The sequence below is a fragment of the Ahaetulla prasina genome, chromosome 2 (genome assembly GCF_028640845.1).
Source record: "Ahaetulla prasina isolate Xishuangbanna chromosome 2, ASM2864084v1, whole genome shotgun sequence".
NCBI lineage: Eukaryota > Metazoa > Chordata > Lepidosauria > Squamata > Colubridae > Ahaetulla > Ahaetulla prasina.
The window spans coordinates 90,807,353-91,078,086 of record NC_080540.1 but is presented as its reverse complement, the minus strand read 5'-3'; the positions used below and the strand labels follow the sequence as shown (position 1 = coordinate 91,078,086).

General features: G+C 38.5%; 6 protein-coding genes and 1 long non-coding RNA gene across 13 annotated transcripts; 4 read left to right on the top strand and 3 right to left on the bottom strand.

Annotated features, from left to right (window-relative positions):
• Positions 1-1,347: 1,347 nt before the first annotated feature.
• MAML1 (mastermind like transcriptional coactivator 1) lies at positions 1,348-32,921 on the top strand. 2 transcript variants are annotated; one of them, XM_058167261.1, is made up of 5 exons: positions 1,348-2,164; positions 18,562-19,962; positions 23,965-24,213; positions 26,435-26,549; positions 29,044-32,921. In XM_058167261.1, exons 1-5 carry the CDS (start codon positions 1,745-1,747, stop codon positions 30,015-30,017), a joined length of 3,159 nt encoding a protein of 1,052 aa, XP_058023244.1. In that variant the 5' UTR covers positions 1,348-1,744; the 3' UTR covers positions 30,018-32,921. The 2 variants fall into 2 exon arrangements, with proteins under 2 accessions (XP_058023244.1, XP_058023243.1); XM_058167260.1 differs by having other exon boundaries at positions 18,559-19,962.
• A 13,751-nt stretch (positions 32,922-46,672) lies between these two features.
• On the top strand, positions 46,673-65,800 carry LTC4S (leukotriene C4 synthase). The gene is made up of 5 exons (XM_058173829.1): positions 46,673-47,226; positions 50,633-50,732; positions 58,633-58,703; positions 60,766-60,847; positions 61,746-65,800. The coding sequence occupies exons 1-5, from the start codon at positions 47,169-47,171 to the stop codon at positions 61,837-61,839; spliced, it is 405 nt and encodes a 134-aa protein (XP_058029812.1). The 5' UTR covers positions 46,673-47,168; the 3' UTR covers positions 61,840-65,800.
• Positions 65,801-66,399: 599 nt separating this feature from the next.
• Positions 66,400-179,828, bottom strand: MGAT4B (alpha-1,3-mannosyl-glycoprotein 4-beta-N-acetylglucosaminyltransferase B). 3 transcript variants are annotated; one of them, XM_058173825.1, is made up of 15 exons: positions 179,408-179,824; positions 113,022-113,201; positions 110,882-111,022; positions 107,907-108,040; positions 101,849-101,895; positions 96,659-96,772; positions 95,952-96,027; positions 93,054-93,168; positions 91,480-91,610; positions 85,448-85,555; positions 82,980-83,173; positions 78,696-78,774; positions 77,336-77,423; positions 69,977-70,089; positions 66,400-67,323 (listed from the first exon to the last, which is right to left on the bottom strand). In XM_058173825.1, exons 1-15 carry the CDS (start codon positions 179,502-179,504, stop codon positions 67,300-67,302), a joined length of 1,641 nt encoding a protein of 546 aa, XP_058029808.1. In that variant the 5' UTR covers positions 179,505-179,824; the 3' UTR covers positions 66,400-67,299. The 3 variants fall into 3 exon arrangements, with proteins under 3 accessions (XP_058029808.1, XP_058029811.1, XP_058029810.1); XM_058173828.1 differs by lacking the exon at positions 69,977-70,089 and having other exon boundaries at positions 179,408-179,826; XM_058173827.1 differs by lacking the exons at positions 66,400-67,323; positions 69,977-70,089 and adding an exon at positions 70,158-70,330 and having other exon boundaries at positions 179,408-179,828.
• A 180-nt stretch (positions 179,829-180,008) lies between these two features.
• On the top strand, positions 180,009-192,423 carry LOC131193549 (uncharacterized). Its single transcript, XR_009153939.1, has 4 exons — positions 180,009-180,544; positions 181,574-181,654; positions 187,806-187,864; positions 188,215-192,423. It is a non-coding gene; the product is annotated as an uncharacterized LOC131193549 (long non-coding RNA).
• Positions 192,424-204,681: 12,258 nt separating this feature from the next.
• SQSTM1 (sequestosome 1) lies at positions 204,682-215,605 on the top strand. Of its 3 annotated transcripts, none has more exons than XM_058169721.1 (9): positions 204,682-205,121; positions 207,571-207,795; positions 209,762-209,857; positions 211,907-212,133; positions 212,238-212,394; positions 212,648-212,734; positions 213,390-213,622; positions 214,105-214,312; positions 214,931-215,605. In XM_058169721.1, the coding sequence occupies exons 1-9, from the start codon at positions 204,938-204,940 to the stop codon at positions 215,089-215,091; spliced, it is 1,578 nt and encodes a 525-aa protein (XP_058025704.1). In that variant the 5' UTR covers positions 204,682-204,937; the 3' UTR covers positions 215,092-215,605. The 3 variants fall into 3 exon arrangements, with proteins under 3 accessions (XP_058025704.1, XP_058025705.1, XP_058025706.1); XM_058169722.1 differs by having other exon boundaries at positions 204,683-205,121; positions 207,571-207,756; XM_058169723.1 differs by lacking the exon at positions 207,571-207,795 and having other exon boundaries at positions 204,687-205,121.
• A 140-nt stretch (positions 215,606-215,745) lies between these two features.
• MRNIP (MRN complex interacting protein) lies at positions 215,746-225,753 on the bottom strand. The gene is made up of 5 exons (XM_058169724.1): positions 225,643-225,753; positions 224,086-224,145; positions 219,985-220,082; positions 219,325-219,397; positions 215,746-216,268 (listed from the first exon to the last, which is right to left on the bottom strand). Exons 1-5 carry the CDS (start codon positions 225,700-225,702, stop codon positions 215,771-215,773), a joined length of 789 nt encoding a protein of 262 aa, XP_058025707.1. The 5' UTR covers positions 225,703-225,753; the 3' UTR covers positions 215,746-215,770.
• A 2,840-nt stretch (positions 225,754-228,593) lies between these two features.
• On the bottom strand, positions 228,594-270,380 carry TBC1D9B (TBC1 domain family member 9B). Of its 2 annotated transcripts, XM_058168116.1 has the most exons (22): positions 270,105-270,380; positions 264,073-264,183; positions 263,630-263,748; positions 261,910-262,138; positions 261,315-261,573; positions 258,444-258,651; positions 258,034-258,243; positions 255,164-255,316; positions 251,583-251,733; positions 250,912-251,126; positions 249,955-250,072; positions 248,426-248,711; positions 246,983-247,112; positions 245,717-245,815; positions 242,915-242,983; positions 241,563-241,800; positions 239,055-239,120; positions 236,265-236,336; positions 235,886-235,936; positions 232,194-232,247; positions 231,964-232,067; positions 228,594-230,868 (listed from the first exon to the last, which is right to left on the bottom strand). In XM_058168116.1, the coding sequence occupies exons 1-22, from the start codon at positions 270,220-270,222 to the stop codon at positions 230,209-230,211; spliced, it is 3,720 nt and encodes a 1,239-aa protein (XP_058024099.1). In that variant the 5' UTR covers positions 270,223-270,380; the 3' UTR covers positions 228,594-230,208. The 2 variants fall into 2 exon arrangements, with proteins under 2 accessions (XP_058024099.1, XP_058024100.1); XM_058168117.1 differs by lacking the exon at positions 235,886-235,936 and having other exon boundaries at positions 270,105-270,379.
• Between the last annotated feature and the right edge of the window lie 354 nt (positions 270,381-270,734).

The window sequence follows — 270,734 nt, the reverse complement described above, 5'->3', positions numbered from 1 at the left end:
TGCTTCCTAGAGTAATTGTGACTTTAAAATTAAGCTGTGATAGCTTGGCGCAAGTTTGTATGCCAAAATAATTCTATTTATTTGGAATATTTTTATGAAATAAAATAGTCTTCATTTCAGAAATGTCCCAAGAATGTGGCCTTAAAACTTTCAAAAGTTGTTTGTGTGTTAAATGTATAAGATACTTTTCCTTAAGAAAAAGCAATAAATTGCTTCATTTAATCCAATAAATTGTTGGATTCATTCTTTTTCCAGCGTTAGATTTAAACACACAAATGTTCACCAAATATTTTGTAACATAAATCACAAGTAATATGCTTAAACTATAAACAACATTAAAATTTACCAGCAAATTAAAAAGCCTAAATTATAGATACGTTGGAAGTTACATAAATGTACATATACCTACCTACCTGTCAAGAGTTGACACACTCACTAGTATGTATTTTAAAATCTGGTTAACATCTGCAGACACTTGCACATTTCCAAATACACTTGGGCTTTTTTCTCTAAACATACAAAAGAGTTGCATTCTGACCTGATCAAATTTCTTGCTGGTAGCTGTTTTTTGAGGTTGGATGGTCTTTCGACCTAGCGTCCATTGGTGTATTTAAGCCCTCTGAGCGGAAATGCAAGATCAAGCAAGAGGAAAAGAAACAGTTTTCAATATTTTTGTGCTTTCCAATTAGAAGTAAAAACCTTTCTCCTTCTCGCCAGTTGGCATTTATTTATGTTATCCTGTGGGTTAATCTAATTCTCAATGCCCAGGATTGTTGAGAGTTGGGCGGCACTTAATTTATTATTGTCGGGGGAAAGCGTTACTATATTACGTAATCAGGAGATTAGTACCCGTAAACATTTCTGGGTTTTAAGAGGACCCAGATTTAGGTTATTCTTATAGTATGTTAATCGTCAGTCCAGCAAAGAAAACTTTTAAATCAGTACATAGTGAATACATGGAAGAAGACACTTAAAATGGCAGTTGTCCTTAATTTAAAGGAAAGGCTAGTGAGAATTCAAACGCTTGGTTCGGCCTTTATTGCTCATTTGCATATTTTCAGTGTAAAACCCAACTACCGTTCAGTATTTACTTTTGTGTATTGCTACATTATTGCCCAATACGTGTGCGAGGGGCAGGCCTATAAATTTCAGCCATCCCAGCACAAGCTGCATACGGGGACATTTCCTGTCAATCATAAAATTCCGCCCCTTCTACTTTTCCGGAAAGGTCGTAGAGAAGTGGGGGGAGGAGAGAAACGGAAAGGGAAATCTCCTCCCCCAGCTTTTCCCCGCCCTTTTCTTCTCCGTTCCCATCTCCGATTGGCTCTTTGAGCAGTCTGTTAACGCCTACTGCCAGTGAGTGTGTGAGCCGTGACGTCTGCCACTACCTAGGAAAGGCCACCCGCTCCGGACTGGGCAGGCTTCCCAAGTGGGGGAGAAAAGGGGTAAAACAATTTCAAGATGGCGGCGGCTGAGGCGCGGATAACAATGGGAAACGGGAGTTTTGGGTGGCTGTGGGCCTGAGCTAGATTGGGGCAGGGGATTGAAATCACTGGGCCTGCATCGGGAAGGCGGGCTCGGTCGGGTCGGGCGGCATTGGGGCGCCCCCGCCTGAGAAAGGTAGTGGTGACGGCAGAAGAAGAGGGAGAATTGGGCTCCGAAGTGCCCGGTGTCCCTCGCCGCCAGCTATGGCGGAGTGAAGAGCCGGCTGCTCCCGGTGCTCCCGTTTTTCCGCTCGCGGCTCATGGTTCTGCCCCCTTGCCCCATGGCGGAGTTCGTGGTGTCGCAGCACAGCGCGGTGATGGAGCGGCTCCGCCGGCGCATCGAGCTTTGCCGGCGACATCACAGTGCCTGCGAGTCCCGCTACCAGGCCGTATCCCCGGAGCGCCTGGAGCTGGAGCGCCAGCAGACCTTCGCCCTTCACCAGCGCTGCTTGCAGGCTAAGGCCAAGCGAGCGGGGAAGCACCGCCAGCCGCCCCTTCCTCCCCCCACTGCGCCACCTCCGACGGCTCCTTCGCATCCGCCTTCCTCTGCTCCGGCCCCGGGGGCCGGAGGCTCTGCGTCTACCTCCACTTCTTCCGACAGGCCTGGAGTCAATGGCCTGGACGGTGACACCGCGGGCGGTGAACAGCAACAGCACGGCCGTAGCAGCGCCCTCATCGCGGTAAGATCCAGATGTCGGGGCCAGGAGTTGGTTTTAGCTCGCAGACAGCCCACCCTCTCTTAAAATAAATTGTGTATTTGTAGTTTGGACTTAGGCGGGTTCTTGTTTGTCAAAATATTAGCATACTTTAGAAAAGTTGCGAAACTTTTAAAATGGAAAAGATTTACACTCCCGTGTGTACGGTTTTTTTCTCTTCGTTTTAAATTTCAGAACTGTAGCAGTAACGTGTTTTCCTGTCTTCCACTGTCTTACCCCTTTGTAGCAAAAGATACTTCAATCACTGTTTGTGCTTGTTTTATCTGTGCATATTATCTCTTCACTTTGCTGCTTCAAGCAGTTTTAAATGGCCCTGGAGATTTTTTTTTAGAACTTGAAAAATAAACAAAGTAGATATCTGTATTATTTAATGTAAAATTAAAAGTAAACGGAAGCAGATTTAGTTTATCTAAAACTGCAAATGGATGTATTTGCTTTATACATAAATGCAACATAAGTATATAACCTCTGTAAGAAGGCAGAAATAATATATAATGGCTTTATTTCCTTCACTTAAATTCAAATCTTTCCCCAAGGATCTGAGAGTTATTCACCTGGGAGTTATTTTGGTTTATTTTTACGACAATATGAGCAATAGGTTTGCCTGAAAGTGTATCTGTTCTACTTATAAGAACCTCTAATAGTTGCTCAATGACAAATGATTTGAACCTCTTCTGCTTTTTTGCACTAGATAGGCTATAAAGTAGGATATATATTATTTGCATCTTGAGAAAATAAATGGAAAACAGAAATGTAATGTCTATGTGGGATTTTCAAGGAAATCTAGTTTCCTTCTTATAGTGTTCTTAACAAATATTTCTATAATATTTTGTAGGAGTAATTGATAAGGCTGTTTATGCTTATTTCTCTCGTAAATTAGGATTAAAGATGTGTTTGAATGTGTCTGCATCAGCATATATTTATTATTTTTTTCTGGGTTGCTAGAGGAGCAGTGCTATATAATCCAGAACAATTAGGGAGGATTGGTTATCTACAGCAACTTTATTGTAGTTTGTTGTCTCAAACAATATATATTCAGTGGTGGGATTCAGCCAGTTCGCACCACTTCAGGAGAACCTGTTGTTAACTTTCTGAGCAATTTGGCAAACTGGTTGTTGGAAGAAATCATTAGGGTAGAGAACCGGTTGTTAAATTACTTGAATCCCACCACTGTATATATTCCATTTTCATTTGTATTTCTATTTCTTTAATATATATTTGGTATATTTCTAGTATACCTTTGAGTTAAGTATACTAAAAATAGAACAAATTGTGTTTTTAAAAAAAATTGTACAAGAACAAATTATAAGATAATTGTCTTTTAGTTACTTAGGTGTTCTAGCTAAAATTGTTAATGTGACAGTACTTCAGGATCCAAGTCTTCAACCTGTTTTCTAGATGAACATTTAAAGTTTTAATATCTACAAATACTGGAGATCGAATATAGGCATTTTATTGATCAATGTTTTCTCTAAATTTAATCAAATTTATTTTTGTATTGGAAGATTCACGTAACTTCTGTACTTAGCACAACTCGGTATAATTCAGAATACACTGGAAAAATAGAATGCTGTTAATTTGTTTAAAATTGATTACAAATAGAATCCTATATATTCTTCCTGTCGAAAGTGAAGGAAATGTGTAGGTAAAATGGAAATGAGTTGGAATAGCTGCCTGTGCTTTTAAAGCATGTAAAATTGTCTTTATGTTCCTAATAAATTAGGGTACAAGAAGGGGAAAAAGTTTCCTCTGTCATTTTAAGGAAAACAAAACAAATTGTAGCAATACATTTTATAAAGTTAATGTAAGATAATCAGTGTTAAATAGACTAGTCATATCTTCAGAGGAAAACAATTCTCTCTGGGTTCCTTTAACTGAGATTCATCCATTGTTACATTCAGTGGCTTAATGGCCTCTTCCAACCCTATAATTCTATAATCCACACTGGAAAAAGCAGGCCTATCTAGTTCAGTTATTATGTGTCACACAATGATCTATCAAATCTATTCAGGAAAGTTTTTTTCTATATTTTTATATCTGTCTGTCTGCCTGCCTGCCTATCTATCTATCTATCTATCTGTCTGTCTGTCTGTCTGTCTATCTATCTAATATTCCTGTAATTGTTCAGGATTTCTAAGCTTGTCTGATAACTTACTTTAGATGTTGAATTTTTCAATTAGTTATATATTGGGAAAATTGAATAAAATCGGACGGGATAATATGTTCTCTGTACATGATACTTTATAGATCAGGGGTCTCCAATCTTGGTCCCTTTAAGACTTGTGGACTTCAGCTCCCAGAGTTCCTCAGCCAGCTTTGCTGGTTGAGGGACTCTAAGAAGTGAAGTCCACAAGTCTTTTTTTTTTTTTATAAAAAGTTTTATTTTTACAATCATATCAAATAATTCATCCAATGTACAGTTATATACAATTAGTCGGGCTTGCCCAGTCACCACCCCCCTTTTTAACACTCTTCCCTCTTCTACCTTCTTCTACTTTCCAGACCTTCCTCTCCTTCTCTTATCTACATCCTCTCCTCCCTCCACCCTACACCTTCCTTCTCCCTCTTCTACCCCTCTTCCTTCCTCTTCTCCTCTTTCCTACCTCCTACTCTCTCTTTTCTCCCTCCCCACCGTTCTAAAATGGTAACTGGGCAGACCCGACCCTGCATTAATTATATTTATACATCTTCAATAATCCCTGTACATTAACCATCACTCCATCTCTACCAAACCCCCAATTCCCTCCCCTTACCCCCACCCCCACCCCGACTTCCCAGAACAAAATGCAGGGTATCAAAACTAACAATCATAATCTAAAATAATTCCTAAATTATAATCTCTAGTCACACCACACTTAGTCACACTCTCAATTCCCCTCTCCTTCAAAAATATATCTAATACAAAATATTTCCTAAATTTACTCATATGCTATTCGGTATTTTTTTATCTGATACTTATTTTGAATATAATCAATCCACATTTTCCATTCTAAAATATATTTTTCTAGTGTATAGTCTTTCAAGTAAGCGGAGATTTTTGCCATCTCTGCCAGATTTGATACTTTGAGTGTCCATTCTTCAATTGTAGGTAATTCTTCTTTCTTCCAATACTGAGCAAAGTCCACAAGTCTTAAAGGGACCAAGGTTGGAGACCCCTGTTATAGATGACTTGTTTTTAATGTAGCATTGAACAGTTTAAGAGTGCTGTATCCTTTAATACTAAAGTTTAGGCTGTGAGTAATATATGTCAGTGTTATTTCATTCATTTGCTATTGTTGTTAAGGTGCTGGCCTAGAAACCAGGAGGCTGAACTTTAAGCCTTCCTAACATGAAAGCCAGCTGGATGACTTCAGGCCAATCATTCTCTCAACTCCATCTACCTCACAAGATTGTTGCTGTGGAAAAAATAAGGGCAGGAGTATTAAATATGTTTGCTACCTTGAGTGGACCAAGCTATATGTTTTTTTAAAAAAAATTGGGATAAAATGTTTTTATTATTAAAGTATTAGTGAAAAATGATATCCATAATTGGTAAATCTTATTTAAATTTAAAAGAAATTGCCATCAAATAATAATACAAAGAAAATATCAGAATTCTCTTTCTGTTAACTGTCAATAACTTTTCAGAATGTTTAATACAGAAGATAAATTCAATATTTTTATTATGTACAGTACATACAGTTCCTTACATACAAATGGGTTATATTCTGAGAGGCTCTTCATAAGTCCATTCTGTTCTCAAGTCAATAAGCATTAAAAATTGTGTACTCAGTTCAGTACTGTATGGTGGTCCAGTAGGCTTAGGAGGCAGGTTGTGGGAGGGCAGGAGAGGTAGGTTTCTGGTACACAGCATACATATGCAATGTGCCAGAAGCTGGCCTTCTCTCAACTTCTTTTCCCACCTTCTCCCACTTCCACCCAGGGTTTACTGGACCCATCAGTCTAATATCACTTTGGCTTCAGTGTTGCCATGCATGGAACTCCCAACCTAGAGGGTTCTAGGAATCAGGAAAGGACAGGAAGGGATTGGTTTCTTGCATGCTGCATATGTATGCTATGTGATGGAAACTGGGCCTTTTCTGCCTTCTCCAATCTCCAAATGTGGACAGGTTAGTTTGAATTGGCAAATATGTACAATTCAAAAATTTATTAATAATGTCTGTAGTCAGATTTCTGATAATTAAACTCAAACTTGCCTTGAATCCAGAATTGTCTTTTTACTGTCTAGAAAACCACTTCTCATGGCTGGAACTTATGATAGCCATCTCCTCATTTAGTAATTGCAATGCATACCTTAAATCAGAAACAAAATGGACAATAACCAAACATATGACAGAAGGGGGGGGGGAGAGAGAGAGAGAGAGATGATCACTGGTTGCTGCTATCTCATTTACATAAAGTTCACCTGTGCTGCAGTGCCAGTGTTATTTTCATTCCAATGTACATTGTCAGGGGCACAAAATCTGGTCATTAGTGTGTGAATTGATTAGAAAATATTTTATTATTATTGTTACTATCATATTTGAATAGTCGCTGAATGAGACAGCTGCTAAACAAAGAGTATTCCAGATGATTCTTGAATTTTCCAGAGAAGATATGAGACAAGTACCTTTTCCCTAAGATAAGTGGATTCTGTTTGTGGGAATTTAAAATCTAAAAGTGTTCACATTTTTTTAGAAAAGCTAGTACATTTTTGGAATGCTAACTATTATTGAAAGTTTTGCATAAAGAACAATGAAAATGTTACTTTGTATTTAGCATTCAAAAATGAACTCTGGATATCTAACTTTTACTGTTTCTTAGGAATAGGAAGCATTGTTAGATTACATTGTTAGGAAAAAAAGTCTATTCTTAACTTGCTTTATGTTAGAAATATCAGGAAAAGAGTACTGAGACACTAATTTAAAATAAAACCTTTTTACTTTTTTCTTCGCATAGTGTAGGCAGCTGTGTTCAGATGGCATCAAGCATACCTGGGAGCCAGGTACAAGTAGTCCTCAACTTACAACTAATTGAACTCAGAGTTGCGGTTATAAATTGTGCCATTCAATGAGTCACCATATGACTGCACGCAATTTTCTGAGATTTTTTGCAGCAATCATTAAGGAAACACTGCAGTTGCTAAGTGAATATGATGGTCATTAAGCGAAACCACTTTTGCCAATGGGCATTTTTTTCTGGAAACCAGAAGTAAACACAGGTTTCTGACAAAAAACATAAATTTCAGTCAGGTGACCCTGCAACACTGCAATCAGCTGTAAATGCAAATCAGTTATTGAGCATCCAAATTCAGTCATGTGAGAGCAGAGGGAAGGACCACCAACGGAACTTCAAAACCCGGTCAGTAGCTCTGGGGAGCCCTGTCTTAACTTTGATTGATTGCTAAGCCACCAGTTGTAAGTCAAGGACTATTGTAAAAATAATGGTAACATCCCAGTAGCCAGATATCTTCATTGGAAGATATTGTAATTAATTAGATCTTGAGACATGGCTTTGTTAATAACAGTTATATCACTTATAAGCCATGTGATATCTGGGGCTTCCAATTCCATGTAGCATGCCTAGGATGTGTGCATATTATGGATATAAAATGATTTTTTTCCTTTTTTTGACTGCCTGAAGTATAGTGTTCTTAATACAGCATATCTATCTATCTCTGTGTGTGTATGTGTCTGAGAGGTTATTTTTATTGATTTATTTATAACCTATCTTTATTATTTTTACAAATAACTCAAAAGTGGTAAACATAATACTGCTTTCTCCTGTTTTCTCCACAACAACCCCATAAGCTGCACTGAGAATGACTGGCCTAAACTGGCTTTCATGCCTTAGGCAAGACTAGGACATAGTTATTCTAGCTGGTGCCTTAACCACTAGACCAAACCTTATCCCGGCAATAATAAAAATGTATGGAAATCATAACTTTTTTCATTTCATTGTGACTGAGTATTTTTAGTCTTCTAATATTAATGCTTGAATCTTTCATGTAGTTCATGTACTATATTTCCAGAATACATAATACATTATAATACTATATTTCCAGATGCATAATTTCTTTCATGTTGAATGCTGGTGGGAACTAAGATAATTTCATATGAATGATGGAAGTGATACATTTTGATTGCTTTTCTAAATATGTTCTATATTTCTTTTATTCTATTCAGTGTCCTTGAGAGAAGGTTTTCCAATTTATATATATGCCCACTCTATGTAATTTCACTACTTTTTCATTCAATTTGTAGTTATTTATGAGCTAAGCCTAAAATAGAATAAAGGTTTTTTATAGGTTGACAAATAGTATTGATTTCTTTTTGAGAGTTCCCTTTCCTTTGAGATTTTGTTCTACAACAGGTTTTTCTTGTCTTGATGCTACTTTGGTGGGGCGGTAACTGACTCATTTACTAAGCTTTTGTAAACTCTTGCTTCAAGAGAAGCATCTTATAACTAGGTTGTGTCAAGTTGTGTAGTTTACCAATTATGAATCTAATGTAAGTGCAAAAATTAAAAATGTAATATACATACCCAAATAGATAATCAAAATTCACAGTATTCTTATTAGGGTGGAAAAAATAGGATTAAAATCCTGCTTCATTTCTTTTTAAATTTGTAGTGTAGTTGTTTTGCAATGCTGAACATAGAATTTATAATAAAATGTTTCATTATAGAATCTTTTTATTGAAGGAGCTGGATAGCAGTACCCTCATTCAGCCCCCTTAGTTTATCCCTTTCTCTGGATTTCTCTGGGTTCTGTGGCTACTATTTTTGGTTGTTGTGTTCCTTTCTTTTTCCCCTTTCCTTATGTGTGTATGCTTTTGAAACATTTGATTCCTTCCCTACCAGCTGTTAGCTTCCTCTTTTCATACATTGTGATGTTTGCTAATAGTATATATTCTTGTGCTGTTGTTATTCAGTAATGAGCTTTTATTTGATTGTGAAATTATTGCTTGTGAGTTTCTAAATCCATCCTGAACATCTGCATTTCCCCTTCTCATAGAGAGTGTATTTAGCTCAGGATTGAATTGTGGAGTCCTTGATGCTTTCTGATTGTGATCTAGTCTAGTAATGAAGCATCTGGAAGTAAGTAACTGAACTCAGAGAGCACCAAGGTGTCCACATTTCCGTTCTGCATAGAACTCTAATAATCCACATTGGATGATCGTAAGTATAATTTTGCCATTTTGTGAAAATAAGGATAGAATATAGTAGTTTGCACACACTATTAAATCTTAGATATCAGTATATAAATTGACCTCTTCCACAATTTGCCACTGTAATTTTGCAGCTATCTTGGCATAGTCTTGAGTAGAGTCTGGTTTTTCTTCTGTTGCTTGTTAAGAGTTCTGAAGATATTCCAATAATTCCTGTAATCTTCCAATTAGTAATGATCAGAGTGCTGATCTAATTTCATCTTCTAGTATTGGAGGTTCTTGTAAATAGAAAATACCTTCTAAGATATCTTAGATGTTGATATATTTCTTATACAGAACTTCACTATACTCTTATCCATTTTTATTTTATCTTGTTTGAATTGGATAACACTGGATAACACATTTTTTCAAAAGTTTTGTTTCTTGAAAAACCTTTGGTGATTGTTATAGATCCCTTCAAATTGAACACAAATATAATTTCAGAATGACTATATCACTAGGAATCTTCAAAAATATGAAATTAACTTTTAATTGTTATAATGTACTTAATTACATGCTTCTAATGCACTGCATAAATTCAATAGGGCTAAAAGTGTTTGCCTGCTGATTTTCAATTGTATTCAGTGTCCGATGTATCTTGGTGCAGTGTCCCAATAATAGTCAGCCAACACAGATGGATTCCAGTTGCCCTAATACTATTTTTCCATTGGGCAATGTCCTGATGAAACCTTTCACCATATTCATCACTGACTCTGTTGAAATTTTTAGGAAAGAAGTCCAAGTGTGAATGCAGAAAATGAATCTTCAATGACATGTTGCACTTCATGGTCTTGAATGCTATAAGAAGTTTGTCAACTATCTGAATTTAGTTTGGTGCTGGGTAGTTGCCAAGAAAATTCTCAACAATATCCTTGAATGCTTTCCAGGCAATTTTCTGTGGCCCCAATAACAGATCTTTGAACCATTTACCATTGACAATGTATCTGATCTGTGGACTAACTAAAATGCTGCTTCAACCTTAGCATCAGTTATTCTTGGCGACATCTGTCTCAAATAACAAAAACCTTTACCTTCCTTGTTCATCACATTCCCAAAATTTTTCATCAATCCAAATTTTATGTGAAGTAGAGGCAAAAATATCTTACTTGGGTCGACAAGTGGTTCATGTGCCACATCTTTCTGTCCTGGAACCAATTTTTTTGGGATTGGGCATTTCTTTTAATGTTATGTGACTCTCTTGCTTGGTTGTTCTGTTTGCATATGTAACAACAATACTTGGTATATCCAAGTTGTATTCCAGGCAGAAGAGCCACTGCTTTTAGTTCTGTACAGATATTCCAGTTGTTCTTGGTATACTGGATTTGCTTCAACAGCAGTTCATGTTTTGTATGTTTCATGTGTGCAGCATAGCCAACAAATGCTGAAGAGTGTGTACGTTGTCATTGTATAAAAACAGGAGGTTGCTAAAAACAGTATGTGATGGGTTAAATTACGGGTTATTTTTGTGATTAGCAGCCAAATCTATAAGATATACCTAAAAATGTTCAGGAAGCAAAATCTTTGTTGTCCAGTGTTATTAATGGCCCATTACCATTCTTTACATGGTTTACAGTACCCTAACATGGTAAATTAATTAATGTGATTTTCCTCATTTTAAAAAAATGGGTTAGGCAAGAAATAAATATATCATATTTAGTAATTACAGTGTGTGTGTGTGTGTGTTAATAATAGGACCTTATCCTCTTATTAAAAAAAATCTCATTGTAAATAAACAAAACAAACAAAAACTCCTAAATTCAAAACACCTTTTAATGAATAGGACCTTACATGTGTTTTAGAATAGGAATTGACAAATTCTGTTATTTTTAGTAAAAGCTTTTACAGAGAAGACAAATCTGTCAGTCAAGCAGTGCTGTCAGCCTTTAAAGTAGGCCAGGTCAGGAGTCAGAATTTGGGACAACCAAGGAATACTATTTTATAGAGTATAACAGAATCTTGAAAAATGGTCAAGGTTTCTTCTGCCTCCTTTTAGGCTTGGGTTTCTTCTTCATTACCTCTTCCTTCCTAGGACTAAGTTGACATTTACTACTTGTATTTTTCTTCAGGATTATCTCCATACTCTTTTACACCAATTAGCCCATCAGAATCTGTCTCTCCTCCCGTACATGAAGAAGATACCTACAAGTTACTATGTAAACCAACCATTGACTCACTCCCCAGGCTCTCACTTGGCAACTCCTCAAGGTCATCAGACAAGTTTTGCTAGCACACAGTCAGATGAATCTGGAAAGTCCTCCCTTCTCTTCCTATTGCACAGTAACCAGTACCAGAAAGTCTATTATATTGGAAAGCACAGAGTTCTCTTTGTCCTGGGATTCACTGTCTATTGAAAATGGGGACAGATCACAGGAACAAAGTTTGTGCAGGAATTTCATACAGAACTAATGTGTCAGTGTGAGGCATGAACATCTGTTGTGCACTCTCACAACCTCTCAGATTCAGTTAGCCTTGAATTACATATTCTAAATGACTCCTCTTATATGTGGAATCCAGAATACATTATGCATCATGGTCTTTTCTCCCAACTACCAGTATATGATGGGAGAGGAACAGTTTCAGAAGTTGAGTATTGGGGAGTTCAAATTCAGTTTTTTAGACAAGCAGGCATAAAGCACAAATTTATTGGAAAGCAACACCAAATCCTTAACCACTGTCTCAGCACTTTTGCGAGACCCACACCTGACCCCCTCACAAGACCCAGCATAAAACCTTCACTTGATGTGACCCATACCTGACCCCTTAAAAGACTCATCACTATAACTTCACCTAATGTGACCCTCCCATCATAAGACCTATTGACCACATGAAGCCCTGATAAGCAGAAGAACATCAACACTGGCATTCAGTAAATTCTGCTGAAGATGTAACCTAGCCTGGTAATGAAACATTCGTAAACCAACCCACAAGGTCAGAGATCAAACTGCCACTCTCATTATTTCACGTTCTCTGGCATACAGTTGAAACAGCATTTATATTTTGCTGTAATCTTCTTTCAGCTTACAAATTATTAATTTCTTGTCTGATTGTCATATGCAATTCAATATTTGCAAGATATTTTGGTAATTATCATTAATGGATCATTGCCCTTGATGCAGGGCATAGCCCACTTGACTACTACTCCTTTCAGTGACCTTAAAAGTTCTCTGGAATGATTTGTAGAAAATCTTGCTGGCTGACTCACCATAAATAATCCACGTGGAGGAAAGAAGCTTAGAAATTGATCCTGGGCTCCCTCAAACTTCTCTGGCAAACTCCCATGAAATTGATGGGGTATTGGTTGACCTGCAGTCTGTTGAAATGCTCTTGAATGAGACAAACCTTATCCAATTGCTCTGATAGTCTTGCATAGCAGTGTGCAGATTTGCCGTTTGTATATCTATTCACAGTGGGCTTCCCCAAGGATCTGCTACTGTCTGCATGATCACAGAGTTCAGTGCCTCTCTGATTAGAGAGCAGTGAAACTTTGAGCCTTTCAAGGTATGCCAGGTCAAAAATCAAACCCTCTCACTTCACCTCAGTTGTAATTCACTTTGCAGAGTGGTTAGGACAAATGGTCAGGAGCTTTCATAAGAATTTTATTCCCTCCAGGCATGATAACACCGGTGAAAGAAAAGAGCTTTATTTTACTGAATCTTGTGACTATTTATTCAGTACCAATAGAAGAGAATATTTGTGGCTCAAGGCTGAATTGTGGGATCTTTGGTTTTCTCTAAGTTTGGTTGTTTTCTTGAAGACATGTCATTAACTAGGTGTTATCATCATTGCTAGTAGGAAGGGGGGCTTGCTTTCATTTTACTGTATATATTAGTGGCTTACTAGTGTTGAGTGATCTTGGTGGTTCCTTGATTGGGATGTTATTTACTGTTAGCTTGTTTGGTAGTTCCTTGTTTGGGATATTGCTTGCTTTTTGATTGTTGGTCTAATGTTAATCTTAGTATTAATCTCTGCTCATCTCGATGTTGATCGCTGATTGAGGAGGTATTTTGGTCTCTTTGTTTCCTTTTCAGCTTTTTTATTGTTTCTTTTCAGTGGTGTGTAGATGTTACATACCTCTATGTGCTTGTTGATGGCCAATTTGTCTGAATGTCAGACTTCCAATAATTCTCTAGCATTTTTGGAGTTTGGACTCTAGAAGAATATGACATGAAGGAAGAGCAAAAATAACACTGACACTGTTCTGTCTTCATTACACACACAAAAATGCCTCCTATGATCACTGGTGACAAAATAGTTAGAATGAATTGCAGAAGTGATATGCTCCATGCTTTTCCTTAGTCAGTAGCTTCTTTTGCTGAAGAATCCTCCTTATCACCATTCTATTTAAATCCAATTCTTGAAGTTCAGGAAATACATTCAGTGACATATAATGTTAGTTTTCTTGAAAATCTTGACATTTAACATTGCACAATTATTTCTCCCAATTATTGCCCCTGTGCTTTAATTTTCTCAACTACATCCTCCATATTGGTTAATAAAAAGAGCAGTTGATTTGTGTTTGTGTGCACATGTGTGGTTCATTCTCTGAAGGAAAAAGTTGTCAAAAAGACAAGTTAGGAATTTCCTAGAAACTCTGTGCTTGGCAAGGTTGTCTCTCAACAGATGTTGGAATAAAGTTTATCACTTACTGAAGGACTGCATTTTCATACTGGAAATATCCTATTATTTTTTTCTTTGGCTAAGCAAATAATAGTACAGGTTATTTAATATTCAAAATTATGACTGACCTCCCCACAAGCTACTTATGATCCCATTTCAAAATTGCAATGGCTGCAGCAGGCCTGCAGTTGTTTGCCCTTATAACCCACCACAGGGTTACTGCAGCACCCTCCTGCCTCTCTCCTCCCATCCCATCTCACCAGAAGCTTGCAGCATTTGGGCCTTCTTCCCACATGCCCATCACTTACCTTCTGAAGAACTGCAGATCTCATGTTATGGAAGGTGGGCAAGCCATGTGTCCCTAGGCTGTGCAGTGGTGATCGAAACACAGACACCATTTTTGTGGGCAGGACAAAAAGGTGGCCACACAAAGAATAAGTCATCCTTGCACTCTAGAAAGCCTTAGAGCTCTTCAAAAGGTAACTTGTGAGAAGGGTGTTCTGCCTTATGGGCTGAGAATCAAGCCTAAGCCTTGGGAGTGGGGAAAAAGCCTTTTGGGACCCAAAACACAGGAAGTGGAACATAGGAGGGGATGGGGGAAGCCTTGGGGGAACCGGGGCAGGTGGGGCAAGTGGGCCTGGGCCTGTACTAGGCCTTCAATAGCCTCACCCATCCAGGAGGCACCCTACACTCTCCTTAAGGACCCATAAATTCATTTTACATTTCACTGGGGAGAGCAGGAATGGGGTGTTGTTAGGCAATACATTTCACCTAAAAACTGCTGCGACATGCAACCGTAATGGGCAGGCTCCATTACAATTGACTCTCAACGACTACCTGTATAATACACTAAAACAGTTTAGGCTTTACTCTTTTTTCCACTTATTTTAATTCAAATATGTAGGCTACAACAGTGGCCCCCAACCTTTTGGCACCAAGGACTGGTTCTATGGAGAAAGGTTTTTCCCGGATTGGAGGGTGCGTGGTTTTATGTGCTGCTTGCATCACGGGGTTGGGGCTTTGCTTGTTTGCGCGGCTAAGGTGCTGGCATGTCATGGATCTGTACCAGTCCATGGACTGGGGGTTGGGGGACTCCTGTTCCATAATATTATTGATTCCATTCATTTGAATTTGTTATATGCAGATATGCTTTTGTTTAACATACATTACAAATTCTGCCTTTAAACTTTCCCTTTGAGTAAATCATATCCTTGAATTGCAGTATTCCAGTCATGGAAATTACCTTAGCTCCAACCCGGCCACTGTTATATTTTTAAAAATTATATTTCTATAAATACAATTTTATAATAAACTTAATATTTATTAAGAGTTCAGACTCATCCTGTTTATTTCCTATGCTCAATATAAACAATGGGTGTCATAAACCTTGTCCAATAATGCTCTTCCTGATCTTTTATTGAATAGTTTAATAGGCCTGTTACAGCAGATGTTTCACTTCCTGAAATAGTGTACAAGTATTTATTTACTTGAGGTTATTATTTCATGGTTTTTATCTTCAATGATTGAGGCTCAGATTATTACCAGTTCTTCTAAAGTACAACTCATTTTGTAACAATACCAGTCATGCAGATAACTTGGAAATGGTCCCAGAAACTTTAGAAGAATGTTTGGTGAAAGTGTATATTTCTACCCACTTTGGTACATGGAAACGAGAGTTGAGTACATCGAGTAAAACATAAAAGTGAGTTGAATCTATGTGGGTAGATAATCTCAGAAGTATGTATGATGAAACGAATAAGATCAAGAATGAATGGGTGATGAAGAAATGTGGATTGAATGCAAAAATGTGTGACTGGTATATAAAAAGCATAATAGATCTTCTAGTCCAATCCCCTGCTTAGGCAGGAGACCCTATACCAGTGGTGGCGATCCTTTTCGGCACTGAGTGGCCAAACCGGAATGCGTGCATGCACACCAGAGTACCGGAAGCCAGAAGAGCAGCTGGCGACGGTGCACATGCCCACAGAGAGGGCTCTGTGTGCCACCTCTGGCACTTGTGCCATAGGTTCGCCATCACGGCCCTATACCATTCTGAACAAATGGCTGTCCAACCTCTTCTTGAAAACCTCCAGTGATGGAGCACAAAAATGTACACTCAGTTGGATTAGTCATATACAAATAATGAGTCTGAAAAACCTCCATCCTGTTTGGAGTCAATGAGCTCTCCAAAAAGAGAAAAATGAGAATTTTGGACTTTGGGAAGAAATGTCAGAAGACTGCTCTTCTAAAAGTGGAGCCAATGACCACAGAAGAATGAAGAGCTGGCAAGTAGACTGGCTCTTCGTAATTCTCCCTGGATAAGGAGAGGACTTGAGATTGCCCACAAGTGCTCCAGACAATTGTTCCTCATGAGGAGACTGCAGGACAAAAATTTGCATTAGGTTTAATGCTCTGGGTGATGAGGGAGCAATCATCTTGACCAAATGGGCGAGTACCTTCAAAAAAACAATAGGTTCACATACCTCTTTTCTAATCACGTTTGGAAGTTGCTTTGAATCAATGTTTTATAGCACCAGATAAGTTTTATAGCATAGCTTGAGTTTCCTTCAGTCATTAGGAAAAAATGTTTTAAATGCAAGTTTAAAGACAATCATGAATTTGGAATAAACAGCGAAAGAATTGGGTCCAGATAAATGTAAAATAAGATTTTGAAAATAATTGTATGGTAAGAATATTTCCTGTAGGAAAATGCTTTTCTTTTGAATTCTTAAAAAATGGTGTATGTTTTTAAAAACTAGACACTAGAGGGAACTAAAGATTACAATTTAAAAAAAAACACTTAAATTCAATTTATAAATACAGAATGAATCAATATATTTTAACATTTGATGTATTTTTGAATAATGAACCTGGAAGTGTCTTTTAAAGAGTGTCTGCCTCTATAGATAAGACTGTTTAAAAGATAACATGGAAGAAGAACAAGTTTTAACTAACCAGATTGAGAGCTACTTGAAAGTGATTTTAAAAATGACAGGCCACAACAATGATATGAAAAATATGATACATACAGGAGATTCAAAAGAAACTGGCTGATGTCTTAATAATTAAAAGAGGTGTACAAATAAACCAAGAGAGTGGCTTGGATAATTTTCCTATATTGGATTTACAAAAGAGGCTTGGATAAGGCTTTGAAAAATTTTATGATAAGGGACAAAAAAAGGAAATCAAGTTCTAGAACATCATTTGAAGGGACTAAAGACCAAGACTGTTAAATGTAAAAGGAAGGAATATAAAGATGGCTTCTTTGATTAAAAATTATATGAAGTTATCTCTGGTAACTTTAATGGACTTTTGCTGACATTAGGACCGAAATGACTTTCACTTATAGTAGTTTCATCTTTTATTTCCAGTACAATTATCTGTTTAATTGCCCATGCCAGATTTAGTAACATCTCAAATGAACAACTATAAAATTTATATCTGGTATCAAAGGAGAGGGTAGAATTTCATTAAAAAGTAGAGGTTTTGAAGCATCAGATACATTAAGTCTTGACTTATGAGAGAGATGCTGTTTGTTATTTCTAGAAAACAATTCCACTGCTAACTGTAAAATAAAAATATTTTTAAAGAATTCTGAAGAGAGAAAGTTTGCTGTTTATTATTATTATTATTATTATTTTATTTTTAAATTATTGTTTTGGTTTTCTTTTAGAAGTTGGGGTTTTCTTTATTTTTTATTATGAAAGCATAATTTTTACATATCAATTTGATTGTTGAAGTGGATTATGCCCAGAAAATAGGTGGTTTACAGCCGAATTTGTATTGCCTGCAGTTTGCTTTCTCTATAGAGAGCTCCATGTTAGTTCTGTTATATGTGAACTATTATAGTACACTTTCTTCTGTCTTTGAAGCCTGAATAAGAATCTTTAGAGTAATTGAATCTTAAGAGCATATTGTGAGTGCAATTGTTTGTTCATCACAAAAATGTTTTGTGGAAGAATTACGTGCAATCATGTTACTGCATTTAGCATAAACTCTTTAAGAGTACAAAAATTTGCTTATATGTTTTTAAACTATTTATCTATGTACCAAGTTATGCACTATGCACTATTTATCTATGCACCAAGACAAATTCCTTGTGTGTCCAATCACACTTGGCCAATAAAAAAAAATTCTATTCTATTCTATTCTATTTATCACTTTTATATGATGTTTTTAGTCATCTCCCACTCCCCATCTGATCAGTTCAAAGCCATTTCAGCATTACTATAATTTAGATGACCTCAGATTTTTCCTTGGATACCTAGGCTACAAGGAAATTTAGTAGTAGCCCTGGAAATGAAGTCTAGTGAAAGAGTTAGTCAATATTGGCAAAATAATATTTATTTTGAAAAAAATATTTGTATATGTGCAAACATCCTTCATTTCTCTTACTGCAGAATGTGCATAGTTTTTTAATCATCTAAGTTAAAAAAAATAGTTGCTTGAAAGAAGCGTTAATTCATCGTATTTCTGTGAATATTGCTAGGCTAAAAACCTAGGTTATTTAGACTGCTGAAGCAATAAACTAACTTAACTTTATTTTTCTTTCAGCAGCTTCATGAAACTGTAAAAAGGAAACTTGATAATTCTGTTTCACCTCAAAATGGCGACCAGCCAAATGGCTTTGGGGACATATTTCCCGTGCCCAAAAAATTGTGTCATGATGATGGTCTTGGTGGGTTGAGTGGCTCCTCCAATGGAATACCTCCTGTATCCCCTCTACATCAGCCTGACAGCAAACCTTCCAGTGGAGAAAATTTACAGCTTAATGGAAAACATTCCATAAGCCTAGATGGAATGAGCAAAAAGGATCTGCCAGATTCTAGCCTTCAGTTGAACGGAAGCAGTGATGCTGATGACTCATTTGCTATGGTTATTAACAAAGAACTCAAACAAGAACCAGATGATCTTCCTTGTATGATTACGGGACCAGGAAGTTCGATATCACAAAACAATTTGATGTCTGATCTTAACCTTAATGACCAAGAGTGGGAGGAGCTAATGAATGAACTAAACAGGTCAATGCCTGATGAGGATATGAAAGACCTATTTACTGAAGATTTTGAGGAAAAGAAAGATGCTGATCCTTCAAATTCAACTGCACAAACTCCTTTACCACAAGATATCATTATAAAGACTGAATTTTCCCCGGCAGACTTTGAACAGGAACAGATAGGGTCTCCACAAGTCAGAACTACCTCTACTGGCACAACATTTATTGGTACATCTTCTATCCCTGTCACTGCTGCTTCTCCAGCAGTTAGTAATTCTCAAACAATGTTTCAGCCTTCAAATCAGTCCATGCCTGAAAATCCCAACCAGTCAATAATGCAACCAGCAAGCCAGGCCCAAAATGTTCAGAGGCCTCTATCTAATTCATTGTTATCAGGACAAACTACAGGGAGTGCCAAAGAGATGTCATCTGCTAAACAGCTACAGCAAATAGCTGCTAAGCAAAAGAGAGATCAGTTGTTGCAGAACCAACAGCAGGTCCACCCATCCAATCAAATTTCTAGCTGGCAACAATCTGGACCTTCTCACAGTCCATTGGCTGTCTCGTACACCATGGAAAATCCAACTAGCCCTTCTGTTTACCAGCAAGACTTTAGTAACCAAAAACTCCTGATACCCAATATGCCAAACAAGAGTTCTCCTAGAACAGGAGGTAATTATCATGGTGGAAATATGCTAAGCCATCAGCCAAGCAACATAAATCAGAATTCTGCATCTAATCAAAACTCTGTGCTAGATTATGGGAATACAAAACCTCTTTCACATTACAAAGAATGTGGGCAAGGAATCACAGTACCTGGACAAAACAAGTCTTCTATCTTAACATATCTTCAGCAACATCAGCAGCCTACACTGCCTCATATGAGCGATGAGCAAAGTGGGATATTTGTAATGAAGAAGTCTGGAAATATTGCTTATAGGCCTTTAGTACCCCACAATCAGGTAAGTGTTTCTAGCAGCTGGTTGGGTGTAGTAAATAAGATAGGCTGAATAAGCTGAACATACTAATTAATTTCATAGTGTATGCTGTAAATAGCCTTATAAGTTTCATTGTAAGAGGATAATGGGATTACTAAAATCAACCTTTCACTTCAAAAACAGCATGTTACACCTTGTCCCTTTAAAAAGTTTGATCTTTGCATGGGAAAAGTTACTTAAAATGCTTTCTCAGTATATAATTTTTCTCTCTTCTTTCTGAATTGTTCTTTCAGAATTAGTATACAGTTCAAAATCTGTTAACCAGGATGCAATGTATATTAAGGAATTTTTTTAATAGCTTTTTTTAATGAAGATTATTAGTCTTGTAGAAAACAAACTGAATTTTGGCAGTTGATTATAGTTTTTATTAATTGTAAAAAGCTCAATATATATGCTTTTTATTAATTGTGAAAAAACTCCATGATATTACCATAATCCTACACAGGTCATTAAATGTTATTGATGAAGTGAATGTTCAAGACCAAATGAAATTTAGGGCAGGAAACTATTTGTTTCAATTGCTGTAAAATTTCATTAGATACCTACCTCTTGTCTACCTCCAAGAATGAAGTTCTTGTGGTAATCAAGGAAATGTTGGAACAACATATCCGTGTTTACCATCTCCTATTGAATGACACACTAACATACATATTGTTGATATTATGCATTCATTGCATGTATGCTTCTAGCATAGCTCACTTTCCTGTTCTCCTATTGCTCCTATGATAAGATAACAGAATAGGGAATATATAATATTTGTTTCATAACGTTTTACTAAATCTGATTAACAAAAGAAGAAATACACAAACACAGAGACGTACTTGATTGCATTAAAAGTTAAAAAGGGAAAGAAAAAGAAGCCTGAAACATTCCATGTTGAAACAGCTCAGAAGAGTTTGCTTCAAATTGCTAAAAAATTCCTGTTTCTTATCTCTCTGGCAACAAAAGACCAAATCAAATATTGAATGACAATGTATGTTAATAGGCCATTTCAGCAAATAAGATATATCTTTCCAGATGCTGTACTTATACTGTTATCAAGGAATTTTGGATGTGACCAAAATGCCGTTAAGGCTAGTAATTTAGATTATACTTTTTCTGACTTACTAAAATAATGTTACATGAAAGCTTCAGTCTCCAAATCCATGATGGGCAAATGAGATAATATCTGTAGCCTGACTTGTAATTCCTCTGGCTTACTCTTTTTCTGTACTTTGCATAAAGTTATACAATAGCATAATAGATATGTAGGTACTTAATTCCTTATTGTGACTAACCAACCATAGATATTCCCTTAAAAATCAATACAACTAGATTTTTTCTGATAAGTATCTATATTCCATCTCAAATTTACAATAGATAGGATTGCCTTGACTTAATTTCTCAATTTTCAAATTCAGTATCAATATTCACTGGTGACTTTAATGCTATGCTATGATGGGAATTAATGTCACATTGTTGTCTCCCTGTTATAATGCCTAATTTTATCCCCCTTAGGGATGACCTAGTGGAAATCTAAAGATAATGGAGCTTAGTTCTTAGTCTCGATAAAATTTGATTTGTGGTTATTTAATGGGTTATGCCAGGTGATTTAAGAGCAACCTTTGATTCAATATTGTTTTGCAAATTCTGGAGGAAAGTAATCAGAATGGCAATTTAAACCTATTCCGACCCAAAAGCATGCCAAAATTTGATGTCTTCTTGCCTGAGTATTATTTAATTTGTATATTAATATCAGAGTTGGGATTTTTGCTGAGCCAGAAATCCATCCACCACCTCCTACATGTCATTTTATCCCCAACACTGATTTAGCAGTTGTTTTTATCCCACAATGGATCATCTCATGGATTAAAGGTTCAACAATCTAACTGTAGCTTAATGTTTTCTGTATCTTACTATGTGCTGTATGCTTCTGTATATTAGAACTGATACCTGAATAAACAAAGATCCTAATATTTGCAAAATTTCAGTTGGGTCAAATTATAGCTTTCACTTGAGCCAGCGGTGGAACTAAATTCTGGAATTCCTTGTTCCAGCCAGAAACAGAAATCAAATTAAATGCCCATTGCTAAATTTGAAAGTGAAATCCATCTTTCTCGTAGAGTATGGGGCCAGCAGTCAGGAATGGGTTAACTCTGTCCGATGTCCTAGGACTGACTCTGCAAGTTGATAAGTCCTCCTCTTCCCCTTGCTTTCCACCTTTCAGACTCAGTCCGATCTGAAATAACCTCTTTTTTTTCGCTGAGCTAACCATTCCTGATTTTTTGCTCCCTTAATATTAGGTCGAGTTTTTCCAGTGTGAAGGGTGCTCTGCCCGACCCCGCTGAGGGCCTTTACACAGGCACATTATCCCTGGAGATTTCAATCCTTTAGTGAAGTCCGGGATTGTCAACTGTGGTGCACGATCTTTTTTTTTTACTTTTAAAAGCATTTTTTTACAACCCATTCGGCCAAATAGGTTGTAAAAAAAATGCTTTTAAAAGTAAAAAAAGACTCTGACAATCAGGCAGCTCAGCTGGGATCATCAGAGCCCCTTTTTTTACCTTTTAAAAGCATTTTTTAAAAGAAGCGGGAAGCAGGCGACCAGGCATTGGGTGGGCATGGAGAGGACAGAGATTTTTGCTAGTGGTTCTCTGAACCACCCGCCGCCATCACTACTGGATCAGGTGATCCGGTCGGAACCGGGAGCATTTCACCTCTGAATAAACATCAGAGTTAAATGATCTTAGTCAAATTTCTCTTACTCTAAATGTTTAAGAAATGCTAAACCATTTCTTTACCTCAGAAGTGGGTTTCACATAATTTTACCACCAGTTCACTCAGCACCGGAAATGTGCGCATGCATCTGTGCAGCATCACAAAACATGGCAATTCACACGCCATCCGCACATGTGCAACATCAAGCAACACAGCAATGCACATGTGCCATCCTAACATGCATGCGACATCAAACAACACGGCAATTTGCTCACACACACCATCAACACGTGTGTGACATCAAAAACACAGCGATATAGGACAGGATTGGTCGCCACTATCAGTTCGCCCGAACTGGCTGAATACCACCTCTGGTTTACCTCATCTTTCATTTTTCTTTCATAACCAAGAAATACCTTTTATACCAAGAGAAGCAAAAGAATCACTGCATACATAAAACCAAATATTTAAGCATATCACAATTTTTACTAAGCTGATGGAATTAGTCTGATTTACTCTCATTTATACAATAACAAACTCACATAATGGCAAAATTAAAAGAAAAGGGAGAACATTGCATTCTTGATACGACGTACAATCATAAATTTACGAAAGGAAACCACACAATTTGTTACTACTAAATTTAGGAGTAAAAGCATTCACTCAAAATATTAAAATTCGGGGCGATCCAAGGTGAATCAAGGTCTGCTTCAGAAACCAATTAAAAATCTTATTTCTCTGATCCCAAAACAATTGATTTTGTCCAAAGTAGTTGCATCAATTAAGAATCTAATATTGCTTATGAACAATTTCTGCCTGAGCTGAATTTTTGGAACCTGTACTTTTTTGGAACCTGTACTTTGTGGGTATTTAAGTCTTAACCATATTACTCTGCAATTGAAATAGCCAGTTTTAGGAAGGATGTAGTATTATCTTCATTAGAACTAGAGGTAGGAGTCTTATTTGAGAAGTTTCAGTTAATTTTTTTTTTTTTCAATTGAAAGCGTCTACACAGAAGTTGATCTATATTGAAGTGCCTCTTGCAATGAAATCTCTTCAGATTGCCTCTAGGTGGCAGCTCTTCTGTATAAGCCATTTCATACACCTTGGCTCATTTCATTTAGAAACAAAGTTATGCTAGACTATACTTTTTCATGAATTGTTGTGTAGTAGTAAACACTGAATAAGTTTTCCATTTAATTTAGTCATTAAAAATGTGGAGATACTGCTTTTCTCAAGTGAAGCCAATATCTGTCTCTGCTTTTATAGGATCAAAATCATTCTGCTGGTGTTCCTCGCATTCCTGTTTCTGTTCCTGGCACTGGTGTAAATGTACAGCCTCCCAATGTTTCCATGGCAGGTAACCATGGTAATGCAGTTTATCTCAACAGTCAGCAGCAAGCAGCTGTAATGAAGCAGCACCAGATGCTACTAGATCATAAGCAGCAACAAAAGCAGTTGTTAATAGAACAACAGAAACAGTTTCTAATGGGACAGAGGCAACTTCTTGCTGAACAGGTAAAACATATTGCTGTAGCAAAGATTGTGCCAATGTAGTGGAATATTCAATACTTGATTATGTTAATCAGCTTGCATATTATGTTTACCACATGAGAGTAGCCTAGTGCTGCTTATTGCAAATTTTGTAGGATTCCCACCCACCCCTCAAACACATGCCCTTAATTCAGAAAGGATTAGGAAGACTTGCACTCAGACATCCTGGGAGATAGTTGCTCATTATTGTGAGCTGACTTGAAAATTGGTCTAAGCAGAAGGTTAGGGTAATGGCTACATGATCCCTTTTTCCAGAATTTAGGGATGAGTATAGATTCTTATCTGGCCACAACAGCATACTTCTGCTGAAAAAGGAGGTGTTAAGAAACCAAAGAAGAAACTTTAGGAGTAAATAGTTAAAAACAGGTTAGGACCGTGATGGCGAACTTACGGCATGCATGCCAAAAGTGGCATGCAGAGCCACTGCCTGTTGCTCTTCCAGGTTCTGGCATGCCAGCCAGATGGTCTTCAAGCGCCTGGGAGCACCAGAAACCAGAAGAGCAGCCACCCGGTTCACATGCGCACGCCAGGAAGATGATATTCTGGTTTCCAGCATGTGCATACGCACTGGCCACCTGGTTTATGGCACACATGAAGACCAGATCATCTTCCCAGCGTGTGCATGCCCACCGGGCGGCTGCTCTTCCAGTTTCCGGCATGCGCGTACTCCCATTTTCGCACTTGGTGCCAAAAAGGTTCGCCAACACTGGGTTAGGACAACCCTAATAAGGGGCAGGAAGGGAAATGATGGAGAAGGTAATGGACTGGGACAATTCTCCACTGATAATTCACCTCTACCAATTCACTGCTGCCAAATTGTCACAGGACAAATCAACGCAGCCAATTTGCATGGGACTACTTGCCGTGGGTAGCTGTAGGGAGAGCCAATTGGGCGAGTGAGCAAGTAAGCAGAACGCAGAGCGGCGGCCAGGGCCTTATGGCCCGAGGGAAAGCTGGGCAGGTGAGTGAGAACGGAGTGGCGGCCAGGGGCTTCCCCATTTTCACACACATATACCCTGTTACCACTGCACCAAGCTCCTGGCCATTCAGAGTTTGGAATATTTGGCAGCAGCATTTGGGCCATTTGGTGACTGTAGAGGCCAAGTGTGTCCCATTTTCATACATCCTGCTGCCAAATGGCTCAAACAGTGCTGCCACCAAACTCCAAGCAGTTCAGGGCAGTGGAGATGTATGTGAAAATAGGAAGCCCCAGTCATCACTGCTCTGCCCACCCATTCATCCACCCGGCCAGCTCTCCCTCCAGTGGGAAGCCCTTGGCTACCACTACCATCTTGCACTTTGCCAACCTGATCACTCACCCACCTGCCCAGCCTCTTTCAAGGAGTCTCCAGCTGCCGCTCTGCTCTGCCTACCTGCTCTCTTGCCTGCCCACCCAGCTCTTCTTCTGGCTGCCTACAGCGAGTTGTCCCTGTGGTGAATTGGCTGAGTTGACTTGTCCTGAGACAACTTGATGGCTGGCTGCACCGAGTTGTCCTAGACCCAAAGTGAACAGTTCACTGGCTAGAATGCTGAATAAGATTATTGCAGATGCTTTTATTGTAAAATCTGCTTCTTGTTCCTGATTTTTTAGATGGACAAGGAGAAACATAATCAAAAAAAGCAGATTGATTAAAGTTAATACTGGTAGTTATTGAGAAAGATAGCCAGTACCTAATTGTAATCCCCATCATCTATCAATACATTTAGAAAGACCAAATACAAAGCAATAGGCTATGTAGACAGTTCACAATACCAAATGTAGTAAACTAGGGCATTAATGCTTCTGTTAAGCAGTTCTGTGCTTCTGGTATGAAACCAGAGACTAATAAGTCTCATTTGAACATTGAGTTGAAAAAGAATGCCTGAGGAAGGCAGTGACAAACTACTAAGAGAACTGCATGGAGGAAGTTATTCCAAATGAAGTTTGACCCGAGGAATGCTTACATTAATTTCTTCACATTAAATATAATGTATTTTTTTTTCTCATAACATTTTCTGATCCCTTTTGTTTTGCATGTTTTAAAGAGCATGCATTACCTTTTACATATAAAGTATATTTTATTTTCTAAAACAGGTGTTATATTACAATCAAAGCAGTGGCTGGTTGGTTGGTTAAACAATAAAACTTAGATCTGATGCTTTGTCTGGAGAAATATTCTTCTGATAACCTGAATTTCCATTTTAGGAAAAACAAAGGCATCATCAGGAGCAACAACTCCAGAGGCATTTGACACGACCACCTCCTCAGTACCAAGATCAGACACAAAACGCATATCAACAACAAGTTGGCCAGTTCCCAGGTAAAGGGGATGTGGGGTTGAAATATGAAGGACTGGGATGGATATGAGTTATATTTAAAATGCTCTTTTGTAGTCAAAATATAGTCTGATACTATTATTTTATTTATTAAATACATGTGCTATTACAATGTATGATTCCTAATGATTGACAACAGCTACAAAATAAACGGTTCAAATATCCACAATAAAATGCAGATTAATTGTACAAGTTAATTAAATCATGTAACAGCTCTGACATGACATTCACCCCAAAGCCCTCCAAGATAATTAGATTTTAATTAGCTTCCAAAAAGCTGTTCCCAAATGAGTCAATCTTTTATCAAAGGGCACAAGATAGCTCTATTGTCATCGTCCTGTGTCCCCCCCCACACACACAAACACACACTTCCTGTACAATATCAACATGTTCTCCTGAGAAAGATGTCTTGAATTAATCAAGGACCTACATTTTCTGGCTGGAAGAGTTGATCCTGAAGGTACCTAGATGTCAAATCATAAAGGGCAGAACTTCATAGCTGGTTTGTTTTCTAAGAATTTTAAAGCTGTGTTCATTTATCTAAGTTAACTTTTCAGTGTGAAACAGCACACTGCATGAAACAGAGTATCTTTATGTAAGTATACATCCTTCTACATCAGGGCTTTCAAACTCACAGTCCGCAGGCTGGATGCGTCACGTGCTGGCCACACCCATGCCTGGTTTAGCAAAAGGGGGAAAATCTTGATATGTCACATGATGACACCGTGATGATGTGAGTTTGACACCCCTGTTCTACATGAAAAATACTCTTGAAATCATCTTCTGAATGAAAGAAAATGCACTATTACTATCTCTCTCTTTGCCCTCGTTTAGTAGTTTTAAACAAACATGTACTAACAGGAGATTTGTGTCATATCTCCCATTTTGTCTGCTAACCTCTCTGTTTCCTAGCTCTGGACTAAGTATTAAATTCATAATTAAATGCATGAATTTGTAATAGAAAAAGTTGTCTTGATCTCATTCTCCATTGTTACAAAATGTTTCTATCAGTGTCCCACAAGCTTTGTCCAATACAGCTAGTTCTCACTTATCGATAATTGGAATCAGGAACTCTGTTGCTTATGATGCAATCATAAGGCAAGTCATCATACGACTACCATGAGTTATAGTAGCAGTTCTGGCAATCTCAGTTGCCATCAAGCAAATCTCACATGGTCACAGCATCCCATGGTCAATGATTGTTATTTGCAACCTCCTATCAACGTCCCCATCGATTTGCTTGTCAGAAGCTAGTGAGGAAAGCTGCAAATAGTGATCACATGACCACAGAAGGCTGCAACATCACAATTGGTTGCTAAGTGCCCAAATTGCAAACGTGACCATGGAGAAGCTGCAATGATCACAATTTGAGGACCAGTCATAAATTCAATGCCATCATTGCTTTGAATAGTTGCTAAACAAGTTATTCAACAAGGAATCTCTGTAATATTATTTTGCATATTTAATCATTAAAGATATTCCTGCTTTCTTAAAGAAGTGTGTGTGTATTTCATAGGTAGAGCAACCACAGATTGTACAAACTGGAAGTGATTTGCAGAACTGCTTTATAACTCTACAATTCCAATTCCTTATGTACCATGTGAATCCTTTTCCATAGAATTGGAACTCTTCTGAATAATTATAGATGAAATATAAATGCATGAAATGAGTAGTAAAATTATTCCTGCTCCCTAGTGTGGCTTTTGATTTTTAGAGAGTGGGGTAGAGGATAACTAGATGGTTCTTCCGTGTACTCTTATCATCAGCTGCAGTCCTCCTTATCTTAAATAACTAAGAGATGGTTAACACAGATGCTTTTTCACCATGAGCACATCTTTGAAACGGTTTTTGGAATTCTCATTATTGCAACAACTGCTACAATTATGAAAAGTATTGGAGCAATATCCCTGTACTCTCAGTTTGCAGATGCGTGCTCCTACATATATATGTGTTTAAGGATGGCTAATAGTGACTTGACCCACATATGCAGTGTAGATTAATCTTGTATCTGAAACAGATTTAAACAGAATGCCCATCTAACTAGTGGAACAGAAATCAACTATTGTTAAATAGTTGTATCTTTGTACAGTATATTCCAGATTAATCAGTTGCATTTAAAACAGTAAATTTTATGAAAAGTCATGTTTTTTGAGCTGTGTATGACACATAAAGCATGGCATTATGGTAGAAGGAAAGAGATTCTCAGTAAAGCTGCCTTTGTTTAATATTTGACTTCTTCCCTTAGCCCCCAGTCACACAAAACATTTAAAAGAGGCTATTCAGAAGGCTGGCAGGAAGAAGAAAATAACCTTCCTAAAGCCCATCTCATAGACGTTTTCAGGATCTAAGCCAGCAAGACCTAAATATAGCTAGAAACTACCGTATTGCATGTTATGTATATGAAATGTTGCATCAAATATTCTGAGAATGTTTGGATTGATTTTTAAAATCACTAACGTTGGTAATCTTATATTACAGGCTCATCTCCATCAATGACAGGGGTAAATAATTTAGGCCAGTCCAACTCCAGCAGTCCACGAATGTTTTCTCAGAATCAGAACATGATTCAGATTGGAACAGGGCACAATTCTGTCTCATCAAGCAGCAATCCACAAGATCGAGCAGTTAATCAATATACTGGTCTGCAGAATATTCAGCGAGGTAATTTATACAGCATGGCATCTGGTATGACCCAGATGGTTCAGCAACATGCAAATCCAACTGCCAATGGTCAGCCACAGATGCAAAGACAACCCAGTTTGGCTCAGGGCACTGCTCTCCCTGCTGGATACGGACAGAACACGCTAGGAAATTCAGGCATTTCTCACCAACATAATAAAGGAACACTAAATGCTACATTATCCAAGCCTCATATGGCAAGAATGCCAGCAATTGGGGCCCAAAATTCATCCTGGCAGCATCAAGGTATATCAAATATGAACAATCAGGCTCAACGAAATAATGGTTTAGCGACGTTTACTGCCAGTTCCACGTTCCATATGCAGCAAACTCACTTAAAGTTGCCCAGTCAACAGTTTGCCCAAGGAATGCCTCAGGTAAGCCTCAACACCAGCAGGACAATAGCACCCATGAATTCAGCTGTCTCTGGACAGATACTGCCACCATTAGGGGCCCAGCAGCGGACAAATCCAACTGCTCAACAGCCAGTCCAGTCACAACAGGTCTTGACGGGCATGAGTCAAACTGTCCCAGATCTGACTTTCAGCCAGAATCAGAATCAGCAGCTGTCCAGCAGAACCAATCTACACTGTACTCAAGGTTATCCTGTGAGGACAGCTAATCAGGAATTGCCTTTTGCCTACAGTAACCCATCTGGAGGTAATGGACTACAGAACTTAACTGGGGATACAGACCTCATAGACACTTTATTGAAAAACAGGACTTCAGAAGAGTGGATGAATGATTTGGATGAGTTATTAGGGAATCACTGAAATGAGATTTGTTTTTTTCTTCTTCCCTGAGTCGTTTTTTTAAAATTACAAATTATCTTTGGACCAAATACCTGTGTCATTGAAAACTCACAGGCTCTAGTGGGAATGTATTGGAGTTGCTTCTTTCTGGGTCTAAGAACATTAGAAAGATGCACCGGCTTGCTAGGAAAAAATATCATTTCTGTAGTGTGTCTGGAACACAACATATGCAAACAGTTTGATGCGAACCCCAAGCAGCCCAGCAAAAAATGTAACTTTTTTCCAGTGTTTTACATTTGAAGACTTAAATGTGAACCCATGCAGTTGTAGTACAGAAAGTAAGCCAGCAAGGGATAGGCTTTAAATATTCAGTGTTAAGGTATTCTTTCCTACAGATAGTACTTGATAGATTTCTTTATCTTATTATGGATCTCTAAATAGTAAAATGTGCCACCTTGCCACCATTTCCAAGGAAAGAATGTGTACAGCCCTCGTTCTTTTGTGGAATCCTCCTTAGTTTAGGGAGGGTAATCTTCTAATCAATGTGTGCCAATATTCTTAGCAAACCAGATAAAAGAATTCATAATAACTGATAATGGGTTTACTTACTGGAGATCCTTAACTATTACAACATTTCCAGCAGCAGGTTGCTGTAGATCTAACTGGGGAACCTGGTCTTAATTGGCTTATGGCTTACTGAACTAAGCAATTTGCACTCTGCTATTGGGGAGGGATGTCTTTCTTTTTTAGTTATTTTTTAATTGGAGAAATAGACTTAAAATCAAGTGTGTGCACTTTTTCTATCTCCTTTCCTGTATTCATTAAAGTTGGATTGATCACACCTCATTTCTCTGTTTGATTCAGAGGGCATTTCTACTTAGCAGTGTTTTTGTTGCCATGTGCATACTGTACTTTGTGGATAGGATGATTTAGTCTTTGTCAAGCAGGTGAAGCAAGTTTTATGCCTTGGGAGGTATTGACTGAAAATTTTGCAATAATGGCACAGGAAAATGGGGGGCACACTATACTTTTTTTAAAAATTGAACAATTGTGAGACCTTTGGGGATAATGGTGATTGAAGCTCTTTAGAAATATAAAGACGAATCTCCAATGAAATAAATGCTGCTAATTCATCATGTTCCATGGAGATACTTTCCTGGATGTGTAAAATTAGTTCTTTATATGGCAAGGAAAAGAGAATTATTTTTTAATGTGTTACCAAAAAAGAATTTCTGCTTGCCAACAAACCACCTTTTGCCTTAACCTTTAGTTATAAAGGTAATCAATTTGAAAGTTGTTTTAGATGCATAGATACCTCTCTGTTCCTACTCGGGGTTTTGTTTTGTTCTTTAATGAACAGGGCTATTTACCTCCTGTTATAAGGATTCTTAATTTACTTCATAACATTTGCAACTGAGAATCATAGAATTTCCTTTGCCTCAGATACGTTCAGGAGAGTTTATAGAGATATTCGAATCTGGAATATTTTGGACAGGGAAACAGTGAAGAGATTAAAAAAGATGAACGATAGGAAAATATTTTATTGTATCTGCAGTGTTCCTCTCAAATGTGCACTTTGGAAAACAATCTGCTTTAACACTACTTTTAATTTAATTTTCCCGTTCCTTTCATTGTATATGGTTGCCATCCATGATCAAGATAAGTATGCCGCGCTAAAGAGATGTTTGTGTTTTGGTGGATAATTGATAGGGGATAATGGTGAAAACTGCATGTTAATGAATGGTTCCACTACTGATATGTCCAAACTGAAGCAAATTGCATTGAGTGTATATTTTTAAAACGTCATTTTATAATAAGAGTTGCTTAATTTAATAATTAAAATATAGGTGTCATTATATTGTAAGTAAATTAGATTAGAGTTAAATTTACTAATCTTTTCCATAAATCAGCAATTGAATTAATTTTTTTCAGTGAATTCAATTCAATCAAAGATTTGATCCAAAATGAATGTCAGCTGGAAAATATTGTAATCTTTGTAGCTGCTTTTTTTGACCATGGAAAAATTATTGGGGTCTGGGAGGAAGAGATTTGAAATGGAGATAAAGTATATTTGTTATGTGTTTTGGTAATCTTGCACCAGTGTGCCTTCCTTTTGTTTGTGGAGGTACTTGGGACCTCATACTTCTTAATTATTTGAGTTCTTCTTATTTCTTCTTTAGGTGCAGAAAAAAATTTACACGTTTTATATCATTCTAGCTTAATTTATCAAGATAAAATTTTAGTCAGAAGAAAATATAATAGACACTTTGTGTTTCAAGTGCTATAGGCAGATACCTCCTGTCTTTGTTCAGTTACATAAGATTTTATCAGCTGCAGCACATACAACTATGGATAAGCCTCCTCTTGCTTTTTAGGTATCCTGGATTATAACTCCCATGGTTCTGCACAGAGTTGCCCTGTGGCTGGACTGATGAGAATTGTAATCTGGAACCTTTCAAAAGTAACAAATGCCTTCTGGTGAAATAAATTAACTGGAAATAATTTTGGATTGACTCTGCCCTTTCAAAATTGAAAAAAAATAAAATTTTCTTAAAATTTAAGTCACATTATATCTTCAACTTGATTTCAATTGTTGCTTTCAGTCGATACAAAACTGTTTCAGATTTGAAGATGTAGCATAATGTTAAAAGAGGTAAAATGTGCCGTGCAGTGATCCTTGAACATGGAAGCTAGCTGGGGCTAAGTGCAGGGCACTCCCATCAATCACTAGTAGCAGTTCATAATTGAATATCTGCACTTGTGCTTTCTATTTGCTGCAGCTTTAGAGCAATAAGACCCCCTCTCTCCCCTCAATTTGCCTGGCCTGTTGCCTCAGTTTTATTTATAGGTTGCAGTCCTGGGCTGGTGAAAAGGTGTGAAAAAAGAAACATACCTGTCCAAGATTCCCCCACCCCCACCCCAGCCTTCCTAAACCCCCGCAAAATGGAAAGGGTGCTCAGTTTTTCTATTCTACACATTTTCTTTGTGTAAATAAATGTTTACAGTTTTATATTAAAGACTGAATAAGAGTTAGATCTTCTGAGTGTATATTTTTTACTTTTTATAGATTTTAAAACTATAATTCTTTATATATATGTTGGGGGTGGTTATACGTTTTAAATTTGTTTAAATGGTGAACAGTTGAGATTTGATGCTAACCTTTTTTTTTACATTGAGATGTATAAAGAGTCCATTAATCCCATTTTTTTTTCTTTAACTACAATTATTGTGGCACACCAAAAACCTTTCACTTCTGTTATGTCATTATTAAAAAAATAAATATTTTGCTAGTGTACTGAACACATTGTTGTGATTTTTTAAAAAAAATATCATGAGATGAATATAGTTTTCTATTATCTTTGGAACTGGTATGAATCTTGATTCTTTCTTTTTTCTGCCAGAAGCCAATTCCATTCCATTCTATTCCTTGGCTGATCTGAAACTGAAAGATGCTGCAAGGCCAAATGCAGAGCACTGACTTAAGGCTTCCATTTGTCGTGTATGCATTTCCATGTCAACATTACATATATATTTTAAATATGCATTTTTATTTTTTAACAGAATGCTAAACAATGATTAATTCCAATTTCATATATCTTTGGCCATGAAGATTAATGCACCGTTTTGGAAAAGCCTGGTCTTGTACTTTTCAAAAAAAACAAAACCAAAACCCTGTACTTCAGAAAGTAAGGAAGGGAAATAATCAGAAGATAACTAAATGAGAAGTGGTTTTTTTTCCTTGGAAACTGAAACTGGCTCTCATTTTAAGCTTCAATTAATCTTGAATGTAGTAATTTGTCTTTTAGCTGGCACGCATTGCTATATGCATGTTATACCTGTGCTCTAAGCTCTGTGCTGGCTTCCTTTTAGACTCCAGATGCAGTTCAATGTGCTGGTTGTCACTTCTGAAATATAATAACATGGCTTGGCATCAGGGCATCTGCAGGACTCCCAACTGCAATTGTAAACCCAACTCAGATGTCCTGAAAAAAAATTTGGTCTCCCATTTCTGCGGGGTATGGGCTGGAAGAGCTTGGGGATGGCTTCTCAGTAGCAAATGCCTGTATTATGAATATCCACCCCCACCCCCACCTTACAAGTTAGGTTGCATACCTCATGCTCATTCTGACCTTCCTTCAGGACACTCCTGAAAATTGAGTATGCAGTACAGCTTGTACTGTACTTTCATCCACTATTTCCTGTTTCAAGCTGTGGAATAATGTTTTACATTGGAACAATGAACAATACGTACTGTTTCTTTTCTTTCTATTTAGACCATTTGTATAGCCACCCATCTCTGGACAGCACACAAAAGATTAAAAGCAAAAAACTGTAACATAACATGCAAAATAACCCACATACACATCTAAACTATTCAATTTTCAAACCATAAACAAAACAAATTCACCGTCAGGACTGGTTCAAACTCCCAACCCAAATGCCTGAGGGAACTGTGGCTGAGCCTGGAAGGCATTGGCGCATCCATCCTTGTGCTCCTTAATTTCTTGGTTGGTTTGGATACTCTTGACCATAGTATCCTGAGCCAGGAATAAATTCCCATCGAAGAACATTTGTACATTTCTTTTTGTATATATTATGCATGCCAAGGGCCACAGAGAAAGTGGTCGCTAAAAGGATGACATCATAAAGTGAATCAAGCTTTTTTTAAATCCATTGGAAAATTTAAGCCTTAAAAGCTACCAATAAAGGAGAATATTTGTAGTTTGAAATGAGGAATCCTTGGTGCTCTCTGAGCTTGGTTGTTTTCTTGCAGAAATTTCAAACTAGGTAACATCATCAGTGCTAGTAAAGAATGGGGTTTACTCTCAATTTATATTCTAGTGCAGGGGTCAGCAAGCTGTGGCTCTGGAGCCACATGTGGCTCTTTCACCCCTCTGCTGTGGCTCCCTGTCACTCAAAATATGTGTCACAACCGCCAATATGTGACACCCACTGGCACGCAATTTATTGAGCTTTTCAACCCCCCCGGTAGGCCAACCATAGATAAATCAAAGAAAAGAAAAGTTTCAGAAGAAAAGAGAATGTTTACTTTAACTATATATGCTAGTTTTGTGGCTGCTCAAGAAATAGTCAGGCAAGGGAAGGGTTTTGTGGCTCCTGGTGTTTTCTGTGGGAAACAGGTCCAAACACTCTTTGAGTGTTTAAGGTTGCTGACCCCTGTTTTAGTGGCTTGCCCTCTCAATATTGCTGGGGGTGGTCTCGGAGATTCTTTGATTGGACTGTTTACCTTTTGCTTGTTTGACAATTCCTTGATTGGGTATTGTTTATCTCTTGATTATTGGTCTGAGGTAAATCTTGGTGTTACTCATCTGGGTGCTGATTGCTGGTCAGGAGGTGTTTTGTTCTTTTTGTTCCCTTTTTGGCTTATCTCTTTTGCACAATACACATACATACATCTACATACTGTGCAAAAGAGATCATTAACAAGCCACAAAGGGAACAAAAAACAACAACATTAGAATATAAATTGAAAGCAACCGCCATTCCTTGCTAGCACTGATAATGTTACCTAGTGTGGGTAATGAAACATCTGCAAGAAAACAACCAAGCTCAGAGAGCCACAAAGGACCCTGCGCTTAAAAAGATGTAAAGTATTTTATCCTTATAACCCTCCCAAAAGGACTGTGAAACTGCTTATTTTGAGAAAGCATGATCACTGTATTATATTTTAATTAAAAGGAGTAAAGGAAGGAAGGAAGGAAGGAACAAATGTGAAAAATCCCATGCTATACTGTTCATTTCATGAATTAATAACAAGTATTCCTTTCTTCTCCTTTCAGAAGAGAGTCAGTTTAAATATTCATTAAATTATTAATTGCTACAAATGAACAATAGATTGTTTCTTCCAATGTACTAATACAGAGGTTCCCAATCTTTTTCGGTTTGCGGCTCCCATAACACTTCGGATTTTTTCCGCGGCTCCCTTAATAGGTACATCCGATTTTTTTTTTAATTTTTGTCTTTTTAAGGATTTGGAAATCTACTTTTTAGATCGTTAAGGTTAGGTTAATTGAAAAATAAATTAAATTCGAGCTTTAAATTCACAATTTATTGAACATCGTTTAATGATTTAAAATTATTAATGGGATGGATGGGCTTGTTGTTCGCTGCACAACTTCTCAAATCTTGGAATAAAATTGGAAATAGCGACTCTCATTTCTTGCTCGACGTTAATTTTTGAGCGATATTTACTTTTTATTACCGCGACTGCCGAAAACCCAGCTTCGCACAAATAGGACGTTGCAAAAGGAATTAATATTCTTAGGGCTTTGCAACTAAGCAGTGGGTATTCCTCTTTTACTGATATCCAAAATCTGAAAGTTCCATGCTAACAAATTTTAACTTCAATGTTGTGTCGCAAGACAACTCAATAAGAGATTCTTCTTCTGTAGAGGTAAATTCTGATGGAGCTTTGGCTCTAAATGGGTCTTGAATCCAAGTAAATTTTTCAATGTTATCTGCTTCAAAGTATTTTTCGAACCATTTGATAAGCTGAGATAAATGATCTTCAAAAAGAGATTTTAAATTGCAAGACAAACTGATTTCATTGGAGGTTAAAAACTGGTGCAACAAGGGAAAGCAATCATTAAGATCATCTTCATTAATTTTTAGTTTCCATAGCTGTAATTTTTTTCTGAAAGCTGAAATCTTTTCTGTTAACTTTAAAATGTGCATATTGCCTCCTTGTAAAGAGAGATTCAACACATTCAACTTTTCAAAGATATCACATAGGTATGCGAGTTTAATCAAAAAGTCTGTTTCTACAAAGTGTTTGGCATACTCATGTTTTTCTTCTTCAAGGAAAGTGTATATTTCTTGCCGTAATTGGAACGTACGAGACAATACACCCCCACGAGAAAGCCATCGTGAGTGGCAGTAGTACAACAAAGATGTGTATTCACCTCCCATATCTTCACACATTCTTTTAAAAAATCTTGCTTTTAGTGGCCGTGTTTTTATATAGTTTACTATATTTACCACACGTTCTAAAACTATATTTAGTGGAGGACTTATATACTTTGATGCAAGTGCTTCTTTGTGAATGATGCAATGGGTCCAAACTGAATCTGGAGCTTTGTTTCGAATAAGCGCCTGCAATCCTCCATAAGAGCCGGACATCGAACGACCACCGTCAGTACAGACGCCAACGCACTTTGTCCAGTCTAAATTATTTTCAACCATAAATATATTCAGGATCTCGAACAAATCCTGAGCCTTTGTACTTCCAGTAATACTTTTACAAAAGAGAAGGTCCTCAACGATTGAATTACCATCTAAGAACCGTACGTAACAAATCAAGTGTGCGTCCTTATTATTGTCTGTGGCCTCATCGAGTTGCAGTCCATATTCACTTCCTTTTAATTTTTCAATTAATTGTGCATTGAGATCCTCCCCCATGTGCTGAATTCTGCGACTGATTGTATTGTTAGACAAAGGGACATTTGAAAGTAGTTTCCCCGCCGACTCACCAATCATAATGTTCACTAAATCTACAGCAGCCGGTAGAATGAGTTGCTCAGCAATAGTATGGGGCTTTTTACACTTAGCAACTCTATATGCAACTTTGTATGATGCTAGCAAAGCATTATTTGGTATTGACATATGTTTATAAATGCTGCCTTTTTGTTGTTTTAATTCCATTAACTTTCTTTTAAAAAAGTTGTGAGGTTTACCAACAAAGTTAGAATGGTTGGTTTCTAAATGTCGTTTTAACTTACTTGGAAGCATACATTCCGGTGCCAAAACTTTCATGCACAATACACACTGTGGTCTCTCTTTATCATTTTCGTTTATTGATGTAAAGCCAAAATCCAAGTAACTGTCGTCATATTTACGACGTTTTCGCTTCTCGGAACCCTTGCCACTAGTTTGTGGAACTTTGTCTATAGATTTAGCACTATCTTGATTATTCAAGTTTAATAAGAATTTGTCCATTTTAGGGTGATCAGAAAAATAGCTTTTGAAAAGTAACTTAACCACCACACTATTAAGTTAGCCCAACAAACAAAAACTTATGCGAGCACTGAGAAGGTGATAACAAACGAATAGAAATCTGACTTGTAACTGCGCATGCGCACTAGACGTTTCAGAAATGGCGCATCAGCGTTAGACCCAGCGGACGCAGATATTAATTGAATATTTCGCGGCGCCCTTATGACGATAGCGCGGCTCCCTGGGGAGCCGCGGCTCACACTTTGGGAATCACTGTACTAATATCTTAGATACAGCTTTTACTTAGAGCCATGACCTGCTCTTCATTTCCTAAAACTCCATTCAACTGACTTTAGATGAAACTGAAAACATTTTAATTCGGACTTCACACTTGTTGGAGAGAAAACTCCGGATAACCACAGCTACCTTTTCCTTTTCAGCTATTTTTACAGTAAGGTTCATTCTGGATAATTTGCCAGCTCAGTGAAAACCACAAACCCAACATTCAGTCTCCAAATTGTTTATTTGTGAGGGTCTGCAGAGCCTCACACACAAAACACATTAGCAACATTTTCAAGGTAAAAGACTCCCTCTGGTAACCAAATACAAGCTACATCTACTTTACAGGAACAAAGGGACTCACATTAGAAACATAATTGGCTACAAGTAAGGTGTCCAGCAACTCTGTGCTCAGATACATTTGAGTCATGGTAAAATAAGCATACATATTAGAAAATTATGTACTACATTTTAAAAAATCTACCGTGCTATGTGCTAGGCTGTGCAGAAACGTCTCCATTTTTTTGAACTCTCAAATGACAACATGGACAACTTACATAATTTGTTTAATTTGTGTAAAAAAGTGATGTTAATTATGCAAATAATGTCAGTTACAGACATTTTCACTTAATGGACATTCTTGTTCAGACTTTTTTCTCTTTACCTTGTCTGTAAAATCAAGATTTTATGGGATTAATCAATTCCATATATTAAGGATATACCTTGAGAAAGATATAAGTATCTTTAACAGCTATTACTTTTTGTAGAGCAAAGGAGCATAATCTGTGAGTCTCCATGTTATTGAAGAAGAAATAAATGAGAAGCAGTAATATTTAATATATCTAATTAACATAATACAGCCCTACCACTCCATATTTCCTTCTTTCCAGGCAGATATACATTATCGAACTCAATGTGTCAAGTTATTACCACTTTCCAATTTTTTTAAAGTAATTTTTATTAAACATTTGACTTTTAAAAACAAAGTAAAGAAAAATACAATAAAAAACAAAAACACATTAAAAACACGTAACGAACATAACATTACATTATACCGAGAGCAAAGGAACAACAGATTTTACTTGGAAAGAAAAAAGAAAAAAGAAAGAGACAAAGAAGCTGTGGAGAAGGGACAGTGACTGTGCAATCTATTGATAGCAGCCATTTTCATCTTGGAGAACGACAAGCAGCAGTGAACTTAGAAAGCATAAAGACTAAGTAAAAAAATATTGACTACCTGGGTAATAACTCTGGAGTGGGACTTAATTATAATTAATTGACTATCTTCTACATATTTTATATATCGATATATCTATATATCTTCTATCAAATAGATTCTAATATATTGTTTCCCCTTTCTATATACCTATACTTAGTTATAAAATATTTTCTCTCTTATATATTTATATATTGATTATAGGATTAAATTCTGTATGGTTCAGTGGAACAATTTTTTCAAGTACTTACTATGTCCAACACATCCACAGTTGCGAAAACAGTTAAGAAGGCAATCCCAGTGACAGCCTCTCCTGCAGGACAAAAATTAATAAAGGATATGCCAAATACTGAGAAATTAGGATCAGTCCCAACACTACAGAATATACAAACAGCATTAAACATGATACAGGAAGTAATGATGAAAACACAGGAGTCTATCCCCAACAACCACGAAGAAATGAAAGGAGAAATGGGTGAAGTAAAGGGAGATATTAAAAAATTGGATGACAGGATGAAAAAGATTCAAGAAACAATAGCAAAAAACGAGCAAAGAATGGTAAACTGGTAGAGGCAAGAACAGAACAAACCGAAAAGAAGTTGGAAACATGGAGGAGAAATTAATAGAATAGAATAGAATTTTATTGGCCAAGTGTGATTGGACACACAAGGAATTTGTCTTGGGGCATATGCTCTCAGTGTACATAAAAGAGAAGATACCGTCATCAAGGTACAACACTTGTAACACTTAATGATAGTCATAGGCTACAAATAAGCAATTAGAAAACAATATCAGTATAAATCGTAAGGATACAAGCAACAAAGTTACAGTTATAAGTGGAAGGAGATGGGAGATGGGAATGATGAGAAGATTAATAGTAGTGCAGATTTAGCAAATAGTTTGACAGTGTTGAGGGAATTATTTGTTTAGCAGAGTGATGACATTCAGGGAAAAAACTGTGTCTAGTGTCTAGTTGTTCTGGTGTGCAGAGCTCTATAGCATCGTTTTGAGGGTAGGAGTTGAAACAGTTTATGTCCAGGATGTGAGGGATCTGTAAATATTTTCACAGCCCTCTTTTTGTTTCGTGCAGTAAACAGGTTCTCAGTGGAAGGCAGGTTGGTAGCAATTATTTTTTCTGCAGTTCTAATTATCCTCTGAAGTCTGTGTTTTTCTTGTTGGGTTGCAGAACCGAACCAGACAGTTATAGAGGTGCAAATGACAGACTCAATAATTCCTCTGTAGAATTGGATCAGCAGCTCCTTGGGCAGTTTGAGCTTTCTGAGTTGGCGCAGAAAGAACATTCTTTGTTGTGCTTTTTTGTTGACGTTTTTGATGTTAGCTGTCCATTTTAGATCTTGTGATATGGTAGAACCTAGAAATTTGAAGGTTTCTACTGTTTCTACTGTGTTGTCTAGTATTGTGAGAGGGGCAAGTATGGAAGGGTTTCTCCTAAAGTCTACCACCATTTCTACGGTTTTGAGTGTGTTCAGTTCCAGATTGTTCCGGTCACACCATGAAGCTAGTCGTTCAACCTCCCGTCTGTATGCGGATTCATCATTGTCTCAAATGAGACTGATCACTGTTGTGTCATCTGCGAACTTCAGTAGTTTAACAGATGGATTGTTAGAGATGCAGTCATTGGTATACAGAGAGAAGAGAAGTGGGGAGAGCAAACAGCCTTGGGGGGGGGGCTGTGCTAATTGAACAGGTATCTGATGTGATTCTGCTTAGCTTCACTTGCTGCTTCCTATTTGTTAAAAAGCATGTGATCCACTTACAAGTCTGTTCAGGTACCAGCAGCAAATAGAGCTGGAAGAGACAATAATCCATTTAGAGTTAGAAAAATCTTTCTATTTAAGATTTCAGAATATAAAAGAAAGCAAAGAAGATCTTTGTAACCTCATGACGGAAGTACAGGCAGAGTCGCTACAAATGAATAAACATGAAATTCAAAACAATATTGATGAAGCATATCATTTACACACCAACTATGTGCGACGACCCCAATTTCCCCGTGAAATTCATGTAAGGTTCACAAAAAAATCAGTACGGGACGAAATTTAAAGAAAAACAAGAGAAGAACAATTAATTTATAAGGGAAAGGAAATCATTACACTAAAACAACTACCAAGAAGGGTCGGAGACAAAAGAAGGAATTATCAGTTTCTCTCCTCAAAATTAATAAAATAAAGAATCATGTTTCGCTGGTTAGTCCCTGAAGGAATGTTAATATCCTGGCGGGGGGGAAAAAAAGAGTAGACACAGTCGACAAAGCCTAAGAATTCTGTGAACATTGTTTCAGAGAAGAATCGGATAACAGGGAGGAACTGGAATCAAGGAGTCAAGAGGAACACCTGACAGAGAAGATCAAAACAGACCAAGAACTGAGAGAGGCGACAAAACAAGGAGCTCAAGAAAGAGAAGGAGTACATACGAGATATCAAAAGGAGATAAAATTGAGGAGAGAAGCAAGAGTGACAAATAAATAGTAAGATGGAAGAGGAGGTGAATTTGTTTTCAGTTAATATAAATGGATTAAATTCATCCATAAAAAGAAGACAGACAATAACTAAATTACAAAAATTAAAAATGGATATCATGTGCCTACAGAAAATGCACATACAAAAGGAAAAAAAGTCATATTTTGGAAACCCCTAAGCTAGATAAATTATTTATACCATTAGCTGAATCAAAAAAACGGGGAATAGCAGCATATATAAAGGAATGGCTAAAGCCTAAACAACTGTTTGCAGACAGAGAGAGAAGGACATTATTGATAGAAATTTACATAAAACAAAAAAGAGTAGTTATTGCAATTTTATCTGCACCAATCATAAGACAGAAAGAATATTACAGAAAATTATACAATTAGTAACACTAGAATTTGATAATATTTGTATACTAGGAGATTTTAACAGAGTGGTAAAAAAAAGATTATAAAACAGGAACAAAAATGAATTATGACAGGAAAATCGTACCAACGGTATTTTTTGATATGGTCCAAGAACTAAATTTAAAAGATACATGGAGAGAAACTAATCCACCAAAGACTTAGCATACTTTCTTCTCCAATCCCCATCAATCATAGTCCAGAATAGATATGGCATGGATGGATCCGGAAACAGCAAAAGAAATAGAAATTACAATGAACATCTGGGCAGACCACAGTCCAATAAAAATTAAATGGAAAGGAGAAATAAAGCAGAAGGGTAGGTGAACCATGAACCAGAGCGTGAGTAAACAAATTTTTTTTATTACATATGTAAAAAAAAGAATTAGAATTATTTTTAAAAGAAAATTGGAATAAACTACTATTCAAAACCTATGAGACACATTAAAAGCATATGCGAGGGGTTATCAATTGCATATACAGCTTGAAGAAATAAAAATAAAAAAGCAATATATAGACCTTCAGGAAAAACTGGGAAAATTAGAACTTAAACTATAAGAACAACCCTTAGATCAGGAAATTAAAGAACAGAAAGAAATTACCAAACACAAATTAAATTTAATTACACAGGAAGAAGTGGTGCAAAAGATTAGAGTAGGCAGACAAAACTACTTCAAAAACGCCAACAAACCGGGTAGATGGCTTACTCACAAATTGAAAAAAGAAAAGGAAAAGAAATTAACATGAAACCTAAAAGATAAAGAAGGGACAGTACATTTTCAGATAGACAAAATAAAATCCATAGCGACAAACAACTTTTAAGCCCTGCACAGACAAGAAAAAATAGATGAAAATGAGATTAAGAGATATTTAAGAGAGAGGAGTCATCCAATTATATCAGATCTAACTAAAGAAATACTAAATGGGAAAATAACAACAGCTGAGTTGAAAAGGGCAATACAAAAACAAAAAAATAAAAAAAACTCCAGGCCCAGATGGAATCCGGCCTATTTAATGTGCAACACAAACTTGAGAATGTTTCTATCCAACTTTTTGCTAAATATATGACTTTTTCTGACCTTTCAAGGCAGTCAACTTTGGCCAGCAGTTATGACTTTTCTAAGTCCAACAAAGGATGGGCAAGAAAGATACATAGGTTTCAGAAGTAGTCTCATTAAGTCATTAAAGATATATTGCTCTGCTTATTTGTTGCATGCTAAACAGCATCATATTAAAAGAACCTGAAAAAAGAACCTGAAAGGCATCAGGGAAGGCTCCATAATAGTTATCCCTACTGAGGTGTTAAATGTATATTAAATATTTTTCCAAGGTGTTACAATAATTAGATTAACAGATTAATAGAGTTGGAAGGGACCTTATAGGTCATCTAGTCCAACCTCCCACTCAAGCAGGAGACCCTACACCATCCTTCTCTTCTCTAGATTAGCCATGCCCAGTTCCTGTAACTGTTCTTCATATGTTTTAGTCTCCAGTCCTCTAATCATCCTGGCTGCTTTCCTCTGCACTTTTTTCAGAGTCTCAACATCTTTTTTATAGTGTGGTGATCAAAACTGGATGCAATACTCTAGGTGTGGTCTTACTAGGGCTTTGTAGAATTGTATCAGTATCTCACTTGATCGTGATTGTATACTTCTGTTTATACAATTTAGGACTGCATTGGCTTTTTTGGCTGCTGCTACACACTGCTGATTCATATTTAGCTGGTTGTCCACTAAAACTCCAAGATCCCTCTCATAGTCACTGCTATTAAGCCTGGTTTCATCTAGTTTATATATGTACTTTTGGTTTTTCTTACCTAAGTTTTTATTTTAAGTTTTAATTTAAAAAATTATTAAAATTTTAATTAAAATTTTAAGAATAAAGACTCTCTTTTCAAAGCAAGCTAACCCTATTGTAAAAGACTGGAACATTTAAATATGTTGTTCCACAAGTTATATAAATTTTAAGACTATTTCTTATCCGTGCCTTTCAGTTACTGATTAAGTGCTCAAATTATTTATTTATTTCTTTATTTATTTTATTCGATTTTTATACCGCCCTTCTCCTGAAGGACTCAGGGCGGCGTACAGCCGAGTAAAAAATCCACGATATACATATTAAAAAAAGATTAAAACAAACATATTACAGGGTGGCCGAAATTTAAGACAATTTAACAAACCTTAAAATATAAATACCCCAATTAAAATTTAAGCCAGTCCCGCTTGAATAAATAGGTGCGTTTTCAGCTCACGGCGAAAAGTCCGAAAATCAGGCACTTGACATAAACCAGGGGGAAGTTCGTTCCAAAGCGTAGGAGCTCCAACAGAGAAGGCCCTACCCCTGGGGGCCACCAGCCGACATTATTTGGCGGACGGCACCCTGAGAAGGCCCTCTCTGTGTGAGCATACGGGTTGGTGGGAGGCATAAGGTAACAGCAGGCGGTCCCGTAAGTACCCAGGCCCTAAGCCATGGAGCGCTTTAAAGGTGGTAACCAAAATCTTAAAGCGCACCCGAAAGACCACAGGGAGCCAGTGCAAACTGCGCAGGAGTGGTGTTACATGGGAGCAACGAGTTGCTCCCACTATTACCTGCGCAGCTGCATTCTGGACTAGCTGCAGGCTCCGGGTGCACTTCAAGGGCAGCCCCATGTAGAGAGCATTGCAATAATCCAAACGGGAAGTGACAAGAACATGAGTGACCATGCATAAGGCATCCCGGTCAAGGAAGGGGCGCAACTGGCGAACCAAGCATACTTGGTGAAAGGCCCTCTTGGAGACGGCCGCCAAATGATCGTCAAACGACAGCCGCCCATCCAGGAGGACACCCAAGTTGTGCACCCTTTCCATTGGGGCCAATAACTCGCCCCCTACAGTCAGCTGCGGCTGCAACTGACTGTACCGGGGTGCCGGCATCCACAGCCACTCCATCTTGGAGGGATTGAGCTTGAGTCTGTTTCTCCCCATCCAGACCCGTACGGCTTCCAGACACCGGGATAGCACTTCGACAGCTTCGTTGGGGTGGTCCGGGGTGGAAAAGTACAGCTGCGTATCATCAGCGTACAGATGATAACTCATCCCGAAACCACTGATGACCTCACCCAGCGGCTTCATATAGATGTTGAACAGGAGGGGCGAGAGAATCGACCCCTGAGGCACCCCACAAGTAAGGCGCCTCGCAGTCGACCTCTGCCCCCCTGTCAACACCGTCTGCGACGGTCGGAGAGATAGGAGGAGAACCACCAATAAACGGTGCCTCCCACTCCCAAACTCTCCAACCGGTGCAGGAAGATACCATGGTCGATGGTATCGAAAGCCGCTGAGAGATCTAATAGGTCCAGGGCAGAGGAACAACCCCTATCTCTGCCCCTCCAGAGGTCATCCACCAATGCGACCAAAACTGTCTCCATACTATGTCCGGACCGGAAGCCGGACTGGAACGGGTCTAGATAGACGGCTTCATCCAGGTACCGGGGAAGCTGCCATGCAACCACACTCTCTACAACCTTCGCCACAAAGCGAAGGTTGGAGACTGGACGGTAATTTCCCAAAATAGCTGGGTCCAGGGAAGGCTTCTTGAGGAGGGGTCTCACCACCGCCTCTTTCAAGGCAGTGGGGAAAACCCCTTCCAACAAAGAAGCATTTATAATTCCCCGGAGCCAGCCTCGTGTCACTTCCTGAGTAGCCAGCACCAGCCAGGAAGGACACGGGTCCAGTAAACATGTGGTTGCATGTAACCTCCCCAGTAACCTGTCCACGTCCTCGAGAGCCACAGACTCAAACACATCCCAAACAACCTCAACAAGACGTGCCTCCGTCATCCCACTTAGTATCCAAAGTTTCAGTGGAAGATTCAACTTCCTTAATATAAAATTAAATTTCACACGGAACACAGGTATAAGGACCAAAAGCTGTGAGAGAATAAACTGTTTAGAAATACTCTGAGATACACAAAGATGAGCCTTAAATAAAACAGCAGAAATTACAAAAGTAGCATTGGAGGAGATCCCAGTTAACATGAAAGGCTAATGTAAAGTTTCTTCAGACAAGTAGGCAATTTCCTCACCTTTGCCAATGTGTGTAAGAGAAGGGGAGGGGGAAGACCAAACTAACTTTGGGAAATGACACAAGTGAAAATGACCAAAGAGGAAATTAGATCAAGCTGTGTGGTAGGCTAAACAAATGTTTCTCTGTGATGGTTAACTATCTTCAGGTCATTCATAAAAGGGAGACAGTACTTCTTAGTCATTCTCATATTCAAATGTGTATATTCTGTCTTTTCATTCCATCTCCACCACCCCCAAAAAACACACACTACTTTGAATGGAATTTGCATTGCTTTAGCCAGGAAGAACAACAAGGTTAAGCGGGGGAGGGGGGGGAGAGATTGTTCCCTATTTTCCCCTTTGCCTGGTTCCTCAACTTCCTTTGTGTGATTGGTTGAGCAACTAGACTATGTTCCAAAAGGTATCATAGAAATGGACCAGTTTTTTTACAATCTGCTTCCTAAAAGGGCTAGTTATAAGCAATGTTATAAAATGTTCAGATGATCACTTTTCCCAGTCATAGAAGGGCGAGTTGCAAGAAACCTTTTGCTTTTATGGGGCCACAGGCTTATCTTTTCTCCAAAGAGAAACGTAGTTGATGTACTTGATGGGATCCCTTTACAGCACCAGCAAGCAAGGAGTTAACTAAGCAGCACTTTAAAAGAGGAAATGAAGGCACCCACGGTCTAATTATACTGAAAGCACTGCAGAATTATGACTAAAAGCAGAGAAGTTTCAAGGAGTGTCTAGCTTTGAGCCGATTTACTTTCCTGGTGTCTTTTGAAGATTAAGATGTTGCACAATATAGCTCTGCTGTCCACTGTTACTGTTTTGGGTGTGCTGGAACAAGGTAAGGGATGCATTCTATTTATTTATTTATTTAATTTGTCACAAGAGTATATATAAGCATAAGCATGAAAGTAACTATATAATATATAAGCATATATATGAGCATAAGTATGTGATAACTATATTAATTGGATATAATGAAAGGAAACAATAGGACAGGAACGGTAGGTAGGCACGTTTGTGCTCTTATGCACATCCCTTATAGACCTCTTAGGAATGGGGTGAGGTCAACAGTAGTGAGTTTTTGGTTAAAGCTTTGGGGATTTTGAGAAGAGACCACAGAGTCAGGTAGTGTATTCCAAGTATTAACAACTCTGTTACAGAAGTCATATTTTCTGCAATCAAGATTGAGTTTAAATCTATTGTTTGCTCTTGTATTGTTCTGATCTGCTGTTATAGAAACAAATCTGCTGTTATAGAAACAAACTGAATATAGCTTTACATACTGCAAAAAGCCTGGGTCGTTCAAATAGCTACGAAATATACATTGTATAAGAAATTTAGCAGTAGGTTAGCCAAAAAGCCAAAATGATTTGGGGTATTCGAGTTAGCCTTTTATAAAATAAAAACTAGCTCATGGTTTCTTTCAGCTATTTGGCGGGGCAAGAGCCAAAGACTGGATTATAGAAACAGGGATTGTGTATTGCCAGTAGTAGAGATGTTTAGTTTGTCTAGTACAAGAACAAAACTAGAAAAAAAATTACTTCTCCCAAAATCAAGGAAACATTTTGCTATTAAATGTAAACTTATTCCATGAAGCACCTTTTCAAGTTCAATGGGACATGATTTAAGCAGAGGACAACCCCCAGAATGTAAACCAAACTATTGTACTGTATTCAGTAAGATAAATGTAACTCTTTGTGTGAAGTTGAGATGCAAAAGCCATCCCTTGCTTGCAGCCTCCCTCATATTGCAGAATATTTTTCTGCCATGTGCTTTGTTTCTCCCCACTGCCCATTTTATAACTGTTTCACTCTGATGGGACTAGCCTGCCCTACTTGTGGGGCAGGCTAGCATGTCCAGCTGTGTAACCCATCAGTCCAGAAGAGCCTTTCCTGCTGTGGCTTTTTGCCCTCTGGACATCGTGGTCCCTGAGGTGACATCTGCACCCACCCTTCTGGCCTTCTGAAAGGGCATGAAGACCTGGTTGTGCCAACTGACCTGGATTTCCAATAGGAGTGTGGCATGTTGGAGATGGCTAATGGGGTAGATAACACCCCAGTCACCCCACCTCCTCCCTTCCTGTCCACCTTGGTCAATTTAATTTTAATTTAATTTTAAATTTAAGATTTCTGTTTATTGTTTTAATGTTTTATACCGTAGTTTTATTGAATGATTATATGCCACCTAGAGTCACCTTTGTTGAGATGGGTGGCGTGTTTAACAAATAATTCTATGGAATCATAGACTGGAAGAGTTGGAATTTACCTTGGAGATCATTAAGTGCCTGCTCAACATCAGAAATCCATTGCCAGGGCATCCTTAGCAAAAGGCTACCCAGTCACGCACCATTTAAATGCCCTGAAGAGAGATATCACTACCTCCCAAGGCAGTCTGTTCTGTTGCCAAACAGTTTAACCTTAGCATGTTTCCTACTATCTAGGCAAAATTTACTTCTTTATTATTTAAACCCACCCTCTTCTGTATTCTGAGCATTTCTGTCCCATGTTCTACATAAGAGCCTTTCAGTTATTGAATAACTATCAAGTCTTCACACATTCTTCTCTCCTGCAAGGTAAACATCCCCAGCTGCTCCTCCTGAGCTTTTCCTTCCAGGTTTCTTATTGTCTTGGTTACTCCTCTTTTGGATCCACTCCAGTGGGTCAAATGTTCTTCCTAAGTTGCTGGACCCACAACTGGCCCTAATATTCTTGGTGCTGTTTAACAAATGCAGAACCAAAAGGACGAAAAACAACCATTTTCCTATTGCCCTTTCTCATACTTGCCCTGAGCAGATTACAAGACTGATGAAGAAGAAAAGGGAAGCTGTGAGGAGAATATTGGTTTGGGACAAAGTTCCTTAAGGCAGGTGACAACTAAGAGGAGTTAATAAGGAAAGCTGTCCTGAAATATGCCATATGTTTCCTATAATATCTTGGCAAAGTTCAAATTCAATACAGTAATTGATCCATGTGTAATAATATATTTTATATCCTTTTGTTTCCCTTCTTCTTACATATAACAATACCTTGTCTAACATTTTCTAGTGTAACATGACTGTGCACATCACAGTCAACAGCAATTCAAAACATATTAATAAAATGCACCTTTAAATGAAATGTTCTTTTTTATTTGGGCTTGATTCTGTGGTGGTTTTAATACTCAAATATGGCATCTTTTTTTTTTTATTCTATGGTTTTAATTTCCATTTGAGGATTAAAAGTGGAAAGAAGTATAGATCAAATCACACTGTCAATTTGTGTAAGGCTGCAAATTGCAAATTGTTTTCTGGCATCCTTTAGGTATTTTGATTTCAGCATTTTGTTTTGGAAAATTTTACTAACTGACTTGCTATTTAGAGGTTACTAAAGGGCTGCTTGCCGCTCCCAAACGGTGGAATGCAGGTCTTGTAGAATTGCTCTCAATCTGAGAGAAGATTGCAGATCTTAAAGGTGTGGAGTCAAAGCTTTTTAATTTGTTCCTTGCAGTTTGTTCCTACAATGTGAATATTACTGTATGAAGTGGTTAGTGAAAATGTTAGGTGAAACACAGTCACACACTTGATTTAATGTTTCTAGGGACACTTTTGTCAGTATTTTTGTCATGGTTACTTTTTATTTGCACATAATCACATAAATGTTGGTATACAATAATTTTTTTAAAATTACATTAACTCTTTAAAAATGGCAAGTTTGTAGCAGTGGTGGGTTGCTACCGGTTTGTCTTGGTTTGGGCGAACTAGTAGCGGCAGTGGCGGGAGGCTTCTTATGATCCTGTAGTATCTATTCGGGGTGGAGTCCAAGCGACTGGATGGAGATGAGATTTACTGGCCAGATGCCCTTCCTGACACCTACCTGGGAGTTCGCAGCAGACATTTTTTATTTGCACCTTAGTAGAGAAACATCTGCTGCTACCTAGGATTGAACTCTCCACCTTCTGAGTGGGAGGCAAGAGTCTTCACCACTAGGTCTATAGAAATAAAGAGAATAAATCTGCACAATGTAAAACAGAATCCTTTTGGGGCAATGTGGGTACTTTGACCACTTGAAGGTAAACTTTTGTCCATCCTATTAATGTTGAAAGGGAAGAAGAAGCCGGTAAGAATCAAATGATGTCTGTAGGTCCTTCTGAGGCTTTCTTGGGTTCTGCTTTTGTGTATTCAGTGTGAGCAGTGATACAAATGACTGAGCTGTTTTCCTTCACCAGAAGAAATAACAAGCTTCTCTTTACCTTTTGTTCACATCTAGCCTATTTTGCCATTCAGGTGATCACCTTTCGGCGGAAGTTCAAAGTCTCTCCTCCCATCACTTCAGGCCCACCAGAATTTGAAAGGATCTTCAGAGCACAGTAAGTTAAATTCTTTTTCTTTTTTTTTTTAAAGAATATTTGTTGCCTTTGAAATGCATTTAGAAGAAACAAAGTATTCCCTTTCAAGGTAAATGATGTTAGGCAAAGTTCATAAAAGAAGGAAAAACTCAAATAAAAGATGAAATGGGGAGAGGGAGAGAAGAAAGCACAGCTGGATCTAGTTTATAGTAACATATTGGCTAGAGCTTTCCATGGCTTTCTGACATGGTGACCTCATGCTTTTTGTTCTTTAAAAGTTCTCTTTTCTCTCTGTTTTAGGATCTCGTCCACTCCGTCCAATTGTGACTTTCTCAACTTTCTTCCTCTCAATCAGTTAACTCTCTCTTCATGTATTTCCTCTGTGGTTTGATTTTCATTCATTCTTTCTGCATGGTTGAGCCACTTCAAAGATTTCTTTATTCCAAGTACGCCTTTGCCACTACATGCAACTTCCTTCTACTTTTCTTACAAACCTATTTTCAGACTGCAGTTTTGCAATGAACATTGGGCATTAAAATGCCACCCTTCTAATTCTAGACAAAGGGGAGGATTTTGATAAATATTGTTTATGTGGAGTAACTGGGAGGCCTGGAGAATGCCTCTGGTCTCTTTCTCTGTTTTGGTTTCCCACAAACGTGTTCAAACTGTTTTAGAATATTGCACATTCTAAGCAGAAGATGCCTGTAAAAATTCTCTCTAACAACATAAAATGAAACACAATGTTCAGAAGTTTAGAAGAACAGAGTTTGAAGGGACCTTGGAAGTCTTCTAAGCCCAACCCCCTGGTCAAGCAGGAATCCTATACCATTCCAGACATGTGGCATTCCAGTCTCTTCTTAAACGCCTCCAGTGATGTAGCACCCACAACTTCTGGAGGCAAGCTGTTCCACTGGTTGTTTTCACTCCTAAGAAATTTCTCTTTAGTTCTAGGTTGCTTTGCTCCTTGATTAGTTTCCATCCAATGTTTCTTGTCTTGCCTTCTGGTGCTTTGGTGAATGCTATCATGTCCTCCTTTTCACTAGAAAATGTGCTCCTTCCTTACATTTTCTATGACAGAACATAATTTCAGAAGCAAAGCTTTAGAGACACTTTGGTCTAATGGTTAAAGCATCAGTCTAGAAACTAGGAGGTTATGAGTTCTAATCCTACCCTGGCATGAAGTCTGGCAGGAGACTTTGGGCTGGGTCACCCACTCTCAGCCCAACCCATCTCAAAGGATTATTGTGGGGAAAAGAGGAGGAGGAAGGAATATTAGGTATGTTCACTGCCTTAAATTAATCATAAAAATAATAAAAGTGGGATATAAATAAATAATTATTCAACAGCATTGTAAAACTTTTCACGTGTGTTTAATGGTAGCTGTCCTGTTTAATTTCCAACTGTGTTTGGTGAGAAAAGGTAAACTCATAAAGGTTTTTCATAACAAAAAGCTGTTTTGTGATAACTAACTGCATTCTACACATTTCAGGCAAACACCCATCTCCTTTCCAAAGTGTCAGTGGGAGGGGCTGATTTGCACTGAGCAGAGAGAGAGAGGAAATGAGAGCGTTGTTTTCAAAGGTGTGGCTTTTTTGCTAAAGTAACCTGCTTTCCATAGCTTTTCCATAGTTTGTTCCACATATGGGATGTTCCAGATAACCTACTCCAACATGGAGCCTTCAAATTCCCTAGCCAGTATGACCTCTGCTGAGAATTCTGGGAGTTGATGCCCACACTTCTGGAGGGTGGCCCGGGTTAGAAACACAGCTCCAGACCCATCAAGTCAAATAAAAGTGTCCAGTTCCTTGCATCTGTTCATTAACAGAAACATTTGTTGTTTGCTATTGTGGGAAGAAAAATCCAAACCAGTTCTAAGCTGGGAGAAAGACACTGGAAATAAAATGGAGTAGGGTGATTGAAAAGAAAGTCTCTTGTTTATTTGGCTTCCAGAAACTTCAGTGACAGCAGCATGTTTCTGGGATGGTTCACAAAATGGCTGAGTGGATGGATCTTTATAGGGGTCTGGGGTTTTGTGATTGAAATGCTCCATGTACTGTAGTGAGCCTTGTGTCTTTTACAAGCCTTTTGGCTGAAAGTGTTTTGTTTATGGATAGATTGGTCCAGTCTTTCTGAATGAATTTCTTGGTTTGAAGCTGTTTTCTTATGGCAGGAAGACTGGGGCTGCTTTCTGCCTTCGTTTTTTTCCTCAGTTTCTCCTTTGGGGAAATATAATATTCTGCTTCTTTTAATATTCCCTAAAATATTTCATTCTTGGGGGAGGGGCTTCCCACATTATCTTTAAAATCAATGGACTGAATTTTCAACCTACTATCTTCTGACTTTGGCTCTTTCAATGAGCTGTGCACTTGCTAATTGTCTTTTTGAATTATTGCCACAAGATGACTGGCAGCTCCAAAATGTGGTTTTGATTGGTTCAAAATGCTGCCAGAGGGAATATATATTCTATTTATATTGAGTGAACTGCATGGACTGTCAGGCCTGGAAGCCACCTTTTGCTCTGGAGCCAGGTGACAACCTGACCCCGGGCGGGACAAACTGACAGCAACACTGAAAACGGCAATTCCAACTGACCCATGGCTCATAGATAATAGAGAAACCTTGACCATGAGAGATGGACTGTCTTGGAAAGGATCAAAACTGTATGTACCTGCCAATTTGAGACTGGAAGTGCTACGGCACAGCCATGACTCCTGACTGCCAGCCATTTCGGGTTCTTGAAAAATCTACACCTGGCCAGGAGGCAATTTTGGTGGCCAAAAATGAAAGCTGATGAAGAAGACTACGGGAAAAGCTGTGCCATTTGCACTGCCATGAAGATGAGACCAGGAAACCTCCTGGGCTCCTCAAGCAAGTGGCTAGCTCCAGCAGACCTTGGGAGAAGATTGCAATGGACTTTATAGTTGAGCTCTCAGAGAGTGGGGGAAATACAGTCATTTGGACAGTAATCAACTTGTTTTCAAAACAAGCCCACTTCACAGCCTGTGTGGGATTACAACCAGTGAAAAAACTGGTGAAGATGTTAATCAAACAGATTTACCGACTGCATGGAATACTCGCCAGGTCATCTCAGATTGAGGAGTCTAATTTTCAGCTCAATTGGAGAGGGTTTCTGAGATTGGTCGGATCCACACAAGGATTTAGCTCAGCTTTCCATGAGTGTGGAATGAGCGATTGCAATGGTGCAGCAATATATAAGATGCTAAGTGGATTACCAACAGGAGAACTGGGCGGACCTGATGCCATTTGCAGAAGTGGCTTACAACAATGGCATGTACAGTAGCACCAGATTAACCCCCATCCAGGTCACCAGCATCATGGACTTTGTACCCATGCCTGAACTGCCCAGAGCAACCTCCTTCTTCTCCATGACCCTGACCGAGTGGATGGAGTCACTGAAGAAAGCTGGGAGAATACTAAAAAGTGCTAGCGGAAGCTGCAGAAGCATACAAAAAGCAGGCGGACAAACACCAATCTCTTCAATCTTCTTTCCATGTGGGAGATTGGGTTTATCTATCAACTAAATACATAATACTAAAACTGCCTAGTAAAAAACTGGGACCAAAGTTTTAGGTCCATTCCCAATAGTGAAAGTAATTAACCCAGTAACAGTTCAGCTTAACCTCCCCCTCATTCTAGGGAAAGTACATTCTGTTTTCCACTGTAGTTTGCTGAAGCCAGTCATAGGGTCCAGATTAAGGCCGCAAGCTCAACCACCTCCCAAACCTATGGTGGTACAAGGGGAAACCCATTACAAAGTAAAAAAGATCTTAGACTCTAGGTCAGAGGTTCCCAATCTTTTTCGGTTTGCGGCTCCCATAACACTTCGGATTTTTTCCGCGGCTCCCTTAATAGGTACATCCGATTTTTTTTAAAATTTTTGTCTTTTTAAGGATTTGGAAATCTACTTTTTAGATCGTTAAGGTTAGGTTAATTGAAAAATAAATTAAATACAAGCTTTAAATTCACAATTTATTGAACATCGTTTAATGATTTAAAATTATTAATGGGATGGATGGGCTTGTTGTTCGCTGCACAACTTCTCAAATCTTGGAATAAAATTGGAAATAGTGACTCTCATTTCTTGCTCGACGTTAATTTTTGAGCGATATTTACTTTTTATTACCGCGACTGCCGAAAACCCAGCTTCGCACAAATAGGACGTTGCAAAAGGAATTAATATTCTTAGGGCTTTGCAACTAAGCAGTGGGTATTCCTCTTTTACTGATATCCAAAATCAGAAAGTTCCATGCTAACAAATTTTAACTTCAATGTTGTGTCGCAAGACAACTCAATAAGAGATTCTTCTTCTGTAGAGGTAAATTCTGATGGAGCTTTGGCTCTAAATGGGTCTTGAATCCAAGTAAATTTTTCAATGTTATCTGCTTCAAAGTATTTTTGAAACCATTTGATAAGCTGAGATAAATGATCTTCAAAAAGAGATTTTAAATTGCAAGACAAACTGATTTCATTGGAGGTTAAAAACTGGTGCAACAAGGGAAAGCAATCATTAAGATCATCTTCATTAATTTTTAGTTTCCATAGCTGTAATTTTTTTCTGAAAGCTGAAATCTTTTCTGTTAACTTTAAAATGTGCATATTGCCTCCTTGTAAAGAGAGATTCAACACATTCAACTTTTCAAAGATATCACATAGGTATGCGAGTTTAATCAAAAAGTCTGTTTCAACAAAGTGTTTGGCATACTCATGTTTTTCTTCTTCAAGGAAAGTGTATATTTCTTGCCGTAATTGGAACGTGCGAGACAATACACCCCATGAGAAAGCCATCGTGAGTGGCAGTAGTACAACAAAGATGTGTATTCACCTCCCATATCTTCACACATTCTTTTAAAAATCTTGCTTTTAGTGGCCGTGTTTTATATAGTTTACTATATTTACCACGTTCTAAAACTATATTTAGTGGAGGACTTATATACTTTGATGCAAGTGCTTCTTTGTGAATGATGCAATGGGTCCAAACTGAATCTGGAGCTTTGTTTGAATAAGCGCCTGCAATCCTCCATAAGAGCCGGACATCGAGCGACCACCGTCAGTACAGACGCCAACGCACTTTGTCCAGTCTAAATTATTTTCAACCATAAATATATTCAGGATCTCGAACAAATCCTGAGCCTTTGTACTTCAGTAATACTTTTACAAAAGAGAAGGTCCTCAACGATTGAATTACCATCTAAGAACTGTACGTAACAAATCAAGTGTGCGTCCTTATTATTGTCTGTGGCCTCATCGAGTTGCAGTCCATATTCACTTCCTTTTAATTTTTCAATTAATTGTGCATTGAGATCCTCCCCCATGTGCTGAATTCTGCGACTGATTGTATTGTTAGACAAAGGGACATTTGAAAGTAGTTTCCCCGCCGACTCACCAATCATAATGTTCACTAAATCTACAGCAGCCGGTAGAATGAGTTGCTCAGCAATAGTATGGGGCTTTTTACACTTAGCAACTCTATATGCAACTTTGTATGATGCTAGCAAAGCATTATTTGGTATTGACATATGTTTATAAATGCTGCCTTTTTGTTGTTTTAATTCCATTAACTTTCTTTTAAAAAAGTTGTGAGGTTTACCAACAAAGTTAGAATGGTTGGTTTCTAAATGTCGTTTTAACTTACTTGGAAGCATACATTCCGGTGCCAAAACTTTCATGCACAATACACACTGTGGTCTCTCTTTATCATTTTCGTTTATTGATGTAAAGCCAAAATCCAAGTAACTGTCGTCATATTTACGACGTTTTCGCTTCTCGGAACCCTTGCCACTAGTTTGTGGAACTTTGTCTATAGATTTAGCACTATCTTGATTATTCAAGTTTAATAAGAATTTGTCCATTTTAGGGTGATCAGAAAAATAGCTTTTGAAAAGTAACTTAACCACCACACTATTAAGTTAGCCCAACAAACAAAAACTTATGCGAGCACTGAGAAGGTGATAACAAACGAATAGAAATCTGACTTGTAACTGCGCATGCGCACTAGACGTTTCAGAAATGGCGCATCAGCGTTAGACCCAGCGGGCGCAGATATTAATTGAATATTTCGCGGCGCCCTTATGACAATAGCGCGGCTCCCTGGGGAGCCGCGGCTCACACTTTGGGAATCACTGCTCTAGGTTATATAGAGGTAGATTGCAATATTTAATGCATTGGAAAGGATACCCTTTGTCTGAGGCTACTTGGGTTAAAAGCTGGGCTATGAAAGCAGACAGGCTAGTAAAACAATTCCATGAAAAATAAGCCAAAGGGTCCCCCTGGAGGTGGAGAAAGAGCTGGTTAGTCTGTTGAATTAACCCCGTGTTACTCTCGTTGCAGGACATGATCTTCTGATGGGGTGGGGTGGGAAGCGGCGGCCTGTCAGGCCTGGAAACCATCTTTTGCATTGGATCTTCAGGGTTGCCACATTTACTACTATGGGAAACTGGGAGGGGGATTATATGGAGCAAAGGTGATATATAATCATAATAACATTCCTTTCTCAGAGAGTCAAGGACATCTTGTCCTGCATCTGGAGGGGTGTGACTAGGAGGCATCTCCAGTTGAGACGTTGTTTTGATTTGACCATGTAATGAACTTGTGGGTGCTGGGCAGGAACTTGGACTTTGGGTGGGGAAAACCTGGAAACTTTCAGATTCGGGTTTTCCCAGATGTGCCAATATGACATCTCTAATAAAATGGAACTTTGAGGAACTTCAAGCCTCTGAGTCTTTTTTTGTTGTGGGTGTTACTTGGAACCCTGACGCAGACTTCTTGCTTATTTCTGGACATCATTTAACTTGCTATTAACCTTTCCAGATCATCCTTCCTCAGAGATCATCTGATGAAGTTCTGTTTTCAGCTTCCTGTTTTATTTGTGGTTTGGTTGGGGTATATAGTTAGGGAAAGCCTTTTTCTTGGAAATGCTCACACTTTTCAACCTCCCCCTCTAGGAAAAGTTAGTTAAAATTGTTCCACTTTCCCTTGAAGGGAGGAAATGATCAAAAGGTCAGATCCAGTAAGAAAACAATAACGAAACTCCTTCTAGCCGATCTATTGCAGTTCAGGTATTATAAAATGAAGTAGGTAGGAGGCTATACATGGAAGTGAGAAGTTCTGCTTCCTTTATGCCAAATGGTGGATCAGATCCCAGGTCTACCTTATTCACCTACAAGGTCCTGTATGCTAGACACCATGATCTTACAGACAGATCACTCCCCCCTATAGTGGCACCTTACCTATAATTAGAGACCCAATTTTGAGTGCCTTCACATGCTTTGGCAATAAACTCTAGAATATGGCATTTAAAAAAAATAATAGAACCTCCTCCTCCCCATCCCCAACCTGCAACCTCTAGGGAATACCATCTTCAAATGGGTCTACTAATGCTTTAGCTTTCGGGCAGCAGACAAAGCTCATTTTGTTTTCCTTCACCCTTTAATTGCCTTGTATGCAGTGTGATACTTTATTTTTGTGCTGCTTTGTTGTAACAATTTATTTCTGTTGCCAGAAGATACTCTGCTATAGAATGATAACTATTAGAACCAATTACAAGTAATTTTCAATTGTTACCTTCCACCAGACAAGCAATTCAGCAATAAGGACATGAACATAGTGATTTTTTTTTTGCCTGGAACAAAAAGATCCACTTTTTAGAAGTAAGGAAATAATGTATGGGTTGCAAAAATATTGTGGCTGCAAAACAGCAGAGAGGAGAAATGTTCTGAAAATGTGTATACACGTTAGTCGATAGTGGTCTGAGATGAAATTGTGAATGGATGCAGAAATGGGCTGAAATGAACATATAGCGGTCAAGAAAATGGGAATCAGAGCAAATTTGACAGATTTGTTCAGTCCCAATTATTTTTCTCCATCAGCGGCAATCTGATTGTTTTCTTCTTTGTTTTATCAGAGCAAATTGCTCAGAATATTTCCCAATATTTCTCTCCCTCTTATGGGTGGCTGGAGTCTTTTCTCATCAAGGTAAGAAATAAAATCCTAATTCAGAATCTCTCAACTGTGATGTCCTTTCTGCAAGTAAAAATATGGAATAATAAGTGAGAAGCTGGAGGACTTTTTAAAAACCCTCCACAGCTTTTTATTTTTTATTGTTAATGTTTATCTAATGTAACTGCTTTGTAAATAAGAGTTAAGTATTAAAATCTGGTAGGCGGGTAGAGTTTTCATCAAGGAGGGCCTCACGCTTGCAGTGGTAGAGATGATGTACCTTGGGTTTCCCTGGAGTATTTTCAGTATCTACTACTGACTTTGGTATTACCTGCACAGGGGCTCCCACTTCGTTTGTTTGCCTCAAAATGCTGAAGGCCATCAATGGCCAATCTGATGCTTTCCACTGTTCATCTAAAATGCACTATTTGTAAATGATGTAACAGACCAATACACTGAGAATAAGCTGAAGAAGACTGATTACAGGTAGTCCTCGACTTACGACAATTGAGTCCAAAATTTCTGTTGCTGAGCAAGACATTTGTGATTTTTGCCCTATTTCACGATCTTTCTTGCCACAGTTGTTAAATGGATCACAGCAGTTGTTAAGCTAGTAACATGGTTATTAAGTGAATCTGGCTTCCCCACTGACTTTGTTTGTCAGGTCACAAAAGGAGACCACATGACCCCTGCAACCATCATAAATGTGAGTCAGTTGCCAATCTGAATTTTGATCATGTGACTATGGGGACGCTGCAACGGTTGTAAGTGTGAAAAACAGTCATAAGTCACTTTTTAGTCTGTTATAACTTTGAACAGTCACTAAATGAATTGTTGTAAGTCGAGGACTACCTGTATATGTGAAATAGCAATCGCACTTAGAGTTATATACCGCTTCATAGTGCTTTTACAGCTCTCTCTAAGCGGTACAATTAGATACCATTGCTATTGATGTATGCAGTTATTATATACTCTCAGATTTGGCAGATGTTTCATGAGAAGTTTGGGTAAAACAGTCCCCATCTGGATCAGGCAAGTGTAGGGAAGAATAAGTAGTATATTCTATAGGTTTAAACTACATGGGAAGCCAAGAATTAATGTTTACTGTAAAAATCTTTACAGTTGTGCTAATATATAATGGTAGGATCTAGATAGTTCCCATCACCAATCTCTTTCCATTTATGACTGTATGACTATAACTTGTTGCTGGCAATCCTTATGATTTATATTGATATATTGACCATCAATTGTGTTGTAAATGTTGTACCTTGATGAAGGTATCTTTTCTTTTATGTACACTGAGAGCATATGCACCAAGACAAATTCCTTGTGTGTCCAATCACACTTGGCCAATAAAAAAATTCTATTCTATTCTATTCTATTCTATTCTATTCTATTCTATTCTATTCTATTCTATTCTATAATAGTGTTCCTTTACATGATTTAAATTCCACAGACCTGGCTACATTAAGTCTGACAAAGCAAGCAGCAAAGCAAGAACAGGCTTGGTGTTTTTCTTTCCAAATATGTTTATGATATTGGTTTTGTTCTTGATTTTTCCCCCTGATTTTTCAGAAAGGTATACTTAAGAGTCACTTTGGCAATTGAGACAGTTTAGAAATAAATAAATTAAAAAAAATAAAGGTTGATAGAGAAATTGTGATTTAAGGTTTCTTTTATTAATTAGCTCTCAGTTGTCGCAAAAGATCTTTTTAAGCAATGACTTCTGCAGAATGTTATTGTCTGTTTCATTGTTAAGGCAAGGCTGGTGGGAGTCCCCTTAAGCTGTAAAAGTTCCCACTATTCCAAGTAGCTGGTGGATGCTTATCTAAGCAAGATTTTTTGGGGAACTGGAGGAAGGCAGGACTACCCCCTTCACTGTATATATATTTAATAGTGGCAGTTATGCCTCCTTTATCACTCCGTCAATGCAAAAACGATGATGTCTGCAAACCTGATTTGCTGTACTTGCATCCTGCCCTTCAGTTGCTTCAGGAAAACATTTTTTTAAAGAAAAAAAGCCCCTCTTTGTTGTATTTCTTATTGAAATTAGTATTTGATAAACTTTCTAAGTAACTGATTACTGCCTTCTCTGTAGTTTTGGCTGCATTCTGTGGAGTAATTTACCTGTATGCTCGCTATCAATACTTCAGAGGATATATGCATTCTGCTGAAAGAAGGTGAGTAATCCTTCTGTGAAATACGTCAAGTAGATTGTCTTTCAGACAAGTAATTTTGCTGATGTTCAAGCTGGATTTTGCAGCCTTGAGAGCAACAGAAATCCATCTCTGAACATGACTGCTTTAGGCTAAAGGCAGGTAACACAATGTAAGATGTTTTCCAATACAAAAACTATCCCTTGCATAAAACAAATTATGTAGGTGGTTTTTTTCCTCCTCTAACTTCTTGTCTCCTAAGTAGCCCCCAGGAATATATTAATTTTATATTTACCCCATGAGCTTTCAGAGGGTACACAGATTAAGCTCTTCATTGATAATTAAGACAAAGAAAATACAGCATCTTGGAACATCTCTTTCATTCCACATCAGCGATGGGGAACTATGGCCCCTTTATGATCTGTGGATTTCAACTTCCTCAGGAATCTGGGAGTTGAAGTCTACAAGTCATAAAGGGGCCATAATTCCCCACCCCTCTTCTACATCATTTCCTCTTATAATATTTTAAGAAACCACCAGAAACTGCCTATCCTTCTGTGGTTAGTCCAAGAAGATAAGGTACTGAATTGTGCATCTCTAGATCATCTCAAGGCCATCCCATGTTTAGTGAATTTGGAAAGATGAATGTCTGGACTTGAGAGGTTACGTCGGGGGGGGGGGGAAGAATCAAAGCTGTGGGTACAGTTTGACTGTTACCATCCTACAACACCTAGTAGGTGCAAGTCAGTCAATTAATTCTACTAGATCCTTCCCCAGTAATGCAGCTTGTATCTGCAGGGTTTGTCTCTGTCTATTTACCAAGTTACTATGGAAGCTATTTGTGAGAACACTGATATTACTATGGCAACGACCAGCCTCAATTAACTCTAATCGTTGTTGTTTTTTCTTCCTATTTGCACAGATTGGGCCCCATGTATTTCAGCACTGGAGTTCTTTTCATTCTTATTGGCTTGTCCATGGTGGGATTACTTGCCCATTTTGTGCGATACTTTTGATTCCTCAAAAGTACTTTGAAATCAGCCATTCATCCCTTTCAACTGACAAAATGATGATTTGCGCCTTAGTTTTAAACTTTCATTTCTCCTTTTTCCCACCGAAATAAAAGCAGTTTTGCACATCAGCCTTTTCAAACTATAATTTTCTAGAAATGTAATTTTGTTTTCTGTTAATGTTCCTATGTGTTTTCTCCACAGTAGTATTGTTACCGTATTTTCGGAGTATAAGACGCACCAGAGTATAAGATGCACCTTAATTTTTTTGGGGGGGAAATAAGAAAAAATCTGATTGGAGGGTGGATCAGCCTCCCGGAATACCCCCAATCAGCTGTTCCTAGAGCTGAATTTTAGCAACAGGGTCCTTGGTTGTGAGCTCTGTGCCTTGCTTTTTTTTTCAACCTCTGAAACTTTTGAAACTGTGTTTCAGAAAAAACTTTTTTTTCTGCCTCTGAAAACCTCTGAAACAGAGCTTCAGAAAAAAAGCCTCTGAAACTTCAAAAAGCTTTGTTTCGGAGGCTTTTTTTTCTGAAGCTTCCTTTCAGAGGTTTTTTTCCTGAAGGTCTGTTTGGAGGCTTTTTCTCTGAAGCTTCATTTCTGAGGCTTTTTTCAGCCTCTGTTTGAGAGGCTGGGCAGGGCTACATTTGGAGTATAAGACGCAGCCAGATTTTCACCCTCTTTTTTGGGGGAAAAAGGTGTGTTTTATACTCCAAAAAATACAGCATATTTCCTGTGCTTAAAAAAATTGTTAAGTTGTAACAGACATAGTTACAAAGTAAAATTCTGAATAATACATAATCTATGATGCTTTGAACAAGAAACATGAGGCATCAAGAGAGCCAGTCAAGGTCTGGATTCAGTGCAGTTGGAATCAAAGTCTTGTATTAAGACATTATGCTCCTGGGATCCAGTCTACTGAAAGACAACCAGAATTAAGTCTGAGTCAAACTAGCTTGAAATGATAGTTAGGAACCATGGATGAAACCGAGGTTTCTTTTAAAGAACCCTTATTGGGCTTTTCTCAGAACAGACACATCCAGTTGCAGGAATGAGGTTATATATGAATAAGTGGATGAAAAGATTTACTCTTTTACCATATTTTTCAATTATTAAGCTGATTTTGTCTTCATTATAATTCTAACTGACTTTCACCTCACGATCAGGAGGCTGTGAGTTCAATCCTAGGTAGCGGCAGATATTTCTCTCTGTGGGCGCAAAGAGAAAATATTTGCTGTGAGCTCCGTGTAGGCATCAGGAATGGCATCTGGCCCTATAAATGCTCAGCTCCATTTGGTCACCCCAACTCCAACCCGATGCAAGGGATTACAGGGTCATTAAAACAAAACAAAAAATTGTCTTGATTATATTCTTTTCTCTCTTGTATTCATATTGTTTTAAAATAGTTACACTTTTGGGAACTATAGGTACTATTTTAACTATAGCCCCGCGTACTGGGGTGGATCCAGTCTGGTGAGGGAAGAGTTAGGTCCTAGGACACTCTATTATGGAGTGATTTGGGGCTTCCCTATCCTCTTTACTACTATATGAAGTTGGAAGAAGCCATGGGAGTTCACAATGTGGTACCATCCATATACAGATGATCCCACGTGAACATCTCCATTTGGAGCAAATTGAAGATGCAGAAGGTGTCCTGAGCAGTACCGGGAGGCTATCAGGATTTGGATGGGGAGAAACGGGCTCAGAATCAAGCAGAACAACTGCTAATTTAGAAGCCAAGATTTTCTGTGGCTGTAACGTTTTAAAGCTTACTGAAGTTAAGCCACAGAAAGAGCACATTGGCAACTTGAGAATTCATAGATTTATATGGAGATTCTCGGTTGTCCAGGTTATGGTTGTCCCAAAGGTGCTTTTCAAAAGGCAACTTTGTTTTTTCCTTGAAGACATTTCACTTTTCATCCAAGAAGCTTCTTCAGTTCAGAACTGAAGTGAACTGAAGAACTGAAGAAGCCTCTCAGATGAGAAGTGAAATGTCTTCAAGGAAAAAACCAAAGCAATCCAGTTGTCTTTTGAAAAGCACTTTTGGGACTCCTGAAGTTATAGCATCCTCTAAAGGAGCAGTTGGGTGCCATGACCAAGAAAGCATTTGCTTTGCTTAAGCTAATGTGCAGAGGTAATGGAGGTCCTACTGGGAGATTGGCAAGGTAGAAATGAGTAGCAATGTGTGCCAAATTCTGTATTTCCATATAATAGCTGCACAGTGAAATGCATTTGAGTATTTAGCACATTAAATCAGCTAACTTTAAACTAGTGGGAGAACTCTTTTCTGTTCTCAGCTAGAATCACCTGATGTAAACAAGGCACTCATTGTCCTTAGTGTGGCCTTTCAAGGATAAGAGAAGATAAAAGATAAATTTTGTCTTGTTTTTGGCAAGGACAGGTAGACCACGGTGATAAAATATACCAATCCACCCTGTCCTTGGCAGAGATGAGCAGAAATATTGTATATAGGTGTGATTATTACCTATGATCTACTATATATAAACCAGTCAGAAGCTGTTGTAGAGTGGAACAGGCCTAATCTGGGAGTTAATGTACACTTGCTGACTTGGAGAAGTTTCCTGACTAACAGAAGGAGTGCAAGGTTTCTTCATCTTTCTTAGATATTAGTATTATGCTCTTTGTAAATTGTATTTGATTGTTTTCTCCTTTGTGTTTCATATTACCTTGGAATAAAACCTTGATTACTCATACTGGTGTCCTTATTGCCTCTGAATCCAAAAGTAGATGCAACTCAAACAGGGCAGTCATTTTCCTGCAATAGGATGTACTTTGGGTTGTAATAGTGGTTAGGATTGGAATTCCTATAACTGAGTGATGTGGTTATGAAAGCAACAGCAAACCCAGAGGCTATGCGGGTCATTAAAAGAGGACTCAGGTGACTGAAATTCTACGCAAGCAATGCCGCAGGTGGATGCTAATGAACATAGGTGGGCTGGCAGGCACTTTGGAACATGGGTGGGTAGGTGGGTACTGTGGAATACAAGATTCCTGGGATCTCATCCTTTGCAGAAGGACTCTTAACAGAAAAGAAGTGGGAGTGACTTGTAGCCTTCCCTGCTACTTTCACCTTTGACTTTGCTTGTGGGAAGCCGTCAGGGAAGATTGCAAATGAAGATCATGTGGCCACAGCACACTGCAATATTGCAATCATAAGCTGGGCACCTGAGCGCTCAGATTGTGATCATACAATTGGGGGGAACTTGCGATGACCAGAACACCCGATGACTAGATGTAAGTCCCCTTTCTTCAGCGCCATCATAACTGAATGATCATTGAACAGAACTGTCAAAATCCAAGAACCAACTTTAGTGGGGACAGCAAGTCATATCCTGGTCATAATTCATTCTATAAGGGGTTGCCCTTGGCTTCAGCAGGTCTAAACTACAGCAGCCCATATTTATATTGATCAGTCTCATTACTGATAAATCACACCACTGAGTATCTGCTACAAAGCATGCACAAGCCTCTGATCTACCAAATCACCACCTGCCATTTGTATGCTACGTGCGTCTATTCATATTTGTCCTTTCATATCGATTTGAGGCCCAGAAGGTTTTTAGAAATAAAAGTGATTCTGGAAGATAGCTGTGTATTTCAGAGCATGCCAGTTTCCTATTTCTTTTAATTAAAATAATGTCTTGGAAATATAAAATGTCAACTGAAACAGAAAGACTAGTGAGTGGCCTAAAGATGCCTAGAAGTATACTGACATCCCTTGATGTTAAGCTGGGAATTGTACTTCTAGATCTTTTTGACAACTTGGAGAAATCACTAGATTCAGACAATATTAACTTAAGAGTTTTAAAAGATACCAAATGTAAAGTTGCAATTCTTCTCACAAAATATGATCCAGGTCTTTAAAATCTTACCAAAGAACTGAAAAGTGACCAATCTAAAAGATTCAGTAAATTATAGGCCTGTTAGATTGCTTTGATTAAATTGGTTGAAAAGATTAGTAACTTTCATGTCAGATAAATGTTCTGCAATCCAAGCGGAAAATTTTTCCCACTGCCCAATACAGAAGATGAGATGGGCATTCAATTGGATCCAGCAAGACTGCTGGTTAAGTAAAATTATGCAAATTCATGGCCTAGGAAAGATGAAGGTGAATTATAAATTATAAAAACATTTATTAGGGGGAAAACACCTATCTTCTAGTTTATAATGGGTATTTTTAAGGAAGTAAAATGCCCAGTATGCTAATATTCTTCGTATTGCACAGACACTGGCATGCAGAGGAAATGGCTAAGGTTTGCTTTTAATAGAGGTTTTCCCCCTTGCAAAAATATCTCTTGGCTATAGCTATACCTTCATGCAAAAAGACAAATCATTCACATACTTATAATATACCTGCAAAATATTTTCAGTTTGTCAGATTGCTTAAGGAAAATGCAGTAAAACACTTTCTACAGTGTACCTTTATATATATATAGATATATATATATATGTCTGTGAGTGTATGTGTATTCACACACACGCAAGCACACACTCTTGAAAAAAAACCAAATGTATCCAATAATAAAAAAATACAGCACATGAAAGTAGTATAATGCATTCCAGTGTATAGTTAGCGACATCGGGTTTTTGTTTTAAACTCTAACCCCTATCCTTTGAGAATTGACCTAAAGTTTTCTTCTTTTTTAAAATTCACATCAACCAGTACATTACAGAGAGATGGATTTAAAAGGATAAACTTTGCACCGATTCCCAAGGCATGAAGAGACCGGAAAGTTTAACATGATCTGTATTTATGAAAGAGGCATGTTCAACCATGGGTGGTTCCTGCATGTTATTTCTTTTTTTTTATCCCTGCCATCTACCATCTCTGCAATTTTTAAGAATGGTCCTCCTTTGCACTTTGTTTTCAGGTGTGGACATAGCAAAGGTTACTTGAAAGTTTGGAGGTCAAGTATTATTACATCTTGATTCTTTTCCATAAGTGCTCAACTTTCCTTTTTGTTAGCTTCACATTCCATAAGCCTGCACTTCTAAATGTACCTTTTAATGATACATTCTGGATTAATGTTCAGGGAGGAAGAAAGAAATATAGGAAAAACATGGTTCTTACTCAAGAGGAAAAAAAAAAAAACCTTCTACACAGAAAGTTCATCCCTAGAATCCTTATTTGTTTCTATGTTCGTGTTCTAGCTGCAAAGGCAACTGACTGTAAGGTAAGCCAGCAATGGTGCTTCTTGTAATTGAGTCCCAGCACCTACGTGTTAAAAATTCTTCTCTTCCTCATTTAAGAATGGTAAGAAAACTCCCAAGGTTCTCCCAAATTTCACCACAAGATTTTTCTTCCTGTTCTTGGGGCAGGAGGTGCTCTTTACGCATCTAGCTTCGCTTCATTAGTAGCCCACTCATTCTGATGCATCTTCACTGTCTTAGAAGAATGGAAGAGCTAGAAAGCCATTGGATATATTACTCCCTGTATCTTCAAGATCAGTCCGCTTTTTTCAGGAATATCTGAAAGTACATGAACAGCAAAAGAAAACTGATCAGAATTCAGTCAATCAGCATTTGGGCTTATAAATTATCTGTCTTACAAAAGAATAAGTTGTATAACAAATCTACTGTCCAAACTACAAGTTATCGCTTTCTGCATGATATGGAAGGATGTCATTGTCTGACAAAGTTATGTGGTTACTGTAAACCCTAAAATAGATCCAAACACTGATTGTTTGCAGAACACGTTGAATCATAAACTATGATTATAAACCACAGTGGTTATGGGTCATTTGGGTGGTTCACGTAACCACCCAAATGAAACACACAATGGCTTAATATGACGCCCTGATTTACTTAAGGCCTTAAAATGTAGTATGTTTCCTATAGTCGTTGATGTTTAAGTTATAGGTGTGACTCTTAAATTTTATTGTATTAAACTTTATGGTATTGTGACTATAACAACAAAACACTAATAGACTATCAAGAGCAACTTGGTAACCCCAAGTGTTGTAATCTTACTACCGATATTATTAGATTCCCAATAGCTGTTGAAAGAATGAATTCTCCTCCAGCTGCATGGGTTTTTTGCGTGCATTCCAGATGCCAATTCCCATCACTCCAGTCAGCTATCTGGATATAATGGAATTGGAACATTGCTAGGAACACTTGGAGGGGAAGCTGCTGCTGAAGGCAAAGTAGCCTCTGACAGCATGGCAGCTGATGAGGCTGCACCTAAGAAACGGTGCACTTCCCCGACAACAAATTACTGGATGTAAATGCCACAGGGAGTGAGCAACCAAAATTTTGTCCTTGAAGACAATATTCTTTCCTGCCATTTTCCTGATTATCAATTTAATAAGAATCTTCAAAGTTAAGAAACAAAGATAAGGGATATTCTTGTAGACTATAGTTATAAAGTCCCAATGGCTTTAGTGACTTCATTGGATGAAATGGATCTTAGGATGCTCCTTCTAATCTCGAGCAACAATCCGGAGAGCTTTTCTTGGAAAGCAAAAGAACTTTCTAAAGCAGAGATTGGATTCCTTTTTGCTGCAGGAGGATGGCAACTGTGTCAGCTTTGGAAGGTTCCAAGGCCTGAAACTGGCAGAGGGAGGAAGACTGGAAAAGAACTACCAAATGCTGGAGGAAAACGTGGCTGAGGTGCCAAGGCAAAGAGGACAAGGGACACTAGACATCTTCTCCTGGGACACTAGACATCTTGTTCTCCACAGATGTAGGGACTTGATGTGTGGTGGCTCCTGAGCAGGGTCTGCCTGCTACTCCGGCCACCCTATGCCTTCATGTTGGCATGAAAGTAGCTGCCCAGCAAGAAGTAGATCAGAAGTAATTGTGAGCATGTTCTTTCTACCAGCAGCTTTCCAAAGTAGTGAGCTCAATATCATGCTCTCTTTCTGGCTTCAAAGAAGTGCTCCTCCTGATCATCTCTGTAGCACAGGCACCTTCCCTGAGAATCAGAGCTCTAGAGAAGCTGCACTCCCAGTCTTTCTACCTTTCAACTTCTGGCCACCCAGAAAACTGGGACACCACTCCTCTAATTTGCTCATGACCACCCACTGAGTTATAACGTACACTTTAAGAATTCCCGGTTTATGGCATTGTTTGAGTAAACGTGTCATCTATTAACTTTGCTATTAAATCTTTCTTCATAAATTATGCCTGTGATCATTATCTTAGAAAATAAGGAAACAAGCAAGATTACATTTAACTCCTTGGAGGTTCATCATATTCATAACCATTTAAAAGCTGAAATAACATTTGGTCTATGAATGCAACCATAGATCAAACATCTACCTACAGTTGTAGAGAATGTCTGTGAGACATATATTATATACCAGTTCGATACACAGAGATAGTTTCCAGTTATTGACAATAATTGAGGCCAGCGTTTCCATTGCTAAGTGACACGAAAAATGCAATGTTACGTGACTGCATTGTTTAGCTATGACAATCCCAACACTTCACATTGCTGTTATTAAGCGAGGACTGTGGGTTGTAAACTAAGTCCCGGTCAGCTTACAAGAAGGCCAGCAGTCAGACAGTGGTGGAAGAGAAGTGGGGCTGGGAGTGGCTTCTGCCAGGTGAGGGAGGCTGCGAAGAAGAGTGACTTGTTACTTTCCCTGCCACGTTCCCCATTAACTAGCCAGCAGGGAAAGTCAAGGCAAATGACAATCACATGACTCTGCAACCTTCATAAGTGCCAGCTGGTTGCCAAACATCCAAATCACATTCACATGACTATGGGGGAGCTGGGATGGTCAGAACTTTGAGGACTGGTTGTAAGTCTCCTTTTCCAGAGCTGCCATAAGTTTGTACAGTGACTAAATAAGTGGAAAGCAAGGACTACCTATATATCCTGGAGACAATTGTCCCAGGTAACCACAGCAACTGAGGCCTCCATTTCGACACCTTGACTTTTGCACTTGTCCCAAGCCCACGGCAGTGGCATTTACTAGTCTTGACTGGAAACTTTGTGTGTTAAGAGATAAAGAGATGCAATTTTAGATGCTTTGGTGCATGGCTGGAATGGTTAAACAATTCCTCCTTATTGTGCAGTCAGATAAGGCTAGAACTGAAAGGACCCTATGGGAGAAAACAGTTTGTGTTTGTACCCCCCTCCTCATTTAATAGCTTGACCAGAATGGCCAATTACCTCACTCAAGATTATCCACACAGGAGAGTCAGTCTGGATGGAGAGTCGTATTGCTTCCAGAGGGCCAAAGGAAGGGTCCACTTCTCCTTCAGCAATGCCCTTTGAAAATGAGCCTGTGAGAAGACAGACAGCAGGACTTTAGCCAGATAGGAGCCTCTATGAACCTGTTCCAGCGTAAGCAGCCATTCTTCTACATCACCAGGCAGGCTTAGGCACTCCCTTTACAGTTTCAATCAGTCTTGGGCACAATTTTAATTGTGAAGCCACCATCTTCTTCTCTGAAGAAGAACTGTATCAATATCTGCAATGGCTGGAGATGAAGTTTCCTTTGTTTTGTCATGATAGACGCTAGTACTATATTCATTTAAAAAAAAAAGAAGAAAATCAATTGTAATCCAATGAGCCTCTGGTGGCTCAGCAGACTAAGTCTGTCTGTTATTAACAGCAGCTGCTTGCAATTACTGCAAGTTCAAGTCCCACCAGGCCCAAGGTTGACTCAGCCTTCCATCCTTTATAAGGTAGGTAAAATGAGGACCCAGATTGTTGGGGGCAATAAAAGTTGACTTTGTATATAATATACAAATGGATGAAGACTATTGCTTAACACAATGTAAGCCGCCCTGAGTCTTCGGAGAAGGGCGGGATATAAATTCAAATTTTAAAAAAAAAAGATTTCAAGGGGTGCTTTTACCCCACAAATTACCGTGTTTGCGTGGATGCCATAGTGTCATGAGTTAGTGTTAATAGAACACACAGCACTCTGTGACATTCCTCAGTAGGTACTGCATGTTGTTATGCTGATTCACAAGTCCTGAACATTACTAGCTATATATCACAGTTTAGACAAAAGGCTCCCTATTGGGCTGGATTCCAGCATTTTTTCCATCTGACCTCTTCCTTTCCAACAACTGCCAAACATGTGGCAGTGGAGGTAAATTTGTAGATGGGCTGTGCAACTGTATCCTTTATGAATGCCAAAAGAGGAAATGTTAAGTAAGACTGCAGTTTCTAGTACAGTATATCTCAAGAGAACCTTTGCAAATGTCAGATTTCTAGAGGTAAAAAGAACCTGCCACCAAAAAAAAAGTTAGTCTGACAACATTGTCTACTGTAATGCAAAAAAAAAAAAAAAGGCTGCAGGCAATAAAGACACTGGCAAATGTTGTCTACTGCAACATTTTTGATCATAAGAGTGCTAAGGGATCGGTGACTATGTTTGCAGAGACTTCCCAGTTGCCCGGCAGAGGGCACTGCTTAATCACTTGTCACCATGTTTTCTTTTGTTCCTCAAGGCCCTTTTGTTAAGGTATCTATGCACACATACACACACACACACATACACAGAGAGAAAGGGGGAGGTAAAAAGGAGTGTTAAAATGGCATCCTTTTAGATACATACTTGAACCAGCATCAGTTTGGGTTGTTGTTGAGTGATGTTTGAGCAGAGTTTTATTTGGTAGGATACGGAACATTAAACAATTAAAGAGAGCAAAAAGCGAAGAGAGTAAAGTTTATTAAAAATGGAAGGCTTGTATGTAAATGGATTGACGGTATTGAAGAAATGGGATAGAGGGTGGTGAAGAAATTACAGAGGAGACAAAGAATGGACTGGACCTGGCCTTGGACCAAACTGGGAGGCTGTACAAACACACTGAAGTTCTTGGATTGCACTGAAATTGGCAACAGACCGATGGTCAGGGTGTTGAAAAGACTCCTTGCCCCTTAGGAGCAAGCCACAGTTCCTGGCTTTAAGTGTCTGCAGTGCTTGCTAAGCAAAAAGGATGTTTTTTTAAATTAAAGGACTGTGGGGGGGTTGGAGAAGGAGGTTGAGGGAGACAACAGATACAGGACGGACAGTCTGCAGAGGAAGTGCCTATTGGAATTATTCTGAATAGGCCTGTATAAATAGACTCCCACCTTTTATGCTGCCTGGTCAGGATTTGGCTCATTTTCTGGGCACGGAATAGAGCTTGTTCCTCATGCTGGAAAGCCTTACTTAGAGGAAAGGAAAGAGACTTCTCAACTAAGGAATTGCCTGTATGTCAAAATGACACAGGAACAGTTTTTTCCCTTGTGCCATCACTCTGCAGAACACCTAATTCTCACAGTACTGTCTTATGTCTATTTACCTACGTGATACGGCTGTAATATTATTATCCTTCCCACCTTCTTTACCACCCCCTTACTGGTATCATTATTATGGTTATTATTACTCTGTTGTTTTGCATGTACACCAAGAGCTTTTGCGCTGGAGACAAATTCCTTGTGTGTCTAATCACACTTGGCCAATAAAGTATTCTAAAGTATGCGCATAGGTGAGGTTGGAATGTAAATTGATACTGTTAGTTGCAAGAGGAGGATGAGGAGAAGCCTCAAAATGCTGCTGACATACTTATTTACTTCCTGGATTTTGATATTTTATTTTGAGAATTTAATTTTGAGTTCCTGGATTGGATTGCTGATGCTCTAAAGGGGAATTCTGGGAGTTGAAGTCCACCAAGCTTAAAGTTGCCAAGGTTGTAGACCCCTGCTCTAAAGAGTCTTTTTTCCCCCTGCTACAACCCCTCAATCTAAGTGCTTAAGGGTTTGGGTAGAAAAAAAACATAGCAGGTTTTCTACATTTTTAGAGAGTCCAAGGTCTGCTTTCTGTTACTCACAAGTCAACTCCCCAGTTCTGTCTACAAGGATCTCTTCCACAATCAGGAATGATGGATCCCCCTGGGTTCCTTCTCTTACAGTATGCTATCAGCAAGGATTGCTCTATTTTCTTTGGAAATGCATTATCTTCTGAAATTCATTCTGCGCCATGTGATGTCTTGAATTTCAGCTGCTGCAATAGCCACATCCCTCAGGCTGGGGAATAAGGATGCATCTGATCTTACAAGATGCCCCCATGATGATCAAATGACATGTTCTACAGATCACTGGATTCAAGGGCCTCTATGTGAGCTTGGGCTGTAGAAGCAATTAGGAGTATTGATCAGTGGGGAAATCCTCTGCGGATTGCCACTGGTGTCGCTGCCCACGCATGTGCAGTGTGCATCAAGTACATGCTTCACATGCATGCATGTGCGGTGCACGCTAAACACACTTCGCACAGAAAAAGGAGGCTTAACAAAGTAAGTGGAACAGCGGGGGATGGAAACAGCTGTGCCGCACTGTTTAGATTCCCTGCTTTCTAGCGAATATAAATTGTGCAGCACAGCTGATCGTTGGAAATACCTGTTTGGATGAACTGGTAGCTTTTTTTTACTACTGGCTCACCCAAACTGGTGGCTTTTATCACTACCGGTTCGCCCGAATTGGTGCGAACCAGTAGCATTTCAACCCTGGTATTGATGCTATACTGCTCATCCTGCTGCCCATTGGTGTCTCTTTCAGAAACTCCTAGCTCTCATTACTTGGGTATCCCAAAGGTGCTTTTTCAAGAGGCAACTGGACTTTCTGGTTTTTCTTCTCATCCAAACAGCTTCTTCAGCTGAAGAAAAACCCAAGAAAGTCCAGTTGCCTCTTGAAAAAGCACCTTTGGGACAACCATGACCTGGATGACTCTCCATAGACATTACTTGGATAGTGGTAGAGAATCACAGCTGTTGGCTCTGAGGAATTTCAATTGCCATGCAATGGAGTGAAGGTAGTTTAAGGAGAATGTAGGAATTGATGGCCACCATAGCAACCATAGGCTTGTCTCAGGTGATCTCAAGCAATGTACACAAAATGGTCATATTTAGATCTAGGGTTTACTTTGGAGCAGTTGGCATGTGATGTCTATCATTATCATATTACTTGCGAATGAGCGTGAGGCTTAGTATTACCTGTGATCTCCACAAGAACAGGGGATTGATTAGGATAGTCTACCCCAAATGTTTAATGTATCTTATTGGTTTTAAGCAGGTGCTTGCTGACTTCTAGACTATGGCAGCTCTGAGGGTGTTGGATAAGACTGCATCTAAGCAGACTCAGTCTGTTGAATGCAGGGAGCACACTGATATAACATAACATAACATAACATAACATCAGAGTTGGAAGGGACCTTGGAGGCCTTCTAGTCCAACCCCCTGCCCAGGCAGGAAACCCTACACCATCTCAGTCAGATGGTTATCCAACATTTTCTTAAAAATTTCCAGTGTTGGAGCATTCACAACTTCTGAAGGCAAGTTGTTCCACTTATTAATTGTTCTAACTGTCAGGAAATTTCTCCTTAGTTCTAAGTTGCTTCTTTCTTTGATCAGTTTCCACCCATTGCTTCTTGTTCTACCCTCAGGTGCTTTGGTGAACAGTCTGACTCCCTCTTCTTTGTGGCAGCCCCTAAGATATTGGAACACAGCTATCATGTCTCCCCTAGTCCTTCTTTTTGTTAAACTAGACATACCCAGTTCCTGCAACCGTTCTTCATATGTTTTATCCTCCAGTCCCCTAATCATCTTTGTTGCTCTTCTCTGCACTCTTTCTAGAGTCTCAACATCTTTTTTACATCGTGGCGACCAAAACTGGATGCAATATTCCAAGTGTGGCCTTACCAAGGCATTATAAAGTGGTACTAACACTTCACGTGATCTTGATTCTATCCTCTGTTTATGCAGCCCAGAACTGTGTTGGCTTTTTTCCAGCTGCTGCACACTGCTGGCTCATATCTGAATGGTTATCCACATGGAGTCCAAGAACCCTATCGCAGATACTACTATTTAGCAAAGTACCACATATACGATACTGGTGCATTTTTTGGGGGGGGCCTAAATGTAGAACCTTGCTTTTTTCACTGTTGAATTTCATTTTGTTAGATAGCGCCCAATGTTCAAGTCTGTCAAGATCTTTCTGTAACTTGAGCCTATCTTCTGGAGTGTTGGCTATTCCTGCCAGCTTGGTGTCATCTGCAAATTTGATGAGTTCCCCATCTATCCCCTCGTCCAAGTCATTGATGAAGATGTTGAAGAGTACTGGGCCTAAAACAGAGCCTTGGGGTACTCCACTGCATACTTCCCTCCATGTGGATGTAGTTCCGTTGAGGACTACACGTTGAGTGTGGTTGGTCAGCCAGTTACAAATCCATCTGGTGGTGGTGCTGTCAAACCCACATTTTTCTACTTTATCTAGTAGTAGGTTATGGTCTACTTTATCAAATGCTTTACTGAAGTCCAAGTAAATTATATCAACAGCATTCCTCTGGTCTATATATGGTAGAAGTGATAGTTAATTTCCATGGCATAAGTCCAAAGGTGAATAAAACTGAGCAGGAATATAACCCCAGGTTCATACCTATACTGTGTTGATAAAAGTGAAGTGTCATTATTTTTCCCTACATTGACTGCACTGTTAGAATGTTGTACAACAGCTCTGTTGGTGTCCTTTTCCCTCGAAGGGAAAGACAAGGATAAGCAGGTTTCATGACATGTCTGCAGAACATTTTGCTGATTAATTTACCAAGACTGGAGTTCAATGAGGCATCTAGGGGTAGCATATTAAAAGTCATTTGGGATTCATCTGAGCTTCTGGATTTTGACAAAAAGGATGATCGGGCATGTTGTAATATAAACTCAGCTTCTTGTGAACTGGATTCTTGCCCCATTTTATGCAGTCAGGGTAAGGGATAGATTCATGAAGTGATGAATTGTTTTTTGGGAGTGGAGATAGTATTGACTACTTTGAAAGAAGCAGTGGTGCATTCCCTCCTGGAGAAACCATCTTTCAATCTAAGTATTTCAGAGCTCCTCTGACTCGCCTGCAAGCTTCCATTTTTAGGGAATGTTTTGGAGATGGTGCGATGCATGTTAAAGAGGCTTCTAGATGAAGCCAATTAATTGATCTCTTCTGAATAGGATTCAGCTACGAGTATTGGATGGAAACTGCATCAATTACTCTAATACATGATATTTATCAGGACCTAAATGAGGTCTTCTCGGTCTTGTTTATCCTCCCAATCATGTTAATAGTATATTTCTGGACAACCTGGAAGAGATGCACTATTTTACAGCGGATCTGCTCCTTCCTCATGGAAAGTTCCAGTTGGTGTCACGATGGAATGAATGGCTGAGCACTCTTCTGTGGAGCGCCACAAGGTTCAGCTGTCTCATGCATGCTTTATGACTTATATATGAAAACATCGGGACAGATCGTATGTTGGTTTGGAGTGAAGAAGTATTAACATGCTGATGACACCCAATTATATCTACATCGCAGGATGAATTAGAAGGGCTGGTGAATCTTCACCAGGGATTTAGAGACTGTAAAAGATTTGACTGGAAGAACCAAGTTTAAAAATTACAAAATTGGTGTTGAAAAAACACTGATCTCCTTTTCTTCCCCTAATGGCTAATGGCTTCCCTTAAAATTCATTACCTAGACCAGGGGTCTCCAACCTTGGCAACTTTAAGCCTGGAGGACTTCAACTCCCAGAATCCCCCAGCCAGCAAAGTTGGCTGGGGAATTCTGGGAGTTGAAGTCCTCCAGGCTTAAAGTTGCCAAGGTTGAGACCCCTGGTCTAGACGTTCTTCCGGACTCACAATTCCTCATTGATCAGTAGGTGGATTGGTGGTCAGGAGAAACCTAACCGAATTTGGCTGGTGTTCCAGTCGTGATCTTTCCTGGAATAGGAGACAGTGAAGATACTCACAAGCTCATCATCCTGATGTACGATTACTGCAATATGCTTCACTTGGGTCTCTTTGAAACTACTTGTAAACTGCAGCTCGAGACATGAGAGTTGCTCTACTATTATAAAATTGATTTTGTACTTGCTGCATTGCCTGCCAAAAGATTTCAAAGAAAAAGCACCTGCTTTTAACTTAAAAAGCTCCATGTTCCCAGATAACCTAACAGATTGTTTCATTTGAATTGAATCTGCCCACTTTCATTTGCCCACCAGGAAGTGACAGATGTGGGATCTCAGGATTAAGATTTTGGGGGGTTGCACTGCCCCCCCTCATTTAATATCTTTAGAAGGACTGTTAAAAACTGAGCTCTTTTCCTAGACTTCTGGGGCCCATTTTTAACAGTTGTGGCACACTTTCTCTTTTCTTAATGTCTATGAATTGTTGAGCTTGTTGTAAATATTAGATTATTAGAAACTCTGCAGCAAATTAGCTTATTATTAGATGGGTAACTAAGTACATGTTTACTTTATTGTACTTTATTGTTTGTTTTACTGTGAGGTGCTCGTAATCATTAGACAGGACAATATACTCAATACTGATAATAAATTCTTTTTTTTCTCTCACTCTAAATGCCAGGGCAATTAATGACAAATGCTAATGAATTCAGATACTTCTTCCTGGTCGTTGCACTCTGTATTTGCGTTATATGAAGAGCAACATAACCATCTACAATCGGCAGGGTATTGTTGGACTTGAACCAGCAATTTACCTATCTGTATGTAGCCATCAGACGTCCTGTGGTACTTGAATGCTGTTGCTCTTCCCTCCTGCAGAGCTTCCTTATCTGACTGGAGACTCTGTTCAGGGAAACAGACAATCTTTGCAAAAAGGCAGCTATAAGGATTTAGGCAGCCTGCTGTGTATACAGTGTGAAATGCTATGACAATAAATCACCAGGCAATACTTATGACTTTAGAGAAAGAGAGCATTATTCTAACAGTCAGTGTCACTAGAAAAACTTCTTATGCCTTTCAAGGACTCATAAAAGACTACTGAAGGATACCGAATAAGGTTCAGACTTGAAAACCGTTTTCTCTGTTATAGGCTATGCATTTAACATTGAGAATGAAGCAGACTTGCTTTGAGGTTTGCAATGTAGTCTCGGGACATTGGAATTTGGATTCTGATTATACTTTGCAATCCAAGATACACAACTGGCTACAAATCTGCCTTATACTCCTAACAATCTATGATGCCTTCAGCATTCCAATACAGATAACCTGTAGTCTTTGACTAACTGGTCGCTTATTGACCTTTTGAAGTCATGAAGTACCCTCCCACCCTGAAGGTAGTTATGACCCAATTCTGAAGTTCCAAGGGCTGGGCCCTCCCTACCATCATGTGACTGAATTTTGGGTACGTACAACCTGTCTGGATTTATACCCATTTGCAGCATTCTGCAGACACATGAACTACAATTTACAATTCCAGTTTTTGGCAAAAATGCCTCATAGTAAACAATAGGTTCATTTAACAATCGTGGATCTGCTTAATGACCAAGGTGATTTGCTTAATGACTGATGCAAAAAATTTTTTGTCAGATTAAATTGGTCACGTGATGACCCACTTTACGTGCATTATGACTTACAATCTTATAATGGCAGGCTCCGTTACAGTCATAGGTTGAGGGCTACCTGTAATAACTATGGATTCCAAAGCCATCACCTAATCTTAGGGAATCATAAATGTTGCAATATTGTATTTCAGAAAAACCATTCTTAGACCCTAAAAGGACTAATGAGTAAACCAAAACTAGAACCAGCAACTGAGGTTCAGAAACTTTTGAAGGAGAATAGTTTCAGAGTTCCATCATGGAGCTATTTTGGTGAAAGTGCTGGCCTAGAAACCAGAACATCTGAATTCTAGGCCTCCCTTAGGCCTAAAAGCCATTGTTGGCTCAATCACTCTCTCAGGCCAACCTATGTTGCAGGATTGTCATTGTTGTGAGGAAAATAGGAGGAGAAAGGAGCATTGGGAATGTTTGCTGCCTTGTGTTGACCAAAATATATAAAAAGACAAAATAAAAATCTAATAATAATAATTAACAAAAATATACTTGGCAAACTTACATCAAAGGGCAAAACTTCCACTGTTGTGTTGAATAGTTTGTCTTCAGGGTGTTCAATGTTGCCACTACGGAAGAAAAACCTGTGCAACAGGAATCAATAATGATTGCAGAGCCCCCACAATGGTAAAACATAAAATTCATCTCACCGATGACTTTGGCTGAACTCAATAATAACCATCTCTCTAAAGTATTTTTGAGAAAGAAAAATACTATATTGTATAAGCAAACACGATACCACCAGTTACAGATGAACTATTTGTCTATTCTCACAAATTAAGCACTCCACGGCATTTGAAAGGATCTATTAGCAGTAAGAAGCACAAATATCATGATGAAAATGACCTTTTCAACTACAGTCTTAAACTGAAATGGGAGAAACAGATATTACTGGAAATAGGTTCTGAAGGAGCACACTGAGGAGCACATTGAGAAGAAAAGTGCCACAAAGGGAAGTTGTTCCCACTTTTTTATTTATAGAGAGAAATTTGATTCAGAGAAAAGTAAACAAACAAATTTCTAGAAATGACATTAATATTATTCCTATGGTTCCTGAAGAGATACTTTAAGCTGCAGGCAAAGATAGCAGAGAGAGAAGCAATGCACATCAGACAAAAGAACTGAGGAGGGATGCCCTAAACATAATGGAATTAGGCCAATGCAGGGGAAAAGAAGAAGAAAAAATACATATTTCTGCAAATGATAGTCAATACCACTGTAGCGCAAATTATTTGAAAGAAACGCTTTTGCAAATCCAGGAGCATGCACAAAGCACTTCTCTTTGAATCAATAAAGAAGCTGCAATTTACTTCAGGCTCACAGGGCTGCCTTCCATCTGCTTGCAGCTGTCTCTATAAGTGCACAATTCTTTTGAAGAATTTGCATATGAATATAGCATTGCAGACTAACTTTGCCCACAGCCAAGTTTGATTCTGACCCGCTCAATGTTGACTCAGCCTTGCATCCTTCCAAGTCAGTAAAATGAGGCCCCAGATTGTTGGGGGCAAGATGCTGACTCTGTAAACCGCTTAGAGAGGACTGTAAAGCACTGTGAATATGTCTAAGTGATATTGCTATTATTATTATGATCAACATCACCATCATCAGGATCAACATCATCATCATCCAATCCACCAAAGGGTTCATGCCTTTTCACTGAGTGTTATGGACCATGCTTCAATGGATCAATATTGTTTGGTAGATAGATGTTTTATGATTTCCCAATCTAGGGCTGAGAGTGAGCAACTTGCCCAAAATCTCCCAGCCAAATTCTGTGCCTACAAGAGGACAAGAACACAGAGTCTGCCTGCTACTCCTCTAGTACCTTAATCAAATCACCAGACAGACTCTCAGTCCTAAGATATAAGATGCCAAGACTGAACTTAAGCAAAAGGAAAATTTCAATCATTTAATGTCTGGAAAAATATATTTTTCAAAGGGTATCTGTCCTTTTAAAACTGTGCCCTCAGTAATTTTTTAATTAGCAGATAATGCTTGAATCTGGATCCTAGCAGCCTCAACTATGCTAACATTTTCAGGACGACAACATTTTAAAGATATTTGCAGAAAAAAAACCCCCAGAAAGTATGTCTGTATGGAATGAACCAACAGTAACTGTTACCTCACTATTCTTTCAGAGAAAGCCAGTTTGTATAACAAAATTAAAGAAAATCCTATGGTAATACAAGAAAACTTTAATAAAGGCAGTAATTTTATAACCTAAGAAGCTCAAAAGGTAGAACAAAGGAATGCCTGTACACAAATGGAGGACTTAATAGTAATTCTTCTACTTTACTTTCTGGTTTCCTGAAAGGTTCTTGCTTCCCTGAATCCTGCATAGATCACAGGAATGGATCCTAATGATAAGGGTAGTGGATATTTCTAATTCTCCAGCTTTATTGAGTTGGTTGTCTATGGCCCAGAAGCCTTGTTTAGAATGATTCGTTTCTTTTTGTCCCCCCCCACCAATAAAACAATATCTGTGTATATGCCTCAGTGAGAATTTCGGGCAACATTTTGGCAGTAAGGTTGCTCAAATTCATTTAAGTCATTATTCTGAAGGATCTAGAGCGGTTATAGAAGTCTTGCGGCATGGCCTGGGAAACGATGATACCATCTTACTTGAGGGAGGAACTAATGCATCCATCATATAGAAACTCTTCTTTCAGCTGGCTGTGTAATACAGCCACCATACAGTTTCCAAACTTCCCGTTAATTACTTCAATAAGAGTGTGTTACTCAACTCATCTTTCTATCTTTCTTTGGATGGGGAGAAACAAGTTGAAGCTGAATCCCAGCAAAGCTGAGTTTTGCCAGATATTGTCTGTATTTTACTCCAGTGATAACTCTGATTCAGGTAGCATTCACCCTGAAGGAGCAGGTACATGATTTGGGGGTTCCTTTTGAATCACAGTTGCTATTGGATAGGCTGATGGAATCTTTGCCCAGCTTTAGCTGATGTACCCTTCCTGAAGAAGGTGACTCAGGCCCTTGCCCTCTCCTGGAGAGATTAGTGCAGTGCACACTACATGGGGAAGTCTCTAAAGATTACTTAATGATCACTGTTCGTACAAAATACCAGCCCATGTGTTACTCATAACATCTGTGTTGCAGGCACTGCATTCCTTGTGAATAGCCTTCTGGATACCATTCAAACTGCTGGCGTTGATCTACAAAACCTACATTGCTTGGTATTCAAGTACCTGTTTGACCATCTGCCTCAAAGAGCTCCTAACCCCCCAGTGTGCTTGTCCTAGGGGGACCTGACTGTAAGTTCTTGCTCATGGGAGATTCAGTGGGAAATTTGTGCTTTTCTGTGACAACGTCACCCTTCAAAACAGAGATTCTCCCCAGAGATTTGGATAGTCCCTTTGCTTCTAGGCTTCAGCAGGCTTTGAAAGTAGAACTATTTAGAAGAACATTTGAGGGTTGGCACTGAGTCTTTGGATACTATTCATATTTGCTGTAATGCTATTATTAATATTTAATGTAATTGGTTGATTTAATATGTTCATTTTTGAGGTATTGTTATATGTCCTGATTTTAATTGTGCAATGCTACGAGTCTTTGGGAAATATGATAAATAAATAAACATTATTTGCTTTCTGAACCCACAGTTGTAATCTATAGTTTAGACAAGTTTCCCTAGGGATGGTACAGCTCAGCATAGATGCCACTAAGGCCCCATCTGTTATGAGTACTTGCCAAAATTCAGACTGAGGAATTGAAAATAAATTTAATGTTAAATTAGGCACATAGGAAAGGAAAAAGCATTCATGAAGTCCTTCAACAAGGTGAAGGACAAGAAAGGCTTCACTGTGTTATGGCTGTACCGAAAACAATTATATCTTCTTTGAAAATAGCACATGGTTGCATTTTGTATGCATTTTGGGGAAAAGAATAGAATAAAAACATTTCTTGCAACATCTTGAACCCTTCCTCCTATTGTAGGTCTGTGTCTGCCCATGTTGAGTTAAGATTGTAGAACTTCATACACAGTTATTTTTGGATTTCAAGAACCAGACTCATCTAACGCTTAACATCTAACAAATGTAGAGCTGTTATTATATATGTTGACTGCAGCAAGATTATTGTATGCGCAGAAATGGAAGGACACTTCGATTCCTGCTACAGATGAATGGGTGTAGAAGTTGATGGAGTTGGCTAAAATAGCAAAATTGACTTCTTTGATTAAAGAAAAGAACATTAGTAATTTTGTTTCCACATGGAGACCCCTTCTGAACTTCATGCTTAATGTGGAAAAGAATGAAACTCTGACTTTCGGTTTTACTTATTAGATAGATAGATAGATCTTTATAGAAATGGCTTGTTCATATTATTATGAAAAAGCAAAAAGTTGTGATTCGATGTTAATGCCTTATTTTATTGTAACAGAATCAGAAGTCAATGCTTCTTTTTCTTTTTTTTCTTCTTATCTTTCCTCACTTCTACTTTCCTTCCCCCCCACCATTGCTTTTCCATTTACTTTGTATTTTGCATTTTATAATACTTTATAATTCAATAAAAAATGTTGACTAAGCCAGATCGTAGAGCTTCTGTACTAGCTTTGAGCAGGCCAACGATTCTATCATGTACCTTAAGATTGTTCTGTCTTTCAGGTAGTGCAGAAAGACCCAAAACAAAAAAGGCAACAGTTGGAAGATGCTGGGAAGAAACTGAATGACATGCAATCCGCTTTTCAGATAATTTGTCTTTCACCAGAACAAGGGACTTTCAACCACAAGCTAAACTTTCCCATTCGTTGCTTCCCAAAGCTGTTGAAGCTTACCGTTCAACCCGGAGAGGCTTAAAGAAGCGAAAGCGTATAAAGTCACCCGCTGTGGGAGTAAATGCCCAGAAAAAGTCTTCTCTCAGGTAGGCTTTCTCCAAGGAGAAGTGTTGGTAGGTCTTCAGGCTTGTGCTCACTTCTGCAGGAGGGTTCACGTGCTCTTTCCGAAGAGACTGCTTTCCAAAATCTTTGTCCTCAATATACAAGATAAAAGGAAAACTGAGATGATTTCCTTGAGGAACATACACTTTTCATATTTTACACATCTGTGGAAAATATCTCCTATCTGATGCTCTGAAAGTATTTTAAAGGACAGATTTAACATTTTTTCCCCTCCCAAATCTTTATGACTTTATACTGTATATTCATTGTTTCTTTTGACAAAATCATTATCCAGCCTGTTGGTCAGGTACAAAGCCTTTACTCTGTCTTTTAGTTTTCCTCCTCCTCTGCTCTGCATGGCCACTCTATCACCAGCTTATGTCTTTCTCTCTGCAGTTCACTACTGACACATACTGTATCCCTGCGCAAAGGGTGAATTTCTGCCGTCTGTGGTCTCATGAGGACTGTTCCTTTTTTCCTTTTGAGCTATCATTGTCACAATCTTGAAAAAAGGCATCAACAAGGCAGCTAAAAAATGCTTTTGATATAACATGGAATTGGGTCTGTAGAAATCCTATATATTAACAAATGAAAGAACAATGAAGGGTTCCTTTTCTCATAGGCACTGAGCTACCACTAGTAAAGGAGAAGGGGGAAATTTCAGTGTATATTTGCTGTTATATTTTCTTTTAATTCTTGTTATGTGAACTAAACTTTTAGGGAAAAATATATAAATTGAACTAAAATAACTATCCCTTCATTAATTAAATCATTATACAATATAAAAAGGAAGAAGCAGCACTCACAGAACTTTCAAAATTCAGGAATGCAAGATGTATAAGCCCAATTCAGGAGTTCTCAATTTATGACCACAATGGAGTCTAGAATATCAGTCACTGCAGTTGTAAGTTGAGGCACCATGTGATCAATTTTAAATCTGTTTTTATGATCGTCATGAAGCAAGTCATTGTGGCCTTTAAGCAAATCCAATCTCCCAAATGGTGCCTTTTTTTTTGGCCAGAAATCAGCAAAAAAACCTAACAAATCACAGTCACATGACCATAGATCCCTGCAAATGGACATAAATGTGAGCTGGTTTCCAAGCACCACAAATCATGTAAGTGGGGGTGCATGGGGTACGGCAGAGACAGCAACTCTAAGGATAGGTCTTAAGTAGCTTTTTTGAAGTCTGTTGTAACTTCAAATGGTCATTAAATAACCAGTAATAACCAGTAAGTTGAGGACTATTTGTATATTAGAACCCTTCACCCTCTCTCCAGCTTTACTTTCAGTCTTTATACTGTGGTGTTAAGACTTTGACAAATGGCAAAATACATAACCAATTATTTTATCCTAGCCTCTCTTTTAATCAAAGTGGATAAGCTCCAATTCCCTTGCCTCTTGACCCGATGCCTCTTTTTCCTTTCTGAACCATTTACAATTTGCTCCATATTCTATCATTGAAGCATCTACTTTCTCTTTACAGAATAGCACAGGTGGCCTTTACTCCCCAGGGAATAGATCTGTATCAGGCAGCACCTGTTTTTCCAAAACTGCTTCACACATTCAAAATCCATTGCATTTTATACACAAACCAGTTAAGGTACATCTAACCTGTGTATGCACATGGATATACATACCCCCTAATACAGGTTTACAAGTAAATGTTATTTATTATTAAATACACTTATATGGCCACCCAATCTCACACATAGGTGACTGCAGGGGAACTGAATTACACCAGGACTTTCCTGCCCTCCGGAAGTTATTTTTACTTTCAAAACATTTTTCTCCCCCCATCCATCTTGAAATTGGCTCCATTCCTCGACATCTAAGATATGTAGCATTGCAACATTCCTTGCTGGAATCAGATTTGATAAAAATTTAAGCTCAGAGAAAAAAAATACTGCAAGTTTGCTAGTATGAAGCACAACTGGTTCAGCCAGACTTTGGTTGTCTTCATGTAACCTACTATCTTCTTTTACTCCACCTGAGCCATTTTCAGCAATGCAGGGAATAAAAGCAAGAACTTTTAAGGTAGTTCTTACTTAACAATCTCATTTAGTTGGAACTGGGATTGGCAATTTGTTAAGCAAAGTGGCTGCTAAGTGAAACTACTTGTACTTCAGCTTTCCTTTGCTTTACAGACCTGCAAAGGTCATAAGTGGGAGGGTTGATTGTAAGGTTGCTTCTTCATTTACTGGCATTTCAAAACGGTTGCTACATGGGGCAATCATTAAATGAGGACTACGTATACTGCTTGTATAATTCAGTAGTTAATATAAAGCAACAAACATTTTTTTCTGCCACTTGCTCTTTTCTAGCACCCCTCCCTCATTTCTATAACCGTGATGCTCTCTACTCACTTTCAACTTTTGTATTTTACCAGCCAGAGAGGAATGGGTTCCTACATGTTGGAAGAGCGAAGGCTTGAAGCGGATTCTTAGGTTTGCCTTCTGTCTGTCACAATGTTTCTGGAGAGAGAAAAAAAACACAGCAGGAACTAAACTTTTAATCTTTCAGTTTTGAAGAACAAAGCACAGAATGGAAAATAGTTTATTACTTTCACTTAGGTTCATTTTTCCTCTCCCCATCTTGCATTACAAGCCCACAGATTCATGACAGTACTAAACTGGTTTGTCCTCCTCTCCTCTCAAGTGTTGTGAAATGTTATGAACACAAATATATTGCCAAAAAAATGAATATCTTAGAAAATGCCTTGCTAAATCCAAATGGTAAAGTTATTTTCATGGAGACCCAGATGGTGTGGTTGTTCCAAACAAACCTTAACTCTTCCTCTCGCTTGCCTTCTCAATTAATAGCTATTTTTAACAGATGTATTGACTGAAGTCAACTGACCAACTTGAATTGCAGTTAAAAATGAAAATTCCATAGAAATCCCTTCTTAAAACAATAAAATTAGGATTTTTTAATACTAGAATATTATTTTAGTGTTAAAATGCACCTAAATACATGCACAGTTTTTCAGTTCAGATAGATTTCTACCCTGTTTCCCTGAAAATAAGACCCAACCTGAAAATAAGTCCTGGCATGATTTTTCAGAATGCTCGTAATAGAAGACCTACCCCCAAAATAAGCCTCAGTTAAGATTGTCAGCCTGATGGATACATTTAATACCGTATTTCCCCCCCAAATAAGACCTAACCAGAAAATAAGCCCTAATGTGTCTTTTGGAGCAAAAATTAATATAAGACCCTGTCTTATTTTCGGGAAAACATGGTATAAAGCTCTTAAATTGTTGGTTCACCTTCTGATTTTTTATATGGATATTAAAAAAGAATTTATAGTTCAATGTTTTTCAAGGAAAAAATTGTCAGGGTTGTCAGAAGATGGATAGTGGAAACAAAAATCTTTGACAGCAGTAACCATTTAGCTGTATAGAGAGTCTCAAAAATCTGTTATTAATTTTTGGGATTATTAAGTAGCGGTTTAAAAAGGTTAACTACTATATTTCCTCCCTGTTTTCTTGCATATTTTGAAAACAGTCCTTTGACATATTTTCCATTTGCCCCATTCAAGAAATCCAAACTTTCTTATGACTGATTAGATATAAACTTTCTATACCGTTTCCTTTTTAGTTACCTAATTTACACACACACACACACACACACACACACAAATTGAGAATATATTACCATCTACTTTCCCAACCTGAGACTCTCTAAGTATGCTAGGAATAAAGGTGTAGAAATTTTCCAGCCTGAATGACTATTAAAACCTGTTAGGAAAAAAATCCAAGGGATATTCCATCTTTAATCTTAGTTGGGGTCACATTCAAGAATGATACACACTCTGGGATTATTTCTGCATTCACAGTTCCATCTCAAGAGCAAGCAGAAACTGTGTCCATGAAGCTGTGAACCTTTGCACAGCTGCACCTGGTGCACCAGTTGTGCTCTTCTCTAGGCCCTTCATTCAAGTCCTAGTCACTTCATACCTCAACTATTACAATGTGCTCTACACAGGGCTGTCCTTGAAGACTACTGGGAAGCCGCAAATGGTCCAGAATGCAGTGGCATGGGTAGTGATGGGCATGACTTGGTATACCCATGTGACACCTTTGTTGGAAACTGCATTGCTTGTCAGTCTGCTTCCAGGTGTGCTGACTGTGGCTTATAAAGAACTTCATGGCACATGGCCTGGTTGTTTGGTGGACAGCTTATCGCCTGCGGTGTCAGTCAGACTAATTCAATCCAACACAGTTGGAGTGCTCTGGATCCTTTCAAATAAACCATGTAATCAATTAGGGCCTTGAAAGTGTGCCTTCGCTGTCTTAGCACCTGCCCTGTTTAATGACATTCCTTCGTTATTCTGGTGGTATTCTGAAAAGCCTTAAAGACCTAGCTGTTCTCCAATGCCCTGGGTTAGGATGCCTGTGGCCCTTGCTGAATTCTTTTTGTTTTTGAATTTTACCTCACCTACCAAGGGCCTGAACATTTCATTCATTATTTTCAAAAATGGAAGACCAGCTCTTATATTTGAGGTGGAAGGGAAGAATGTTGCTTCTTCATCAAGCAACATTGATACAATCTGAAATGATCGAATCATAAATCAACGTACATTACTGCTGACTATTTCTGTGTTCAGTCTCACTGCAACTACATGAAAATGTAGTCTTGACCAACCATGTTCACTTTTCGCTTTCCTTCATTTCCTATCTGACCTAATAAATAACACTTGAGAACAAAACGTGTATACACTATTTTTTAAAAAAGTCTAAGCTGGTCTATTAAAGATATTGCCTGGGGTTGGATTATGGAATCCATAAAGAGTGTTCATGGCTTTTTCGTAATTCCATGATATGAAACTTTTTTGTAATTCCATGATATGAAACCTTGCTGGCCGCAAGAAAGGGTAACACACTTTTTTTAGTAACCAGAAGTGAACCTTTCAGGCTTGGAGACAGGGAACCCTATTCAATATAAATGGAAACAAGACTTTTCTGTTCTGGGACAGAATTTACCTCTTGAATAAGCTTGTTAACTCACTAAAATCTATCATTCTAGGATTCTGAGGGTATCCTGTATTAACCGTACCTTGGTTCAACAGAACAAGATTAAAACACGCAGCTCTCCTGTGCCGGTACAACCTGCAATACTTGGGATTGCAAAAATCATTCCTTGCAGCTTTGTTCCATATAAATCCCCTAATCTAATTCTCATTACTTTAGAAAATTAAAAATCAGACTTTGTTCATAAGAACATTCTTGACTATTGTAAGCAAATAGCTTTTGCTTACTCGGGGGATAAGTGGGACACTGCATAAACAGAAGGTCCATTTTCCTCCTAGTGTTTTGTCGTTATCCTTGTTACTTGTGCAGTAATGAAAGGAGTAATGACAGCAAGCAAGGGTTGGTGAACTCTAGTGTTATTTTTCATACAAAAGGAACCACAGAGATCCACAGAAGGCAAAGCACTTATTGCAAAGCTTCAGGTCAGGCGTATTTTCCATTAGGGAAATAAATCCTACAAATTACTGATTTGATGCTAACAGCAGGATTTACAAGAGAAAAATCAGAATACAAAAGGCTAGGGTGAAAATTTACTCATATAAACATAAGAAGAAACAGAAATCCATAATGGAACTAGATTATATATTTAAATAGACAAATGATTTATACATTCTTGGAAGCCCTTGGAAAGTGTCATAAAGGAAAATAACTGGGTAGGAAAAAAATATATGAGCTTGGATACATCATGACACTGAAATACTATCTATAGTCAAGGCTTTGTAACTGAGAAAAAGCATGTAGCAACATCTCATTTCTGGCACTTAGCAAAACACAAAGCTTTTAGTGATTAGGGAGAGAATTGAAAATAGAACTGCTGATATAATGTCTTTATACAAATTGATAGCAAGATCATACATGTTTATAGTTCTACTCATTACACCTAAAAAGATTAAGAAAAGATTATTTAGTGAAAAAATATGCTGTAGAAAAAAAATTAAAAGTATGAAAATTATTACAGGAAAGTGGGGGGAAAGGACAAAATGGGCAACCAAAATGATTATTCGGTTGAAGTAACCCAACTCCCTTCCACAAGGAAATATTACAGTAATTGAGCTCTTCCGCCTGGAACAAAGGCAGATAATGGAAGAGACATCCAAGGTATAAAACTGTAAGTGACACAGATAACATGGACAGAATTTTCTCCCTCTTTCCAGTATTATACTCAAAATCATCCCTTGGAACCATCCGTAACAGGCCACAAAGACTTCAAAATGCTGTTGCATGAGTCATTATGTTGTTGTGCAAATGATGCAATTACATAATGACATCTGCTGCTATCCTATGAACAGCCATAACTGAAATTAAATTCAGGATCAAAAGAAACAGATACTTCTTCCACACACCACATATATAAATCATGGAATTTACTACCAGAAGTCTTTGTAACATTGGACAATCTGGTTCATTTTAGAAAGAGTCTGGGCAAGTTTATATGAAGGAATATTGAATATTGATAGTTGCCTACTAACTCTTGAATCATACACAGTTTATTTTGCATAATGGGTGGTAGGAAACTACAGTGGAAGATTATTGCCCTCAATTTAGGCTTAGAGCCTCCCAGATGCAATAACCTATTATGTAATCCAGAATGCTGAGCCTTCTAGGCCTTTGGGCTGATCCAACAAATTTGGATCTTATCTTAAAATTAATCCAATTCTTGTATTAAATTCCAAGCGTGACTACATTAAAAGAATGTATGCACTTTGCTCTGTAGGAAAGGCCAGGTTCTATATCTGGGCACAAGTGATCTGTAACTCTTGAAGAATTGAAAGACAGCATTTGGAGAAATAATGCAAGCATATATTAGTGATCAGCCCATGCCAGCTCCTTCAAGAGTTTGCATTTGCTTGCAGGGTCACCTAGATAGACTATGCTGAATGAGGAGTAATTCAAATCTTATTTCCCAAACTATACTGTACATGTACATGTATGATCCAACTTCTGTATCTTAGCCTCTAGAATTAGCAACATCCTTTAAAAAACTGTAATAGTCAATATAATTTTTGATCATTTCCAGTACTCATCTGCCTTCATCCTATTCAATATTCTTTCAATCTGATGTCCACCCAACAAAATAGTAGCTAGTTTATGGACAATTCAAGCAAAGGAAAAAGGCTAGTTATAGTAAAGACTGCCTTAAATGGAACATAATTATCCAGGGGAGAACAAAGGCTAGTTATAGTAAAGACTGCCTTAAATGGAACATAATTATCCAGGGGAGAACAAATATATAATTTTTCCCAAGAAAAATATATATTTGCTATTGTAATAGGATAAATGGTATAAGATAAATGTGCTGAGGAGTTGGTTGCAAAACAAAGCCCAAGTCGCTGTCTTTATTGTCTCATAGCCATATTTTTTTTACCAGGACTTTTAATACTTGATATGTTAAAGTTTTTATTTCTGCTTGTTTTCTATTATTGTTTTACAGTTTATTTTGTTACTTATTTTGTTTTTGAATCTTTTTCAGTTGCTTGAATATTATTGTAAGCCATTTTGCAATCTTTTTCATGGAAAATGGAAAACACATATTTTAAATAAATAAAAAGGCAAGTAGACAGAAAATGATTTTCAACTTAGTAACTTTTTGGGCTGTACACCCCTTTGGATTCAATCCTAAAATATATTTTGAATAGAATAGAATAGAATTCTTTACTGGCCAAGTGTGATTGGACACACAAGGAATTTGTCTTCAGTGCATAAGCTCTCACTCAGTGTACATAAAAGCTATAAGTGATAAATCATGATCACAGTCTTCATAAAAATACATTCATCAAAAATCATAAGATATAACATAGTGATAGTCACAGGCTACTGAATAAGCAATCAACATAAATCATACTAGGAAACTAAATAAAACAATACAAATCATAAAGATACAAGCAACAAAGTTGTAGTCATAAGAGGAGCTTAAATTTAGCATCATCAGCAACTGCTTAAAATAGATGCAACTTTTCCTGTGATCACATGTTGTAGAGCTCTAGAAATTATTATTAATTTGTAGCAGAATATCCATGATATTCTAACAAAGTTTTAACAAATATACAAAAGTTTTCTGCTAGATTATTCTCTTTATACCAACAGAAAAGGCTATTTTTTTTAATACTCTGACCAGTTTCCCACAAGAAGACATCTGTAGGACGGGATTAATGACCCATCACTTTTGGAATTATTTTCCAAATGGAGACATTTTTTAAAAAATTTCTGTAAAATAATATAGATAAAAATATGGAATAAGGAAAAGCTTCAATGCACATTTTAAAAATATTTACTGCATAACACCATGCAGAATTGAACATTTATGAACAAACATTTTTGCATAAAGAAGAAGAAGCAACCATTCCTTTTAATAGAGGATTAACTTACTGCATCTTTCTCTGGGTTACAAACTTTTACCCAGAGGATATGATCAAGAAGCCAATCGATGGGTTTATCCTTGTAGAACATAAGTATGAATTCCACAATCAGACTGAGATCCAAGGACTTGAACATCTTTCCTGAAAGCATTTTGGATAAAAAAAGAGAAATATAATCTTAAAACTAGCATAAGTTAAGATTTAATAAAACTACCGGTAAACTCCAGACAACAAAAGATAAATAACATCCTCCTTACTCTAGGAATTCTTGAAAGGCAAGAATATATACTGTATACTGCATCTAACTTGATCATGTCAAGGGAATTAGGATTCAGCATTGAAATCTTTTTAAAATGCTCTAACCAGAAAAGACTTGCAGCAGTATTCTCATGCATACTGGTTTTCAGGTCAGGAAATGGTGGGGGAACAGTCCTATGTTTTATTACATGTGTCAGTTCTTTTCCTGCCTCACAGTAGGTCAAGTTCTGCAATTCCTGGCAATAAGGATTTTACAGAGGTAGAAAATGTTTGCAAGATAAAATGGAGTCATTTATGATCTAAACAACTCTATATGCGATGATGCTGTCTTCCAGAAGTTATTTTTGCACATTTTTGAATTTACAGTTTTGCATGCAATTTCCCCCCAAATATAGGCATTTTTGTATTAGATGAAATTCAGTTTTGATCAAGATTAGCCAAGGCATTGGTGGCCAAATCAATCCAAATAATTGGCTTTTGAGTTGTATCTGCAGTAATGCTTCTTTTCACAAGAAGGCAATTCTGCTTATAAAATTGTTTCATAAGGATCAAAATCATTTCCTTGTTCAGTTGCACAACAATGCCAATGCCATAACTTACAAAGAGTGAGAACAGGGACTACCAGTTTGATTCATTCATAAAAGCTGAAGATTCAGAGTCAGTTAAAAGTATTTATAAGAAATTCTTGTTCATTCCTGTTTTTAACTAAACCCTCCTAGGAACCTTTTCCATAGTATTTAATAAATCCATCAATAAAAGATTTGTCACACAGAAAAAGCAAAGGTAAAATAGAGATGGTTAGTCTTACTATATTCCTGGATGTTCTGAGAAAGGACCAGTGTAGTAGCTGCTACCCTGTATTTCATTTTTATGCCAAAGTCACACAATTGAAAACATTCGTGGTCTTTTCTTGCCTTAGCAAAGTGGGGTAGAGAAGTATTCTTTCCAGTATTACAGGAGCAATACAGTGCCTTGCATTAACCCTCTGATGGCTCAACCCACCAGAGGGCCTCTGGTGGCTCAACAGACTAATGCAGTCTGTTATTAACACAGCTGCTTGCAATTACTGCAAGTTCAAGTCCCACCAGGCCCAAGGTTGACTCAGCCTTCCATCCTTTATAAGGTAGGTAAAATGAGGACCCAGATTGTTGGGGGCAATAAAAGTTGACTTTGTATATAATATACAAATGGATGAGCCTATTGCTTAACACAATGTAAGCCGCCCTGAGTTTTCGGAAAAGGGCGGGATATAAATTCAAATTAAAAAAAAAACAAAAACCCAAAACAACATCCAAAGCTACAGCTAGACATGGGAAATGAGTTTACCAATAAAACCAAGCTGGGAAAACTCCAAGATCATCCATTCTTCAGAAGGTTGCTGCAAAGCAAAGTTCTTCATTGTGCTGAGATAATTTGGCTTGGCTACAATGTCATCTTCTAGCTGCATAAGAGAGGAAAATGTATAGCTGCATAAGAGACAGATCTTGAACGAGAAGTTGTGTGCCACTGAAAAAAAGCTCTCAAAAAAGCGGAGATAAGGAAAGATACCTCTGGCTAAAGATGGGTTCTTTTTAAGGACAAAAAGACCCTGAATTTCACCTATGTTTTTATTTTCAAGGAATAAAGGAAAATAGCTCAGTGTTGAGAAATCCCAATATGATTTGATCCGACAGGACACTTACTTTGTAGCCATTAAATTAGTTTTTTTTTTAAAAAAAAACCAAATATTATCTGAAAATGTATTTTGGCATCAATAGCAGCACACTGACTTCACAATCAGCAGGTTTTATTGGGAGGGAGCCCTAGCCTTGATTCAAGATTCACTTTCTGATGAGCAAGACTGATTATTTGCTTGCCTTGACTTTTATCTCTCTTAATCAATGATACTGTTGCACATCAAATTACCACAGCTTTATGATCCTGCTTTATATTGTATTAACACCATTTAATACCTTGCTATTTTGGTTGAGTGCCTCCTCGCTTCTGTGGTTACCAGGTACCTGTTCTCAGAGTTTGGCTGTCTTCCTAATGGTTGAGCCTTTTTGTTCTTTATGTTTATTTTGCCTGCTTTATGGTTACAGCTGTCATGATTAATGCCCATGTGCCTTTGTGGTGAAGACTGATATCTTGAGCATATCCTAGTTGTAATAGATATAATATAATAGATATAATAGATATAACCTGCCTTCCATTGAGGACCTGTATACTGCACGAACCAAGAAGAGGGCCGTGAAAATATTTACAGATCCCTCACATCCAGGACATAAACTTTTTCAACTCCTATCCTCAAAACAACGCTATAGAGCACTGCACACCAGAACAACTAGACACAAGAACAGTTTTTCCCCGAAGGCCATCACTCTGCTAAACAAATAATTCCCTCAACACTGTCAAACTATTTACTAAATCTGCACTACTATTAATCTCATAGTTCCCATCACCAATCTCTTTCCACTTATGACTGTAACTTTGTTGCTGGCAATCCTTATGATTTATATTGATATATTGACCATCAATTGTGTTGTAAATGTTGTACCTTGATGAACGTATCTTTTCTTTTATGTACACTGAGAGCATATGCACCAAGACAAATTCCTTGTGTGTCCATTCACACTTGGCCAATAAAAAATTCTATTCTATTCTATTCTATTCTATTCTATTCTATTCTATTCTATTCTATATGACACTCCTTTCATATGTAATTCCTTTCATATGTCACTCCTTCAAATGTAAGTTTCATTTTTTTCTGCTAAGCTTAAATTTTGATTTTATACAGATCTTTTAAAAATAAAAATATGAAAGGTAAGCAATATAGCATCCAGCAAAAATAATTCCTAAATATTTTACATTCAATATTTTAACATTATTTATTCATACTTTCTTATAACTTGCCTCTTCAAAATATAACTATAGCATGTTTCTATATTTCCTATTTCTGATAACATGCTAGAAGCCATCTGGATGGAAAAGCACATCCATTTAGTCTTCTCTTTAGTCAACAAGTTCTGCCCATCAGAAAGAGGAGTATTTTTGCCCTGTGACAATGCTAATAATAGTCAAAATTATTTTAAAACTGAATGAAAATCTTGCCACAGCATGACTGTATGTGACAGAATGGAGAAGACTATACTTCATACCCTTATCAGTACATGCTCTATGGATGTGTGCTATTGGAGATAAGTATTTTGGATATGCTAATGTGAAAAATATAGCATTCTTCTGAAACTCAGTCAGTGTGCTAGACATTCCAGACTCTAGCTTTTTAAAAAGTGATCAGAATTGTTCCTTTGGATTTGTCTATGTGATGTTGGATACATATTCTATACATACTGGTACCTACCAACATACCTAAACCTTCTTGATTGTATCTAAAAACTTCTTAAATTAATTCCCATAGCATCAGTGCTGATATGCTTGGTTTCTAAACATAGTATTTCAGGCCTATAGTAATATCTACTAGGGACAAATAAAATAAAGGAACTGATAGCGCTGTTTAAACAATAATCTGCAAGCTGAAAGTGTTCTTAGAGACACAGTGTGGGTCCACTATCTCATTGGTTCCCCACGCTGTAGTTCAGAGGCAGAAGCTAGAAAATGAAATTTCCCACTATTAACAGCAGGAAAGCAGCAGTATTGATCAGAGATACAATCAAGGAGCTAAAGTTGAAGTCTTTCCACTCCATAATTACTCTGAGAAGGATTATCAGAAAAGACTTTCATTTCCTCAACAAAAAGATCCCTGTCAAAGCCAGTTACTCTGCTGCTATTAACAGCAGTGCAAGAGTGACCTTTTTCCAGTGCTCCTGATGTAAGGGGGAAGAGGAGATTCTATGTGTGCCTCCAATAATTCTGGCCGTGCTCTCCAACAATTATCCACATAGCTGTTGAAGAGTTTGGAAAGAGTAAATCCCCCAAAGTGTTGCTCATTAGTTCTTTATAGCTGATTTTTCCTCTTTACACCAGAAGATACAATAACCCTTGCTCCAATGAATGGACTTTTATCGGAAAGTTTGAGCAAGTATTGCCTTCCAGAGTTTTTGAATTACTTTCCCACAAACCCTTGCCATTTGTTTTGAAACTGGATTGAGGAGAACTATAGATTTTTTTTTTTAAATGGCAGAATCTAGGTTGCCTATTCTGGGTTTGAGGCACCATATTTCTTACTTGGGGGAAAAAAACAGATACAGACAATGAAACATAAACTTTGAGCATCATAAAACTTACCTGAACATAATATATGCCTTTGGATTGTGCATACATCATTAAAAAGCAATAATCTAAATTCTGTTTAGTTCTCCACCTACAACAGCACACAAAACAAAATACTGTTATTTTGTTGGGCGATATTTTCTGGGTAGGTATCAGCTACATCTGGCAAAAGATTAATCAGACACTCAAATATGAAGACTTCTAGTTCTGTTGTAAGCCCAGCGTTATAACGTTATTTTGGATTTCAACTGACATTCCCATCGCTCCCATTGCTTTTCCCCAGTAAGCGATGGAGATATATAGCATCAACAGTGGGATTGTGGTAGGAGCAAAGAATTAAATCCCTCTACTGCGCTAAGCTTAATCATCTGCTCCTCCACAACAACTATAATGTTCTTCCAAACCTGTCAAGCAAATCCAGTTGCATTCATAACATCAGATGCAATTTGATCGTATTCTATGTTCCACTGGGGTTATGTAATATCATAGAAACAAATATTCACACAATATTAGACTAATTTATTTGAGGGTGCTTTTTTTTTTTTTTAAGCGGAGGAAGCATACATACTACCAAGCACCCAATGACTATTTATTATACTTCTTCTAAATGCCATATGCTTTCTTCTAAGCAAGTTTAAAAACCCATTATAAAGCCATGTAATAAAATATAACAAGCCTTGCTAGCCTAGCATATCACTTTAAATCAAATTGCCTGGAATTACCTGACTCTTTCTTTAGGGTCACCGAAAGATTCTCGCAGCCGGGAGAAATCTGGATAGAAGTGTGGAGAAGGGGAAATAACCTCTAACAGACCAGAATGTATTTCATTGGGGAATCTGAGAGAGAGGAAGAGGTAAGGAAAACAATTGTCATTTTCTGTAAAAAGGAAAATGGAATTTAACCACGGTCATGATTAACAGCCTAAAACCTAAGACATATCTCCAGGAAATATTAACAACTTTGAACAAAGGTGCTACAGGAGATGTGATGCTTTGAAGCCCTATTTTAAGTTGAAAAAACATAAATAAGGATATTTATGTCCCTTTTAAAAAAAGCCCTCCCTGCTTGCTCTTCTCAACTGTAGCTTTCTTGATCCATTGACCTTCAGTTTTTAGTTCCTGAAATTTAACAAGCCAGATGGAAGCAGATGTTAGATTCTTCAGTGATATTCATGCCTCTTTGCATACTGGTTGTTTTGAAAGCTAGTTGTTTTTGGAGCTGCTCCAGAATTATTTTTAATGATAACCTCTGCAGATTACATACTGATTGCCCTGATCATTATACATTATACAAGGAATTGAACTGAAAGATTAGGTCATCACTTAATAGCTTATTCACTATGTTAAATCTTTACTGAGTAAATGCAAGGAGAAAACACATGATTTACAGTATATAGAGAGAACAAATGGTTAAAAACAGGGAAAAGAAAGCAAGAAAAGAAAGCAATTCAAGGCTATGGCAACCCTGATTAACCTCTTATACATATACATTGATATTTTTTCTTCAGGAATACCCACTCAAAAGGAAAACTGGTGGTGAGCTTAACCTTACTAAATACGTTTTTCTGGAAAAGCTCAAAAGAATTATCACAATGTTTTTAGCTCAGAAAGCATTCGATTCCTCCCTTTTCCTCAACTAAATCAGACTGAGAAACCAACTTTGTTTACTCTAACTGTATTGTACTGTAATTCCCATCTTTCTAGGCATTACTCACTAGGAGATAATTAAAATCGGATTCCAACTAGACTCACAGAGACCAGGCTAAATGTTTAGCTCTGGTGGTGCAGTGGTTAGAATGCAGTACTGCAGGCTATTTCTGCTGGCTGCTTATAATTTGGTAGTTCGAATCTCACCAGGCTCAAGGTTGACTCAGCCTTCCACCGTTCCGAGGTCAGTAAAATGAGGACCCAGATTGTTGGGGGCAAGATGCTGACTCTGTAAACCACTTAGAGAGGGCTGTAAAGCACTATGAAGCGGTATATAAGTCTAAGAACTATTGTTAAGTGCCATTTCTTCTTTGTTTTGTCTAAATGGCCTTTTTCTTTCTTACCTCACTCACAGTACAGTCATTCCCTACTTATTGTCTGGTAGCCTAAAGGTAGTTTTTAATCTTTGACTTTGTACCCACCTATAATCCCAAGCATGTATTTGAAAACCATCATCTTAATATTTTGTCAACATACAAAAATATATTAGCAATAGGCAGCAATATCCTTCAGATTAGATTACCATCCAGTAATAGTTTCTAATTCTTCAGATTGAAAACCAACAGTCTAAAATCATAGGTGCTTGCTGCAAACTAAAATTATATTAAAATGATGATATATGCATGGTGACATCATGATATAAATCCCACTTTTTTGCATTTGTGTTCAAACTTGATTACACATGTTAATCTGGGAAGTGAAGAGATTTATTGATAAGTATAGTCAAGGATAAAGATCTAAACTGGATAGATTTTGAGTACTTTATAAAAAAATCCTTTGGATCCCAAAGTATGGAGATACCTTTTAAATTAAAAAAAAAATCCTACCATAACTCAGGCATTTGGTACCGCTGTTATATTGGTAATGGACAGTAATGGAAGAAGAAATATCTAAACAATGAATGCTATTTAAGTTTTCATAAATGTGTAAAGTCCCAAGGATATAAAATATGAACATTTATTTATTAGAGAACATCACATTTCAATAAAAATGGCAAGCAAAACCAAATATATCAATAATATGCAACAGTCCTTTTTCAGCTACTGTATCAATTTAGTTATCTATATTTAATTTTAATTATCTTTCTATTAATGAATTGTTTCTGTTTTGGATTACTAAATACACAATTCCAATAATTTTTTTATAGAAATTATTTTTATGTATTTTTTCTGTAGCTGAATAATTCAATGAAATCAAGAAAAGGTACAATGGTACCTCTTCTATGAAATGACATCCTAATACAAATATTTGATACGGTTCTAAGAAATAAAAGATCCAATACAGTGATGTTATGTTTTCAAAGTGGCTTTTACTTTAAAACACATTCAAAGATTTTGAAGTTTTTCCCTTTCAGAAGAAAAAAAAACACTATATACTAGTATATTATTTTTTAAAAAAAAATTAAACAAGGATTCATCAGTTAAGGATCAGTTAAAGGGCTATTAAGAAGAAATTGTGGTTCAGCTAAGTTCATACATAGAATTATATCAATATAATAATAAGCCCTTGAACTCTCAAGAGGTCTGTGACTTTTTTTAATGTCTTAAATATCTAATTTGACAAATGAGGACTATTGCTGAGAGACAAAGAATAGGCTGTCTACATTTAGCCTAATTAAAAAGTACAACCCTCCTATTTCCTGCTGATATTGTGCTCCTTTAAATTAATTTTCTTCCTGCAATATTTGATCTGTGACTTCTTATTCCTAATATTGTTTTCTTGCTGCACAGCAATTTCTTTTTCCTCTCTGTGTCATCTAAGACTTGTGTTTCCCCTTCCAGCGCACTTCAGCCTATTAAATTTAAAGAAGATAAAGCAAGCAATTTTACAGGGAGGAGAAAAAGCAAATTGGTAAGTTAATCAAAGGAAAAGTTTGAGGTACTTGACCTTAGCAGGTGGTAGCACCACCCCAATATTGTTTGGATTTGAAAGCTAAGCTGTTTTGGTTCTTGTTAATAATGACTACCAGAAATAATGTGGTTACATGTTAGACTAGGATCAAGCAAAGCATCCCTAAAGAGGGCAAAATAAAACTATTTCTCTACTGTTACCAAATAAATTACATACATGAAGTTATCAGGAGTCAAGAGACTCAAGGTCATTTTTACTATTAACCAAAAGTACTTAAGAGAGAATTACTTGTTTAGACCATAACATCCATCATTGTCTATTACATATAAATCCTATTTGTTTTATTTATTTATTAAACCAATTTATATGGCCAACCAACAGTGAATCTGGGTGATGTACAACAAAGCTAAATCAGTTAATAAATACATCAAAAAGTAAAAACCAAATTAAAATAGATAACAATAGACAAGACTATGTTAAAAGTAACAGAGCCAATTCATTAGTTCACCTGTCCGATGGGGTCTCCAAGCCTGTTAGCATAACTAGGTCTTGAGGGACCTCTGGAAGCTCAACAGTGAGAAGGCCAACCTCAGGGGGTAGAAGATTCTACAGCATGGATGCTATTGAAGAAAAGGCCTACTATCTAGGACCCACCAAATGTAGGTCCCTAGGTGACAAACCCAGTAGTGAAATCCAATTTTTTTTTACTACAGGTTCTGTGGGTGTGGCTTGGTGGGCAAGGTGTGGCTTGGTGGGTGTGGCAGGGGAAGGATACTGCAAAATCTCCATTCCCACTCCACTCCTAGGGGAAGGATATTGCAAAATCTACATTCCCCCCAGACTCTGGGGCTGGCCAGAGGTGGTATTTGCCGGTTCTCCAAACTGCTCAAAATTTCCGCTACCGGTTCTCCAGAACCTGTCAAAACCTGCTGGATTTCACCCCTGGACAAACCCTATAATGTGACCTCCCTGATGGATCTGGAAGGACAGGCAGATAAAACCAGGAAAAGGCACTCTGCCAAATAACCCAGTCCCATGACATGAAGAGCTTTAAAAGTTAACACCGGAACCTTGAATTGGACCCAGAAACAAACTGCTAACTAATGCAGCTCATAAAACAGAAATGTATAACATGTGCTCTATCAGAAACTCATGCAACTGCTTATACTGCTGCATTTTGCATCAGCTAAATTTCAGGATATTCTTGAAGAGCGGCCCCATGTATAGTACATTGCAGTAATCTAACAGGGAGGTAACAAGAGTGTGAGTGATCATGAGTGATTTCCCCCTATCTAAGAATAGGCACAACTGCTGCACAAATATGAAATTCTGCAATGGCCCTTCTAGCCACAACTGTCACCTGCTTTTCCATTTTTTTTTTGGTAATGCTGTGCCAAGAAGCAAAACAATACAGAGAGAACAGTCAGGATTCATGCTGCAAAACACAAGTGGTGGGTTCTTCTGCATTGAAACCACAGTGCTCCCATCTCAGTTATTACATCTCTGACCACAATGCAGAACAGTAGCTAGGTCAGCTCAAATCTCTCCATGATCCTCCTCAAGTTCTGATCTTAGCTACTGCCATTAATAGGCAACTTGCAGAATGGAGGAGTAGTAATGAAGTCAGGGACTCTTCTATTACCATTATCTTCTAATCTTCCTGTCCTCTGGTGTCTGCAGCTTCTAATTCCTGCCCATCATCCTTTTCAACTCTGCTAATAATTAAAAATAATCCACCAGTGTCTCCTTCCAAATCATTTTAAAAAGTCCAGGTCAGATGAAGAAACTATGACACTGAAAAAAATACACCAAGAGAGAAATTAACTGTTAAATCAATGTGGAACTCAGGAGAAACCAGAGATGCAAATCTGATTGGAGTACAGGAGAAAGAATATGATCTAATGGAGGATATGGCATCAGGGAAGATGGAATATTGATGTCAACCAGAATGGAAGTGAACCTTACAGAAAACATTAATTCAATCTGAGTTCAGGACTGCTGACTACTATCTCACTTTCATGCTGGGATGCGTATAAAAAACATAGTTTGCCCTGGGCTCATATAAATCTAAGTTAGTAGCACTTGTTATATAGCCTATAGCCAGCATAAAAAGACATCTTACTTTTCCTAATAATGTTTCCTGACAAAAAGTAATGGAGCAGCAGGGAAAGATAACTAGATTGTTCCATGACTGATGAAAATTAGCAACTGGTTTTAAACAAACCAGGAAAAAGTCATGCAATTCAGTCCAAATTACTAAAATAGACCAATGACACAACTTACAATATTGAAACATTTTCTATCAAACAAAGAAAAATCCCATACAATGAAATGAAATTGCAGAATAATACTTACAAGCTTTTGATATTTTCTGCAACTCCTGTGGTATATTGTGGATCTGTCTGTAAGAAAAATTTCAATAACAAAAGAAAATAAACAGACAAAAGTTAAGAAGTCATTGATGTATTGATATTGTATCTAAAATAATCAGTTCTGCTCTATGCCAAAATTTCTTTGGAAATGCTGCTTTGTATATTTCATTTTAAACCCAGTTAAAGCAAGAATGAAAATATTTGCTAGGCTGCTACGTGAACAAAGTTCTGGGATCAAACATATCACCAGTTGTAGTAATTAACTTTAAGAAATTTCAGTGTGCATTAATATAGAAGGCAACCATCCCGATCTATCTTTCAGACAAATCAAACTACAAGCCCTATCATTCCGAGCAAGCTGAGCACTGTATTCTATTACAGGTGGATACCACACTTTGAGGAAAAGTTGATGCAAAGTAGTTCCTCACTATAATATTTTAAGGTGTTTAGTAATAAGCAACAGATTAAAGACCTATGAACCCCTACATAGTATGATGAGGATTACGTGCCATCACATCATTGTTGAATTTTAGTGACTATATTCTCTATGATGATCTATCCCCAACTTGGTCTTTCAGCATTTTCAACCGTGCATTCATCACCACCTTGCTGCAGGCTGTCGTCTCACCCTTCCTTCCACCTTTCCTAGTATTTGAGCCTTCTCCAGAGCGCTAGGATTTCACATAATGTGTTCAAACTAGGATAATTTGAGCCTGGGCATTAATGCTTTGAATAAGAACTCTGGATTAATTTGTCTGATGATCCATTTGTTTGCGTTCTTGGCTTCTAAATTTCCTTACATTCCAGGAATTTTTCAAAAGAAAAAAGCATGAGCAACAGTGCAACATAGCCTTAAGCAGAAACTCTTTATGGCAAAGTCCCTTGCAGACAGAGAGATAGGAGCTGTCTTGTGAGTAACAGCAAACAAACACAGAACTCCAAAAATACAGAAAATCTGCTGCAGTTTATTCTTCCCAGATGCTTAAGCATTCAGAGTCTGGGGCAGAAAACAAACAGTCTGTTTGGCATGTCAGCAGCACTCAAAATTAAATTCTCAAAATAAAATATCAAACTAAGGGAGAAAAATGGGACAAGCAGCAGCAGTTGAGGCTCATTATCCTGCTTTCCACCAGCAGACTCAATGTTTTATAATATCATTGTGTTAATATTGTTCCCAAACCCATGTAGTCTTGATAATGTTGACGAAGGCACCCACTTATAGCCAAAGAGTTTCTAATTTTTCCCTCTTCCTAGCACAAGTACAAATACAAGTACAGGGTCTTCATTTTTTCAGATCAACTGGATGTTGATCCATTGGTTGTGGACAGGAATTCACTGACCAGTTTGTCACCAGAGTCTGACAATGTGGACTGGGAGAGAGTGACTGGCCTAATGTCACACAGAAGCAGAGAGGAAATCCTACTGTTTCGCACCGGTTCAAGCGAATCAGTAGTGATAAAAGCTACTGGTTCAGCAAACCGGTAGTAAAAAAAAGCTACCGGTTGGTCCGAACCAGTATTTCCAATGATCAGCTGTGCCAGAATTGCTAGTGACTCTAAATCTCACAGCACAGCTGCTTCCCCCCCCCCACTGTTCTGCTTACCTTCCCAAGCCTCCTTTTTCCATGTGCAGTGCACATTTGGCATGCACTGTGCATGTGGCATCATGCATGTGCGGGCAGTGAACCGGTGGCAAATTGGGGAGGATTTCACCACTGCACAGAAGGCTTTCACTCCTAGGACAGGACTAGAACTCACAATCTCCTGATTTTTTGCCTTGTACTTTAACCACTAAATCAAACTATATCAAGGCAGAATTGGAATTGCCAGAAGAGCAGACACAGTCAGAAATCATGTGCAGGATACTATTTGTCTCTTTAAAATACAAAGACAAATTACGAATCATCACATACTATAGCTGATAACTAGAATTACTTGTTTGTGAGATGGGTGGCTATATAAATTATGAAAAAATAAATAAAATGCAATTTAGGTGCAACTAGTTAACTAATATACACTCTGCTGGAGTATCAGTGGTTTTGTAAGCAGTGCAGTATTTTTTAAAGTGTCAGATTTGGGAAAGGAATCTCAGCAGTTAGTATTGTTCATCTAAAAAATAAATACTACAGTTTCTTGTTACCGGTGGTTCCATACTCTGTGGTTAGGCACATTCACAGTTGCTGAGAGATAAGATTTTGGTTTCTGTAGTATGGGGTTTTAGATACTAATAGTTGTTTTTTGGTACTTTGTGGAGGTGCAAAAATGGCAATGGACTTCTACTCATAACATAAAATACGAGTTTTCAGGATTTTAGGATTGGAATTGAGAGTGCTAGGCTGGAATGAATATTTGCATGTTTTATTGGATCTGCATAGCTATTATTCTAATGTTATTAGAATAATATTCTAATATTAATATTAATATTAGAATAATATTCTAATAACAATAACATGCTATTATTCTAATGTTCTTTCTGCGCCAACTCAATAAGCTCAAACTGCCCAAGGAGCTGCTGATCCAGTTCTACAGAGGAATTATTGAGTCTGTCATTTGCACCTCTATAACTGTCTGGTTCGGTTCTGCAACCCAACAAGAAAAACACAGACTTCAGAGGATAATTAGAACTGCAGAAAAAATAATTGCTACCAACCTGCCTTCCATTGAGGATCTGTATACTGCGCGAATCAAGAAGAGGGCCGTGAAAATATTTGCAGATCCCTCGCATCCTGGACATAAACTGTTTCAACTCCTACCCTCAAAACGACGCTATAGAGCACTGCACACCAGAACAACTAGACACAAGAACAGTTTTTTCCCGAAGGCCATCACTCTGCTAAACAAATAATTCCCTCAGCACTGTCAGACTATTACTGAATCTGCACTACTATTAATCGTTTCATAGTTCCCATCACCAATCTCTTTCCACTTAGGACTGTATGACTATAACTTGTTGCTGGCAATCCTTATGATTTATATTGATATATTGACCATCAATTGTGTTGTAAATGTTGTACCTTGATGAAGGTATCTTCTCTTTTATGTACACTGAGAGCATATGCACCAAGACAAATTCCTTGTGTGTCCAATCACACTTGGCCAATAAAAAATTCTATTCTATTCTATTCTATTACTGCTTTAAATATGCATTCGGCCAAGCAGCTTGGTCTTATTACAGAAGAAGAGAACTTCCTATCCCCTAAACAGTTACTCTATAGTTAGAGCACAACCTGTGCACTCAACTCCCAGAATTCCTCAGCTATTACTGAGAATTATGGGACTTGAACCATGCATCTGGAAGTGGCTGGGATTAGGGAATTCTAGCTAAGAGAATTCCTTCTCCTACGTAATAAGCTGAACTCACTTTTTACATAGTGCAATGCCCAAAAGTTTTATCTGGCTTTACTAATAAAAAACAACAACTTTATACTTCTTTTTTTTTCTGTTTTCTTCTACACTAGGATCCTATGTGCTATTAAATCAGGAGCAATGCTTTTGATTGTTCAAAGGTGGTACAGTCCAGCATTTCCTTCATGCATTCAGTCTACAAATACCATCTTAATACTAAGTCTGAATAGCAGATCTCATGGCTGGAAAATGGGGAATGTAACTTTTGGATTTTCTGATTCTCTATATTTTGCAATACACCACCTGAATTTAATTAAAAGTTTGTACATTGTTTTGCATTATTTTAATTGTTGATGTAGTATAGTAAAAAGAAAAAAATTAAAATACCAAAAAATAATAAAATGTCAGGTATCTGGGCAACTAGATCAACCCCAAATGTTTCTCTACTCTCCGGCTGATAATAACAGCAATAAAGAGCAGCAACTTGACTAAAGTGACTATTCAAATATTTTTAAAGTACACTTTTTTCTGCTACTGACTCTATAAACATCCTTAGTGGAAGTTAAGCATGACTGTTATATGCTTACTGGCAAAGTACATGTCAACCTTGTGAAATAGACAAGATAGGAAGGATGGCCAAGTGAGCTAATTCCACTTAATTGTACAGTTGCATCAAGAGAATCCTGTCTGGCTGAAAGTTCATTTCTCCCTGTGTCCCCTTTTTGGCCTAAAACAGCGGCCCTCAACTTTTTGGGACTGGTTCCATGGAGAAATTTTTCCTCTCTTTTCTGGAGAGATTTTTCTGCAGACCAGAGTGGGCATGGTTTCACATGCTGCCTGTATCCTGTGGATAGCGCTTTGCTGGTTTGTGCGGTCTGGTTTCTGGCACGCCACAGCTGTTTGCCAGTGTACAGACCGGGGTTTTGGGACCCCTGGCCTAAGAAACTATGGAGAGTTTCTTCTGAGCTGTTTGGTCCATCTCCATTCCTGCTGTGGGCTAAGATGGCTTTTATCTGACTGTTCCCTTGGCTGCTTCTTCCTGTTTCCCAAGGTCATTCCCACATACCATTACAGTAAGGCTTTTTGATAATGGTAAAGTGTACATTGTTACTTGTATAATCTAACATATCAATTAACTAAAAGTATAGTTACTTCTTCTCTCAATTCCTTTTATCTTCTCCTATGATAAAAGATTAGCCAAAGAGAAAATACTATATCTCCTGTACTGAAATTCTACTTACTAGTCAACAAGAGAAAGGTATGTATTTAAAGTTTTGGATTTTTTTGTGACAGACCTGTAGAGAGGTGCTGACTCCTCCAAGCTATTGCAATTATTCAGTGTTTATCACAGATTAGTAGTAGTACAAATTTATTTATTAGATTTTTATCCCACCTTTATTACTTCAGAAGTAACTGAAGGTGGCAAACATACCACCTTCATTCCTTTCCTTTCCATATTCATTCCTTTCTCCACAACAATCCTGTAAGGTGGGTTGAGCTGAGAGAGAGCTGAAAGAGAGTGACTGGCCCAGAGTCAGCCATCTGGCTTTCATTGAATGTTCTGGGCCAACGATCCTAAACCAATTGCCCCTGTTGTGCCTGATAAACACATGTTGGGAGTAAGGCTGGCAAAATCAAAATGGCTGTGCCAGTGAGTTCACTTGGGTTACACGTCCAGAATTTTATTCAAAGTCCAGCTGTCCCTATTGCCACAACTATCTAACTGAGCCACAACAGTTATGATGGACCTTCTTTATATGCTAGAATGTATTGTCTAAATTAGAGGTCACATAACTTTACATCCTCTTTTCCACTAAGAATATTTTTTGCTTTCTGAACAGAGAACATTTTTTCCTTAATGGTGTGGGGCAAAATATTAAAACACGGCAATCACATCCTAACCAAAAATGTTGGAAATGAAAATTGAAAGTGAACATTAAAATTAGTTTTTCTCTCTACAATAGCAGGATGCAAAAGGTTCTGTTGCTTTAAGGGTTTTTGAAAAGGAAACAATTGTATTTCAAACTGGGGATAAATAACCACAATGGGAACACAGTAAGAAAACATGCATATACACATGCATATAAATCATAAGATAAACTGCAGCCATTGTTTATTAATGTGTTATGGTCATGCTAATTCTAGAGTTCAAAATCTGTTTTGATTAAAGGCATTCATTTAGAAAAAGCACATGCCTCGGTTTCAGCTCAGTTCTCAGTTCTATTATTATCTTATTATTTCTGCAACAAATCCTGAGAGAATATCACCAAGGCTCTTTTGGAGATAGCATTTCAGTAAACAATTCTCTCTAACTTTCTAAGAACAAACATCAACCAACCCAGTACAACTGAGATTAAAAGGACATATACAAATGTTCATTAGGCAGTAAACAGCCTTCTGCTAACATATTGACCCTCCACAGCTGAATACGCCCAAACATTGTTTCACATTTGAAATAGTCTACTGGGACCCATTGACAGGATATGGCTGATGATCCTTGTCGGACAGCAGCCTGAAGTTAGACTTCCCTCTCTGTGCCAAAGGAAAAGTTGGCTCATAACCATGTGAAAATCATTCTGCTATCTTATGACTAGCTGTGGCTTCCCAGTTCAGTACCAAGTTCTTTGCCAAGCACACAAAATGAGGATATAGAGCTAGGAAAGACAGATTCAAAAGCGAAAGGAACACTCATGTTACCTCAGCAATCAGGACGACAATGACAGAATCTTCCTTCTCCTGCTGGTTGAGCTCGGAGATCAAGGAGTTCAGGGTATCTGTCAAATATGAGTGGACCTCCCTTTTGACACTGGGGATCCCCATGACTATTGATACTGTAAAGGTGCAAAACAAAGCAGATGTGAAATTATCTTGCTAGCAACCAAACACTTTCTCACTATCTCACACCACTTTCAAAAGGAGTTCAATTCTCAGTTCTGTCAGTTGACCTATATTCTTGGGTATGAACTAATAAATAACGACATTCTATGTTGATCATCACAGCAGTTGCAAAGAAAATTTCTTTTTTTATAAAAAGACAACAGTGTTAAAAAAAAACCAACCTGAAGAGAGACTCAAGAGGAAAATCTTATATTTTATACTGGTATTTCAAAATGTTAAGTTCTGCAGTATCACGCTGTTGTGGTGCACTTTTCATTTATGCTTTGTTAGGCTGGTTGGTAATGTAATAACCAAGCAATTATGAGTTACTTAACAAAGCACTGTCCTGACTTTAAAATCCTGACTTAGCATTGGGTATGAATTCAGCAGCTCACTCGGGAGGGAAGAAAAGGATGAGAACAAGATTCGTTGGGGATAAAACAAGGTCCAGAGATAACCAGATGAAAGGAAAGGGAAAGGGAAAAGGGAAAGGAAACCACCATTAGGGTATTACAAAAAGGGTTAAATTCACCAGACAAGCAGTCCTTCTCAGGCAAAGAATAATCTTCATCTTTTTGGAACTCTGCATCTATCTGCATTTCCGTTCACAACTATTAATCTATAAATCCTCAGATTAATAGGTAATTAAGGAAATTTTTATTTTCCTATGATGTAAATATGATACATATAGGAGATCTGAGGAGATTAAGCCCTTACTGAATACATTGTTCCAGGGAAAACAAAGCGCTGGCTGTCGCTTTGGTGTCAAATTGAGCCAAATTAGGAAACTAGAATTGTCTTTTTGGCCTTAAAACATTTAGAAGGCCATGGAATGCTGATAAATTGAACAAAGAACTGGGAGATGAACAGAGCTCTGGGAAAGCAGAAGAAAATAACTCTCTTGAAAGAACCTGTGTTCAGAAATGCTGCCCCTTCTTTTACAACCTCATCGTCTTTGCAATTCTGACCCACAGTGATACTCTAATTGCTTCATGACCTTACTAAGCAATGATATCATTTATTTGATGAAATGCCTTGCTGCTATATCCAATCATATGTATAAAGAGGGACTGTAATGTCATCCCTATATACTCTGTCTTTGCATCACCAATAAACTAATCTATGCTTCAGTGTAACATATCCTGATCTCCAATTCTAGCATAGCCATAAAAAATTCTACATATATATGCAGGAAATGCAATATAATATATTTATATATTTTTATTATAATATGTATAATTGATTCTACAATACTAAAGCAATTCACAATCTAAATGATATTGTTTGTGTTCACACATGCTAAACCATAGTTTTTTAAAAAACATCTCTGCAGAATAAAGCATAATTGCCTGAGATTAAATATATATATAACACACACACACACAATGCCTTAAACTACAAGCTACATATGATAATATTTATTTGAACTGATTAGCTGCCTTATTCCAAGGACTCTAAGTTCATACAGAAACTTAAACCAAGGATTTTAAAACTTTACGATACCCGATCCTTAGAATGATAAATGGAGTTGTGTAATTCTCTTGCCAAGAATATTATTAATAACTTTATTGAGGTTGGGAAGATATCAATATATAACTTGTTTAATAAAATGTATTCTGCATATCAAATACAACAGTGATAAAAATTTTAAAAATTGAAGTTTCATTGGGTTTTTTTAAATCAAAATTTATAACTATATATTTTTATATTGTATAACGATATTATTCAATGGGAAGGATGATCTTGCTTATTTTCGCATAATCTTTGAAATCTGTAGTATTTTGAAAACAGCAATACTTATTTTTCTTTGTTTTCTATCAATATTTTTTTCCTTGGTAATACCAATTATAGAGAACTCTGACTTGCATAACTAGGATTGTTACGCAACATTTTCTTTAAGCATTACACATACACTGGTCACTTTTAGCTGTCTTCTTACCACCTCCCAAAAAAAGGTTTCCATTTTGAAAGGTTAGACATTTAAAATAACAGATGAAAATGCCAAAGTTCATTAAGACATATCTTTCTACTGAAAATCTGAAGTTTGTGGATGTACTAGCATCAGTAATAATGTTGGAGATTGCTAAGAGGAGATGAACAAAATGACATTCTGTTACTTAAATAATCATTTAATGTTACAGGTAATCCTCGACTTACAAGGATGGCCTGGCTGCGGGAACCTTGAGGTAAGCTGGTGTGAGGCACATTGGGCAGCTCCCCCTCCCCCTCCCACTGCAGCACCGTGAGCAACCAGACAGAATGGGGGGCCAGCTGGCTGCGCAGGCTGCTAAGTAGGGATTATTTTCAAGGGTAGGACTTATATTAGGTGCACACGTAAAAACATGGTAGGGCTTATTTTCGGGATAGGGCTTATTTTCAGGAAAGGGTGATTTAACAACTGCAGTGATTCACTTAACAACTGTATCAAGAAAGGTCCTACAATGGGACAAAAAATGTCTCACTTAGCAACAGAAATTTTGGGTTCAATTGTGGTTGTAAGTTGAGTACTACCTGCATTGTAATTTTAAGGAGCATTTTGCCTCTGCTGAGAAAAGGAGGTAGATAGACAAATGCAGTAATATGGAAAAATGCACACTCAAGTGCTATCTTTGAGCCAAAACTCTTTAAGCATTGGGACCAAAGTGCTCTTCATCCCCATGAGGGCATAACCCAGTTTGAGAGCTCCCACTTTAAACCACAAAGAAGCAAGTCATACTTCGGCAGAGCATTGTTGTGGGACTCCAGCTAGGATTAGGAAAGAATAACCACTGACTGAACGGTTGGCACCCACTTACCTCCAGTGCGCCCTTGTCCCAGATGAATGGCTGGCTGCAGGCTGTTCTCTTTTGACAACAAATGTGGCAAGTGATGGAAGATGGTTGGAAGATGCAGCACATTCTTGTTAGTGATATTCCACAGTTTTAGTTTTGTTTCATCTGGGGAAAAACAGGGGAACCCCGTGGATAATATATTCAGCCCCCTTTGCTGGACAGAACCATTTCATACACCATCTAACCAATTGAGATAACCATGTTGTGAAATAGTATAATGTTTTTCTTTTGAATCCTCTAATTTAATTTAACTTTAGCATGAAGTACCTAAAGCCCTAAAGAGCCATGCTTCACTCTTCCTCGATTGTTTGAAAAAAGGGAAACAGAAACTTATCAAATCAATAAAGGAGAATATTTGTAGCTCAGGGCTGAAATGGGAGTCCCTGGTGCTCTCTGAGCTAGGTTGTTATCTTGCAGATGTTTCATTCCCAAACTAGGTAACAGCATCGGTTTATTAAATCTCACAACCTAATTTTATTTAATATTTACTAGAGCCATGAAGCTGTTTAGATTAGTTCACCAAAAAATGTTTCAGACCTCACTGATACCACATTTTGGATATTGAATCTACAACACTACAAAGTTATGTTCTAAATTTGGGGCACTTGTATCCAAATGTATCCATGAAAATAAGTTTTTAATTGGAAAAGAACCCAGTGTATGTAAGGATCTGAAATCCAATTGTAAATGACGCCACTATTTTATGTTTTAGAAACAGACATCTTACATTTCAATTCAAATGAGAAGAATTTTCTATTATATGCCTTTTGAGTGCAATTAAATCCTTTATACACTTCATTTTAAACATTTTGATACAGCCTTTTGAAGCAGCAGAGGCTATAATCTCCAGAGGCCTCTCTTCTATGCCAATGTAACAGCTCTGCTTTAGGAGCTGCCCTGGTTGGCAGCTTATTTCTGGGTGCAATTCAAGGAGTTGGTTGCTTCCTATAAAGCCCTACATGGCACAGAGCCTAGTTACTTGAGGGACTGCCTGTCTCCCACAGTATCTGCCTGGCTGGTTCAGACAATCCAGATTCCATTGACTATACACTCCCATGATCAGCACTATGGAAGTCTGTCTTCTTTGTAGCAGCATCTGTACCCTGGAATGAGATTCCCCCGTGATTCAAATAGCCTTCACCCTACTGGTTTTTCGAAGGCCAGAAGATGTGGCTCTTTTCCCAGGCCTTTAGCAAGGATGACTGGTGCCCCTTTCTTTCTTTCCCTTGTTCCATTTAGGTTTGCTTCTTCACTATTTTGTTCCTTTGTTTTGCATTTTTGTGTATTATTGTTTTTGGATCTTTTTTTTAACCCTCTGTAATCCACCCAAGAGTTGCTGAGAGTCAGGAGGAATATAAATTTAATGTTATTATTATACACACAACAATGTATTATTAAAGCACACAGGGGCAAGAAAACTTTTCTGTGCAAAAGGGGGATTGTTTACAAGTTCTCTTTAGAGACCAGCTGGCTAAAGCTATTGAGAAAAATGATATACAAAACCAGGAAAGCTTCAGCAGAAATAGAAATCAGGCAACAGTGTTCACACAAAACTAACGCTATAACAGCACAGCTATGAATGATTTTGCTGCAAAAAGCTATGGACCTTGAGATGGGATCTTAAATGGAATAGCCTCCCTCTGCAACATCTACAACATCAAAAGCCTGACTAGGTGGCTCAGTGGATAAGACGCTGAGCTTGTCGATCAGAAAGGTCAGCAGTTTGGCGGTTCGAATCCCTAGTACAGGTCTCCTGCATGAGCAGGGGGTTGGACTAGATGACCTCCAAGGTCCCTTCCAACTCTGTTACTGTTAACATCAGTCTGCATGTTCGTAATGATTCTATATGTTTTCACTGGACCAAGAACATTTTAAATAATTTTCACATCATTTCATGCATGGCGAGTATCATGAATCAATGCATATTCATAAACTTTAAGCCCCCATCATTACATTCAGTGACCTACAAAACATCCGCATAGCAAATGCTCTTTGCTGGCCAGCCACTGCTGGTGCTTCCAGGCTTGATGGATTCCAATTGCCAGACCTTCCAGCCTTTGGCATCAGGTTGAGGCAGACTCATCTTTTTAAAAGCCGGATTTACCAGATAAACTGCTCCACGTCCGATTTATGTCCCGTAGGGCTTGCTTTTCGGAGATGGCTCTCTTTATTTCATCTAGGACTACATTCAGCTCCTTCGACCGCTTGAGGCTTTCCTGTTCTGCAGCATGCAAACGGTCTCTTAGTGCTAGGAACTCTCGCTGATAGATGTCCACAACGTCACCTGAAATGAAATGAGAAAGAGGTAGCACTGTTGCAAATGGAAGGAAGATTATTTTGGGGAGTAATGTTAAACAATGTACAGTTTTGCTAGTTTTTAATATTCTTTCCAAGGAGGAAGGATGGAGCAGGAAGGAGCAAAACATCTTTTTTCTTCTGCTAATGTAGAAAGAATAAATATATTTTGGCCCAGAGAGGACATACTAATTAGGGCAATGTGTTTCCAACTCAGGTAACTTCTAATAAATATATTAGATTCAAAAAAAAATCTAATATATGTTATTCTATTCAAGTTTTGTGCTTCTAGGCATAAGTTCATATATTGCAAATCATTTAAAAAACAGCCCACAACAAAGTTATACTGTAGTTAAATGGTTATATATAAACCAGATTCCTTTGAAAGTCACCTTGACCAGCAGGCTTGGTCAAGGCAAATATATATAATTGCTCTGTCAGAGTACTTATGGGGGGAAAAGAGAGAAGCACAATTACATATTGCACTCACTTTATTCATTTATTTAACTATTAATGGTGTACAGGGCCAGTTATTGGTTCATGCACAGTTAATTGCAACAGGCTGAGTATAGAGAGGAAAATAGTAGCGTGCACAGCTGAGGAAAAGAATATAGTTAGAACTGATTTTGGATTATCTATGAGCATCCCAAATAAGCAGATAAATATCTTCACATAAATAAAGCAGCATCTAAGCACAAATTGCCCTGTTTATATGAGCATATATTCAGTTAATACACAATATATTGATGTATGGACAGGTCTATTGATGCTGTATAAGAGACAAGATTGTACCCTTTCTAGCAAATCCTAACATTTTTAATTTGTCAAAAGAAATATTTCAGAAAATACTAAATGGTAACTAATTCAATATTCCTAATTTCTCTTGTATTAAGTTCAAGAAGAGTGATGATGTTATTGAGTTCTTTTTTAATCAAAAGGAAATGTTGTTCAAAAAAAGACAGATAAAGGAGAAACCCCCATACGATACTGCAAATATTCTTTTGGCTTTCCCATGACAGGAAATTCATTCTGTAAAACTCATGATGTTTTGAGGAGTCAATACAGACCTATACTTGAAATAAGGATTAACTTTTCAAAAGTGTTCTAAAGTTAAACTAGTTCTTATATATTCAAAAGAGGATTTCCTTGTTACAATTATATTGTAATTATTATTGCTGTAGCACAAGTGTGCTTGAGAGTAGCTTTTGGGAAATCACAAAAATAGTCTCTGCAAAAAAAATCTAAACAGTCTGTTGTTTATTTCCTAAAGTTATGATAACCTGTGTACAACTTGGAAGTCCAGGATTTTAGCAAAGAGCAGTTTAAGAAAGAAGGGGGGAAAAACCAAAGGGCTAAAATAAAATTCTAGGCAAAGATTTTAATATAAAAAATGTACAAGAGTAAAAAAAAAACAAAAAAACCAAGAATCCATCATTCCACCATCAGTATTCTGGGGTGGGTTAGCTGTGGCTTAAAAAACTGGAGGTGGAAGGTGTGTTTTCCAGCTATGTATGAAGTGACAGCTGCTTCACAAGTAGGCCAGCATAAATAATTAAAGGACCTCAGACTGCCCCCTTAACCAGATGGTTCACAAGGTAGCTTTTGGAGAAAGAAAATCAATGAATGGAGTGAGCATTTAATTATTATTGTAGACTGTTAAGGATTCTCCTAACTGTGGTAAATAAAACCCTACCATTGATTTAGCCAGAGGAACATGATGAGCAAAATCAAATTCACATTACTTTTCAGCAGGTGATAGCAGATCAGCTGCAACTCCTCTCAGTCTTGATTTCATGGTTTACAGTCTTCCTTTTTATCTCCGTTCCTTCTTTCCTGACTTAAATTTAGCCATGAGTGAAAACCAGAAGATGGCTCTGCCCAGACACCACTGGCATAGAAAAAGGAAGTATACCTCATTCAACGCATTTATGACCAAGGTAATACTATGTAATGAAGCACAATCCGATACTTGGTAGCTTCAGCAAGGTTCATAGTTGGCAAAAAATGTTATTAACACATTAGTCCTTCTTATCCCATGTTTCCCTGAAAATAAGACTGGTTCTTATTTTATATCAATTACTTATATCAATTTTTGCTACAAAAGATTCATTAGGGCTTATTTTCCAGTTAGGTCTTATTTTGGGGGGAAATACGGTACTAAATGTGTCTGGCTGACAGATCTTAACTGGGGCTTATTTTGGGGGTAAGGCTTATATTAGAAGCACTCTGAAAAATCATGCTAGGGCTTATTTTCTGGTTGGGTATTATTTTTGGGAAAACACAGCAGTTTAAGAGCTATTCATCCATAAATAGAATGGTAAAGAAGTTTATTATTGGTGAAATATTTCTAACATTGACTGTCATATTGTTTGTTTGTTTATTTGTTTATCTGCCTATCTTAGAACGCAACTGTTCGAAGCTCACAACAAAACCTAAATATTTAAAAAAAACCATAAAAACCAGAACAAAAATACAATGCTTCAGGCACCCAACAAGCTATGTGCTATCCCACTTCACTCTACCTCAGTGTCCATTTGGATTGGAGCTTGCTCTTTATTGTCTTTCAGAAGGCTAAAAAGGTGGGGACGTGCCAGATTGCTGCATGAAGAGTATTCACATACCTATCTCATATCAACTCTGCCCAGGACCACAGAGAATGCCTAATGAAAACCTCCACTAACAAGTACCGTGACAAGAGAGGCTGAAGCAGGCATTCTCTGTGTGGGTTATCCTCCCCCCCCCCCACGTGTCCTCCTCAGGCAAGGGAGGTTCTCATTCTCATTCTTTCTGGAGACTTGTAAACATCTGATTATTCCAGAAATGCTTTGCAACCTGAAAGCAGAAAGCTAGCATAAGAAGTGCTATATTACTTGTAATTTTTAAACTATTTTTGTATACTGCTTAGAGTCTTAGTTTGAGCTATTTGGGAAAATCCATAAATAAAATATTAAGAAAATCAGTTCTTCATGAGTACAAAAGAAAGTGGCTCTTCATAATATTCAAATAACATAACATAATAACAGAGTTGGAAGGGACCTTGGAGGTCTTCTAGTCCAAACCCCTGCCCAGGCAGGAAACTCTACACCATTTCAGACAAATGGCTATCCAACATTTTCTTAAAAATTTCCAGTGTTGGAGCATTCACAACTTCTGCAGGCAAGTTGTTCCACTTATTGATTGTTCTAACTGTGAGGAAATTTCTCCTTAGTTCTAAGTTGCTTCTCTCCTTGATTAGTTTCCACCCATTGCTTCTTGTTCTACCCTCAGGTGCTTTGGAGAATAGTTTGACTCTTCACGTGATCTTGATTCTATTCCTCTGTTTATGCAGCCCAGAACTGTGTTGGCTTTTTTGGCAGCTGCTGCACACTGCTGGCTTATATCTAAATGGCTGTCCACTAGGACTCCAAGATCCTTCTCACAGTTACTACTATTGAGCAAGGTACCACATATACGGTACCTGTGCATTTTGGGTTTTTTTTGCCTAAATGTAGAACCTTACTTTTTTCACTGTTGAATTTCATTTTGTTAGTTAGCGCCCAATGGTCTGTCAAGATCCTTCTGTATCTTGAACCTATCTTCTGGAGTGTTGGCTATTCCTGCCAGCTTGGTGTCATCTGCAAATTTGATGAGTTCCCCATCTATCCCCTCGTCATTGATGAAGATGTTGAAGAGTACTGGGCCTAAAACAGAGCCTTGGGGTACTCCACTGCATACTTCCCTCCATGTGGATGTAGTTCCATTGAGGACTACACGTTGAGTGCGGTTGGTCAGCCAGTTACGAATCCATCTGGTGGTGGTGCTGTCTAACCCACATTTTTCTACTTTATCTAGTAGTAGGTTATGGTCTACTTTATCAAATGCTTTGCTGAAGTCCAAGTAAATTATATGGACAGCATTCCTCTGGTCCACTAATTTTGTCATTTTGTCAAATTAATTAGCTTAAATTAGTGAAGTTGCTAACTTGACTCACAAGATAAATTTTTGAATCTTAAAAATTGATACTGCTTTTATTAGAGCAATACAGTAATATTTACTTGACGGAATTTTTGTAGAAAAATGGACTCTGAAATAAAGTCAAGAATGCTATTTTTTTCACTTCCAGATCTCTTATACAAATCCTTGAAAGAGTACAGTAGCACAAATCAAGATTATTTATCAACATAAAAAAGTCTCAAACCCTTTAGAAGATCTACAGCACATAGAGAATGGAAAAGTAACTGATTATCAGTCATGCATTGTCTGCCTGTTTCAACATAGTGTATTTTTCATTTTTTTTTTTAAATTTACATTTATATCCCGCCCTTCTCCGAAGACTCAGGGCGGCTTACAGTGTGTTTAAACTGCAAAGCTGAGATACCTACCAAAAGATTTCCTTTCATTAACTATAGTAGACACACATCAAATGTGATACTCTGCTGGTTTTAAAGGTTTTAATCTGGAAGAGCCAACTCCTGATCTCCTAGCTCTAGTTTATTTTTGTTTGAATAGGTTTCACTGAAGAATTCTTACAAAGTTAAAAGGATAAACATAAAACAATATAAAGAAACAATTAGAAAAGAATAAAGTGTTAAAAGTCTGTAAAGAGTGAAAAAATAGAAAACAAAAAACAAAAATAGGCGAAGAAGCATCTTCTAATTGTCACAGCAATTATAAACGTTTAAAACCATTCGTCCTTTTTAAAATTATAAAATAATGTTTGCTTTGAATACAGAGCAGATATTAATTATAGGTAAAAGGTAAAGGTAAAGGTTCCCCTCCCACATACGTACTAGTCGTTGCAGACTCTAGGGGGCAGTGCTCATCTCCGTTTCAAAGACGAAGAGCCAGCGCTGTCCGAAGACATCTCCATGGTCATGTGGCCGGCATGACTCAATGCCAAAGGCGCACGGAACGCTGTTACCTTCCCACCAAAAGTGGTCCCTTTTTTTCTACTTGCATTTTTACGTGCTTTTGAAACTGCTAGGTTGGCAGAAGCTGGGACAAGTAACGGGCGCTCACCCCGTTACATGGCAGCACTAGGGATTCAAACCGCTGAGCTGCCGACCTTTCGATTGACAAGCTCAACGTCCTAGCCCCTGAGCCACCACGTCCCTTAGAGGTAGTACTGAAATTATAGAAGATAGCATAAACCCTGTTTTTTTTCTGTGTCATTGTTCCATGCCACATGGCAAACAACAGAGATGAAAAATTTCTCTTGCTTACTGTAATGCTGGACTTATATCCCTGAAATTGTTTTGAACATTCATGTATATAAGCCAGCATTTTCAAAATCTTAAGATAAATCTTTGGCTAAATTTTTGCAAAGTACACAGTTTACACTTGACCCAATTGCCTTCTTTTCCAAATTGGCATATTCAACAATTCCCATTTATTTTTACTAAGGTGTACTGTATACAGTGATTGGACGAAACCTGAATTATCCTTCTGTTCACTGGACAACAATTAACTTCTTCTTCTAGTAGGAAAACAGGGCTAAGGAGAAATTGCTACTATCCTGGGAGTGACAGGAATCGACTTGAACTATGTTGATGTTTGGTTATAAGCAACAAATCACCACAATACTCAAAAAACAGAAAATTATTTTCCATCTTTTATAGACAATTCCCTCCTTTTCTTTGGAAAGGGGTCTACTGGTAAACAGAAGGAATCTTATGGTAAATCCAATTATCCTTCTAGGTTTCTGAAGTAAGTTGATATTTTATTACAGGGATATGTCACAATCATATTTCTCTAGCAATGAGGCAGGGGTGAAATCCAGCAGGTTCTGACAGGTTCTGGAGAACCAGTAGCAGAAATTTTTAGCAGTTCAGAGAACTGGCACATACCACCTCTGGCTGGCCCCACAGTGGGGTGGGAATGGAGATTTTGCACTATCCTTCCCCTGGAGTGGGGTGGGAATGGAGATTTTGCACTAGCCTTCCCCTGCCATGCCTAAGCCACGCCTACCACACTACACCACGCCCACCAAGCCACGCCCACAGAACCAGTAGTAAAAAAAATTGGATTTCAACACTGCAATGAGGGCTGAGGAATTTATTATAGCACATTTTACAATTATTGTTGCATCTGTAATGGTGTACGTGAGAATGACCTTGGGAGACAGGAGGAAGTTCCGCAGCCTAGGCAATAGTCTGGTAAGAGGCAGCTCAGTCCTAATTTTGGAAGCATGGGAGGCATTTCAAACGGGATTCTCCCAAACTTTCTTGACATTAAAAGAAGAGGAGAGGAGAAATACTTTCAGTCTTGCAAGACTCTTCGATGTAACCTTACAATAAATTGGATTATAGGTCATCCTTGAGTTACAATTGCAATTGGGATTGCCGACACTAAGCAATATGGTTGTAGAGTATGTGACTGCATACTTAGTGACTTAGCAACATATAACCCAAGATCCATAGGTCATTAAGCAGAAGAAGCCCCAGATAAGAAAGTGGGGGCTGCCACAGGGGGTTGGGGGAGGCCCTGGGTGTCCTGGCGGAAGCTGTATACAAGTTGGGGCAGAGGGTTGCTGCAGTGCAGTGCAAGTGGCATGAATCAGGAAGACTGGGGAAGGAGGGTGTGGTGTACATGTGCAAGCATAGAGATGTTGCTACTAGTCAAACATTCTTTTTTCTAAGACCTAATGATGGAGTATTGGCCAGCCCTCCTGGGCCTAAGACACAAAAAAGCTGATAGAAGGGTTTTCTGGATGTACTTGAAATATATTTTACATATCCTATACATGTCTGACTTTTATAAAACATGTTCCTAAGCATAAGATAGAATTGGATGGAAATTAGGTAGTATAGTTTTTTTTGCGACAAAGAAATATGAGCTCACTTTAGATCATTACTAAGTGGTAATGCCTCTAGCTCCTGTATTCTCCTGGTGTTCTGTCCCCCTCCCCACTCCACACAGAAGAACACAGGAGCGAGCGTCTAACAGTCATTTATTCTACAACCGACCTGAATTTCCTTTGTGGATAAAAGACTTGGCAGCTACAGTTCAAATGCCTGCCAAGTTCCTTATCACTGGCAGGGACGGGAGTCCACGTGTCTATAGGCCGTTGCCAGGGCAGCCAAGAGTTCTCAGAATAATTCCTTCACACAGTCCAGGCCTTAATTCAAAAACAACTGATCCGAAGTTCATGCTTTGTAGTTTTTGTCCATCACAGGGGCTAGAGAGCAACTCCACCCGCTTTTATCCTCTGTCAGGTGTGGCTCAGTGACTCAGCAATCTCTGGGTCTGCCACACCTCTTCCTTTGCTGCGCGCGCCTCTCCTTCTGACGCTGCCTGGGATCAATCCAGGATTGAACTTCCTCATCCTCTGTCTGTGGGGGCTCCAACACGCCTTCTTCCTGGCCTTCAGCTGGCACCTGAGGAATTGCCAGAAAGGAGGGACCTGGAGAGGGAGGCCTTGTTGGCTCCTCCCCCTCACTCTCAGAGTCATCCTCCTCCATGAGGACAGGCTCGGGAGCTGGAGTCACAACACCTGGTTAATATTATAGTCACCAAGAACATTGTTTTCCTCATTAGTACTATAACTGGGATCTGCTAGATGACTTGCATAATGAACTAAGAGTCCTGAGTCCTCCGGGAGATAGGGCGGTATAAAAATTTGATTAAATAAAATAAATAAGGTAATAATGTATATAACAGAGAGAAATAAGGGTGAGTGTGTAGGGATGTGAGAAGTAGAATTCCTAGGGAACATAGTCCTTTCAGAAACTGCACTTGCGCGAAATGCTAAGCTCAAATGGGATGTGAATTTTTGTGGTCCTGCCTGGGCAGACCTGCAGTCAATGTTTAGCATACTGTATGAACCAGGCCATCAGTTTAAACTATAATATGTTTTATTTCTTTTCTTTATAGTATATTGCACGAACATAGGTATGGGATTTCGTTAAGCCACTTTAGCCATTATGAATCCAGAATGAAACTAGAGCTAAATTTGGTGATATAGTTTGAAGAAATGTATTATTGAGCAGTATACAGAACTGTACTCTAGCACCCAAAATATACAACAAGGTGTGTATGTGTGTGAAAAAATACAAAATATGTCTAAAATACCCAAAAGAAGAGCATTTTTAAATGTCAAGTACAATACTAAAGAAGGGTTTTTTTCAATCACAGAATAAACTACTTCAAGAAAGAGTCTATACATACAAAGAGATCTGGAGCACATCAGGCAAAGTATTTTGCAAGTTAGTGAATGAACTGTACCGACTTGAAAACCTACGCATCTGACATTGTTCCAGGTTTTGTAGCTTGGCACATTTGCTACTTAGCTTTTAGTGCCTTGAATTTCAAAGCAAACATTGACCAAAATATCTCCAGCCACCTGGCTAATATATTACTGAACTGTTTACACAAAAAGACCTGGCAGACCTCGGACCCTGAAGGAATAGTCTTTCAGTAGGATCAAGAACTCTGCCCAAGGCAATAGAGCAGTGTCTTTGATCTAAATTCTTCATACCTAATTATTGATCTTTCTTCATTTCATATATACTTTATTTAAACATATTAAACAGTCCAGGTGAAAACATTGCAGTTGCAATCTCCTGGCCTGTTTCAGAAATATTAACCTCAATTTAATAAAACTTCCAAAAATAGATCATCTGGACCGTTACAGAAAATTTAAAACACATGACAGGGAAAATTCAGTAACCACAACCAGCAAAAACAATAATGAACAGCTCATTATACTTTTCAGTCCTGTTGCATGGTGTTTAATGTACACTTTTGCCAAATTAATATCTGGTACAGTGATATAACAGGGTTAAAAATCAGGAGCCAGACACAGAAGTTGACTCTTGTCTACCACTTCCTCTTCCAGCCTTTCCTCCATAATGGCAAAATATCAGTATCTATCACTTTCCAATTAAGTATAGCTTCCTCTCAGACAGATTAAAAGAAGAGTTTGAATAATATGCAAAGGACAGTAAGCTTACATTTAAATAGTGTTATAAAAACTGTAATAGAGAAAAGGGCTGAGAATGGCAGAAAGTAGCTTGTCTCCAATCAACCAGCAGCTTCATGACTAAGGCAATGACAAAGTGGAGAACTTCATGCTTTTGCTGGAATCAGCTGGTATAGCCCTAGGCAAGCTTGTTTCTGAGAATGCCTCAGGAACATCTCAGGGTTTGTCCCTTGAAAACATTGAACTATAACTTAAAAAGACAATTATGTAAACTTTAAGACGTTTTAAACAATGAAGTTGCAATTTCAAGGCATTCACAAGTCAAGTAGGATTTAAGAAGAGTCAAAAGTTCATGAATTAATCCAACTATACTCAGTAGGAATCTAGGCTGCTTGTTCAAGGCCAGAAACAGATTTTATGCAAAGAACTTCTTAAAAACCCCTCTGTTCAGTTAGGTAATCGTAACGTATTTTATGCTTCAGCATTAAATTTGGACCAGGTAATTTAGACAAACCAAAAAACATAATGTATTATTTGTGTCTCAAAGGTAATCACCTCAAATAAACCCATTTTTAGAAGTAATGAAAACATTATTGCATTATTATTTTGAGCTAGAAAGCAAACCCTAGCTAGCTGTCCAAAGACAGTTCTGCGTGCATTTTCTGCTGAAAGAAATCCTACAAAGCTAAAGCCTGAATACGGAGGTTAGATTTCAGTGGAATTGTCAATTTTCTTGAAACTCAAGGAATTACTTTACAGTAATAAATTAGATACGTAAGTCATCACTATTCTTCCTCCAGCTTATGAAAATATCGTCAAGCTGTTCTTAATAGTTTTAGCTATTTTTTTCCAATGCTATTGTATAAGAGCAAGAAGAAAAGTCTGTAAAAAAGTCATGTATAATACAATTTTAGTACATTGGTGCACATTGTACTAACCAATATACCATTCAAATGACTGACAAGAATTTCTCTATATTTTCAATCAACAAAATGTTTTTCAAACATCTCTCATTAATCTTCAAGCCTACTGAAGTACAGTATGATTAAGACAGTGCCAAGGACAGCCATACATTACCTTACCCAAATGCCATTTCATACTTTATACTTATACAAAGATTTCATGAATGAGCAATGTAACAGTAGTAAAGTATACATACAGAAATGCAGTTTTGGCATATAAAAATTACCGAAGACGGAGTGCCCCATTCATGGAACCTATCAGTACAGCTTCCTACAAAAATGCTTACACTTTTTGTACAGATACACTTCTTGCCTCGAAGTTTAGCATACAAAAGGCCTAAAACTGATGAGAACATATGTACAAGCTTGGGTTACTATATCTGAATTAGTTTACCCTCCAGATCATGATAGATAGAGCTGCTGTCTATGAGATATTATTGCAATCAAATCAGAATAGAGTTGGAAGGGAATTGGAAGTCTTCTAGTCTAACCCCCGATCAAGCAGGAGATCCTATACAATTTCAGACAAGTGACTGTCCAGTCTCTTCTTAAAAACCTCCAGTGATGAAGCACCAACCATGTCTGAAGGCAAGCTATTCCGCTGGTTAATTGTCCTCACTGTCAGGAAGTGTTTCCTTAATTCCAGGTTGCTTCTCTCCTTGATTAGTTAGCATCCATTGTTTCTTGTCTGGCCTACAGGTGCTTTGGTAAATAAGTTGACCACCTCCTCTTTGTGGCAAACTCTCAGATCATGTTCCCCCCAGTCCTTTTTTTCCCTTGGCTAGTCAACCCAAATCCTGCATATGTTTTAGTCTCCAAGCCTTTAATTATCTTAGTTGCTCTTCTTTGCACTTTCTCCAAAGTCTCAACATCTTTTTTGTAACACAGTGACCAAAACTGGGTGCAGTATTCCAGGTGTGGTCTTACTAAGGCTTAATAAGGTGGCATTAATACATCATGTGATTTTGATTCTATGCCGCTATTTAAACAACCAAGGATTGTATTAGTTTTTCTAGCTGCTGCCACACACTGCTGGCTCATATTTAAGTGATCGTCCACTAGGACTCCGAGGTCACTCTCATAGTTATTGTTTTTGAGTCAGGTTTTGCCTAATTTGTACTTGTACCATTGGTTTTTCCTGCCCAAGTGTAAAACCTTGCTTTTTTCCTCATTAAATTTCATGTTGTTGGATAGGGTCGATTGTTCAAGTCTGTCAAGATCTTTTTGGATCCTGAAGTTGTCTTCTGAGGTTTTGGCTATTGCTGCCAGCTTAGTGTCATCTAAGGACAAGTTGTTGAGTATGGTTTGTCAGCCAGTTACAAATCCATCTGGTGGTGATACTGTCTATCCCACATTTTTCTAGCTTACCAATAAGTAGTTTGTCATCTAATTTGTTGAATGCTGTGCTGAAGTCTAAGTATACTATCTCCACAACATTTCGCTGGTCTACTAATTTAGTCAAGTTGGTCTACTAATTTAGTCAAGTTGCAAGTTGCACAGGACAGACACAGTAAGGCAAATGTAAGAGAAATAATGTATCTTATATTAGAATATACTTCCAAAACAGCACACGTATAAATGGGTTTAATTTAATCTTAAAAGATAACTTCTGCTATCTTTCATGCTAGACTTCGTTATAACCATAGTGCTCTCTAGATATCTACGACTGCAATACACAAAATCCAGTCCACTGGCCATTCTGACTATAAAGGACATAGGAACATTTGGAGAGTCCATTATTATCTAAATGATTATAAATTAAGATCCATTTAGTTTGATGATACTAAAAAAAGTCTTTTTTCTTTGGTTGGATATCTTGAAACAGCATTATTAGCTCTTCATTGAAAGTATCATTATTCAAGCAATTCAAAAGATTTTGTTTTCTGGTCTTAATTTGATTAGGGATTAAAACATACTGGGAAGATACAGTTGGACCTAGAAAAATGCTGGTCATCAAAATAAAAGAAAGATGAATATTGACATTGAAAACTTAGTCATTTGCACCATTCTGAATAACCTGTCCTAATTTGACACCCTCCAGATATATTGAACCCAAACATACCCTGTTTTTGCCATCACTACTGATTTTAAATAAAAATGATGTATTAGGGTAATTGGTAACAGCCTAGAAAAAGCACACTTTTTAAAAAAGTTTTAAAAACTAAATGTAAAACAAGACATTAAAATTAGAAAAATCTCCATTTTTCTTGGCTCTAAATGCTCTATAAAAATATAGCGGTACATCTATGTAGAATTGTACATAGACAGTAGATTATGGTATCATGGCAATGTATTTATTTCAGAAAAGTTAGTGCTCAGCCAGTGACTCACTACAAAGTCTACAAAAAGGGAACACAGTCTCAAATCAAATGTTACCTTCAGCTGGAAGTGATGAAGAATTTGGAATAAACCATTCCAGAAATGTGAAAGAGGTAGAATTCCTAAGGCTCTGCAAGTACATGTTACATCAGTTGGAAATAGAATGACATAGTGAAAATGACGGAGCAAACACAGATTTAAGAAAAGTTAGTATATAGATTCAAATTAAATTAAATTAAATTTTAAACAAGAAAATCTGACCTTTGAAAATATCACAAGTTGAATAGTCTCTCTCCCCAACCTCTCCTAAATACTTGTTAAACTTCAAAATTACTGAATAATTTTTTTACTTTTGAAAACTCCTGACATTCTACAGACTGTTGTAATATGTTTAGCAGACCTCATTTAAAAGAGGATATTTTTCCAGAAAGAAAACCCCCTCTGTCTAAGACTGTTCTGAAATGGCCATTTTCCATGAGCAAGAATGCATTTTAAAAATTCAATCATTCAAAAGGAAAGAAATCTTCTTAATTTATAGACACAAAGTATATTAAAGCAAACCAGGAACATCCTGTACAGGCAAAGAATAATATCAGTGCTTGCCTATTATCCCAGAATATTAATTTCACATGAGAATGTGTTGGTATATTAAATGTTTGGTAATACTAGTTGTGCAAGGTATTTGGCATTTTCTACTTGAGCATTTACAAGTGGATATTAGCAGGCATTAAATTTTCAAGTAACTATTTCTTTAGTTTCAGTGCAATCATAACAAAGAGAAATGAAGTATTGGTTTGAGTTGAGTGTATTTATTTGAAAAGTAAACTATTTTTTCCTAAATAATGTTCCCAAATGGAAGGATTATTTTAGATTAACTGAGAATATAGGAAGAGGGACAGAAATAGGTTTGTAGTATTTACTTTGGTGGGAGAGTAATCTTAATTTCTCCATTTTCTTCCATGGGATATAATTTTTAGTGCTACACATATTCTGGTAAACATTAAATTAAATTAAATTAAATTAAATTAAATTAAATTAAATTAAATTAAATTAAATTAAATTAAAGAATAAAAATATTCTGGTAACTAAGCATGCAGCCTATCAGTGCTGTACGACATGCACAATAATAAAAAAAAAGCAATACAAAGCTATAGCATGAAATGTTTAAAGTAGCACTGGAGAATGACAATACAGCCTACAGAACAGTCTTTACTACTAATCTAAAGCTGTGCAAGCAACTTCTAATATTATTGCTCTTTTGGTGTTCAAGCAATGCAAAAACAAAAAAGGGACAAAAGCAACAAACAAACCAAAAAAATCCACCCTGAAGTGTTACAATTTATTTTTCTATCATGGAGATCACTATTGTGGAAAAGAATTTACCCAATGAATTCTGTTTGTTGTAGACCTGTTAATTAAGTAGAGCAGCTAAAAGCCCACAGTTAAAAGACAATTGTCAATTCTTGTAATACAGGTTAAATTGACTCTTGTCTTGTTCAATATATCTCTTATATGTATAATTGCTAGCTTTGTTTGCTTCCTGCCAAAGTATGCAACTTCAATTTTCTATTAATTTATCTAGAAACATTTCCTGAATTTAAGGCAATGCTATCTGTTTTGCTGGCACCAGATTGGTTACAGGATGAACTGTGAGAGGCAGAATGGCTAACAATATGGACTGAAGCATTCTTGCCTGACATGCTAGTTATACATTAGAAACTTACATTCCAGGAATAGTTAGAGCAGGGGTGTCCAAACTTGGTCCCTTTAAGACTTGTGGACTTCAACTCCCAGAGTCCCTCAGCCAGCAAAGCTTGAGAGGTTGAGAGTAGCCAAGCATCCCAAATGTAACTTTGGGAAGATCCCTCCCTTAAAGGAATAAGGTGGCTATATCCTCATAAAAGTCTTATATAGCAATAGTATTTAGACTTATATGCCGCTCCATAGTGCTTTACAAGACACTTTGAGCAGTTTACAAATGTCAGCATATTGCCCCCAACAATCTGGGGCCTCATTTTACCAACCTTGAAAGGATGGAAGGCTGAGTCTACCTTGACCCCATCAGAATCAAACTCCAGGCTGTGGGCAGAGAGTCAGCCTGTAATACCGCATTCTATGGGCTTCTATACCAGGGCTCCTATACTTCCTTCAAAGGTTGTTTACTTATTTGTGTACAAGCACACATAGCGGTTCTGCTTGGACCAGAAGTGATATGAAACTATTTTTCCTTCACAGAGAATTGGCACAGCTTTTGGAGCAGCATGTGAGCCTTTCAAAGGACACTGGTGTTTTTATAATTCAAGGAGAAATGCTTTGTTTGCATTAACAAACTCTGCAAACCACTCTATCAAAGGTTTTTCAAATAGTATTTCATCAACTTTCTGATTCCATGATTCCCCAGTCAGCCACATTTCCAACTCAGAGCCACTTTAAATGAAAGATTTAAAAAATCCCATACTTAAATACAACATGAAAGCACACACAGTTGTCTGATTCAGATGTATTTAAAGAGCCACACTTTGAAGGAACTTTTTAAAAATGCATTCCAATAATGTGTACTGGATCAATAAAGTCATCTATCTATGCTCCCAACTATACCCTGAATAATAATATTAAATGCAGGGAAAAATAAATTAAGGTATAAGAGCATACCAAAACAATCATGTTAAATCAGAAACTGTACTTTGCAACAATTAACCTAGTGCAGCTAGCAGCAGTTTTTAAAAATCAGTGCGATAAATTAGCATTAGAAGCTTGTAAGACAAAATATCTTTCTGAAGTTCTGGGAAAGGAAAAACAAGCTACAGGTAGTCCTCAACTTATGACCACTGTTGAGCCCAAAATTTTTGTTGTTAAGTGAGAAATTTGTTAAGTGAGTTTGCTCCATTTTATGACTTTTCTCATCCCATTTGCTAAGTGAATCACTGCAGTTCTTAATTTAAGGTGTTAAATGAATCTGGTTTCCTCATTAACTTTGCTTGTCAGGAGGTCACAAAAGGGGATTGTGTGACCCCCCAGGACATAAATGTGAGTCAGTTGTCAAGCATCCAAATGTAATATGTATATTCATATGTTTTCGTAGGTTTTCACGGGTATAGGTATGTAGGTCTTGGCGTATTCGGGTCTTTTCCCATGTAAGGTTGAAAGTATCTAGGCGATGTTTCGACAAGGTCCCACTCGTCATCTTCAGGCTGGTGCTTTTGGCTTGCTCGCAACTTTCAACCTTACATGGGAAAAGACCCGAATACGCCAAGACCTAGATAGATGTAGACAGATAGATAGATAGATAGATAGATAGATAGATAGATAGATAGATAGATAGATAGATAGATAGATAGATTTCGATAGATATACCATATATGAATATACATATGTGAATATATATATATTCACACACACACACACACACACACACATATATATCCTAATCTAATTGTGTGTGTGTGTGTGTGTGTGTATTAGAACATATACATAATTATTTATTTTTAAAGAATACATATATGTTTTTTTTAAAAAACCCAACTTCTAGCAGACCTCAGCCAAACAAAATTTAAGCATTTAACCCAGATCTAGTTCAGACTGTAGGAAGGAAAGATTTTTCTTCTCAGAGGCTTATTCTTACAACTAAAAGGAAGAAAAGTCTGTCAGATGTTGCCAAGGCATATGACTATTACCTAATACACTATAAGTAATTAAGTGAATAACAGCAGACCAGAGAGCTCCATTACTAGGCCTCTTAACATTAGCAAACTTCGGCATTTTAGACAACTTGAACTGTTTCTTTACAAAGGTTGTCTCCAAGTGTAAGCTTCAGAACTTGTTTTGGGTTTTTTTTGTGGACAGCATGAAAGAACCCCTTTGGGAAATAAAATGTGTGCATGAATAAGCCTCTAGTTGTACTGAATCCACAAAGGGCAATGCTATGCTAGACTGTCCATTAAAAAAATGAGCCTCCATCAAACCATGGGAAGCTCACACCAGCATTGTCTGAAATTAGGCTTTTTTTTTCTATGCAAGAAATAATTGACTAAACACATCTGAGCCTCCGCAAAATAACTTGGAGTAAAAAAAAGCACCATTGTAAACCTACAACCATATAAAAGAAAGCAAAATATGTCTATAAGATTGATAAGAACAACAGAGTTGGAAGGGACCTTGGAGGCCTTCTAGTCCAACCCCCTGCCCAGGCAGGAAACCCTACACCATCTCAGACAGATGGTTATCCAACATTTTCTTAAAAATTTCCAGTGTTGGAGCATTCACAACTTCTGCAGGCAAGTTGTTCCACTTATTAATTGTTCTAACTGTCAGGAAATTTCTCCTTAGTTCTAAGTTGCTTCTTTCCTTGATCAGTTTCCACCCATTGCTTCTTGTTCTACCCTCAGGTGCTTTGGAGAACAGCCCAACTCCCTCTTCTTTGTGGCAACCCCTGAGATATTGGAACACTGCTATCATGCCTAGTCCTTCTTTTTATTAAACTAGGCATACCGAGTTCCTGCAACCGTTCTTCATATGTTCTAGCCTCCAGTCCCCTAATCAACTTTGTTGCTCTTCTCTGCACTCTTTTTAGAGTCTCAGCATCTTTTTTACATCGCGGCGACCAAAACTGAATGCAGTATTCCAAGTGTGGCCTTACCAAGGCATTATAAAGTGGCACTAACACTTCATGTGATCTTGATTCTATCCCTCTGTTTATGCAGCCCAGAACTGTGTTGGCTTTTTTAGCAGCTGCTGCACACTGCTGGCTCATATCTAAATGGTTGTCCACTAGGACTCCAAGATCCCTCTCACAGGTACTACTATTGAGCAAGGTACCACATATACGGTACCTGTGCATTTTGGGGTTTTTTTTGCCTAAATGTAGAACCTTACTTTTTTCACTGTTGAATTTCATTTTGTTAGATAGCACCCAATGTTCTAGTCTGTCAAGATCTTTCTGTATCTTGAGCCTATCTTCTGGAGTGTTGGCTATTCTTGCCAGCTTGGTGTCATCTGCAAATTTGATGAGTTCCGCATCTATCCGCTCATTCAAGTCATTGATGAAGATGTTGAAGAGTACTGGGCCTAAAACAGAGCCTTGGGGTACTCCACTGCATACTTCCCTCCATGTGGATGTAATTCCATTGAGGACTATACATTGAGCGCGGTTGGTCAGCCAGTTACGAATCCATCTGGTGGTGGTGCTGTCTAACCCACATTTGTCTACTTTATCTAGTAGTAGGTTATGGTCTACTTTATCAAATGCTTTACTGAAGTCCAAGTAAATTATACCGACAGCATTCCTCTGGTCTACTAATTTTGTCACTTTGTCAAAGAATGCAATTAGATTAGTTTGGCATGATCTGTTTTTGACAAACCCATGTTGGCTTTTGGTTATATCCTTGACAGATACAGAGTATCTGTCAAGGATGTGAGCTTTACCTGCTTCACAGATTTAATATTTCGTAAAAATAAATAGGAGGGTAGCTGGAAAACATTTTGATTATGAGCAACTTTGGGGAAATGTTTTTTTTTAATATTACTTCTTCAGTAATATTTGACTCTATTAAAAAGTTTATATCAAAAATGCTAATTAATTAGTCATTATATATATGCCGACTATCTTTAATAATAAAGTTATTACTTTGCTGTGATTTCAATTAAAATGTCAAGAAATTACTTGATTACATGATTTTTTCCCATGATCTCAATACCTTTTCTTTATATATGGCAATGAATATTCTTTACTGTGTATAAAGGAATAACATTCTGATTTAGTGTATTATGTAATTTACAAAATTCTGGTGTCTTGCATGTACATTCAAAAATCCTTAATTTTTATTTTTCAAATGTTCTTTTATACATTCCTTATTTTTCTGTTTTAATGAAGCATGTGATAATACAGATGAATATACATCTTAAAAAGAATTAAATAAAATTTATGGAATTAAAAAAACACAATATTTAACATCTATTTTAGCAAATGTAAATATTTGTTTTTAAGTACCATCTTGAAAAAGCAGCATTTTTATGGTAATTGATAAATTTTCCAAGAGCATAATTGGATATAGCAATATAATCTAAATGGTAATGATCTCTGCAATCAATTCAATATTGAGATACCAAAATAAATAATCAAATCACAAATATATTTGATGTTGGTTTAAATCCATATTGTGACTGATTTAAAATCAATATATATCCACCAACCTATACTCCAACATATACAGTTGTAGCACTTTCTATATGTAGAAATTAAATTTAGCTGGAGCAATATAATAATCTAGCAATAAATCTAAAACTTGATTAAAATATCCAGCCAAAACTATCTGAACTTCTAATAGAATAGAAAAATGCTCAAAGCACTTAAGTAAAACATCCATATAACCTTTAGAAAGGTCATAATAATTAATAAATGCAGTGTGTTTGACAGAATATTTAATCACCAATATTAAATAATACTGTTCTGCATCACTTATTCCAATACTCCATTACACATTCTAAAGATTTGTTAATCAAGTAGAAAGTGAAATTACCACTAATATATAATTGACCTACCCAACCTGTAGATAAATATATTTTTCAGTTAAAAATCATGAGTTTCTTTTGAAAAAGAAAAGTAAAAAAAAAAATACCCAAAATAATAAAAGTTGGAAAGCCATTTAAAAACCTTCCACAGCTAAAAACAAAATAATTACAAAAGTGTACATTAGAACAAAAAATACTACAGATCGAAGGAAAAAAGATAACTTTCTATGATCAGATCGTAACTAGGTGGTCCATGGATCTTGAGGAACCCCCTGTTTTTCAGAGAAACTGTGCAAGATGAAATGGCTGGGGAATTCTGGGAGTTGAAGTCCGCCAGGCTTAAAGTTGCCAAGATTGGAGACCTCTGGTCTAGAATGCTCCTGGAGGAAGACAGAAAAGTAATTTGACAATACACGGGTAAAAACCCACTACTAAGAATTTCCTTGTGGCCATAATATCAGTATGGAAGTCTGTAACCAAGCATGCACTATGGAACAAAACTCAGCATCATAATCTAATTATATTTAATCCAAGATCTTTGCTGGAAAACACAGTTCTAATGCCACATTTTCTTTTATGTCTCATCATTAATCGTAAAGCACTTTGCAATAAAAGAAGTTTAGCTATATCTCTTAATATCTTCCATAACTTATGTAAGAGACTTCAACATAAATATGATACTAAGCTTTATGAAAAGTAATAAAAACAATTAATTTTTGGTTTAGTTCAGCATGATTTTAAATTTCATTCTTTGAATGAAAATAGAAAGTTCTCTCTCATCATCACGTCATACATTCCTTAAAGCATTGCAGGCAGTTTAACATATATAATCCTGTAGCTTTTAAAGCTGCACAAAGATTTTAAACTAGTCCTTGAATTGAGCCTTCAAATCACATTAGCAAAACTGATTTAATCCACTGAATCAAACCAATTATCTTTAAAACAATTTGTTGATTTTGATGTGCACACAAATATTTATCTTACTACATGTTTGAACTAAATTAATTTAACAACTTGAATCATACATTCTACTTGAATCAGCTCCATTCTTGGAATCATATGGCAAATTTGAATTAAATCAACACTTTAATTGTTCAGAAAATATGAAATGAATGAACTCTTCAAATTTAAACTGTTGGTTTTAACTTAGAAAGCCCTTAATGGCTTGGCACTCAGTTACCTACAGGACCAAATTACTTTGACTATGTTGGGAGAGGCTGCTGGTTGTCCCCCATTTTTAGAAGGGGAGTGTGTGTGAGAGAGAGAGGGGGGGAGGGCTGAAAGTATGACCTTTCAGTGACTAGGCCAGGCCTGTGGAATAACTTCCAATTGAAACACAGAACTTTTCCAGCGGGTTGATTCTATGTATTGTTTCGATATTTTTTAATATACATTTAAGATTTTATTGTCGTTACTGCATTTTATTCTCTATTAAGGTCCATCAAGAGTCATTTTATGATTGTGGTGAGGTGTACTTGCGGATCTTTTCTCAGTTGATTCTACCTGTCCATTCCAGTTAAGCAGAATGGGCATGTTCTGGGTCCGATCATCTATGGAAGCCTGGATGGTGGGTCCTAGAAGACATGTTTTTTCTACCATAGTGCCTGCCTTCTGGATCAGATGGTCCTAACCCAGCTAATGTTTTGGAAGTCCTCAAAGACCTGACTCTGAGGCCCAGAAGGTGTGCAGAGACCGGTTTCATTATAATAAAAACCATTAAGACAACCGATTTAAATTAAAATAAAAACAATAAAAAAATAATTTAAAAAATGGCAAGAAAACATACAAAGGGTGCATTTCATTAACTATCATAAAACAATCTAAAAAGCTCCACTCTACAATGGGATCCTTAAATATGTTTTTAAGGGTATTTTATTCTCAGCTAAGTATTTTAATGTGGGTATTGGTTTGTCAAACAGTCAGCCAGATATTCAGACTGGATTTGGCATTTTTGTCTGCCAACTGAATTCTACCCAAGGATCTGGGAAAAGCCGATGCAGATGGTGTTAGAGTTATTGTTGCAGGATGGAAGCTGTTCTGAATAAAGCTGCATTTTACAATTGACTGATGGTGAATTTATCAATGCCGATGGTGTTCCAGTGGTGCTCCAGTTGTTTTGGGATTGCAACCAAAGTGCCTATTACTATTGGTGCCACTCAGAGTCATTTGCTGAGGTGATTATACAAATTAATTAAAGTTATCTGTGGCCCTCCAAAATTTGCCTCTAATTTAATATGACAGGAGCAAATGATTCATATAAGTAAACTTGTATATATTCATTTTATGAAATTAATTGAATTTTATTAAATAAAATATTTCTTCTGATTCTGTCTACATCTGATCCAATTCATTTCTTGAAGAGTAGCTCCTGGCACCCCACAGAAAAGGCCAGGCATTATTGCTGTTGTTGTTAATAATTATTATTATTGGTCTGAAAAAATGTTATGCACTCCTAATTAGGGCCAAGAGACTTGAAATTCCCAAGAAGCGGGCCTTGGGTGGAGCCTTTTTATATTAGACTTATCCTATCACCATCACACACCAAGGGGCAGATTCAGCTGAACAAGCCATTACTAACTGAGGGTGAAGTAGCATTTAAGACTTATGGGAATAGCCTTCCCTAAGTCCAAATGAAGAAACCATCATTATATTCTTTTATTAAAACTTTTTTATGAAAAGAGGAAAAGAAAAAGGTGAAGAAGTTCACCCAAAATATTTCCAGTTAATCTTTTCTTTTCTACTTTGGCCATCTATACTCATTTGATAAGTATACAGAACAGACATAAATGTGACAGCCACATAATTTTTCTTCTCAGGGCAACAGGCAAATAATTGGGAAAGTTACAGCATCTCCTGGTGAGGTTGACATCACCTCTATTTGCCCCCGCCTGCCCCCAATTCCAGTGTATTTGAACTGCAATCCTCATTACCTCGAGCTAACAAAGCCAGACTGACTGGCTATTGTTATGTATTTATGTTTGTACCTTTAAATATTTGAGCGGGAAATCAGCACGTTGCTGATTGGACGAAGCCTCCAGCAGAACTGTATAAAAGGAGAGGTTTTTCCCCCAGCCTGTTGCTGGGTTCACCCTATATTAAAGAGCTGTTGTCACTACCCTGGTCTCCAGCCTCGTTACTTCCCGAACTTAACATTGGCGACGAAGGTGGGATCTCGAGGCTAAGGAGAACCAGAACCGAGCTGAAGCACGTTAGACCCGAACCCAGCAAACCCAGGGCAGAAAAGGCGAGATGGCCAGTTACACCCCGCCCGCACCGTTTGACCCGGCTAAAGAGAAATGGGGAACGTATATGACCCGTTTCGAAAGCTTTCTAGAAGCCAACGAACTGCAAGGAGTTCCAGATAACCGGAAAAGGGCTTACTTCTTAAGCCATTGTGGTCCGGAGGTCATTGATATCGCGGAAGCCCTGGCAGAGCCAACGCCGTTGCAGTCGGTGTCGTGGCCAACTTTACAGACTTTACTAAAAAACCACGCCGCGCCGTCCAAATACGTGCGGCGGTTTGAATTCGGAGAGCGAAGGCAGATGGAGGGCGAATCCATCGGTGACTACATGGCCGCCCTAAGAAAAGCGTCCAAGGACTGCGGATACCGTGACCTAGACGAGGTGCTCCTCGAGCAACTCATCCGAGGGGTCAAAGACATCCGTTTGCGGCGACGGCTGCTAGCAAAGAGCAACCTGACGCTGGCCAACGCTCTGGACGAAGCCAGAGCACATGAAATGTCCTCCCAAGCGGCAGAGACACTGCAGAAGCCGGTCCCACAGAAGGCGAGCGCGAAGGCAACTCCGGTGCACCAGGAGGAGGTTCAGACCGAATCCGACGGTGAAGATGAGGAAGGGGTCTGCCGCACCGAGAAACGCGACAAAGGGGACCGAGACGAGTGCGGAAGCTGCGGGGGTCAACACCAGCGCCAACGCTGCAAGTTTAAGGACGCGATATGTCGGCGGTGTGGGAAGAAAGGGCACCTAGCTCAAGTTTGTCGAGCGGCCCAACCTTCCCGCCGAAAATTCAAATCGGCCAATCAGAGCGCGGAATCGGCAAGGCGACCCGCGATTGGCTCAAACAAAAAAGGCGCGGATTCAACCAAACAACTGTGGTCATAGGCGCGCCTCGACCAAGTGGAGAAGAAGATCTTCACCAAGCCAAAAATAGAGGGAGTACGGTGCCGGCTTGAAGTAGACACGGATCAGCGATCACCATCATGTCCTGGGACACTTTGGCGAAGTCGCTGCCGTCCGTCGCGGCGCCACCTGCAAGCACAACGGCTACGTGTCCACGACTACCAGGGGAATCGCATCCCTGTTCGAGGACCACCTCCGTCCGAGTCGAGTACGGTCCATACAAGAAGACCCTGCCCATCACGATCGTCGAAGGAACTCTGCCCAGTCTGTTGGGACTAGACTGGTTTCGTGCCCTGGGCATGGGAGTGACTGGCATCTACAGAAGTGACTGTAACCTGAAAGACATTCTCTTTAACGAGTTCGAAGATGTCTTCAAGGACTGCCTGGGCAAGTACAAGGGGACCCCTATTTCCTTCAACTTAGACCCCCAGGTAGCCCCATTAGGCTTAAAGCGAGGAGAGTCCTTTGCCCTAAAACCGAAAATCGATAAGGAGCTGGACAAGCTCATAAATCAGGGGATTTTGGTGCCAGTCGATCACGCAAAGTGGGAGACGCCAATCGTCACCCCAATAAAGTCGGACGGGTCAATTAGAATTTGCGCTGACTACAAGGCGACGCTTAACAAAGCCTTACAGAAAAGCGCTTACCGGTTCCGTGGTGCAACACTTATTGCACTCTTTGGGGCAAGGGCAAGTCTTTGCAAAGTTAGACTTGGCCCAAGCCTACCAACAACTGCCGTAGACGCCCGCACAGCGAAGCCCAAACAATTGTAACGCACAGGGGGCATTCAAGTGCACCGATTGCAATTTGGGGTCAGTGTGGCACCAGGGCTGTTCCAAAACCTAATGGAACGACTACTGCAGGGCTCCCAGGGTAGTTCCCTACTGATGATGTCCTAATTTCAGGGAAAACATGGAGGAATTGGGGAGCGTTTAAGAAAGGTCTTGAGCATTTTCCGGACAGCGGATTAAAAGTCAAGGCAAACAAATGCCAGATAGGGGTCGAATCCGTCGATTTCTTGGGCTACGGATAGACAAGAAAGGAATTCACCCTACTGAGAGCAAGGTTAAGGCAATTAGGAAGGCTCCAGCGCCCAAAAACAAAGCAGAGCTGCAGGCATTCCTGGGTTGGTGAATTTTACGCGGTCTTTTTAAAGAACAAAGCAACCATTGCGGAACCGCTGCATAGGCTCTTAGGAAAAAATACTGTTTGGTCTTGGGGAAAGTCAGAAAATAGGGCTTTCGAAGCAGTAAAGAACCTGCTCTCAAGTGATAGCCTGCTCATCCAATATCACAACTCATTACCCCTAGTGCTGGTTTGCGATGCCTCCCCTTATGGGGAGGGGGCTGTACTTAGCCATAGACTTCAAACGGCACAGAAGCCCCTATAGCTTTTACTCTAGAACGATGTCCTCCCAGAGAGAACTACAGCCAATTAGACAAAGAAGCACTAGCCATTGTGTCAGGGGTTAAAAATTCCACGAGTATGTCTTTGGGCGGAATTTTGAAATCGTGACTGACCACAGACCGTTACTAGGATACTGGCTGGCGATCACCAACGCCTGTGGCACTTTCGCCATGCTTGACCCGATGGACTATATTCTTAGCCGCTTATTCGTACAAGCTGCAGCATCGACCAGGAAAAGAAGTGGGGCATGCAGACGCGTTAAGCCGATGCCCACTACCAGGGGCGATCAAGACCCCACCCGGGACGCCCATCCTACTTATTGACTCTTTGGACTCTGGCCCAGTCACATCTAAGGAAGTGGCTCGGCATCATACCGACATTGTGTTAAGAACTGTACTCGGTTGGGTACAGAGAGGGTGGCCCGCTGCGCCGGGCGAACGGTTCAAAGAATTTGTTAAAAAACGAGATGAGCTCTCGGCTCAAGGGGGTTGCCTGTTATGGGGTGATCGTGTAATAATTCCTGATAAATTAAGAGGAAAGGTATTGGACCTCCTCCACGAGGGTCACCCAGGGATCGTAAGGATGAAGGGGTTAGCTAGAAGCTATGTGTGGCCACTCATGGACGAGAGATTGCTGAGAGGGTAGGGAAATGCCAGGCTTGCCAAGAGTCCAGACCTCTACCCCCAACGGCTCCAGTCAGGGAATGGGAAAAGCCCCAAGGGCCCTGGTCAAGAATCCACATTGATTTTGCTGGCCCCTTCCACGGCCAAACGTTCCTAGTGGTGGTTGATGCATTCTCCAAATGGTTGGAGATCATACTCATGAAATCCACTACGGCCGAAGCAGTAAAGAACCTGCTCTCAAGTGATAGCCTGCTCATCCAATATCACAACTCATTACCCCTAGTGCTGGTTTGCGATGCCTCCCCTTATGGGGTGGGGCTGTACTCAGCCATAGACTTCAAACGGCACAGAAGCCCCTATAGCTTTTACTCTAGAACGATGTCCTCCCAGAGAGAACTACAGCCAATTAGACAAAGAAGCACTAGCCATTGTGTCAGGGGTTAAAAATTCCACGAGTATGTCTTTGGGCGGAATTTTGAAATCGTGACTGACCACAGACCGTTACTAGGAATACTGGCTGGCGATCACCAACGCCTGTGGCACTTTCGCCACGCTTGACCCGATGGACTATATTCTTAGCCGCTTATTCGTACAAGCTGCAGCATCGACCAGGAAAAGAAGTGGGGCATGCAGGCGCGTTAAGCCGATGCCCACTACCAGGGGCGATCAAGACCCCACCCCGGGGACGCCCATCCTACTTATTGACTCTTTGGACTCTGGCCCAGTCACATCTAAGGAAGTGGCTCGGGCATCATACCGGGACATTGTGTTAAGAACTGTACTCGGTTGGGTACAGAGAGGGTGGCCCGCTGCGCCGGGCGAACGGTTCAAAGAATTTGTTAAAAAACGAGATGAGCTCTCGGCTCAAGGGGGGTGCCTGTTATGGGGTGATCGTGTAATAATTCCTGATAAGTTAAGGGGAAAGGTATTGGATCTCCTCCACGAGGGTCACCCAGGGATCGTAAGGATGAAGGGGTTGGCTAGAAGCTATGTGGTGGCCACTCATGGACGGAGAGATTGCTGAGAGGGTAGGGAAATGCCAGGCTTGCCAAGAGTCCAGACCTCTACCCCCAACGGCCCCAGTCAGGGAATGGGAAAAACCCCAAGGGCCCTGGTCAAGAATCCACATTGATTTTGCTGGCCCTTTCCACGGCCAAACGTTCCTAGTGGTTGTTGATGCATTCTCTAAATGGTTGGAGATCATACTCATGAAATCCACTACGGCCGAAGCAGTAAAGAACCTGCTCTCAAGTGATAGCCTGCTCATCCAATATCACAACTCATTACCCCTAGTGCTGGTTTGCGATGCCTCCCCTTATGGGGTGGGGCTGTACTCAGCCATAGACTTCCAAACGGCACAGAAGCCCCTATAGCTTTTACTCTAGAACGATGTCCTCCCAGAGAGAACTACAGCCAATTAGACAAAGAAGCACTAGCCATTGTGTCAGGGGTTAAAAATTCCACGAGTATGTCTTTGGGCGGAATTTTGAAATCGTGACTGACCACAGACCGTTACTAGGAATACTGGCTGGCGATCACCAACGCCTGTGGCACTTTCGCCACGCTTGACCCGATGGACTATATTCTTAGCCGCTTATTCGTACAAGCTGCAGCATCGACCAGGAAAAGAAGTGGGGCATGCAGGCGCGTTAAGCCGATGCCCACTACCAGGGGCGATCAAGACCCCACCCGGGACGCCCATCCTACTTATTGACTCTTTGGACTCTGGCCCAGTCACATCTAAGGAAGTGGCTCGGCATCATACCGACATTGTGTTAAGGACTGTACCGGTTGGGTACAGAGAGGTGGCCGCGCCGGGCGAACGGTTCAAAGAATTTGTTAAAAAACGAGATGAGCTCTCGGCTCAAGGGGGGTGCCTGTTATGGGGTGATCGTGTAATAATTCCTGATAAGTTAAGAGGAAAGGTATTGGATCTCCTCCACGAGGGTCACCCAGGGATCGTAAGGATGAAGGGGTTGGCTAGAAGCTATGTGTGGTGGCCACTCATGGACGCAGAGATTGCTGAGAGGGTAGGGAAATGCCAGGCTTGCCAAGAGTCCAGACCTCTACCCCCAACGGCCCCAGTCAGGGAATGGGAAAAACCCCAAGGGCCCTGGTCAAGAATCCACATTGATTTTGCTGGCCCTTTCCACGGCCAAACGTTCCTAGTGGTTGTTGATGCATTCTCTAAATGGTTGGAGATCATACTCATGAAATCCACTACGGCCGAAGCAGTAATCGCAGCCCTGCGCCACCTATTCGCAACTCACGGGCTGCGGACACTCTGGTGTCCGACAATGAGCCTCAATTCACGGCAGCCCAGTTTGAAGAATACCTGGCAGAGGAGGCATCCGACATGCCCTCTCTGCGCCTTTCCACCCTGCGTCGAATGGCCTTGCAGGCGTTCCGTCCGGGCGCTAAGGAGGCATTGTCCAGGCTCAAGCCAGGTGACTGGCAAACAAAGATAGACTTTTCCTAGCCGTCCAGCACAGAACCCCAAGCACGGCCACGGAAAAGCCCAGCCGAATTACTAATGGGGCGGAAACTCCGGTGCCCACTTGACCGTTTGAATCCCCATTACACACCAGAGGGTTACAAGGGGAATTAGAAAAGACAAGGAAATGAGCATAGGCGACGGGTGTGGGCCCGAAACTATGGGGACGGCCCTAGTTGGTTCGCAGGACAAATAATAAAGATAACCGGCCAAAATCGTACGTGGTAGAGCTACCAGACAACCGAGTGTGGGCGCCACATAGATCAGTTAAGGAAACGAATAACTGATCAAACCGAACCAAATGAAACAAATCATGACCAATACCAATTTGAATTCACAGCTGACAATGACCCGGGAGGCGCAAGACTTAGCTGAGGTCCCAGAGTTCCAGCGACGCCATCAGGTTCGAGGGAAACAGCAGGAAAGTTCAAAAAATTAATGTGGGTATTGGTTTGTCAAACAGTCAGCCAGATATTCAGACTGGATTTGGCATTTTTGTCTGCCAACTGAATTCTACCCAAGGATCTGGGAAAGGCCGATGCAGATGGTGTTAGAGTTATTGTTGCAGGATGGAAGCTGTTCTGAATAAAGCTGCATTTTACAATTGACTGATGGTGAATTTATCAATGCCGATGGTGTTCCAGTGGTGCTTCAGTTGTTTTGGGATTGCAACCAAAGTGCCTATTACTATTGGTGCCACTCAGAGTCATTTGTTGAGGTGATTATACAAATTAATTAAAGTTATCTGTGGCCCTCCAAAATTTGCCTCTAATTTAATATGACAGGAGCAAATGATTCATATAAGTAAACTTGTATATATTCATTTTATGAAATTAATTGAATTTTATTAAATAAAATATTTTTTCTGATTCTGTCTACATCTGATCCAATTCGTTTCTTGAAGAGTAGCTCCTGGCACCCCACAGAAAAGGCCAGGCATTATTGCTGCTGTTGTTAATAATTATTATTATTGGTCTGAAAAAATGTTATGCACTCCTAATTAGGGCCAAGAGACTTGAAATTCCCAAGAAGCGGGCCTTGGGTGGAGCCTTTTTATATTAGACTTATCCTATCACCATCACACACCAAGGGGCAGATTCAGCTGAACAAGCCATTACTAACTGAGGGTGAAGTAGCATTTAAGACTTATGGGAATAGCCTTCCCTAAGTCCAAATGAAGAAACCATCATTATATTCTTTTATTAAAACTTTTTTATGAAAAGAGGAAAAGAAAAAGGTGAAGAAGTTCACCCAAAATATTTCCAGTTAATCTTTTCTTTTCTACTTTGGCTATCTATACTCATTTGATAAGTATACAGAACAGACATAAATGTGACAGCCACATAATTTTTCTTCTCAGGGCAACAGGCAAATAATTGGGAAAGTTACAGCATCTCCTGGTGAGGTTGACATCACCTCTATTTGCCCCCGCCTGCCCCCAATTCCAGTGTATTTAAACTGCAATCCTCATTACCTCGAGCTAACAAAGCCAGACTGACTGGCTATGTTTGGGGAGGTTCAATACATCTGAAGGTTGCACAAAGCAAGAGAAAACAATCTACTTCACAAGGGCCCAGATGCAGAACAAAACGTCCCACATGGCATCCCCTCATATGCTGTGTACTTGTCATGTACTCTGTACTTAGGAAAGGAACCACTTGGATCTCTGAACAGATCTTTATGCTGATAGGACAATGTAACAGAACTGAGACTCTATCAAAGCAATTTGCACTCTCAACCTAAATGTAGTATAATTAAGACACCAAATTTTACAGGTAATTTTCCTCTTTTAAATTAATATTAAAATGTGCAAGGATTAATAGGCCTGTTTTCCCTTTATGCTCCCCAAACAACTAACTACTGCAGATAGAACAGGGTCTGGGGGTTGGGGACCCCTGAGTTATGGGACTGTCTTGCTCTAGTTGTTTCTACCAGTCCTGTCTGATCTGGAAGGAGAGACATATTGTGGGTTTCATTAACCAAGCAGTATTGGCTGGCAGAGCTCTGAAGAAGAGCCTTTTCTGTCACAGCACTCGCCCTCTGGAATATCATCCCTCATGATATTAGGCAGGATCCCATCCTGCTGGCCTTTTCTAAGGCTTTAAAAATTGGTTCTGTGCCCAAGGCTGGGGTCTCTGTTGTGGAATATAGCTCTTTTCTTGGTTATGTTGGTTTTTTTTTTAAATGATTATTTGGCTTCTATGTGTTTATTTTTTGTTTTATTTTAATGTTTCTATATTTTATTTTTTTAGTTATTGGCTGACCTGAGTCATGTACTTTAGATAGGAACTATATAAATAGAATGAATGAATAAATAAATAAATACTTGTACAACTGAATTTGCATTCTTTTTCCTTTGGTGGGGAAAGAATAGAGACATTATATCATGTTTTAATTCCACTTTATTCTTTTTCCAATTTGCATGCAAACTAATAAAAATCTAATTACTAGTTGGAATCAAGTTTTTAATAACTTAGTCAAAGAAGCCCATTACATTTTTTTTATTAAAGGATAATAAAAAGTTGTATTTGTGATCTCAACAATTAGCTACACATAAGTTGTATTTTTTTGTATGTGGTGGCTCAGTGGCTATGACGTTGAGCTTGTTGATCAGAAGGTTGGCAGTTCAGCGGTTCGAATCCCTAATGCCGCATAATGGAGTAAGCTCCCGTTACTTGACCCCGGAGACGTCTTCAGACAGTGCTGACACCTTGGTTTAGAAATGGAGATGAGCATCACCCCTAGAGCTGGAAATGACTAGCAGTGTGTGCAGGGGAACCTTTTAAGTTGTATTTTTAAAACAAATAACTGAAATGTAATATCAATTCCTTAAAAACAGCTTTTGTTGCACAGCAAATCACACTGAAACACAAGAAAGCTCACAGGTACTACTGTAATTAATAACCTTTGTCCAAATAAAACAGGATCAAAATTCCCATTTTGTGCACACAGAATGCACTTAATCACTTCTCTAATAGATGGCCGGGGCAACTAAAATGCTAGCAATTTGAATTAATGTTTTTTGCACCAACAATCATTAGAGTATATAGCTTTTGTAAATCAATTAATAAACTATTTTTCTTTTGATTTTCTTAATGTTTCATATATCCAGAAATATTTTTTTAAAAAATTTGGCCTGAAGATATATCAAGAGGAAAGGTAGATTCTTATTTACAGCAGCATATTTAACAGCTTTTGCAAATGTGTATAAAACTCAGCAGTGCTGTATTCCGTAAATTAACAGGGGAAATAAGGCAGAGGGACAGTTGCAAGGGATTGCAAAACAAGATAAAGACAGGCTCTTTAATGAAAAAATTACTCTTAAAGTAGCAGAAAAAGAGATAGAGGCATGGATTCAATAAATTTCTTCTGTGTTAATGTCAGCTCTTACCAGCTTCTTTGAGAACCCAATTGTTTTCTCCATTTTAGCTAATGAACTGTCTGAAGTATATTTTTATTTTGCAGACTACTTCCTAAATATTTCCTTCCAGTGCAGCAAAGGGACTTGCAGGCAGATGGGAATAAAAATGCAATGAAATCATGGGTCAAAAGGCTTCTCCCATTATGAAGAAAATTTTCTTGGCAGCACCAGGATAGGAATAACCGCTATATCCAGCAACCTATAATGAGGTTTTCCAAAATAGCAGGCTATGAGAAATTTTGTGGATATGTTAACAGGTGGCGCTGGGAAAGCAATGCAGCCAGAGATATTCTGTGAAGGAAAACAGTGAAATCTGCAAGTCTGGCCTGAGGGCAGCATGGTGTCAGTGAATCAGGTCTGAAAAATAATTTTATTTTCATTTTCAAGAAAGAGTTTGCAGGGAAGCAGTTGAGCTAGGGAATTAAATTGATAAAATTTAAAAAATACAGACTTCAGCATGAGAGCAGGCTAGCATAGAAGTGTTTGTTCTCAAAACAGTTCCAGCCCTTGACATCGTTCCCATTTATCCTATGTCTCCAGCTCTGAGTATTTTCTTCTCGGATTCAAAAATTATCATTCCTGGCACAGATGGTGCCTTCTAAAACCAAAACCGCAACTGGTTTTTTTAGCTCCACCTCACAGAAAGAACTTATCTTCCAAATATTAGACTTGAGCCAGACTTCAAACGCTGATAATTAGATTTACTCCACTGTCCTTCTCTGGCCTGCTCTAACCAAGAACTAAGGCTGGATCTTCGTGTACATTTACCTCACAACAGGACACAATTGCAAAAGGAGAGAAAACTAAACAGAAAAAACAAGTTTTGGAATTGTGTTTAGAAACAGATACTATAAAGTAATGTATTTTAACACTAAAATTGAGTTTTATCTTTGGGATGCTGTACTGAGGTTTGTTTGGAAGGTATGTAACATGGCACTCATTTGAGAACACACTGAGTGTTTTGATTCTTATGCATTTAGCAACTTCCTCTTTCCTTGTTTCCTGCCTAATTGTTTGGCAAATTACAGTAGCTTTGGAACCTGGAAACTTGCCACCAAGGGCCAATGCTGAATGAAAACCCGAGAGAGAGAGAGAGAGAGAGAGAGAGAGAGAGAGAGAGAGAGAGAGAGAGAGAGAAGAGGAAACAAATCTCTGTACTTGCAGTTATGAACTTCAGTGACCCATCAGATGGCAGGCTGCTAGGAACCAGATACTAAGACATCAGTAGGGACTATTTCTCCATAATAGAAATTTCTGGCACCTAGTGTACCTGCTTTCTTATGCCTACCCTCCAACAACTCACCAAGCTGCGCCCTCTGGTTCTGGTGGCTGCTACTATTACCAGTCTGAAGGAACCTCTGTGTGATTCTTCTCATATATGTGCTGGTCACATACTCTTATTGTGTGTGTGTACTTCAAAATACTATTTTCAGGGAAAAAATATACAAAATCCATATTTTAATGGTTAGATCACTGTCACTCCTGTCCTTTCTGTGTATAGGACAGTTGCTATAGAGTTAAATAACTTGCTTTAAAGATTTAAAGGCATTATTCCTTCTTCACTCTAAAAACTTTTCTGAAGTTGAATTTTATGTATTGTTTTCAACATATTTAAAACACCCTTTGCTCAAGTCGTTTAAAAGAACTCAAGAGTGTCTCTGTTCAGGTAACAATCTATACAGAAAAGGGAATGAAGAAGAAAGAAGAAAAGCTTTAGTTCAAAATCTGAAGGGAAAAAAACCCTGCAAGCTCTTATTTGTTTCAGTAAGCATTCTGAGGTAAATGATTGAAAGAACCGGTGGAAGTCTTACATTTGTTTTTCCCATGCAAACTTCCTTCCTGACTATTTCTTCTAAATCATTATGAATGAGGCTCTGTTCCAATGTTTTATTAATTGCTCTTTAACTATGATGTATTTTGCTTACCTTTCTTTAGGAACTTTTAAAAGAAATATGTACTGTAATTTCTTGGCTCCACTGAGAATTGCATTGCCCAGCTTGGCTCTGCCAATGGCCTCCACTCCATCAGTCCTCATAACACAAACCATTACTATAATTCAAATGAAAAGTGTATCGTCCTACTCCAGTTTGACCATAGATGATTTTTTTTTAATGTCCAAAGGGAAAAGCTGGTAGATAACCAATTTGTTCAAAATTAAAAGAACCAGTGAGTCACAATTTCTGCACTGTAATTAGATCAAATCATAAAATCTACTCCAAGTTTCTGTAAAAGTGATATATCTAGACTTCGAAGCCACAATCTACCTTATAAAGTTGCATTTGCAGGTCAGGTCTTTACCTCTTTTTTATTCAATGCCTTTCGTATGTAGACATGCTTTTAAGGCAAGGCATTTTTCTTCAGACTTTAAAACCAGCATTAAGCCCATATGAGAAGGAAGGGCGGGGGGAACTCTAGTGAGATGGATTTACAGGGATAAGTGAAGGAGAAGGAAGGGCTAAACATTCTTAATCCAGCTGAGGCTCTTGGTGATTCATCAAATGCACATTTGAGAAAGAAAGGGCTTTTTTCATCATAATGTGGAAGCAGGAAATTTTCTCAGAGTACATATGTAAAATTGCTGTTTCAGAAATGCTCCCATGTTTTTCTCTTTTTTATTATTATTCTTTTGAATTTTCTTTCAGTTCTTAAGTCTTCCAATTTGTCCTCATGAGAACAGGTTTGGTTAAGAGCATCCTTGGTCCTAAGCATCTACAGTGAAGTTAAAGTTGAATCAATGTCTCCTGGACTCCTGTTACTAATCCAGCATGGTAACCAATATATCACATTGTTCTTGCTCAACTGATGCTAGGATTTTCTGAAACTGGAAAGTGGTGCAATATTGTGCAAAAGGAATCTATTTATCAGACATCATCTTTAACCAATGTCATAAAAAGAAATATAACAAAATAACCAAAACAAATCTGCATTTCTAAGAAAGAAATGATGGACTGGAGACAGTTTTGTGAAAAGCAGAGTTGATGACTGTTGTGAATAAAGTCAGTGAGTAAACCAGCTGTTCTGAACAGGAAAAGGGCTTAAAATTGTCCATAAGTGCTTCAGGCAGCTGCCCATCGCAAGGAAACTGCAAGAGAGCAATTTCCAGCAGAACTCTGGGAAATGACAGAATAGTCATCTTGCTCAAATTGCCTTTGAAAGGACATGAAGTTTGTGTACTTTTTTATTTATTTATTTATTTAGTCAAATGTACAAGATAACATGTATAAGTATAAACATGGACATGAACATAGGAAATGAGTACAAATAAATGGAGACAGTAGGACAGGGACAGTAGGCACGCTGGTGTGCTTATGCACGCCCCCTTTACAGACCTCTTAGGAAGGGGTGAGGTCCACGGTAGACAGTTTAAGGTTGAAGCTGTGGAGGTTTGAAGATGTAACAACGGAGTCAGGTAGAGCATTCCAGGTGTTGACCACTCTGTTGCTGAAGTCGTATTTTCTGCAATCGATTTTTGAGAGGTTTACCTTGAGTTTTTATTTATTGTTTGCCCAAGTATGTTTCAACTCCTACCCTCAAAACGACGCTATAGAACACTGCACACCATAACAACTAGACACAAGAACAGGTTTTGCCTGAATGCTATCACTGCTAAATGAATAATTCCTTCAATATTGTCAAACTATTTACTAAGTCTGCACTACTGTTAATCTTGTCATCGTTCCTATCACCCATTTTGTCCCACTTATTACTTATGACTGTATGACTGTAACCTTGCTGCTGGTATCCTTACAATTTATATTGATTGTTTCCTAATATGATTTGATTGCTTATTTGTACCCTATGACTATTAATAAGTGTTGTACCTTATGATTCTTGAAGAATGTATCTTTTCTTTTATGTACACTGAGAGTATATGCATCAAGATAAATTCCTTGTGTGTCCAATCACACTGAGACACACTATAATAGAATAAAATAGAATAAAGAATCCTATTTTATTTTATTCTATTCTATTATTGAAGTTGAATAATTTATATTAATAATTGAATAATATTTCCTTTTCTAATCACTTTCAGAAATTCCTTGAACTGTTTTTCAGCTATAAGGAACCTTTGGATTGAAAAATTTGATAGTGAGTTTTCTTCAATCCTTAATGAAAGAATTTAACTACAAATTTAAGAGCTTAAAAAAAATAGAATAAACTGCAAAAGGGTGGCTGAAACTTTGATTTTAGAAAGTTACAAATAGACTGATGATCCAGATAAATTTGAAATAAGATTTTGGAATTAATTATAAAGAATACTTTTGGAAAAGTAACCTACATCTAGAACTAAGGAGAAATTTCCTAACAGAACAATTAAACAGTGAAACAACTTGTCTCCAGAAATTGTGGGTGCACCACACTGAGATTGGACAACCATTTGTCTGAAATTGTACAGGGTTTCCTGCTTGAGCAAGTGATAGGATGAGAAGACCTCAAGGTCCCATCCAATTCTGTTATTCTGCTAAAATGTGCAAAATGTGTTTGTTTTGAATTTAAAAACAATAATAACACTTTAAAAATTGGATACTTGAGGGAACTAGAGGGAACTAAAGATTATAATTAAAGCAGAAGAATACTCACACTTGATTTGCAAGTACAGAATGAAGCAAACTATTTTAATTGACATATTGAAGGATATATAGACAATGTCTAAAAGATGTTATGGAAGAGGTATATGTTTTGCCTAAAAGATCAAAGCTTAGTTGAAAGTAGATTTAAAAATGACAGACTGCAAGAATGATATAGAAAATGATATTACACTTGACATACAAAAGAAACTAGCTATCTTAATAATTAAATTAAAAGGGATATAAATCTTTAATAAAATAATTATTAAAAAGATAGAAAAAAACTTCTGAAGAAACCAACCACTCTTTTCCTAATAATAAATTAATTAATTAAAACTTTCAAAATGCAATTTTTAAGACACTTTTGTTTCTTCCCTGAATCACTTTATCATTAGATAAATCTACTTCTCTACACTCCCAATTTCTTTACCTTACACTTCTGAGTTTGTTTATTCTTACAAGTTAATGGTCTTGTAATAGTCCTGCAAGTTAAGTACATGCACAGAAAATAAATATAATTTCTTGGAAATTATGTCTATTTGGGACATCTTATTTCAGAAAAAATATAGATAGTTTATATTGTGCAAATATCAAGACAGATTTTCAAATAATGGAAACTACGTCAGTGAAAACTAACCTGCTGAAAAGATGAGAGTTAATGCAACCAAGATAATTATCTGGATCCTTCTTTATTCCATTAAGGACTTTCATCTGTATCTGAGGACACTATAAGCGGATTGTTTGAGCATTATTTTCTATTGTAGAGTCAGTCCTGATTGGAATTATCTCCATAGTATTGTATCAAACAAAGATTACATACTTTTCAGGATTAGCTTTTCCTCTAATACTTTTCTTCTAAAAGCTTCCTCATTAGATTTCAAGGGAAATGTTGTATAGCTATATTGCTAAAATCAATAAATAAAATATGGTGGAATTTAAGACTCAAGAAATAAACTATAGACTAGGAAAGGATAGTATTTAAATTATTAAGAAACTGTCATTTTATCTGAACAATGACTTAGTGGCAGAAATATATTTTGTTGAACTATTTGATCTGTGATAGAATTCTACTGTAACATTGATACCATTTAGTTGAAAGATACAAGTTATGGAAACATATGGTAATAGAGACAGATGATAATTGAGTCATTTCATAAGTATAAGACTAGAAGGGTGTCCAATTAAAGGATAAAGGCAGGATCTTAAACAGACAGTGGGGAACATCCAACTTTAGGGCAGTGACTAACAGGGAACCAGGGTAAAGCCCTGCAAAACACTGACAAAAATGATGGAGTCCAAAGCATAGGATACAACAAAAGTTTCTGACCAAAGTTAGCAATTAAAGAGAGCTGACTTTATGTTTACCAACAAAGAAATAAAGGGAGACTAGTATAGATCTATTTCAAGCTATTTAGCTTTAATCAGCTAGCCAATCATCTCATCAGCTACCCATAGATGAGAGCTAAATAGCTTGAAATAGATCTATATTAGTGTCCTTTTATTTCTTTGTCAGTAAACATGAATTCAACACAAAAATAGTTTGTCGCAAAAGCAATTGCCTGCAAAGGCTCCTGGATTGGGGCTGAAAGGTGAAAGCAGAAGCGGTATGCTCCGCCCCATCATTGGGTAGACCAGGTTGCCCTGACAGACTGATCTCACCAGAAAAAAACACTCAGTTAAAGAGAGGATAAAGGAGGACCTGCCCATAGATCTAGCAAGAAACCATTAAGGTCTGGATTAATAAACGCCCCATGTCAGTGGAATAGGAACCATCAAATCTACCAGATGATGTTAAGCAATCTTTTTGAGTCATCCATGACAAAGTATGGAAAAGGTCAAGAAAGAAAGCTTGTTTATCTCCCCAAAAAAAAAAAAAGTTATAAACCCTGGCATCATAGGTACTGATATAGTGTCTAAATTCTAATTGTGATAGTTGGCAATCATGAAGGATATATAAGGAAATACATTACGGTTACTGAAAGCCAGATAAAAATGCTTAATCAGCTATTTTTAAACTGTTAACTGTCTATTGATCTCCCCTCCTTATACTATTAAAAAATCCATTCTTTACTATTTAATTAATGGTGTAGCTTTATACTAATGGTTGAACCTAAAATAAGGATCAATGAGGCCCATCTTATTTATAATGCTGGAAGGTAAAGTGTTACTCTGACTCACTGAATTCCCAGTTAAATACCTTAAGAATATGACAAAGGAGGGAAAATGGGAAGGCTTACCTATCTTATTTCACATAAGAATCTTATCAGATACATCTTCTACCTTGTTAAATTCAGGAAAAGGGGCGAAGTCCATTAATTGCATAATTTCACTTTATTTACTATAACCTTTAGCTAATCTGCTGCAAACAAAAAGCAGATAAGCTACTATGCAAAGTGAGACATATGCAGGGAATCTTCTAATTGTATTTTTTGTATTTTTATAAATGTATTTCTTAGCAAAAGAAATTCGTTCTTGTTTCTTTCCTAGAATATAAACTATACACCTAAATACTAAATTACATAGTGTACAACAATGCTAATATTTTAATGAATAGCTAACTCAAGAATCTAATTTTTGGTGGAAGAGATGTAGGAGGAAGGTTGCTGACTGTATTCATTTTCATGCCAGCCATGTTAATGTTAACCAAGGTATTATGTGTATCCTTTATTAACATTCTTTTGAAACGTTTCAGTATAATTTAGCTAGCCTTGGCTGATTGCAAAAGATAAACAAATTTAATTCTGGTTTGTACTTGAAAGAATAACTACCAAGGAATCCCAGGGCAGCAGGTAAGACTGGAAGGTTCCAAGTGTCCCTATAGATGTACAGTAGTACAGTAAACAACTTCTATGATTGCAAAGCAAATCTGACAATTCAGGGAAATGGGATATCACTCTGTGAGGACTTGAAAATATGTCACAAAGAAGAAAATCAAGCTCTTTTCTATCTCATTCCCTAGCGCAGGACACAGAATGTTGGAGTTTAGTTACAGGAAGGTACATGTGGATTGAACAGCACTTGGATAGGAAACTCTATTACTCAGAGAGGATAATTACAGAGTGGGATCATGGTGCCCATTAAATGGCTCGTGTGATGTGTTGTTGCTGGGGTAGGGGGTTATTATATTATTTTACTAATTTATTATGTGATTATTCTCTTTTATTAGTTTTATTGTTTTATATATGAGGGTTTTTTATATTCCTGTAAGCCATCTTGAGTCGCCCTGCGCGAATAAGTGACAATATAATTTTCTTAAAATAAATAAATAAATAAATAAATAAATAAATAAATAAATAAATAAATAAATAAATAAATAAAAATTCCCTTCACTCTATAAACTGTTTCAACTCCTACCCTCAAAAAGATGCTACAGAGCACTGCATGCCAGAACAACTCGACACAAGGACAGGTTTTTCCCCAACGCCATCACTCTGCTAAACAAATAATTCCCTCAACACTGTCAAACTATTTACTAAATCTGCACTATTAATCTTCCCATTGTTCCCATCACTCCTTCCACTTATGACTGTATGACTGTAACTTTGTTGCTTGTATCCTTACGATTTATATATTGTTTCCTGATTGCTTATTTGTACCCTATGACTATCATTAAGTGTTGTAAGTGTTGTACCTTGATGAAGGTATATTTTCTTTTATGTGCACTGACAGCATATGCACCAAGACAAATTTGTTGTGTGTCCAATCACACTTGGCCAATAAAAAAAATCTATTCCATTCCATTCCATTCCATTCCATTCCATTCCATTCTATTCTATTCTATTCTATTCTATTCTATATGTGAACCATCTCTATTTGCCTGCTGTTTCTTTTCTATAAAATGCTATTTGTGCTAAGACTCATACAGGCATTTTTGGGCACAATCTAGATTCATATCTATTCCATTTTTTCAATATGGCACATCCACTATAATGATTTTTAAAAGCTACACTAACCTTAACTTTAGCATACCACAGAAAGCCAAGCCATCCAAACTTCAGGTCGTGCCCTTCTAGTTCTAATAGCTGCTATGATTTCAGTGATCATATGAAGTCATCAGGAACTGAGTTCTGCTCAATGCAATCCTTACCTTTTATCTAATATCTCATGGGGGAAAAACAGTCTTGTAATTGTCTATGTAAAGGGAGTGAAAAGGGGAAGCCAGTCCCATATACAATTATTAAGCAGACCTCACTGAATACAATGGAACTTCCAAATAACAGGTAACAATACTGTTTATACAGTACACAAAAATAGTCCCTCTCCTCCATAGGAAATAACACAAACCCAGATGTACTTCTTCCCATTTTTTAAAAATAGATTTTCTTTACATATACACATATCAGTTTAAAGTAAGGAGATGCCTACATCAAACAATGGAGATAGTTTGGTTCAAGAGTTCTCCCATCATGAAAATTATTTTGCAAATATATTCTGCAATCCTGCAACTTTATCTGATTGAGATTTATTTGCATAGCTAGATATATTGGCTTATAAAGCAAGGGAAAAGGAAGGAGGAAGAGAAGAAGAGGCATGAATGATAACAGAGACCAATTTCCTTTAAATTCTCCATTAGGAATTTATTTTACCTTCTGCCACAGCAAGCTGCAAAACCACTTGTAAAACTGTTAATACAGCTCTTTTTCCCCCACGTAAACTATGAACATTTCTTTAGACATTTCTTATAAGCAGTAAACTCTTATACAGTACAGATACCCAGTAAGCAGTCCTTCTCCAAATCACTCCATAAGCAAACCTGAAATCAATAGAACAACCAGCTTCAGGAAGAAAAACAAATGTATCAGTAATTCCGTTGGCTCTTAAATCTCTCACTGGATTGAGAGGTGCTGAGCCTAATTGTTCCCTATTAGCAACACTGTCAGCAATTGCCTTGGGTTTCATTACAGTTGCAGGACTTGTGGTTGAGAGAACTTCTGATAGCACTGGGTATATTTTTAATTACAGAAAACATATCCCTGAAAGATCTTATTTTAATCAGTACTAATATGTACAGTATCTTTATCTGCAGATTATTTACAAACTAGGTGACCTTCATTTTCATAGTTCAATACACAATATGTAAGCCAATTAAAAACTATGCAGTTGTTTTTAATTTTAATCTCACAGTCCAGGAATGGGATTGGCAAGATACTTAACAGAGTACAAAAACACAGTCCTGGTTTCAAGTTATTAAGAATTTCAATTATTTTACATTATAACTATTTAGCATGGAAGACTACAGCGAATCTCAGATAATTATGTTCCATTTTGTCTTAATTTCAAATTGTATGTCATACATGCAGCATCCTATTTCCTGTCGCCAGATACATTGGTAAGAAAGGGGTAATAATTGTGGTGGACTATGAATTGGAAGACTCAGATTTAAATGATTACTTAAATATGACAACTATTGGGTAATCTTGAGTAAGTAACTTCTTGAGTAAGTAACTTCTCAGCCTAATCTATCACCCAGACTTTTAAGAAGAGAAAAATGGGACAAAACTACTGAAAATAAAAATATAACAAATAAGAATGTTTTGAGTGAACCAAGGGGTATAGCAGAGTTGGGTTAAAATTTCTTCATATTCCATACCTAGCCAAAGGCCAGGTATAGTTTATAAAACCAAAAATCACCCAAGCCACATAAGGTCCAGTTAAAAAAATTATAAGAAGGAGCAAAATACAAACTGGGTCGAAGCCCAAGAAGGGCTCAATTCAAGGAAGAGACACAGGATAGGATTCAAAACAGCTACTCACAAGGTTACTCCCAAATAGAGTCTTTTATGTAAAATTTTAAAACAAGAGTCTTCAAGTGTCTTTCACTCCAGCACAGATGGCATACCATGCTTTTTTCAATGTCACACTTCCATTATTCTGCCCTTCGTAACTTCCAGGTGGAACATTTCTTTGTTGCCCATGTTCTTTGTGGCCTATTGCCCTTCTTCTATCATCACTGAGCAGCTGATACCATAAAAATCTTATTTAAGTGACTTTGAAGAAGCAGCGCCTGTTAAATCCAAAAGTTCATTAATATAGAGTTTGAGTAATTTATATAATATGACAAAGATGACATTTGTATCATGTTTAGGCAAATTATGTGAGAGCCAGTTTGATATAGTAGGTAAAGATACTTGGGTGGAAACTAGGAAACTGTGAGTTCTAGTCCCTCCACAGGCACAAAGCCAACTAAGTGACCTTGGATCAATCATTATCTCTCAACCCTAAGAATGAGGCAATGGAAAACCACTTCTGGGAAACTTTGCCAAGAAAACCACAGTGACTTGACCAGGCAGTCACCTGGAGTCAAAACTGACTCAAAGGCACACACACACACAAAGCAGATTGACATAAACATAAACCATCAACCATATAATTATGCAAATGAGTGAATGGATAAATTGTCTGGACAGAGCTCAGAAACAATGGACTTTTTAAAAAAAAGGAACAATGGACCTCCATTCATTCCTTTAGCAATTAAGAATGTTAATTTGGTCTACCGCATTTGAATTCCATGAAAGTGAGATTTATTACTGAAGTTTTACTGTATATTTATTACTTTTATTTTGAGAACATCCTTTGTGTTTTCCTTCCACAATTCAATTCATATTAACTGTATCTCTAGTATTCTGAATTAGTGTGGTATATTCTTTCTAGATAACTGTCTGTCTTTCTTATATGCATTCTTTTGCTTTGTTTTTTGATCTTTATTAAGCTTTTTCTGCAATCGCTTTGGCTTCTTTTGTCTTTCTTTCATTTTAAAATTATTTGCAATTGTGTTTTCAGTTCTTGACTTTTCATAAACTACTATTTTTAGGTTTCTTTTTTCATTATCTTAATCTACCATAGAAACTTCATATTATTGCTCTATTAATTTTCATTTTCTTAAAGTCTACAATTGCTCTTGCATTTGCAAATTGATCCTATGTAGCAATCAGCAAAACTGAGCAAATTGCAGTATATGCAATGTATAAATTAAAGTATATGCAATGTATGAGAGATCAGAGTTTGATAGCTGTAGGATAGGAATAGTCACCAGAATCCAGAATTTAAAATCTCATCTAGTAATACCAGTAGATGAAAAGTTACTGGTTCCCTCTGTCTTGGTTGATGTTCTTATCAAATGTATTATACCTTGTCAATAAAACACTTCCTTGGCAGGCATTCCATCAACTAAATCTTGTAACATGACTGTTGTTTAGAAATCAAAGTATATATTACATAAAACATAGGTCAAATTTGGGTGAGGGGTGGAAATGAGGATTTATGGAGGAACAGAAAGCCAAGACAACAGGCGAGAACAATAGACAGAGATACGAAAGAGGAAGACAACTCCACTGACAAAGATTGTTTCTCAATAGTCGGAAATAAAGAGACAAGTGTGAGCTTAATTTTTTTTTTAAAAAAGGATGAGAATTATTGGGAAAATGCCAATAAAAAATAGTCAGATTTTCAGTAGCAAAAATGTCCTTCTCACTGCAGTCACATATTCGAATATTTATGGCAATCATTGCAATATAGTTCTTTTAAGAAATACCTTTCAGAAAATATAAAAACATAATCTAAGCTTAATATTTATTTTTTCATTCAACTTCATATGTTTGCTGTATAATAATGTTAGTAAAAAAATTAAAAGGAGATAAAATGATAATGTAGAAGAGAGGACAATGTTAAAAAAAAAGAAGCTGCAACCTTCTCAGATTAATAAAATATTAAGAAACAAGGTCTGGAAAATAAGGAAGAAGAGAGAAAACCATATTTTTTGCAAAAGTAATAGTAGCATACATATGAAAATATGGCAGAGATGATACTAAACAAAAAAAATGTCATCCCTTGGTGTATGTATGACGATAGATAATAGATGGACGGTATTTTCTACTCCTGGCCAGCCAATTTCATTTTTTAATACTTGGGCCCTGGAAACGTTATGGAGCATTCCTGATGTGATAAAGGCCTTTTTCTTGGATGGAGAGTGGGGAATGGTTTCATACATGCAATCTAATCCCGCACATGTGCAAATGGAGTTTTGCACACTTAACTGCTGCTTGTGCAGCTTGGTTTCCAACAGGCCATGGATCGGTAGCAGTCTGTGAACCGAAGGTTGGGGACCCCTGCTGAAGAGGACTGGATTCTGGCGAATAGGCAAACTTTTCTACACTTTTGTACATAATGTGTTACAAATGTCTGTCAGTCTAGATAATATTAACTCAACAGAGTCTAATCTTCTACTCAGTCACATGTTCCAGAGACATAAATATAGAAAAGCTTATTTCTGTTTACAATATTTGTTTCTCCTCACTGCACATGTTTATTTAAAAATCTTTGAAACAGCACCAACCATGATATCAGTGGAAATATAATTTTATTTATTTATTTATTTTATTTATTTCGATTTTTATACCGCCCTTCTCCCGGATATGCCATGATATCACAAGTGATGTGAAACCCCACAAAAGATAAAAATTACTAATCGTAATGTTGTGTTTTTGTTTATAGTCCATAGCAATCCATATGAAGCACCATAGTTGATCAAGGGGTCACCCTATGATCTTATAGATGACATGGCAAATTCTTGCTTAAACTTAAAATGAATATTCTCCAGGGAAAAAATGTTTTCCACCTTTCAATAATTTGATTATACAGCAAATATCCAAACAATAAACTCAGCAAAATTAAACTTAGCAAAAACAGTACATGCAGTAGAACTATGATGTGGATTCAAAAGACACAATGTGATTTTGAGGCCATTCAGATTTGCACATAGAACATGTTGAGGACCCCATAAATTAAATGTATCTTTTTCTGAGATCACACAGCAGCTGTGGAGGACAGTAGCTAAAAGGTAAATGTAAAGGTTCCCCTCCACATACGTGCTAGTCGTTGCCGACTCTAGGGGGCGGTGCTCATCTCCGTTTCAAAGCCGAAGAGCCAGCGCTGTCCGAAGACGTCTCCGTGGTCATGTGGCCGGCATGATTCAACGCCAAAGGTGCACGGAACACTGTTACCTTCCCACCAAAGGTGGTCCCTATTTTTTCTACTTACATTTTTACGTGCTTTCGAAACTGCTAGGTTGGCAGAAGCTGGGACAAGTAACGGGAGCTCACCCCGTTATACGGCAGCACTAGGGATTCGAACTGCTGAGCTGCTGACTTTTTGATCGACAAGCTCAACATCCTAGCCCCTGAGCCCCAAAAAGAGGCAGCTCTTTTAAGATATTCCCAACAGAAGCTACATGCAAGCACATGCATGTTCTGAATCACATTCTGCCACTGACCCTGGATCTTTGCAAACCATAATATGTACATAGTTTAATAGATTGTAAGAATAATCTTGAGAGACTGGAGGAAGAGTTGCAACCTAGACAACAGAGTAAGTCTAAATCAAAGACGTCTAAGTCCAAACCTGATATAGGCTAGAGAAACATCCCTAGTATTCTGGAGTGTAAAGGAAAGGAGAGAAGGAAAACCTTTAGACTTGTAAGAGTTACAATAACCTTACAATAGGCAGTATTAATATTCTTGGTTTTGGTTCTATGGTCTGGACTGCCTTGAAGAGCTGACATATAGTTAATATGTAAAAATATTTGGAATATTATCCATCCCTCCACAAAGAATCACTGCAATTTTATATTGAATCAAAAATGATTCCAGAGATCCATGTTCATTTTCCAGAACAAACGTGCACTTCCCACTAAATATACATTGAATAGAGAGCCTGTTGTAACTACATTTTCAGGTGTTTATCCACATCAAAAATGTATGAAATATCGGGTAATACAGCTGTTTCTATAGGTTAGCTTGCACTTTTAGAGTTGGCTTCAGTAGCAGTTTATTCAGTAGGTTCAGTAGTTTATTGAATTTTACCTTTGATTCCAAAAGTTGCTTATCTAGTAAATTGTGTGTCTTAACTCCTGGCAACTACATAAACTGCTACTAGCAGTTCTTCCACTAGCAAAATCTGAGCAACAGCTGTCTTTCACAATTCTATCACCTGATCAGTTAACATATTTATGTACATGCATAAAAACCAGTTTAGAATATGAGTGATTCCACCTTTAGAGATATGGTAGGGAAGGCTGTGGAAGTAAGCATTTGCTGACAAAAGGACTGCATAGGATTTCGTCCATAATATTTAGTGTCATTATCAGGTGTGTCATTGCACAGGTATACAGTGAAGAATATTTTGAAAAATTACTTGCCACAATCAAAGGGTGTGACAGTCAATTGTAAATGAAAATAAAAATGCTAACCATGTGATGAAGGCACCTCATAGCTAAGCATCATATAAAAAAGGTTACAACTATAGAAGATTTTTTCCTTTATTTTTCTCAGATTTTTAAAAAATCTTTCTATTTAGTTGATCCAATCCAAATCAAAATTCAGTGCAAGACTGACTGATAATTATTTGGAAAGTTGCAGTTGCTACCCAAGAACGGCACACTAGTTACTGAAAGCAAAAGTTTTACAGCTCTTTTTTCACACATAAATGTATCCTTTAAATAATTTTCTTAAAGACATAAATTAACAAGTAACATGCTTTTGACAAATTTGTTTAATTAGGTTCTCTATCTAGTTATCTAGTAGAGAACAGATCATGTTTTGGGTCATATTTATGCATAAATAAGCATCATATTAAGCCACTAATTGTTTTAACTGAGATTTTTTATTTATTTATTTATTTTTGTCACAACAGTATACACAAACAAATGTCATAGATAAAACAGCATATCTTGAAGAATATATATATATATAATTAAAATTATGCATCAACTATATTAATTGGATATAATGAAGGGAACAATAAGACAGGAACGGTAGGCACATTTGTGCTCTTATGCATGCCCCTTATAGTCCTTTTAGGAATGGGGTGAGGTCAATAGTAGACAGTTTTTGGTTGAAGATTTTGGGATTATGAGTAGAGACTATGGAGTCAGGTAATGAGTTCCAAGCATTAACAACTCTGTTACAGAAGTCATATTTTCTGCAATCAAGTTTGAAGCGATTGACATTTAGCTTGAATCTATTTTTTGCTCTTGTAATATTGCGATTGAAGCTGAAGTAGTCTTTTATAGGAAGGATATTGCAATAGATAATTTTGTGTGTTAAACACAGGTCATGTCGAAGTCGACGGAGTTGTAAATTTTCTAATCCCAGGATTTCAAGTCTGTCGGTATAAGGTATTTTGTTGTTTTCGGAGGAGTGAAGAACTCTTCTGGTAAAATATTTCTGGACTCTTTCTATTGTATTTATGTCAGAGATGTGGTATGGGTTCCAGACGGATGAGCTGTATTCAAGAATAGGTCTGGCAAATGTTTTGTATGCTCTAGTTAGTAGTGTAGAGTTATTTGAAAAGAAGCTGCGTAAAATTAGGTTTACAACTCTTAGGGCCTTTTTTGCTATGTAGTTGCAGTGGGCTTAAGGTCATTAGATATGAGAACTCCAAGGTCTTTGACAGGGTGGGGGTCGTCAGTTAGGTAATGTCCATCCAGTTTGTACTTGATGTTGGGGTTCTTTTTTCCAATATGTAAGACTGAGCATTTGCTGGTTGAGATTTGCTAAATAAGAGACAAGCCATACATCATTCTATTTCTATGATTCACAAACTGCAATGCCTGAATTCATACAACATGAAAAACAAAAACACCACACTAAGGTTTATGAATCAGAATAAGTGCTGGAGGGGGCCTTGGAGATTTTCTACTCTAGCCCCCTGCTCAAACAGGAGACCTTATACCATTTCAGACAGGTGACTGTCCAGTCTCTTCTTAAAAACCTCCAGTGATGAAGCACCAACCACGTCTGAAGGCAAGCTGTTCCACTGGTTAATTGTCCTTACTGTTAAGAAGTTTCTCCTTAATTCTAGGTTGGTTCTCTCTTCATTACTTTCCATCCATTTGTTTCTTGTCCTGCCTTCTGGTGCTTTGGAAAATAAATTAACCCCCTCCTCTTTGTAACAGCCTCTCAAAAGTGGAATACTGCTATCATGTGTGCCCCCCTAGTCCTTCTTTTCTCTGGACTAACAAACCCAAATCCTGCAACGGTTCTTCAGTGTTTTAGTCTCCAGGCCTTCAATCATCTTAGTTGCTCTTCTTTGCACTTTTTCCAAAGTCTCAACATCTTTTTTGTAATGTGGTAATCAAAACTGGATGCACTATTCCAGGTGTGGTCTTACTAAAGTGGTATTAATACTTCACATGATTTTGATTCTATGCCTCTGTTTATACAACCAAGGATTGTATTAGCTTTTCTGGCTGCTGCCACACACTGCTGGCTCATATTTAAGTGACTGACCATGAGGACTCCAAGGTCCCTCTCACAGTTACTGTTTTTCAGCCAGGTTTTACCTAATCTGTAGTTGTACCATTGTTTTCTCCTTCAGTTGTAAAACCTTGCTTTTCTCCACATTAAAATTTCATTTTGTAGGATAGGGCCCATTATTCAAGTCTGTCAAAATCTTTTGGGACCCTGAGCTTGTCTTCTGCAGTGTTGGCTATTCCTGTCAGTTTAGTGTCATCTGCAAATTTGATGAGTTCCCCTTCTATTCCCTCATCTAAGTCATTTGTGAAGATATTGAAGAGTACTGGGCCTAAGATGGAACCTTGTGATACCACACTGCTTACTTCCCTCCATGTAGATTAAGGACTACTTGTTGAGTGTAGTTTGTCAGCCAATTACAAATCCATCTGGTTGTGATGCTGACTATCCCACATTTCTCTAGCTTACCAAGAAGTAGATTGTGGTCTACTTTGTCAAATGCCTTGCTGAAGTTTAAATATACTATGTCCACAGCATTTCACTGGTCTACTAATTTAGTCACTTTGTCAAAGAATGAAATCAGATTGTTTTGGCATGATTTAACAAACCCATGATGGCTAATAGTTATAACTTTGTTCCTAGATGTTCACAGATCTGTTTTCCCCCACCCACCCCAGTATCTTCCCAGGTATTGATGTTCAGAATGTCTTAATATTTCCTGGATCTCTATCCAAAGTAGCTAATAGAAATGTTTTGCATTGTTTTTGTCCATAAAATAGGTTATTTGCTTTTGATACATTTATGTATGTACAGATGTTAACCAAGATACCCTGCTAGTCTCAGAGCTCACCAAAATACTTTGATCTAAGCCTTTAGTGTAATTTGTGCAATTACCGGTACCTCTGCAACATTTCAGTGAAAATGTAGCCAGTTTAGAATGCCAGCAAAGGATTTATAATGCAACTGTTACACAAGATTTAGTTTGTAAATCATGGGAAATTCAAATAAAGATGAAAAGATTCACCTTTATTGGCACAATGAAGAACTGCTATTTGAATACTAGTGCTGCAATATAGCTTACTGACAATATGTTCTTGCTCTCTTTTGCAACTACCAATTGCTTATTAACTCAAATTGGGAGATGAGTTTCATTCCAACTTCTATAGTACTTGCTTCAAAATAGGGAGTCATTTGTTTTCCGTGTCTCTGCTTGTTCTAACAAGGAATTCCTTTTCTGTAGAGACTAAAGCAAGGTGACCTTGATTAAAATATTGAAGTATCAAAAGGAGCTGAAATATTTTTAAACTGTAGAATGATATAACATTTGGAAGTGGCTCAGGCAGATATCTTCCTAATTCACTTAAGTATAAAAAGGAGGAGGAGATACAGTATAATCAGACTTGCAAGATTCTGTTATTATAGCCAATCTCAGTGGAGTTTTTTTTATAGTGTGCCTGTGGAGTTAATTTCCTGTTCTGGTCTACCTAGTGAGGCTGACATTTTCCACTATAGTGAAAGCGTTAATTTTTACAGTAAATCCAAATGGAATAGGTAACATAAAGGAGCAAAATACTTGAAGATATCAGTAGGGGATCCAAGTTATCTCAAATTCTAATTTTGTAAAGTTTAATAAAGTGTAAAGCAAGGGTAGTGAAGGAAAATTCTCCCCTATTTCCTGGGTTTTGACAAAACCCATATTATGCATTCTAACATACTCCAAAATGTAATTTACACATTTACTCTACATGGACTGCATTCTAAACATCCCTGAGATCATAAGATGTTTTATAATTTCTCCTTTATTTGGATTTAGCTCCAAACACGGAGAGACGGGAATTTTCATTCTGGCACTTCATTCTCTCTCCTGACCTCTGCAGATACTTCAGACGTCCTTGGTTGGTTCCCTGATGCTGAAGGAGAGAAAAGGAGAACAGGTGAAAGAGCTGTTGGATTCCAAGTATACAGTATTTGTCCTCTGCTTACTTGGACCAAAAAAATAAAAAGCAGCTCTAAAACCAGCCTACAAAGGCTTTCTTCCTTTTAGTTCAGTTTTAGATGCGGATACCTCTCTTCCCTCATTTTTGCCTTGCTCGCCTGCTGCTGGCAAGGCTTTGGAGCTGAGAGAACTTCTGAAATTAAAGTAATCCAACTACCTCAGTAGGCTTATTCTGCCCTTGTTTGTTTGCCAAGTGCTACCAGCATACTCGGCACTTCATTATGTAGTGCAAGAAAGAAAGGCAAGTCCCAACCCACAGGGTTTGGCAGAAGCTCCATCTCTGGATTATGTGTTTAGAATGCAACACTGTATAAGAGGATTCATCATAGAAAAAAAAATATTATAGAATTCTCTGTAAATATTCGAGTGATCTGGGAAAGCAATAACATTTAATTTTGAGGTGGGGATATGGAACAGCTGAGGCTGCAAGAATTTTCCTTTAACTTCTGAAGGAAAAAGAATGGGGGAAGTTAAATTTTTTTTAAAAAGGGGGAATGGAAAATGGTCCTGTGACTTAAATTTAAGACTTAAAGACTTCATTGTCAGGCTTGGAGGAAGGGAATTGGATGTTTATACATACAATCTTCTCACTTAAAATTGCGAGTTAAAAAGCAAAGTATATTCAAAGATTTCCCAGCCTTTGGACTTATGATAATGAAGAATTTTCATCTATAGGAGAGAAAAAACGTAGGAAAAATAGTATCTTGATCATACAGAGAGTAAGAAGAATGTATTCAATTTCAGTCTGAAAAACAAATAGTACTATTGGAAGAACAAAGGGGATAGTAAAAGAGCAGGGGCAATTTGATCTAACAAAGAGGTGTCTGGGGAAGAATTTGCTTTAGCTCAACCATCACCCAAACTGAACAAACAGCTCAACAGTGGATAGCAGAAAAAATATACAGTAAAATGAGAAACAGGAGATTAGAATACACAGAAAGTACGTGACTTCAGAATACTATTTTAGAACAGCAAATAGTTTCCTGTCTCAGTCGTTGTGTGCTAAGCCTCAAAGAGAAAATAGTAAGAAGAAATGAGAAGAAGAAATGCATATTAATTCATTATTTTCTCTCCTTTATTCTATCCATTTATTTTACTCAAATATACTGTACTTTGAAACATAAATTCTAAATAGTAAAGAATTCCTAAAACCAAGTAACTATAGGTTAATTTACAATATTAATGTGGTACATTACTAGTATTAGAGAAATATATTCTCTAGTATTAGAGAAATATATCTACAAGAAATAAAAATTAATAAAGTCTCAACAAAACAATAACAATAAGGACAATAATAAAGATTTGGAACAGTGAGTACAAATGCTGTTTATGGACATCTGCAGACTACATGTAGCAGTCCAAGTATACCTTGATTCTGCAGTTGCTATACATGAAAAATGTTATCTAAAGCAGAGACCCCCAACCTTTTGGGCACTAGGGAGGGGTTCCATGGAGAGAGGTTTTCCGTGGACCAGACCTTATACTGCTCATGATGGTAGGGAAGAAAAAGTATGTCTTAATTTGTTCGAATCCCTAGTACAGGTCTCTTGCATGAGCAGGGGGTTGGACTAGATGACCTCCAAGGTCCCTTCCAATTCTTGTTACTGTTAAATAATTTCAGAGTATAATTTTCCAATGTGTAAATATTCAAAATGGATTCCCCTGAAACTTAACTTCTGCCTTATTACCTACAGTAGGTACAAATGTGGTTTTCAGCTTTTCACAATGTTGTGAATAACCAAGATATTTCATTTACATATTCATGTAGTTTTCTTTCCATATACTGCAGGGGTGGCAAACTCGTGGCATCATATTGTTGTCACATGATGTATCGTGGCTTTTTCCCCCTTCGCTAAATCAGGGATGGGCGTGGCCAGCATGTGACGCATCCGGCCTGGGAGCCATGAGTTTGACACCTCTGATATACCATAATCAGTTATGATGTATTATGAGTAATTATAATTAATTGTATAATATTTTGTTTGATCTGAATCAGACTTTTCTTCTACTTCAATTTTAAAATACCTTATAATCATGTCACTATTTCAAATGGTTTAAAAATGTAACTCTATTATCAGCGCCTTTTAAAAGGCTTGTTTTTACATCCTTGCTAAGTAGGATTAGCATAGAAATACTCTAATCCTACTTTACTACTAGTTTAAAAAAACTATACAAATAATATCAAATTCTAAACAGCTAGAATAACGTCAGCTGCAGTCTTCTGCTTTTTGAAATGTGAGAAAACAAATTACGAAAGGGTTGAGTCTGAGCCAAGCTTAGTGTAACATATCTCAGAGATGGTTTGTTGCAGGTCATAAGTTAACTCTCACATGGAGGCTTTGGAAAGGAATGTTACAATGAGAATATTTGCTACAAGTGTTTGCACCTAGGAAACAAAACCTCTAATTTGCCAAAATAAATCTTTCAGGGCCTGAAACAATGCAGTCAAGAAATTACATTTTTGAAGCTGCCTCTTTCCAACAAAACCACTGTTCCAGCATTGAATCAATCGATTAATAAGCAAGATCAACTGAAAAATTTCCAACTACTTTCTACTACATATTTATGCTTTGTGAGGTAATATTCATATAACTCCCCCACTCTTACACTACTACAGCTTCCGATGGTACATTCCTAGAATTCTTAAGAAAATTTAATGTTTGCATAAATCTGTGTTTAGTATTTTGTCATATTTTCAAAACCCTAGTTTTTCAAATTCAAAGCTCTTCAGGAAAATGTTATCTGCTCAGAAAATGTAAAGAGTAATTTTGCCATAATTTCATGTTTCTTCTTTCCTAAATAGTTATAACAAATGAGAGTACTCTATCATCAAGAATCTGACATTGATCTGAAATTCCTGCTTCACTAAGTTAAAAATTCCAGTGTAATTGCACTTAAAGCAATGATGCTATATTATTATTATTATTATTATTATTATTATTATTATTATTATTATTATTATTATTATTATTATTATTATTTCAAATACAGACAGATCATCATTTGGAACACAACACGCCATAGAAACTGGCCGTCGAAACTACATGGCTATGGATGAAACTTGTAACAGTGATACCCATTGTCATGGGGGCACTTGGTACCATGTCCAAGAATTTTACATAACACTTCATGAAATTGCAGCTTCCTGCAATAACACCAGTGGAACTGCAAAAAACTGCACTACTCAGAACATCATACATTTTAAGAAGGGTTGATACCTAGGATGCTGGCAGCAACCTGTATTGACCATTAGCACCAGTCAATGGTATTTGTGACACATTTTTAAATGTTCAGTTGACTGAGTTTCATGTTTAATGAATAAAAGAGATGATGATGATGATGATGATGATGATGATGATGATGATGATGACGATGATGATAATAATAATAATAATAATAATAATAATAATAATAATAATAATAATAATAATATACTTCTGTTGCCAGATTATAATCTGGAGATAATGGTTTTTGTACAATCAGAAATTTCCACAAAGCTTCAGTGCATAGTAGCAAGATTCTGAACCATGAGCTACTTTTGTGAAATGGGAATGAGTAGCTGCTCAGCCCTGCAGATCCAGCTGCAGCTTCCCAGTGATCCCCAATTTTGACATCAAGCATTATCCTCCTGCTATTTGTAACCTGATTCACCTCTTAAAACAGGGCTGTCAAACTCGCGGCCCATGGGCCGGATGCGTCATGCGTTGGCCACACCCACACCCAGTTTAGCAAAGGGGAAAAAGTCACGATACGTTAGCTTGACATCTCTGTCTTAAAGAGTCAGGGTATCTGAATGAATATTTCTGAACCATACATTTATAGTTCATACAAGGATGAAATGGATTTTTTCTAAACCTGAAGTTCTTTCTGTGTTATTTCAATTGCAGTTTATCCAAAGGCAATTGAATATTTGAAAAGCTGTGTGAATGCATGAACCACGTAATTCCATCTATAACCTACCTTTAATGTATGAGTTTTCTTCCCATTTTGCTTTCTCGGATCCTTACCCCTTGCTTATTTGTTTATAATCAGTGCATTTCTACAATAGTACATGAACATTATTATTTCCATATTATAAACAAACACATTGATAAAACTACTAGTGTTTTAATACTTAGAACCATTACTCCATATACAGGTAGTCCTCACTTAATGACCAGGTTTGGGACGTGAAACCTCATTGTTAAGTGGTATAGTTGTGAAGGGAGACATCATGTGACTGTAACAGGCTTACAACCTCATTTCCACTGTAGTCCTTAAGTGAGTCACTGCAGGTTGTTAAACAAGACATCATATGACTGTGATTAGCAATTTTTTTTTTTTGAATTTATATCCCGCCCTTCTCCGAAGACTCAGGGCGGCTTACATTGTGTTAAGCAATAGTGTCATCCATTTGTATATTATATACAAAGTCAACTTTTATTGCCCCCAACAATCTGGGTCCTCATTTTACCTACCTTATAAAGGATGGAAGGCTGAGTCAACCTTGGGCCTGGTGGGGCTTGAACCTGCAGTAATTGCAGGCAGCTGTGTTAATAACAGACTGTCTTACCAGTCTGAGCCACAGAGGCCCTAGCAATTTTATTACTGCCTTCTCCACTTGTCAGAAGTCAACTATGGAGTGTCCTATGAAGGATACTACAACTGTCATAATAATACATGCAAGTTGCCAAGTGCCCAAATTGCAATCACAAAACCACAAGGATCCTGCAATAGTTGTAAGAGCAAAAAACAGTTGCTTTTTTCAGTGCCATCATAACTTTGAATGGTCAGTAAATGAATGCTCATAAATTGAGACTATCTGTATAATATGTACCTACACCTACATATAGCCACATACGTATTTTTAAGGCTGCCAGTTCGGGGGAACATTTTCCAAAGTGCTACTGCCAAAATAAAAAAAGCCCAATTCTAGCTTGCTACCGGGTCAGCTAGCAGCAGTTGGTAGTTGGTAATTTTGAAAAAGTTCTTGGTAGTATAGATGACTGCCAGTTCAGTACAAGTCACTAGTTGCAAAAAAAAAAAAAGGCAAATGTAATATTAGGCTGCAACAACAGAAATTATTTCAGAATTGCTAGAAGGAATAATTCCATTTTATTCTGCTTCGGTCAGATTCCACTTCAAGTACTGTGTCCAAACCTGGGCACCACATTAAAAGAAATGCTCGGAGAAATTGGAACAGGTACCAAAATAGCAATAACAGTGATCGAAAAACTAGGGACTTAGTCTTAGAAAGAGAGATTGAAGGCATTATATTTAGCCTTAAGAAAAGATGACTCGAGGAGGATATATTAGCATTCTTCAAGTACCTGAGAGGATCTCATATGGAACAGAAGATCTATTTTCTCTTGCTTTTGTGTGCAGGATATGGAATATTGGATTTAAGTTACAGGAAGCAGATTCTCACTTAATGTTACAAAATACTTCCTAACAGAAGGAACTATTCAAGGAAGGAAAACCAATTACCCAGAAAGGTGGTGGGCTTCCTTTTACTGAATATATTTAAGTGAAGCTAAGCAGCTGTCTGGGCTGCTATAATGTGAGTTCCTGAACTCAATAAGGAGTTGAATACAACGACTCTTTTCAACTTATGAATCTGTGATCAAGTAATTTTCTCTCACCCAGACTAATATCACTTGTAAGAAGGCATTCGGGGAATCTATACCATGACTTTAAAGTGTTATATACATATATACATACATACATACATATATGTGTGTTTTCTGAGGTTTTTGCAGGTGTTTGTATGTAGGTCTTTGGTTATTCGGGTTTTCTCCCGCGTATATGCATATATTTATTTATATATATATATAGTAGAATATTAAAGAGCTCATCTTCATTTCTTTTCATATCAGAATTGTGATATGGTTGTTATTCTGGTTCAAGAGACAGAAGAGACAATGAATGGGGGGGGGGAGATTATTAATGCAGTGTTAGGATAGGAAGAGATTTAATTCATTCAGCAGGTATTCCCGACAGTGATGATGGACTACAGAAAATCTCATTACAAAAATGACATTGATTGAAAAAGTTAAGTACAATTAAGCAAGCACTACCAATAAATCTAACTTTACTGCAGAAAGGGAAAAAGTATCTCTGTCACTTAATCTGTGACTCTAGAAACATAAAAAAAACACGAGCAACAGAAAAGCCTCATAGACAAAAGAACTGAAATGAAAAGTGAAAATAAATAGGTCTCAGTTATTAACTCATTTCATATTTAAGATACAAGGTGAGAAATGAGGAGAAAATGACTTTATCAGTCAAACTCATTCTGCAGGATATTTTGTTTTCATGTTAGTTCTTTGGAAATGACCAAATTAAGAAAACACAAAATGTCTGTTCTACCCAATTTTTGTTTTACCATATTGAATAAATGGGTACATTTATTCTGTGTAATAAATTGTATATGTAAAAACAAACACAGCTGACTGACATTCATAATAAATGTTTACCAGTTAGCAACAGTAATAAAGTTGTAAATAAGCAGAGAGAACACAATGTGTTTGAACTGGTACTAATTTTGATAAATGATTTGCTGGGTATCTTTCAGAAGCCATAGCAGGGAGTTACTCTTTTGTGCGAAAAGGTTGCTACCATAGAATTGTGTGCTTCAAGGGTTTAATTGTTACCTGACCACTGCAGTATTTTCCGATTTCTAGATCATCATTCAGACCTGTCAGTGCAGGCAGCTGCCTAGCTAAAGTCAGGGATGCCTGATAACCCATTAAATGGCTTCAATCCAGTTCCTAATGAACAAGTTTCAACCATGGGCACCATCATGCTGCTTCATTTTGACACCTGATGCACAAAAAATGTCAGTGACTCATAATTTTTCTCCTGCAAGTCAACATAGCTCTGGCAATTTTTAGGTATTAAAAATAATTGTAACTCTGTGCTGCTAAACTAAAATTGGAATCTAGCTAATTTTCTTTTAAATATTTTATCACATCTTTCCCTCTGGGTGCTTCATGATGGGCAAATTTATTTATTTACCATATCTGTATAGCCCATCACACATGAAAATGACTCAGAACAGCATACAGCACATAATTAAGCAATAAATACATAAAACAATCACAATTAAGAAATATCTATAAAAACAAGAGAAGGATGATACCAACCACAGTAAGAAAGCCAACACAAAATCTGCCTGGGCCTATGGGAGCCCCAGGCCTGATAACATAGTCGGTCTTCAAGGACTGCAGAATGTTGAGAAGAATGGAATTAATTTCTCCTGGGGGAGGAGAGGGAGAGGATGTAGAAGATTCCTGAAGGCAGATGTTGCAACAGAGAAGGACTACTTCCTGGGACCTATCAAATATCAAGCATGCTGCAGGTCCCATCTACCTATCCCTGGTAGATGGGACCCGCAGCATGCTTTCTCTGCCAGACCTAATGGGGCAGACAGATATAATTGGGGAGAGGTGGTCCTTCAGATAACCCAATCCCCTGCCATGAAGGGCTTTAAAGGTCAAGTAGCAATAGGACTTAGACTTATATATTGCTCCATAGTGCTTTACAGCACTCTTTAAATGGTTTACAGAGCCAACATACTGCCCTGAACAATCTGGGTCCTCGTTTTACCAACCTCAGAAGGATGGAAGGCTGACTCAACCTTGAGCCCCATCAGGGTGGAACTCTAGGCCAGGGGGGAGAGTTAGCCTGCAATACTGCATTCTAACCACTGTGCTACCATTGCTCCCTGAAGCAAACCATAATACTGCTTGTGGAGCAGAGGTGTAATGTGTTCTGTTCTATGGGCATGTATAATTCCTCACACTGCTGTATTTCGCACCAGGTGAAGCTTCCAGATACTCTTCAAGGGCAGCCTCACTTAGAACACATTACAGAAATCCAAATACAAAGTGATTTAAGGGCATGAGTTACAGTGAGTAGAGCCTCATGATCTAAGAATGGGCACAACTGGCACACAACACAAACCCATGCAAAGGTCCTCTTAGACATAATTGCTACCTGCTCTTTGACCAGGAGTCATGAGTCTAAGAAGATCCCAAATTGCACATACAGTAGTGCCACCCCAACCAGCACAAAAGATAGTATAATCCTATAACCAGAAGGCCCAAAAATCCAAAGTCTCGCAGTCTTTCCAGAATTCATCTGAAACCTCGTTCCACAACCAGAGCCTAACAGCTTCCAGGCATCATAAGACCTTTGTAGTATTGCTTAATTTGCCAGGATCAAGGATATTTAATTGAGTATCATCAGCATACTGATAATACTTCACCTTGTGGTGATGATGGATGCTGAATAGAAGAGGGGAGAGTACCAAGCCCTAAAGTATCCCACACAGCAGGGGTCGACATCAGGATCTCACCTCTTCAACCACCACTGACTAGAATTGGCCATGGAGAAAGGATGTGAGCCTGCACAACACGGTGCTGCCCACCCCAATCCTGAGGTAATCCTGAAGGATACCATGATAGATGGTATCAAAAGCTACAGAGAGGTCAGATAAGGATAAATGCATTACCTTCACCCCGCCCTTGCCAGAAATCATTCAAAAGTGCAATCAATGCCATTTCTGTCCCATATCATGACCTGAAGCCCAAATGAAAGGAATTCAGATAATCTATTTCATTCCACGTTCTCTGAAGCTGCTGTGCTACCACCTTTTCAATCATCTTTCCTCAAAATGGAGATTAGATACTGGATGGAAATTATCTAGTATAGATCCAGTGATGGCTTCTTGAAGTGTGTGTGTGTGTGTGTGTGTGTGTGTGTGTGTGTGTGTGTGTGTGTGTCTCAGAAAGAAAGTCTTCTTAACAGGCAAAGGAACAATCCCTTCCCTCAAGGAAGCATTAACCACTGCTAGAACTCATTTACATGCTTCCCTGCTCCCAACCAGGCTGTGTTTATTAACAATGAGGGGCATGAATCTTAAACAGCATGTGGCTCACAGCCCTAAGAATCCTGTCCACTTCCTCATGTCCAGCTGGTCAAACTATTCTCAGATAACAGGGCAAGACTCCTCCCTAAGTATCCCCACAAGACCTGCAACCAAGTCAATGTCCAACTGAGAACAAATCCGAGCACTTTTATCTGACAGATGCTGGGAAAATTCCCCATGCCCTTGCAAAAGGTTATTTGAGCCATCCATACCCAGGTCACCTAAAATAGGCCCATGGTGGGCCCCAAGAGGGCCTTCTCCATCATAGGGTGCACCCCATGGAACACTGTCCCTCCCCCATCCCTGAAATCAGGTTAGCTTCATCCCTGTTATTATTTCAGAAGTCTCTCAAGACCTGGTTGCGTCACCAGGCCTGAGTCTCCAGGGAGCTGGAGAAGTTCTTAGAGAGCTCCATTGTATTTAATCTTTTGCTGTCTCTATGTGGTTTATATACAGTATTTTAAATTTCTAGAATTTCTTATTTTTTAAAATGATTTTCTTATATATTTATAATTATGGTTTTGTTGCTCTTATTGATTGTTGTATTTTTCCCAGAGTTGTTTTCTTTGAAATGACAGGCCATATAAATATGATAAACAAATACATTTTTTAAATGCCAACTATAATTTGACATAATAGACAGCCTCTTACAATCTGATTATGCTTGCCTGATGGGAGTTGTCATCTATCACATCTGACAAGGCATTCAAAAAGACTGTCCTAGGACACTGAACAATGATAGAAAGAAATGATGAAGATAGTTTGAGCTGTTCATATGCCACACCTGGATTGCTTTGCCTGCATTAGGAAACCCCTTATGTAAATATTTTAACTCTTTAGATAGTTATGCTTCTGAAGGGGTGGGGGGGAGGAATTAAGTGTTCAATGTAGAACCAAAAAAACCCCAAATCAGAACATAAGCCATATTTGTATAAAAGTTTGCTATTGTTACAAAAGTGAAATGACTAGTTGGGACTAGTAGAGTTTATTTTTGTTGCCTTTCTTATACTTCCTCAGCATCTTACAATCCCCCTTTTCTTATGCCCCATGCTCACAGTCTATAACTATGAGAAAGAGACCAAATAAAACTTTACAGGCAATGTCTTCAGCAAAAACACTGAATCACAAACCAGCTAATAGACCAGGCCTGAATTTCATATCAAACTGCATCAGAAAGGAAAATCTGCAGTATCACAGATACTATTATAGTAAAGACCTCTTTCATAGACCAACAGAAGAAACAGGGCAATTATGCTTCCTGTCACCTGCTCCAAATACTTTCTTGCCAACTGCCCAAACAATGAAAAATTAAGTCTTCTCTGGAAACTCCTACAACATTCTCTAACTGCACGAGCAGCAGAATGCACACCAGGCTTGTTGGAGTTTTAAGTACATAAAGACTGAATTACAACTCCTTTAACAATAGTAATGTTCAAAGTTATGGTACCTATCTTGTTCCAGGCTGGTTAACCTGTGTCTTGCCTATAAATATCAAACCAATTTTGTTCTGAGGGACTGCCTCTAGTCTAGTCTACCGTATTTATTCCCCAGTTCTAACTATGTCGCTACAATCTGTAATTCAGGCAATGAGTACTCCACAGCCTCACCCATACCACTGACTTGGGATTCCTCTGTAAGCTTTAGTTATAAGCTAGAAGTATTGATTATTTCAGCAGCTCTCATTTCCATGGTGCTTCAATTACTGGAATATTTTTTGAAAAAAAACCTTCCTGATAAAAGTATTGTCAGCCAAAGTCTGTCAACACATATTATGCAAACTTTAACACTTCATTCCAAGTTGCAAAGATGTTAACTAGTGGATATACAAATATTAAAATATAAAGGTCATAAAGGAATAAAATGCATTATCTCTTTCAGCTTTTATACCTTATGTCAAGATTCTTATAATAGCAAACTTGCCTCCTCCTCCTCCTCCTAAATATTGCAAAATAGAGGGCAGTATTCTCAGCTAACTTTAGTGTGTCATTCCCATATGCCTAGGCATGCTCAATAATTTTTTCTTAGATGCGACTTAATTCTTGTGATGATTGTTTTGAACTGTTTAATATGCAGCAATCAGCAGAACTCAAATTCAAATTCCCACTCAAGTCATCCCCAGGGTCATCTTGCCATCACATCAGTGGCCATTGTACCATCGCCACTAACCATTTCTTGAGGTAAAGAATGCATGATGTAATCCTTTATATGCTCCCACGGAAGGCAACCTCTATCTGAATTTCCTGCTCGCTGGGTTTTCTAGTCCGTGCCAGTTCAAGCACTTCTCTCTAGCTTCTCTGCTTCATTTCATCGTAGGCAAATTGCTTCACTCCAAGTAGCTACTGTTCAGGAATACCCCACCTCTCCAGGCATTGGTCCACAGTCATTAAAAAAAACCCCAAAAAACCCAGGTTCACCAGGGGTAAAAAGCTTTTGGCAAGTTCTCCCATAAAGCAGTGAAACTTGGGATCTGTCCTTTTTTAAAAAAAAAAAAAAAAAGTAAAATCTCAACACTTTTGCCACTTTCTCCTTCTGGTTGAAGTCACCCTTCCATCCCAAAGTATTGTATTTGCTTTCTGTTTTTTAACCAGCTATGAAAGAGTAAAAACAACAACAACAACAACAAGGGAATCCACCAATTAGGAGCTGTCACAAACACAATCCAAAGGACACATCATGCTGTGTCCAAACTGAAGAAAATCTGGAAAGGACTTTTTAAGCTGAGTTTTTTTCCCCATATGGCTAATAATAACCCAGTAATTATTAATAATTATTGGTAACAATTAATTACTAAATAATAATAATTAATAATATAATAATAATAATCAGCTTGAGGCTGTAATGTATAAAACCCCTCTGCCATAAAGTTAATGGGTAACTTGTAGCCCAGTCACTAGCTTTCAGCCTAACTACTTTACATTCCCCAACCCTATTTTTTCACAAGAACGTTTAGAGGGCAAAAGTACTATATAAGATAGCTTCAGTTTCTAGACAAAAGGTGAGTTATGACTACAGCAAACAAATAACTAAATAAACCATTCAACATTTACCTAAATATATACTGGTAGTTTTCTGTTATTTGAAAATAATGTGCATATTTTTCTTAGACTTAAATAAAAAAACTGAAAGACTTACAATTCTAAATAACAAAAGGAGAAAAATACTACAATTCATCATCTTACAACATGAAATGATTACCAATTGAACAGCAAGAATAAAGTGTAAGAAGACTTTTTTCATTTCACTGACATTCATATGAGTATTACCTAAGCGGCATTTCTTATTTAAATAGAAAAGAACCTGCCATTTGTCTTTTACAACCATTACAAATAGGAGCAGAAGTCAGTTTTTTCCAGTGTTAAAATAACAGGGGAACAAAGAAGGGCACATATAATGTTTTCAAGAAGGCCTAGATAGCAATAGACAGAAATCTCTCTACTGGTATCATTCTCCAAATATGTTTATTTAAAGCTCTATAGGGAGGAGGTTTTAATGGGATTTATACCACAGCTGAAAGAACCTTTTAGTTGATGAGTAATGCAAGGGAAGCAAGGAAGGGCATCCCCAGCCCAAACCCATTATGCAGAGCTACAAAGACATATTGTTTAAATGGGTAGGGGGGAGTAAAATAGCCTCCAGACAGATGGATGATATGGCCCTAATGACTTCTAAAATGTAGAAACTAGCAGCCAAAGTAGAGGCACTAAGTTAATAAAGAAGCTAAGCAATAGGCAAAGCACAATATCCATTAGCCTTGCCAGAATGAAACCCATTGACAAGGACTACTCCTTAAGTAGTTTGACTGAGGCTAGGTTTAGCAACAGCCTCCAGACCTAACCTTCAGAACAACCACATTAACATTCATTAAAAAGAAAGGTTTGTTTTCTAGTAGCACAGTAACAGCATAATGCTCAATAAAAAGGCAAAGCTAGAGGAAATCACTGGATGGGTTCAGCAACACATTAAAGCAGGCCAAAACCAAGAAACCACATCATTGCCTACTACTGTATTGAGTCAAACCATTCTGCACCTTTCCTATGTTTGTGCAAAGTGATGCCATCCTAAAGTCTGGTCTCCCCCCCCCAAAAAAAAATTCCTGTTGTATCTGTAATGAATCCTTGCCAAATTCTGTGATCCTGATTTGCAGGTGCAACAGTTGCTTTTTTTTTTACAAAGTGATTGTTTTTGTTCTTTCGGCTTTGCTCTAATCATCCTAGTCATCAGACCACAGGTCTAACATTATATATTTTACAAACCTTGAAGCTATGGTAGGATAGCATCAGTTTTCAGTGGAATATCTAACGGATAAAATAATGACTGAAGATAAATACAACATGCCAGAGGGAACACGTTCCTAAAGCATGATTATGTACCATGGTAAACTGGAAGTTTGGACCTTAAAGTGATGGAGAAATTTAGCTTATACAACAGTTCTTTACAAAGTATAAACATTGTCAGTGTAGCAATGAAGAACAGATTATTATCACCAATACCTGCTTTTGTATATTTATGTTACTTGAGAAGAGGGGCAGCAGGTATAACAAGTTAAACCGGGACATTTTAAGATGAAAATCATCCCTAAAACCCTTATTGAAGATCTTCATGTAAAGGAGAATAAAGAAAATTACAGCATAATACTGCTGGAAAATGTAAGGTGAAATATAAGAAGCAGAGTCAGCTTTACATGGGTAAAAGAGTGTGCATATCACTTCAGATTGAAAGATAAAAAATTTTTCTAAATGCAAAGAGGATCATACACAGCATCTGTCTGAATCTTGTTTAGTCCAACACAACTTTTCCTGTAATCAGCTCTGAAAAATAGCCATGAAGTCACAGAAACAGGGAAGTGAGATAAGGAATTCAGACAGATGCATGAAATACTTTTCTGCCTTCAAAGGCAAAGAACTCTATAGCCTAGTACAAGGTAGTCCTCAAGTTACAATCATTCATTTAGCCACTGTTCAAAGTTACAATGGTAGTGGGGGGAAAGGTGATTTACAACTGGTCCTCACATTTACAACCTTGCAGAATCCGCTTGGTCAAAATGCAAGCATTTGGCAACCAGCATGTATTTACAGTGGCTATAGCACTTGATCCCCATTTGTGAGCTTCCCAGCCAATGTCTGACAAGTGAAGTCAATGGGGTAAGCCAGATTCACTTAAGGACTGTGTGATTTACTTAACAACTACAGTGATTTGCTTCACAATCATGGCAAACAAGCCTGTCAAATTGGATGTGACTCACTTAACCAGGGGTCTCCAACCTTGGTCCCTTTAAGACTTGTGGACTTCAACTCCCAGAGTCCACAAGTCTTGTTGAAGTCCACAAGTCTTAAAGGGACCAAGGTTGGAGACCCCTGCACTTAATAACTGCCTTGCTTATCAGTGGACATTCTGGTCCCAACTATGGTCGTAAACTGAGGTTTACCTGTATGTATACCTGTGTGGTGCATTGCTTTTATATAAATTTATGTTTTATAATATTGATTTGGGAATTAGAATCATTTTATTCCCTTTTACACTTCATAGCAACAATTACTGTACGTGATTGTCTTTTTTTCTTGAGTTGATAGAATCTATACCAGTCCTGATACTTTGAAAAATGTTGCTTCCTAAAGGCAAACCTGTCCTTCAACTATGTACAGGTTTTTCCAACTCTCTTATCATAACAGATGAAGATACATGTAGCTATTTAACTTAGTGTCTGTGATGTAACATGCGTATGCGCTTGCCAAATTCAGTAAGACAATAAATCTTTATAATCAACTTAATATTTCATATAGAATATTAAAAATATTGACATTCATGTAAATATTGAGAATGTTGATAGGAAAACTGATAGAAAATATATTGCATTTGTGCCATTTTAATTTTCTGAGCTAAAAAAAACCTACTGAAAAATTACCGTTTCATAATTCTGATAAAAAGCTTGCATTTGTTTCTCTAGATAGAATGTCCTCTAGGTTGTTATTTATCATTTAGGGTTTAGAGGATTCTCCTGAAATAAAAGTGCTGCAGTTCCATTGTAAAGCTTACTATCCCAGGATGTATTAAAAGTCACACAAAAGGGCAATATTACAAAGCCCATTAATTCAATTTCAGAGCTGGCATAGACAATAATCTCAAAATGCTGATGCAAAGTAACTGCCGAATATATCTTGATAATTAACTGGTATTTGTTTTTAAAAGTTAATGTAGTGAACAGTGTGGGGTTGTTTGTTGTTGCTGTTTGACAATATTGTAGTGTCCATCCAAAGAATTGATAGTGAGTTTATACTGGCACAGTAGCATGGGTGTCTAACATAGCTGTGCTGGCAGTAGATATCAATGCTAAATATATGTAATATATGGACCATTATATGGAACAGGGGCAGTCACTGTCCTTCATGTTCCTTTATTTCAGTTTTAAAAGTGCAAAGTGTTGAGTAGCCCTAAGTAGCTAATAACAAACAAGTAATAATCAGAGAACCCATTTTTATACTTTCCTTACTTAGTCAATGGAAGCATCAGTTTTCCTGTACATGAATCTTAGAATAAAACTCTTGAATTATCATTTAACACATTTACAACTTCAAAAACGAGCTGCAATATAGTCCTTAAATCTTATTAACATGCCTCAGACATGAGTCCTCCTTAAACCGGTCTTCCTCCTTGGGCCATTGCCACTAATTTCCATTTTCTTTTTATTGATACAAGGAAACTCACAATTCCAACTGATCAACAAATTTCTCACGAAATATTTAAATTAATATAAACAAGAGGGATAGATCTTTAAAATAAATATATTCCAGTTCAATACAGAAACATACTAAATACAAATAGGGAAAACAGAATCAAGGGCACCAGATAAATGTTCCAGTCCTGTAAACTACAGCATTGGACCTAATTTGAAGGTCTTGCTTTGTTTATGCTCACTTCCAATGCTTCAAAGTTTAGGGACACCAGGAACACAAAGGAAGAAATCATACGTTTTCCTTGACCAAACAGGGGTTAAAAATCAAAACGTACACCTGATAAGCATCCTGCATAACTGAATAAGATTTGTAGATGCTTTCCTAGGGAAATATTAATGCAAAAAATGGATACTGGCCACAACAGAAATGCGGAGGAGTGTGGAAGAAAAAGGAGACAGCCAACTACCTGTTCCAGGAAAAGATAAGTGTAAATTTCTCTACATTTTCTACCCTAGCTGGCAAATGAATGAGAAGCTCCTAAACGTGGAGGGGGCGAAGGTCATTGATCACTTGCTCACCCCACGAAAACGCGCAGGGGCTCTCATCTCGGAATAAAAGAAAGAGGAGGGGGAAAAAAAGTATCTCCTGATCATGTTTTGGGTGCTACGAAGAAAAACCTGAAAAGGGACGGATGAGGACAGAACAGCCCCTTGCAAAAAAAAAAAAAAAGATGTGTGGGGGGAAGAAGCAGGACAGGAGGTGGTGCGCTCCAGGCTCGGAGGGATTCAACTGAAGAACTCGGGATGGGGGGTATTCCGAAATCACATTCAAGTTCCGGTTAAGGGTGTCTCCCTCAAGCAACTGGAGAAGGAGGGGACCAAGGCAGCAGGTCTCGGGCTGCCTTAGGCTGGGATGTTGTTCTAGGTTCCTCTCCGGATGGGCCGGGGGTTCCCTGCCCTCCTCCGGGCCAGGCGCAGTGCGCAAGGCGGGAGCGCTCCTCCCGCCCTCCCTCGCGAGCCCCTTCCTTACCTTTGTGCCCGCCGAAGGCCCCGTACCACGAAAGCGAGAAGAGCGCGCAAAGGCAGCCGAGCAGCAGCGTGAGGAAGGTGCCATTGCGGAGCCTCATGTCCTCCGTCTCCTCGGCGATGGCTGTGGCTGGAGAGGCCGCATGTCCCGGGCTCTTCGCGGCGGCCTCAGTCTCCCGGGCCCCGGTGAGGAGCGGAGGCGGCGGCAGGGGCTGCCAGTGCCCAGGCGGGCGAGCGGGAGGGACTCACCGCCTCCCCCGCCTCCTCCTCCTCCTTCTTCTGCGCCTCCGCCCGCTGCCCTCATGCACTGGCCGCGCCCCACCGGGCCGCCGGCTTTAGCGGGCAGCAAAGGCTCCTCTCTCAGTCTTTTGACTTTACCCGGGCCTGGAGCAGACAGTGGGCTGCTGTGCCGCCGCCGCCGCCACCGCCGCCAAGAAAAGGAAGGGAAGGGAAGGGAAGGGGCGGAGGTGGTACCATCCTGTTAAAGGAGCCGCGCGCGCGCTTTTCCTCAGGCAGCCCGAGCGCTGCCCACAGCGGCAGACACGTGCAAGCCGTCGCGGGTGCACCAGCTCCTTCGGTTCTGTGTGGTGAGGTAGCACAGCGAGCCCGGTGTCCTGGCGACGGACTTGAGGAAGGCGGCTGCGCGCGGACGGAGCAGTGGCGGGACTACAAATCCCATACCCAAGCAAAAGAACGGGTCAACTGAGCTCACAGCGCTGGGAGGTGGGGTAGGATGGACTAGAATGAACTCTTGCCTCGCCCCAAACGCTGAAGGTGCCGGCGGGGACCGTGAGCAACGTTTGACGCGGATCCTGCCTCACACACATAAATAATATAAATCATTCGGTTTTCGCAGCAGCAGGCGGTGACTTAAAACTGGTGAACGGAACGACGCGGCCACAAAAACGACTTGCCGAACTTTTTGAAGGGTCTGAAAGGCCGCGGTTTTCTGAGGATAAGTTCGCGGGTTCCGATTCCAGATCTCAGAAATGGAATCAAACTTAATGCCTAAGCCACTTCTCAGCAAGGATCCGCAGTGCTGAGTTGAAACATTTCAGTTAGCTTTTCTCCTCCACCGTGGTGTCTTCAGCATGCTGGCTAGGGAATTATAAGATCTGAAATCTTATCGGGAAGCTATCAGGTCAGGAAAGCTAGTTTAGATATTCATATTTCAAGTTTATGAATGGGATCAGTTCAGGGAAGAACATAAGGAATTGGGGTTGGGGGGATGATTTTACTGTATTTGGATTCTGGACTGAAGAAAACTAAAACTAAGGAAACTGCAAAAGATAGCAGAGTTTAATAAGCAAGGATCCCACAGCAAGAGAAAGTATGGGGGATAAACTCAAGTTTGGGTAGGAATTCTTGAAAAAGGAAATATTATAATATAATAGCAATGGGAGAGGGGGAGTGAAAGACAGCAGAAGTACCCAGTGTGGCCATGTCACAAACGAATCAATAAAGATCTGAAAACAAAAAGAACAAGCACAGGAGGTTAAAAGGCAAAGAAAAATACACACTAGGACTGCATAATACTTCAGAGGGTGCTTTGCTTGAACAAAGGTTTGTGTAACGTATGCTTTTGAAGTTATTTCACAATTTGTGAAGAGGCTGAGAAAGAATATTGGACATAAACAACAAAGAGATGGGAGGTGGGGCATCCATTATAAGGTGGCTGATCTATAAATGGCAGTTGAGTCCAGGTGGCAAGAAATATTTGAGCAGATTTTAACAGAGTGATTAGCAGATGTCAGCTTGATGTCATTCATCAAAAGTGGATCTTGTCAGACTTTTATTTCACTTTTATTGGGTAATTTCCAATATAAAATGTGGGAATATTGTACAGAAAAAAAAGAAATACCTTGATTTCAACAAAGTATTTGACAAAGTACCTGATGAATTTTGATTAGCCAGCTCATGAAGTATTATCAGGTTGGATGGCATGACAATGAAACGGATAAAAGGAGACAAGGTGACTCAAAAAATCACATTTAGTGTTCATCATACTTCCTCTCCATCAGTATAAATGAAATGCCACAAAGTGTAACATGGAATTCTGAATTGTTACTAATGATTTAAATTAAAAGAAGAGGACCAGCTTATTAAATTTACAGATGACACAAAACTGGTGAGATAACAAAAAAGAGAAAATTTTATATGATCTTGATAGATTCGAAAAATTGGATGAAAATAACAGATGAACCAGTGCAGAGACAAATGAAATGTTCTTAATAGAAATCAAAAGCAAAAGGTAGGTATGGAATGGGGGTAGGTCTGAGTTGGCTTAGCACTTGTGAAAAAGATCTTGGAATATTATAAATAGAATATGAGTCAGCAGGATAGCTACAAAATAGGACTACAAAAAAGTTGATGCACTGTTAACAGAAGTTAAGTTTTCAAACCACAGGAAGCAAGTGTTTAAATTTATTTTACATTATTAAACTCCACTTTGAGAGTTGTGTCCAGTTCTAGATACTACATTGTAAGAAAGATTCACTCAAAGTGGGGTAGGTATGGAAAAGGACAAGAATGACGAGGGGAGTAGAAACTAAGTCACATGAAAAAAGGTTTTAAAAACTTAGAATTATTAGCCATGAGAAAGAAAGGCTGAAGGAAGTACTATTCAGGTACTTGAATAATATAAGACACCTGAAAAGATGAGACACAGAAGGTCAAGATTTCTTCTTTTACCCAAAGGGCTGAACTCAGTCTTAAATGACTGGAAGGTAGATTTTTGGGATTGCTACAGAAAAAGTCTGAACAGTATGGACAATTGAACCAATTAGCCAGAGAGAAGGTGAAATGCTATTTAAATTTAAATGTTCAAGCAGAGGCTGGGCAGACCTATTTATGTGGGTACTTTTATTTGGATTCCTACACAGAGCAGAAGGCTGGATTCACTGGACAAAATATCTTCTTCAACTCTTTTAATAGTATGATTCTATGAAAGTTCACTTCTTCCCTGCCATTCTTTTTCTGCTAAATAATAGGTATAAAAACTATGTTCCCCATACCAGTTATTTACTCTGATATAGAGATAAGCAAGAATGCAGGATCTAATCTGGGTTGGTCACCTGGACCAGGGATTTAATGATCTGAGCTTTCAGACTCGTGCTGGAGCTAGTGAAAGTACCAGTATGTCTTCAGCTGAGCAGCTACGTTATCAATGTAACAATTAATTCACTTGAATCTGTATAAACTGGCTGGTTTCTTAAGATGAGATTCCTATGAAATTAAAACTATATTTACAAGTGATAGCTTTTCACTGGAATGGTTTAGTTACCATTTATGGTGTGGTCATAACTTTTGACTAAACCTAAATATTTATATTAAATACCATGGAGCTTTTAAGTACGAGCTGATATATATACATACTTTTCTTAGTGGAGAAGAAACTGGCAGGAAACATAAGAATAAATATCTAAGGACACGTATACTGTGATAAGCAGATATACTGTAGGAAAATTAAATAAGGTATTAACAACCTATTCTCCAAAGCACCTGAAGGTAGGACAAGAAGCAATGGATGCAAAGTAATCAAGGCAAGAAGCAACCTAGAACTAAGGAGAAATTTACTGTCAGTCAGAACAATCAATCAACCTCCATAAGTTGTGAATAATCCAACACTGGAAATTTTTATGAAGAGATTGGACAACCATTTGTCTGAAATGGTAGGGTTTCCTGCCTGAGCAGGAAGTTGGATTAGAAGATTTCCAAGGTTTCTTCCAACTCTGTTATTATCGCATTGGTTTAGGGGGTCACGCGTTCGATGTATACAGGCGATTGCGTGCCCCGATCCCCCTGACTTCTCCCGTTCCCCGGATGGTCAAGACCCTCAGAGCCTGGGCCTTCGTCTGATGTTATGCAACGCACGATCCGTGGCCAATAAGGCCCCCCTAATACATGATCTGATTCAGGGGGGTGCCGCGGATATTATAGGCGTTACGGAGACCTGGTTGGGCACTGAAGGGGCGTGCCCTGGTTGAGATGTGCCCACGGGTTTCCGTGCATTCCATCAGCCGAGGCCCAGGGTAGGGGTGGGGGTGGCGGTTGTTATTAAAGAGAGTCTAGAGCCGAGGAGACCACTGTACCTCAGATTGCGGGTGTGAATCCCTCTTTGTGAGGTGGGGTCATAGATGTCAGATGGGCTTGCTGGTGGCGTACCTGGCTCCTTGCTGCGTGACAGCGGCCCTGCCCGAGCTCCTGGAGGTGCTTGCGGGGTGGCAGTGGAGACCCCCAGACTTTTAGTCATGGGGGACTTTAACTTGCCATCTGCTGGCTCGTCATCGACAGTAGCTCGGGAGTTCATGGCCTCCATGACGGCCCTGGACCTGACTCAAGTAGTGGATGGCCCTACTCACATTGGGGGAGGCACACTGGACCTGATTTTTATCTCTGGTCAGTGGTTGAAGGATCTGGACTTGGGAGATATAGTCACAGAGCCTTTGTCATGGTCAGATCACTCTCTCCTTCGCCTGGACTTTCTGACCGCTACCCAACACCGCAGGGAGGCGGAACCATTACGTTGGTACCGTCCCAGGCGCCTGATGGACCCAGAGAGGTTCGGACGGAGCTTGGGCCATTCCTGAGGGTCTGGCTCACGGCACGGCAGAGGAACTGGCCGCAGCCTGGGAGCGGGCTGCGGCTGGGGCTTTAGACCGTGTCGTGCCTCTGCGGCCTCTGACCCGGCGCAGATCCCAACCGGCTCCTTGGTTCTCCGAGGAGCTGAGGGGATGAAACGCGGAGAAGGCGCCTAGAGTTCTTGGAGGTCCAGCCGTTCAGAGGCTGATCGGACACTAGTTAGATCCTATACTAGGACCTACCTAGTGGCACTGAGGAAGCGGCGTTGCTCGCCTCCTCCCTCATTAATCGGCAGATAACCGCCCAGCTGCCCTGTTTGGGTGGCCCGCCTCCTTCACCAGGGGAGCGGGATGACCCGCTGCAGGGACGTGCTGAGGAGTTTAACGGTTATCTATACGATAAAATCGCTCAGCTTCGGGACGGTCTGGACCAAAATTGTGGCGATTCGGACGGGCGTCTGAGGCGGTCTTGGTGATATTGTTTGGGATGAGTTTGACCCTGTGGCTCCGAGGACATGGACAGGTTGCTGGGTAGATTGAATGCCACCACGTGTTTACTGGACCCGTGCCCCTCCTGGCTGGTGCTGGCCACTCAGGAGGTGACACGAGGCTGGCTCAGGGGATTCTGGCGCTTCTTTGGTGGAGGGAGTCTTTCCGGCCGCCTTGAAAGAGGCGGTGGTGAGGCCCCTCCTCAAGAAGCCTTCCCTGGACCCGGCTGTTTTAGGTAATTATCGTCCGGTCTCCAACCTTCGCTTCGCGGCGGAGGTTGTAGAGAGTATGGTGGCATATCAGTTTCCCCTGCACCTGGAGGAAACTGTCTATCTAGACCCGTTCCAGTCCGGCTTCCGGCCCGGTTACAGCACTGAGACGGCTTTGGTCGCGTTGGTGGATGATCTCTGGAGGGCCAGGGATAGGGGTTGTTCCTCTGCCCTGGTCCTATTAGACCTCTCAGCGGCTTTCGATACCATCGACCATGGTATCCTGCTGCGCCGGCTGGAGGGATTGGGAGTGAGAGGCACCGTTTATCGGTGGTCCCCCCCCTATCTCTCCGACCGGACGCAGACGGTGTTGGCGGGGGGGCAGAGGTCGGCTCCGCGGCGCCTCACTTGTGGGGTGCCGCAGGGGTCGATTCTCTCGCCCCTTCTGTTCAACATCTACATGAAGCCGCTGGGTGAGATCATCAGTGGCTTGGTGTGAGGTACCAGCTGTCGCTGATGACACCCAGCTGTACTTTTCACACGGGCCCCCCCAATGAAGCTATCAAAGTGCTGCCCCGGTGCCTGGAAGCCGTACGGGTCTGGATGGGGAGAAACAGGCTCAAGCTCAATCCCTCCAAGACGGAGTGGTTGTGGATGCCGGCATCCCGGTACAGTCAGCTGAGTCCACGGCTGACTGTTGGGAGCGAGTCATTGGCCCGATGGAGAGGGTGCGCAACTTGGGCGTTCTCCTGGATGAGCGGCTGTCTTTTGAAGACCACCTGGCCGTCTCCAGGAGAGCTTTCCACCAGGTTCGCCTGGTGCGCCAGCTGCGCCTTTCTAGACCGGGATGCCTTATGCACAGTCACTCACGCCCTTGTGACGTCTCGTCTGGATTACTGCAATGCTCTCTACATGGGGCTCCCTTGAGGGGCATCCGGAGGCTTCAGTTAGTCAGAATGCAGCTGCGCGGGTGATAGAGGGAGCCCTCGTGGCTCCCACGTGACACCTATCCTGCGCAGGCTGCACTGGCTACCTGTGGCCTTCGGGTGCGCTTCAAGGTGTTGGTGAAACGTCTTCAAAGCGCTCCATGGCATAGGGCCGGGCTATCTACGGGACCGCCTGCTGCTACCGAATACCTCTCACCGACCCGTGCGCTCTCACAGAGAGGGACTCCTCAGGGTGCCGTCGGCGCGACAGTGTCGTCTGGCGGCGCCCAGGGGAAGGGCCTTCTCTGTGGGGGCTCCCGCCCTCTGGAACGAACTCCCCCCAGGACTCCGTCAACTTCCGGACCTCCGAACCTTTCGTCGCGAGCTTAAAACTCACCTATTCATCTGCGCTGGACTGGGTTAGTTTTTAAACTTATGGGTTTTTAATGGGTTTTATTCTAAATTTTAATCATGGCCAATTTAATAAGTTTTTTAATTATATTTTAATCGTATTTATATTGTATTATTTTGTATTTTTTATCAGGCTGTGAACCGCCCTGAGTCCTTCGGGAGAAGGGCGGTATAAAAATTTAAATAAATAAATAAATAAATAAATAATTATGTTAAAGAACTCCAGTGATGGATATAAATCAAATGTAAGATTTTTTTATCTCAAGACTTACTAATTTCTTCTCCTGAATTATTCATGGGACCCAGGCCAACTACTATGGTAATGGGCAGGAAGAAGCAACTGTGGAATCCTCCTTGTCCCTCTCTCCTGCCTGCCCCAATTATGTCTGCTTGGCAAAGAGCAGCGCACCTGCATTCTGTCATCATTGGTAGGGCTGCTTTGCTTTGAGTCCCAGATGCTCTTCATTCAGTTTTTGGCTGTATTTGCACAACACACTGGGCTATCCTTAGCCAGTTGTATTTTAACCTAGGTATTTAGTTTGAACCCAAGCACTGAGTACCGATTAGAGTGTGGTACCAGCTTAGTCTCGCTATAAAGATCCATATTTTGATAACTTCTTCTTAAGATTAAGGTTACACACAGAACTATCCTGAAACTGGATTGTATGGACATTTCCAATCCCAATTCATAGTGCTGGTCTTACTCTATAAATTTCTTCATGGCTAGGGGCTACAGTTTTTGAAGGAATATATTTTCCTGTACATATTCCAATGTATATCTTAAAATCATATCTGGAGGGCTTGTTCTGGGTGGTCACCATGTTGAATGTAGAGAGAAGTAATCTGGGAGCGGGCTTTTATAGTGGTAACCCCCCAATTTTGGAATGCCCTCCCCAGCAAGGAATGTCTATTGCATACTTCATATATCAAAAGTATAGATGGAAGAATGAAACTTTTACTCTTGAGTGTTGAAGTGTGTGTTTCAGACATTATGAATAGCTCACATACATACATACATATATATTATGTGAGAAAAATAACAAAAGATGAATGAGTTTCACATGTGACAATTTCAAGTGCAATGGTCAGATACAAGGATTCCATAGTTTTTCATAGCATGTTTTTTGACTGGAAAGTATGATGTGTAAGGCTTCACCTTGCTTTGATGCCATTCTTGTACATATTAGTGGTAGACTCTTCATCATTGGAGCCTTTCAAAAGAGACCTAATGATTACCTGTTGGGAACTGCCTGGTGGATACCTGCATTGAGTTAGGTGACTGAATTAGATGAGCTGTATGCATGCTGATCTGCTGCCCAATTGCCTTTCCCAAGAGGATACACTGGGGGATTTTTTTGTAAAATGTTTTGCTTCACAATCCTAAAGCAAATGTAGCCTATTTTCATACTCAAGTATTTATTTTGCCAGCTTCTCCCAATTATACACACCATATTTGGTTCCATTCTGTTCAGTTTTTGGAGTCCTGCGCCCCTTGTCGTACTTTCTTTTCTCCAATATTTCATTGGATTGGAAAGAGTAACAAGTAAAAACTCTCTTAAGTTGAACTCAGCACCTGGTGATTTCATGTCCGTGTCTATAGAGGTTTAACAGATTAACAGAGTTGGAAGGGACCTTGCAGAGGTTTCTTGACAACAAGCTGGAAGTGGTTTGCTACTGTTTTCTTCTGTAGTGTTCATAGTTAAGTTAGCCCTGATTTCATCAATCCAATTGCTTTAGTATGCTTATTTAACCTGGTTAGTGAATTAAACTATTTTCTATCTTCATAGAACACCCTGAATCTTAAATCAACTGAATACTCTGGATTCTCACAATATGCAAAACCATAGTAAGTAGCATTTACCAAGCTTAATATATTGTGTGAATATACAGTAATTGTTTGTCTTTCAATGGTCTAATTGTGTGGTATAAAAGCAGCTGTGGAACCATATACTATTTGGCTAGTTTGGGCAGATCGTTGGGCTAAAATATAGTTAGCAGGTCTGTGGTTCAGTATCTGTTCTCAAACACAACCTATGTGTTTTATGCAATGTATGTTCTCACAGTTCTCTATCATGGATATTTTTTCTTGGTCCCAACTGAAGAAGAGGGCCAATAGAAGGTCACCATTTCATTTAAAAGAATGGTAAGAAATGTTAATGGTTTGGCTGCTAATGTTAGCTTGTTTTGTTATTTCAGATCTGCTCTGAACATGCAGCTCTCCTTCCCACCCCACCCTTGATGATAGCACAACTGTCATGTGTCAGAGGCATCTGGAACACACTGATATTGCTAAAAGTTATTTGCATGCACAGTCACACAGCATGTCTAGATACTTTTTTTCAAGTCTGTTTTGCAAAAGAGAAGGCTACTAGAAATAGCCTGCTAACACAAGGGACCTGTTACTATGGTAAATGTGAACCAAGTGAGGCGAGAGAGCACAGAATAAAAACAAGCTTTGGATAATTGCATGCAACATCCCACAGCAGCCCTACAGATATAGATTAGTAAAGTGCAGAAACTGCCTTCAGAGCTAAGGAGGAATTGTGATGATAATATCAACCTTATTTAATTGCACGGGAGTATGGTGGAGAAGGAAGGAGGAGGGGAAGCACTTTCCTGTTGGACTAAAATTTGCTGGATGTCTGCATGAAGTCAAGACTGGAGACCAATTTCTCTCTTTACACATGAGGTTTTCATACAGGGTGGAAGTACTCTACCTTACAGACTAAACTTTACAAAGCCAATACAGTAGATTAAACACATATTGTATGTATGAAATATAGCTATGAATGTAGTAGCGCTTTAATTTAACATCCTTTTTGGGAGTTTTAACCAGGATTAATAGCTCCAAATTCAAATAGGCTTAATAATTAGTTGCATATGCATGGCTGCCTGCCTTTTGATTGTCTATCATTTTTTCCATTGCAGTCAGTCAATCATAGCTATAATCCCTGACTGTATTTCATTGGAATAGGAAACTGTAAAGAACACCTGTCATACAATCAGGGTGCCACTTCTTTTCTTTTCTTCCAAAATGGTTTAGTTGACAAGGGCACAAATACGCTACGATAATGATCTGAACAGTCCTGATATTTCCTGGTGCCTTCATGGACACATCTGTCATTTTCTTGATCACAGTAGGGCAGACACTCTCCCTCCCTCCCTCCCTTTTTCCAGTCTAACCTACAGTTCTGGTATTCCTCAGGTATTAATCAGGTCTGACTCAGTTTAGCTTTCCAGATCAGTCAAGGTCAGTTAGTTGGTTTCTAACAGAGTGAGCAGGAGATAAGCAATGCAACATATAGTATATAAGATGTTTTTCCTAAAATCCGGCCAAGTATACCAAGCTTTATACATATCTAAGAAAAGTCATGATGATGTAATGTGCTTCACGATACCATCATGAAAATAACGTGAGCTGTATAATTTGTGTCAGTCATATAATGATACAAATGATACATAGTACAGGTAATCTTCTTTTAATATCCACTTGTTCACGACTGTTCAAAGCTATGAGGGTGCTAAAACAAATGGTACTTACAACTGGACCTTAGATTTCCAACCTTTCAGCATCCCTGTGGTCACGTGGTCACAATCTGGGAACTTGGCAACCAGCTCAACTTACCAGTTGCAACATCTTGTGGTCATGTGGTCACCTTTTGCAACCTTTCCTGCTGGCTTCCCACAAGCAAAGTCAATGGGAAAGCCAGCAGGAAAGGTCACAAGTCACTCGTGTAAGTTGCTTGCACTCTTTCCTCCCTCGCAGGAACCATCCCTGCTAAAGCCACACTCATGGTACACTTAAGTGGTGGGCCACTTTGCACACCTTCTCCTGCCCGGCAGCAGCCAGCCCTGATTCCCTGCACCACCCTCTCCTACCTTGCAACCCAGCCACCCCTGGTCTCACTACACTGTGCTATGCCTCATGCCATGCCTTACCTACCTGCTGACCTGCATGCAAGCCACATGGGAATCACTTAACAATCCACAACACTTGGTTAAAGAAAGCAGCAGAGATTGCCAGGATTGCTGTCATTAAGTGATGCAGTCACATGACTTTGCACTTTATGACTACATTGTTTAGTGATAAAAATTCCAGTCTTAATTACCGTTGTTAACTAAGGACTACCTGTATGGCATTTGCATCATGAGGTAATGAAACACATAAGACCACCTGCCTCCTTAGAGCTTGAAAATCAATCAATTAATGGTAACGTTACAGCAGTAGACAGCACTGTATCACTTTACCTCTGGCTTCAGGTTGCTACACAGCTAAAAAAAATGGGGGGGGGATTCAGGTTACATGGTTATACTAAAGTAAAGAAAGAAGAAAAACTGTTCTCTGTATTTTCTTGTTTGCACTCTGATGAAAGTGGCAGAGAACAGAAGAGAGAATAGTCTTCTATCTTGAGATCCTCTGCAAGCCTCAGTTAAATCAGTAGCACCATCTACTGTTCTTATTATAGATTTTGCAATAGGGAAAATGATATCTTCATATTGTCCTATAGACATTAAATAATTAGCACCAAGCAATGGAGCAGTAATATTTATAACTCCACAATGTGAACAGAGAGACAAAATTAAAATCTTGTTATTGTATCGGGGTCAAAGGGAGGACAAAATAATCAGATCAAGAAAAAGACAGGAGAAATAGCACCATCGTGCACTATTACTTGTCTGGGGGCTGCAACCAAGGAGGGACGATGGATTATTAATTAATATGAATCTCTCTTGATAACATACTACATTACTATTGTAGGTGGGTTATTGTTTTAGCACAATTCTACAAAATCCTATAACAATTGGCCATAGGGATTCATGCATTGGTATCTTCAAGACTGGATTTATGTGATGCCTTTAATGTGGGTCTGACTCTGATCTTGGGGTTTGTCCTGTAGAATGCAGTGGGACTAAATCAGGACTAAATCAGGACTACTGAGTAAGACTGAAGAAGTTATTATCACATAAATCCTTTCTAGGATTGTTATACCAGCAGCCTTTGTGGAAAGCTATTGGATACTTTCATAGAATAATTTGAAAAATCTATTTAACTGCAAAGTGAGAGAAAAAGAAAGCCACAAGTGTCCAACACATTCATAAATAATGTCCTTGAAACTTGATAAATAGATGTCAAAATAATTCATACTTTTTCTGTATGAGTCATTCATAGACTGTTGTTGGTTGCCTCCACTCCAATCTTCACTTCTATTTGTGCATTTTATATTTACTAGTTAGATTGCAATGTTATTATGTTTAGTGTAGAATAGCTCATGGACTTAAGATGTATTACTATCCTATACAGCAGCGGTTCTCAAACTATGGGTCGGGACCCCTTTGGGGGTCGAATGATGATTTGCCAGAGGTCGCCTAAGACCATCGGAAATATGGGAAGTATACTTGCGAGTCGAAGAATCGCGCTCCAATGGTTGACTCCACAAGCCAGCTGCAGGCTCTTCAAATCGCTAGCTGAATTCGGCTTCAGGCACGATGAATTAAAAAAGAGAGAAATCTTTGCTCTGATGTCTCCCTCTCAAGCCAGCTGCAATCACTCCCAATCGCTAGCCTAATCTGGCTTCAGGCGCAATAAACTTAATAGGGGAGGAGTCTCCACTTTAATGCCTCCGTACTCAAGGCAATCGCAAGCAGTTCAGATCGCTAGCCAATATGGCTTCAGGTGCGATAAATTCAAAATGAAAATAATTTTACGGTTGGGGTCGCCACATCATGGGGAATTGTATTAAAGAGGTCGCCACATCGTGTGGAATTGTATTAAAGGGGCCGCAGCACTATAAAGGTTGAGAACCACTGCTATACAGGAAAGGAGAAAAGGGCCCTTTAAGAGTGTCGTCTGACATAAAAAAGGGGAGGGGGGAGAAAAGGTGTGAAGACCAGATGCGCGGGCTTTTCAACGAAACCTGCATTCCTGGCATGCCAAGCAGCCGGCGACCTTCGGAAGAAGTTACCACGGGGGGCGAGAGGGAGCTGGCATTGGCCCAGCCCTGCCTGACCTCTTGTGGGAAGGAGGGACTAAAGAGGGGATATGGGATGTTGGCCATATTTTGTCTCAGATTCAACTATCCACGGCTGTATTCCAGATGTATTTAGTAAAAGTACTTTTCTTTATTTTCAAATGAAGTCAAGGTGTTTTCTTTCCTAAATATAATAAGAGACAGTCTGACAGATCCTGACTAGGCATAGGATTAAATGAGTGATCTGAAGCCATATGGAAAAATACCATCTGAAATAGAGTGCTGTCAACATCGTCTCTATATGCAGCCAAAATATTGCAATGGATATTGAACTGGATAAATGTGCCATACCTACCATCAACAAGGGAAAAATAATGAAAAATAAAGAAATAAAGAGGCTCTATGGAAGTAACATCAAAAAGTCAGTGAAATTCACTACAAATACTTGTGCATCCTTCAGGTTGACAACATCAAGCATAGATAAGTCAAGAAGAAGGTTAAAAGTAAACAGATCATGAGAATGAAGAAGATCTTAAAGTCCAAACTCGGTGGAGGAAATACCATCAAGGCAATTAATACCTGAGCAATTCCAATCATTAGATGTACAACTGAAACACTGAATTGGAATCAAGCAGAACTAAAAGCCCTGGATAGGAAGACCAGAAAAATAATGACAGTGTATCATGCCCTTCAGCCACCTAATAATGTTGATAAGACTCTATTTAGCAGAGAAAACGGATTGGCATGAAATGTTGCCAGTACCTCAGAGAGAGAGTTGAAGAAGAAAAAAGAGGATTGGAAGAATATCTGAAGGATAGTGAAGAAAATGCACTGAAGCTAGTATATCATGAAGGCTTAATGAATACTGGAGAGACCAAACTGGCCTACAAGAAATACTAAACAAAACATGACAAGGCAAAGTATTACATAGCCAGTATACAAAAAAACCTAGCCAATCGATAAGAACAAGACCTGGCAATAGTTAAGAGCAGGAAAGTTGAAGAATGAGCTAGAGGGATTAATTCTGGCTGCACAAGACCAAGCCTTAAGAACAAATGTATACAAAGCCAGAACTGAGAAAGCAGCAACAGACAGCAAATACTGCCTTGGCAAAGAAGCTGAAGAAACAGTGGACCACTTAGTTAGCTGCTACAAGAAGGTCACACATACTGACTATAAACAAGGGCATGAAAAAGTAGCAGCAATGGTCCATGGTAATATCTGCAAGAAATTACATTTTGCCTGCAAGCAAGAACTGGTAGGACTACCAAATATAGAACAAAAACAAGAGAGGATTGCTTATAAAGAGCTGCTTCTTGTAGAAAAGGGTAAATTACAATTGAAATCTTTGAATATATTGAAACAAGAAGGGAAAAATTATACATGGTTTCAGTATGGACAATTGCAATCTAGATGGAATATTGACCAGAAAATTGGTATTGCGCTAACTAAGGAAAATTTGGTAAAACAAATTAGAGATCAAGGTCAAATGCATATTAAAAGGTTATACAATGTATTGATAGAAATAGATTCAGAAACGGAATTAGTTAAGGATTGTATGATAAAATGGGCACAAAATATTCAACAACCTATAATGATGGAAACGTGGGAGAAAATTTGGGTTAGGAATGTTAAATTTACTCAAGCACAAAATTTAAGAGAAAATTTTTATAAAATGTTTTATAGATGGCATTTAGACCCTAAAAAGCTGGCATGTATGTATCCGAATATGCAACCTAAATGTTGGAGATGTGATAGTGATGATGCTACCTATTATCATATGTGGTGGACTTGTTAAAAAATCAAATCGTTTTGGATTAAAATATGGTGGATTATGCAGAATATCTTGAAAAAGAAGATAAAGTTTACTCCACAACTGTTTTTATTAGGTATAATTATGGATTGTACATTATAGAGACTAAATTAATATTGAACTTAATATCAGCAGCGAGACTTTTGGTGCCGCAATATTGGAAGAAAGAAGAATTGCCTACAATTGAAGAATGGACACTTAAAGTTTCAAATTTGGCAGAAATGGCAAAAATTTCTGCGTATCTGAAAGATTATTCACAAGAACGATATATAGTAGAATGGAGAAGATGGATTGATTATATTCAAAATAAGTATCAGACTAAAAAGTATCAAATAGCTTATGAGTGATTGTAGGAAAGTACTGTATTTGTGTATTTGTTTAAAAGGGAAAGGGGAGTTAAGGGAGCAATGCGGGAGAAGAGATTATGGGTTATGGTTTTTGTAGTATTCTAGCGTATGCTTGTTAGATGTTATACCCTGTATTTTGCTCTGGGAAGTCTGGGGGTGGGGGAAGAGGAAGGGAGGGGAGGCGGAAGGGAGGGGAGGGGAGGGGAGATAATTGTTTAAAAAAATTATTGTAAAACTTTTTCAATAAAAAAAAAGAACTGGTAGGACTACCAAAACAGACCAAAAACAGGATAGAAAATAAAGAAACTAAAGTACTCTGGGACTTTACAATTCAGTCAGAAAAGCTCCTGCCACTTAACATACCAAACTTAAGGACTGTTGATAAGAAAGACAAAAATATAGATAATGGACATTGCAGTACTTGGAGACAACAGAATGGAAGAGAAAGATCTGGAGAAAAATCACAAAATGTAAAGACCTACAAATAAAAGTAGAACAATTGTGGCAAACCTTGTAGTTATAGGTGCCTTTGGTGCAATCCCAAAACACCTAGAGCACCACTTGAATACCATCAGCATTTACCAAATCACCCTCAGTCAATTGTGAAAGATAGCTTTTCTTGAAACAACTTGCATCCTGCGATGATACCTTTAACACCATCAAACAAAATATATGCCTATCCCAGATCCTTGGAAAGTACTTGAGATGGATAAACATGAATAAACATGTGGCTGATTGTGCAACCAACCTTAATATGAATTGACAAAATTTCCATCTATCAGTTACAAAAGAACATAATGCTTGGATCCACACCTATACTATGCTGATATGTTACAACATCCTAGGTTCCTGGGAATAATTTGATGTATACATAAGCCAAACTCAGCTAAACAACCGGATGCTGTGATTTTACATTGCTGGTAATAAAATGGATGGATAGATGGATGGATGGATGGATGGATGGATAGATAGATAGATAGATAGATAGATAGATAGATAGATAGATAGATAGCGATCTACCTGCCCAGTCTAATAGAGTCAGGGTGGATTACAAAATCCAGGAACTGGATGATAGAAACACACCAAAGATTTTTCTCTAGCTAGCCTGAAAAGGGTAAAACTTCAACAATGAGACTCGGAATTAACAGTCTGAGGCAAAATTTATTTTCCCAATAAATACTCTGGCCTACTCCAACCTTTGGCAAAATGTTTTTAAAAACCGTGATGCTACTCTGAAACTGCTTTCATGGACTTCTAGAATATCTTTCTAGGAAAGCCTGAAAACCATTAGAAGGGGTAATAGATACCAGGACAGAAATAAAAACTAAAAAGAATTTGGGCTATTTATTTTTACTTCTGATCTGCAAAATTAAACTTGGGTTTCTCTTATTTATTGTGAAAGGTAGGCAAGAAATATGTTCTTGCATTGGGAAATGTGTCAATTTGGAAAAGAAAGCCTCTGGGTTAGAGAAAGAGGATTCCAGAATTCTTGTTTCTTTTGACTCCAGATGGTTATCTAGAGAGCAGTTTGTATGCAAGTCAAATCAAGACAGGTGTCAGCGTTCCAGAAAAAAACAACCACTCAGAGTAAAAACTCTGAAGCAAGCATCTTTCAAAGTTCTATTTACTAGGATAGGTGAACTGGCATATCTGAGAAAACCTGAATCTGAGAGGTCCGGGTTTTCTCTCAGTAAATCAAATCCCCCCAAAACCATCCCCTCATTCCTCAGTTGATCACATGCTCCAATCGCCAACCATCCCATCTCGAGACAGCACTTCGACCACTCTTTCTCCAGGTGCAGGATTCTGCCTGACCTTGACTGACAGGAAGAATGCTATTATGTCTAAAGACAAACCCTCTACTAAATTCCCCCCCCCTCCTACTTTCCCACACAGGAGAAAGTGGCAGCATGGAAGCTTCTGGCCTAATATGGCTTCCAAAACTGACAACAAGGGGAAAGAGGATAATTGTTGTTAGTTACATGAAACAATCATAATACAGTTTAATCAAGAAATGTACAGTGCTCTACAAATATTATATTTTCCTGTCTTTATGTTACAGATCACTGAAAACTTAATGTATTTAGAATATTGGAATATCTATTCCACTCTAGGTTTTTCCCACTATTTCTTTAGAGGAAAAATCCAACTGTAGATTCCAACACAATGACTTAAAAATTGGATTTAATATCAGAAAACAAAGAGCATCCTGATGGTAAATGTAAGATTTGTGGTAGGTAGGAAGAGGGGGGGGGAGAGAATCTTTTGCAAATATGCTATTTTTCCAGTACTGTGACCTGCACTATCATGGTTTAGGGGCACTGCTTTGTAATCATTCCATTCCTTCCTGCGAATATAATTCCAGTTGGTGGCAATGAACAGAAGTCAGCTGGGGGTTTCCCTCTTTTGGGATTCTACAGAGTTTGGCTCTTTTACAACTGTTATTTGATGTCTCCATGGAATCGTGGAAGAGGTAATCCACTGGTTTGGGATAAGGTGTTATCGGTATACTGATTATACACAACTATAGATTTCCACCTCAGACCAGGCTGGAAATACAGTAAATGTCAATCTTGTGACTAGAACTACTGTAGATGTATAGTTCATATAATATGTATCAGCTGAAGTTGAACATCATCAATGTCACTTTTATTCAAAAACCATTGGGCTTTTGAAATGCTCTTGTCCTACTTCTGGATGGAAGAACACTTCCTCTGAAGGGGCAAGTCCATCACTTGGAGACCCTCTGAGACCCTTGGCTTTGCCTTGATTTAGCTGGTGTTCCGGTTGCAATCTTTCCTGTAGCAATAGGCCCTGGCAACTGTAATTCACACCCTGGCTGACCACTGCAATGTTCTGTTCTTGGAGTGTTTTGGAAGCCATGACGATAGCAATGTTGTTATTAACAGGTGAGAAGTCACATTGTTTTAATAGTCACTGCACTCTATTAGGTTTCGATTTCTAAGTAAAAGTCAAAATAACACTTAGCAATACCAATAGAACTTCCTTATATACTGCTTTACAGTGCTTTTTACAGCACTCTCTAAGCAATTTACAGAGTCAGCATATTGCCCCCAACAATCTGGCTCCTCATTTTACCAACTTCAGAAGGATGGAAGGCTGAATCAACCTTGAGCTGGTCAGGATCGAGCTGCTGGTGGTGGGCAGAGTCAGCCTGCAATATTGTATTCTAACCACTGCACTACCACAGCTCATAGTGGCTTAATCTTCTATAAAGTCCTATATGGCTTGGCACTGGTATTTTGATAGCTATCTCTTTCAGGTAGAACTAATCTGTGTGGTTCATTGTTCCTGATTTGGGATGTAGAGGATTGCCCTGAACTTCAGGATTTTGGTGAGAGAGGGGAAGAGAGCAGATTTTTAATTTCTGCTTCTATGGAAAAGTCTATGCTAGAAATTTGAATAGTGCTTTTAAAGAGGATGGATGGAATTGTTTTGCAATGAATTACTTGGGTAGGATGCAATTAAAGTCAGGGTATTGAAATGGATTGATTCTGTAATGTTAGGGCCTTTTAAAAATGCAATTTGTATATCTTTTGTTATAGGTTAATACATTTGCTAAGTGCCAGGAGTCCTCTCAGAGGAAGCAATATATACTTATCATCAATAAACTATATGTATAAATGCTTCTTCACATGTGCTCTATAGAATGTGCATCTATTTTAAACTGTTGCCACATGCATGACATCACTGAGGCAGAGCTTATTGGTGCTGCTCACATCTGAAGATCATTTATGTAAGAGGCAATATTGGGACTAGCTAGAAAATTCTTATCATATTAAAGGTCAAACGTTCTTATCTTATGCCAATATAGCAAGAAGAAATGCAACTGAAATAAGAAGAACCTATATTGGGCCTTAGTAAAGATAACAGAATAACAAGGTTGGAAGGGACATTGGAAGTCTAGTCCAACCTCCTGCTCAGGTAGGAAATGCTATATTATTTCAGACAAAGCTATATAAGAGTATACTTCTGGGCTGTACGTGTGTGGGTTTAAGCCTCAATTACTCCTAGAGTAGTGCTACCAATTATGAATTGAGATGATTCACATTTAAGAAAAACTGTTTTTCTCCACATTCAGTTAGCACACTAGCTTTCTTTTTCATGAAATGAACATGGAACACGAAAATACACTTTATGCACTATTCAAAAGGTTCATTTCCAAATGCTTTGAATAAATACATTATTTAACTTTCTGTTGATTTTGTACACTATGCAAAGTGGGTGAATAACCTCTCCCTATTTTTAAAGCAAGTAAATAAAAATGAGTTTAAAAATCTAGGAAAAATAGAATAAGATGTCTTAAAGCACAAAACCTTTCCTATGATTTTTGCCATTTTAAAAAAATGTACTGCAATTATTTCAAAATACATATAAAGCAATGAACAAAAAGAAACAAAGCAATGCACCTACCAACAGTCTAATTTATTGTTACCACAGCAAACGAAGAAAAAAAGACAAAATAATTAGCATTTTAAATTCATGTAATTCAATATCACATTTCTTTAATAAGAGTATATCAAATTACAGAAAGATTTGTTTGTTCTTGTAAAACATTAAAGAAAAACGTGTTGTATCACTTAGTAGAAAAAATGGCCTTTTCAATTAGTTTGATAGTACATATTTCCTGAGTTCATGATGTCCATAGTAGCAATATTTTTCCAGTCTCCCAGTAGAATTATCTTGACTACTCCACATATACCTGACACATTTTGATGCAAAAATTTTGTCCGGGTACTCGTTGTTTAATATTCAATTCACAAGCTAAAACTTGCTAATGTCACTTGCCTCATTACTAATACATTATTCCTTATGGAAAAAAATTGTATTCATTGCTCCTCCTTGAACAATTAATGACGAGTACTGAGGTATCTCTATATTTTAAATTATTTACAGGGCCAATAAAGAAAATCTCAAGTCTATAATTTTTGATGCATTCTTTGCATCATACCCTCAGAATAGAATCTTTTGATGAATTAATTGTAATTTCAAATTTAAAGAAGCAATATTAATATGTATTTTAAAATAGAAATATTCCATAATGTATTCATAAGTATTAGCATCAAAATCCAATATTTTTGCAAGAATAACACAGAAAGCTTAGGTTCTGGTATCAGAACAGAATTTCTTGCATTCACTTTATTTTTAAAGATGTTCACGCTCCTATTTTTGGAATTACAATAGATGCTTTTAAGAAATAAGATCTATCGTTTATATGCTAATCTTAAAATATGAACTGTGGCATTCAGGATGTCCTAGACAGTGGTGAAATCTTACCGGTTCACACTGGTTTGGGCGAACCGGTAGTAAAAAAAAAAGCTACTGGTTGGTCCGAACCAGTATTTCCAGTGACCAGCTGTGTCGCGCGATTTATATACGCCAGAAAGCAGGAAATCCTGCTTTCTAGTGAATCTAAATCGCACGGCACAGCTATTCCCCTCCTTGCTGTTCTACTTACCTTCAAATGGCTCCTTTTTTTGCGCAAAGTGCACATTTGGTGCACACTGCGCATGCATATGTGTGCAGCATGCATCTGGCGCACACCACGCATGCATGGCAGTGGTGGGTTGCCCCCGGTTCAGTAGTAAAACTGGAGGGAGGCTCCATCCACCCACCTGGATGTTGTCATAGACGATCTGCGCATGCAGCGCAGAAGCTCGGCGCGCAAGCGGGCAAAGCAATCCCGTTGTGAACTGGTAGTAAAGGTAAGTAGAACCCACCCCTGATGTGTGGGCAAGCAAATCGGTAGCGACCCCCGGAGTATTTCACCCCTGGTCCTAGAATCGTTTATTTTCCTCAGGATGGTTCTCTTTAATACACATAAAGTTGATTATAGTTCCTTATAACTCAAGACAGACCGATTACAGTATTTACGAATACTGTAAATACTACATTGTTACACAAATGAGTATTTCTTTTATGTTTTGTGATATTATAGCTAACAGCACATACAAAACTAATGAATAATTGTTGAGGTTTCTATAGATTTGTCCTTTCCCTCCAGGAAATGTGAATTACTGAGATGGACTCTGTAATGCCCGCATGGCTATTAAACCAGACTCCTGGTAGAAAGAATTTCCTTTTGATCCTCCAGTAAAGATGGAACTGCCATCAATGAACCAGAAATGGAAATTTGAAGCAAAACAGATTAGGATTTCCATTACCTTTCCTAATCATAAGATTTTCATTAGTTTTCAATGTCTAATGTTTATTTACTCTTTAAAAATCTATAAGCCCTATATGCTGTTCTGCATTATATGACTTTGTTTAGAAAGTTAGTTTGCTACTCTGGAAGAAAAAATGTCACTATGATAACTAATTAAGATTTTGAAAAAAAATAAATGTGTCATTTTCAATTCCTTTTATGTATTGTTCTATATGAAAATTATGGTAATATTTGTGTCTCTTTCTTAAACAGTCTGGCCTTTAACGGAAACACTTAACAGTGGAAAAGTAACATCCAAATTACTAAATTAAGCAAATAGTAAATCAGGCTAGTCTTATGCCTGTAAAACTCAGAGTTGGCACACCTGTAACACTGCTTGTCTGTCAAACTCTATTCCATAGGTAGGATCCTTCAAATTGTTTCAAAAAAACAATTTAAGTCTCTTAAATGTTAGTAACTTGGCATAAAGTGAGAACATTCCAGTAAATTCTGGAATATTGTCCGTGACTGTCATACACTGCTTGAATAAAAGGTGGCGATTACCAGGATGTAGGCGTTATCTAATCCCAGCCTAGAGCTCCCTCTGTAGGATTTGTGGAGAATAGAAATTGATCATGGGACTCAGTTGAGTCATTCTTGCAACATTTACATTTCTCCAGGCAGTGTAGAAGGGACTAGAAAAGAATCAGGTGGTGTTAAGCCCCAAACCAAAAATGACTCATGTAGATTCTACCTAGCTGAGTACTTTTATTGTTTCATACTTATAGCCAAAATCTTGCCAAACTAAGCACTCTACTAACTGCATCTACTACATGGACTGAGTTGCCTTTTACTCCCCTGGAAGGTACCCCTCCCTCCTGAAAATCAACCTCCTCACTACCTTCCATCACAGGTGGACTCCTTGTGGCTAAACATTTCCATCACATAGATTTTCTGCCAGGAAATCCAAATGTTTAAATTTAAAGCCCTTTAGAAGTTGGGAATAGGAGGAAAAGTTTCTCAAACAAACATGTCACTGAGAAATGAAAATAATGTCTTTCAGTCATTAATTACCAATCTTTAACAGATTTAAGTATCTGATAATTACAGTTTTTCAATTGGACCTTCAGCTATAGGAGCAATGTGATATACAAAGTGAGTTTCATTTGGTTTTTGTTTAGCATTTTATAGCCTTTTTAATTCACAGTGGTTAAAAAGACAATTTAATGAGAGGTGCAATTTATTTCCAAGCCAGGGAAAGCTCTATTTTTATGGGAACCAAACTAAATTAAAGAATGGAGGTCATAGTTTTTAATCCATGCATTGATTTTTACTTAAAAAACATGAACAGGGTCAGATTTTTATAACAAAAAAAAAAATGGCAAGAGAAATATCAACCCCAAAGGTATGAAATATTCCATTCTCTCAATAATAGCTGAGACCACTTGTGGCTTTTTATTTTTCCCCTTTATTTTCCTGCATAAAATAAATCTGATCTAGTCATTCTAGTTAAGAACACAAATATTGTGGGCAAAGTACACACGTTTGTTTATTATATTTAATGTTTTCACTGTCAGTTTTTGTTCTTTGGTTAACTATTCAAGAATTGTAGGCTGTCATATTGTACCAGTCCCATCCCTGTAGCTATTTTGTAATTTAGAATATTATGGAAAGAAATAGTTGAGAATCTCAGTAAACTATGGGTTAATGTATTATGTAGCTACAGCCATGCCTACATAAGCTGTGAGGTAGTGATTATGCAGGTACTGTTTATTTTTTCTAGCTAGGGCAGTAAGAAAGAGGTGGACTTAAAGCAGTCATGAGACTTTGAATGAGTCATTATCAGCTGAGCTAATTTCCCTTTGGTAATATGAGCCCTAAAGTATAAGGATTCATTTTCTTTTGAATCTTCTGGAAGACAAATTTGAATCTTCTGGAAAAAAAATGATGTCATAACAAGTAATATAGGCAAGAGATCAAGGGAGAGTTTTTTCTAACTGAGCTTTTCTCTCTCACTTGTAGAAAATAATATGCCACCTGAATTCCCAGTGAGACTGAGTAGTTTACAAACTGTTGAAAGCATTTAAAAACAATACAAAAACAATATAACCAAAAAAAAAACCCCAAAGAAGGCAGAAAAAACAATCCAGATGGTAACATGGAAGAAAGGAGCATCAATCCTTGTCAAAGGCCAGGGTGAAGAATCACATCTTCAGGACCCTTTAAAATAGCAGTTAGGAGGGGGAAGTATTAATGGGGGTGGGGGTGGTAGAAGGAGGGAACTCATTTCAAAGGGCAGGTACTCCATCAGAGAAGATGTGCTTTCAGGGTCCTGATAAATTACATTGTTTAATCAAAGGAACCCAGAGTGTGCCTACCTTGCCAGATTAAATTGGCCAGGCAGATACTTTGGGAGACAGACAACAGGCTTTAAGTCATGTAGGGCAGGGGTCCCCAACCCCCAGTCTGAGGATCAGCACTGGACTGTGGCATGCCAGAAACTGGGCCATGCAAACCAGCGAAGTCCCATCTGTGGGATGCAGGCAGCATGCAGAAACACACTCAGGTCTACGGAAAAACCTCTCCATGGAATCTGTCCCTGGTGCCCAAAAGGTTGGGAGCCGCTGATGTAAGGCTTTATATGTAGTGACCAGCACCTTGAATCACACCCAGAAGCAAACTGGTAAGTAGGGCAACTCATGAAGCAAATAGGCTACATGTTATATAAACCAATATTACATTTGAGTTAAACTACTCTAACTCTTGGTTAGTGCAAATATACTGTTTTGGAATTTTGCCGAAGTAAAGAGCACAATACTGAGAAGAACCAATATTATTGCAATGTTTATTGGATGCCTGCTTTTCAAGACAGACCCTTAACAATGGAAAAGAATATTTATAGAAGGCTACAAAGCAGGAAGTCCTAAGGATCTGATTTGTTGGCCGGTTTGGGAAGCTAGGCAGGTCCTGGTCAGTGTACCTGAGGCAAGTTCTATTGTAGACAAAATGGGTTTTTCTGGAAGGCAGCAGAGCTAAGGAAGTTCATAAGGAAATTAAATGTCAAGGTCAACTGATAAACAGACAATGGGGTTGCAACGCCTTTGTAAAGTTGCCAGGTAGAGGCTTCAATGCTTTGTTGTCTAAATGGGATTGCAGGCAGTTTTATCTGGGATAGGGGTCGGTCAATTTTGGTTTGATGGGTTTAAGCAAAAAGAGGATCTGGGTTCCATCCTGGTCGTATCTCCAGGGGGAGAGGGGTATAATAATTTTTGGTGCCTTTGAATCTTTGTTGACTCTTGGTGTTTGCCTGGACAAATCCTACCAACGGCAAGATTTTTAGTAGTAGTTTGTCTTGCCTCCTTCCTAGGGTTGCAAGGCTGGTCATTTCATTTAGCTGGCTTAATGCCGAAAAATGGATTAGAATTTATGGTACCAATGGAAGAGAATATTTGTAGCTCAAGACTGAACCATAGAGGGTTTGGTGTTGTTTGACTTTGGTTGTTTTGAGACTTTTCATTACCCAAACTAGGTAACATCTTCAGTGCTAGGTAGGGTTTGCTGTCATTTGTTATCCTCGATTGGGCCGCTTACTGTGAGCTAACAGTAAACAGCAGCCCAGTCAAGGAACCAGCAAGGCTATACAGAAGTAAGCCTACGTTAATGGAGACTCGCTCCATGCTAAATGGATAGGCTGGTTCAGCATCCCCAAATTCCTTCTTACTCTTGTTTACTAGGCTATACTTATTGCCTAGTGTAGGGGTCTCCAACCTTGGCAACGTTAATCCTAGTGGACTTCCAGTAAAACTGGCTGGGGAATTCTGGGAGTTGAAGTCCATCAGGCTTAAAGTTGCCAAGGTTGGAGACCCTGGCCTAGTGAAAAGCAAAATAACCCCCCCTCCGGTAAGGTAAGTGGCTGTTTAGGGTCTCCGCCAATCTGTTTGCAGGTAGCGGGAGAAACTCTGGGCCCCCGGTCTGGGGGAACGGACGAAGGTGTGGAGCCTTCCGGCAAGGCCTGCAAAGCCTCCAGCGTCTTTTTTTTTTTGTCACGGCGTGAGTCAGCAAATCGGGAGAAGGAAGTCGGGCGTCCAGATTCGTGGAAGCGACTCTCGTTCCGCCCCCCGTTACGAGGCCAGCGGCTCCCGTTCCCTCACGTTGGAAAGCGAAGGAAATGCTGAGTAACGCTCGCTTTGTGGAAGGCTCGCTAGGCCCAAAGTTTTGATTCGCCAGCGCCATTCCGTTGAGGGGGGGGGGAGAAAGGCGGGGCCAATCGCGACGTTGCAACTGCCTCTCGTGCGGTTGTCTTGCCCTCCTTTTAATCACAAACCCCAGGAAAGGGTCCCTTCGGAAGCGGGGGGGGGGGAGAGGGCGGGGAGCTTGGCATATCGCCCCTTGGTACCTATTGTTATTATCCCCGCTTCGCCAGCGCCGGGACTTTCCCACTTGAACCCCGCCCCTTTTCCGTGGGTTGCGCCGCCCATAAATAGCCGGCCCGGGTCGTCATCGGCAACCAGCGGTGAAAGGACGTCGCTCGTACGGAGGTTGAAGTGCCTCTGCTCCTTGGCTGCCTGCAGAAGCGCCAATTGTTGCTGCGCCACAGAATCCCAGCGCCGCTGCCGTCGCCGCGATGGCTCAACTGACGATCAAGGCCTACCTGCTGGGCAAGGAGGAGACCACCCGCGAGATCCGGCGCTTCGCCGTCGACCTTCCCGCCCGCTACCAGCCGATAAGGGACAAGGTCGCCGAGCTTTTCCAGGGGCTGCTCCGCAATTCTGCCGCTGCCACGGGAGCCTTTCAGATGTACTATAAGGGTGAGCGATGGAGAGGGATCGATGGGCCGGAGAGGTGGCGAGGCCGCATCGCTTCTCTCTTCCCCCCCACCCCCGTCCCACGCCCTCCCCCCCCTCACGGTATGGAGCCTTCCTTGAATAGCAGCTCCTGACTGTTGAGATCGGCACCCCAAAATCTGATATTTACTGGGGCTCTTAGCGCTTCTTTCTCTTCGGGTTAGGTAGGCTTATAGTGCCAGGAGGTAAGAAACCTTAAATGCCAGTATCTGTTTAAATAAAAGCGTGGAAATCCAGAAATTTTCAACCCTTTTCCTAGGTTTTAGGATTTTTTTTTTTAATGGACAGTCTTGAGCAGTTCATCAGGCTGGAGATTTTCCTGATCATGGTTCCACAGCAGGAAACTATTATATTTTTATCCCACCTTCCATTTACTTTATAAAGTGACTCAAGGAAGCTAGCATGTATGATATTCCTTTCTCTTCCTATTTTCCTAACAGCAACAAATATGGTGACGTGGATTGATCTGGGAGAGAAAGAGTGACTGGCCCAAGGCCATTTGGCTGACTTTCCACGTCTAAAACAGGACTAGAACTCGGAGTCTCCCACTTTCTCGGCCAGCCACTTAGCTTCTAGATCGAATTGTTGTCTGAATTCGCATACTAAAGTTCAGCTTCTAAACTAAGAGTCTGTACAGGTAGTCCTTGACTTACAACCATTTGTTTAGTGAGCACTTGAAGTTCGAACAGCACCAAAAAAAAGTGACTTGTGACCATTTTTCTCGCCATTTTCCACAAAACCATTGCAGCATCTCCATGGTCAAAATTCAGACACTTGGCAACTGGCATGTATTTGATGGTTGTGTAACCTCTTTTGTAACCTTCTGACAAAGTCAATAGGAAAGGGAGATTCACTTAACAACCATGTTACTAACTTAACAATTGTGGTGATTCATTTAACTTTGGCGTGAAAGATTATAAAAGGGGCAAAATTCATGTAACTGTCTTGCTTAGCAGTGGAAAGTTTAGGCTCAATTGTGGTTGTAAGTCAAGGATTCTTATAGCACTTTATAAAAAAGTTTGTTGATATAATATCCTGGTTCAAATTCCAAGCTTTAATAGGTGATCCACAAAGGACAAGAATAAACAAACAATTATGACTTCACATGGGCAAAGGAAAGAGTGGTTAAAGGTCCAATGCCCTTGGTGTGTTGTGATCATTCTTTCTAAACTTTGCTGCCCTAAAAGTAGTACCATTTTCTCATCAGAACAGACCAGACCCAAGCCTCAAGGTTTGCTAAAAGGCATAAGAAATGCTATTATTTCTTGCTATTTTACCATATGTTATGCACAAATTCCAGGAAGTCTGGCTTAAATTCTTAGTTTTAAATTAAAACTAATTAATTAGTTTTTTTGGGGGGGGAAAGTAACTTCAGATGTTTGAGATTCTTTCCAATCCTATGATGAGGTCTTATTACAGATATGAGGGAAGACATGTATCCTGGAGAATGACCTTGAACTCACTTTTAGCAAAAGCTGGACTAAAGCAAAATCATGTTAGCTTTGACCTGCAGTGTGGTAAATTTTCCTTGTGAATGAAGGGATTGTGTTAGATCAGGGGTGGGGTGCTGGCTCAGGAATTCTGGGAGTTGAAGTCCACAAGTCATAAAGGGGCCATAGTTCCCCACCTCTGTTTAGATAAAAGGTCTTCAAACTTGGCAGCTTTAAGACTTGTGGACTCCCGAGACGACTTCCGGTGTCCAGGGGCAACGGTCGTCTGGAGGCTTCTCCTGCCCCCAGTGCCTGAATCCGGCCGCCGCCGAGGCCCCCAGGGGCCAGGTGTTCCGAAAAGGACACCTGCCGTACGGACGGCTCGCCAGGGGTCTCCCAGCCGACATACAGGACTGGGGGGACCGATGCTGGCGCGTCCTAGGCTCGGCGGGGTTTGGAGGCCATGGGCCACGGCCATTACTTTGGTCGTCGCCTGGGCCGCTGTGCCCGGTGACACCGGGGCTTTGGATTTATAACTGCAGCAGCCTGGTGGTGAACAGGGAACGGAGAAGAATTGAGGAATGGAGAAGGGAAGGGGATATCGGTAAACGCGAGTGGAGTGCTCCGGAGTGCGGGGGGGTTTTTCTCCCCTGCGGCTGGAAGGAGCACGAGTCATTCTGGAGAGAGGAGAACTTAAAATAAGAAGATTACTGGTTTTGTGGAGCTCTGGAGAGAAGAGGTGATGGAGAAATTTAGGAGGGAGGGTTTGAGGCCCCCCCTCCCTCTGGGGAACAGTGGTGGCGTCCAGCTTCCGCCTTCACTATGAGAATCTTGATGACATCACTTCCCTTCGGCTTCCTGGTTGACTAACTGTACTCTGGACTCGTTGCTCCTGTGAGTGCCCCCTGCTGGATCCGGAGGAAATTACAAGGATACTGTGCTTGCCTGAGGATTTTGAATTTTTTTTTTTTAAATGGCAAAAGGTCAGAGACCAACTGCTGGAGAGATGGAGAGAATTCTGGAAAAGTTATCCAATATGGACAAGAAACTGGATGATTTGCAAAGAGGCCAAACGGAAATAAGAGCAGAAATTGTGACTATCCAAAAGGATTTAAAGGATACTCAACAAGTCTCAGCAGAAAACAAGCAGAAAGTGGAAGGTCTGGAGGGTGAGATGCGGGCAGTGCAGAAAAGAGAGGAGACGACAGGCAATGCTGTGCTTGGACTACAGATGGATAAAATGTCTTATTTCCTTAGGTTTCAAAATTTGGAAGAAGTGGACCAAGAAGATTTGAGAGATGTTGTGACTAAATTGTTGGGAGAATTTCTTGGGAGAGGTGTTGATTTCATGAATTGGGATGTGGATCGAGTTTATAGAGTTAATTCACAATATGCACGCACGCATGCAGTTCCCAGAGAGGTTCATGTCAAATTTGTGAGAAGAGGCGAGATGAAATTCTTAGAAAACATAGGAGTGGGGCACTGACTTACAGGGGCAGGAGATAGCCATTCTGAGGCAGATTCCCAGACAGGTACGTGAAATGAGAAAGAAATATTACTTTTGTCAAGCAAATTGTACCAGAAGGAGTAGGCTTCAGATGGCTGATGCCAGAGGGATTGATGATTTTCCGGGAGGGCATTACGAAAAAATTAGTACAATTGCGGAAGCTACGGCCTACGTGGAGGAACACAAAGCCCTCCTGGAATCAGATGACCCAGGAATTGAAGAAGGGGAGGTTATAGACCATGGGGCGGTGGCGGCTGCCGCTGTTGCGGCCCTGGAGTTGGGTCAGGCTGAACCCAGAGTTCTGAGATCCAAAACTAGGAAGTGATAAAGATATTTGGTATTGTGTTGGTTTTCCTTATTCTCTTTTGTATGATATTCTGTTTATTCTTGACCCTTCTTTATTGCGTATGTAAGATTTGTAAACTTAGCTACTTCGTGTCACCTGCTTGCCATATGGCTGTTGTATGTGTTAAAAAATTTGAGCAAAATTCTTATCCTGGATAAGAAAAATGAAAATTTACCATACCTGATATGTATTTGTATAAACCTTTTTTGACCAATAAAAACTTTTTGAAAATAAAAAAAAAAATAAAGACTTGTGGACTCCCAGAGTTCTCCAGACAGCTATACTATCTGGGGAATTCTGGGAGTTGAAGTCCACAAGTCTTAAAGCTGCCAAGTTTGAGGACCCCTGGTTTAGATGATTGGAAAGACATCAGAATGATTACATTTCTCTTTATAGAAAAGGGTTGGAGCATACATTAGATGTTTTATTTAAATGATGTTTTCATCATTTTCCGCCTCCACTATGGAAACCACTGCATCAATTAATTCAGGATAATAACTACAGATTGATTCTGAGAAGAAATACTTTTTCTTCTTTGTTATGTTTTGCATTCTAGTAAGTAGAAGTAGAAATCTTACTACTAGCTTTTCTAGAGAGTTTTTAAAGATAGAGTTATTTCTATCACAATTTGCAAGGGTATGAATGACTGAGCTTTAGTTTGCCATCCAAGACTTACAAAAAAACTCGAATACCTGCTTTTCCAGATTGAGAATAAAGATAAAAACTGTACTACCTAAGAATCCATATAAAATGCTACTTTGAATTTTACTCCTTTTAAAAGCCTCTTTAAAGCTTGTTGGAGCCTCTTAAATTTTTTTTCATCCTAAGTTTTTCTCCTAAATGTAGGGGTGCTTTTTTCCCCCAAATTGAGTGTTGATCCATTGGTTGCAACTGGAATTGTTTTTGAGCCTTGGCAATTTTGTGATGTGTGGACTTGAGTCCTAGAATTCCCTAGCTAGTTCGGGAATTCTGGGACTTGGAAGCCACACTTCATAAGATTGCCAAGGTTGAAAACCACTGGGGCAGAGTAAGTTTATAAAAGGATATTTCTTCACTGGTATAAAACATAGATGCAGAACTAGAAGTAGCAATCAATTTTATAATGCAATGATCCAAAAGAAACAGCTGGAAGGAAGGAATAATCAGTGTTGTGTTCTGCTGCCTTTTTAAAATTATTCAACATAAGCTTTAAGATTCAACACAACTGTTTCCTGCTTTCTGTTGATGACTCTCTATGTGGCATGTTATATAAGAATTGTTCAGGCAGATTGCTTGTATATATTTTGTTTCAAATAGTAAATGAATTATTATATACTTTCAGATGAAGATGGTGATATGATTGCTTTTTCCAGTGATGAGGAATTGAAGTTGGTTCCACCCTCTGTGAAAGCTGGAGTTTTTCGGATTTATGTTAAAGGTAACATTGTTTGCATTTATGTTAAAGGTTGCATTGTTTGTAGTTGCACTCTTGAGCATTCTGGACTATGCAGTTGTTTCCAAATAAAGAACCTGCACTACGCAGATTATTTTCAATTCATAATCCTTATCCTATTATTGGAAATATTTCAGGCTAAGCAGAAAGCAGATAAAATTAAAGAAAATAGTAGATAGGAAATTAAAATACAAGTAGTCCTTGGATTACAATTGCGACTGGAACGTCTGTCACTAAGTGATATGGGCGTCAAATGATTCATCCCTAATTTTATGATCTTTTTTTGCTGTGGGTGTTAAGCGAATCTGGGTTCCCCCATTGACTTTGTTGAAAGCCCCCTGGAAATGGTAAAAACATGGCCCTGGGATGCTGCAGCCATCATACATACATGCCATTTGCCATGTACCTGAATTTTGATTATGGGACAATGGGGAAACTTTAACGGTCTTAAGTGTGAAGATCAGTCATAAGACACTTTTTTCAATGTTGTCGTAACTTCAAACAGTTGTTGAATGGTTGTAAGTTGAGGATTACCTGTACAGTGGCAGCTCCTCACTTTTGACAATTGTTCTTGGAATTATAATTTCTAAAAATAATTTCTTGTTCCAGCAACTAATCCAAGGAAATTAGGGCATTGTAGCTTTTCTATAGAAGCGATCTATAGGAAGAAGTAATTTGTTGATGTAAAAATAAAGCAGGTGGATATTTTTCTTGCTACCTTACATTTAGTCTTAATTTCCAACCTATACTCAGGAGGCTTTGAAACAGAGAAAATATTTTGAACACTTAATTAGAATGGCCCGTGAATGATGGGCAATGAAAAATGGGTTTCACTCAGCTATCCTGAAAGGAATCAGCAGCAGCTGCCTTGGGAAATACAAAAAAAGCAACCATTAAAGTCTGCTCCAGACATTGAGTAGGCACTGGTTCCTTTGTCTTCTGGTGGATATTGTACTATGGCTGACATTAAGATGAAAATGCTGTTAATTACATTGAATCTGCAGGTGTGGTTTGAAGGAAACTAGTTTTAGTCACTCAAAGCAAAGGAGCCTATATGTGATAGGAAGCAACTTTTTCTGCCAATAACATGTGTGGTTCACTCATCTGTTGCAGAATGAGTCATTTAAGAATGTTTTTAATTTTTAATTGCATTACATTGAAGGCAGTTTTTACCTAAGTTATTTCAAAATGCTGAAACAAAGTTTGCATTTTTAGGGTAGCTTCTTACACTAAATTGGACTGTTTTATAGGAATTTTTAAGAAGTGAAGTAGGAGGAGGGAGATGATTGAAAAAAGCTATTCTAGATTTCCTTCATGAGATATTATTTATTGCAGATTTAGGGTCTTTCATGGGAAGATGGTCCTGTTATAGGCAAAATTGAAAACTGATACGGCTAGGTTCATAGAGCCCACTAAATGGAAAACAAACATACCTTATTGTGATTTCTAAACTTAAGTCATATCTATTTGTATTATGGTAGGCATACTCTTTTCAATATTAGGTACAATTAACCTGTGGGTGGGAGGGATTAAACCTTGCTTTATATTACCTTTTAATTATCTTGCAATATGGATAACTTTTTAGTCTCGGGTAAGATAGACTTCAATTTTACACCCATGATTGAGCCCAAAATTTCTGTTGCTAAACAAGACAGTTAAGTGAACTTTGCAATATTTTATGACCTCTTTTGCCAAAGTTAAGTGAATCACTGCAGTTATTAAGTGAATCATTCAGTCGTTAAAGCTTCCCCCCCCCCATTGATTTTGCTTGTCAGAAGCCAGCTGGGAAGATTACAAATGGTGATCACATGACCCCAGTACAGTGCAATTGTCATAAAAGCTAGTTGCCCAAAACCCAAAATGTGATCACGTGACCATGGGGATGCTGCAGTGGTCACTGTATAAAAAAGTTATATTTTTCAGTGCTGTAATTTTGAGCAGTCACTTAAACCAATTATTGTAAATGGAAGATTACATGTTATAGTTTGATCAGCATGGTTATAGTTGAACAATAGCTTCTGTTTGTTCTTTCAGAAAAAAAGGAGCTTAAGCATGTGAACCGTCATTCCTGCAACAAGGAGCATTCTCTAAACCTTGTGCATCCTAATGTGATCTGCGATAGTTGTGAGGGCCCAGTTGTGGGTGCCAGATTCAAATGTGCAGTTTGTCCAGACTATGACCTGTGCAGCACTTGTGAGGGAAAAGGTGTCCATAAGGAGCATAACATGATCATGTTTCCAAGTCCATTCCACCAGCTTGAGGTTAGTATTATGAAGAAAGGCAGATATACAAAGATAATTGTAAAAATTATAAAATCATTTATTTTAAAGCTGCTGTGGCTTAAAAATGTTTGTTTACCCTTTAGTGGCTCCTTCAAGGTCGCTGGCTTCGTAAAATGAGACATGATGGTTGCACTTTTCCTTGGCTGCGCGGTAGGGGACACCCACGTTCTGCCCATCAGCACCAGAATTCTGGCCAGGCACAAGCTAGTACTTCTTCTCAAAGTGATGCTCCGGAGCGTGGTAAGAATTAAAAGTTGCAATAACAGGAGGTTTTAAATGTAAAATAAATTAGCAAAAATCTGATACCTATCTAAAATTATTTCCTTGCAAATGCTGTTTATATAAATTTCTACATCTTAAAAATATCTTAAAATTATGTATTTAATTTTATACATGCATGCATACTCCTGCTGCGATCAGGATTGATAAACTCATAAAATTCTTGTCTTGAATAATTATTATATGTATCGTTTATATTTTTGCTTTATAAAAGAAACCACTAGCAATGAAGCTCAAGATGCCAGTGTCAACTTCCTGAAGAATGTTGGAGAAAGTGTTGCTGCATTCCTGGGTCCGCTTGGTAAACAATTCCTTTCACTGTTTATTTTTATTTATTTGTAAAATACATTTATTTGCAAAAATTACCAACTGCCCACCTTATCACAAGGTAATTCTGGGAGCTTTAAAATATTAAATACTGGTTTTCATGTCCCTCTTGTGGACTTCCCAGAAACCAAACTTTTTATTGATTTGGCTCACCAAAAAATATAGAATATCATGGGTGAATTATATAAGATATCAGAGTAAAGTTTTTAAAAATATATTATCAACTATGATCATATCCTTTGAATATTTTTAATAAATTAACAGTGATTAAGCATACTGCAACAATGTGATGTACAAATAGTAATTAAACACTTGAAACTCTCATGGATTAATGTGTAATATGAGAATAAATTGGCACTCATGCATCAAGTACTAGAGAATGTCAGATGCAACATCCAATTGATGTAATCTAGTTACTCATTTTTATGTTCTCCCAAATGATTTATAAATGGTTTATTTGGAAATACGTTGCCTATGAAGTAGGGGGTGGATGACAGAAGAATTAATCTGTAATTTTGAGACAAAATATGATAGAACTAGAGTAATAAACACATAGATAGAAAATTAGTGATGCCCATGAATATATTGCAGTATGTCATTAACATAACCCATGTCAACTTCTTTTTTAGGCATTGAAGTGGATATTGATGTAGAACATGAGGGTCAGAGAAGCAAAGTATCACCTGCACAACCTAGTTCTGAGAACAGCTGCCCCAAACCTAGCAGTCCTACTGAGCAGACCAAACCGGAAGCAAATTCTGAAAATAATCTAGAGATAAGTGATGCTCTTGCAAACCAAATGCAGGAGATGATAGTCTGTTCTCCACCTGCACAGATGGAAGAAGAAAATATTTTGCCACAGGTACAAGAAATGTCATTTTTCACATATAAAGATATGTTAATTGGTGCTCCAAGAATGCTGAAGCTGTTGGAATATTATAAACTTTTTAACCTGCAAGAGAAAAATAACTTGTTACTACTTTTATTAGCAATAAAGCACACTTTATTATATTTATTATATTATATTTAATCAGAAACTTAAACTTTTGTATGAAATGGCTGAACTGCCCTCAGACGGGCATGGAGTGAAACGGAATTGATTATCCAAATTCTCTGGAACACTTCCTACCTGAATTGCAAAATTTTTCTTGTCCTTAGATTCTGGGAGGAGTGATATTTCTGCATATGTTGTAGGATTTACTACTATCTGTTGCAATATAGATATAGAAGTAGTCTGCTTCTTTTGAATAATTACTAAAAAGCAAATTACCATTTCTAGATGCAGTTGTAAATATAGCTAGTAAAAGTGGGCTTTCTAACATTTTATGTATTTGTATATTCCAGGAACGAAGTGAATCCAGTGGAAGTTCAGGAGGAGATGAAGACTGGACCCATTTATCTTCCAAGGAAGTAGATCCTTCAACTGGTGAATTGCAGTCCTTACAAATGCTAGAGGAAGACAGCCCAAAATCTCTCAATCCCATTGAAGCTCCCACTAATGCTGGACCAACAGGCTTGCGAGAAGCTGCAATGTACCCTCATCTTCCACCCGGTAATAAGAACTAGGCTGGCTCCAAAACTATTTTATAGAAATTATTGTGTCCTAATCAGCTTGAATACATTCTAATTCCTAATAAATATTTCTGTAAAAATACTATTAAAGCATTGGCAGAACTATAGCAGCATCGTATTTTTAGGCTGGCACAGAAGTTCAAAAATAACTAGGCTGCTTTAGTGAAGAGCCAATGTGCTGTGCGTGAAATCCTCTGCCCAAATGGTAGTTTGATTTAAAAGATCTAACAATGTTATAGGTCACCTGGCATTTTTATTGCCTAAGTTATTATGGAATGGTAATATAAGCATCCTTCAGATAGAAAATCAAGTTAGGAATATTTGAAAGATCTACTTTCAACCTGAAATTTTAATTTATATGGCTGATTATAATCTGATTCGTTTTAAGCTTTGCATTTTGTATAAATCAATCCCCATTATGATGATTAGATTTGAATGAGATGGATTATTCTATAAAGTGACTTTTTAAAAAAATGACTTAATATTGCCAATAATTGAATTTAATTAAATTCAAGTGTGGAATTGCAAATTTTATGTATGTGATTACAATTTTTATGGGCCAATGAATATGACATCCTGAAATTCAATCTGTTTACAGAGGCAGATCCTCGTCTGATTGAATCCTTGTCCCAGATGCTCTCGATGGGATTTTCTGATACAGGAGGCTGGTTGACTCACCTACTGCATTCCAAGAACTACGACATTGGGGCAGCCCTGGATGCTATCCAGTATGCCAAGCAACCGCCCGCTTCCAAATAGCTCTTGTATAACTTGTAGTTCTTAACACACATTGTTAAAACCTCTTTTTATACCTTTTTCCTTTCTGTAATGATCTGATTGTAATTCCATATTCATAGATATCATAATCATGCTAACTTTCCAAATTTAGTTCTTTTTTATGCACTGGGTAAGGGTTAATATTTACACAATAGAACTAGTTTAAAGTTATGACAGGTGGTCTTTTACCTTCAAGTTGTGGCAATGACAGAGTCAGAGTACAAGGCTATTTTGCTTTCACATTGGTGGATCTTCCATGTTTAGTCACCATCATGGAGCCATGTGGTTGTTAGAAATTTTATTTTAGTGCTTAATTTTTAATTTAGTACTTAAGTTTGTTTAATTAGAGGTATATCAATTTTTTAAAAATAGACACCAGTAAATGATGTTAGCTTTTCTAAGCTATCACTTGTTCAAAGATTTGATTTTTGTAAAAAGCCTTTGCTTTCCATGCCTCTTTATCAAAAATAATGGCCCCATTAAAAATATAGCACAGCTCCACAGATAATGAAAGCCTTTTTGTGCCATGCTTAAAATAATATGACTGGAATATGATCCACTTTATTATTTCAACATTGAAGTGTCTGGTTTTAAATGCAGGCCTATTGCTATTATTTTAAATCATCTCAGTGGAAAAATCAGCAAATCTCACTGTAGAGCCTTAAATATCATCATCAAAATCCTCTCCTGTGGAAAAAAGACTTCCATAAAGGTTGTTTGATTTAACAGGAGCATAAGACCTTGAAGTGGTAGTAAATTCTGCAGGCTGTGCCTTATCTTGACAAGTAGCCAAACCTGCAGAGAATTTGCTGCTTGTCCCAAGGTGATCAGAATCTTTTGCTCTGTCAAAGCAGGTTAATACATTCTGTTGTGGTTTGGGATGCCAGTTACCACACCCAGCACTAGAAGTGGTGGCTCTTTCATCATTTGTGCCTGCAGCAGGTGTTTTGTCTGATGTCCTTTGCCTTCCACCTGTCATGTCAATATTATATCTCTTGTCAGATAAAAGGAATTTATTCCATTTTGAAAGTCCAGTTACTTTTGATTCTGGCTGTTGATTATTTCTTTGTAGCACATGGTCTTCAGTCACAGGAATTGTACTGTCACATAAATCATCTTTGCAGCTTTTTACATTAACCATGCCTAAGTGTCTCCTATCCTAAAATAAAAAACAAAAATTGCAACAATGTCAATTCTTAAATGCTAAAAGGAGAAACCATCTGATAGTTATCTTTATAGTTCCAAGAGCTTTCTTATTCTACAGCCATTTCACTTCTGTGATGGTGATTGCAGTTTGAACTGTAAGGATGGTGTTAATACCGTACTGACCCACTGGAATTGTCATGCCTGTCAGGGTCATCGATCAGTGACAGTTCTCCCACAAATTAACATTTCAACTTGGAAAACTCAACATTATTAGTTACAAAATGGAAAAGGTGTTACACTAGTTATACAGTAGAATAGGGGTCCCCAACCCCCAGTCCATTACTGGGCCATGGCCTGTTTGGAACCAGGCTGCGGAAGTGGCAGGCAAGTGCGTGCAGCTCCAATTGTGCAAGCAGCAGATAAGTGTGTATGTGCAAAGCTCCATTTGCATGAATGGTGGGTATGCAAATGAAGGTGCGTATGCATGCACTCGCCTGGAACCATCCCCTCTCCCCTCCCCCCGCTCCGGTATGCAAAGCCGGAAAGGTTTAGGGCTGTTGCAGTACAGATTACTAGAGGTAATAGTTGGGTTACATATATAACACTATCTTCAGAAGTGTTCAAAACACCCTCAAAATGTTCAATAGTGGGAGAGCCATTATATTTGAAAGGATACTCTGAAAAGTAGATCCATAGATATTAATTAAAAAGAAATCATTTGTTAGCAGTGGAACTCCACCCTCCAAACTGTTCTTCTGGGAAATCCTAATACTCAACTAGAATCTGGTATTCTGTAACTTAAATCCACTATTACTTGTAGAGTGGTTAATGCCAATGTTACCCAGTAAATTTCCATAGCTGAGAGCAGACTGAACTTTGCACTCTGCATCGCAGTTAAAAAGACAGGAATACAAACCAACCTAGATAAAAGAATACCTCAAAATTTCTTGCCATTCTCTGCCAACAAAACCATTGATATATGCCACAATATATAGCCTATATTTTTCTAATTCACAAACATCAGATACTCTTGCTAATCACTACTGTAGAAGCAAAGGAAGTATTCTATACATTCACTGAGAAAGGAACTATTGCTACTATGTAAAAAGAATAATTTCTATATACAGATAGTCTTGATGTATGATCATTTGTTTAGCACCCATTGCGGTTACAACCCATCTTTGGAATTCTAGCTGTCTCAGCAGCTTTGCAGTTACATGTTTGTAATCAGAATGCTTGCCAGCTGTTTCACACAACTACTTGGATTGAATTGGGTCTTTTTAATATAGTGGTTCTTCTCCTTTCTATTGGCCACGTCCAGATGTTGTTTACCACTGTTCAGCATTTAGTTCACGGATGTTCCAATTTATTTCCTCAAGTTGTTCAACATTCACATGAAACTGGAGGCAAGCTCGTATTAGGTCATCTGTGGCTTTGGAGCACACTGATCACACCCATCACTACTATTGCTTACATACAATTCAAGAGATGTAAAGTGAATATTGGCCAAGTTCGATAATAGGCTGGATGCAGGAGAACAAATTGAAAATGAATCCAGATAGATAAGAGACAAGCAGGATACTGGATTTGGAGATTAAAGTTTGGACTGTTTTGGATGATACTGTTTAAAATATTGGAGCAGTTTGACCCTCAGCTGTCACTTGGTTTATAGGTGGTGATTTTGGCAAGATACTTAACGCCAAGTTCCAGTTATTTTTCTGACAAGACTTCTTTAACCTAGAAATAAATGAACATTCAAGGCACAAGTCTTGAGTTCTGATCAATAAGACTTATTAAGAAAGGGGTTAGTTATATAAAGGGATTCCAGTTGCCTTCAGATACTAACATTATATAAAGGCAATTCAAAACCATAAGCTTGGGTTTTTTTCATCTACCTTTTCAACAAAGGAAGGAGGAATCATAAGGATGGAGGTCTTCCAGTCCAAAAGGCTCCTCAGTGTAAGAATCCTCACATCACTCTGAACAAATCTTTTTTGGAAAATTTCCTCTAATGGCAATCCTGTGACTTCAGGAGGCAGAAAGTTCCATTGCTTAGTAATTCTTGGGAAATGCCTTGTTTCATTTTTTGGATTTCTTACTGTAAAGCTACTGTCCGTTGGTTGTCTTATAATGGGTGTTTTGGAAAATAAATCTACACTCTTCCATGTGTAGATTTCCCTTCATCTTTGGGAGGCTATCTCTTCCCTAGGCTAAATATCTCAAGTACTGTATGCAACTCTGGAAGATTCACAATATTAAAACAATGTGTTGTGTTTAATATACACATATTTAAAAACACACACTGCACCAAAGAATAGTTCACAAACCCCTCAACACAACCAAGAAACCGAGATCTCGAGCTCGGACCCAGAACCAGGTCTTCAAAACCTTACAAAAGTCTCTTCCTGAGCTTGTGGTATTTGCTGAGCACCCACATCTTTATATTGACTACTGCTATATGTGAACATTTTCTTGAAATATACTCAGAAATTTCACTTGGTACATCACGTAGCAGCTAAACTACAAATTGGTGCAAAGTACAGGGATTCTATGATGCCTGTCTTAAAAGTTCTAAACTGATTGACAACTGGGCACAATTTGCTATTGTAGGTGGCTTAGAATTCAATTAACCAAGAGACTCCATTACAAATCACTCTAAACTTCTTGTTAACAACAGCAGCAGAGCCCTGCTTGAAGATGTTGTCACTTTGAAAAGCTTGTCTTTCTCACAATGGGAGAGGAAAGGCTCTTGCTTTGTTCCCAGGCTGTAGAACTTACTTGCTTAGAAGCTGCTATTGGCCCTATTCCCTTAGCATTTAGCAAATCCACAAAGGCACATCTCTTGACCATTCTTTAAGATTAAATTACTTATTTGATGATTTTTTAAACCTGCATTGTTAAACATTGTTTTTTTAAATATTGTAACTATCTTGACTACTCAAGAAAACAAACCAAACCAAAAAAAAAACCCCCCAAATCAAATCAAATCAAATCACGATTTTTACTTCATTTAACAGTTTATGATTTTATTCTTTGTAATTATGCTACTTCTAAATCAAAAAGCCTTACCTCCCAGTCTGTTTTTCCTTTGTTGTTAACAGCCATATTCTCATCAACTATTCGTCCTGATTCTTCTTTACACCTAGAGGTAGATCACATTTAACTACTGTATATAACTATACCTTTATATACATATGGAAAAATAAACGCAAGCTGTCAATTCTGGAATAACTGATGCTTAAGTGCACAAACAGGAAAAATGTGCACTGTACATGCAAAATACCTATAATCTTATGTTTTAGTAAGGGAATAAAGGAAATCTATTGATCCTTGTAATGAGATGATTCAGTGATATGCATAAATGCTGCCAAGCAAAAGCAAATCTGCACCAAGTTACTAAACTTACTGCACACAGAATAACATGTATACAAATATGTGTGTTATATACCTCATCCCCTAGAAGAGGGGTCCCCAACCTCCAGGCCGCAGCCCCCTACCAGGCCTTGGCCTATTTGCAACTGGGCTGAGTTTGCGTGCATGCGCACACGCCGGACCACCACTCACATAAGTTGAGCTGGATATGCTTGCTAGCCCACTACTCACATGGCCCGGTTCCCCTTTTCCTCCCCCAGCTGGGCCGCCAAGCCAGCAAAAGTTGGGGACCGCTGCTCTAGAACACCTATGAGCATAAATATAGAAAAAAGAGCAATCAAAATGTTAATACTGTACCTAAGTTTGCTTACAGGTGTGTGATCCTGTTCTCCTTGCAGCAAATTTAGCTTCTGCACATGGTGTCTGCAATCAACCCCAGAGCCCTGGCCAAAAACCTAAATAGGTTGAAATCCCATTAAAATAAATTTCCCTTTAATTCTTGAATGCTAAACTGAACATTAAAGAATTCTACCCGAGTTCCAAGCATGTGAGGAAGGAAAACAAGTCTTGTATTATATTTTGATATATGCGTGTCTATATACTATTAAAAATCTTGTATCCAGAACCTTTAACTGGGTTAAGTGGTGCATCATGGGGTAACACTGAGAGCATATGCACCAAGACAAATTCCTTGTGTGTCCAATCACACTTGGCCAATAAAATTCTATTCTATTCTAAAGCACTTTCAACCCAGGCACCTCAGATGTGCTAACTTACAGAGTGCCATGACTTCTAAGAGAATTAAATGTGAGGAAGTTGTGGTTGCTTTAGAGCTGCTGAGTGCAGCTTCTTCAATGCTGCTGCTGCTGCGCAATCATAGTCAACTGTGGGCATGTCATTTTTCATTTTCAGTATTCCCTGACAACTTCCTGTAAATTCATGAAAAGGCCAGTCCATGTGTGCTCACATCATACTCCCTCACTCATTCTCCCACCCAACAGCAGCCACTTACCTGCCTGCTGAGGAGTGGGGGGGAGAGGGAGGGAGAAAGAATGGTAGAAAGGAAGATTTCCACCACTTATTACTACCAGCTTTCCACAAGAAAACCCAATGGAAAGCCAACAAGAAGTCACTCCTGTTCCCATTGATATATTTTGCCTATCCATAGTCATTCTGTTTCTCTGTTTAGATAAGAAAATATCTCTGAAATGTTGACATTAGAAAGCTTATGTTACAAAATTCAGTTTATCATTTCATAGCTGGATAAAACATATTAACTAGCCACTTTTTGCCACATTCACCATGTAATGTAAAAGCTTTGTTATGCTCTGTTATGCTCTACTGTGTTGTACTGTATCTTGGCGATGTTTCGACGAGGTCTCACTCATCATCTTCAGGCTGGTGCTTTCAGCTTCGTGCTTGTGCGAACAAAGTGTGGTCGGAGCTGCGTCTCTCTATAAATACTGGTGGGGAGTGTCGCTGTGAGCGGGTTGGTTGGCTGTGTGGTTGCATCTTGATTGGTAGATGGAGTGGGTATTTGCAGATTGGTCAGCTATTTCGTAGCATCCTGTGTGGGTGTGGTCCTAGTCTTGTGTTGTAATGACCTGGTTAATGGGCTGTGTGGAAACATCCTGAGTTCTGGGAATGTGACCTCCTGTAGTGGTAATGGGCTTCCTGGAAATGTCCTGAGTTCTGGGAATGTGACCTCCTGAGTCTTGCGTTATAAAATCCTGGGTAGTAGGTTGTGTTGTAATGTCCTGAGCTTTGGTGTTGTATCCTCTGGAGTTCTGTGACGTGATGTCTTGAGCAGATGGCTGTGATGCAGCATCCCGGGTTTTGGTTTGGCTCCGAGTCTGAGGTCCTGTCATGTGTCAGCTTGTTTTGTGTGGGGATTGGAGGGGGGTGCAGCAGCCGGTGGTGCCAGCATGGTCTGTGTCGTGTCCCACTCCTCCGCTGACGGCCGGGTCAGGGAAATCCGAATCAGGCTTGCCTCTGCAGCTCTGCCCAAAGTCCTAGCAAAGTCCTCAGAGCAGGCAGGAGACCAGTAAGTGACTTCAGCAAGATAAGTTCGACTTTGCCTGACTCAGAGACTGCCAGAAAGCAGATCCTTTATATAGGCCATGGGGTGTTGCTCCATGACTCAGCACTCATTAAGGCCTGCCCCTCCCTTCCTTCTGTTGCCTCCGCCTATCCAATCTTCTGATGCGAGGGTCACTCCAATCAGCTGTTGGAAATAAACCCTCCTCAGGCTCACATGCTGTGGAGGAGGGGGAGGGGTCTAGCTGCTCCGTTTGCCTGGGCATGGAGTCAGGGCTGGGGCCGGGAGGTGCTCCTTCTTCTGCAGTTTGTCTGGGCATGGAGCCAGGACTGGGGCCGGGAGGCATACATTCCTCCGTGTTCGGGAGCAGATAAGAAGGCCCCGGCTGCTCTGAGGGCGGGCAAGACACAATAGTCTGGCTTCTGGATGGTGGTTGTGTTTCGTCTGTGGGATGGGTTTGGGTTTGAATCTGGTGAGGATGATTGGTGGTGGCATCGTGTGTTCTCCTGTGTCCGGTGTCAATTTTCGTGGCTAGGACTCGTTTATTGACTAAGGCTAGTTTCCAGACGCAGTGGCTCAGGGGCTAGGACGTTGAGCTTGTCGATCAAAAGGTCGGCAGCTCAGCGGTTCGAATCCCTAGTGCTGCCATGTAACGGGGTGAGCTCCCATTACTTGTCCCAGCTTCTGCCAACGTAGCAGTTTCGAAAGCACATAAAAATGCAAGTAGAAGAAATAGGGACCACCTTTGGTGGGAAGGTAGCAGTGTTCCGTGCGCCTTTGGCATTGAATCATGCCGGCCAAATGACCACAGAGAAGTCTTCGGACAGTGCTGGCTGTTCGGTTTTGAAACGGAGATGAGCACCGCCCCCTAGAGTTGGCAACGACTAGCACGTATGTGCGAGGGGAACCTTTACCTTTACCTTTAGTTTCCAGATGTCTGGTAGGCGGGAGGTGTTGTCCCGTTTGTTCATGTTGTCGAGGTGTTTCTCTATTTTGATGGCTTCCATAATTATTCTCTTATTATAGGTTCAGTTTTGGAGATTAATTTGGTTCCTTCATATATATATATATATATATATATATGTTTTCTGAGGTTTTCGCGGGTGTTTGTATGTAGGTCTTTGGTTATTCAGGTTTTTTACGCGGGAGAAAACCCGAATAACCAAAGACCTATATATATATATATATATATATAGGTCTTTGGTTGTTCGGGTTTTCTTCTGTGTAAAATTGGAAATGTCTTGGCAAAGTTTCGACGAAGTCTCATTCGCTGAAGCCTGAAGATGACGAATGAGACTTCGTCGAAACGTTGCCAAGACATTTCCAATTTTACACGGAAGAAAACCCGAGCAACCAAAGATTCGGGTTTTATAATTATAATTCTCTCTCTCTCTCTCTCCATATATATATATGTAGGTCTTTGGTTATTCGGGTTTTCTCCCGCGTAAAATTGGAAGTGTCTTGGCGACGTTTCGACGAAGTCTCATTCGTCATCTTCAGGCTTCAGCTTCGTGCTTCTGGGAGCAATGTGTCTCCAGCCTCCAGAATTTCCTAGAGCGGCAAAAAAGTCACTTCCTGTCCAACCAGAAGTTGGGAAATGGGCCATTTCGGGCCTCCAATGGGGTGGGGAAGGCTGTTTTTGCCCTCCCCAGATGCATAGAGAGGACCTGGAGCCAGGTGAGAAAGAAAAGCAAGCCTACCAGGCCATTGCATGTCAGGAGCGGGGGAGGAGGGGGGTTGTGTGCGCATGCGCAGGGCGCATAGACTTATGGGTGTGGGCACGCGCATGTGCAAATCTTCCCCCCACCCACCCCATCATGGCACGCAATGGCAAAAAGGTTAGCCATCACTGGAATAACTGGTGACTCCTTATCTCATATTAGAACACCAAAATGTGGCAGCAGGGGCACCTTCAAAAGGACTCCCTGCCAAATTTTAACACAACAGGAAAGATTTCAAAAGTTAAAATCAGCACCTTAAATTATTCCCTATTAGAATGATGAACCTAGTATAAATCTTTCAGTACACACATCACATGAACTATATATTTGGGTCAGTAGTAGCATAGCTGCCATATTTTGCACTCTTCATATTTTTCCATGTATTAATAGTATTCTCTGAAGATATGTGTATAAGAAATAAAGAAAAAAGAAAGCAAGCATTGTTAAACTTTAATGCTCACATTGTATGAGAATTTTCACAAATTTTTTTTTTTTTTTGCAAAATGACAAAGTTTTATTTAGTATTAAAAACCTAATGCATGTAAAATCAGAAGTAACTTCTATGAACTTCAGTGAGACTTACCCACAGATAACTAGGTACAGAACTGAAGACTGATATTAAAGAGGAGTTTGGTTGTCAAAAAGCTATCCCACTAATAGTATAAACTTTAATAAAGAAACATGAGTTGGGTTACATACCCTTAGAATTGATTGCTTTTCATCACATATTTTGCAGTTCCATTTTTTGCTTTTTTTAACCTAAAAAAGAATTTTAAGTATAATTACTATATTTGTATTAATAGTTACTCCAGTTACTATTCAGATTGGGTTCAAAATTTCCAAAGGCAAACTTTCATTGAATTTACATATGGACATTTGTGTCCATTTACATATGGACACAAAAAATAGTCTTTCCACAAGTAGTTCTAAATTTACAATCTAGTGACTAAATCCTCGACCTGTAAGATATAATTCTACTGTGCACCATGATCCGTCTAAATTATGCAAATTAAATATACTTATTTAGCTGATATAATTTATGCTAAAGTTAAAATTATGACATGTGCAACAGAATTGTTGATGCAAAGAAATTATATTTTAAGTTTTTGGCTAAAACTGTACCAACTTTGTTACTTTTTCTTAGCTGTCATCATATAACTTTTAATTGTTTTATGTTTTAAATATGTGTGAAAAATCGAGAGTAAATTAAGAACATGTTACATGGTAAATTAACTTGTCTGAGAGACAATCATTAGATAAGTCCACCGCCATCCCTTATTCATGTTCTGTTAATTGTGGATTAGGGGAATGGATGTTAAAGGCAACTAAAGGACCACAGATTGGGAAAGGCTCAGTGAAACTAAAGCCTATTTGATTTTATGAATCAGGCTATTGCCAAACAAAAAATTCTCTAATTCCAGATATTTCTCATTATGAAGATCTGCCACTTGTTCAAGAGCAGGGGTAGGCAGTTATGCCCCACTTCATGACCTGTGGACTTCAGTTCCCAGAATTGCTGCCTCCCAGCATGGCTGGCTCAGGAATTCTGGGAGTTTAAGTCCACTGGTGGTAAAGGGTCCATAGTTGCCCACCCTTGCTCAATAGTTGCCCACCCTTGCTCAAGAAGAGCATCACAATCCTGAAAATGGATGCCCTTTCCTCCTACAATTTCTATACCTGGGTGAAGTCCAGCAGGTTCTAGAGCAGGGGTCTCCAACCTTGGTCCCTTTAAGACTTGTGGACTTCAACTCCCAGAGTCTCCCAGAACTCTGGGAGTTGAAGTACACAAGTCTTAAAGGGACCAAGTTGGAGACCCCTGTTCTAGAGAACCAGTAGTGGAAATTTTGAGTAGTTCAGAGAACTGGAAAATACTACCTCTGGCTGGACCCAGTAGGGTGGGAGTGGAAATTTTGCAATATTCTTCTCCCAGGAGTGAGGAGGGAATGGAGATTTTGCAGTATCCTTCTCCTGACATGCCCACCAAGCCACACCCACCAAGCCACACCACGCCCACAGAACAGGTAGTTAAAAAAAATGGATTTCACCACTGTCCTATACCCTCCCCCCGCACCAACCTAGAGTACTATCTTTTCTTTAAGGAAATAAAATATTTCTGCTATTCTAATAAGCTGGTAGAATTTCATTTCCTTGGTTCGGTTCAAATTAAGCCTTTTATCCAACTTAGAGATAGCCTTTTCTGTTTACAAATACAAAGAAGTATCCCGGCGCTACAGCCAGTCGCTCCCGGTTTCTCACCTGCTGCACTTGGAAGATATTACAGGAACAGCATCTCAGCACCTGAAACTGCTGAGCCATCGAAAAACAAGAGGGATTGTTGGGGGCTTTCGAGCGAAAACAAAACGAAGGCAACTTCCTTCTTCAGAGACCACACACCAGTCTACCAATATTGTGTCGTAAACCAGTCTCTCCGCTTCCCCCCGCCCACCACCCCCGGACCTGCTTCGCTTCGCTTCTCTCAGTGAAGGATTTAGGCGGGAAAAAACGGGAGGAATCACCCGCGGCCTCTTCCGCCTTGCACACACCGGCCCTTTGTATTGGTTTAAACGCGCAGAGGGATCGTTTTGTCTCGATCCCATTGGCTGAGAGCAACGGGGTCTTCAAAGCCCCGATGAAACTCAAAGCGCTGTTGCGTCTGCGGAAGGCAGATCCGATTTCTGCTTTTCGACGTTAGTGACGAAACGGAGTACCTGCTCGCGCGGGTCCTCCGTAAAAGTGAAGCTTCCTTAAAAGTCAGATCTATTTATTTGGAAAAATGCGTGACTGATAAAAGAATATTTGTAGTTTAGGGTTGAAATGAGGAGGGCTTGCTGTCACTTGGGTCAGTTTCTTTCTTACCCTTCCCACTATGAGCACATCTTTTTGACTCATTCTTTGGGGAATCGTCACGTTCTACAATTTGTTACATTCTTCAGCATAGAAATGTTTGCCAAATAGTTAAGCATCTTGACTAACAATCGCACATCCAAGATGGCGCCGCCGAAGGCTGCCTCGGTGAAATTATTCTCTGCGACTCACGCAAAATCTAAAATCTAACATCAAAAACGTCATCAAAAAAGCACAACAAAAATGTTCTTTCTGTGCCAACTCAGAAAGCTCAAACTGCCCAAGGAGCTGCTGATCCAGTTTTACAGAGCAGGGGTCTCCAACCTTGGCAACTTTAAGACTTGTGGACTTCAACTCCCAGAATTCCTCAGCTTTGCTGGCTGAGGAATTCTGGGAGTTGAAGTCCACAAGTCTTAAAGTTGCCAAGGTTGGAGACCCCTGCTACAGAGGAATTATTGAGTGTCATCTGCACCTCCATAACTGTCCAATTTGGTTCTGCAACCCAACAAGACAGACACAGACTTCAGAGGATAATTAGAACTGCAGAAAAAACAATGGCTACCAACCTGCCTTCCATTGAGGACCTGTATACTGCATGAGTCAGAAAGAGAGCTGTGAAAATATTTACAGACCCCTCACATCCTGGACATAAACTGTTTCAACTCCTACCCTCAAAACGACGCTATAGAGCACTGCACACCAGAACAACTAGACACAAGAACAGTTTTTTCCCAAACGCCATCACTCTGTTTAACAAATAATTCCCTCAACACTGTCAAACTATTTACTAAGTCTGCACTACTATTAATCTTCTCATCGTTCCTATCACCCATCTCCTCCCACTTATGACTGTATGACTGTAACTTTGTTGCTTGTATCCTTACGATTTATATTGATATTGTTTCCTGATTGGTTATTTCTACCTTATGATTATCATTAAGTGTTGTACCTTAGAATTCTTGATGAATGTATCTTTTATGTATACTGAAAGCATACGCATCAAGACAAATTCCTTGTGTGTCCAATCACACTTGGCCAATAAAAAAAAAAATCTATTCTATCCTATTCTACTCCCTATTTGAGGGAGTCCTTGGTGCTCTGCGAGCTTGTTTTCTTGCAGATGTTTCATTACCCAAACTAGGTTAACATCAACACAGTTATTATTATAAATTATTACTATTATAAACATTATAGTAACATCAGATATCACATCAGATATCACTAGTTTGGGTAAATGTCTACAAGAAAATAACCTAGGTCAGAGAGCACTAAGTACCCCTCAAATGTGCGATTACTAATGTCAAGATATTTAACAATTGTCCGGCAAACATTTCTATACTGAAGAATGTAATAAATTGTAGAATGCGACTATCCCCCAAAGAATGAATAAAAGATGTGCCCATATTGGGGTGTAGGATAAGAAACTGATGTCAGGATATTGCCTGTTGTACTGTATCATGAATAGGTAGTTACGATTTTTGAGAGAGAGTGGCTTGGGCAACCAGGTAACAGATTATGTGGTATTACAATTATTATCTCAGATATAAAGGCCATTTATGACTGTATGACTGTAACTTTGTTGCTGGCAATCCTTATGATTTATATTGATATATTGACCATCAATTGTGTTGTAAATGTTGTACCTTGATGAACGTATCTTTTCTTTTATGTACACTGACAGCATATGCACCAAGACAAATTCCTTGTGTGTCCAATCACACTTGGCCAATAAAAAATTCTATTCTATTCTATTCTATTCTATTCTATTCTATTCTATTCTATTCTATTCTATTCTATTCTATTCTATTCTATAAAGTATAATTATTAAGTAATGCTATTCATAGTGTTGGAATGTAGATTTGGGATGAGAGCAGAGTCACATAGCATCCTTGTTCCAATTGTTTGCATGCAAAAATGATTGCAGAGATGGCTATAAATATCTAAAAGGAGTGAGAAATCCGGACAAATCTTCCAAAGTAGTAGCAGCCCAATTCTTTTAATCTTGTGAAATATCAACAAAAAGATTCTTAAAATATGGATGGGTGACATCAGGAGGCTAGGATGAGAAGTTGACAAAAGTTTATCCTTATCTCAGTTAATAACTATAAATGTCTATACCAATGAATGAAGAAGTGTTAATGGGTTTCTTCCTTCTGAAAGGCACTTCTTTTGCAAATATCAAAGCTGACCCATGACATTAAATAGAAAATAAAGAGCTGAGTTGAGCTTTAGACTAATTAAGTCATTATTTAAGTCTTACTTTAAGTACTTAACAGGGCTTTTGCAATGTATCTGAAAAATGAAATGTGGAACAGAATAGCAGTTATCTTAAATAGATATAAATTAAAATGAAAACAAATCTATGACTTATTTGATTCATTTATTGACTATATACATGATTGATCAGACAAACAATGTAAAATTACATGTATGTTTCGTGTGTGTAAATATATATATAATTAAAAGGTAATAAATTATGAAGAATTAGTAAAAGCTAACATCATTATCTGCTTTCAGATACATGAATATGAAATTTGAGACTTAAATATACAGAATATGCCACAATCAGAATAACACTGAGTATTGCACCTACTGGTGTATTCCATAGATACATATGTTCAAGATCTTTAGACTTTTCTCCTTCTGAACAGCCAATGTGACAACACTAATGGCTGGTTCAGCAATTACCATGCATGGCATTTATACAATTTAAATTTAATTCATGCAACTAGTGTACAGAGCATGTATACAAATATAAACAAATAATGCTTCTTGAGAGTGAATGCCTTCCCATAGGGAAGCTATCAATCCAAAATGGAACTCCAATTTTCTTCCAATCCACAAATGATTTTGTAGAGGATGGGTCCTGAATATTTATACTACATCATCAGAACACAAGGTGATCTAAACTTCACCTATTAATATACATTACATATACAATTGCAATCTTTCCATTGTACTGCAATTCAAATGATGTACAACATTTGGATCACCACATAGCAAGTAAGTTATGCATTTACATTTGCATTTCCTATGGATGTATTTACAAACAACAAAAAATTATTTAGACCTACTTCAGATCACAGACAAAATCATGACTTACACAGGCTTTCTAATTATTCCAGCAATCAAAAGTAACAGACTGTAAGTTATGAGCTCAGGCTACATACTATCACAAATTATGAAGAAACAATAAAATGGTCTAAAGTCAGACAGTTAAGTTTTCTGTATCTTGTGATCCTCAGCTCTATTCTCAATGGCTATTATACTCCTTTCTTTCAGGAAAATTAAAAATGAACATGGCACTGAAGAGTTAAAAAAGGGCTAAAAGATATTAGAAAAAATCTGTCTTTGGAATTCTGAAAGTTATGTACTGTACTGATTAATATTAATGAATCACTTGGGATAGAAACCAGCTGTCCCAAGACACTGGGGCATTTTGAATTGCAAGAGTCCAAGAATAAGAGAATACAACATATTTACATTTAACAGGTTACTCCACTGCATTTATCAATGCCTAGCAAGGTTGATTTAGGCAAGGTGGAAATATCTACAGCGTTTTAAATGTCTGTGTTCAGACACAGGAAAGCCGGGAAAAGATAGAAAGCAGGGCTGCACTTCTAAATAATTACCAAGAAACCCAAAGCAAAGGGATATATAGCAGAGGTGTGCCTGAAATTAAGCTGCATTGAAGAAAGACAAGCAGAGGCACACATGCATAATTTACTGTAGTAATTTTAAGCCGAGAGGCTATTCAGTTCTATCCTTTCATGCTTTTAAGAATTTAATGTTATTTCGGCAAGCAAGTTATCCTCCAGGGAAGCTCATCTATCAAAGAATCACTATGATAAACTCCTTATTCGGTTTCTTTAGTTAATGCATAGTTACTGATGTTGGTTAAAAAAACCTGGAACCTGTCCATCCATTAGGTTCCTAGACCTCCTGCCTCTTGCCCAACCTTTGCCTTATTCCTCAAGTTCAGCCTGATACTGAGGAGAGTTCATAATCACTGGATGAACTGAATTGTCTTTCAATTTTCCTTTGCTCCTTGATTTTCTGTGTAACATCAGTTTTCTTCTCAAAGTAGTTTACTAAGACTGATTCGGTAAGGATAGAGGCTAAAATCTGTTCAAAGGAGATGGACCAGTCTGCATCAATGGTGCTGCCACTTCGTGCAGCTGAGCTGCCTGCCTCACAACCAACTAGAACTGTATCATCTGCAATATCTTCACACTGTAAGGAGCCTGTGCTAACCATAGAATATGAAGACATGGACATATCATCTTTAGTTTCATCATCTGAAAACAACTGTATGGGTGATCCTGGACCTTCACCTCCTCCATCTACAAAAATCTGATTTTCCTGTTGGTTTTTCTCATTTTGAATGTCCCCAGAAGCTTTGCCTTCTGGAGTAGCCTGAGAATATTGCTCTAGGATTGAACTCTGACTTTGATCAGAAGCCGGAGACTCTTTACTTACAGGGTCATTTTTAACAGGCTGATTAGAGAACTTTTTGCCAACCTCTCCAATTTGTAGGAGAAGGCTAGCAACAGTGGCAATGGCATGGTACAGTTCTTGCTCCAAAGAATCTTCGCTGAACATGTTATATAGAGTCTTGCACAATTCTATAAACTGTTCCTTAAAAAAAAAGAAAGACATATGATAGCAATTAATAAGGTGAAAAATCTTCAAATGGATAATGCAAAGTTAATGTCCATTTCTAATAAATGCTCTCTTAATCCTCCCAAGTTAACCTCCCAGCAATAGCATTGTAAATTCCTATTTGAGATATTCACGTTGTAAAAATGTAGACAATTGTTACATGTTAATGATCCAGACCAGAAACACCTAATAGCTGCAATGTATTTTATAGGCATTGATACCGTATGACTAATTAACTCTAAAATTCGTTGGTCAAATTCATCAACCAATGATAAAATATACAACATTTTCACTTTGTAAGGAAGTCATCTGGTTTAGACAATTAGAATGGAGATAAGTGTGCATGTACATCAGAGTATATTATAATGACTTTCAATTTTAAAATGTACTTCCATTTTTAGATGGGGTGAGTTTAAAGCTATTTTCCATAATCACAAGTTATGTACTTAGTTATCTTATATAATTATGTATAGAGACTTTGTTTTGAATCTTTTATTCGTAATACTAAAAAACTAAAGATGTTAATTCATTTTTCTATTATTACAGCTCTAGTATCTGGCATCCTTTCAATATATCTCTTCTATCCTTTTTGGGTAATACTTATGTAAGAGTTAAAATAATCTCTAAATAAAGAAGCTACTTTTTGATTGTTTTGGTCATTCCATAATTTTACAGAATGCAAATGTTGAGTGCAAATCCTTATAAGTGTTTGTTTTTTCAGTCCATTTTATAGGGAGGGAGAGAGCACAAGTGAGCAAAAAGAAAAGGAAGAGATTCAAGCTTCAAACTCCCACCACTACTGTAATAAATTATCCTATAAAAAATTATCCTTCAAAAGTAATATTATTCAAATATGGCGTAGGTCAAATCACTTCAGTGTATTCCTTAGTCCTGATAACATTACAATTTTCCTTAAAGGGAACAATAACACCTCAAATACCTACCTACATAATAACTCAATTAAAAAGTTCCAGCACTAAACTTTTCAAACTTTCTAACTTAGTCTAACATTCTAAAAATCTCCTTCAAAGACATCATTTTAAATCCATAGATTCTCCAGCAACTTTCTACCTGACTCATCTTAGGGAGATCTTTGATTGTTTCTTTTCTGGCATCTTTCTCCTTGGCCCACATTCGCAAGTGGTATCTGTAATCATGAGGACTTGTGCCCCTCTCTGAAAGAAAGATTAAGTCAATATAAATGCATATTATGAATTCTGGTAATGTCAGCATTGCCCAGAGATTTCTTTTAGAACAGGACATCTTTAAGGAAACTACCAACAATAAGAACACTTCATTACCTTGATCTTTGGATTCTCCATCTCTTCCTGATTTATCTTCCTGAATATCTGTTTCTATAAAACCAAGGACATTAAGAATAATGGCTATTTTTATTAGAAGCAGGGCATTACAAATAGTACAAATAAATGTTTATCCTAATACTGCATCTAGACTGAAATAGATGTAATGAAGATTCTGGATCAAAGTTAAGGAAAGGCTACTCTAGTTATTGTAGAAGAAAAGTACAATAGGCTAAAAATAGGTGAGGTCTCTAATTCCATTTCCTTTCCCCTGAATGTGGCTTTTCCTTTTAAAAGCTGATTCTGCTTTTTTAAACTACAAAGGGGAAATTAATGTAACTGAACATTTGTCAGCAGAACACTTTCAACTTAGAATTTTTAAAAAAGGGGGCAGCATTGCTGAACAAGAGTAGGTCAAATGGGTTACTTAATTTTTTTTTGTTTAGGTTGTTGTTTTTATCATTTCATTTTTCAAATACACTCTGAAAAGAAATCAAACCATAGAAGAAGAATAGCCAGAGGATTCTCACTTGCAGATACTGTTATTACAAAAACAGCAGGTTTCCCCACCCTGAGACCCTTCAGTTCCTTGAATTCCCATACAGGGGGGCAGAGATCGACTCCAAGGTGCCTCATGTGTGGGGTGCCGCAGGGGTCGATTCTCTCACCCCTCCTGTTCAACATCTATATGAAGCCGCTGGGTGAGATCATCAGTGGCTTTGGGGTGAGATACCAATTGTACGCTGATGACACCCAGCTGTACTTTTCCACCCCGGGCCACCCCAGTGAAGCTGTCGAAGTGCTGTCCCGGTGTCTGGAAGCCGTACGGGTCTGGATGGGGAGGAACAGGCTCAAACTTAATCCCTCCAAGACGGAGTGGCTGTGGATGCCGGCACCTCGGTACAGTCAGCTGCAGATGCGGCTGTCTGTCGGGGGTGAATCATTGGCCCTGATGGAGAAGGTACGCAACTTGGGCGTGCTCCTGGATGGTCGGTTGTCCTTTGAAGACCATTTGGCGACCGTCTCCAGGAGAGCATTTTATCAGGTTCGCCTGATCCGCCAGTTGCGTCCCTTCCTGGACCGGGATGCCTTATGCACAGTCACTCATGCTCTCGTTACCTCTCGCCTGGACTACTGCAATGCTCTCTACATGGGGCTCCCTTGAAGAGCACCGGAGACTTCAGCTAGTTCAGAGCGTGGCTGCGCGGGTTATTGAGGGCGTCTCGGGCTCCCACATAACACCTATCCTCGCAGACTGCACTGGCTACCTGTTGTTTTCCGGGTGCGCTTCAAGGTATTGGTTACCACCTTTAAAGCGCTCCATGGCTTAGGACCGGGCTATCTACGGGACCGTCTACTGCCGGCTTCTATCTCCCATCGTCCGGTACGCTCCCACAGAGAGGGACTCCTCAGGGTGCCGTCAGCCAAACAGTGTCGACTGGCGGCCCCCAGGGGGAGGGCCTTCTCTGTGGGAGCTTCGACCCTGTGGAACGAACTTCCCCTCGGACTTCGACAATTACCTGACCTTAGGACCTTTCGCCGCGAACTTAAAACTTATTTATTTCGTATGGCTGGACTAGCCTGATTTTTATTTTTATTGGATGGGTTTTTAAAATTTTGTGATTTTACGGGGGAGTACGTTTTTTAACATTTTGGGCATTTAAATTAGTTTTTTAAGGGATGTTTTTAATTATTGTGTGTATTTATATTTTATCTGCCTGTTCACCGCCCTGAGTCCTTCGGGAGAAGGGCGGTATACAAATTAAAATATTATTATTATTATTATTATTATTATTATTATTATTATTATTATTATTATTATTATTATTATTATTATTATTATTATTATTATACATAAGAATTTTCTTATAATCCTGATATATCTGAAGCGTATTAAGATGGAGAAGACTTCTCTGCAATTAAATACTTTTAATCCTGATATACTGGGGGAATAGGAAGATATGGAAATGAGCAAAAATGTAAGTTAAGTAAAATAAGCAGTAACCAGATATACTGATAGGACAGATTTCAGATAAAATTACTAAAATAAAGGTTTTTTTTAAAAAAAGTTCAATTAACGTGAAATGTAATGTCACAAACTGATGCCCTATATTAATGATATGCTTTAAATGGGATCAGGGAAGTCCTTTTTTACAAAGCACCTCTAAATACAATAAAAACATTATTTAGAGTTATAAGACATTTGATTATCAGACTCTGAACACAAAGCACAAAACATGATATATTGTATAGTTATCCCAGAAAGCCTGACTCTTTCTTTCTGAAAATGAAAGGTTGAGCCAGATGATCCATAAAATATAATCAGTGTATATATTAATAAAATATTACCAAGGTCTTCTGGAAGGAGAAACTACATCAGCCACATATTTGACATGGTAAGGGGGGAAAAAAAGACTGCAACATCACAGTGTGCAATGATCAGCAGGAAAAAGAATGGAATAAATCACAAAACCTAGTTTCATATAAAAGCATTTCCTTCTAGAAAAAAAATCTCAATTCTTTCACTTGGAAGCGTCTGGAAACACTGCTCCTAATAAAAGGAAGCAGGAGAAGGTCACCTTCCCTTCATTGCTCCTGGTCAGCATAAAAGAATCTGAAGTCTCCTCCACAACAGACTCTTGAGCTTTGTGGTGAAAAAAGGGAGTCATGCCCTGCAACTCTTTCATTAAACAAATGGAGTCCAAGTCTGAGATTAACAAGCACTTGGGGGTTTTCTAAAGTAAATCCAAATGTGTGGAACAAACTACGGACTGATTTTCATCGGGATGTGTATGTGTTTAAAAAACCTCCAATGGAAAGAAGGTGGGAGTAACAGCATTAGAATCATCATCACTGACATTCCGTGATCAAGCAAAAAAAGAGGGCTCACTTGAGATGATCAGACAGAGATTCCTGTATTTTCAAATGAGATACTTCAACTTTTCTTTCAAGTAATGTTGCAGTTGATTCATGATGTCCCAGCCAAGATTGCAATGACTTGGGCATTAAACATTAAGTGGATTTTCTTTGCAATTCCTGCTTCTTTGGGTGTTGGATATTTTTGATTGCTAATGGGAATTTCAATTGTCTTATAGCCTGCATATGGTCTTGGGTAAGATCAATATTCCAATCTCTAAACCCAAGAACTCCCTCTGCCAATAACAGGTCCTTTTGACAGCCAGAACACAAATGACCACAGAGGTGCAGAGCCCAGTGGATAGATGGAAGGACATGGTCACATAGCAGATCTACGAGGCCAACTGGAGCTTGGCAGACTGCTGAACTCAAAACACCTCTTCCATGCTCTGTGAACGAATGCCTGGAAGGGAGTCTTCTATCATGATAGCCAGGAAAGGGCACTTCACTAGTCAATTATCTTGGATTCACTTGCCTCAGCAGTGGACTTCAGATGAGGTGGAATCTCTGTTGTTGGGACATACATCAAAGAAGAGATGGAGGACCGTCTTTGTGAATGAACACAAGCATAAGGCATTTTATACCGAAAACATTTTTGTTTGTGAACAGTGGGTTAGAAATGGGAATACGATGACTAAGGAAACGAATGAAATACTATGGCTGATTGTTTAGCTGTAATATTTGTGGCTTGAAGAAATTCTAAAGCAATTTCATTTTATATTAAGCAGGTCACTTTAGGACATCAATGGCAGCCCGTCTTAGTTGTTCAGACTAACCTTGCAAATCACAACGTAGGAAGAGATCCAGTTCTGAGACAAAAGGAGATACTAGAGAGCAAAGAGAAGAGAGAAATAAAGAAGAAAGGCTTTGAGGACAGGGAGAAATTCAGGAGGAATGAGTGCGAGTCAAAATATAGAATAACAGAGAGAAACCAAGAAAGAAACAAGCTATAAAAGATTTGAGCAAGTACCATGGGTTGTAAAAGGGTATAATTAGTCTGACCTATGTTTCATCTATAAATAACCAAAATCCACAACAGAGGTTGAAACAGTTGTGGGATAATATTCTGATGGAAGAGGAAATAAGAAAATTCTGCTTGGCTTCAATATGTTTACATGCCCACTTTTCCTAACAGATAAAATCTCTCATTTTTACCTTCTGTAGCATTATTATCTGTGAAGTAGTTTGTAGCTTCCTGAGCAGACTCTGCTTCCTCTGAATTGAAAGCTATACAAAAAGGGAAAAAAAGTTAGTGGATGTACACTTCTGTTTCCTTAGGAATTACTTAAGATAGCTCTATATAATTATTCCTGATTACAGTACTGGACTTCAGTTGATCACCTATATCCAATGGAATCTTTCTACTCAGAAAAGGCTCTGTGACCCAACAGAAACTTACACAAAGAAAAAAGGGAGGAGGGGTTCTTAACTGAGTCCCCTTTTCTTCTACAACTTTTCTGTCCACCCTTCAGATCTGTTCTGGGGGATTTGGGAGTTCTGAAACAGCTTTGGAGAGACAAGTGAGTAGTAGGAAAAAGAGGAAATCTGTAGAAACAAAAGCTGCCTTTTCAGAATGGGAAGGCTGCTGTTTTATTTGTTATATAAGGCAATTTCTTACTACACAAATTAAATAAAAACAAAGTGGCCCTAAGTAAGATTGACAGTTCTCCAGGGAATGTAATTTTAGGGTAATATAGAGCTGATGTTAGCCTTTAACATGTCTTAACTTGGCTACAATGCTGAGATTGGCTGAAATATTTCAGAGACACTACATGGCATAACTCAATTAGAATATTGATTGCAACTGGAATACAATTACACTGAACAAATGATTGCTTTCTGTACCATGAAGATGCGGCTTCCATCTTGCATCCATTGCAGGTTCTGGTCTTTCCATATTTCAACTCACTCTTTGCTTACAGTCTTTTAAGTTGAACATACATTGATTGTTATAAGTGAAATCTCTATCTCTCACCTTATTTCCCACAGGGGATAAATTAGCTTTGGGAGTTCCTGTTAGAGTTGTGGAAAGTTTTGCAAGCATAAATCTATTGTTGTATCTGCTGATGCTAAATCCCAGCATGCTGAAGGTGATGCAAAGCCACCAGGAAATACCCAATATCTTAGAAAAACTGCCTCCTCCATATTCTACTCAATTGGTATGAGTTGGTGTTACTTCTCCAATAATTTTAATAGTGTGTTTCTCACCTATCTTACAATTGCTATTAGTAGAGCAATTGTAGCTGGAACTGGGGAAATCTGAGTGTCTTACCTCTTCCTTATTACAAGAATGAGCCCAAGCAAGTCTTGCATATTCTTCTTTTCAGCCCTCAGTTCCAAGCAGAACCTTAGCCCACTTTACTTTCAATTAACCAGATTATCTTCAGGAGAAGTCAAGCCTATAATACCTTAATATACCTTATAAATGAGATATCTATCATCAGTGCACCAATCAAAGAAGCCAGGCTATCCCAAAGAATCATAACTGGAGTAACAGCCTATCAGGGTAAAAGATGTTATTAAAGAAAATATTTGAGATTTTTCATGACAAAGATGAATCCATTTGCCTGTCAAAGTACACTGCTTCCCTTGAATTTGATGAAAGAAAAGAACTCTGATGACTCTTAGTAGTTTTGTACGGGATGGCAGGATTCTGTGAAATCATGGCACAAATGCTATCAGGTGAAACATAGATCCACTAATACGCCCTCTGAAAATAGTCATTCAAGTTTAAGTGAGATCAGTGGGAACCATCCTACATCTAGTATAGACAGGTCCTTCTTGATGTCTATATTGGCCAAAAAACTGCTGGAAGGACAACGAGAATTAACAGGGTTCTTCTTCCAACAAAAATAATTTTATAGGAAAAATGAGGCAATTATTATGTCAAAGCTAAGCATTAGTCAGAACTTCTTGGATGAGAAGTAAAACATCTTTAAGGAAAAACAAAATCTGGTTGCCTTTTGAAAAAGCATTTTTGAAGCAGTTAGTAAGTAAGGACTACTAATACTTCAGCTGAATTTAAAGCAAAATTTCTTGTACTTAAATTTTGATAATCTCAAAATTATCTTCCCTCAACTCAGATATATACTCAGGAGCTAAATGGAGTCTGTGAAGAGAAGAGCATGTTAGGGAGTGCTCATGTCAACTGCCTGTGTTACCATTGTATTTTACATGGTGATCAGGGCTTCAACACTAGCACTACACTACAGTCCTCGGAATACTTCCATAATTTTAATAGGCCTACACACCCAAAAGAGAAGCATTGTCTACATTTCAGTAGGAAGTGATTTGACCCCCGTCTTCCTTTCTGTAGAAAAAGATATGACATAAATGGAAACAAATCCAACAGCCAAAGCACTTAGCCAAAATGTATGAATTATTCTGCAAAGATATTAAAATTAGGCAGGGATGAAAAAGCTCACAGAAAATTAAAACTAGAAAAGTCTATGTCTTATAAATATATTAATGAGTATGTTCACTAATAACCACATCATCAATTAATTCATACAAATTAAGTCAATTAAGATTTACAAGGCAAATATATATAATTAAAAACTGTCTTGGGGCTACATATTCATTAAGTTCTGTACATAGAATAATTCTGTCTTCTTCTTTTATGGTAATAGGCCAATCCTAACTATTGTGTGAAGAAAAAACTCACCTAGGCCCATCTCTTAACAAAACATATAAAGAAATCATCACCATTTCTGCCGATGGGTTTTTTCTTCATTAATCTGAGCGTGGATGGAGAAATTAAAACCTCTCTACCTATGTACACTAAATTTCTGCATACCTATACTAAAATTAGTAATATTATTTATGTTATGGGTAGATTATTGTAATCAATTATATGTACTATTAGTCTAGTAAATTTAATAGAACAGCCTTAAGAAATTTGTAATCCTTAACCCCCACCAACAAAAGTGTGAAAGAAGTGATCACCTGGAGGCAAATGTAGTTTGTAAAGGAGTTTCAGCTTCTCAGTCAGATCACCATGATACATTCCACCTGTTGGGATCAGAAAAATACCTAGATTTTAGAAGTATTCAGAGATAGCTTTTTTCTGATGGATCTTTATGCCTAATAACTATGGTGTGGAAGTTTAGCTGGTAAAGTTTTTCCTATTCCTATAATGAGGTTAAAACTTGTTTTTATGTTTTTTCTCTCAACATGATTGATTTTCATTCATTTATTTACATCAATTTATTTATATGCCACTCTTCTAGCGATTCTAGATGGCTTACAGTCTATGACACGGGTGTCAAATTCGCGGCGTCATGTTACCATCACATGACGTTTTGTGACATTTTTTCCTTTGCAGAGCTGGGTGAGCGTGGCTTGCATGTGATGCATCCTGCCCGCGAGCCGCCAGTTTGACATCCCTGGTCTATGAATTTAAAACATCCATAAAATAACTATTAAAAAACCTCACAGTAAATAACATTGTGAGTAGTAATAAAAACCATTGGATACCCAAGAACTGTCTTGGCCATGTTTCCTAGAGAACAAAAGAGCAGAGGCCTATCGGATCTCAGGGGACACACTGCTCTAGAGAGCGAGGCCAATAATAGGAATGGCATCCTATAGATTCCAACCTGTCTGTGTTCTTTTAGATTGACACCAAGACCATTCTCTCTCTGGTAGACCATTTACAGCAAGCAAATTCTACTTGGAGAAGATGCTTCCATAATATGGACCCAAGCTATACATGGTTTTACAGGTAGTCCTCAACTTTCAGCCACTCGTTTAACAACTGTTTGAAGTTATCATGGCTCAGAAGAGGTGCTTTATGGTCTGTAAAGCACTTTCAGCCATTGTAAAACATTGCACCCCCACCCCCACCCCGGTCATATGTTTGCTTAGAAATCTGTTCTCACTTACAACCCATTGCCAAGCACCCTGTGAATATGTGATTCCCATTTGCAATCTTCTTTGTTAGTTCCTCAGAAAGTCAGTGGGGAAATTGATAGGAAAGGTTGTAAGCTGCTGCCATTTGCTAAATGATTTCCTCTCCCTTTCCCACATACATATAAGATTTTAAACCTGTAAAAAAATAAATAGTTCCTCATGGGAAATAAAACTTATTTTGGCCATCTTGGCTATTGTAAGCCATAACAAAGATAAGTGACTTCATGACTTTAGAAAGTAGACTATGGGGGACTAAAAATTCTAAGCAGAAGGGGGAAAAAAATACAACCATATTCTTGATTTCAGTTAACACTGGGAGTCACAAAATGACACAAAACATTATAATATTGAAAACATTAAAGGAGATTGTTGAAGAATGGAGCCAGAAATTAATAACTACAATATCAACACTGTTAGTTAATGATATCTGTTTCTATGTTCAAAAGATGTTAATGAAGGAATGACAGATGTTGGAAAATTTTATCTGACAAGACAGAAAAACTATGCAAAGTGGAACTGCAAATCACCGGCCAAGAAAATGATTTTGAAAATGACTCTTTACCAAATGTACAATTGAAACTGGGCAAAACTTTAACAATTTAAAGGGAAATACAAATGATAAACCAAGAGAATGGTCTGAAAAATGTTTTCTTATTGTATTTATAAAAGACACTTGTTAAAGCCTTGAAGAAATCTATGTGATGGGATCAAGAAGAATTAAAAAGAAATCAAATTCTATGACAATATTGATTGATTAAATATTATGGCTGCTAGAAGAAAAAGAAAGGAATATAAAGTTATTTTATTTGATCAACGGTAAAATAAAACATTTTTTGCAAAGTTCTGACAACTCATTATGGAGTTTTTGCTGATATCAGGATTGAAAAAATAATGTTTAATAGATTTGCTTATAGATGGCAATCATAGTCAATCAATAAGTAAGTATTTTAACTGTAAACATAAAAGAAATTTGGCTGAGAGATACCAGTTTGTTCAAAGACATTGAGCTTATATTGAATAATGGAATAATTTGAGTTTTGAATCAGACCCTAACCCTCATCCTACTCCTGAGCTACATATATTTGCCACTATTGCATACTTGTTCATGCTTCTGTCAGTCAAATACAAATATTTTAAAAACAACTTAAACCTGTAAATAGCTTGGTTGGATTCCTGAGTAAGTAAGATGCAATGGTCAGGAAGACTATTATTTTTATCCACCCTATGGGGAAGATGAGTCACTCTAATAATATGTTTTGATTTAACTTTCTTCAGAAATTGTCGCAGAATTTTGCAGTTTTGTTTGGGGCTACTGTATTTAAACTAGATGACCACTGGGTGGCAATAAAGAATGAGAGTTTTCTGTATCTCTCTGTATTCTATAAAGAATGGAAGTCAGTGATGAAGACAGCCTCAGCCTCAATCCCAGCTCAAAAACCTTTTTCACTTGAAATCAAATAGCTGCATCACTCTAGTGTTGTGTTACTTTTCACCAATGGTTTAACATATAAGACTAGATGCTATGTCAGACAAGCTACTTACTCATGCCTGTTGCAAACTCTTTAAAGTTAATAAGGGAATCTTTGTTTTCATCCAGAAGTCGGAACATTCTTTCTGCAAGCACCGGCGTGTGGAGTCCACAAGACCAAGGTGTAAGGGAAGCAAACAGGTCTTTGAACTGCTCAAGGTTGATGCGGTACTGCTCCAAGTAGGGTAGGCTCTGGTCTCGTTGAGCAGCTGAAGTACGATTTCCCCAGTAACAGGTCATTAAGTGCTTTGCCTATAAACAAAATGAATGATTTATTAGATCTGCATACTTCCTTTATTTTGTACAAAGTAACATACAGTCACTCCCTCTTCCTATTTCCCTAAAACAAAGCTGTGAGAGGTTGGGCTGAGAGAGAGAGAGTGACGCTTTAAAAAAAAAATCTATCAGCCTTGAAGACAGAATTTAAAGGATTAGACACGGCTTTTAATCAGTTCTGAAAAATGCAAGAAAATGAAAAGGATAATTATAAAGAATCCAATCAATTTGCAAACAGAACAAAGCAGAAATTGTTCAATAATGTAGAAGGATAGTTTGGGAATAAATAGGGTTTTCTGGCAGTTCTAAAGCCTTTGAAATGGTACAGTTACCTGAAAAGTTGGTTCTAACACTGTAATGCAGGGGTCTCCAACCTTGGCAACTTTAAGACTTGTGGACTTCAACTCCCAGAATTCCTCAGCCAACTTTGCTGAGAGTTGAAGTCCACAAGTCTTAAAATTGCCAAGGTTGGAGACCCCTGCTGTAATGAACACTCTACTATTTTTCTTTGTTTAACTGTGATCATTTTAAAGGCCTTGGTTGAAATCACAATAGTCTTCAACCTCTGTGTTTGGAAAATTAGGAATTCATGTTTGTTAGGTAAGAAAGTCTATTAAAGGATATTGCTACCAGAAATTCTAAACAAAACACAGATAGAATCCAAGGCAAAATATTTTTTCCCCAGCTACCAAGAACTTGCATCTTTGATTGGAGATTGGTTGAAATACTGCTCTTTTTCCTGAAGAAAAACTAAATAAATCTTTTAAGAGATCTTATTTTGTTAGGCTGATTTAGCTTTTGTTTTGTTTTTGTTTCATTACATTCATTACATTACATCTTGTAATGCTAAACAAATACATAACAAAAAGCTGAATCAGCCCAACAAAATAAGATCCCTTTTAATTTTGTTGGATTTCCTCTGTTTTCTCAACTGCAAAGATAAAGTCAAACTGTCTGAACATAAAAGTTATTTAATACACCACCAGCTTGGATCCTGAAATCTCTGTAATTTAAAGGAGTTTTCATAAGCATGCTTTATCTCTACTCGCAGCAATAATAAAAAGGCTAATGTTTAGTCAAGGTCTCCCACCTTAAATACTACATAAAGATCTTCTAATTCTTGCATAGAAAAGCCAATGTCTCCAGATACAGCTCGGACCTGTAGAAATCACAGAAGCAAATACATCTTAGTTCTGTCAGCTGGGAATCTGGAAAGGATAGATTTAGAGAAATCCATATTTTTTAAAGCATGGCTTTGAAAAGGAAGTAGCATTTAATGATTTTGAACAGGATGTTGTTGTCTGTATTCATGAGGTTCCGATCTGTAAGATCAGAAGATTCTAAAAACTGAATAACAAATAAAAAGAACAAATCTATTCTCTTGAATTGAGTCAATAAGCACAAAAAGATGGTCAAAAGTATTATATGTACTGAATTTCCTGCATTCAGTGCATTATCATTGGGAGCAGGAACAGGAAATGGGTCGATTTTTTCTTCTGCTCAGCTTTTTTCTCAATATGCTCATTGTCTAACTTCTACAAGGGCATTAGAGACAATTGCTTGATATCTGATGCTATCTGGAGGGAAGGAATATCACAAACAACAGACAAAAACAGTAGCAAGAAAATGTGAAAGCCACTCTTCCCTTGAGATTCCCAGATAGAGCAATTCAGAGAATTGAAAGGTCACTATTTCCTGTTACATTTTCAATAGGAGAAAATAAGACAGAAAATTAGCTAGTATGGGTCTCTGGTAAATCTGCCAACGTATTTTCATAAAGAAAGCTGGAATGCTTTCAAATCAGCCGGCTATGGGATAAAAATTAAAAAAGAAATCATAATGTTGCTTATGAGGAAAACAGCAACTCTCAGTGGATACAGAAATTACCCTACTAATAAATTATTGAATTGCGAACTTTTGTTGATACAAATAAATCTGTCTGTACTCACAAGTCAGGAGAAGGCAGGAAAGAGTGAGTTTATAGCACATTGGAATACATATTTTGCATGCTGAATACATATGTGGCACATGGGAATACATATGCAGTGTGCTGGAAACTAATCCTTCTCCTGACTTCCAGAATATTTATAATAATAATAACAGAGTTGGAAGGGACCTTGGAGGTCTTCTAGTCCAACCCCCTGCCCAGGCAGGAAACCCTACACCATTTCAGACAAATGGTTATCCAACATTTCCTTTAAAATTTCCAGTGTTGGAGAATTTACAACTTCTGCAGGCAAGTTGTTCCACTGATTAATTGTTCTAACTGTCAGGAAATTTCTCCTTAGTTCTAAGTTGCTTCTCTCCTTGATTAGTTTCCACCCATTGCTTCTTGTTCTACCCTCAGGTGCTTTGGAGAATAGCTTGACTTCCTCTTCTTTGTGGCAACCCCTGAGATATTGGAACACTGCTATCATGTCTCCCCTAGTCCTTCTTTTCATTAAACTAGGCATACCGAGTTCCTGCAACCGTGCTTCATATGTTTTAGCCTCCAGTCCCCTAATCATCTTTGTTGCTCTTCTCTGCACTCTTTCTAGAGTCTCAACATCTTTTTTACATCGTGGCGACCAAAACTGAATGCAATATTCCAAGTGTGGCCTTACCAAGGCATTATAAAGTGGTACTAACACTTCACGTGATCTTGATTCTATCCCTCTGTTTATGCAGCCCAAAACTGTGTTGGCTTTTTTGGCAGCTGCTGCACACTGCAGCTGCCAAAAAAGCCAACACAGTTTTGGGCTGCTGGCTCATATCTAAATGGTTGCCCACTAGGACTCCAAGATCCCTCTCACAGTTACTACTATTGAGCAAGGTACCACATATCCGGTACCTGTGCATTTTGTTTTTTTGGCCTAAATGTAGAACCTTGCTTTTTTCACTGTTGAATTTCATTTTGTTAGAAAGCGCCCAATGTTCTAGTCTGTCAAGATCTTTCTGTATCTTGAGCCTATCTTCTGGAGTGTTAGCTATTCCTGCCAGCTTGGTGTCATCTGCAAATTTGATGAGTTCCCCATCTATCCCCTTGTCCAAGTCATTGATGAAGATGTTGAAGAGTACTGGGCCTAAAACAGAGCCTTTGGGTACTCCACTGCATACTTCCCTCCATGTGGATGTAGTTCCGTTGAGGACTACACGTTGAGTGCGGTTGGTCAGCCAGTTAGGAATCCATCTGGTGGTGGTGCTGTCTAACCCACATTTTTCTACTTTATCTAGTAGTAGGTTATGGTCTACTTTATCAAATGCTTTACTGAAGTCCAAGTAAATTATATCGACAGCATTTCTCTGGTCTACTAATTTTGTCACTTTGTCAAAGAATGCAATAAGATTAGTCTGGCATGATCTGTTTTTGACAGATTGTTGACAGACTGTTTTAGGTTGGAGTTATAGAAGCTGTCAGGTTTTACTGTTAATGCTGCCCCTTATCTATGGCAAGAACTCCACTAGCATGTTTTTATTCTTACAGGAGTTGAGAACAAAACGGACTTAATGAATAGCCTCTCTGAATGTAACTAGTAGTAAGTAGAGAATTTTCTGTACCAGTATCAGAATCAACTAAAATGCCATATGTATAAAGCTTTCTATTTTTCCAGAACAATTAATTATAGAATTATGCCAAATATTGTGGCTGTGAAATCTTCAGCTTAACACCAGTCTTAAGGGAGACTGATAATACTTCTAATCAATATTCAAATTAGCGACATACCACGACATACCATTATACTACCATACTACATACCTGGCTTTAGAAAATAAAGAATATCATGACAAGTAGTTATTTTATCTAATTAACTTCTTGATATTATTTAGCTTAACTTAGCCTCAAAGATTCCAAATAGGAGAAACAAAATCAGTCAACTTAATACAAGCTTATAAAAATATGGATACAACTTACCACACTTCTCTTAGCAGTGTCTTCTAAAGAATGGATTACCTTCAATCTTTGTTTAAAACGCATCTGTTCAATGTCATCCGCTTTCAAGTGGCTGAATTTCTGCAGTGGAAATGAATATTGGGGTTTATAACTAAATCCACAGAAAATACCATACGTTTGAAAAAAAACAGACCTACACTCATTTGATGGAATACTTTTACTTAGCAATTATTTGACTGATGATGAAGCAATGCTTGCAGAAGTGATGGTGGCCAATCATAGCTCCATAGCCATGTTTGGAAGCTATGGGGAAAATTGATCCCATAGATTTGTACTGCAAAAATAAGCCAAGCCACTAGATCCGTGATGGCGAACCTATGGCACATGTGCCACAAGTGGCACGTGGAACCATATCTGCGGGCACGCGGGCCATTGCCCTAGCTCAGGTCCAGCGCACATGAGTGCAGCAGCCAGCTGATTTTCGGTTGGCCCACCCACACTGCCCCTCACCTCCCAGGAGTCTCAACATGGCCCGTTTTGGATGCCAGGTAAGTACAGGGCTCACATGGAGGCTGTAGGAGGGTGTTTTCAGCCTCCGGAGGGTCCTTGCGGGGGGAGGCCGTTTTTGGTCTTCCCAAGCTCCAGGAAAACTTCTGGAGCCTGGGGAGGGCGAAAAACAGGTTTACTGGGCTTACCAGAAGTCTGGAAACAGGCTGTTTCTGGCCTCCAGAGGCTTCAGGGAAACCTGCTAGGCCCAAAACAAGGTGCAGGGGAGTCACGCATGCATACACGGGAGGCACTGAATTATAGATGTGGGCACACACGCGCGTGACCCACACGCACTGCCCCCACTTTTGGCACGCGATAGCAAAAAGGTTAGCCATCACTGCACTAGATAATTACAAAGAGGCAGAGCTTTCAATATCTCTTTGCTACCCCCTAGTGCTCATCTGGAAGTCAAATTTGGAAGTTCTAATAGAAAATGAAGAGGGAATAGATATGGTATGATAGCCAATGGTAGCAGCAGTAAGAACCACCTGAAAACATAGGATTGGTTTTAGGGAACAAAAACCAAAACCAATTAAAAGAAAAATGGGTTAAGAAAGGAATAATTAAAGCTAAATGATTTATCCATTGCATTCTTCATAAAACAGTTGACCCCCATACCTTGAATGTGTGAATGCTTATATTAAAGACATATTTCCGATTAATAGAGACTACAAGGTCAGTATTTAACTCATTTAAAAATATCAAAGTAAAAATATAAGATTTATATTATCTTTTGACCTCATAGGCTGTTCTTATAAGTTCAAAAATATCAATTTCCACTGGTGGATCATCCCCACTCGTCAATAAAGCATGGAGGTGAGGAATAGGTGGGAAAATACTCTGCCGATTAACCACATTATCCAGGTACCTACAAAAAATAAAAACAAAAATTAATACAGAATTTTGGATTAGTGCATAATCTGAAGATTATGGTCAGGAAAGTCTATATAATTTATTTAATAAAATATATGTCTGAGACATCTTTCATTAAATTTTAAATTAAAATAATTAAGATGACATTTATGATTCAAGATATTTGATTCATTCATATATTATAATTAAATTACATATTAATAATAATGTAATGCTATATTATTGTGTAATTAATGTACTGACTATATTGAAGCATTTTCGTCTTTGATAAAGAAAAAATGTAATAATCATATATAAATGTGTGTGTGTGTGTGTGTGTGTGTGTGTGTGTGTGTGTGTGTGTGTGTGTGTGTGTATGTTTTCATAGGTTTTCACGGGTATAGGTATGTAGGTCTTGGCATTTTCGAGTCTTTTCCCGGAAAGACCAATCTGCAGACACCCACTCCATCTACCAAACAGAATGCAAACACAGAGCCAACCAACCCGCTCACAGCAACACTCCCCAGCTCGACCAATCTGCAAACACCCACTCCATCTACCAATCAAGATACAACCACACAGCCCACCAACCTGCTCACAGCAACACTCCCCACCTCCCCATCAGTATTTATAGAGAGACGGCAGCTCCGACCTCTCTTTGCTTGAGAAGCACGAAGCTGAAGACACCAACCTGAAGATGATGAGTGAGACCTTGTCGAAACGTCACCAAGATACTCTGAACCTTACATGGGAAAAGACCCGAAAATGCCAAGACCTACATACATACATACCTCAGAAAATAAATACATACATACATACATATACACACCCTCATAACTGTGATTTAAAATTACCTTGTAAACTACCTTTTTAAGCACATATTTTTTGATGTGGCCCTCTTTCTCAGCCTGCAGCTGAAGCTACCTAATGTTGTATTTATCTGCTCTAACCATTAAATATTGTTATCATTTTCTCCTGACACAAGCAGAATTGTGCATGATTTGAGACATCTTGGTGATAATTGCAGTAATGATGTAGCAAATCCTGAACTCAGTCTAGCTCCTGTTAGCCATTTTTGGCTGCTGAAGACATGGCACATTTCTTACTTGGTGACTTTTTCCTGCTGGCTATTTTGATTTGACAATAGGAGATATTGGGCACAACACATTATTTATATATTATGTAGGCTTATTTACATATGTAATGATATTAAAATATCTTCCTGGCAGGCACTTTGCACAATGGAGCAGTCTAAAAAAGGGTATAATTTTAAGATGGAAAGTCTCTTCCCCTCCCCCAGCTTAATTCTGAAACTAAAAACAAAGCTACCTGCCCAAGACAGTCATGGCTTCACCTTCGTCACAGCAATTTAACAGCTTGTCCATGTTGGCATCCAGGATGGCCAGGGATACCTGCAAGATGACCTTTATGCCTTCATAGAAGAAACAGTCAACAATGACCACTGCGCTTTCAAAAGGCATGACGCTAAGGAAAAGTGTGAGGAACCAAGATAGTGATATGCTGGAAATGACTCCTAAATCTTGCATCTTCTCAGACAGCTGGGGAAGGCAATCTCTTGTTAATTCTTCAAAGATGCCTTGGTCTACTAGTGCACCTGAATAGGCAACAGAGAAATAAGTGTTATCTGTGGTATTACAAGAGGAAGAGTGTTAAACAAGGTTCTATTACAAATGCTGATTTGGCCAAACCAAATAAATAAAATCTGGGGTACTTTGTAATGATATATGCATTGCCAGTACTTGGATTCACTATATATTACTTATCTGGCTTCACTATATATTATTTATCTTCATGGGAGTGATTACTATCAGCTACAAAATCCTATTGCAAAGTTTGAATTGCAGCAGTTTTTTCACAAAGTGAAAACTATCTCCTGAAATAGAATCACAGAGTGATAAATATTAATCTACTTTTGAGAAAGGTACACCATTTCTGATTTACCATGTTTTTCAAGCTTCTTTACTTCTGTGTATTTTGACAGCAAGATAAAACCTGAATTTGCAGATTCTGTACTGGATTTGTCCATAATAATATAACTACTTCTCATAAAAGTATTAGGATTCCATATTTAGGTTTCATTTCTGCTCTTGTCGCTGAACACTGATAATGTTGCTTCTCATACTATATGCTTCTGATTTTATTGACATATTCTGCAACTTCTTGGTAGATTTTTAAGATTGCCTGACCCCAATTTATAATCATTCTAGTTCCATAAATATTTTGAAAAGATGGTATCCTTTTCAGACTTGGAAAGAAACAATATTTTGCAACTTTTCAGTGCTGATTAAAATCTTATCAGGAAGCCTTATATACTGCAAAAAATAACATGGTAAAGCTCAAAAGAATATAAGGATGAGAACAGTTCAGGAGGAAATGCTATGGAGCTAAGAAGGGTATGGAAATATATTAATACCTTTGAGATATCTTATTTGATTTCAGGAAGATATTTATCTATTATTTTAATTAACAGTATTATTAAATGGGGTTGTTATAAACCTATAGAAATTCATTACATTAATACAATTTGAGAGAATCACACTAAACTGGCTATGAAAATTCAAGAATTTCAACCCCGGAACATTTTTAAGAAGTTTGAATAAGGTTTAATTATTATGGTTTTACCCAGATTTGAAAATGAAAAGACAGCTCCTGTAATTAATTTGAACTGTGCAATTCTAACACTATTTTAATTATACAAAATCAGCAAAGCTAATCTTCTGAACATTCATCCACTTGTCCTAAAGGCAACTATCCAGCTATTTTGCAACTAAAGATCTCACTCTTGAGTGCTTCAGATTCTTTTGTGCCAATTAATCTCAGCTTTCAAAGTGACTTACCAACCACTCTAGTGTTATAGTAATCTGGCAGCATTCTCTCACACAGGGCTACGAGGAGCCAGAAAGCTTCTTCTTCATTACAATACAGAAGCAATACTGATGTCACTATGTTCATGGCCTGACAAATATGAAGACAAACATGCACATACATAACCATTAATATTGGATAGGGAGCATATTTAAAAAGGCATGTATTTATTTGCTTTCCAATTTGTCAGAGCCTCAGATATAAATTATAAATGAAGAAGGCATTGTAGAGCTCAGAATCATATCCTTGGCTCTATACCACTACTTTGAGAAAGTAGGTTGCATCTGGAAATCTTAGTGTTAAATATTAAGCACAAGATAGAAACCTTTGTTATATAAATATTTTAATGTATTTTGTAGTTTGTCAATGCCACACCCAGCTTTAGATGTAAAATCTAAGCATTCTTATATTAACCATAACAGTTTAGAAATTAATCATTACTAATGCAAGCAATTTTATCTTAAAAGTTTAAGTTATTTAACATCTGTTAATAATCTCATCAAGATTGTATAAACACTACTGTAGCAAAATATTATGTAAAATTTATAATAATAAAACGAGAGATAATAAAACATCCTCCTTTCACTGGGGAAATGAAAGAGGAAGAGAGATATTCTTATACGCCCTTATATAATCTCACTTATCCTTTCTCTTTCTCTTCCTTTTTTTTCCCCTCCAGAACTTTTTCAGGGTAGAATTCCTTTTTCTCAAGAAGCGCATGAAGATGGAAAGAGTATACAAAACAGAGGCTGGGGAATCACACAGCCCCACAGATTGCTCAACTATGCCCAAATAGTGGTCTCGGAAGGCAATAATATATTCCTATTCATGAAAGAAGGGAGAGGCTGAGCTTCAAATCAAACTATGGCCAAGCTGTGAGAAGGAGTGCCATCAAACTACTAGTTAATTTAAAAATATCGTTCCCTTACCTGGCAGTATCCAATTGTAGGATTCCGAAAAGCATATGCTGTTAGTACCCTTCTAAGAGCAGCAATTCCTAGTTCATTCTGAAAGGCAGGATGCTCCGGCATTGAACGATGCAGGTCTCTTTCAATTTCTTCAGTGGCAAGGCTATACTTTCCCAAAGATTGTTTCACCAAATCACTGTAATACCCAGGGTGAGTGGCCATCTCATTCCAGGCCCCTGTATTGACACACAAACATTATTTTTCTTGCGCACTGCATTCAAGATGTGATTCAGGCTGAGGCTGAATCAAAGAAAAGATTTCCTGCAGATTATCAAGCCTTTTGCAGTTGGTTTACACTGAGGACTAAATGCTTGAGGTTAATAAGAATGATATATTTAGAAAAGATATTTTAAAGATCTTTTTGCATTGATCTTTTACTTACTTCGCATTCCATTTTAGCAAACTTAAAGAAAAATACTTTGATGGAAAAAAGCCTCACAATTGTCTGAAGCAACTGGCTTAGAACTAAGAAATGCTAGCTCTGGGAATAGTAATTGCTGACTTTTCAGGTCACCTGCAGTTTGGGGAGCAATTTCATTTTAATGGCAGTAGTACTATGCAACTGTGTAGCAGAGGAAAATATTTTCTCTTTAAGTCAGGAATCTATTGTGCATATTTAGCAAGAATGTCACCTGAAAACAGAAGCCACAGTTCTCCACGAAGACTCTCTGGAATTCCTTTCTGCACCAGTTCACGAGTCTTGGCTGTCCGGTACATACACATGCCCCTCCCATATTCAAAAAAATGAATGTTCCAAGATTCTTCTTTCATTGTCTCCTTTGCCTGAAGAGGAAAGGATAGAGGGGAACACACCACTGTTATGGATGTTGAGGAGAGGTATGATAATTTGGGGGGGGGATGATCATTATGAAATGCTGTGACTTACATACTTGCATCACAAATACATAATCACAAGGTCATCAGAATTTTATAATGGTGCAAATAGATAATGGTGGAATATGCACAATAGCACATTCTGACATCATTGTGATTTGCTGCAGACACTGCAAGCCGCTGGAAACTTCTGAAGCGCCAAGTATTTTTCTTCTTCCCCTCGACTGCAGCATTTTCACTCTATCAGTAATTTATAAACATTGATCTCTAATAGTAACTTACAAAAATGCTGAAACAGAAATACATGAAATATGATATGAAAAAGTTTTCCTCCGAACTGGTTAAAAAGGAATTCGAGTGCAAAATAGTAGCATGGTTCTTGAATTGTATTATCTAGATTGGCATACGTAAAATGAATTTTATCTCAATCTATAACTGTGTCAGAACACAGATTAACATTCTATTCCATCTCAGAGGTTAACTTTTGTAGATGTTTAAAATATGGCTGCAAACATGTCTTAATGAGCACATTACTAACAGCTAGTTTGCTTAAAATCCTGGATTAGAAACTAGGAGAGTATGAGTTCTAATCTTCCCTAACTATAGAAGCTGGCTGAGTGATCTTGGGGAGTCATGCTCTCTCAGCCCAATCAACCTCACAGGCTTGGGGAAAATATGACAAAGGAACTGGTACCTTTAGCTGTACAAAAAAAGAAGCATCTTATAAATCTAATAAATTCTTTAATACAAAGTAGCACAATTAACTGAATTTATCTGTAATACAAGACAATACATCATATCCTAGATTAAAAATAAACACCTAGTTTCCAAAGGAAAACAAACACCAAGAATTAATTGCTCCTTGTAACTTTTGCACTATTTGATGGACTGGTTTTAAACAAAAATTCCTTAAAGATATTTTTATATGAACAGTTAGTGTTAATAGATTTGGTCTTGTACAAACTTTCTTTAGGGTTCAAATGCATAGCCTTATTTCGTCTTATTGATATCTTCAACATTCAATTTATTTATCTGTCAAATTTGTATGGCCGTCATCTCACACAAAGTGGCATACAATAAAACCCACTATTAAAACTTTCTGCAAAACCAATTAAAACAGTAAACATAGATTAAAAACAAAACCACAAGCAGAAGAATATCACCATCATGCAAGGTCCCTAACACCAAGGAATCCACAAGCCTATTGAAAAAAACACTTGTTTCCAGAAGGTGACAAGGGTTGGGGCTAACCTCCCCTCACAAGGAACGGTGTTCCAAAGAGTAGGTACAATGGCAGAAAAGGCTTGTCTTCTAGATCCCACTGCATGTGATTCTTTCACAGATGGGACCCACAGCAGGCCTCTCCTGCCAGACATAATATGACAGGTAGATCACAAAGGGACAATTCCAGTGGTGGGTTGCTTCCGGTTCTGTCCGGTTCTATAGAACCGGTAGTAAAACTGGCAGGAGGCTACACCAATCCATCCCGATGTCATCAAGGGGCTTCTGTGCATGTGAACCGGTAATAAAGTCAAGCAGAACCCACCCCTGGACAATTCCTCAAATTGGCCCCATACTGTATCATGTATCATGTTGGCCCCACACTGTATCATGTAAAGTCCAAACTGGCAACATGAATTGGATTTGAAAGCAATCTGGCAATCAGTGTAGAGATATAAAATGTGACCTCTATAGAGCATACATAACTGACTGTTCCTCATTTTACACCGGTTGAAGCTTCCAGATACTCTTAGAGCAGCTCCATGTGGAATGCATTAGAACAGTCCATAAGAGAAATGACTAAGACATGAGTAACTGTGAGCAGGAGCATTATGATCCAGGAATGAGCCTAACTGGTACAGAACCCAAAGTTGTGTAAGCACCCTCCTAGAAATTACTATGTGCTCCTTGACCCCCAGTTTGCAAGTCGGGTATATCTGGGGCAGTGCCGCCCAATCTAGTATCAAAGATGGTAAAGTCTCAGATCCAGAAGGCCCTAAAAACCAAAGCCACTCAGTCTTGCCAGGTTTCAGCTGAAGCCTGTTGCTCCCCATTCAGACCTCACAGCCTTCAAACATTGGAACAGGACATCTACAGCATTGCCTAGTAGTTCATCAGGAGTAGAAAGATATAATTAAATATCAGCAGCAGCATTTCAGTCCCTGATGATGGATGCTCTTCTGTAACAGTCACATGTAGATGACAGGAGCAGAGAGAGCACTGAACCTTGCGGTATCGTACATAGTACTGGATCTCTCACTCTGGGTCAATACTGACTGGTATTGGCCCCTGAGGAAGGAAGAAAACTAACACAATACTGTGCCACCCATTCCCAATCCCTAGAGGTGATTCAAAAGGATACCATGCCTGATGGTATTGAAAGCCAATAAGAGGTCAAATATAGCCAAGATGGATGCACTACCCTCATCCTGCACCCGCCACAAATCACCCAAAAGAGCAGCCAATGCCATTTCTGTTATATTCAGAATTGAAGCCTAACTGAAAAGGGTTCAGATAATCCACTTCATCTACAGTCCACTGAAGCTGTGTATGACCACTTTCTCCATAATCTTACCTCAAAAAGGGAGGTTTGGACATTGGACAAAAATTGTCCAGCATGGTGGGATCCAACAATGGCTTCTTGAGAAAGGGGCAAAGAAACACCTCCCTTAGAGAAGGAACCACCCCCTCTCCCAAGGATGAATTAATCACCACCAGTGCCATAGGGGACTCAATAACTTCTTCCTCACATGATCTACCAATATTGGCCTCTCCCAACCCCTCTAAGTTGGCCGAGGGTTATCCCCATTTTATACATCCCAATTCCCTTCCTAGGTCTCATCCAAGGGAGGGCAACACATCTAGCCATGTAGCATCACCATCAAACAATGTCACAAAGCTGCAACTAGGCAACATGACAAACCCCTACTGGGCACCTTCAGTGCTGGTATCAAAAACAAGCTTACTGCCAGGGCCCACACCAGACTAACCAACAGCTGGGTTGCCCTCCATAGAGGACAGTTTTGCGGTAAGCACTTTCCAGCAAGCTTCCTTCCAAATAGCTCCAGCAAGCTCCCTTTACAAATACCAGACAGTGGGAGCCAGGGAAATATATTATTCTATCTTTTCAAAGCCAACAACCCAAGGAGGAAGACATTTTCAAGATACATATATGGTTTTAGAAGAATAAGTTGAAGTTGCATTAACTTATTTATGGTCTTCACATTTAGATGAATATGTTTGAAATATTTTCCCATCTAAAAATATACCACTTAATACCGTAAGAATTTAATCTTATGAGTTGTTATAATTAAAAGGGTTTTAATTATACTATACACACTGAATTTTCTGAATTGATAAAAAAAAATCATTAATATACCCATTTTATTCCAGAGGATTCTTCTGAATTCGTCCCAAACAATTTCAACAGTCCTTGAGATGCTGTGGGTACCTCATCTGTGCAAATGTTCACAGGCTGATTGTTGAGAGGAGAAGCAGGACTGTCTGCAGGAGGACTGTTAGAAGACATTTCCTAAGAAAGAAATGTACAGCTCAAAACATGTGAAAATACAAGCAAGTTCAACAGCAATCTGAAGGCTACTTGGACTTCTAGTGCAATCAATAATGTTCTAGGAAGACATCCATTATGGCTACAATAAATTATTGATGGCATTCACCCTCATTTAAATCATCTAAGATATTCATAGATTATGGAATACGATCATCATCTATAATACAGAGCAACAGTTCTTTATTCATGATATATGAACCCATTAGGAAGCCATGGTTAACCCTGGAACTCCTATAAAATATAGCAACATAAAGCTCACATTTACAATGTGTTTGTAATTGTATGTGTACCTTACAAATGCAAGGTTTAAATCAACATTTAATAACCAGTGGGGGAAAAATAACTGATAGGTTTATTAATTTCCTGTCACTGTCATTTGAACGTAGAATAACAATGAATTTTCAATCCAGTTTACATGGAAAATAGTTATTTAAGAAACTGCTATTAGTAGGAAATTAATCTAAAATTTCAGCTAGCTTTTCTACTGCTAGCAAAAGTCTGCTGCTGTAGGAGATGACCAGGCTAAGCACGAGGGAGGGGACAAATGCATGATCAGTCACGAGTCTCTTCCAGCCCAATATATATATATCCCTTCCAGCCCATCTTCATTTAGACAGAATGATAGAGTTGGAAGGAACCTTGGAGGTCTTCTAGTCCAACCCCCTGCCTAGGCAAGAACCTCTACACCACTTCAGACAAATGGTTATCCAACATATTCTTAAAAACTTCCAGTGTTGGAGCATTCACAAACTTCTGGAGGCAAATTGTTCCACTAATTAATTGTTCCAACTGTCAGGAAATTTCTCCTTAGTTCTAAGTTGCTTCTACCCATTGCTTCTTGTCCTACCCCATTTCCTTTCTATTCTTAACTCTCACTAATTTCTCTTGACTGTTAATAGTTCAGGTTCTTGCAAAGAGCTTAAGCTTACAATAAAGCTTTATACACATTTGAACTGCCTGGATCTTCTGATTTTCCTGGTGCTGACAGTTGCTTTGCTTTCTTTCATAATCAATAAACAGCAACACTTCTATCTGCGAAAAACAAAACATGTTGGCTAGTAAGGGGCACTTCACTAACATATGGCTACCTTTTTTCCTCAAGACTCGTCACAGCTATCTATTAAGTTATCTGCATATGTAAGCATATGCATGGTAATACTTCTGATAAAGCAAAGTGGTCATTCCTTTGAATGCTCTGTAGAACGCATTGAACAGGCTCAGGGCACATCGTGTGTGGTCCTAGATAAATAAAAGTGAATTGAGAGTAGCAACCTCCAACTTAAATAGCAGTGATTTACACGTAACATATTCCTCCCACAGGCAGGTCATCCTATATGAGACCATATTATGTGCAAATAGATTAATGTGTTCATCCAAGCAATCCAATATTGTTAACAGTGGTGGGTTGCTACCGGTTCGCCCCAGTTCAGGCGAACAGGTAGCAGAGGCAGCGGGAGGCTCTGCCCATCTGCCTGGACATCATCAAATATACGCATGCACAAGAGAATGCACACAAGCAAACCAGTAGCAAAGGTAAGTGAAGCCCACCCAATTATTAAGATATTTAAATTTAGTAGCTGGAGCAGTGGGGTTGTGCAGTGACCCAGAACATACAGTTGTGGTTAATTGGTTGGAGAATGATGGCTCCTGCATGAGGCAGTCTGTGCTGTGATTGATTACTGTGGGTGTGGAGAGTTAGTTTCCCTTTTTTTTCTGTGTGCTCTGTGATTTACCTCATGATGCTCCTGTTTGCCTGACTATTTAGTTTGTTTTATATATTGATACAAAATATATTTATTTGTATAAAACTATAAGTTCGTGTCAGCATCTCTGATTTCATTTGTACACCGGCTGCGCAATTCCCTGACAAATAGTATTTATTCTGTCAGGAATCATTGAGGTCCTCAAATTTACAGATCCCACCAGCACCCTCACTCTTTTAATGAGAGATACTAGCAGTAAACTAGAGCCCCTCTACTCTGGTTTATGAGGCTACCCAAGCAGTTAAATAAGTACCCCATCCACACTTACACTGATATTTCTTTTTATTCAAGGTTTATTTATTAAGCATTATTGGCTTTTCAATGTTAAAAATATATAATTTCAGATTGGTACCACAACGTTGGAAGCTCACTAATGATCAAAAACTTGGCTGCAAAAGAAAGATGAACAGAATGGCCAAAGCAAGCTGGGAAAAACGAAATGGTAAATGAATGAAAACATTTTGAAAGGCCTTTCACGCAGCCACTCGAGACAGCAGAAGAAATCCAGATATGAAGGTGTCCTTGACTTCTGATCATGACAAACAGATCTAAATAGGATTAGAAATCCTTTCTCTAAATAGCCAGTCAGTGCCTTAGTGACAGTCAAACCTGATCCACTGTTCACAAATTCACAGATAAAATTAAGGCAATTCTAAAGACAACATTGAGGGAGCAATGGAATGGAATGTCAATCAGAATGGAATGACTCCATATGCTCTAAACTCAAGCTATTTCCCTCCCCCAGCTACGTTAGATAGATATCTCAGTGGTTTTTCTTCTTGCTCTGGGAACTAAGGCAGGCAATGCTATCTAATCAGTTTGAAGACCTTGTCAAGAATAGAAATAACAGTCAACTGCCAGAATTTTATAAATATTTATAGAAGATCATTTCAAGGCTCATTGCTGGCACTGTACCTCAGAGGCATGGTCACCAATACTCTTCTTTTGCCCTATGTCACAGCATGTTTGCTTTGAAGGAGTCCTCTGTAGGAAGTCAGAAATTCTCTGTACTAGGAAGTCTCGGTCCTTCAGGTTGGCGAAGAGGAAGGTCATTTTGCTTCGAGTGCTGATGGAAAGTGGGCTAGGCAAAATGCTGGAGCTGTCAGCTTTCTCAACAATTGTAACCTACATAGAGGGATACATGGGGTATATCAAGATACGGATCTTGTTTCTGTCACCCCAGAGAATTACTTATTTAACCAATGGACTAATATACTGAAATTCAAAACCAAAATCCTACTATCTTCAAGGAAATCCTTCAAAATTAATCCAATAACTAAATGCTGGACTCTCAAAATAATTCATGATCAGAAACAACTTCTCACCTCCCTAAGTGGTATTATGAGATGACATGCCTCTTCTGCCTTGCTAGCAAAACAGATATAGTTATTGGACACAAACATCTGGCCGAGAATGTGGATTTTATTGAATGGGGTCCACAAAGTGCAGTCTGTGTGCCCATCAAGTCGTTCATCCTTGGGCAATCGAAAAGTAGCACGGTACCATTCATTTTTGGCTCTGGCATCCAGATCCCTAAAGAAAATGAAATATATATGCATACATGCCAATGAGGCATGTAAGAGAAATCCATTTACAGTGTCTTTTTCTAACAAGTCCCCTTCAGATGTGTTGGACTTTTACCTTCAATCACGCCCAATACTTTTTCAATATAGTTTCAAATAAGAACATAGATATTGTCATATTGGACCACTGATTGCCAAAAATCCCTAGTACAGATCCAGGTAATCCTCAATTTACAACTGGTTGTTTAATGACCACTTGCAGTCACAATGGCCTCAGAACAGATGCTTTTTGGCCATTGTAAAATGTCATGCCAGACTCCCCCAGTCCCAGGACATTTCAGATGCTTGGTAACCTGTTTGCATTTATGACTGGATGCTAAATGTCCTGCGACCATGTGCTTGCCATTTGCAATCTTCACTCCCTGCCCCACCATGCCTGGGAGCTTTCTCCATGGTGTTTTACTTAATGACCCATGTGGTTGCTTAATGACCGCAACTGGGAGAGCCAGAATTGCAATCATTGAGAGAAATGGTCGTGTGGCATCTCACATAACAACCACTTTGCTCAATGACCAAGATTTTCAGGCATTATTGTAATCGTAAGTATAGGCTTTTCAGTGTAAGTATGGAACTATAATAAAAAATATCCTTTAAAGAACTGCTGTGATTCCAAAGAAAGAACAATAGCACTGTGAAGATAATATGTCAATGGAAAGATCTGGCTAATATTATAGGACATTTGGTCAGAGAAAGAAAAAGGACACTGCTTAGGGCAACATAAATATTTAGATGGGATAAAAGAGAAATAAGAATAGTTCAGAAATCTGGTTCAAATATATAGGGTATGGGTGAGCCTAATAAGTCACTACATTCTTGGAGAGTATTCATCTGGAAGGACAACCATTTTTGTTTTCCATAGAATTTGTCTTTATAAATTCAAGAGTATATAGCCTGTTCTGTCAATTTTTCCTTTTAGGTTGAATTGTCTTTCTTTGGGGTAAATGCATTAGCTGCAGCATGATTAGACATAGCTACTTTTTCCAGGACTGAACTCAGAGAAAACTAGTTTTGTAAGTTGGCAACAAGAAACTGTATGTAATACTGCCTAAATATATGAAAGATTAAACTTTCTCTGGCCCCAGAAAATCTCAAGTAGAAAAACAAATTAAAAATTATCCAAAAAACCTGTAATTATCCTGGCATGTACATATGAGAGTCAGTCTCTTAAAAGTTGGAAGTCCTACCTTTTTTCTCAGGCATTAGTGCCAGATTATTAACGGAGCCTGAAATGTGCATTTTTGTATTGTGACCTATTTCTGTGGTGACTTTTACTGTATTATGGTTATTGTAATTATTTTTGTTTAATTTAAATTAGCTTTATAACATTAGTCTGTTGCATTATCTGTTTGCTGGCCAGTTATTTGTTTAAGGTGGTCAGCTACGTAAATTATCTAAATAAAGAGAACTGGGGAAAAAAACAGTGCCTTAATTATGGAAGTTCCATATGGGGATTTCCACCCATGACTCCATAGTTAGTAATATAACAAAATTTAGTTGGAACAACAGAAAGAGCAATTCTATTTTCTGGAAATTAATTCCATATCTACAACAAAATCAAAGATTTTATTCAAAGATCCTTGGATTACATGAACAATCAATTTTGGGGATATAAATAGGCTGCATGGGAAGAAGAAAAAGGCAAATTAAAATATCATCTACAACAGGGGGTGTCCAAACTTGGTCCCTTTAAGACTTGTGGACTTCAACTCCCAGAGACCCTCAGCCAGCAAAGCTGGCTGAGGAACTCTGGGAGTTGAAGTCCACAAGTCTTAAAGGGACCAAGTTTGGACACCCCTGATCTACAAGTTTCTTATCTCCATTTTTTCTGGCAGCTCTAGGAAAAATGCAAGGACAGAAATCAACCATGTGTTTATGAGAAACATTGGGAAGAAAATGCAGAAAGTTCAGAGCTTAGTTTGTACTTGAGATTTCAGTCAGACTCGTGTTCCTGCAATTCAGATCAAGAATGGCCCTGAAATAATTGGGCAGATTAGAAAAAACCTCCTTGAATTATTATCTGGTTGCATATTTTCTATTTTTTTTTCATTTGTGAACATGAAAATTGAAAAATTGCATTATTTTTGCAAGTCATACTAAAAAGCACAAAACAGAAGATATCCCATAGAAAAACAGGCAGAAAACAAATGATAAACAAATACACATTACTACCTAATGCCCAGCTTCCCAGTCTTATCAACTTAACATCAACTATCACAGCTGAAATCAATGCTGGATATGTTTTCTTCCTCATTAACTGTGCCTACACCTTTTATGTGTGTATGAATATATGCATCTGTGTACATATACACACTAACCCCAAGTACACCCCATAAGAAATGAAATGCCAGGGAAAAAAACAACATTTTCACACTATAGAAGAAGGCATGTTATTTAGTTATAAAGAGTTATAATTCCCCAGGTTGATGAAAGGCATTCTTTCTGTACATAGAAATATCACTTTCTTTCTTTTGGGAAAACATAGTTTGTTTTTGTTCTTAGTTATGGAAACATTTGAGGCTGTTTCTATTTGGACTGAAGCCAATCAGAAAGTGGCCTACACCTTGTCTAAAGGTGTCCTAAAATCTTGGAAGACAAAAAAACATACATGCTTACCTCTTGAGTGCTGAGATATTCTTGAGTGGCTTACTGGGTTTGGGAAGCAGCATGTCCTCCGTGAAACTTTTATTATCAAATAGTTGACGCATGGCAATGTTAGCCAATTGTTCCATTAATTTGAAGGTCTCATTGATGTTGAGGAACATAGAAAAGTAGAGTTCACTGTCTCTGGTACTCACTTTGATACACTCAGGAAACAGAAGGGTAGCATTCTTCTCTAGCTGTGTTATATCTACCCATTGCACTATAAGGGTCACTGCGGAAACAAGTAAACCCAATTCATCAATTACTCTCATACAAAATTACATGGGAAATCTTTTAAAATAATTTACAGATATTTTAACAATATTGATGTGAAATAGCCAAGTGCCCATTGCTGAACTTTAATAAAGCAATAAGATTAAAAAGATGCATATTTCAGATCCACTCCACTCTATGGGAGAAATATGGGAATTGTGCAATTTACTGTTAGAGCAGTGTGAGTGTTAGTTGCAGTTCTCTAATCAAAAAGCAGGTTGAAAGAGGAAATGCTATCAGATTTAATAAATGTTTGAAACATTAAACAATAAGAGACACCTCATTGACAGGTTACCTTCTTTCCCCAAAAGGAAGGAATAGAAGCAAAGGTGATTAACAGTGAGATACAGCCAGCCCTGTCTTGGGACACGCCCTTTCCAATAACTGCAAGAGTAGTAATTGACAAGTTTCTCTACTTCAGGCATTCCAAACTGCTTGCGCATCTTTAGTTCTGCTTCCTTAAATTTGCCAGGATCTTCTTCTCCCTGTGGCTGTCGATTCTTATTCTCTTCAGCAATAATTCCCTGAAGGAAAAAGCGAGAAGTAAAAATAAGTGTTTTTTTCATTTGTTGCATTAGTTAGCCGTTAAACAAAAATATTCCTCTGGAAATTGTACTTCTTTGTGTGCATGCACAATTTCCCAATGTTCAAAACTCCATATTCAATGCTCTGAAAACTATGTTAGCATATTGATGATTGTTAATAACATTATTGTGGCTTCACACTGTTTATCTACCTGAATCATATATGAATTACATTTATTTCTGTTATATGTCCCATAGATTGTACAGAAACATCTGAAATGCTTCCCTAACTATAAAGAAAGTAGTGCAGGAAGTAAGGGAGCACAAAAGAAGATAACATTTACTGTCACTTTTTTCTGTGAACACACTGGCAACATTAAAAAATGAAATTCTGATGCCTGCTCTCAAAAGAATCTCTCTCTCTCTCTCCATCCATCCATCCACACACACACAGATATTTATATATACACATACATGCATACATACATATTTATATATATATATATTTATATAATGAAGTGATTTGCTCCATTCCAAAGCACCCCATGGGTGACCAAACTCGTTTCACCCAGATGGAGAAATGACAGAGACTCAAGGTTTCGTATGCTTGCAAAGGGGACCGTTTGAAATGGAGCGATTAGCTTTGTTTCAAAGCGCCCCCGTTGCAAGCAGACAAAGCTTCATCTCCCTCTGGGTGAAAAGTGTTTGGGTAGCTACCACCAGCTCCACCCTCTCCATCCTACTGTCTGCTTGCCCATGGCCTCAATTGGGGCCAAGGTCTCGGTATGCCCCGGCCTCCACCCGCCCTGCCAGGAGGGCAAAGAGCCCCAGTGAGGCCAGCAGCAGCATGGGCAGTCATTTGGTGGCCAGCATGGCGTCTGCCACAGCTGAAAAGTGTCCCACCAGGAGCTGAGCCAGTAGGCAGGGTGGGTAGAGGCGGGGGCATGCTGAGATCTTGATCCGTTGCAGCTGCGGGCAAGCAGACAGTAGGATGGAGGGAGGGGGCAGCGGTAGCTGCTCTCCCACTCCCATTGGGCCCACGTTTGCTGCCTCCTGTACTTAAAAAAGACCTGCCCGAAAATAAGCCCAAGTACTTATTTTCAAGCCCAAAAGAAAATAAGACTGGGTCTTATTATTGGGAAAACACGGTAATGGGAAAAAAAGAATACGGAAAAGAGTAAGAATACGGGCGAAGGAAGAATCAACAAAACTCAAAAAGATTTTTCCTTCCTAATGAAGGTTGACATATAGCTATAGCACTTTAATTACACAGTGAAATATTAAAGCAATTAACTAGAAGCTTCAGGCAAAGTGATACAGTAGTAAGCAATCTCTAACCATTTCAAGGTGGTCCTTGAAAAATTCCTATTTAATGTAGCCTATACTATGAATATCTGTCCCACTGAGTTTTACATGGAGGTTTAAAATATGTAGCTCTCAACAGTTCGTCTTTCATTTATTAAGGAATGTGGCAAGAAGAACGCCTCTTACATGTATTTTACCCTTGACAAAGGTAGTGATATCTTCTTCACTGTCAAAGATTGCAAGAGTCTGGAGCAAATTATTCTCTAGCCATTCCCAATGGCTTGTAATTTCCTGACGGTTTGAGCCTAGACAGAGATTAAGAGAATCTTAATTAGATTAGATTAAGAGAGAAGATATAAACAAAGCTTTCCTATAATAAAAGTGACACATATATAAAAGGATGAAAATGTTTATATTAAACAGTCATTTATCAAGTCATTTTCTTTTAAATTTCTATTCAGATCAGGAGTTTTTGTCCCTCGTTTAATTAAACAGTCCTAAATTAAAGGTCTGCGTTTCCATGCCAAACACCCCTAATATATGAGTGGCTGAAACTGGGCAAAACAGGAAATATTCATCAGTTTGTGTTTAAAATCTCTTTGCTTGCCTAGTTAGGTATCAGAACTTACCACAAGCCACTGCCCAATATATCTGAGAATCCTGTGTTTGATGCAAGATCCTATAAGGAGCAACTCTAGCACTGGAGTCCAAAACTACATCCAAAGTTCCCACGAGTAGTCCTAAGACAAATGCAGAAAAGAATATTATGGACATTATCTAATTAAAAGAAAATGCAATGTAATCATTTATATTGAACATAAAATTTTAAAAGACAGTAAATTATAAATTTGAAAATATGTGGACCCAACTCTAATTGGATGTTCCAATGTTGAGAAAAAAACCAGCTTGAAACAGTTACTGTCGGCAATTTATATGTTTCATTTTTAAAGGAAATAATATCAGTGGGGATGAAAGATTTTCCCTTGTGCAATTGTGGTTCTGATATGCAAATTATTAAATATATTCTGCAAGATTGCCCACAACATGCGTTTTTTGGTTCCCTAGAAGATCTGCATGAAGCAAAGTCAGAGGCGATCGCCTAGATAGCTGAATTGAACATCCAGTTATGAGCCCATTGCTGTACCCCCGTAGAAGTTTTATATAAAATTATGTGGGTTGTGTGTATATGTTTACTTCTCTTCTGTCACATTCTCATCATATGCTAAATAAATAAAGGAAATTATTTGCTTTCGTCTGGCATGACCAAGAGAGATGGTGCAATCCATTCTCTTTGATATGTTCAAGCTGAAACTAGACTAGTGTTTTTCAAATTGGCAACTGTAAGATGCATGGACTTCAACTTTCAGAACTGGGAGTGCAGGATAGGGAATTCTGGGAATTGAAGTCTGTCCATTTTAAATCTTGAAAAACACTAGTCTAGACAATCTTCTGCCAAGGTCTTTTTAACTTTGGAATCCTGCATTAAGCAAGACATTGGGCTCAATAGCTTAAATGGCCTTTCCAATATTTTGATTCTATGCTATTAGGAAAAAAATTGAGGGTACACTGAGTTTTAAAGAATAATTATTCAAAATTCTGTGAAAATGTTCACATAGCTGACAATAAATTTTGCACTGCTATGAAGACAATTTTCTAGCAAGTAATATCTGATGGAAGAAACTGTCCAAAGCAGGATGGGAGTTTCTGGAACATGGGCCAAACGCAGCTTATAAGAACTCCTCTATAACTGAACTCTATTTACTACAGCAATTTGATTTTTAGAAAATATTCAACCAGAACCTTTCTAAAACTTATAAAAAAAATGGGGAACAACGTTCAAATGTAGCAGTACAGCTTCCTCGCTATACCATATGAGATGTTGACTGGAGTTGTGATTTATAATTCAGTTCAATGATTGCCATAAAATGTCAGCCTTACCAGATAGGAAACACAAGATAAATTAATTGTAAAACTACTTTAACAGAATCTTGCATATCTGAAAGTAAAATGCTCCTGCCATCATCTTTACAACTTGACAATTTAGTGAGGGCTCCTTCTGAGCTTCTTGCTCCATCCATTATGGGCTATGCTGTCTCTTATCTGATCTTTTTTAAATAAGGAATTATTTGCCCCTCTCCCAAGGTCTTTCTCACATACGATTATAGACAATGATTTCCACTAATGTACAGTGACTACAGATATACAAGTCACTAATAAACAAGAATAACCAAGGATTATTAGATTAGGAGGCAATTATTGCATAGATAATACCTACTGATATGTTAAATGTATGTTAATAAAGCTCCATCTCCAATTTGAATTCAAACAAACTCCTTTTTGTATTTGCCCACATGGAATTTCTACACTCAGCTGCTGATGACCAATTAAATGTATGCTTAATTCAAAAAAGATGGATTTACTCATCACACTAAACCAAAGTTTAGTACAATGTATGGTCCAGTGATCAATCTCCCAAGACAAAATGGATGTTTTTTTCATTTTCAAATGCATTAAATCCACAAATCTTCCAGAAGGTCCCTATTTAGGAGGCCTAGTGGTGAAGATGCTTGCCTCCGACTCAAAAGATTAAGAGTTGAATCCTAGATAGCAGCACATGTTTCTCTCCTAGGGTGCAAAGAAAAAATATCTGCTGCAAATTCTGAACTCACCACAAGCACTAGGAAGGACATTTCATGTCTCTGAGATTAGATTAGAGAAAAGGGAATTTCCAGTAACTGCTGAAAATATTTATTCAATGGTAGGGTCATTTACTAATGAAGCAAATAACTAGTAAACTATTTACAAAATAGTCAAACAAAGCAGTTGTGAAACAAATAAAGCATCTGTAAACAAGCCGTACATGTAATCTATTCAATGCTGTATTCATCTGGAGTTTTTCAAATGAAATTGAGATTTAATAAATTAATCATTAAAATCTGTAAGATATCCTGAAAATAACCTCTTATGGCACAATAAAATTAACATACATTATCATCACATAAGTTTCTTTGGATAACTAATGACATCAACATGATTACATTACAAAACCAGTACTTGCTGCCTTGGTTTCCATTTCCACAATTACCATATTTTTCGCTCTATAAGACACACTTCCCCACCCCCAAAAAAAGATGGACGGTGCCAGTCCTTTGGTGAATAGCAGCTGGGCTGCCACAGCGGGGTCCTTTTACAGTGCTGAACCCCATTTCTTCTGTCTTTGTCATTGCCTGCCTCTTCTGTCTCTTTTCTGCAGTACAGGAGTCAATAGGCAGATCTGGCACATGAGAGGACACCTATCTGTGGTCCTCTCAGGCGCCACCTGATATTGTTTTTTCTTGTTTTCCTCTTCTAAACCTAGGTGCATCTTATGGTCAGGTGTGTCTTATGAAAAATACAGTATTTTTTGAAACAGAGTTTATAAGAAGAGACTTGCAACCACAATACTTATTACTTCATAACAGAAAACTTAAATATTCAGTGGATTGTTTTCTCTACCCAAATAAATTCAATTAAGTACACATAGAAATAACTGTTTTACTACAGCACTATTATGGGCATGAGTATGATTCAGTATATCTTGATAGATGTTTTGAGAAACTTTTTGTATACACTGCATCCTAAGGACAGAATATTTCCATGACATTTTCCAATGGTATACTAAACCAGATTAGTCAAAGATCTGTCTAAATTTTAGTCACCCCAGAATGATTTAACAAATGGCAATATTCCAATATACACCTCTAAATGGCTGTCATGGTAGCATATTAGCCATTTTGAAAGCAATTTAATAGCAATAGCACTTAGACTTATACACCGCTTTAGAGTGCTTTTACAGCCCTCTCTAAGCAGTTTACAGAGTCAGCATATTGCTCCCAACAATCTGGGTCCTCATTTTACCCACCTCAGAAGGCTGGAAGGCCGAGTCAACCTGGAGCCTGGTGAAATGCGATTTGCCAAACTGCAGGCAGCGGCAATCAGCAGAAGTAGCTGCAGTACTGCATTCTAACCATTGCGCGACGGTTTGCATGCGATTGGGTGTTTGTACGTGTGTCTTTGAATCAGTGTGGGCTCGACTGCCTGGTCAGGCCACTGCAGCTTTCTTGCAAAATTTCCCAAAAGTAGTTTGCCATTGCCTCCTTCGTAGGGCTGAGAGTCACCCAAGATCATTCAGCTGGCTTTGTGGCAAAGCCAGGACTAGAACTCCTGGGTTTCTAGCCTAGTGTTTTAACCACTGTATCAAACTGCCATTTTAGTATTAGATGAGTGACATACCAATTCTCCTTTTATGTGTGTGTTATTTTTTTAAACTACCTTGGAAATTTATTCAAGATAATAAAACTTGCAAGACTATTCCTTGTCTCTGAATAACATCCCCTGCCACCCAGAGCTGCACTGTCCTGACCTTGTCTGCCTTCAAGGAATTTACCTTAAAGTAGGGCCTCTAGGTACTTACATTATTAATACAGTTAAATATTGTGAAATTATTTGCCCTCACCTGATCCATAGGCTAATGGAATTTTGTTTTAATTCTTATACAGTTTTAACCCTTATTAGAACTTAAGAACTGTACATGAGTCAAGTATATGGCTGTAACGGCTGACATTATAAAAATCAAAATTAAAATTACAAAATATAAAATTACAAACTCACTCTATCAGAAGATAGAGAGTTCATTATTAGTTCATTGCTGCCTATAAGGAACATATTTACAAATATGGAATCTAAACCTAAAATATAGACATTTTTATTTTATTAACATCCCACATCTTCTACACAAGTTTAAGCTGGTGTGTGTAGTTTTCCTCATCCTATTTCTCTCCACAACAACCCTGTGAGTTAGGTTGAGTTAAGAAAGAGAGATCAGCAAAGTCACCCACAGAATTCCCATTTTGAGAATGGACTAGATTTCTGAAGGAAAAAAAAAACCTCTTGTTTAAAGTTATCTACATTGTATCTGTGACTTTCTAGTTTTATATTATTATTATTATTATTATTATTTATTCGATTTTTATACCGCCCTTCTCCCGAAGGACTCAGGGCGGTGTACAGCCAAAGTAAAAAACGAATGATACAATATACAATTAAAACACAGATTAAAAAACTTATTATAAAATGGCCTAAAAAACTTTAAAATATATAAAACTAAAAAACCCTTAAAATTAATATTAAAAATTTAAAACCAGTAAAATTTAAGCCAGCCCCGCGCAAATAAATAGATATATTTTCAGTTCGCGGCGGAAGGTCCGAACGTCAGGTATTTGGCGTAAACCCAGGGCAAGTTCGTTCCAGAGGGTGGGAGCCCCCACAGAGAAGGATCTTCCCCTGGGGGCCGCCAGCCGACATTGCTTGGCGGACGGCACCCTGAGAAGTCCCTCTCTGTGAGAGCGTACGGGTCGGTGGGAGGCATAAGGTAACAGCAGGATATTGTTACAGAAACACAGAAAACTGATGGCAGGAACAGACCTGGTGGTTGAGCTCTTTGAGTTTTTGGTTTATATGTTTGTTATGTAGTTTGTTTGTCCGTCCGTCCATCCTTGATTATCTATATCATATTTGTGAATTTCTAGTGCCAAGGAGTTCATTTTAGCTATAGACACTGTGTGCTATTCAGAAATTTCTTGGGTTTTTTTACTGCTTCTTCTTTTTTGCCCACAACCACGCACCTCTCAAACAAAATGCATTTGAAAAATTAAAGACTGAAGTTAAAAAACAACAACAACACTGGGTAAGTATTGTTGATTGGCGGTGGTAGGAATCATCAACATGAAGGCCTTTTAAGCTAATGAAAATAGAATCTTTTGAAATGGGTAGCTATAACAAATCTAAATAACACTTCTGCAGTTCAAAGCTTCTGTTTTAAAAAGAAAACCTGAACTTTTAGGTTGAATCTAATCTTATTATCTCTGAAAATAAGATCTACGGCAACCCCAGATATTCCCATTTCTAAGTGACATATAACCTCCTTTTTACATGAACTGCATGGAGCCTGAAGGAGAAGCCCACCAGAACATCTCCCTTATATATTTCTGGGTAGATGCCTGGTACAGCATAACCTAAGGCAGGGGTCTCCAACCTTGGCAACTTTAAGCCTGGCGGACTTCAACTCCCAGAACCCCCCAGCCAGCAAAGCTGGCTGGGGGAATTCTGGGAGTTGAAGTCCGCCAGGCTTAAAGTTGCCAAGGTTGGAGACCCCTGACCTAAGGAACCCAACAGAATAGAATACCAGCCTTCCAAAGGAAGGCCTGACGGACATTCTGAAAAAGAAGAGGATGCCAATCACTATAAAGCCTTGGTGGCACATCATTAATCCTTCAAGCCTGTCAAAGGAAAACGAAACGTTTGCGGGTCAACACTTTTTTCCTCCAGCCAGAAGCATCTCCAGAAAACCGACTGGAGGGTGAGGAGAGATCTTGCCAACCAAAGCGTTAGAAAAGAGGCCCGAGGCAGCTGCTCCTCCGTGTCAGGCTTCAACCCTTCCGTGCAGACCGGGTGGGCGGGCGGGCGAGACCACCTACTCAGAGGATGATGGCAAGGCGGTTTCCCTGAACCTAGGCCCCGGCCGTTCCGCATGCCGCCTCCTTCTCTCAGGGCGGACCTTTCGGGGCCACGGCCATACTGGCGGCGGCCGCTCCCTCCCTGCCTGCAGCCCGACTCCACTCACCCGTCAGGCCGCCCCCTTTGCCGTGGCCCCGCCGCCGCTGCTGGAGGAAGAAAGGGTTGGCCCGCTCGGTGATCCACAGCGCGTTAGCCAGCAGCACCTCTTCGGGGCTCAGCCACATGGTGATGGCGATGCCGCTGCTGCTACCGCTGCGGCCGCGCTGGCCCAGCCACCGCCACCGCCCTCCACCGCCCGGGCTGGCTCCCCTCTCAGAACCGGCGCTCGGGCCAGCGGTCACAGGTGGTCACGGGGCCGCTTACGCTGCCGTCAGGACGAGCAAGTTCGGCGGCGTCTGTCGGCGGCACCCCCTAGCGGCGCGGCTGGCACAGGGCAGCCCAGGAGGCCGGGCCTTCTTCTCTCTCCCCTCTTCCTTCGTTGATTTATTTTCATTTAATTTGTCGAACACGTACTAGATAACACAGGTATAAGCAGAAACATGGACGTGAACTAGGAATGAGTACAAGTAAATGGGGACAGTAGGACAAATTCCTTGTGTGTCCCATCACACTTGGCCAATAAAATTCTATTCTATTCTATTCTATTCTATTCTATTCTATGACAGGGACGGTAGGCATGATGGTGCTCTCTTATTGCGGCCAAACAAACCCCGGCATTGGGGACGTATATTTTTCT

Coding starts and splice junctions, on each gene's coding strand:
- SQSTM1 (XM_058169721.1), top strand. CDS start 204,938: ATGGCTCAACTGACGATCAAGGCCTACCTGCTGGGCAAGGAGGAGACC. Junction 213,623..214,104: donor AAGAAAATATTTTGCCACAG/GTACAAGAAATG, acceptor TGTATATTCCAG/GAACGAAGTGAATCCAGTGG. Junction 214,313..214,930: donor GTACCCTCATCTTCCACCCG/GTAATAAGAACT, acceptor ATCTGTTTACAG/AGGCAGATCCTCGTCTGATT.
- MAML1 (XM_058167260.1), top strand. CDS start 1,745: ATGGTTCTGCCCCCTTGCCCCATGGCGGAGTTCGTGGTGTCGCAGCAC. Junction 2,165..18,558: donor GTAGCAGCGCCCTCATCGCG/GTAAGATCCAGA, acceptor TTTTTCTTTCAG/CAGCTTCATGAAACTGTAAA. Junction 19,963..23,964: donor CTTTAGTACCCCACAATCAG/GTAAGTGTTTCT, acceptor CTGCTTTTATAG/GATCAAAATCATTCTGCTGG.
- MGAT4B (XM_058173825.1), bottom strand. CDS start 179,504: ATGAGGCTCCGCAATGGCACCTTCCTCACGCTGCTGCTCGGCTGCCTT. Junction 111,023..113,021: donor GACGTGGAGCAGTTTATCTG/GTAAATCCGGCT, acceptor GTTTTTCCCCAG/ATGAAACAAAACTAAAACTG. Junction 77,424..78,695: donor TGGAAGTTTTGCCCTTTGAT/GTAAGTTTGCCA, acceptor TTCCCTGAACAG/AGTCTCCAGTCAGATAAGGA.
- TBC1D9B (XM_058168116.1), bottom strand. CDS start 270,222: ATGTGGCTGAGCCCCGAAGAGGTGCTGCTGGCTAACGCGCTGTGGATC. Junction 248,712..249,954: donor CTATAACACTAGAGTGGTTG/GTAAGTCACTTT, acceptor TTGCCTATTCAG/GTGCACTAGTAGACCAAGGC. Junction 247,113..248,425: donor GCCATGACTGTCTTGGGCAG/GTAGCTTTGTTT, acceptor TATTTTTTGTAG/GTACCTGGATAATGTGGTTA.
- MRNIP (XM_058169724.1), bottom strand. CDS start 225,702: ATGGCTCAGCAGTTTCAGGTGCTGAGATGCTGTTCCTGTAATATCTTC. Junction 219,398..219,984: donor ACACCTGTAAGCAAACTTAG/GTACAGTATTAA, acceptor ATCTACCTCTAG/GTGTAAAGAAGAATCAGGAC. Junction 216,269..219,324: donor AAGGAAAAACAGACTGGGAG/GTAAGGCTTTTT, acceptor TTTTTATTTTAG/GATAGGAGACACTTAGGCAT.
- LTC4S (XM_058173829.1), top strand. CDS start 47,169: ATGTTGCACAATATAGCTCTGCTGTCCACTGTTACTGTTTTGGGTGTG. Junction 50,733..58,632: donor GAAAGGATCTTCAGAGCACA/GTAAGTTAAATT, acceptor TTGTTTTATCAG/AGCAAATTGCTCAGAATATT. Junction 58,704..60,765: donor TGGAGTCTTTTCTCATCAAG/GTAAGAAATAAA, acceptor CCTTCTCTGTAG/TTTTGGCTGCATTCTGTGGA.